The 288,358-nt window shown below is 45.1% G+C and overlaps 4 protein-coding genes across 4 annotated transcripts; 1 reads left to right on the plus strand and 3 right to left on the minus strand.

Annotated features, from left to right (window-relative positions):
* Positions 1 to 1,974: 1,974 nt before the first annotated feature.
* LOC147639619 (uncharacterized) lies at positions 1,975 to 93,465 on the minus strand. Its single transcript, XM_086772309.1, has 7 exons — positions 93,245 to 93,465; positions 93,112 to 93,152; positions 92,984 to 93,040; positions 43,849 to 43,946; positions 43,660 to 43,768; positions 2,326 to 2,397; positions 1,975 to 2,243 (listed from the first exon to the last, which is right to left on the minus strand). Exons 1-7 carry the CDS (start codon positions 93,417 to 93,419, stop codon positions 2,109 to 2,111), a joined length of 687 nt encoding a protein of 228 aa, XP_086628435.1. The 5' UTR covers positions 93,420 to 93,465; the 3' UTR covers positions 1,975 to 2,108.
* A 22,826-nt stretch (positions 93,466 to 116,291) lies between these two features.
* Positions 116,292 to 218,130, minus strand: CBL (cystathionine beta-lyase). Its single transcript, XM_086772296.1, has 13 exons — positions 217,769 to 218,130; positions 184,419 to 184,525; positions 184,236 to 184,306; positions 184,043 to 184,134; positions 183,870 to 183,957; positions 181,045 to 181,156; positions 165,307 to 165,403; positions 165,067 to 165,148; positions 164,752 to 164,869; positions 164,426 to 164,533; positions 164,164 to 164,266; positions 116,762 to 116,868; positions 116,292 to 116,669 (listed from the first exon to the last, which is right to left on the minus strand). The coding sequence occupies exons 1-13, from the start codon at positions 217,953 to 217,955 to the stop codon at positions 116,586 to 116,588; spliced, it is 1,356 nt and encodes a 451-aa protein (XP_086628422.1). The 5' UTR covers positions 217,956 to 218,130; the 3' UTR covers positions 116,292 to 116,585.
* LOC147639621 (uncharacterized) lies at positions 171,322 to 176,475 on the minus strand. The gene is made up of 2 exons (XM_086822248.1): positions 175,910 to 176,475; positions 171,322 to 172,414 (listed from the first exon to the last, which is right to left on the minus strand). Exons 1-2 carry the CDS (start codon positions 176,305 to 176,307, stop codon positions 171,973 to 171,975), a joined length of 840 nt encoding a protein of 279 aa, XP_086678374.1. The 5' UTR covers positions 176,308 to 176,475; the 3' UTR covers positions 171,322 to 171,972.
* A 39,865-nt stretch (positions 218,131 to 257,995) lies between the features above and the next one.
* LOC147639622 (protein ASPARTIC PROTEASE IN GUARD CELL 1-like) lies at positions 257,996 to 260,008 on the plus strand. The gene has a single exon (XM_086772281.1). It carries the CDS (start codon positions 258,100 to 258,102, stop codon positions 259,564 to 259,566), a length of 1,467 nt encoding a protein of 488 aa, XP_086628407.1. The 5' UTR covers positions 257,996 to 258,099; the 3' UTR covers positions 259,567 to 260,008.
* Positions 260,009 to 288,358: the final 28,350 nt, after the last annotated feature.

Consider the following 288,358-nt stretch of genomic DNA (forward strand, 5'->3'; position numbering starts at 1 on the left):
CGTACATATGTACATATACATATACATATAAACACGCCAAGAACAAGGTCGATCAAGAGATCCAAGTCTACAAGATCCACACATATTCCAAAACCAATTGCCTAGATACACAGCTTTTCTAAGTGGTAGTAACACTGACAACAGTTTGGAAGAGGAGATAAGTGGTACCGAAGTTCCCATGCTAACGATTTTCGAGGAGTTACTTGGAGGATGGACTAGACAATTTTGAGCAATGCCGATAGTTTGACTATGTCGAGGATGGAGCAAAGGTACAAACACCCTCGTACTCAAAGTTGTTTAACGGGAGGTGAGATCGTATCGTGCACGCCTTATCTGATGTCATGTAGACATGATTAATTATTGCATTTGTTTGAAGAGTAAACTTGGAGATAGCATTATGATCATTTTGAGTGAATTTGGTAGCCGTATAGGTGCCTCGATGTGCCCAAGACATGCACAAATGGTGGGAATGTATTTTCAGCATAATATGAACACATTTTATTACTTTATTAATGAGTTTGTGACCCAAAAAGGGTTAGTCACCAAGACCATGGGTAAGAGAAAACACTAAGGACATACAGCCATAATATCTAAAACAGCATAGTACACCTTGATATCAACATTTTCCATTAACATTAGCAAATTTGGCTTAAGGCTGATTTATAAACTTTGAAGAAATGAAAAGACAAATCAACTTAAAATTCCATAAAAGTACTTCAGAATTCTTGGTATGCATCTACCTATGGCAAAAAATTAAAATTAAAATCACATTAAAATTTATTCTTTTTCAAAGTACTGAAAGATATCATAAATTATTGTGGTAGCCTTATCTTCAAGACGGCGTGTATTAAAAGTGTGTTTAATTGATAAAAGGCACATGTAGTTTTTGTATTGCATTTATAGTGTGCTTAAAATTTTATTTGAAGCATTTTAAAATTTGAAAATTTAAACTTCTTTTCACAAAAAGCACCTAAATGATACACTGTTTTTGGGAAAAAAAAACTGCACTTAATTTTTTTCATCTAATATCTTGTGTTCATAGTATTCCCTAGTAGGAATTTCTTTGAAACATTATACTTAAAAATAAATGAATATAAAAATCTCTTACAACCCATAGAAGTGTGGCTTTTTCCTACAAGACTAGCGTCAACGCACAATACTCATTCATTCAGTAATATACAATAGGAAAGATTGCGTAAAGAGTTTCTAATCCTCTACTTCTTTCTACTTCATTGGGTGATCATTGCCCATGTGATTAGCATTAACCTCTTCTGCTTAGTCTTAAGCATCATTAATCATGCTTCCGCATAGTTAGCATGTCACACCTCTGTACATTGATTCCCCGTACATACAGTTACGTGTAGTAACTCTGTCAGGGAGGACTCTAAAATGTCTGTATAGAAGAGAATGCTCGCCTCAGATCACGCACCTCCTTGGCAAAGCTAGTGATCTTGTTGCTCGAATTTGCGACATTTTACAGGTTTCTTCTCATCATTTTTGATAAGGACTTGCTCATATAGGCCTCGGCACTACTGCGTTGCCTGTGCTATGGAGACAGGATCAGGGTCTCCATTGTGAGAACAGAGGAAGCCTGACATTGCGCCTACTCTGGAGACACGCCAGGTGCCCCAAGTCAGTGGGACATCTCTTCATCACAAGAGTTTGTATGGGAAGTGTCCACTAGCCTCTCAACTTGGCACATTTTCCCACTGCAGCTAGCTCATCGAGGGGGTGCCACCCCACCAGTAAACCACTTGAATGGAACTCATCTGCACATTTCCCGTAAAGCTAATAGCACATCCCAGGCAACTCCCACAAAACTAGAAAGTGCAGGGAGTCCTTCCTTAGGATACGGAGGGAAGACCCCTTCTTGAAGGATGTGCCACCAGTGTGCTAATAGAAAGGATCCGTATCTCACAAAAAAAAAGAGTAAAATTCATAAATTCCCCGCATCATAAAATGTGCAACAAGCAAAGGAGCTGAAAGTTGGCACTTGCCTATTTCAAAGAAAAGCATTACATCTAGGAAGCTTGCCAAACAGAGAGCACATTCTCTCTCAAAACAACACACAGTGAAAGCAATTGATGGCAGCAAAATGATAACAATTCTCATATTTTGAGAGAAACTGAAAACACTATTTCCTTGAGCAGAATTCGCAACACGGTACCACTTGGGTGAAGTTCCTGACGGGTTGGAAGAGAAACTATCGTGTTGAGAACTTGCCAACTCGTCTTGTCTACTACCTGCCAGAAAGCCCAAGTTGATATTAATTGAAGCTAAGCTAACAAGTGTCACAAGCACACAGAATTAAGCATGTGAAAACACCTCGCCCCACACAGTAAAGCTTCCATTCCACTCAAGGTGATCTTCCAGGTTGAAGAAAAACTCGCTAGTCCCCTGTAATATCAAACATAAATGAGCCTAGATCTTTCCAAAGTAAAATAACAAGTTTAAAACTTTTTAATCTTTCAAAAAACGTAGTTTTTCATTAATGTGATCTCGAAATAGTTTTGTGGAAAATATGCACTTAAAATCATAGGCAGTTCTTATGTAGAAATAGGCACTTAAAATCATAGGCAGTTCTCAAGTAGAAATTCGGCACTGGGACCTTTTTCTCAATCAAAAAGTAACTTATTTCATTCAAAGATAAACATCATCATAAGAGGTACTAATTAGATGACATAATCAGCACATTGGGCTGGCAAAAGTACTACGTGTCACATGAGTGATGCAACAAAGAGACTTAAAACTTAGATTAATGCTAAGCACATGAGAGGTTCACGATAATCAAAACTAAAGCAAGACACAATAGAGAAGGAGAGATAAGACCTAATCTATTGTACATTTGTAACATGCAACTGGTTTGATCGTGCCACTCATAGCAAGGCCGCCTTTATTCCTTTATGTTAGTAAGCATGAAGCAACCCATTTTAATCTCTAATATAGGAGATAGAGCTGTAGAGAGAGAATATGTAGAGTCGACACCAGATTGGGGCCGACTGATCCTTGTGTTGGCCGACTGGGGTCTATGCCCTCATAGCGTTGACCGACTAGGCACTAAGGCCATGGTTGACCCCGTTGGTGGCCCATGGGCTGCCCATGTGCAAGGTGGGCTAGCCTAAAGCCCTTGCATGCCCATGCTATCTAATGCTTCTACATGCCTGCTAGTGACTCGTATGCTAGGATGACCTACATGCTCTGTTCTCCAAGTGGGTTAAGTGACAAAAACTAACAACCAAGGCTTGGAAAGATCATCGCTTGTGCCTTGACATGTCCCTAGACTAGGGCACAATGGGGTCATGGCATACGAGAAATAATCCCTAAAAAGGTACTAATGATGTACAAGCATAGCAATAATGATGAGTTTGTGTGTCACATAGCACCTCAGCACATGGGTGCATGTGACATTCCCTCCTGCTTAGCTTAGTGGTAGTTGCATGGCTTCCAAGTTCCAAGTAGTCCCCCAATACCTATGGGTACTCTTGGAGAAGCTCCTCATTGGGCCAAACCACTTCGTGAGTGCCTCGGTCCTTGAACTTGGTGTAGAATTGAAACCGGCCTTCAATAAAACTGACGGGCGGTAAAAAACTTCACCAAACACAAGCACTTAAAAACAGTTTAAATCGCTTAGAGAGAGAATGTAGACAAAGGAAGCTCCTACGTGGCCCCAAAGCCCCCACAGATATTTCTTTACTCTTCACGAAGTTCCGATACAACTTCACCAGTCTCGCTCCAAGTATCCTTGGCTAGGAGCGTTCCCGCACACGCACTAGCGCCTAAGGCCCGCGAGTGAAGGCTTCTTTCGCCGCCTCCTCTGCTGTGGTTGTCACTAGAGCCCTCCCCCATGCCTCACTTATACAGAGCCTGCTTAGACTTGCTTTAAAGCAAGTTTTTCTTTTAAAAAGCACTTTTAAAAAGTAACTTGATTTTAAAAAGCAACCGAAAAGCAACTTTTTGACTTTTTATGCAAAAAGTCATCCTCCTAAAAATCTCTAACCACTCTCTAACCACTTTGCTATAAGAGACAAAGTTGCTCCTCTCAATGAGCTCTTCGCGATGACGCGAACTTCATTCTGACAATCTTGAAAATTAGGGTTAGGGTTTTCCGCTGAGGCGGCAAAACATGCATTGCAGTGACATACCCCCCTCTTGAAAGAATGCAATCATCCTCGATTGCACTCCATAGTGCAAACCAAAACGTTCAAGTTCTGCCAACCTGAAACAGAACACCACAAGAAAGATGAACACACAACAAGTATCGTCAAAAACCAAGCATCCACTCCATGCAATATACATGTCTCCAGGTGATGTCCCAACTGCTCCAAAATATGGCCATCCCTACTTAGTAGTATCATCACAGACAAATACATGCAAGATACTCCACATGTACAAATATTTTTATACACAAATATGAGTACATCCAAGACCGTATGGTAAAGATCAACGTCCCAATCTTTTTCCATCCATAATAAACCATATGACTAGTACAAATACCATAGAAGTCCTGCTAGCACCAAGCGACTCCTAGATCCCATCTGAGTGCGTTTGTGCCAAGGGAGCGAAGGAACCCCCCTCTTAAGCATCAAGCAATGCTCTAGACCCACACTCTGCTGAACCTGTGTGAGCACTTTCCATGGTAGTGTCACGTGCACACCCTTCAAGTGTACAGTGACATGGCATCATTTCTAGCATCAGAATCATCATTAAATATTTATCAGATATTTATGTATGATTTATCACGCATTTTACAGGCATCAAAAGCATTTATTTCAGCTTGTACATCATTGTATGGGGCTGGAATGGCACCTACAACAGTGTACACATCATCTGCATCACATGGTTTGTTTTATGCAATTTTTAGGCACATTTCTGGGGCAACCGACATGCAGATAAAGGCATTTATGTCAGTCGTGGGCATTTGCATCTGGCCGACAGCACGTAGGCTGGCCGACCAGCAGCCCTCACTCATATATAAACAGGCGCCTCTCCATTCAGCACCTTAAGTCCATTTTCAGCAAAGTGTTCTCCATCGTTTCTCCTCCAGGAAGCCTTGGGAGCAGCAGTAAAGCCACGCATCCATCATCTTCAGCATTCATCCTCAGATTTCAGCATAAAGACATCTCTCATACTCCTACAGAGAGGGACAACCAGCAGCATAAGGGTTTACCTCAGCATTGGAGCAGGGATCAGTCTTCATTCCTCATTCTTCAGCATGTTTCCCTCTTCCACGGGTAGACATCATCTAGGACAGCATAGATCCATTTGGATCTCATTGTAACCGCATTCATCATCTAATATAGCTGCATTGCATTGCATTGACACTCATCTCTCTTGTGTCCATCTTAGTTAACCATTTCTTAAGTTAAGTGTAGCACTAATCCAAGGTTGCTTAACATCGATCAGTCTCCGCATGTCACATTGGTATCAGAGCATAGGGTAGGCAGCCTTAGCAGTCAATGCATGTTCATTCTCTAAAGTCATTCAGTTATCATGTATCACGTTTCCGCACAGTTAAACCCAGTTCTCAAAATCTTCCAGGCCACCCTTAGGGATTTTCCCTTAGGTATGCATTAGTAACCCATCCATCTGCATTCTTGCACAGCATATAGGGTTGCACATGGCTTGCATAGCAGTCATCTTAGCAGTCAGTCTTGCATCTACAAGGCATACATGTTTGCCCATGAATTCTCTGCGGAAGAATGACATCCATCATCAAAGGAGTACATAAGTTTTGGGCTTCAACTGGCAGCCAGCAGGGGGTTCTCTTCCACACAAGAAGAAGGAAGTTGGCTCCAACATCGCCTCAGGAGGTTCAGAGCTTCAGGAACGACGGAGATGGTAGGTGAAAGGTTTCCACAGGCAGGTCAGGGGTGACTCAGGTATTTCCAAGCAGTTTTAGTAGCATTTGCCATTCAGTTCCCGCAGTAGATAAAGTCTTTGGCTCAAAGGATTCCACTCCTACAGACGACCTCAGTCCCGGCAGCAGAAGACAGAAGGGGGCAGTGGTTCGGTGGAGAAGGATCACCAGAGGAGTCGAAAGGTTGCCACGTATACCACCCAGCAACAGTTTAGCAGAGGGGAATGTCATGTGCACACCCTTCACGTGTACAGTGACATGGCATCATTTCTAGCATCAGAATCATCATCAAATATTTATCAGATATTTATGTATGATGTATCAGGCACTTTACAGGCATTAAAAGCATTTATTTCAGCTTGTACATCATTGTATGGGGCTGGAATGGCACCTACAACAGTGTACACATCATCTGCATCACATGGTTTATTTTATGCAATTTTTAGGCACATTTCTAGGGCAGCCGACATGTAGATAAGGCATTTATGCCAGTCGTGGGCATTTGCATCTGGCTGACAGCAGGTAGGCTGGCCGACCAGCAGCCCTCACTCAAATATAAACAGGTGCCTCTCCATTCAGCACCTTAAGTCCATTTTCAGCAAAGTGTTCTCCATCCTTTCTCCTCCAGGAAGCCTTGGGAGCAGCAGTTCAGCCATGCATCCATCATCTTCAACATTCATCCTCAGATTTCAGCATACAGACATCTCTCATACTCCTACAAAGAGGGACAACCAGCAGCATAAGGGTTTACCTCAGCATTGGAGTAGGGATCAGTCTTCATTTCTCATTCTTCAGCATGTTTCCCTCTCTTCCAGGGGTAGACATCATCTAGGACAGCATAGATCCATTTGGATCTCATTGTAACCGCATTCATCATCTAATATAGCTGCATTGCATTGCATTGACACTCATCTCTCTTGTGTCCATCTTAGTTAACCATTTCTTAAGTAAAGTGTAGCACTAATCCAAGGTTGCTTAACATTGATCAGTCGCCGCATGTCACAGGTAGGCTCCAAACCAAAAGCATCAAGATAAAGTTGCAAAACCATAGGTAAATCTACTAAGCCACCCTCCTCCATCCACTTTCAATCTATAGGTGAATAGTTCCTGAACTTCACCAAATATCGACGTGAAACTTTACCTCGTACTTTTCTTTTAAAATCTCTACAAAACCCAATCACTTGTGCCAAAAATCATTGCTTGACCATGTTGGTGTACTATCCACTTAGCTTTCTCACAAGTCTTTGCAATAAAAGCTCAGACCCCCACTTAAGATGATACTTGCCAAAACTTTGAAGCCTCCCTGAAGTTGCCTTCTCACATGGCTTCTTCACTTGCATCAAAGTCCCTTTTGGCCTTGTTTGCATCTTGCCCAGAATCAGCCCATAAAGTTCCCCTCTGGAAACGTTGAAAAAGTTCCCCATCTTGTCGTGTTGGAGAGAAGTGAGCTAATCTTGCGAAAAATTGATCATTCTCCCAACCTGTGGGGTTGAGGAAGGATTGGTTGTGGCGAAAGCCATAAGACCAATCAACAATGGGCGGCTGACTCGAATCCAAATAGAAACAGCTGCTCAAAGGAGAGACAAAGGGCAGACAAGGAGGCAGGGGACAAAAGCACGAACAGGAAGCGACAGGGGGTAGGAGGAGGAAGGGGGCAGAAGAGAAGGCAGAGGAGGAGGCGGGGGCAACAGTACGGGTAGAGCAGGTAGCAGGGGGTAGAAATGAGGGCAAAGGAGGAGTTGGGGATAGAGGTGACGGCATAGGAAGAGATGGGGGTAGAGGAGGATGCCGGGAGGGGGGGGGGGGGGCGGTAGAACTGAGGCTGGGGACAAAGGCGAGGGAAAAGGAGGAGACAGGGGTGCAGAAACGAAGTTGGGGGCAGAGGCGAAGGCAGAGGAGGCGGGGAGGTAGCAGCACGGGCATAGGCTAGGGTAGAGTAGGAGGTGGGGGCAGCAGTGCGGGCTCTTCTCTCAACGTTTAGACGTTTTGGTTGAACTTGTGGGGTAGATTTGTCTGAGAAATTTGATCCACTTTTCCTCGAGTTTCTACTCTAAATGCGATTCACAATGCCTTTTATGTGAGTTTATTGCGGAAGTATGTGGGGCCAAATCCACAAGAGCCTGTCATAGAAGAGCCACCAGAGGTTGACAAGCTTGAAGAGCTACTTCAACCATAGTATTTCACAAGTGTAACTATTTGGCCCTCCTCGGTCTATTTCACATGATAGAACCCTTGCCCGGACACCAGACAAGTGGAAGAAGGCATGGGGACAGGGACCGTAAGGTTTGCTCAAGAAAAAGCACCAGTCTTGGTCATGACCGCGTGAGCCAGGGGCACCACTGGAAAGAGGAGACTAAGCCAGACCAAAAGGCTAAAAGCCACGCTCTAGGGCCAAAAAGCAAGGCCCTGAAGTTAGACAAGCAAAAGCTAAATAACTTTGACAAAAGTTGAGTAATATTTTATTATTGAAAAGCAAAAAGAGAAAAGCAAAGAGTAAAAAAGGCAAAAGCAAACATGGCTAAGCTTTTGGCAAAAAGCAGGGCCCTCTTCAAGTATAAAAGAAGCATGAGCCTCTCTTGAGGTGCATGTTTAAGTTGGAGAACAACCTCTTCATCTTTAAGGTGTTGCCATCTCCGTTGAAGCTTGGAAATCATCTTCTTGATCATGAACCAAACCATGGAGTTTTTCATCATTGCCCGTTGATTCAGAGCGCCTTCATCAGCTCTAGTGCCACATCATCATCTGTCTGTGTATGACTATATTGATCCATACAACCGTACGCAACTGAATGGACATGTGCAGAGCTGTACGGACTGAAAATTTTAAAAATCCTAAAAACTGCTTTTTGGAGGTTTTTATCGCCCAAAAACCATTAGAACAGGTTTTATATAAGTTTTCTTGCCAAAAAGAGCTTTTCCGTGGTTTTCTTGATCAACAAGGCTACAGGAGTTGTGGAGATTACTCATGGGATGAGCGAGTGATTCTTGGACTTGGACTTGGACTTGGATCTGGATCTGGATCTGGATCTGGGCTTGGGCTTGGGCTTGGGCTTGGGCTTGGACCTGGATCTGGATCTGGAATTGGACTTGGATTTAGATTCACTGGATTTGGATCTGGCCTTGGATTCATTGGATTTGGATCTAGACTCGGATCAAGATTTGGACTTGGATTTGGATCTGGACTTGGATTTGGATCTGTACTTGGATTTAGATATTGGATTTGGATTTGGATTCATTGAGCTTGGATTCATTGGATTTGCATTTGAATTTGGATATTGGATCTGGTACTAGCCCGGTGAGATATACTTATGGGTCATCCTCGTGGTGTGCTCGGCATTAGAGATCTCGTGCCTAGACATCGGCATATCCTACATCAGCTTCTATTTGTTTTGTATTCATTGATTGTATTGATCTTGGCCAGCGTGCTCTTGGATTTTTCCTAAATAAATTCTTGAAAGGGGGCGGGGCCTGTTCCCCACTCAATGTGGTGTATTGTGCAAGATCCCTATTCCCTTCTCTCTCTCCTCTCTCTCTCTCTATCATTATCTTTTGGATACATGGTTGAGTCTATCATGGCACGCTCCGTTGGGCTTACAGTGGTATCAGAGCAGGATATCTCTTGACAGAGCCATGTCGAGAGCAGAGGGAGACCAAGGGCCTAATGAAGGGAGCAACTATGAGGCAAATACAGAACTTCAAGATGGGAACCAGGGTCGTCAATCCATTACTCATGAGACCACGGCCATGGCATCAAAAGAGTACCATGACTTTCAACACTTCAGACAGTTTCTCCAAGATGAAGAATTCCTAGCTTGGAGAGCCAACAAGAAAAAGGACCAGAGAAGGGCTCGAATGTTTGAAGATTTCATCAAGGATCGAGCCACCGAGATTAGTCTTAGGATTGTGATCGAGACTAGCTCGCTGAAGCTCCCGCCTTCGCCCCCCTGCGCTGCTCGCCCATCACCGCCGCCATCGTTTCTTGCTCCCCCCCCTTCTACTCGCCGTTGCGCCCCCCCCCCCCCCTTCTTCTCGCGGTCTTGCCTGCTTGCGCCCCCCCTCCTCGTTGCTGCTGCGCCTCCCCCCTTCTCGCCATCTCATCCTAGCCTCTTCGCGCCGACTCGCCCCCCCCCCTCCCTCTTCGCCTATTCGCCCTCCCTCCCCTTTTTTTTCGCCTGATTCGTCCCCCCCTCTCCGCCTGCTCGCGCCCGCCTCCTCTCAGCAGTGCCCCGCCCCCCCCCCCCCCCCCCCTTCTCGTTGCTGCCGCCCCCCCCCAGGGCTTCTCCTTGGGGTTTTTTCGCCCCCTCCCTGCTCTTTCGTGCTTTTCTTCACCCCCAGGGGGGTTTCTGTTTTTTTCCCCTTCTTCCGGTCTTCCGCCTCTTCGTGTGCAGCCCGTTTCTTGCAGGTTCTCCGCTTTCGCCTCGCCTTCGCCTTCGCCTGAGCTTCAGACTCTGATGGAGACTCCTCCCGCCTCACCTCAGAGGGACTCATCCGCAGCCCCCTCGCCCGCCCCCGAGGACATCCCCATCAGGCTTTCTCTTTCGCCGGAGGAGGAAGCGAGCCTCACCGCAGAGGTGGAACGCCTCCAGGCTCATTCCACCATCTGTCGTATAGTCGGCACTCGCCCCAGCAGAGGGGAGATCAGGGATCTTCTTCAGGCCCGCCTTCTTGCAGATGTGGGCAAGATCCTGGATGTACAGCTCTTGGGCCGGGGACATTATCAGATCGAGTTCGAGGCCGCCCAGAGCGTTGCCAAGGTCCTTGCCATGAGTCCTCTGGACATCAGGGGGGGTGCTCGGGCTTTCTTCAGGCCTTGGCAGCATGGATTTGACCCAGCTGCGGCGGAGCAGGGAGAGCGCCTCTTCCATATTACAGTTTGTTTCCCTGGTCTCCGCCGGGAGTATCTTCCGCTCCTCTCCAGGCTCGGAGCATTGGTGGGCTCGGTTCTTGAGACGGGCCCCTCAGCAGCTTCAGTGGTGGCCAGAGCAGCTGGGCTACCTTCGGTCAGAGTGTTGGTATCTGACATCTCCTCCCTTCCTAAGGTCATTCAGCTACCTAGGATAGGGGGGGGGGGTGGATAGATCAGAGAGTGGAGTTCTCGGGGCTCCCAAACCAGTGCTTCATTTCCAGGTAGGTCGGTCATCTGGCCAAGGCCTGCCCTCGCAGGAGACCCCGACCCTCACCACCACAGCAGCAGGCTACTGATGGCCCGCCCACAGATTCGGCTCGGCAGGCTGCCTCCGGGACACCTGCTCAGGCCACAGAGACCTCGGAGTGGCAGCCTGGACAGGGGCGCCGCCGAGGGAGACAGCCACAGCAGCACGCCCAGAGACCGCTGCAGCAGCAGCCACAGTCTCAGTCTCATTGGGTTCCCGTGAGGAACAGCTTTGCTCCCCTTCAGGAGGAGACCCCCGCAGCGAGTGAGGACCAGGAGATGCCAGTACCCCCTCCTTCACCCCCCCCACCCCCGTCCCCCCCCACCGCCCCGCTTCCACCCTCGCCTTCTCCCGTCTCCGCTCCGGTTTCGGCAGCGGCTCCCTCCCCACCTCCCTCGCCTCCCCCTCCTCCCCCTCCGCCCGCCTCGCCTTCCCGGGAGGCCCTGGCAGTTCCCTGGCGCTCACCTGCAGTCCGGAGAGCGTTGAGCACTGACCTCGCTCGAGCATCACAGAGGAGACCTATGCCGATTAGGGCCTCACGGATTTCATCTATCCGCAGTCGGCTGAGTCGCCTCGGCATTAGACAGCGCTCGGAGGCGTTTGATTATACCTTCACATGGCTTTTTGGAGCAGAGGGCCCCCATGAGCCAGCACCCATCCCAGTGCATGTAGTGATACCTCCGGCCCCGCGGGGAGGAGGCACTAGACTCAGCGGTGGCCTTCTCGTTCCCTCTATGTGGACCTTGTGACCGGGAGTGGACTCTAGAGCTCGCTCTCAGCACGTTGAAGACTCAGGCAGTTGAGTTTTCTCATCACATGAGCGATTTGGAGGTTACAGATGTGATAGGCCGACTTTGGGAGTTGGCTCATTTTTTCTTGGATCCTGGGAGTGTGGATACATCCGGGATTCGGCATTTGGTCGTGCGCATAGTGGCAGATTTGGCACACGACCCAGGATATGTGAGTATACACGAGGTTACTATGTCAGAGCAGGAGGCAGTCGCCATGGGTCACAGCCACTGGCGCCTGATCTGGGATTCTTGCAGTACACCGGGTGGGCAGACTCGCAGCCGTTCGGATGGGGACTACTCTCCATCCAAGCCGCTTGCGAAGGCCCGCCGCACGGCTGAGACAGCATCCACCTCAGTAGGACATCCATGAGGATCATCTCATGGAATGTACAGGGCCTTGGCGGAGCACACTTTATACGCTATCGAGGCTGCTTGAGGCAGGAGCTTCAGAGATGCCTGGTTGGTGGCAGCATTGACATTCTGATGATGCAGGAGCACCACTTGGGTGAGAGCAGGATCCGGAGATATGGTTCGGTGATGCCTGGTAGATGGGACACTTTCTGGTCTGCAGGGTTTGGTCCTTTGGGTGGACAGGGAGGAGTATGCATGGTTATTGCAGATGCATGGCGGCAGGCCATTGTGGATCGAGGGATCATTGTGCCTGGTAGAGCACAGTATGTCATTCTGAGGATGCATGATGAGCTATTGGGTGTGCTCAACATCTATGCGCCCAATCATGCTAGTGCCAGAGCAGAGTTCTGGACTCAGGTTACAGATGCATTGCCAGAGGCCGCACATTGGTGTGTTGGGGGAGACTTCAACATGCTTGAGGACCCGGCAGATAGGGTGGGAGGCAGTCATGTTACAGTGCACGGCACGGAGCTTGCAGCTTGGGACCGGTTTTGCATGACACTGAGGATCACTGATGCATGGCAGCATGGGGCTTTCTCCCGGTCTCAGGACAGTCTTAGTTTCTCTCGGTCGGATCGCCGGCAGGGAGGGACTAATCTATCACGGATTGATCGCTTTTATGTGGGTGACTGGTTAGGGGAGCGAGGGGGCTCCGTCGGCATTCTCGCTGGCACCTCATTTTCAGATCATGCGCCAGTTATATTGACATTGGAGGAGGGGAAACGGGAGCCCAGCTTGCAGTTGAGGATCCCAGAGAGGGTGCTTACAGATCCCAGTCTCGCTGAGGACATTGAGAGGATCTGGCATGATAGTCAGTGCTCTGACCAGGATGTAGCGGGCCAGTGTGCCCAGGGACTCATTGATCTTAGCTCTTTTCTACACGCTGCAGCTTTGACACGACTGGGAGAGATTCGTGAGCGAGAGCAACGGCTGAGACGCAGCCTTGCTTCGCTACAGCGCCTTCAGGAGCAGTAGCCTGCATGTGAGTGGGTGGCGTCCGAGCCAGGCACGCCAGGAGGTTAGAGAGGTAGAGGAGCAGAGACATGAGTTTTACTATCGTCGTCAGGCCTCTCAGTGGACGCAGCTTGGTGATAGAGTGACTGGGGAGTTTTTTGAGATCACTGGACCCCGTCATGCGCGAGCAGGAGTCCGCCAGCTTGGTAGACCGGATGGATCGGTAGCTACTGAGCTCGGGGAGATCAGAGCCATTGCCACTGCATTTTATAGTGACCTGCTTTCAGCGGAGCCTGCCACTGAGGATCGAGATGTTTGCAGACAGACTGTGTGGGCCCATGTGCAGAGGAGGGTCACAGACCATATGCGTACAGTTCTAGGTGCGCCTCTGTCAGAGATTGAGCTTGCCGAGGCCTTGAGGGTCCTGCCGCGGCATAGTTGCCCAGGGGAGGACGGACTGACGCCGGCCTTTTTTATGCGCTATTGGGACCTTTTGGGGCCAGGCCTCCGCAGGGGCTTCCAGCATGTTTTGGACACTGGGGTGATGCCGCAGAGCTTTTCAGAGGGCTTGATCTATCTTATCCCCAAGGGGGAGGGAGTATCTGATGACATTCGGCATTGGAGGCCGATTACGATCCTCAATACTGTCTACAAGGTCTTAGCAAAGGCCTTGAGTTTGAGGATCCAGCCCTTCTTGGGGGAGTTGATTCATGCTACTCAGACAGGATTTGTCAAGGAGCGCAGTATCCTTGACAACATCTTTACTTTCTGGGAGGCGACGGCCCGAGCTAGATTTCTTGATGAGGACTTGGTCGTGATGCTTCTCGATTTTGAGAAGGCATACGATAGAGTTGATTGGGGATTCCTAGAGGGCACTATGCTTCGTCTGGGCTTTGAGCCAGGATGGATCAGAGGGGTGGCAGCTTTGTATTCCACAGCTCGTAGCCAGGTGCTGATTGCAGGAGGACGGGGGCCGAGTTTTGAGCTGACCAGATCAGTCCGTCAGGGGTGTCCTCTCGCCCCTTTCCTTTTTCTCTTCTTTGCGGAGGCTATGAGTATGTATTTGACGGCAGAGGAGGTTGGTTTGAGAGGACTTCAACTCCCAGTCCGGGGGGGAGGATTTGCTTGATGCTGAGTTTGTAGACGACACGGGCTTATTTTTGCATGGCCAAGAGGCCAATCTTATTCGGGCTGAGCAGTCGCTCCAGGGTTTTAGTGCAGCTTCGGGAGCATTGATCAATTGGCGCAAGACAGTGGCCTTTTGGATCAGTAGTGCTCCCATTCCGGCATGGAGCCCGGACCCCGGTTTTAGATGGATTCCTCCAGGCACAGCAGTGCGGTATTTGGGATGCCAGATTGGCCTCGATTTGTCACCTGAGCAGCAGATTGCCCCGCTTCTTCTGAGCATTCGGAAGAAGCTCTTGTATTGGAGTACAGCTCGACTATCCTTGGCTGGAAGGGTGGTGGTGGCAAATCAGGTGCTGTTAGCGACCATGTGGTATATTACGTCTTGCTGGATTTTCTCGAGCTCTTGCATCAGCCAGGTACAGTGGCTGATCAGGAACTTTCTGTGGTCTGGGCGAGATGGTCAGCCAGCTCGGGCAAAGGTTGCATGGGCAGTTATTACACTTCCGCTGGCTCAGGGCGGTTTGGGCATTATAGATCCAGTCGATCAGAGTAGAGCCTTATTGGGGAAGCTTATTGTTCGGGGGTTGCTTCCAGGCGCTGAGCCTTGGAAAGAGCTCCTCTTGCAGCGACTGCAGGCTCGGGCGCCCCCTGCAGGGGGTACTTGGGCACCAGAGATTCGCTGGATCTTCATAGAGATGAGGAGGACAGGCCTCAGTAGAGGATGGGAGGACAGATTTGCTTTGAGTATCCTGAGAGCTTGGGAGCTGCTGAGACCGGGGCTCTCTCAGCGGCCTCCTCCTTGTGTTGAGGAGCGGGCCAGGCAGCCGCTCATCTGGAGCCCAGCGGTTCGCACGGAGCAGGGTCATATGCTGGGTTCTCGGCCTCGCCTAGCCTGGGGACCTTTAGCGGCAGGCCCATCTCGTAGTTTTGGAGACTGGCAGGCTTTCTGCAGTCTACCAGAGGAGATCCAGGTGGAGAGGCTGGGTCACTTCAGAGGGGGGTTGATTATGAGGGATGATATTCAGGAGGCACTCACAGAGGAGTGGTTCACACCTCTCGAGACAGTGGCCCCACGGTGGATGGGAGCCTTTACACAGTTGGCGATCCTGATTGCTGTCAGAGCTAGCACTAAGGATGGCAGATGCCTCTACTATGAGATTCAGGATGAGGGCAGACTCCAGAGAGTGGAGGTGGAGTCGCCTTTGGTTGCAGAGTGCACCTTTCAGAGGATTCGGGTAGTGGCTGCCGCTTCTCGGAAGTGGCATATTGACCCCGACCCTGCCGATGTGCTCCCGGATTGGCGCATCTGGGCATACGTAGCACGACCCTTGGCCTGGCTCCAGTGGGACCCCGGGGAGTACGAGTGGCATGATCCTTATGCATCCCTTGAGGCCACAGAGATCTCCTTTTTCCAGTATACCGTTCGGCTGGGGCGGCATATTCTGACGGCGAGGAGGACGGTTTCTCCAGCGGCGGCAGCGGGGCATTGGCGACTACAGGGACTCTCACAGGAGTTCCTGGAGGATTTCTGGGCTCGGCTCTGGGCTAGTCGGCAGGCCCGCAGGATCTCGGCTTTTCAGTGGCTGGTCGCCCACAGGGGCTCAGCAGTTGGCACTCGGCTTGTTTACAGCGGTCTTCCGGCGGCCTGCGTCCGATGCGGCCACCCTATGGAGACACAGAGACATTGCCTTTGGGACTGCCCTCAGGCACAGCAGATTTGGCTGCGGATGCTGCGTATTCTGGCCCCCCTCTCTCCAGAGGGTATGTTTACGTGGGGTGCCGCTGCTTGGTCGACTTCGTCAGGGCCTGCTTTGGGCTATGAGATGGAGCAGGGCAGTCAGGCCATCAGATTTATTAGGGGCCAGCCTCGCCTGGTTCCGGCACCGGATTTCTCGTCCGCCAGCTGGACACAAGAGAGGGATTTACGATGGGAGCTCCTCAGCAGCCTCACCATCTGGTTCACCTGGAGGGCCCGGTGCTTTATGGCCTTTGAGGGGAGATTGGAGCCACCAGCAGAGACTGTACGGGGGATTTGGCAGGAGTTGATCCACACCCTGCGAGGACAGTACGACCGCATCCGGGGCGATTCGGATGAGGCGATCTTACGGCGCCAGGCCTTTCACACCACTTGGCGCAGTGGCCCTTTCTACACCTTACACACGGGATCCCCCCGTTGGCACTACAGGCCACCTGTTTGGCTCTTCCCCCCCCCTATAGTATGATTTAGCCGCTCAGTTCTTTGTGCTGATGCTTGTATTTTGCAGCACCTAGGGAGAGTCTCCCGGGCTGCCATGATGTATTCGCTGCTCTATCTCTTTTAGGAGCAGGAGCGATCTTTTGTAGCCCTACGGGCGTTTTTTTTATATAACTAATGAAAGGATCTTTTCTCGTTTTTAAAAAAAAAAAAAAAGGATTGAGCCACCGAAGCCGAAGGAGTTGAACTTGCTAAAGAATATCTTCGGGCCAAAGGAGTCACCATTGCAGAAGGATCTAGAGCTACGCGCTCTATTTGTCATGGAGGAGACAAGGAAGCTACTCCTAGGCCTACTCTCTCAAATGCAGTTTCATCAGATTGACATCATACCAAGAAGTTCGTCGACGAATGATTTGCAGTGGTGCTTAGCCCATTGCATGTTTCCACAAATAAAGCCACGGAATCTGTGGACCAAAGCTGAAGCAGGATCCTTTTGAAGAATTGAGACTTTATGCTAGCAAAGGACCTTATTCTAAACCTTTTTGTGGTTGAACATGATGAGATTGCACTGGAGCAGTCTTGTACCAAGAAGGCCATGTTGTGGCCTATGAATGTCAAAGACAACAAGGAAGCAGATGCATTATCTCGGAGACCCTTGAGCCATGCAGTTTCTATGGGTTACTATATGGATTTCACTTTGATGAAGGATCCTTATGCTACCAAAGAGGATTTCAATGATGTTTTGGAACAGATTGCAGAATAGAGATTTGGTGACTTTTTATGTCATCAAGAAGGGTTTTCTTATGATGCAAACCCAAGTCATGTGTGACACAAAGAATTGAGACCAAAGTAATGGAGGAGTGCCATGATCCTCCCTACATGGGGCATAGAGACACCTTGCCTACACTTCAAGCTTTGGAGAGCAACTTCTATTGGCCTACTATGAGAAAGGACTGAGAAAGGACATTGAACTTTATGATTCGAGTGTCACGTGCACACCCATCAGGTGTACAAGTGACATGGCATCATCTAAGCATCATAAACATTTATCAGGTATTATTCAGGATCATTAAGCATCATCCAGGGCATTTAAGGATTAATCCAAGCATTCCTAGCATGTATGGGACTGGTTCAGCCCCATCCTCAGCACATGAGTCACTGAGAACATTTAGGGCATTTAATACATAAAGTCAAGGCCTGTTATGACCACCCGACACGTTATTTACAGCAGCCGACAGAGCAATATCTGGAGCATTTATGAGCCGTGGAAGAAATATACAGGCAGCTGACTGCTGTATACTGGCCAACCTGCAGTAGAGCTTCATATAAAAAGCAACGCATCGTTTGAGCATAGGGCATCTGGATCTCTTCAGCGTTTTCCTTCCTAGGAGCAAGGGAGGAAGCAGTTGGTCCAAATATATTTGAAGTACAGGCATAGACGTCTTGCGAACAAGACAGATTTAAGAGGGAGGGATTGTGTATCTAGCCCTCTTGATTGTATAGATATATTGGACTAGAATTGACCATTATTATCCTTATATAATGGTTACTTGGACATGCTCTAGTTTGGGTGGCAACGATGCCCGATAGCCCAAGGAGTAAGATTTGTATATGGGAGGCAATGACGCCAGATGACCCATTGACGGCCACAATGCCAGAATGAGATTTGTATATGGGAGGCAACGATGCCACATATCTTGGAGTTCACAGTCGGGCGGTCATTGTGACCAAATGGCCCAGATGACTGTATTGGACTTGGGCGGTCATTGCGACCAGATGACATAGATGATTGCATTAGATTTCGTAGTTGGGCGGTCATTGCGACCAGATGGCCCAGTGACTGTATTGGACTTTGCAGTCGTGCGGTCATCGCGACCGCATGGCCCAGATGACTATTGGATTTCGCAATCGGGCGGTCATTGCGACCAGATGGCCCAGATGACTGTATTGAATTTCATAGTCGGGCGATCAATGCAACCAGATGGCCCAGATGAGTATTGATGAATTCTCGGGCGGTCCTAGTGACCAGATGGCCTTGAGCGATAGTCTGAGCGATGTTCCTCGAGAGCCAAATAGCTCAGCACAGTTTGCGATGAAACCAAGCAAGACAATCCATGAACAAGAGGATCATTACTTGTGCATTGCATACTGATGTATGTTTGAAATTCTTTGACTTTGTGTACTGTTTTTGATGTATGGACGATGCTTGGATTTATGGCATGTGATAGTCCACTGGGCTCTAGACTACCTAGCTAGTACCTAGAGGACCCAGTAGACGCGAATGATGCACACTTGTTTGTTGACTAGCTTCTATCTAGTTTTTGCAAAAGGTAAGTATGCATTTATTACATCTAACACATGTGGCAGTCCATGAAGAAGTACCATCAAGAAATAAAGCTATTGGTCAAAGAAAAGGCATTGAGATGTTGCCAGATGAGTAGATGACACCACAAATATGGGGAAAGGCCAGATGCACAAGCTCACCAGATGGAGCTAGTACCTTGAAATATATGGAGGTACATGATGTACTTGGAACACATGGATATACATGAAATATATGGATATGCTTGGAACACTTGTAGTCCGCAGTTGAGGACAACTGCGATGTAAAGAGGAAGGAAATGTAACTATTTGGCTCTCCTAGGTCTATTTCACATGATAGAACCCTTTCCCAGACACCAAACAGGTGGAAGGAGGCAGGGACCGTAAGGTTTGCTCAAGAAAAAGCACCAGTCTTGGTCATAAAGCAAGAAAAAGCAAAAAGTCAAACTAGGTTGACCGTAAGCCAAGGCACCACTGGCAAGAGGAGACTGAGCTGGAGCAAAAAGCTAAAAGCCGCTTTTCCAAAAAGCAACTCCATGGCCAAAAAGCAAGGTCCTAAAGTTAGAAAAGAAAAAGCTAAATAACTTTGACAAAAGTTGAGTAATATTTTATTATTGAAAAGCAAAAAGGAAAAAGCAAAGAGTAAAAAAGTCAAAAGCAAAGCATGGATAAGCTTTTGGCAAAAAGCAAGGCCCTCTTCAAGTATAAAAGAAGCATGAGCCTCTCTTGAGCATCAAGTTGGAGAACAACCTCTTCATCTTTAAGGTGTTGCCATCTCCGTTGAAGCTTGGAAATCATCTTCTTGATCATGAACCAAACCATGGAGTTTTTCATCGTTGCCCACTGATTCAAAGCACCTTCATCGACTATAGTGCCACATCATCATATGTCTATACGACTATACGAATCCATACAACCATACGAAACTGTACGTACATGTGCGGAGTTGTACGGACTGAAAATTTCAAAAACCTTGAAAATTTTAGAAACCACAAAACTGCTTTTTGGAGGTTTTTATCACCCGAAAACCATTAAAACAAGTTTTATATCAATTGTCTTGCCAAAAAGAGCTTTTCCATGGTTTTCTTTATCGACAAGGCCATAGGGGTTGTGGAGATTACACATGGGATGAGTAAGTGATTCTTGGACTTGGACTTGGATTTGGATTTGGATCTCGACTTGGATTTGGATCTGGTTCTGGAATTGAACTTGGATTCATTGGATTTGGATCTAGACTTGGATTCATTGGATTTGGATTTGGACTTGGATCTAGACTTGGATTTGGATTTGGACATTGGATCTGGTACTAGCCTGGTGAGAGATACTTGTGGGTCATCCTTGTGGTGTGCTCGGCATCAGAGATCTCGTGCCTAGACCAGGGTTGTTTCTCGTACGCGTACGAATCAATTCGTACGTACGATTCGTACGGTACGATACCGTACGATATCGTACGGTACGATATGCCAGTTCTGCCCGTTTTTAGCCGTTGCGCCGCCACTGACTGCGCAGTTTTGTAGCCGTTTCTGTCCGTTGTTGTAGCCGTTTTGTAGCCGTTTGCTGGCCATTTTGGGCATGCTTTGTGGCCCATGTGCCCATTGGCCATGGCCCATGTCACCAATTGGCCGACCATTTGGTCCATTCCCACATTTTTGCGTCTCGTTCACTTGAGGCCAGGCCGGTGTCTCATGTGAAGAGGCCAGTATTTTGCTGACATGGACGGGAGCCAGATTAGTGCCACCCGTGTGTTAGCAGGATGGTGTCGTATGGACGGGAGCCAGATCAGTGCCACCCGTGTATGACCTGGACTGTGTTCGATCCATGGGACTGTCACGCCATGGAAGAGCCAGTATTCGTGCCGTGTTTTACCTATGGGACTGTCACACCTAGGGAAACTCGTGCCTGGAACTGTGTCTTACCTATGGGACTGTCACTCCATAGGAAGACCAGGTTTTTATGTTTTTATGTCGTGCCAGTTTTGTGCCGACAGATATTTTGTACTTGTTCCATGAACGGGAGATATGTCCATGTTACTTTTTGCATATGCACACATGATTTGTATGCTTGAAACTGTTTTCGCATGACATGTATTCGTGTATTTGCCTGCCTGACGTGTTACTTACTGAGCGGGGACGCCTGCCAGTGAGTCGTGAAGTGTGCTCTGTATTCTGACGAGTTTCAGTGCATGTGAACAGGTGGTAAGTATATGGTATATGTTGTTTTAATATTTTATCTCTAACCTCTTTGTTTTATAAGGTGAAGTGTTCACATTCATTTAAATGTGGGCACCACTTTGGGCACCCACTTTGGGGCCAAGGTGGGGAGCCCCATTTAAGTGAGTGTGGGGGTGGGCAAAGGCACCTACCCAAACTCCCCCACCCTCATGCAAGCGTGGAGTTAAACTCCACATTAATTTTATTAAAAGAAAGGGCCCCCTTCAAGCGTAGGAGGAATCGCTTCCTTCTGGCGTGGATTTCCCATCAACCGGCGAACCTTTCTCTCTCTGGCGCACGTATTCTACAGGCGGCTAGCACTCTCTTTGCAGGCGGCTGACTACTATATCATTGCATCCGCCCTACAGGCTGCCCCTCTACAGGCGGCTGTACCCTACTGCTGGTGGCTGCGTTGAAACCTGCAGGAGACAGCCTACGCTGCTCACAGGCGGCTGTCTTCCATCTTTGCTCTGCCAGCTGCGCCTGACCCTCTACAGGCGACTGAACCTGCTTCTTTGAGGCGGCTGCTTCCTCTACGCCATCTCCTACAGGCTGCTGGCTGCGCCTCCTCTTCTACAGGGCTAGTGCTCTCTGCAGGCGGCTGGCTGCTCTACAACAGCACATGCTACAAGCTGCCCACCACCTATTGTTGGCAACCTTACCTGTATGCTGTCCAGGCTGCGCTTCTGGACCAATTGTGGCGGCTGTGTGCACCTCTACAGCCGGTCGTTTCCCTTCTACACAGGCTGCGCTTACTACTCTACAGGCGGCTGTGTATCCATCACTATCAGGCTGTGCATTCTATAAGGTGGCTGTGGCTTTCTTTTACGGAGGTATCTGCCTTGGTGGTTCACCACAAGGCAACTGCTACTTCATCACCTGGAAGGCTTCATCATTCCACAAGTCTTGGTCTTCTATCAACCAACTACAAGTAAGTGATTTTTTAGATTTGAGTAAAGCATTTAATGTTTAAATCTGGTAAAAGATTCGTCCCGCTCGGCCTACACCCGTTCGGTGCCGGGTTGTCCAAGCTATATGGGCGAACCTCGGTCCAAAGGTGCTGAGATCGGGAGAGCCAGGCGTTAGTACGAGAGCGCCTGTCTGTGCGTGGTCTCGGAACACCAGTTTGGCGCTCTCCGCGAAGTCCAGTGAAAGCACAGGACCGTAGCGATTGGACCACACTAGTGGTCAATCTGCTTCGAGCTTCTACATCGAAATTCGAGCTATTTGTTTAGTACTGTTTTCATATGTACATGGACATCATCTGGTTCTCAGAACCCATGGAGCATTGTATTCTTTAAATACTCCCAATAAATATATCATATATTGAGGGGGGGGTCGGCCCGTTCCGGCCCCAGTGCTGGTGTCCATCTTTCCATTTCTGTTCATTTAAATTTCAAGTTGTTTTAAGTTGTCCATTTCATATTTGTGGTTTTAAAGTTGTGCTATTAAACGTGTAGGTGTCCAACTGAGTCTTTCCCACTTGACGGGATCGGTTTCATTGGTATCAGAGCACGGTTGTTTCCCTCTTCCTAGTGGGGAAACGAACCTGTGTATTGGACATCCCGCTTTTAGCAAACTTTGAACACAATGGACAGCCAAGGCAACCCTTTGGAAGTACCAAATTCGAGGGGTCCCTCTAGTGCTTCTCGTGGGTCTGATGCCCTGCGAGGTAGACACAAGCCTCTTGAAAGGGTTTTGGATAGTGAATCCAAAGGTCAACTGTCTCCAGGAAAGACAGTTATGCTTGAACAAGACCCTGATGCTATGAGGGCTGAAATGGAACATATGAGAAAACTTTTGCAGGCTCAAGAGCAAGAATTGAAGTTTTTGCATGAAGATCCTCATCTGCAAAGTGCTATTGAAGCCAGGAAGGCAGATGCTATGGTTGATGTAACCTTTGAATCTATGGCTCGTGAAGTGGGCAAGAAACCAAGGGAGTTGGCACTTGCCTATCTCCTTCGCAAAGGTGATATCAAAGAGGGGGATGACGGAGAGCTAAAATTCAGAAATCCACCTCGTTTAAAGCATGGAGATCCTGCATCCCAGAGGCTGAAATCTTTTATGCAAAAGGAAGAGGTGACTGTCACCTCTCGTCATGCATCCTCTCCCCAAGGCACTAAGCCTGACAGATTTATGTATGCCAGTGCTCATGGAGGGCACGAAAGTCACATGCATGCAAGATATGTATCTCATGGTGACAGGACTACTTCCAGAAAAATTTTGCCTTCTGAGTTGTCTCATGGAGAGACCATGCCATATGCAGGTAAGTCACATGCATCTGAGCTTCGAGTTCGTGGAGCACATGCCACCGTGCCCCATGAAGCTTCTATGACGGCCCATGGTGCCCATGCAGACAGGGCTACCCCATTGGATAAGGGGAAAAGAAAAAGAGAGGACCATGAGCCTCATGCCAGGAAGCTCAAGGAGTTCAAAGCAGGTGATAAATCTGTCAAATTTGATGTCTTTCATGGTGAACATGATGCCTCTAAGGTGTTAGCGTTTGTGGCACAGTTCGACATTGCTTTTAGCGACGAGGACTTTACAGAAAAGTCAAAGGTGCGCCATGCTAGCATGTTTCTGAAAGGCACTGCTGCTCATTGGTGGATCACCGAAAAGATCACCAAGGATCCCATCTCTACTTGGAAGGAATTCAAAGACAGATTTTATGCTCAGTTCCTGCCACCCAATGCAGAGCAAACTCTCACTCAAAAGTGGGACAGGCTGGAACAAAAAGATAATGAGAGTGTGCAACAGTATGTGAACAAATTCTGGAAAGTGTTGCTGGAAGTGACTCCCTTCATGCTAATCTCTGAGGAGGAAAGAAAGAGGAAGTTTCGTTCTGGATTGCAACCTGCTTATAGATCGGGTATTGAATTACACCCAAAACATACATTGCAACAACTCACAGCTTCTGCCCTTGCTACAGAGCAATTGGTGCTCAAGATCAAGCAAGATCAAGGAGGTTCCAAGGTGAAGGACAAGGCTGCCCCAAATCAGCAAAAGGGTGGACAGCCACCTAAAAAGAACTTCCGGGAGCCTTACAAGGGTGGTAAAGCTGAAAATAAAGAACAGGGCCCAAGAAAGAACAAATTTGGATTAACCCCGGAGCAAAGAGAACAATATGCTAAGGATGGAAAATGCTTTTCTTGTGGTAGCAAAGACCACATGTTTCGGCAATGCCCAGATCGCAAACCAAAGCACGAGGACAAGCACACTAAAGCAAATGTTCATGCAGTTCCTGATGTGCAAGGTAATACAGGTCATGATGCAAAAGAACGTATGGTTTGCAAGGCTTGGGGGCAAATCAAGGATCAGCCCGCATTATTTATGTTTGATGACTGTGCCACTGACAATTTCATCTCTATGCAAATGGCAGCTGCATTGGGTATTGAGGTTGAAAACATGGGACCTCAGATTGAAGCTGAAGCTGCATTTATTGGCAAAGAGGTGCAGGTTACCCCTTTGATTGGGAAGTTGCGTATTCATATACAGGGCTATCTTGATAATGAGCATTTCTTAGTTGCTCCTTTGAATGGATGTGATGTATTGTTGGGCAAGCCGTGGCATCATAGGCTTGAGCCCCGCAAAGACTACAAGTCCAATATGATTTCTTTTATGCATAAAGGCCGCATGCACTTTATTGATGCTGGCAAAGAAGGGGATTCTATCCCAGTTGTATCACACATCCAAATTAATAAAGCAATGAAAAAGAGTCTTTCAGCGTACTTGATTTTTGTGCGTGATAGTCTTGTGCCAAATCATCAAAGTGTGGATGCTATGTCTAATGATAGGCTGAATTTTCTTAATGCATTCAAAGACTGTTTTGCTGACTCGTTGCCAGGTGAATTACCTCCCCAAAGGCCCGAAGATCATTGCATAGATCTTGTGCCAGGTAGTTCTCCACCTAACAAACCCGCATACCGAGTGAGTGCTGCACAACAAGAAGAAATTATGAAGCAGGTTAACGAGCTTTTAGAGAAAGGTTTGGTTCAGCCCAGTTCCTCACCTTACTGCTCTCCTGTGCTTCTTGTTCAAAAGAAGGACGGATCATTCCGTATGTGTGTGGACTATAGAGCTTTGAACAAGCTTACCATCAAGAACAGATTTCCTATTCCACGTATTGATGATATCTTGGATAAGCTTGATGGCTCAGCTTGCTTTAGCAGACTTGATTTGAAGAGTGGTTATCACCAGATCCGAGTGGTGCCACAAGATGTCCATAAGACTGCATTCAGGACAGCCTTCGGATTATATGAATTCTTGGTAATGCCTTTTGGTCTCACCAATGCCCCTGCTACTTTTAATCGTATGATGGATAGGATATTCCGACCCCATCGTAAGTTTACAGGAGTCTTCTTTGATGATATCTTGGTTTTCTCCAAGAATGAGCAGGAACACAGAACTCATTTGGTCACAGTGTTCGAAGAGTTGCGAAAGCACAAACTTTTCGTCAATGCCAAGAAAAGTGAGTTTTTCCTTTCAGAGATTCATTATCTGGGACATATTGTATCCAAGGATGGAGTTACAATGGATCCTGCAAAGATAGAGACTATTCGGAATTGGCCCGAATTGCAAAACGTACATCAAGTACGTAGTTTTCTGGGATTATGTTCATACTACAGGCGTTTCATAAGGCACTTTGCTATGATTGCAACTCCTCTACATGATCTCACGAAGAAGAAAACTGTTTTCAAATGGACTTCAAAGGAACAGGATGCTTTCTTGCAGCTCAAGCATGCGATCATATGTGGTCCAGTATTGATTGTTCCTGACTTGCACAAGTCATTCGTGGTTGAATGTGATGCTTGTGGTGATTGCATAGGAGCTGTCCTAAATCAAGAAGGGCATGCAGTTGCATACGAGAGTCGTCGTTTGCATGATGCTGAGCTTCATATGGATATCTATGAGAAAGAGCTCTTGGCTGTAATTCACGCCTTAAAGATTTGGAAACACTACCTTCTTGGGGCTGAATTTGTGGTCAAGACAGATCATCAAAGCTTGAGATACTTTCTATCTCAAACCAAGCTTTCAGAGAAGCAAATGAGAATGGCGAATTTTCTTTCCATGTTTCATTTTCAGATTGTGCATACTCCAGGAAAGAAAAATGTAGTGGCCGATGCACTATCTAGGAGGCCTTATATTGCTGCAGTCTCAGTGGCCTCTCATGGAGATCTATCTGCTATGAGAGATTTGTATCATTTGGATGCTGATTTTTGCCATATATGGACTGATTTGATGGCTGGTCATTCACATGCCTCTTATGTTATCAATGAGGGTTATCTCATGAAGGATAATTGCCTATGTGTGGTGAAGGATTTGCGTCCAAAGGTTATGGACGAATGTCATGCTCCACCTTATGCTGGTCATAGAGGTATTATGCCTACTACTCGCATGATCCAGAGGTATTTCTTTTGGCCAAGCATGCGTAAAGATATTGAGGCTTATGTGCGTGCATGTATTACTTGCCAAAAGGTGAAATTTGACAGGCAAAAGCCTCCAGGTTTGCTTCAGCCATTGCCTATTCCCTCGCAACCTTGGGAAAGTATCACGATGGATTTTATTATGGATTTGCCTAGATCCCAGCATGGAATGATGCTATTTGGACTATTGTGGACAGGTTTAGCAAGCAAGCTCACTTCTTGCCCGTCAAGAAAACCATCAAAGCTGATCATATGGTAAAGCTTTTTCTTGCTAATATTTTCAAGCATCATGGTATGCCTAAATCCATTGTTGGGGATAGAGATCCCAGGACTACAAGCCTATTTTGGAGGGCTTTATTTGATAATATCGGTACTAAGCTTGAGTTTTCATCAGCTTATCATCCCCAAACGGATGGCCAAAGTGAAGCTGCAAATTCAGCTGTGTTGGATTTATTGAAGTGTTATGTGGCAGATCAAAAGACTGCATGGGAGAAGTATCTTCCACTTGTTGAATTTGCCTACAACAATACAATCCATGCTTCCACAGGAAAGGCTCCGTTTGAGATTATTTATGGCAGAGTGGTCTTGCCACCCATCCTTCGTACCAAGGATGAGATTTTTGCTGCTGATGAATATGTTCGTGACTTGGATGTTGCCTTTGGTCAAGTGCGGACAGCCATTGCAAGATCTCAGGATAAGCATAAAATGGCTGCTGATAAGCATAGAAGGGACATGGAAGTCAAAGAAGGTGATTGGGTATCGCTGAAATTTGAGAAGGCTAGGCTTCGGAAGAGGGCAGGACGAGAAGGATCATATCCTAAGCTTTCTCCTCGCTATTATGGACCCTTCAAGGTGATTCACAAAATCAATGAAGTGTCCTACAGGCTTGCTCTACCTAGTCATTGGAAGATTCACAATGCTTTTCATGTGAGTCTATTTCGGAAATATGTGGGGCCAGATCCTGATGAGCCTGTCACAGAAGATCCGCCAGAGATTGAAGAGCTTGAGGAGATCCTCCAGCCAGAACAGATTGTTTTTCACAAGGAGAGAAAGCTACCTGCAGGAAAGCTTTCCAGGAGATACCTTGTGAAGTTTAAAAATTATTTGCCTATTGATGCCAAGTGGGTAAATGAGGATTATTTTGCAGATTATCCACAATTGTTGCAGGCATATCTTGAGGCTTTTAAGTTGAGGTCAACTCTTTAGAAGCCCGGGGGGATGTCACCAATTGGCCGACCATTTGGTCCATTCCCACATTTTTGCGTCTCGTTCACTTGAGGCCAGGCCGGTGTCTCATGTGAAGAGGCCAGTATTTTGCTGACATGGACGGGAGCCAGATTAGTGCCACCCGTGTGTTAGCAGGATGGTGTCGTATGGACGGGAGCCAGATCAGTGCCACCCGTGTATGACCTGGACTGTGTTCGATCCATGGGACTGTCACGCCATGGAAGAGCCAGTATTCGTGCCGTGTTTTACCTATGGGACTGTCACACCTAGGGAAACTCGTGCCTGGAACTGTGTCTTACCTATGGGACTGTCACTCCATAGGAAGACCAGGTTTTTATGTTTTTATGTCGTGCCAGTTTTGTGCCGACAGATATTTTGTACTTGTTCCATGAACGGGAGATATGTCCATGTTACTTTTTGCATATGCACACATGATTTGTATGCTTGAAACTGTTTTCGCATGACATGTATTCGTGTATTTGCATGCCTGACGTGTTACTTACTGAGCGGGGACGCCTGCCAGTGAGTCGTGAAGTGTGCTCTGTATTCTGACGAGTTTCAGTGCATGTGAACAGGTGGTAAGTATATGGTATATGTTGTTTTAATATTTTATCTCTAACCTCTTTGTTTTATAAGGTGAAGTGTTCACATTCATTTAAATGTGGGCACCACTTTGGGCACCCACTTTGGGGCCAAGGTGGGGAGCCCCATTTAAGTGAGTGTGGGGGTGGGCAAAGGCACCTACCCAAACTCCCCCACCCTCATGCAAGCGTGGAGTTAAACTCCACATTAATTTTATTAAAAGAAAGGGCCCCCTTCAAGCGTAGGAGGAATCGCTTCCTTCTGGCGTGGATTTCCCATCAACCGGCGAACCTTTCTCTCTCTGGCGCACGTATTCTACAGGCGGCTAGCACTCTCTTTGCAGGCGGCTGACTACTATATCATTGCATCCGCCCTACAGGCTGCCCCTCTACAGGCGGCTGTACCCTACTGCTGGTGGCTGCGTTGAAACCTGCAGGAGACAGCCTACGCTGCTCACACGCGGCTGTCTTCCATCTTTGCTCTGCCAGCTGCGCCTGACCCTCTACAGGCGACTGAACCTGCTTCTTTGAGGCGGCTGCTTCCTCTACGCCATCTCCTACAGGCTGCTGGCTGCGCCTCCTCTTCTACAGGGCTAGTGCTCTCTGCAGGCGGCTGGCTGCTCTACAACAGCACATGCTACAAGCTGCCCACCACCTATTGTTGGCAACCTTACCTGTATGCTGTCCAGGCTGCGCTTCTGGACCAATTGTGGCGGCTGTGTGCACCTCTACAGCCGGTCGTTTCCCTTCTACACAGGCTGCGCTTACTACTCTACAGGCGGCTGTGTATCCATCACTATCAGGCTGTGCATTCTATAAGGTGGCTGTGGCTTTCTTTTACGGAGGTATCTGCCTTGGTGGTTCACCACAAGGCAACTGCTACTTCATCACCTGGAAGGCTTCATCATTCCACAAGTCTTGGTCTTCTATCAACCAACTACAAGTAAGTGATTTTTTAGATTTGAGTAAAGCATTTAATGTTTAAATCTGGTAAAAGATTCGTCCCGCTCGGCCTACACCCGTTCGGTGCCGGGTTGTCCAAGCTATATGGGCGAACCTCGGTCCAAAGGTGCTGAGATCGGGAGAGCCAGGCGTTAGTACGAGAGCGCCTGTCTGTGCGTGGTCTCGGAACACCAGTTTGGCGCTCTCCGCGAAGTCCAGTGAAAGCACAGGACCGTAGCGATTGGACCACACTAGTGGTCAATCTGCTTCGAGCTTCTACATCGAAATTCGAGCTATTTGTTTAGTACTGTTTTCATATGTACATGGACATCATCTGGTTCTCAGAACCCATGGAGCATTGTATTCTTTAAATACTCCCAATAAATATATCATATATTGAGGGGGGGGTCGGCCCGTTCCGGCCCCAGTGTTGGTGTCCATCTTTCCATTTCTGTTCATTTAAATTTCAAGTTGTTTTAAGTTGTCCATTTCATATTTGTGGTTTTAAAGTTGTGCTATTAAACGTGTAGGTGTCCAACTGAGTCTTTCCCACTTGACGGGATCGGTTTCAGCCCATGCTGCATGGCCTTATAAAATGCCCACCCCCTAAGCCTCTCTCAAAGCTCTAGCCTCTCAATGCTCATTACTCTAGTGAGTTGTAACCATCAAGCCCCCCCCTCTCTTGAGTCTTGCTCAAGTGACCATCAAGCCCCCCCCCTCTCTCTCTCTCTCTCTCTCTCAACTCTCAACTTTCAAGCCACTCTCTCCCCCATAGGCCCTCTCTCAAGCCTCTCTCTCTCTCTCAAGCCTTTAGGCTCTCTCTCTCTCAAGAGTCAAGACTCAAGCCTCACTCTCTCATTTTCTCAAGCCTCTCTCTCTCTCTCTCTCTCTCTCTCTCTCTCTCTCAAGCCTATCCATCTCTTGAATCTTCTAACTTCTCTCTCTCTATTACAATGACAAGGGAGAAGAATGAAGCCTTCAATGTGCATGCTATCCATGTAGAGAAAGCCGATGGAAAGTCCAAGTCATATAGGTGGACTTGTAAGTATTGTGGCAAACAATACACAAGTGGAGTTACTAGGCTTCTCCAACATGTTGGAAAGGTGGGGGGGGCAAGTTGCGCCATGCAAGGAAGTCCCCCTTGCTATATCCGATGAGATCTTCAACAAGATCAAGGGTGGATTGGGTGCTCACTATGATAGTGGTAGAAGCTCAAGGGCGGATGATGAGGTCATTTCCCCGCCTTGTGATACATCCTCCCCCGCCGCCTCCATCGGTGCCGCCTCCGCCTCCGCCTCCTCAAAGAGACAAAGGCTTGAGTCTCCCATGAGGCAAGCCACTCTAGCCCAAGCCACCGGGGGGTTCTCTTCTTCTCTATCACATCTCCGAGAACGGCAACGGCTAGCGGATATAGAGATTGCACACACCATTATTGAGTGCAATCTCTCATTCCATGTGCTCAAGGTAGATCAATGGAAGTCAATGGTGAAAGCCATTGCAAATGTGGGCCCATGTGAAGGATGGACCGGCGTCTCCTATCATGACATGCGCACGAAGAGGCTTGTGGACGAGAGGGAAAGAATCGATAGATCTCTCAATCCGGTGCGGGCGGCATGGTCCAAGTATGGGTGTAGCATCCTCTCCGACGGATGGAGTGACCGGAAGAAGAGAGGCATCATCAATATACTTGTCTCTTGCCCTCTTGGCACATAACTTTGTGCGGGGCGTGGATTCCGGAAAGGCGGGGAGGAAAACATCGGGTGCATTCATATATCGCCATATCAAGCAAGCCATCATGGAGGTAAGTTTCAACTTTCAAATTGCACTAAAGTCTTTAAAGTTTAGGCTTTGGTATATGTGATATGATCATATGTGGCTATATCATGAGTCATGACTCAAGTCTCATACGGCATACGCTCATTGCATCCATTCATGTGCATTGTGACATGTAGGTTGGATCGAAGAACGTGGTGCAAGTCATCACCGACAACGCTTCAAATTGCCGTCGGATGGGGAAGTTGCTCGAGAAGGACTATCCCTCCATAGTATGGACGCCTTGTGCCTCCCATTGCATTGACTTGCTCATGGAGGATATGGGCAAGTTAGTGTGGATGAAGGAAGTAATGACCGAAGCTATCTCTATTGTTACCTTCTTCACCACAAAGGTGAAGGTGCTTGCCATGTTCCGCGAACATAGCAAGTTGGAATTGAAGAAGCCTTCATCTACACGCTTCGCCTACATGTGGCTCGTCTTGGAGCGCCTCCACGATGTGAAATCCTCCCTTCGCCAAACAGTGGTCTCCACAATGTGGAATGAGTGGGATGAGCGAGAATCGGCGGAGGCCAAAGCCATGCAACGGCTTTGCCTAAAGGAGGAGTTTTGGCAGTCGGTCCGCACTATTGTCATTGCGGTCACGCCCTTCTATAGGGTATTGCAGATGACCGACATGGAGGGAGCCACCATGGGCCTTCTTGTTCACTTCATGGGAGAGGCCATAGCAGAGTTACGCGTTTCTCCTTCCATCGACGAGGAGAAGCGCGATGGTATGTTGGCCATTGTGGAGAAGAGATGGAAGTGGATGCGAAGACCTATCCATGGTCTTGCCGCTTTATTGCATCCGGCTTACAAATCACCCGCCCTCTTCACCAACGTGGAGCTACTTGAAGCCCGAGATGCTTACTTGCCAAAAGCATTGCCGGAGGATCGCCATGGGAAGTTCCTTGAGGAGCTCATAAGCTACAATGACCAAAGGGGAGGAGCCGCGTTTGCATCTACTACCTGTTGGAAGAGGGAATCCCTTGTGAAGCCCCTCTTTTGGTGGGAGACATTTGGGTATGCGCTCTCAAGCCTCCAAAAGGTGGCTTTGAGAATCCTAGCTCAGGATTGCTCTTCAGGTGCATGTGAGAGGAACTGGAGTTCCTACTCACTTGTACACACGAAGTTACGTAATCGCTTGAGCACGCAACAGTTAGAGCGGCTAGTGTATTGCCGCGCTAACTTGCGCATGCTGCGCGCAATGCAAAAGATGGAATCAGCGAGACAGGTATAAGTTACAACTTATAAGTTATAAGTTATAAGCATTCAAATTTCAAACTTCAATGTTTATTGAAATTTGGAACCAAATTCTAATACATTGCTTGTCACTTGATCATTGTACAATGTAGGTGAATGTGGATGCATTCAAGCTCACAGGGGACACTCTTCAGAGTGTAAACAAAGTGCAGGATGAGGAGGAGGAGAGGATCTATGCAGAGATCTATCGAGAGCTCGAGTCATTTGATCGACGACCTACTCGCACTCGTCGTGGGCGTGGAGGTAGTGGCAGAGGAGTGCAAGTAGGAAGCCGTGGATGCACGGTTCGTGGTGCTCCCAGGGACATAGTGCATACCTATGTGCGGCGTGGATCGGGTAGCTCCACACTCGCTCTTGCAGATGAGGATGCTCCCTTTGGCTTCTCACATGAGCTTAGAGAGCCCGAGTTCGATGATGAGGGCAACCTTCTTAGCGATGGCGACTTCGGCGAGGCCACTGATGTGTCCTCTTCTCATGAGGATGATTTCAGCGAGAGCTCTGATAGTGATGCCTTTGTCTAGTCTCTCCTTGGGCCTTGGCTCTAGCCTCTCTTTTTGTACTCGCGCCTAGCGCACATGATCGCATCGCACCTCTATACTTATGTACTTTTGTTTGTCACTTCAAACTTGTTTAGTTGTTTTTAATGATATTTTGGTTTGAAACAACTTCTCTAGACTCTACCCTTCCAAATTAAAAATGTCTATGTTTGTAGGTGTTCTTTAATTTAAAAAACCGTATTTTATCGTACCGTATCCCAAAATTTCATATCGTACCGAATATTCCCGTACGGTATTGTACCGTATGGTATCGTATTTTCGTACCGTGACAACTATGGCCTAGACATCGACATCGACTTGGATATCTTGGCATATCTGTTTGTTTTGTATTCATTGGTTGTAAAGATCTTGGCCAATGTGCTCGTGGATTGTTCCTGAATAAATTCCTAAAAGGAGGCGGGGCCTATTCCCCACTCAGTGTGGGGTACTGTGCAAGATCCCTATTCCCTTCTCTCTCTTGTTGGTGGACTCACACACTCACACACACCAATGTTTCCTGTAGATTAGGGTTAGTGTAGGAGAAATGGGGTAGAGACAAAGCTAAAACTGAAACTGAAATGAAAGCAAGACTAAAAAGGAAACACAAAGCTTAGACATACCTTGAGATAAGTGTAGACAAGACACAAGATTGATTGATTATTGATGTGACACCTACAATTTATAGGTGAGAAGTACAAGATTGAGTAGACTCACTTATGGGATAAATGTAGAGGTACCACATGGCACTACAAGATTGAGTAGACTCACTTATGGGATAAATGTAGAGGTACCACATGGCACTAGACTCAAGACACAAAGACTCAACTGAAACTAGACTAGAGAAATAGTACACCTAGTGTGCACTTATTTCCAACACCCTCCTTAAGTGGACACTAGGAGGAAGACAAAAAGACAAGACTATGACATGACAAAAGATAAGACCAAGATAGAGAGACTAGACAAGGATTGAGAGACAAGCTAGAAGACAAGATGGACAAGACTAGAAGACAGACATAAAGACTGATAGACTTAGAGACAAGACATGAGAGACAAAAGATCCTGAGACACCCCTCCTCAAGTGATATCTTCATATGGGTCCACAAGGGTAGGGACAAGAGTGGATCATAGACAGACAGAGAGAGAGACAATCAGCTAGTAGAGTGGTCCCACAGAGAGAGAGAATGTCAGATAGACATGAGAGAGTCTAACAGATAGAAGATAAATTGGGACATAGACAGAAAATGCCAAGAGAATGTGGGTAGCTAATCCACAAAAGAGAGGGCATATAGACTGATAGACAGAGTGTCAGAGACATATGACTGTAAGATCACACAAGATAGACACATAGACAGAGAGACTGACTGATTGTAGATAGATAGAGAGATGGACCTTGATAGATAATCCCTCCTCAAGGTCAATCCTCCTGCTAGAGTGGGTAATGCAGGGGTGCCTCTTGGATAGAGACAAAGATAAGTCCATGTAGACAAATAGACATGATATTACCCCATGATCTACATCATTGGTTATCAATGGTGGTAGATAGCATGAAAACATAGACAATTATGAGAGAGATGGGAAGGTCTTACCAGATTTGGCAGTGTCTAATCCCGTACAAGATAGAGAAGTAAATGAAATTCAGAACCTTTTTAAAAAAAAAGAAAAAAAAGAAATAGAGAGAAGACTGAAAATACTTCTTAGATGGAGAGCGCCTTGAGCTGCTGCTGTAGAGGTTGCTGGAGTAGAAGATGGAGACATGGAAGTTGGAGTGGAGGCCGGAGGAGAAGATGATGAGGCACAAACTGACTGAACAGCAGCACCCGGCCTGGTATAGACAGCAGCTCCACGAACACACAGCAACGAGAGAATGACGTGGCAGATAGGAGCGGCCAGAGGCTGAGGAAACAATTGGGCAGTTCCAGCAGATGCAGATGTCGGAGCAGATGCAGCGCAGGCCTTGCTGGAGATGAAGAGGCAGAGGCGTAGAAGGGGGCGCGGTCCAGGGGAAGATGGCGCAGATTTGCAGCAGGCTGGAGCTAAGTCGTGGCGACAGAGATATGGCGGGGAAGCTCAAGTAGAGAGACGACAGCTCAAGTAGAGAGACGGCAGTTGTTGGCGCAGATCTTGAGTTGCAAGCTGAAGCAGAATCAACAGGCGGAGCAGAGGCAAACAGGGCAGCGATGAGGGTAGGGGCAGCACGGGCTACACCTAGAGAGATGACATCGAGAGAAAGAGTCGCCCAGCTGAAGAAAAAGATTCGCACCATAATGAAGAGCCTTATGCTGATGGAGTAGATGAAGAACATCGTCAGGAAGAAACAGGAACCCTTCAACTGGAGTATGGCGAGACAGAACTTGATGAAAACAGGGGCGGTCAGAATTCTGTGGCGGGCAGAAAAAAAAACGCAGCTATGGCTGCAGCAGACTGAGGCAAGGATGAGGGGAGCCAGGATAAACCTGCTCTAATACCATGTAGGAGAAATGGGGTAGAGACAAAGCTGAAACTGAAACTGAAATGAACGCAAGACTAAAAAGGAAACACAAAGCTTAGACATACCTTGAGATGAGTGTAGACAAGACACAAGATTGATTGATTATTGATGTGACACCTACAATTTATAGGTGAGAAGTACAAGATTGAGTAGACTCACTTATGGGATAAATGTAGAGGTACCACATGGCACTAGACTCAAGACACAAAGACTCAACTGAAACTAGACTAGAGAAATAGTACACCTAGTGTGCACTTATTTCCAACAATTAGGTGCAAGAAGAAGAAGCTCTCACAGAAATGAGAGAGAAAGAAAGAAAGAAAGAAAGTTATATTAACGTCCATGGGAGGCCGAATCCGACCTATGGGACAGATCAGGTACATCCATTTACATTCCACTCTGGGTATCAATGCCAAAGAGGCATAAAACTGAAAAAAAAAATAACTCAAAATGAACTCTTAAGACTCTTAAGAGTTTAAATTACAATGGGTTCTATTGCATCTAGTTCGAAATTGAGGTTCAAAATAAAAAATAGCTATATTTCATCCATGGATGGATTTGCTCTTGAGGGGGGTGGGGTACGGAATTCTTTAATGATTGCTTGTCCTCCTCTGTATATTGCCCATTTGCCATTCTTTCTTGCTTCTTTAACTTTATTCAGCTCTGCCGATTTGTTCTTGAGTTGTAGCGGGGTGAGTTCATCAGCTATCCATACCTTTGTCCCTTGGAGAGACCTTGTTTGCTTCATCACTGCTATTTTCTCATTGTTGTCCATATAGGAGACTTTTGCCTGTGTACCCTTTACTATAATAGAGATAGGGTCTCCTAAGTCCACGAAGGGGACTACTTTGCTCAGTTGTGCTGTAAGTACATCTGTATCTAATATGTAGTCTTCTCGAAGCTCTTGAGCTATGTCTGCCCTATCCCAACCTTGAGGAAGACCACCGACTCTGATTACCTTTTTGTTACTTTCCATTCGTTCCTTTTCTTTGACTGCTGATATGACTTCTTTAACAAAATCTTGTGAGTTAACTGAATTTACCTTTGAAACATGGTTTGTCGTTTCTGTTTGTAGTGTTGTAGGTATGGGTCCTTCTCGTGCTTCCTCTTGCTTCGTCTTCATGGCTTGCACTTGCACTTTCAGTTCGTTGATTTGTTCATCTTTCTTGATAGTCTCGTGTTTCAGTGCTGCTAATTCTCCCTGGAGTTTCTTCAGTTCTTGCATGAGGTAGGCTTCCCATGGTGTCGGCTTGCTCACGGGTGGAGGAATGGGCGGTAATCGTGAAGCGGTGACTGAGGCAAAAGACTTCTTACTTTCCATGTGTTGCTGCTGATAAAGGAGAGGGCTGTTGGTGGAACGAGTCCCCCCTCAAGGGTACCCTCTCCCCTTTGGGGGAGACTCAAAAAATGCGACCTACAAGATGCTCAGCTACAGGTGCAGGGGAGAGTTATGTTGCTGCCTTGGGGGCCTGAGCAAGGGTGGGTGGGGGAAGCGGGGCGCAAAGAGAGAGAGAAGGCGAGCTGGGCGAAGAGAGAGAAGGCGAGCTGGGCGAACCTGCAGGCAGAGAGAAGCGGGGAGAGAGAAGGCGAACTGGGTGAACCTGCGGGCAGAGAGAAGCGAAGGCGAACTGGGCGAACCTGCAAGCAGAGAGAAGCGGGGAGAGAGAAGGCGAACTGGGCAAAAATGCGGGCAGAGAGAAGCGAAGAGAGAGAAGGCGAGCTGGGCGAACCTGCAGGCAGAGAGAAGCGGGGAGAGAGAAGGCGAACTGGGCGAAGAGAGAGAAGGCGAGCTGGGCGAACCTGCAGGCAGGGAGAAGCGGGGAGAGAGAAGGCGAACTGGGCGAAGAGAGAGAAGGCGAGCTGGGCGAACCTGCAGGCAGAGAGAAGCGGGGAGAGAGAAGGCGAACTGGGCGAAAATGCGGGCAGAGAGAAGCGAAGAGAGAGAAGGCGAGCTGGGCGAACCTGCAGGCAGAGAGAAGCGGGAAGAGAGAAGGCGAACTGGGCGAAGAGAGAGAAGGCGAGCTGGGCGAACCTGCAGGCAGGGAGAAGCGGGGAGAGAGAAGGCGAACTGGGCGAAGAGAGAGAAGGCGAGCTGGGCGAACCTGCAGGCAGAGAGAAGCGGGGAGAGAGAAGGCGAACTGGGCGAAAACACCAAATGTGTGGTAGCCACAAAATGCAAGTCAACCCTTGCATGTGTGTCACATCCATATAATATAGAAGTACAAAAGTTATATGGATAGAGTGTCCTTTCACACTTGATATCCAAGGGAAAAAACCACATGGGAAAAAGTGCCCTTGGTTAAGCCCTGTTCACACGTAACACTACCATAAGTGAGCATATGCCTACAAATCCGCCCTGTAGTGAAAGTGTGAACCTGTACAAGGTAGCAGATCACTCTCTGTATGAGAGTAAGCCCAAAGCTTTGCGGAAAGCTTCAAACTTCTCTCGAGGTAAAGCCTTTGTGAATAGATCTGCAACATTATCCTATGTGTAGGGCAGTAAGATAAACTGATCTCCCCTGCATGTAAACTCTCTCTGACATAGTGATAATGAATCTCAATGTGCTTGGTACGTGCATGAAATACGGGATTTCGTGCCACGGCCATAGCACTCTAGCTATCAGTGAGAATGGTGGTGGGTGTCTGCTGACACTCACGAAGATCAGCCAATAATCTCCTCAACCATACACAATCTACTGTAGCTATGAAGATTGCCCTGTACTCAACCTCGCAAGTAGATGTGGCAACAATGGGTTGCTTTTTACTCAACCAAGATATGCATGAACTGCCAAGAAAAAAACAATTCCCACTGGTGGATTGCCTGGTATCATAATCACCAGCCCAATCTGAATCACTGTATGCATAAAGATGCAAGCTGCCCCCCTTGGGATAGCACAAACCAAGATCCAAGGTACCCTGAAGATAACGAAAAATGCGTTTGACTGCTTGCCAATGCTTTGTACCATGGCTGTGCATGAATTTGCTCAACAAAGACACCCCAAAAGATATGTCAAGCCTCGTGTTACACAAGTAAATGAGGCATCCCACTGCCTGGCTGTAAATGCCGGCCTCAAAAGGCTCTCCAATATCATGCATAGTAAGCCGTACACCTGGTTCTACTAGAGTAGAAATGGACTTACATTCATCCATGTGAAACCTTTTTAGCAAACTTTTTATGTACTTAGTTTGCTGCATAACAATGCCATCATCTATATGCATAAGCTGTATGCCGAGATAGTAGTGTAAAGGCCCCAAATTTGACATATCAATTCAGCTTTCAAATCTGAAATTTGTGCTTTGCTAGTCCCTACAATGAGCATGTCATCTACATACAAGATGACTGACAATATCCGCACCAGTTTTCCTCACATACAATGTGCTTTCAGCTTGACTACTCACATAACCTTGGCTGGTTAGATGAGCATATATTTTATCATACCAAGCTCTTGGAGCTTGCTTTAACCCATACAATGCTTTGTGTAACCTACATACTTTATGTTCCTCACCAGGAACTACAAAACCAATGGGTTGATTTACATATACTTCCTCTTGTAAATCCCCATTTAAGAATATAGTTTTGATGTCCAATTGATGCACTTTCTATCCTTTATGTGCAGCCATTGCAATCACTGATCTTATTGTAGTCATTCTCGAAGTAGGAGCAAAAGTCTCCTCATAATCTATTCCCTTTTTTTGAGAGTAGCCTTTAGCCACAAGTCTTGCTTTGTACCTATCAATAGTACCATCAAACTTCCTTTTGACTTTGTACAGCCACTTTGTTCCAGTGACATGCTTGCCTTTCAGCAAGTCCACAAGATCCCAAGTATTGTTCTTCATGATAGAAGAGATTTCATCTTGCATGGCTTGCACCCAGTGCTCATTCTCATGTGCTTCTTCATAAGAAGAAGGCCCATGGCTAATGCAGACTCCCCATGATGCATATTCAATGCATCATGATAGAAGAGATTTCATCTTGCATGGCTTGCACCCAGTGCTCATTCTCATGTGCTTATTCATAAGAAGAAGGCTCTTATGAATCAAAGAGACCACCCATGGCTAATGCAGACTCCCCATGATGCATATTCAATGCATGGCTGGAACTAGCCCTTGTTCTACCTGTGAGTGGACCTCCAAGTTTGCTTTCTTGCAAAGTTTTCAGCAACCATCTTGGCTGTGTTTATGGTTGTTTGCTCTTCCCTGACAAGATTTTCTACTTCTTCCATAGAAGGGGGCTGAATTGCTGGCTGTTCCACATGTTCTACATGAGGATTTTCTTGTGTAGGGGCTGGCTGTTCTGAATCCCCCCTAATTGCAATGGGTAATAGCCCATCAAACATGCCCTATATGCCTGTATCATGACTTTTATACAAGCTGTACATGGGCTGTACTGAATTTCCAGCAAATACCACATCTCTACTGACAAAAATCCTACGTGTTGTTGGATTATAAAGACGGTGCCTTTGCTCTCATTGCTGTAGTCCACAAAAATGCATTTCATTGCTTTATCATCTAGCTTTGTTCGTAGTTGTTCTGGCACATGTGCATATGCCAAACACCCAAATGTACGCATATAATCCACTTTTGGCTTTCGGCTATACCAAGCCTCAAATGGTGTTATGGTTTTCAAAGCTTTTGTTGGACACCTGTTTAACACGTGAGTTACACACATTATAGCTTCCATCCAAAAATTGTGAGGTAACTTTTGTGCTTTCACCATGCATCTTGCCATCTCCATGAGAGATCTGTTTTTCCTCTCAGCTACACCATTCTGCTGCGGTGTACAAGGCAAAGTACATTGGTGTTTGATGCCCTTTTGAAGCATATAATCCTTGAATGCATTTGACATGTATTCTCCACTTCTATCTGAGCGGAGTGTTTGGACTTTACATCCACACATATTTTCAGCCATTGCTACAAAGTGTCAAAAGCATGTAAACACCTCTGCTTTCGCTTTCAAGGGGTAAACCCAAGCAAACCTGGAGTAGTCATCAATGAATGTGATGAAATAAAGATGCCCCCCTATGGATGGTGTCCGCATTGGACCACATACATCACTGTGTATGAGCTGTAATTTACTTTCAGCTCTAATAGCTTCATCCTTGGGGAATGGTTTTCGATGCATCTTACCCAAAACCCCTCACATACATGTCTTGTTGGAGACTCAAGAGGCGGCATATTATCAACCATATGATGCTTCTGCAAAAGCATCAAACTCTGAAAATTTACATGCCCAAAACGAGCATGCCATAGCTCTGCATCATGCATAGCAGGAGTGTGGGCAGCCACTGTATTTACATCATAAGTACGCTTGTCATAGCTGTCCAGCTTATACAAGCCTTTGTATCGTGTTCCAGAAGTGACTATTTCATAACCCTTTGATGGGTCTTTTACCAAACACTTTCCATCTTCAAATTCAACCTTTAAACTTTGGTCGTTTATGGCTGCTGAGACAGAGAGCAGATTTTTCTTTATCCCTGGAACATACAACACATTTTTCATACATATATTGGCACCATTGGCTGCAACAAGCATGACATTGCCAATTCCCTTTACTGGATACATGGTATGATCTGCACATGATACAGTGCAGCCATTTGAAGCATAAACCAAGTGCTGAAATATATCTTTGCATGAAGTGATGTGGCTCGAAGCACCACTATCAAAATACCATGATACATCCTGTCTGTCAGATGCAATGCAAGACATATCATTGTCTGAAGCACTTGGTGTGTCACTAGTGCATGTGACCAAAAAAGTGTACTCTTCTTGAATTACATTAGTCGATTACTGTGCTTTGTCATCTGAAGAGTCTGCTACTGCATTGCCTGCATCTTTCTTTTCCTCTTTTGCAATCCGCTTTCTACATTCATTGATGTAGTGGCTAGGCATATGACACTAGTGACATTTGTCCTTCTTTTTAGGCTTGTTTGCATCCCCTTTGTGTCAGACTTTTCACCACCAGAAGAGGGTTGTCTATGACCAGCCTTACTAGACTATTGTCCCCCATGCTTAAAGCTCTTTGCTTTACCCTTATCCTTGGCTGTAAATGCCTTGTCTCCACCACAGTTGGTAGATAGGTTTGCTCTTGTTTGCTCTTCTTGCAAGAGTAAACCCACCAGCTCTTCAAAAGTGACGGGATCACCACCTCCTCTCATAGAGAGTTGAGAGAGGTGTAAGAGCCGAAGTAGGAAGGTGGTAAAGAATGAAGAGTGTTGGTGACCAGTTGTCTGTCTGGGATGACCTCATCAATGTTGAGCAATTGTTGTTGCAAATCTTTCACTTTGGTGAGATGATCTGACATGGAGTCACCCTCATCCATAGATAGAAGATCCAATTGCTTCTTCAAGTAGGCAACTCTTGCCTCGTTGCGTACCTGATACATTGCTTCCAATGTGTCCCATGCAAGCTTCGATGTCTTGCAAGACCGAATGTGTGGAATAGTAGTCCTTTTCACTGAAAGGGCTATCAAGGACATGGCCTGTGCATCCCTAGAGTCCCATGGCATGTGTCATCACCACACACGATGCCCCAAAGCCCTTTGGCTACTAGCAAATTACGGATCATGAAACTCCAGAGGGAGTAGTTTGATCCATCCAATTTATCCTCCTGGGTGAGCACACCAAATACATCTGTAGCATTTTGAGCCATGTCGATAAAATACACCTGCAGGCAAACCAAGCACCAATGTGCATATGCCAGGCAACCAAATGTCATGTGTTTTGCCTGCAACTTGAAGCAAGTATAAACCTGCACCAAATTGTCCAATTACACACAATGTGTATACATATGTGACAAATCACCGCTGTAATCCCAAACACCAAATGCGTGATAGCCACAAAATGCAAGTCAACTCTTGCATGTGTGTCACATCCATATAATATAGAAGTACAAAAGTTATATGGATAGAGTAACCTTTCACACTTGATATCCAAGGGGAAAAACCACATGGGAAAAAGTGCCCTTGGTTAAGCCCTGTTCACACGTAGCACTACCATAAATGGGCATATGCCTACATCTCTCCCCTCTCTTCTCATTATCTTTTGGATACATGGTTGAGTCTGTCATGGCATGCCCCACTGGGCTTACAAAGAGAAAGCTAGTTGGTGACAAGCTTTCTAGGCGATACCTTGTGAAATTCAAAAACTATCTGGGCTGACAAAAAATATTTCACCGACTATCTACAACTTCTTCAAGTGTACCTCGATGCTTTTCAGTTGAGGAAAATTGTTTATAAGCAATGGAGGAAGGAGGGCTGTGGGGGAGGGGGGGGGGGTGTGGAGACGTCATTTGGCCACCCAAATGGTCTTCTCCAGTTTCGCACCAATTTATGGGGCCAGGCAACCTTTGTGCCCCCCGTATTGAGGCTAGTGTGCAGATCCAAGTGCCTGGGATCCCAATTTTCGTGCCCATTTGTGGCCACTGTGTGGATCCGAGTGTCTGGGTGGCGGGACCTCCGTCCCACACTTTCTAATGTGAGCTGGATGCTATACTCTGTGGACTTGTCCCCAAGTTGGGAATCAGATGCCTGAAGTGGAGAGAGATAAGGTTTTCTCATAGGGCTGATTTGCCCCCTTTCTGCTGGTCGGTCCGGCAGGCCTGCCGCATGACCAACTTACCCAACTCGTTGCTGCCCAATCTGCCTGAATGCTGTAGACCTGTCCAGAACTGTTTCCGATGGGTTGCCCTGCTGCTTGACGTGGGCACATTGCCTGTGGGCCGATCTACCTTGATATCCGGTGCCAAGCACTAGGCCTAATAAAATACTGGGACACCTGTATGCACATCAACTTCAAGTGGGTTACAAAATCATTTGGGCATGCACAATTACCCGGACTAACCCTGACCTGCCCTGATGGCAACAAGTGGCTACTGATCCTTGGGCTATTGTTCACAATAAGGTATGTTTCGAAAAGCCCATTGGATGCAAATTTGTACATTTTATTTGAGCAGGGCAGGTACATGATCATAGTTGTTTATGTGGACGACCTCATTTTTTGAGGGAACCATGAGGAGAAGATCCAAAAAACTAAGGAGATGCTCGTATGCAACAGATTCTCTTTATTGTCATCCTTCAAGAGTGCTTTTTCTAGCCAAGCTATATATTTGCAAGGGAAACATTGCAACAATGAGTAAGCAACATTAACGAAACTCAGTTCAGGATAAGGTAAGGCAACATTATAGCATTTTTTATCCCTTCTCTATTTTTTCCACATCATCTACGTCTTACAGCAGCTTTATATTTTACAAGGCTTTGTGTAAGATTAGGTGAACCATATATAACAATTACAAATACTCGACATTTCCCATGATTAAACAATTATCAAATTCTTAAAACCACTGGTGATGGCTACTCCAGCACAGAAAGCTTACTGTAATCAAAGACACAGTGCCCTTTTTGTTGGTCACATTCGTTTCTACTGGCAATGTATCAGCACGTTGCCTCCCACATGAATGTAAGCCACCTTGTACCAGAGCATACCTAAAAGCACCCCTAAAACATAAGAGAAGAAGCAGCCAATGGACCAAGATTATCGAGGAGAGTCAATAACTTACAATTACCCTTTTCTAGTGCCTGCATGGCCTGTATCACTTGTCTCTCCTGGTGGTTCTGCACGATAGAATGCGCACCCATCGAAGAACTCCTTCTCCACTAAGAACTGCAATCCCAGACACACATTCCTGCATATGAGATACAAGCTGTTTTGTTTTGGGTATGTGAAAGGCCTCCCTTCACTCCCCACCCACTCAACGAAAAACACGTGTGTGTGTGATTTGTATATATGTATATATGTCCATATATATTATGCGTGTGCACGTGAGTGTGTGTGTGTGTGGAAGGGGCCTCGACACAAGCTTGGACATGTTCCAAAAAACAATTGGCTGATTAATGTGTGTCCCACTATGCACTACAACTCCTGCAAATGCACAAGTTCGAGCAGCCAGGGATCAGTTGCTCTCTGATGTTTCACGCATAGAATCATAGGAAGAGGGACTCACGATGGAACAATGCTTCGCGGAGGAAGAATTGCAAGAGGCAATAAAACAATTGGGCACGTGGAAATCTCCAGGTTGGGATGGTTTAACTGCAGAATTCTTCTTGCACTTCTGGGATGACGTCAAACATGCATTGGCTTTTCATGATTAATGATGCTTGGCGTATTTGGAAAATGCCCCAGTCATGGAAAGAAGGGCTTGTGAAACTTCTCCCAAAAAAGAGCCTGTGTGAGACCCTCACCGATTGGCAGCCAATAACCCTAATGCCCGTCGTATACAAATTGGTCAACAAGATAAAAGGGGTACTTTATGCAGGCTTGCACAAGGCACAATATGGTTTTGTCCCACGAAGACACATAACGGATAACATTGCAAATGCCTACATTGGGGTTGAATATGCAAAATATACAAAACAAGATGTGCTTATTTTGCAAGTGGACATAGAGAAGGCCTTTGACACAGTGCAATGGGAATTTATTGCAGAGACCATGTGCAAGATGGGGTTCGGAATTAAGATGTCCAATCTTGTGTTTTGGTTGTATCAAGGCAATAAGGCATCATGTATTCTTGATGGTGAACTCTCTGACTCGTAGTCTTTGGGTAAGTCAGTGCGACAAGAATGCCCTTTGATTGCCTTGTTATATTTCATAGCAACTCATCCTCTGCTTCTATACATGGATCATCTTACTCAACAAGGTGCACTTCGTGGTCTTCAATTGCCATTTGGCAAGCATTTTGTGGCACAGGCTTTTGCAGATGATTCCTTCTTCATGCCACGAGATGATCCTCGTGATCTCCGCATTGTAGTGATTTGTTTTCATCTTATTCTGGATGTATCTGGTGCCAGTTTGAAGAGTGTTTACTCTCTGGCACCCGTTATCTTGTACTAGAACACTCTGTTGGTAATAAAGATACCTCAGGGGGGGGGGGGACTGACCCAACTTCAGCCCCTAGTGCTGTCTTTGTGCATATTTTCATATTGTTGTTTCAGTGGTATCAAAGTATGATGATGATGATGATGATGTCAGATGCTATGTATGATGCCATGATGTTATGTTTCTCTGTACACGCTTCCATATTTGTGACAGTGGTATCAGAGCTTCAGTTCTCTAGTCTGTGGTAAATCCCCTTGTTGAGGGTAGTAGATAGAGCGTTATGGGTGTAGAAAATTATTGTGTTGGCAGAAATTTTTGATCTGCAATGATAACTCATCATGTGAGTGATGACGAACATGTGATGAATACACCAGACAGACAGGTGCAGGATGAGGTGCCTAGGGATGTACAAAACACCCCACTTGCCGCACCACTTACAGATGTATTGTCTGAGTTGGAAACTCTAAGACGCCAAGTTAGGCGATACGGTGATGAGACTACAACATTGAGGGCTATACAGGAAGATCCCAATGTACATAGGGTTTTGCTATCTAAGAAAAAGAGTAACACGGATGGTGAGGTTTTCGAGGCCATAGCTACCCAATTGGGATATCCGAATCCCAAGGGTTAGCCAAATCTTATTTGCAGGAAAAAGGAGGGATGAAGAAGAATGTGTCTCATCATGCCACTCATGCAAACTCTAAGGAATCTAATGAAGCCTCCTCTCATTCTCGTCATGCCTCTCGGAAACGGGAACACTCTAAGCATAAGGGCTCTTCTCACTCTCGGAGTAAGAGACAGATCTATTTCCCCCGACGGGTTACGCAGCAAGAAGAAGACCCGAGAATTTAAATCAAGTTGTTGGATGGCACAGCAGCTCTCTCTTGGACTAATTTTAAGAGGCAGTTCTATGCACAGTTTTTGCTACCAAACTTTGTTAAGAATGTGAAAAAAGAATGGGATTGGCTTAAGCAGGATGAAGGAGAATCTGTACAAGCTTATGTGGGTAAATTTTGGAAGGTGCTGCTGAGGATAACCCCCTTCATGTCTCTTGATGAGGAAGAGAAGAAAAGAAAGTTTGAAGCTGGCTTGCACTCTGTAATACAAGACAGCCTAGAGGTGTACCCGAATCAGACTCTTCAAAAGCTCATTCATTCTGCTACTCTGGTGGAACGGTTGCATGTTTTGCTCAAAAACAGGCCATTTTCAGATTCATACAAAGGCAAAAAGAGGGCTGGTTATGACCAGAAAAAGGAGGGACAGCCCCATAAAAGTGACCAGAAAGGTTCTTCTGATACAAAGGAAGGCTCGTCTAAGAAGCCGGGGAGTAAATCTTTAATCTTGGGCTGTCCAAACAGCATAGGCTTGAGCCTTGAGTATGTTTGAGATGGGAAATGTTTTGGCTGTGCCAGCAAGGACCACTTGTATCTTAAGTGTCCAAAGAATCCCAAGAAGACAGGGAACAAAGCTGAGAAGCCTAATGTGAATATAATTCCTAATGTTCACGGAAATACGGGGCAGCTTGCTGAGAGTAGAACCATATGCAAGGCTTGGGGCAACTGAAGGATCAGCCCGCTCTCTTCCTTTTTGATGATGTATCCACTGATAACTTCATCTCTGAGGAGATGGCTGCAGCTATTGGGTTAAATGTATCAGATTATGGTATGCAAATGAATGCAGATGCCACTTTTGCTGGTAAAGGGGTTAATGTAACTCTTATCATTGGGAAACTCCGCATCCATATCCAGGGCTACCTTGATCATGAGAGCTTTTTGGTTGCTCCACTCATGGGATGTGATGTATTGTTGGGAATGCCTTGGCATGCTCGTATGGAGCCGAAGAAGGACTATAAGTCCAAAAAAATTTCCTTTTTGCATAGAGGTAGGGAAGTGGTCATAGATGCTTGTGCTCCAGGAAGCACCATACCTATTGTTAGTCATGTACAAATTCGCAAAGTAATGAAAAAGTCTACTTGTTCTTACTTGGTTTTTGTCATGAAGTTGAACATGCTCAAACTCATGTAAATGTGGATCATTTGACGCATGAGAGATTAAAGTTTTTGCATGGTTCTAGCGATTGCGTTCGTGATGCTTTGCCTGGTGATTTACAACCAGAGAGACCCGAGGATCATCGTATTGATCTAATCCCGGGTAGTTCTCCTCCTAATAGGCCACCTTATCAGGTGAGTGCCAGTCAGCAAGAGGAGATTATGATGCAAGTTAATGACTTGCTTGAGAAAGAGCTAGTACTATTGTTCGCCAGTTTTATTGGTGCAGAAGAAGGATGGTACGTACCGTATGTGTGGATTATCGTGCCTTGAATAAAATTACGATTAAGAACAGGTTTCCTATTCCACGCTGTCAAATCCCCAAGGATCCCCTCGTGATTGATCTTGGTTCAAAACTCGAATCCTGCAAACAAACGAACAAACAAACAAAGGGGGTGCAGGCCTGACTCACCTCCCAATCATGACAACCGTGGGTAAGCCCACAATCTTGGCTGTCCCCACCGAGCCACGAGCTGAGCTAACTACGATGACGTACCGACCAATCTCCTCCTCGCGACGTCCCATACCGCCACGAAGCTGCCCTCGCGGGCCTCGAGACTACTGCCAGCCTCGGCTGCATAAAGCAGGTGCACGTCTGCACTAGATCCAAGCTCCAAGACCATAGAGCTCTCACAAACTCGCGAGACTCTCTATATAGCAATAACTAACCTTGGCCACCCTTTTATAGGCTCTTGGCTGGTCATCGGGCATCCACACTTGGCCGCCCGCCCGTCCATACTTGGGTGCCCGCCCGTTAGTATTTCCCTAACTCAGCTCGTCAATCAGCCTGCCTAGTTCCAAGCTTCCCCAAGCCTCGAAACTAGTCTTGCATGCGTGTAGCGCACGGTAGATACACACTGTGCACATGACATACTCCCCTTCCTCTAAGAGCTCACTCCTGAGCTCACTAAAAAGCCAGGGTAATCTCTCTGAAGAGTAGTCAATGTCTCCCATGTAGCGTCCTCCTCAACACGATCCTTCCACTTGATCTTGTATTCCGTGATAAGCGTATTACGCAATCTTCGTTCACGAAATCCAAGAATCTTTTCAGGTTCGTGCGGAACAAATGTCATGTCCTCGACATTTATAATTTCTTGAGGAGTAACTAACTGATACCACTGTCAAATCCCCAAGGATCCCCTCGTGATCGATCTTGGTTCGAAACTCGAATCTTGCAAACAAACGAACAAACAAACAAAGGGGGTGCAGGCCTGACTCACCTCCCAATCATGACAGCCGTGGGCGAGCCCATAGACTTGGCTATCCCCACCGAGCCACGAGCTGAGCTAACTAGGTTGACGTACCGACCAATCTCCTCCTCGCGACATCCCATACCGCCACGAAGCTGCCCTCGCGGGCCTTGAGACTGCTGTCGGCCTCGGCTGCATAAAGCAGGTGCACGTCTGCACTAGATCCAGGCTCCAAGACCATAGAGCTCTCACAAACTCGCGAGACTCTCTATATAACAATAACTAACCTTGGCCACCCTTTTATAGGCTCTTGGCCGGTCATCGGGCGTCCACACTTGGCCGCCCGCCTGTCCATACTTGGGTGCCCGCCCGTTAGTATTTCCCTAACTCAGCTCGTCAATCAGCCTGCCTAGTTCCAAGCTTCCCCAAGCCTCGAAACTAGTCTTGCATGCGTGTAGCACACGGTAGATACACACTGTGCACATGACACCACACGCATAGATGATATTCTCGATAAACTGGAAGGAGCTGCTTGTTTTAGCCGCATTGATCTCAAAAGTGGCTATCATCACATCAGAGTGGCACCTCAAGATGTTCATAAGACGGCTTTCCGAACTGCTTTTGGGCTATATGAGATTTTGGTAGTGCCTTTTGGCCTTACTAATGCTCCCGCCACATTTAATCGAATGATGGACCGCATATTCAAGAAACACAGAAAGTTTACTCGCACGTTCTTTGATGACATCATTGTCTTCTCAAAGAATGAGCAAGAACATAGAGAACACTTGGCGACAATTTTTTAAGAGCTTAGATAGCATAAGCTCTACATAAATGGTAAGAAGAGTGAATTGTTCTTATGTGAGATTCATTATCTTGGTCATATTGTATCCAAGGATGGGGTACGCATGGATCCAAGTAAAATACATGCTATTCAGGATTGGCTAGAGTTGAACTCAGTTCACCAAGTCACAAGTTTTCTTGGATTATGTGCATACTACAGGAGGTTTATCAGACACTTCTCTGAGATTGCCTCACCTTTGCATGATCTCACTGAGAAGAAAGCTATCTTTAACTGGAGTGATGTAGAGAAGAAAGCTTTCCATAAGTTGAAAGCTTGTATCATATCAGGACCGGTATTGATTATTCCGGATTTACATAAACCCTTCTCTGTTGAGTATGATGCATGTTGGGACAACATTGGAGCTGTTTTGAATCAGGAAGGACACACCATAGCTTTTGAGAGCAGGCGTCTTAAACATGCAAAGCTCCACTTGCAGGTTTATGAGAAAGAGCTATTGGCAGTGATTCATGCCCTTACAGTATGGAAGCATTATCTTCTTGGGGTTGAATTTGTTGTCAAAACGGATCACCAGAGTTTGCAGTACTTTTTGATGCAAACTAAATTATCAGAGAAGCATATGAGATGGGCAAATTTCCTCTCTATGTTTCATTTTCAGATTTTGCATACACCTAGTAAAAGATATAGTGATAGATGCTCTTTCTCGAAGGCCACAGGTACATGCTGTCACTGTTGCCTATCATCAGGACCTTTCCGATATGCGAAATTTGTATGATACGGATGAGGATTTTCAGCTTGTATGGACTGATTTACAGCAGGACATTTCCGCCCCGAACTATTGCATACAAGATGGATATTTGATGATGCAAAATCGCTTATGTGTGCATAAGGATTTACGTGTTAAGGTGATGGATGAATGCCATGCACTACCGTATGCAAGGCATAGAGGAATTCTTGCCACTACGCAGGCTTTGGAGAGGTACTTTTTCTGACGAAACATGCGCCAAGACATAGATGTATATGTGCGCGAATGTATGGTTTGCCAGAAAGTGAAGTTTGACAAGCATAAGGCACCCGGTTTGTTTCAACCGTTGCCTATTCTGGATCAGCCATGGGAGTCCATACCTATGGATTTCATCATGGATTTGCCTAAAATGCAACAGGGAAATGACACCATATGGACCATCATAGACAGGTTCAACAAGCAGGCTCATTTCATTCCTTACGAAAGAATATTAAGCCTGAGCACATGGCGAGGATATTCTTGGCCCAAATTTTCAAGCATCATGGTATGCCCAAGGCTATTGTGGAAGATCGGGATCCGAGAACCACAAGTATGTTTTGGCGGGCTTTATTTGATAATATAGGCACAAAGCTGAATTTTTCATCAGCTTATCATCTATAGACGGATGGGCAGAGTGAAATTGCAAATTCAGCTGTACTTGATTTGCTAAATGCTATGTGGATGAGCGGAAATCAGATTGGGTGAAGTACTTGCCTCTTGTGGAGTTTGCTTGTAACAATACGGTGCACACCTCGATTGGAAAGGCACCCTTTGAGATTGTTTATGGCAAGGTGGTGCTTCCACCTATTCTTCGAACAAAGGATGAAATCTTTGCTACGGATGAGTATGTTAGAGATCTGGATACAGCTTTCTCACAAGTACGGACAGCCATATAAAGAACTCAGGAAAAGCATAAGAAAGCTGCAAATAAACATCGTAGGCAAATGGATTTCAAAGAGGGTGATTGGGTGCTTCTCAAGTTTGAGAAGGCATGCCTTTGGAAGCAACTTGGCAGGGAAGGCAAATGTCCAAAGCTGTCTCCCAAGTACTATGGGCCATTCCAAGTATTGGAACAGATTAATGAGGTGGCCTTCAGGCTTGCTTTGCCTAAACATTGGCGCATACATGATGCTTTCCATGTTAGCCTCCTCAAGAAATATGTGGGTCCTAAGCCACTGGAGCCAGTTATTGAGGACCAACCCGAAATTGATGAGCTTGAAGAAGTGCTTCAACCGGAAGAGATTGTGTTTCATAGGGAATGGAAAGCTGCTTGTGGCAGGCTTATCCGCAGGTTCCTTGTGAAGTTTAAGAACTACCCCGCTCTGGATGAGAAATGGGTTGACAAAGACTACTTCAAGGATTATCCGGATCTTCTGCAGGTTTATTTGGCCGCACTTCAGTTGCGGACAACTGAAGTAGAAGCCAGGGAGATGTCATATTTCTGACTATCACAATGGAAGGGTAGGTACAGACCCTAGTGTGTGTTCCAAGCATGGTTTAGTACATGTGGAAGGACTCCATGGAAGGATTGAGATCCTGGTGTGAGCTCCCGGTGTCATCATTTGGACTTATGGCTTTAATGCCAGAATTATTAAATATCATTGATTGGCACTGCATCTGCTATACTTGAAGGATATCTCAATGGTATCAAGTTTACACAGTTGCGGACAACTGTTTTATAATACGGAGGGATGTCATCATTTGGTCCCTTCACCAGTCTTGAATAGTGTTTCACACACTGCGCGGAACCAAGGTGTGAATGGGGATTTTCCACAAAAGAAAGCTGCAGCATTTTACTAGCATGGTTTGGCCTGAAAGATGGCCATACAGCATGTGCAGCATGGGATTTTATCCAATAAAGTGACTTATAATATTTATAAGTCGGTGTAGACACATATCATTAATGATGGGCTGGACATATTAGTGTTTTTGGGCTTGGACGGGTGGACAGAAGGAGGCGCCTAGATGAAAACTTGGGCATCAAGCCAGGAAAAGCATAAAAGTTGATATATTTGGAGAAGTTCAGTTATTTTTGAGCTAAAACTTGGAGTACAAGCCAAGGAAAGCATAAAGTTGATATTTTGGGCTAAAACTTGGAGTGCAAGCCAAGGAAAGCTAAAAACTTGATATTTTTGGGCAAGCTCAACTATTTTGGGCAAAAATGAAAAAGTGCTGCAAATATAGCAACTCGACTCTATTAAACCAGCGCTTGGGCCTGATTTGAGTGGGGCGCATCACTTTGGAGCTCTCTCTCTCTCTCTCTCTCTCTCTCTCTCCTCAGCTGGCCGATTGCAGATTTTCTCTCTCCTCTCTCTTGTGCTAGCCATACAGCAGATTTTGGACTGTTTTCAGCTGGCCGACTTGCCCCAGATATGCTACAGGGCTGGTCGACTACAGTTTTTCTCCCTCCTCTCTCTTGCGCTGGCCGTACAACAGTTTCGAGGCTGTTTTCAGCAGTCGACTCCTCCCACGCAGCCATAGAGCTGGTCGACTCATTTATGGGCTGATTTAGGGACTGTTTATGAAGCTGTTTTTGGGCTGAATTGAGAGCTCTCTGGGACTGATTTATGGCTCAGTTTTGGGACTGATTTGGCATGGAACTCGGGGCTGTTTTGGGCTCCGTACCGGGTTGTTTTACGGACAGTTTATGGGCTGATTATGAGCTGATTTATGGGACTGTTGAGACAGTTTATCGGATGGCTTTTGATGCTATGTTTGTATCTTGGCTCTAGACTGAGTTCTGGAAAAGATTTGTGCTGATGCTTTGTGGAAAATCTGGTGTTGTATGCACCCGCACCTTGGTTTATTGTAAAAGCTTCTAAGTGAATAAAGAAGTTCCTACGGGGGGCCGGCCGTTCCGACTCAGTGCGGTGTCTTTGTATTATTTATGGTTCTTCCGTTGTGTTGTGATGCTCTCTCTCTGGTATTTGAAGTGTTGGTCTATTATTCTATTGTTGCTCCAGGTCCCCGCCCGTAGTTGTGACAGTGGTATCAGAGCATAGGCTTTCTCGGAAGCAAGAGGCTTCCTTCCAACAATGAGAAAGAGAAAAGATCACAAGTGGGGACTACAGTGACCAACACTTTTGGCTATTGAGCTTGTGGAAGTAGTCATGAGCATGAGCAGTAGACAGCTTGGGCTATGGATTTATGGATTCATAGATTTTATCCTCGGAATATGGAGTTGGTTTTATGTGCCCGAGATCAGCACTTTTTTCATATCAATATTGTGGATTCTATAATCAAGCTTACAGACAAGCTATATGGAGCTATATCTCAAGATATCTTATGCGTATGCTGAGGAGATATTTCTTTGGCTTCATGACGAACCTGGCAAGAGAAAAGCTAAGTATACTTTAAGTTTTGCAAAGTTGCTGCTCCTTGCAAATTTTTGTAAGTGTTTTTGGACACGTAACCCTTGTATGCCTGAACAAGGAGAATTGTGTGTTGTTTGTTTGCCTTGAATTGTTTCAGGTAAACATTATGGTTGAAAAGCCTGGTTTATATGGTTTTTCTCATGACTATATCCAAGGACTATGGACTGAGTTTTTGGCTAATTTTACTCAAATGGAGTATATTTTTGGCTCCCTTTATTTGGGATGCAGTGGATTTCTAGAATTTATGGATATCTTATGGATCAAGGATTTATCTATGGATTTCTTTTATCGGCCAAAATGCCTGGAAAAAACTCTGTCGCGAACATGCTTATGGAGAACCGAGATATTTATGCCAGTGACTTATTCTCATCTTATCTTCTACATTTGAGCCCACCTCTCCTTTCAAGTCTCTGATCAGGATACCACTGCAGAGTGCACATGGTAGAGTGAACTTGAGCCCACCTCTCCTCCTAGGTGTGTGGTCGGAGTACCAACACAGAGTGAATCTGGTAGAGTGAACTTGAGTCCATCTCTCCTCCAAAGTGTATGTTCTGAGTACCGACATGGAGTGCATGTGGTAAAGTGGAGATGACACCTTGTGGCTGGGGACTTACGTCTACGCCAAGGGTCATGTGATCTGGATTCACTCGTGGAAGGGGAAACCCTAGCGAGCATGTTCATTCATGGAAGGGTGGTAACCATGGTGAGTGAATTCTTTCTGTGAACTCATGGAAGGGTCATAACCTTGGTGAGTGTCGTGTGAACTCATGGAAGGGAGTTACCCTAGTGAGTGAAGCCTCGTGGAAGGGGAAACCCTGGCGAGCATGTTCATACATGGAAGAGTAGTAACCCTCGTGAGTGAATTCTTTCTGTGAACTCATGGAAGGGCAGTTGCCTTGGTGAGTTAAGCCTCATGGAAGGGGAAACCCTGGCGAGCATGTTCATTCATGGACGGGTAGTAACCCTGGTGAGTGAATTCTTTCTGTGAACTCATGGAAGGGCAGTTGCCCTGGTGAGTGACGCCTCATGGAAGAAGAAACCCTGGCGAGCATGTTCATTCATGGAAGGGTGGTAACCCTGGTGAGTGAATTCTTTTTGTGAACTCATGGAAGGACAGTTGGCCTAGTGAGTGAAGCCTCGTGGAAGGGAAAACCCTAGCGAGCAGGTATGGTTTCATGGAAGGGGGGTTGTCCTGGTGAACCATATGGCTTGGGCATGCGTATGGATCATAGGGGGGGAACCTTATATGGCAAGATGTTTGGTGGCTATGTATGCTGCTTCTTTATTTTTGCAGGAACTTAAAGCTACTTCTGAAATTATGGATATTTGAGACACAGTTGGCTCTTGTGCCTGTGTCTATTGATTATCCGACTTATGGAATTATGGATATTTGAGACAAGGTTGGCTCTTGTGCCTGTGTAGTTATTATCCAGTTTATGGATTTATGGATATTTGGGACACAATTGGCTCTTGTGCCTATGTCTGGTTATTATCTGGCTTATGGAATTTTAGGACATAGTTGGCTCTTGTGCCTATGTCTGTTTATTATCAAAGTTGTTGACTCAGGATATGGATATAGTTTGTTTCTTGATACGGTTGGCTCTTGTGCCCATATCTGACTTTGGATCGTGGATCTGGACTTACAGCTTTAATGCCGGAGTTATTAAATATCATTGATTGGCACTGCATCTGCTATACTTGAAGGATATCTCAATGGTATCAGGTTTATACGATTGCGGACATCTGCTTTATAAGACGGAGGGATCCCTTCACCAGTCTTGACCAGTGTTTCACACACTGATCGGAACCAAGGTGTGAACGGGGATTTTCCACAAAAGAAAGCTACAACATTTTATTGGCATGGTTTGGCATGAAAGATGGCCATACAGCATGTGCAGCATGGGATTTTATCCAATAAAGTGACTTATAATATTTATAAGTCAGTGTGTTCACATATCATTAATGATGGGCTGGACATATTATTGTTTTTGGGCTTGGACAGGTGGACAAAAGGAGGTGCTTAGATGAAACTTGGGCATCAAGCCAAGAAAAGCATAAAAGCTGATAAATTTGGACAAGTTCAAATATTTTTGGGCTAAAACTTAGTACAAACCAAGGAAAGCATACAGTTGATATTTTGGGCTAAAACTTGGAGTGCAAGCCAAGGAAAGCTAAAAAGTTGATATTTTTGGACAAGCTCAGCTATTTTGGGTAAAAAGGAAAAAGTGCAGCAAATATAGCAATTTGACTCTATTAAACCAGGGCTTGGGCCTGATTTGAGTGGGCCACATCACTCACTCTCTCTCTCTCTCTCTCTCTCTCTCTCTCTCTCTCTCCTCAGCTGGCCGATTGCAGATTTTCTCTCTCCTCTCTCTTGTGCCAGCCATACAGCAGATTTTGGACTGTTTTCAGCTGGCCGACTTGCTCCAGATATGCTACAGGGCTGGTCCACTACAGTTTTTCTCCCTCCTCTCTCTTGCGCTGGCCGTACAACAGTTTCTAGGCTGTTTTCAGCAGGTCGACTCCTCCCAGCAGCCATAGAGCTGGTCGACTCATTTATGGGCTGATTTAGGGACTGTTTATGAAGCTGTTTTTGGGCTGAATTGAGAGCTCTCTGGGACTGATTTATGGCTCAGTTTTGGGGCTGATTTGGCATGGAACTCGGGGCTGTTTTGGGCTCTATACCGGGCTGTTCTACAGACGGTTTATGGGCTGATTATGAGCTGATTTATGGCTCAGTTTTGGGGCTGATTTGGCATGGAACTCGGGGCTGTTTTGGGCTCTATACCGGGCTGTTCTACAGACGGTTTATGGGCTGATTATGAGCTGATTATGGGCTGATTATGAGCTGATTTATGGGACTGTTATGAGACAGTTTATCGGATGGCTTTTGGAGCTATGTTTGTATCTTGGCTCTAGACCGAGTTCTTGGCAAAATCTGTGCTGATGCTTTGTGGAAAATCCGGTGTTGTATGCACCCGCACCTTGGTTTATTGTAAAAGCTTCTAACTGAATAGAGAAGTTCCTACAGGGGCCAGCCGTTCCGGCTCAGTGCGGTGTCTTTGTATTATTTATGGTTCTTCCGCTGTGTTGTGATGCTCTGTCTCTAGTATTTGATGTTAGAATTGTGCATCTCAGTGTTTTGGGGCTTTACTATTTATCTGGGATTTTATTAGATTTTTCTCCTATTTATTTATCCATGGCCAGTCGACCAGCCCTAGTGGCAGTCGGCCAGTTTCTGTCAAAATACGTAGCTGAAATGATAACCAAACTTGGGTCCACAAGAGCAAGTAGAGTGCAGAAAATAGACAGCACAAGAAACATTGAGAGATAGGTGTGTAAACTCTTCTCTATACACAAGATCCCGTACAAAACTGAATGAGAAAATGGTGAGGAACATGGGGCCTATTTATATGCCCCATGGATGGGGTCGGCCAGCGCTTGAGGGCTCTCCATGACTGCATATAGCAGAAAATATCTCCACGACTGTACAAAACACGTCGGCCACCATCAAAACCTCCACGACTACATCATTGGCAGTCGGCCAGCCACCAGGAGCACATGAGGTGCAGTCAGCCAGCACCAGGGGCTCCTGCCAACATGTGGCATCCATCCACACCATGAAAAATGGGGAAAAAATACGGGGAGTGAGGAAAAATGATAAAACACCTATACAGGGCGGGCACACCCACAACAGAAGCCCAGGTGTCTGATTAAGACAGGAGATGACTTCTAACACCCCCTCTCAGCTCCTGGCTGTGCAATCAACCCAAGGGAGCTGGAGTGCCGCCTGAGCGTAGCCTAAGGTAGAGACTTCGTGAAGAGGTCCGCCACATTGTCCTCCGCCGAACAATAAAGTAGCAAGATGTCACCAGCCAAGATCTTCTCACATACAAAGTGATACCGTATCTCTATGTGCTTGGTCCGGGCATAGAAGACCGAGTTCCGAGCAATAGCTATACAACTCCGGTTATCGCACTGGATGACTGTGGGCTCCTTCTGTGGAAACCCAATCTCGCCTAGCAGCCTCCGCAACCCCACAACCTCGCAAGCAGCACCACAATCAGCCCGGTACTCTGCCTCTGTCGAAGAGAGGGCAATAGTTGGCTGCCTCTTGCTACTCCAAGAAACTGCTCCTGAGCCGAGGGTAAAACTGTATCCTGAAGTAGATCTCCTCGTGTCTGGATCTCCTCCCCAATCCGAGTCACTCCAACCTTGGAGTCTGACTCCATCCCCTCCTGTGTAAAAGAGTCCTAGATCCTTCATACTCTGCAGATACCGCAAGATCCGCAATCCTGCGTCCCAATGAGACTTCGATGGCGTCTACATAAAAGAGCTCAAGAGCCCCACGGAGAAGCTCAAGTCCAATCTGGTGTTCAGCAACCAGATCAATGAACCAACCAACTTCCGGTACTACGAGGCATCAACTGGCTCACAAGGATCAGTAACGATTAACTTTGTGTTTGGGTCCATCGACGAAGTAATAGGCTTGCAGTTCTCCATCCCAAAGGCCTCAAGCAACTCATGAACATACCGTTGCTGAGAGACAAAAAACCCCCTCTGGGTCTGCCAGATCTCCAATCCCAAAAAGAAGTGGAGTAAGCCTAAGTCGGTAATCTCAAACTCCTTTGACAAGGCAGCAACCGATCTCTGAAATCCAGTCCGAATAAAGAAGGAATCAATGTTCTGATTCCAAGCCCTGGGAGCCTGCTTAAGACCATACAAGGCCTTACGTAACCTGTAAACCATCCTTTCTGATCCTGGAACAACAAAGCCTAGAGGCTGCTCAACATACACCTCCTCCTGCAGGTCACCATTAAGGAACGCATATTTTACATCCATCTGATACACGGGCCACCTCTAAGAAGAAGCAAGGGCAAGAACGGTCCGAATCGTGGACATCCGTGCTGTCGGTGCAAAGGTATCCTCGTAGTCGATGCCTGGCCGCTGAGCATAACCTTTGGCCACAAGTCTGGCTTTGTGTTTGTCCACCGACCCATCAGACGCATTTGGTCTTAAAGACCCATTTGACACCAATGACTGACCGTTTCAACGGCCTCGGTACCAACTTCCATGTGTTGTTCTTCTCGATGGCATCAAGTTCCACCTGCATGGCTTTCCTCCAAGTATCCTGTGAAAGGGCTTCCTTGACGGAAGTGGGCTCTTTGTCCCGCATAATACGAGACATCAGAGCATAGTTTACCTGAAGAAGCTCTGCTGTATTGCTTTTATCTCGGACTCTGTGTGATCTTCGAGGGCTGTCCTCTGTGGTCCACTCGGAGGGTAACTCCGTGACACCTGACTCCCGACGAAGGGTGTCCAACAACCACCTAGGTACTCGAACAGATCGTGGAGCCTCCTGTGGTTGCGGGGGCTCTACTCCAGCTGCGGGCTCAACCTCCTGTACTTACTGAGGTTGATCAACTGGAATAATGGTCTGGGAATCATCATCAGACTCCTATGGATCTCCAAGAAGTGGCGGCTCCTCGACAGTGGATACTAGAACATGCTCGTCAAAGACCACATCCCGGCTGACAACAATCTCGTTCTTGTTTGGATCGTACAATCTGTATCCCTTGAAAAGAGAATTATACCCCACAAATACAAGCTTGCGAGACTTGGAGTCAAGCTTCCCCCTCTATTTCTTCGGAATATGTACATACGCATCACTCCCAAAAACACGGAAGTGCGAGACATAAGGTTTCCTGCCAAAGTATGCCTCAAATGGAGTCATATGAGGTACTGAAGTCGTCGGAGATCGGTTGAGGGTATGGACAGCCGTTGCCACAGCCTCTCCCCAAAGTGGACGAGGAAGATCACGATGCTCCAGCATGGTCCTCGCCATCTCCACCACAGCCCTGTTCTTGCGTTCTACAACTCCATTCTCCGAAGGCGATCCTGTATTGGCCAGTTTCCTCTTGATGCCATGATCTGCACAAAATCTGAGAAATACAGTCGAGGAGAATTCACCTCCTTTGTCAGCCTTGAGAGTCTTTACCTGAAATCCAGACTCTTTCTCCACCATCACGTGCCAATCCTTGAACAGTGCAAAAGCTTGGTCCTTCTGGGAAAGAAAGTAGACCCACGTGAATCTGGTACAATCATCAAGGAGCAGCATAAAGTAGAGAGATCCTCCCAAAGATGGTGTCTGCTAAGGTCCACACAAGTCAGTGTGAATCAACTCCAATGGTTTCGAAGCCCGCCTAGAAGCCTGCTTCGGAAAGGATTCCCTGTGCTGCTTACCACGTATGCAAGAACTGCAACGCCCTTGCCTACTGCCAACATCTGGCAAGCCAACCACCATTTGGTCTCAGAAAGCTCGCCGAAGTGCATCCACATTTAAGTGGCCAAAACGAAAGTGCCACAAATCTCCGACCTGAGAACCTGTCAACGAGGAGAGTGCAGAGAGCTTGTAGATACCATTCTCCACACCGCCTTCCCAAACAACCTAGCCAATCTCACGGTCCCGTAGAGCAACTGAATGCTCCTCAAATTCCACCCGAAAGCCAGTCTTGCATACTTCATGCACTGACAGAAGATGAAAACCTACAGCAGGGACATAAAGAACACGGGAAGCATGCTTGCCCCCATTGCCGTCGGGAATAATCTCCATCCGGCCCTCACTATGTATCGGAATAGTGGAGTTGTCGCCAATAAAGATGCGACCTGACTGCCGTTTCAAATCCAAAAAGAAGTCACGCGACGGAGTCATATGCCTGGAAGGACCACTATCAAGAATCCATTCCCAGGTATCCTTCGCGGTGAAGCCAACTGCCTCCTCGCTTGAAGACGATGAAGCATCGGAGTCCATCATCTCTAAGTGCACAAATGCAGGAGTCTTTGCAGCTGAGACTGAGGAATCAGCACTCTTGCCAGTTCGCTTAGGACACTTCCTCCAATAGTGCCCTTTCTCGCCACAATCATTGCAGGATCTTTCGGCCTTCAGCTTCTCTCGTTCTGAGTTAGGCTTCTTCTCAGAAGACTTCTCCAGTGAAGCCTTCCCTTTACCCTTGTTGTTATTCCGGCCTTTCGACCATTGGCCAGTTAAGGCCTCTGAACCGCCGCTGTGAGGAGGGTTCGTGAAACGTTCCTCCTGGTCCAAGACCATTGGCACAAGCTCCTCCCAGGTAATGGTGTTGAGCCTGCCACTCGTAATCAATGAGTAGTAGAAAGCAGAATACTGAGTAGGCAGGTGGGACAGCAAAGTGATGGCCATGTCTTCAGATGATATCTCCTTCCCAGCCTGGAGGACTTCCTGCTGAAGGGCCTGCAGCTTGTTAATGTGTTCCTGCATCGTCGAGGACTTTGCAGGGTTCATAACCCGCATCTGCACTTCCAAGGAGATCCTCTTCATGGGTGATACCCTGTTATAAAGAGAAGCCAAGTGCTGCCATATGCCTCTGGCTAGCGTCATGTGCTTTACATGATTGATCACTTGTGGTGTGCAGTTGAGGAAAATAAATGACCAGACCCTGGCGTTGACACCATCCCACATCTGTGCCTGTGTCTCCCGGTCCTTCTTCATCGACAGTACCTCCCCTTCCTCTGCTTCCGACCGTGGAACCCTGATGACAATGAAATCAGCAAGGTCATATGACTCCAGTACAGACTCCATCATAACCTTCCAGATGCCGTAATTGTTCCCGTCCAACTGACGGTCCACAGGGAACGTGGGGACAGTCGGGATCTTCACGTGCTTCTCAGCCATCTCTAACAAATCTGCCATCGCGGGGATTAAACTGAAAAAGGGTGGGTGGGTGGGAAAAAAAACTCTAAACCTGCAAGTGGCTGTCCAGCACCTTAGCCCGCCTTACTCTTGCAATTTCTCTTCCCGAATAGTCCAAAACAGTCCACCAATCAGCAACTTAACTATCCCCCTCTTGCTCAGAAAACTCCCAAGATCTATCAAGAGCCTAGGGCTCTGATACCATGTCAAAAACAGTCCCGAATAGTCCAAAACAGTCCACCAATCAGCAACTTAACTATCCCCCTCTTGCTCAGAAAACTCCCAAGATCTATCAAGAACCTAGGGCTCTGATACCATGTCAAAATACGCAGCGGAAATGATAACCACACTTGGGTCCACAAGAGCAAGTAGAGTGCAGAAAATAGACAGCACAAGAAACACTGAGAGATAGGCGTGTAAACTCTTCTCTATACACAAGATCCCGTACAAAACTGAATGAGAAAATGGTGAGGAACATGGGGCCTATTTATATGCCCCATGGATGCAGTCGGCCAGCGCTTGAGGGCTCTCCACGACCGCATAAAGCAAGTCGGCTAGTAGAAAATATCTCCACGACTGTACAAAACAGGTCGGCCAGCATCAAAACCTCCACGACTGCATCATAGGCAGTCAGCCAGCCACCAGGAGCACATGAGGTGCAGTCGGCCATTACCAGGGGCATGTGGCATCCATCCACACCATGAAAAATGGGGAAAAAATACGGGAAGTGAGGAAAAATGATAAAACACCTATACAGGGCGGGCACACCCACAACAGAAGCCCTAGTGTCTAATTAAGACAGGAGATGACTTCTAACAGTTTCCTCCTGCACTATATAAGGCATTATTCACTCTTTCATCCACTTCCCTTGCACATAGTTCAACATTTCGTTGCTGGCCATTGACATTGTAAAGCTATACTGCTGTTATAAAAGGTGATCTTGTCCAACTCTCTCAATCTCCTTTGAACTCTCTCATATGTTTACTGTTTATGCTTTCACCTATGCTTTCTCCTTCATGGTATCAGAGCTTAGGTCCAGGCTGCTCCAAACTCTACAAATCTGCCCACTTTGCTGTGCGTTTTGCTTCCATCACTTCTCCGGCTGCAGATCAGTCCCATACACGAGCTGCATTTCAGTACCTTGCTGCGTTTCTGGTCCAGCCCTCTTTTGGTTGCTGTCGGCCAGCCCTACAGGCTGTGTTTTGCTCTTCAGAGGCAGTTTTTGAAGTGTTCTCGCTGCGTTTTCTTCTACAGCATCTGTTGGTGGTGCATTTCTTGCTCATGGTGGTGATGCCAGACAAGTGGCTCTACACTGTCTTCTTCCTCCACGAGTCCCTGCCCTTCCGGTAGGAGGTTCCCAGTGGATCTTGGACTGTTTTGCTGCTGTCCTGCCTCTTTCTCTCTACGGTTTGAGAGGGGGACTGATTGTTCCTGGTGCCTCGCTTCGTTGGAAAGCACTTGAGAGAAGTGTTTGAGAGCTGAGATTTGTTCTTTGTTGCTGTGGATATGGCTCCCCCCCTGTACGAACAAGGATGACAAGTTGAAAGGACCCAACTATGCTCATTGGAAGCTTCAGATGCGGATCTGGTTCATCCACAAGGGTTTGTGGGACATTGTTCAAGGCACTAAAAGAGAGCCCAAGCATTCTCAAAACTCTAGGCGGTGAACTCAAGATCAGGAGGATGAATTTGCTGTGGAATTACAAGACTGGGAGAATCGGGACTCGAAGGCGCATTATGTGCTTGTGCGGACCATCACCGAGGAGGTCTCACCAGTAGTGCAAACTCTCACCAGTGCTCATCAGGTATGGTCAAAATTGGAGGATCTCTTTGCTCGAGATTCATCGATGAGGGCAGTTACCTTGCAGGGGCAGCTCTACGGCTTGTTATTTCCTGAAAACAATTCCATGCAGTCTTTTCTCATGAAGGCCAAGGTTATCCATGACCAATTACTGGCTATGGGTGTTGCTTTGTCCTCTTCTCAGCTGGCTGCTCTTATCCTCACCAAGCTTCCTCCGGACTATGATGTTATTTCTCGATCTTTGCGGTGCCAGGTCACATCCACTCAGTTGGATTTTGATGATCTTAGCTCCCTACTTTTGGAGGAGGACTCCGTTCTCATCTCACAGGGTAAATTGAAGGTGTCAGTCAACAGTTCTGACCAGGCACTTTCCTCAGTTCAGAAGAAAGGTCCGAGTCGTCGTTTCTCTTGCGGAAAAAGAGGACATCTGTCCAAGGATTGCTTGTCCAAGAAGAAGGACAAGACCAAGGGCAAGGCTTCATCTCAGAGAAAAGGCAGACACGACACACGATAGTGATACAGATTCTAGTACCACTTCTAGGGTTCCCAAGGCGCTTCCGGCTCAGGAGACCCCAGATGGTGTGCTTCTCTAGTACACATGCAATTTCCCCCCATGTGCTTCTAGCCAAAAGAGGCTTGTGGGCGGAAGAGGGCACTGATTATAGCTCCACCTACTGGTGCATGGGAACCGTGATTCGGAGTTCCAAGCATTAGACATCTGGCAGGACATGGTTATCTTTGGTACAGTAGAGATTATGAACTGGATTTGTTCCAAGTTCATTGTTCGAGGCTTTTTGGAAGGTGATGTGTTCCGTCCACTGCTGGGGATTATGGGCGCGATGTATCCAACAGCTCATCATCTATTTTTGGAGTTCACTGCACACTTGTGTGGGAATTCGTGGCCTAGCAAAGTTCCTTGATGTTCATGGTGCAATCTTGTTTCGATGAAATGGGTTGGTGGATGCTCTCTCCGAGGTGATTCCAGTATTCGCGGTGCTGGAGGGTCCATGGTTGCATCTTCATAGACTTATCTTCTTTCGACTCTTGCACACTATGAGCTGCAGAGGGGGTGTTAGAATTGTGCATTTCAGTTTTGGGGCTTTACTATTTATTTGGGATTTTACTAGATTTTTCTCCTATTTATTTGTCTAGGGCTAGCCAGCCAGCCCTAGAGGCACTCGGCTAGTTTTTTCCTACACCATATAAGGAGTTCCCCATTATTCACTCTTTCATCCACTTCCCTTGCACATAGTTCAACATTCAGTTGTTGCTGGCCATTGCCATTATAAAGCTTTACTGCTATTATAAAAGGTGATCTTATCCAACTCTCTCAATCTCCTTTGCACTCTCTCATATGTTTACCATTTATACTTCCGCTTGTGCTTTCTCCTTCATTTGAAGTGTTGGTCTATTATTCTATTGTTGCTCCGGATCCCCGTCCATAGTTGTGATAGTGGTATCAGAGCATAGGCTTTCTCCGAAGCAAGAGGCTTCCTTCCAACAATGAGAAAGAGAAAAGATCACAAGTGGGGACTACAGTGACCAACACTTTTGGCTATTGAGCTTGTGGAAGTAGTCATGAGCATGAGCAGTAGACAGCTTGGTCTATGGATTTATGGATTCACAGATTTTATCCTCGGAATATGGAGTTGGTTTTATGTGCCTGAGCTCAGCACTTTTTCCATTTGGATATTGTGGATTCTATAATCAAGCTTACAAACAAGCTATATGGAGCTATATCTCAAGATATCTTATGCATATGCTGAGGAGATATTTCTTTTGGCTTCATGATGAACCTGGCAAGAGAAAAGCTAAGTATACTTTAAGTTTTGCAAAGTTGCTGATTTTTGCAAATTTTTGTTAAGTGTTTTTGGACACTTCACCCTTGTATGCCTGTACAAGGAGAATTGTGTGTTGTTTGTTTGCCTTGAATTGTTTCAAGTAAACATTATGGTTGAAAAGCGTGGTTTATATGGTTTTTCTCACAACTATGTCCAAGGACTATGGATTGAGTTTTTTGCCCCGCACATACACTAATGAAAACACACACTATCTCCTCCCACACAAACTATCTCCTACATAGAAATTCTCAGCCTCTCTCTCTCTCTCTCTCTCTCTCTCTCTCTCTCTCTCACACACACTTAAATAGATTTACACACATATATATATAATTTAATTAATTAAAATTTAGATTAAATTAGGGATGAGTGGTGAGGTGTGCTCACTCTCAAATAAATGCATCTTACATGTAATCTCTCTCTCTCTCTCTCACACACACACACACATGCACATGCACACTATTTATATATACATGCCTACATACCTATAGATACACATACATACATAATATATATAAGTGTGTGTATCTATAGGTATGTAAGCATGTATACAAAGATTTCATTGGAAGATGTGAGCTGAGATCTTCTTAGATTCAAATTCAAAATTGCATTGGAAGATGTGGGATTTGGCGGCTCCTCACGCTTGCAGGAGGAGTGGTTATTTTGAAATAGCCCCACCTCCTTTGCCCACGTGGAGGGAGGTGGGGTTGTGGTTAATCCTGTATAGATATTGCTTTGTCTTTTGTTTGAATCTTATCTTTTTTTAGTAATGTTGTGTAAAATTAAAGATGTAGTATGGCACACAACTCATCTTCTTCCCTAGAAAGACAAGCAATCCGAGTTACATTTGAGTGTATGGCTAGTGATAAGAGTGATGGCCGTGACTTTCTGAGGCGAGTCAAACTCCACCTGATAGTAGCCATGCCCCAGAGGATGAATGTCTATGATCTTTGCAAACCCACCGATGAGGCTCGCATGCAAAAGATCTCTGAGTTGTCCACATGCTGTGTCACTATTTGGGCATTCTCTGCGCTTCAGGCCTATGGACGAGTTCTGTAGGATGGACTGGCATCTTATGGTTGGGGACTTATGTCTACACCGAGAGCCAGTAGGCTGGATATATGGGTTGGGATTGTGTATCTGCGCCCAAATCCAGAGTGTGGTACCACGGACTACAAGCTAAATGAATAGGGAGACTGTTCAATGCATCCTTGCATAACATGTTTGCAAGTTAAAAATCCTGTCTTTGCATGAACTATTTGATTGCATGCAAGATTTGTTTGTGTAGTTCACATGTAGGGGACGCCCTCTTGTGAACCGTGCGAGTGAAACTGTATTCTGACCTCGTTTGTATTCTGTAGACAGGTGGTAAGTACACCACTTTACTCTTTTATGAGTTAAAGCAATGTATTCTTTGTTTTGCAGGTCCACACTTTAATAAGTGTGTCCGCCCAAGTTATAAGTGAGATTGGGCGTCCACACTTCATTAAAGCTCGGGCGGACAAACTATAAGTAAGAATAGACTAGAATTCCCTTCCGGTCGGCTAGGCGAGTGTCCAGGCACCCTTCCTACTAAATTTGTGTGGAAAAGGGATGGTTATGGACTGGGTGGCAGTATGAGGACCTGCCACCATGCTATTACTCATTTTGAAAATTACCTCTCTCTACACTCTCTCTCTAGAAATAGGCGCCCCCCTTCAAGAGAGCCTATTTTTGTTATTCTCTCTAACTTTTTGCTTGGTGAGAGTGCTGATTTTCATTCCCTCTTGCTCCCAGCTCCAATGGAAAGCTTGAAGATTCTTCTTTTCACAGTTAAGCCTCCAGTTGCTCACCTTTTCACTCTATCTCTCTCTTCTAAATGAATATGGAGTCTCCTAACCATTCTACCGCCCCCAAATTCTGCTGAAACCCTAATTTTCAGAAACCCTAATTCTGCAGAAACCCTAATTTCAGAAACCCTAATTTTGGAGGAAACCATACCAAGCTGTGCCCCTTACTCATAGGCATCTAAAGAGCCCAAAATGCCCAATTTTGGACTCATATAACCTGCTTAAAACCCTAAAAATCAGAAACCCTAATTTCAGCCGGAAGTGGAAAACGGTCACATTCAAGCTGTAGTTCGTCCGCACGGAGGTGGAGCTCGACATTGATCGTCCAATACTTGGTAAGAGCATTTTGCAAGCAATTTTCAATTTGAGATTCGAATGCTTTGTCAATATGGTCTCCTATGTCTCGGTCTTGGCACACACATGTGTATGTGTATGGATGCCAGTGGAGCATAGCTGCGTTTGACAAGCTTCAAGGAATCAAGGAACGAAGCTACTCTCAAGTGAAGCTATGGATTCCATCGTCTACGACAAATTTGTTTGCAATGCTGTTTTCATGATCATGGATGCACTTGAACAGTTTGGCATGTGAATGCCCGTGAGGCTTGTAACAGTTTTCCTTGATAATAAAATCTATTACAAGGGGGGTCGGCCCTTTCCGGCCCTAGTGCAGTGTGCAAAAATAAAATTCAGCTTCTTACTCTATTGTGTTGCGCCATTTAAAATTGTTTAATTATGTTAATAGCTTAAGTGTTTGCCAAGATTGTGCTCAACCCCGACCGGGGGAATCTCATTGGTATCAGAGCCTAGGATCTTCCTCCTTTCTGTGTGGAAGACGGTCCTAATCTAGCTTACACTAGCTGTTAGCATTCTTAAGCATTATGGCGAGCCAAACAGGTACTTCACGGGATGTAAATCCAAGGAAGAGTACATATGTGAAGCCAAGAGGAGACAATGTGCATGATGATACTCAAATGCATGAACAATACACTGCTGAAAATGTTTTTCTTGGGTCACATGATGGTATTGCACATGCCGGACAGCCATCTTATGTTAGAAGGGAAGGAAATGCAACTCATGTATATATGGGACAGCCATCCCGAGGTAAGGAGAAGGCTATACAGAGTGATGCACATGATGCTATGCAGGCTGAAATTGCAGACCTCAAAAGGCAATTATGTATGATGCAAAAACAACTCAAGGATATGCATGAAGACTCACAGTCAAGGCATGTATCTCGTGTGTCAAAGCATTCTCCTTTTGTGAATGATGCATTGGAAAATGTTGCCATGGAATTGGGGGTTCAACCAAGAGATATGGCTGTCTCTTACCTCATGGGACAAGGTGATGTAGTTACTCGAAAGGAAGGAGGGCTTAGGTTTAAAAAGCCTCCTCTTATGAATCAACATGCAGCTGAAACATCAAAGTTTAAATCTATTGTGCGACAGGAAAGAGAAGAGGCGTCTGCTACCTCTCATCATGCCTCTACCGCACATGTTTCTCCTCCCCACAGGTCATCTATTAAAGCTCATGAAAGTCTTCCCAAGGAACCGACTCATAAATCAGCCCCTCCTCATGATGGAATTGAGCGATATGTTCCTACTAATGAAGCAAATAAGCAACCAATCGAGAGAGATGAAGAGGAAACGCATCAACATAAGAAGAAGAAGACTAAAGAGTTTACTGCAGGTGACAAAACAGTTAAGTTTGAGTATTTTCATGGAGAATATGATTCTACCAAAGCTCTATCTTTTATCTCCCAATTTGAAATTGCTTTTCATGAGGGAGAATTTTCAGAATCATCAAAACTCAGACATGTGGGCATGTACATGAAAGGCACTGCTGCTCATTGGTGGTTGGCCGAGAAGCTTTCCGGCAACACCATTTCTACATGGGCTGAATTCAAACAAAAGTTTTATGATCAATTTTTGCCTCCAAATTTTACTCAGGATATATGCAGGAAGTGGGACAGGTTGGAGCAAAAAGAAGGGCAATCCATTACCTCTTACGTCTCCAAATTTTGGGAGGTATTAATGGAAGTGTTACCCTTCATGACCGTTACTGAAGAAGAAAAGAAGAGGAAATTTGAGTCAGGATTGCAACCCATCTTCCAAAGAGGACTACAAATCTATCCAAACCAAACTCTTCGTCAACTCATAAACTCGGTCTTGGCTTCCGAAGAGCTTAATGTCAAATGGGTGCAATCTAGAATTGACCAAAGCTTGGGCAAGGGTAAGGAGAAAGCTGGTTGTAATGTGCAAAAGGGTGGACAGCCCTTTAGAAGAGATTTCAAAGCCATGCACAAAGCTGAAAATTCAGATTTGAAGGATGTAAAGCCCCCTCAAAGAGCTGAAAATGCAAAAGAAAAGAAACCGTGGCAGAAAAAGGGTGTTTATGGCTTGACTCCTCAACAAAGGGTACAATACATTCGTGAAGGCAAATGCTTTAGATGTGGTAGTAAAGATCACATCTCTCCACAATGCCCTAACAAGAATAAGAAGCCAGAAGAGCCTAAAGTGCATGTCAACATGGTATATGATGTACAGGGCAACACGGGACATGCAAACATGCATAGAATGGTATGCAAAGCATGGGGACAACTAAAAGACCAGCCAGCTTTATTCATGTTTGATGACTGCTCCACTGACAACTTCATCTCCACTGATATGGCTGCTGCCTTGGGGATTGAAGTAGGTGACATGGGACCCGAAATTCATGCATGTTCAGCTTTTCTGGAAAAAAGATGTGAAGGTTACACCCCTTATTGGAAAGCTGCGAATGCATATCCAAGGATACCTCGACCACGAGAACTTTCTCGTTGCCCCTCTTAGTGGATGTGATGTATTACTGGGAAAACCTTGGCATGCACGCCTTGAGCCTACCAAGAATTACAAGACCAACAAAATCACTTTTATGTATAAAGGTAGAGAGCATCATTTAGATGCAGGTGTGTCGGGTGATACTATCCCCGTTGTATCTCATATACAAATCAATAAAGCAATGAAAAAGAGTGTTTCTTCGTACTTGGTTTTTGTACGTGATAATGTGGAACACAGTAATGTACATGTGGACACTCTTACTAAAGAGAGGCTGAAATTTTTAAGCGAATTCGGGGATTGTTTTGCTGACTCTTTACCTAATGTAATGCCTCCTTCACGGCCAGAAGATCACCGCATTGAATTAGTTCCAGGGAATTCACCTCCAAATAGGCCAGCATATCGTGTTAGTGCTTGCCAACAAGAAGAGATTATGAAACAAGTGGGTGAACTACTTGAGAAAGGCTTGGTGCGGCCTAGTTCTTCGCCATTTTGTTCACCCGTTCTTCTTGTACAAAAGAAAGACGGTTCATTCCGTATGTGTGTGGATTACAGGGCATTAAATAAGATTACCATCAAGAATCGGTTTCCCATACCGAGGATTGATGATATCTTGGACAAGCTGGATGGATCATCTTGTTTTAGTCGCATTGATCTTAAAAGCGGCTATCATCAAGTGCGAGTGATGCCACAGGATGTACATAAGACAGCATTTCGCACTTCTTTTGGTCTCTATGAGTATTTGGTTATGCCATTCGGTCTTACAAATGCCCCGGCTACTTTCAATCGCATGATGGACCGAATTTTCAGAAATCATAGAACTTTTACAGGTGTGTTCTTTGATGACATTCTTGTATTCTCCAAGAATGAGGAGGATCACAAAAAGCACTTAAGAGTGGTCTTTGAAGAACTAAGGCAGCATAAGCTTATGATCAACGCCAAAAAGAGTGAATTTTTCCTTTCAGAGATTCACTACTTGGGACACATAGTATCAAAGGATGGTGTACGAATGGATCCTGCAAAGATCCAAACCATCAAAGATTGGCCAGAACTTAAATCTATTCATGAAGTCCGAAGCTTTCTTGGTCTATGTTCATATTACAGGAGATTTATCTTTCACTTTGCAATGATTGCTTCGCCATTGCATGAACTCACCAAGAAACGTCCTATGTTTAAATGGACAGAGGTTGAGATTAATGCTTTCAATAAGCTCAAAAATGCCATTATCACAGGGCCAGTCTTAATCATTCCAGACTTGCAAAAGCCATTTGTGGTAGAATGTGATGCTTGTGGCAATTGCATTGGAGCCGTCTTAAATCAAGAAGGACATGCCATTGCATTTGAAAGCAGGAGATTGCAAAATGCTGAACTTACTCTTGATGTTTATCAGAAGGAATTATTGGCCGTCATTCATGCTCTCACAGTATGGAAACATTACTTATTGGGAGCTGAATTTGTTGTCAAAATTGATCACCAAAGTTTGCGGTACTTTCTTACGCAAACTAAACTCTCTGAGAAACAAATGAGAATGGCCACCCCGCTCGCTGAAGCTCCCGCCTCACCCTGCTTGCGCACCATCGCTCCCCCCTCTCCTCGCGCCTTTTGCCTTCCGCCTCCCGCTTGCTCCCCCCCTCTGCTCGCCGCTGCGCCCCCCCTCTCCTTCCACGCTGCTGCGCCGCCCCCCCCTCTCCTTTCCTCGCCGCTGCGCCTCCCCCCCCCTCTTCGCCTGTTCGCCATCCCCCCCCCCCCGCTGCCGCCTGTTCGCCTTCCCCCCCCCGCTGCCGCCTGTTCCCCCCCCGCTGCCGCCTGTGCGCCCTTTTCCCCCCGCTGCCGCCTGCTCGCCATCCCCCCCGCCTCTTCGCCTCCTCTCGCCCGCCTCCATTCAGCAGCGCCCCCCCCCCCCTCCTTCTCGCGTTGTCGCCGCCCCCCCCCCCTCTCCCTCCTCTGTCGTGCTTCTTTTCACCCCTTGGGGGTTTTTTATTTTTTCCCCTCTTCGTCATCCGTCTCTCCGCCCCTTGGTGTGCAGCCCGCTTCTTGCAGGTTTTCCGTTTTTCGCCTCGCCTTCGCTTGAGCTTCAGACTCTGATGGAGACTCCTCCCGCCTCGCCTCAGAGGGACTCTTCCGCAGCCCCCTCGCCCGCCCCCGAGGTCATCCCCATCAGGCTTTCTCTTTCGCCGGAAGAGGAAGCGAGCCTCACCGCAGAGGTGGAACGCCTTCAGGCTCATTCCACCATCTGCCGTATAGTCGGCACTCGCCCCAGCAGAGGGGAGATCAGGGATCTACTTCAGGCTCGCCTTCTTGCAGATGTGGGCAAGATCCTGGATGTACAGCTCTTGGGCCGGGGACATTATCAGATCGAGTTCGAGGCCGCCCAGAGCGTTGCCAAGGTCCTTGCCATGAGTCCTCTGGATATCAGGGGTGCTCGGGCTTTTTTCAGGCCTTGGCAGCATGGATTTGACCCAGCTGCGGCGGAGCAGGGAGAGCGCCTCTTCCATATTACAGTTTGTTTCCCTGGTCTCCGCCGGGAGTATCTTCCGCTCCTCCCCAGGCTCGGAGCATTGGTGGGCTCGGTTCTTGAGACGGGCCCCTCAGCAGCTTCAGTGGTGGCCAGAGCAGCGGGGCTACCTTCTGTCAGAGTGTTGGTATCTGACATCTCCTCCCTTCCTAAGGTCATTCAGCTACCTAGGATAGGGGGGGGGTGGATAGATCAGAGAGTGGAGTTCTCGGGGCTCCCGAACCAGTGCTTCATTTGCAGGCAGGTCGGTCATTTGGCCAAGGCCTGCCCTCGCAGGAGACCTCGGCCCTCACCACAGCAGCAGGCCACGGATGGCCCGCCCACAGATTCGGCTCGGCAGGCTGCCTCAGGGACACCTGCCCAGGCCACAGAGACCTCGGAGTGGCAGCCTGGACAGGGGCGCCGCCGAGGGAGACAGCCACAGCAGCACGCCCAGGTACCGCTGCAGCAGCAGCCGCAGTCTCAGCCTCACTGGGTTCCCGTGAGGAACAGATTTGCTCCCCTCCAGGAGGAGACCCCTGCAGCGACCGAGGACCAGGAGATGCCAGCTCCCCCTCCTTCACCTCCCCCACACCCATCCCCTCCCACCGCCTCGCTTCCACCATCGCCTCCTCCCGCCCCCGCTCCGGTCTCGGCAGCGGCTCCCTCTCCTCCTCCCTCGCCTCCCCCTCCTCCCCCTCCGCCCGCCTCGCCTTCCCGGGAGGTCCTGGCAGCTCCCTGGCGCTCACCTGCAGTCCGGAGGGCGCTGAGCACTGACCTCGCTCGAGCACCACAGAGGAGACCTATGCCGATTAGGGCCTCACGGATCTCATCTATCCGCAGTCGGCTGAGTCGCCTCGGCATTCGACAGCGCTCGGCGGCGTTTGATTATACCTTCACACGGCTTTTTGGAGCAGAGGGCCCCCATGAGCCAGCACCCATCCGAGTGCATGTAGTGATACCTCCGGCCCGCGGGGAGGAGGCACTAGACTCAGCGGTGGCCTTCTCATTCCCTCTTTGTGGACCTTGTGACCGGGAGTGGACTCTAGAGCTCGCTCTCAGCACGTTGAAGGCTCAGGCAGTTGAGTTTTCTCATCACATGAGCGATTTGGAGGTTACAGATGTGCTAGGCCGACTTTGGGAGTTGGCTCATTTTGTCTTGGATCCCGGGAGTGTGGATACATCCGGGATTCGGCATTTGGTCGTGCGCATAGTCGCAGATCTGGCACGCGACCCAGGATATGTGAGTATTCACGAGGTTACTATGTCAGAGCAGGAGGCAGTCGCCATGGGTCACAGCCACTGGCGTCTGATCCGGGATTCTTGCAGTACACCGGGTGGGCAGACTCGCAGCCGTTCGGATGGGGACTACTCCCCATCCAAGCCGCTTGCGAAGGCCCGCCGCACGGCTGAGACAGCCCCCACCTCAGTATGACATCCATGAGGATCATCTCATGGAATGTACAGGGCCTTGGCGGAGCACACTTTATACGCTATCGAGGCTGCTTGAGGCAGGAGCTACAGAGATGCCTGGTTGGTGGCAGCATTGACATTCTGATGATGCAGGAGCACCACTTGGGTGAGAGCAGGATCCGGAGATATGGTTCGGTGATGCCTGGTAGATGGGACACTTTCTGGTCTGCAGGGTTTGGTCCTTTGGGTGGACAGGGAGGAGTATGCATGGTTATTGCAGATGCATGGCGGCAGGCCATTGTGGATCGAGGGATCATTGTGCCTGGTAGAGCACAGTATGTCATTCTGAGGATGCATGATGAGCTATTGGGTGTGCTCAACATCTATGCGCCCAATCATGCTAGTGCCAGAGCAGAGTTCTGGACTCAGGTTACAGATGCATTGCCAGAGGCCGCACATTGGTGTGTTGGGGGAGACTTCAACATGCTTGAGGACCCGGCAGATAGGGTGGGAGGCAGTCATGTTACAGTGCACGGCACGGAGCTTGCAGCTTGGGACCGGTTTTGTATGACACTGAGGATCACTGATGCATGGCAGCATGGGGCTTTCTCCCGGTCTCAGGACAGTCTTAGTTTCTCTCGGTCGGATCGCCGGCAGGGAGGGACTAATCTATCTCGGATTGATCGCTTTTATGTGGGCGATTGGTTGGGGGAGCGAGGGGGCTCCGTCGGCATTCTTGCTGGCACCTCATTTTCAGATCATGCGCCAGTTATACTGACTTTGGAGGAGGGGACACGGGAGCCCAGCTTGCAGTTGAGGATCCCAGAGAGGGTACTTGCAGACCCCAGTCTCGCTGAGGACATTGAGAGGATCTGGCATGATAGTCAGTGCTCTGACCAGGATGCAGCGGGCCAGTGTGCCCAGGGACTCATTGATCTTAGCTCTTTTCTACACGCTGCAGCTTTGACACGACTGACAGAGATTCGCGAGCGGGAGCATCGGCTGAGACGCAGCCTTGCTTCGCTACAGCGCCTTCAGGAGCAGCAGCCTGCATGTGAGTGGGTGGCGTCCCAGCTGAGCCAGGCACGCCAGGAGGTTAGAGAGGCAGAGGAGCAGAGACATGAGTTTTACTATCGTCGTCAGGCCTCTCAGTGGACACAGCTTGGTGATAGAGTGACTGGGGAGTTTTTTGAGATCACTGGGCCCCGTCATGCGCGAGCAGGGGTTCGCCAGCTTGGTAGACCGGATGGATCGATAGCTACTGAGCTCGGGGAGATCAGAGCCATTGCCACTGCCTTTTATCGTGACTTGCTTTCAGCGGAGCCAGCCACTGAGGATCGAGATGTATGCAGACAGACTGTATGGGCCCATGTGCAGAGGAGGGTCACAGACCATATGCGCACAGTTCTAGGTGCACCTTTGTCAGAGATTGAGCTTGCCGAGGCCTTGAGGGTCCTGCCGCGACATAGTTGCCCAGGGGAGGACGGACTGACGCCGGCCTTTTTTATGCGCTATTGGGACCTTTTGGGGCCAGGCCTCCGCAGGGGCTTTCAGCATGTTTTGGACACTGGGATGATGCCGCAGAGCTTTTCCGAGGGCTTGATCTATCTTATCCCCAAGGGAGAGGGAGTATCAGATGATATTCGGCATTGGAGGCCTATTACGATCCTCAATACTGTCTACAAGGTCTTGGCAAAGGCCTTGAGTTTGAGGATCCAGCCCTTCCTGGGGGAGTTGATTCATGCTACTCAGACAGGATTTGTCAAGGAGCGCAGTATCCTTGACAACATCTTTACTTTCTGGGAGGCGACGGCCCGAGCTAGGTTTCTTGGCGAGGACTTGGTCGTGATGCTTCTCGATTTTGAGAAGGCATACGATAGAGTTGATTGGGGATTCTTAGAGGGCACTATGCTACGCCTGGGCTTTGAGCCAGGATGGATCAGAGGGGTGGCAGCTTTGTACTCCACAGCTCGCAGCCAGGTGCTGATTGCAGGAGGTCGGGGGCCGAGTTTTGAGCTGACCAGATCAGTCCGTCAGGGGTGTCCTCTCGCCCCTTTCCTTTTTCTCTTCTTTGCGGAGGCTATGAGTATGTATTTGACGGCAGAGGAGGTTGGTTTGAGAGGACTTCAGCTCCCAGTCCGGGGGGAGGATTTGCTGGATGCAGAGTTTGCAGACGACACGGGCTTATTTTTGCATGGCCAAGAGGCCAATCTTATTCGGGCAGAGCAGTCGCTCCAGATCTTTAGTGCAGCTTCGGGAGCATTGATCAATTGGCGCAAGACAGTGGCCTTTTGGATCAGTAGTGCTCCCACTCCGGCATGGAGTCCGGACCCCGGCTTTAGATGGATTCCTCCCGACACAGCAGTGCGGTACTTGGGATGCCAGATTGGCCTTGATTTGTCACCTGAGCAGCAGATTGCCCCGCTTCTTCTGAGCATTCGGAAGAAGCTATTGTATTGGAGTACAGCTCGACTTTCCTTGGCTGGGAGGGTGGTGGTGGCAAATCAGGTGCTGTTAGCGACTATGTGGTACATTACGTCTTGCTGGATTTTCTCGAGCTCTTGCATCAGCCAGGTACAGAGGCTGATCAGGAACTTTCTGTGGTCTGGGCGGGACGGTCAGCCAGCTCGGGCAAAGGTTGCATGGGCAGTTATTACACTTCCGCTGGCTCAGGGCGGTTTGGGCATTATAGATCCAATCGATCAGAGTAGAGCCTTATTGGGAAAGCTTATTGTTCGGGGGTTGCTTCCAGGCGCTGAGCCTTGGAAAGAGCTCCTCTTGCAGCGACTGCAGGCCCGGGCGCCTCCTGCAGGGGGAACTTGGGCACCAGAGATTCGCTGGATATTCATAGAGATGAGGAGGACAGGCCTCAGTAGAGGATGGGAGGACAGATTTGCTTTGAGTATCCTGAGAGCTTGGGAGCTGCTGAGACCGGGGCTCTCTCAGCGGCCTCCGTCTTGTGTTGAGGAGCGGGCCAGGCAGCCGCTTATCTGGAGCCCAGCGGTTCGTACAGAGCAGGGTCATATGCTGGGTTCTCGGCCTCGTCTAGCCTGGGGACCTTTAGCGGCAGGCCCAGCTCGTAGTTTTGGAGACTGGCAGGCTTTCTGCAGTCTACCAGAGGAGACCCAGGTGGAGAGGCTTAGTCACTTCAGAGGGGGGTTGATTATGAGGGATGACATTCAGGAGGCACTTACAGAGGAGTGGTTCACACCTTTCGAGCCAGTGGCCCCACGGTGGATGGGAGCCTTTACGCAGTTGGAGATCCTGATTGCTGTCAGAGCTAGCACTGAGGATGGCAGATGCCTCTATTATGAGATTCAGGATGAGGGCCGACTCCAGAGAGTGGAGGTGGAGTCGCCTTTGGTTGCAGAGTGCACCTTTCAGAGGATTCGGGTAGTGGCTGCCGCTTCTCGGAAGTGGCATATTGACCCTGACCCTGCTGACGTGTTCCCGGATTGGCGTATATGGGCATATGCAGCGCGCCCCTTGGCCCGGCTACAGTGGGACCCCGGAGAGTACGAGTGGCATGATCCTTATGCATCCCTTGAGGCCACAGAGATCACTTTTTTCCAGTATACTGTTCAGCTGGGACGGCATATTTTGACGGCGAGGAGGACGGTTTCTCCAGCGGCAGCGGGGCATTGGCGATTGCAGGGACTATCACAGGAGTTCCTGGAGGATTTCTGGGCTCGGCTTTGGGCTAGTCGACAGGCCCGCAAGATCTCGGCTTTTCAGTGGCTGGTCGTCCACAGGGGCTCAGCAGTTGGCACTTGGCTTGTTTACAGCGGTCTTCCGGCGGCCTGCGTCCGATGCGGCCACCCTATGGAGACACAGAGACATTGCCTTTGGGACTGCCCTCAGGCACAGCAGATTTGGCTGCGGATGCTGCGTATTCTGGCCCCCCTCTCTCCAGAGGGTATGTTTACGTGGGGTGCCGCTGCTTGGTCGACTTCGTCAGGGCCTGCTATGGGCTATGAGATGGAGCAGGGCAGTCAGGCCATCAGATTTATTAGGGGCCAGCCTCGCCTGGTTCCGGCACCGGATTTCTCGTCCGCCAGCTGGACACAGGAGAGGGATTTACGATGGGAGCTCCTCAGCAGCCTCACCATCTGGTTCACCTGGAGGGCCCGGTGTTTTACGGCCTTTGAGGGGAGATTAGAGCCACCAGCAGAGACTGTTCGGGGGATTTGGCAGGAGTTGATCCACACCCTGCGAGGACAGTACGACCGCATCCGGGGAGACTCGGATGAGGCGATTTTACGGCGCCAGGCCTTCCATACCACTTGGCGTTGTGGTCCGTTCTACACCCTTCACACGGGATCCCCCCGTTGGCACTACAGGCCACCTGTTTGGCTTTTTCCCCCCCCCATTGTATGATTTAGCCGCTCAGTCCGTTAGACTGATGCTTGTATTTTGCAGCACCCAGGGAGAGTCTCCCGGGCTGCCTTGATGTATTCACTGCTCCTCTCTCTGTTGGGAGCAGGAGAGATCTCTTTTGTAGCCCTACGGGGGTTTTTTTTACATAACTAATGAAAGGATCTTTTCTCGGAAAAAAAAAAAATGAGAATGGCCAATTTTCTCTCAATGTTTCATTTTCAGATTTTGCATACTCCTGGCAAGAAAAATGTGGTAGCAGATGCATTGTCCAGAAAACCATATGTGGCTGCAATTTCGGTTGCTTCTCATCAAGACTTGTCTACTATGCGAGAAATGTACCATTTGGATGCTGATTTTTCAGATTTATGGGCTGATTTAATGACTGGTCATACACATGCTTCTTATGTGGTCAAAGATGGTTATATCATGAAGGATAACTGCTTATGTGTGGTTTCAAACATGAGACAAAAAGTTTTGGATGAATGTCATGCACCACCTTATGCAGGGCATAGAGGGATACTCCCTACTACTCAAATGATTGAGAGATACTTCTTTTGGCCAGGTATGAGGAAAGATATAGAAGCCTATGTACGTGCATGTGTCACCTGCCAAAAGGTAAAATTTGATAGGCAAAAGACTCCTGGTTTGCTTCAGCCTTTGCCTATTCCGGACCAGTTATGGGAAAGCATTGCAATGGATTTTATTATGGATTTGCCCCGCACCCCAAATGGCAATGATGCAATATGGACAATTGTAGACAGGTTTAGTAAACAAGCACATTTTCTACCTGTCAAAAAGACCATAAAACCAGAACATATGGTCAAAATTTTTGTGTCACAGGTATTTAAACACCATGGTATGCCCAAATCAATTGTGGGAGACAGGGATCCCCGAACAACAAGCCTCTTTTGGAGAGCTCTTTTTGATAACATGGGCACAAAGCTGAATTTTTCTTCAGCTTATCATCCTCAAACGGATGGACAAAGTGAAGCTGCAAATTCAGCTGTGTTGGATTTGCTTAAATGCTATGTGACAGATCAGAAATCTTCTTGGGAAAAGTATCTACCGCTTGTAGAATTTGCATACAATAATACGGTACATGCTTCTACAGGCAAGGCCCCATTTGAGATCATTTATGGCAAAGTGGTATTGCCACCTATCTTACGCACAAAAGATGAGATATTTGCTGCTGATGACTTTGTCAGGGACCTTGATATTGCCTTTTCACAAGTTCGGACAGCCATTGCACGCTCTCAAGCAAAGCATAAGAAAGCTGCCGACAAGCATAGAAGGCAATTGGACATTAAAGAGAATGACTTGGTATTGCTAAAATTTGAGAAAGCTAGACTCAGGAAGAGGTCTGGCAAGGAGAGAGCATGCCCAAAACTCTCTACCTGGTATTATGGACCCTTCAAGGTGATCAAGAAGATCAATGATGTGGCTTTTCGACTTGCTTTACCGGATCATTGGAAGATTCATAATGCATTCCATGTGAGCCTCTTGCGCAAATATGTGGGACCGGAACCTTTGGAACCGGTTATGGAAGATCCACCAGAGGTGGAAGAGCTGGAAGAGGTATTGCAGCCAGAGCAAATTGTGTTTCATAAGGAGCGAAAGTTTGCAGGTGGCAAACTCCAGAGGCGCTACCTTGTGAAATTCAAGAACTATTCTCCTATGGATGCAAAATGGATGGATGAAACATACTTCCAGGAGTATCCGCAGCTCCTCCAAGCATATTTGGAAGTCAACTGTTTAGAAGCAGGGGAGGATGTCACTATTTGGGCATTCTCTGCGCTTCAGGCCTATGGACGAGTTCTGTAGGATGGACTGGCATCTTATGGTTGGGGACTTATGTCTACACCGAGAGCCAGTAGGCTGGATATATGGGTTGGGATTGTGTATCTGCGCCCAAATCCAGAGTGTGGTACCACGGACTACAAGCTAAATGAATAGGGAGACTGTTCAATGCATCCTTGCATAACATGTTTGCAAGTTAAAAATCCTGTCTTTGCATGAACTATTTGATTGCATGCAAGATTTGTTTGTGTAGTTCACATGTAGGGGACGCCCTCTTGTGAACCGTGCGAGTGAAACTGTATTCTGACCTCGTTTGTGGGCTGTAGACAGGTGGTAAGTACACCACTTTACTCTTTTATGAGTTAAAGCAATGTATTCTTTGTTTTGCAGGTCCACACTTTAATAAGTGTGTCCGCCCAAGTTATAAGTGAGATTGGGCGTCCACACTTCATTAAAGCTCGGGCGGACAAACTATAAGTAAGAATAGACTAGAATTCCCTTCCGGTCAGCTAGGCGAGTGTCCAGGCACCCTTCCCACTAAATTTGTGTGGAAAAGGGATGGTTATGGACTGGGTGGCAGTATGAGGACCTGCCACCATGCTATTACTCATTTTGAAAATTACCTCTCTCTACACTCTCTCTCTAGAAATAGGCGCCCCCCTTCAAGAGAGCCTATTTTTGTTATTCTCTCTAACTTTTTGCTTGGTGAGAGTGCTGATTTTCATTCCCTCTTGCTCCCAGCTCCAATGGAAAGCTTGAAGATTCTTCTTTTCACAGTTAAGCCTCCAGTTGCTCACCTTTTCACTCTATCTCTCTCTTCTAAATGAATATGGAGTCTCCTAACCATTCTACCGCCCCCAAATTCTGCTGAAACCCTAATTTTCAGAAACCCTAATTCTGCAGAAACCCTAATTTCAGAAACCCTAATTTTGGAGGAAACCATACCAAGCTGTGCCCCTTACTCATAGGCATCTAAAGAGCCCAAAATGCCCAATTTTGGACTCATATAACCTGCTTAAAACCCTAAAAATCAGAAACCCTAATTTCAGCCGGAAGTGGAAAACGGTCACATTCAAGCTGTAGTTCGTCCGCACGGAGGTGGAGCTCGACATTGATCGTCCAATACTTGGTAAGAGCATTTTGCAAGCAATTTTCAATTTGAGATTCGAATGCTTTGTCAATATGGTCTCCTATGTCTCGGTCTTGGCACACACATGTGTATGTGTATGGATGCCAGTGGAGCATAGCTGCGTTTGACAAGCTTCAAGGAATCAAGGAACGAAGCTACTCTCAAGTGAAGCTATGGATTCCATCGTCTACGACAAATTTGTTTGCAATGCTGTTTTCATGATCATGGATGCACTTGAACAGTTTGGCATGTGAATGCCCGTGAGGCTTGTAACAGTTTTCCTTGATAATAAAATCTATTACAAGGGGGGTCGGCCCTTTCCGGCCCTAGTGCAGTGTGCAAAAATAAAATTCAGCTTCTTACTCTATTGTGTTGCGCCATTTAAAATTGTTTAATTATGTTAATAGCTTAAGTGTTTGCCAAGATTGTGCTCAACCCCGACCGGGGGAATCACATGCTAAGCGGCTACTGAATGACAATCTTGCATGCCAGAGTGGAGGCCTCTAATGATGCAACAGTCGTCAGCGAGAAGTCAAAGACCCGCTTTTGAAAATGATAAGCAAGTAACGGCGGCCTCGGTCGGGGTTGACAGAGCGGCTTCCATGGAGTCCTCCTGAGGGTGAAGACCAGAAAAAGCCGAGACTTGCCGATGGAAGAAAGTCCCGGGAACTGAGAAAATTGCCTGAATACGATGGAGGCGACGAAAGAAAAGAAAGCTACTGAGAAGGAAGGGAGACACACGGGAGGAGGGGGTGAAAGAAAGAGCATCACAGGTTGTAGGCCCAAAGCACAAACTATAGAAGGCTGGAAACAATTGATTATTGCTGAAAATGAGCACGAGGGAAACCCGTTGTAACATGCGGAAGCTTCGGGGGAGATCGGTAACTTCAATGCTCAGAAACTTCTTGTTTCTTAATCTGTTTGTTTGGTTGCCTCTTCAGGATTAACTCCAGACAATGTTCATGGCAATACTTGCACATGACATCCCCCTCTGCTATAACTTGATGACAAGATTCCAACCTGTTCTTGGATGACTGTCATCATCCCATTTTTTGCCCGAAGTCCCTCTATCGTCCATCCATCTCTAGCAACCCTTTTCTCTGAAAACCCAACCCGGTCTCCAAAACCACTCTGACTCTGAATGAGATCTATGCATCTGTTCCACCCAACCCCCAATCCGTTCCTGAACACTGTCTTGGTCTTCATTCCTGAGAAATGAGTCTGGCACCCTTGGAGGATAATCCTCCCTTGGGACCGTTGCCCAAGAACCTATCTGGCTCACAGGACTGCCATCCCCTCTGGCTTTGTGGAACACCACCAACAAACCTCCTGGGAGCTCTTCCCGATCTTGTGTTCCTTGCATTGGGCTTCATACCCGTGCACTTTCCTATACCTTGGACCTGTACACCATCATATGGGACTCAAACAACGTTTAGCCTTACTGAGCCTGATGCTCTGATACCACTGTAACATGCGGAAGCTTCGGGGGAGATCGGTAACTTCAATGCTCAGAAACTTCCTGTTTCTTAATCTGTTTTTCTGGTTGCCTCTTCAGGATTAGCTCCAGACAATGTTTCATGGCAATACTTGCACATGACACCCGTAGGTGCTTACAAGCATAAGAGGCTGTTGCTACAGCCAATTACCTCCAGCAGATATGCAAGAATGAGATGAAAAGTGAGGGAAAGGATGAGAACCCTTATATATCCCTCCAGCTGGTCAACCAGCTGTAGGAGGCCGACAACTGTCGAGTAACATAAAATGCTATAAAATATATATACCTAGATGAATCTAGGAATATGCCCAAATTCACCTTTTAGGAACCTGGAACGTGCATGTTATATACTCATGGTAGTCAACCCACAAGACTATATAACTATCAACTCCATTATGCATAGTATGGACTATATAACTATCAACTCCATTATGCATAGTATGGACTAGATACTACGACATCCCCACTAACGTCATCAGTGCCCAATAGTGGGTGTAGAACTCTGTATCAAGATATGCTCTCACACAAAGCACTCCTCACACACACACACACACACACACACACACAGGCACGCACACATAAGAGCACATATTCACACAAAGCCCTTCGTACTGAGTTTCTCTCAATGCCTAAAAAATGGTAGAAAATCCCAAATAATATCTGCTAAATATGCCAATGCAAGGTCTCATAAAATGACCAGTACAAGCATGAAAAAAGGTGATGTAGACCCTCTGGAGATGATATATTCCAACATCTCCTCTTCAGCGCCAAAGGGGCGGTCCAATACCAGCACGTTGAAGTAACACCTCCAAAGTAGCTCTCGGAAGTGGTTTGGTGAAGAGATCAACCACATTGTCCTTGGTAGAACAGTAGGCCAGCCAAAGAAGTCCCAACTCAATCCAGACACATACGAAATGATAACGCACCTCAATATGCTTGGATCGTCCCCGTATCACAGGATTCTAAGCTAGAGCAATAGCACTCTGAGAATCCGAGAAGATGGTAACTCAAGAAGTGTTAGCACAACACAAATGCTCCACAATCTGATGAATCCAAAGTGCCTCAATGGAGGAGAGAAGGTAGGATTTATACTCAGTCTCGATGGAAGAAGCAAAAACAGTCCTCTGCTTTTGAGACTTCCAAGAAACCAATCCTGTACCAAGCATGAAGCAATATCCAGATGTAGACCTCCGAGTATCAATGCAACCTGCCCAATTAGAATCTGTAAAACCAACCAAATCAGCACCATTGGAATAGGTGATGGCATAATCTAAAGTACCTTGAACATAACGATGAACTCTCAAGGCTGCCTGCCAATGAGACCTTCGAGCGGCTGATGAGAACTGGCTAAGAACACTCATAGCATAGGAGATATCTGGATGGGTGTTGGCAAGGTAAAGCAATGAGCCAACAATCTATCGAGAGAGAGGTGTACACTCTGACAACCCATAAAGTGAGAGCAGCTTCTTCACATACTTCCATTTGGAAATGAAGATACAGTTATCTTTCTACTAAACCTCCAGCCCAAGAAAATAATGAAGAAGGCCAAGATCATTCATCTCAAATGTCTCTGAAAGCTTGGACTGAACCTGTGTGACCAACTCAGTATCTGAACTAGAAAGGATGAGGTCATCAACATACAAAACATTTTGATACCAGGCACACAAGGCCTGTTTGAGACCATAAAGAGACTTCTTTAGAAGATACATTGGGTGTCCTGTCCCTGAATCACAAAACCAAGAGGCTACTCAACATAAACTTCCTCCTCTAAATCTCCATTCAGAAAAGCGGATTTGACATCCATTGGGAACACAGGCCATCTGAAGTGTGCAGCTAGAGCCAAAACAATCCTGACGGTGGTATACCTGGCTGTAGGAGCAAATGTCTCATCAAAGTCTTCACCTACCTTCTGAGCATATCCGCGAGCAACAAGGCGGGCTTTGTACTTATCCAAAGTATCATCTGCATGAAACTTGACTTTGAAAATCCATTTCACACCAATCACACAACGATGTAAAGGCCGTGACACCGAAGCCCAAGTGTGATTCCTCTCAATAGAGGACATCTCTGCTCCTATGGCTTGCTGCCACTGTGGCTGTGAAAGAGCCTCCTCTGGACTCTCAGGCTCATCGATCTCCTAAAGAGAATTCATGAGAGCATAATTCATTGTGTGATGAGATGTGGAAGTCCGGGATGAACGACGAGGTCCAGGGGTTGTTAGAAGTCATCTCCTGTCTAGTTTTATACGCCAGGGCCTTTGTTGTGGGTGTGCTCGCCCTTATCAAGTGTTTTATCATTTTTCCTCACTCCCCGTATTTTTCCCCTATTTTTTCCCATTTTTCTGAGGCTTGGGAGGCAGCCCTGAGGCGGCTGGAGGATCAGTAGCTGGCCGACTGCCTGGACATCAGTCGTGGACCTCTGTTATGCTGGCCGACTGGATGTATGCGGTCGTGGGCTTGATCTGCTATGCTGGCCGACTGCTGTTGTAGTCGTGGAGGCCTCTTCAGCAGGCCGACTGCCTACCTGGGGGCATATAAATAGGCCCCTAGCCCCCATACCTTATTTGTATCATTTCTTGGGATCTTCTTGTGTATATCAGAGCAAAGTTACACGCCTACATCTCTCTCTCTCTTGTGCTGTTTTTCTGCCTGCGTTTTTTGCTGTTGTGTTCCCAGATCTGGTCATCATCTCCGCTGCGTATTCTGACATGGTATCAGAGCCTAGGCTCTAGATAGGTCTTGGGATTTATGTGAGCAAGAAGGGGACTGTTTTGTGTGATTGGTGGACTGTTTTGGACTGTTCGGGAAGAGGAGAAGCAAGAGGAAGGCGGGGTGATTTGCCGGACAGCCACTTGCAGGTTTTTCTTTGTTCCCACCCACCCACCCTTTTCAGAGTACATCCCCGCTATGGCAGATCTGTTTGAGATGGCCGAGAGACATGTGAAGATCCCGACACTCCCCACGTTCCCGGTGGACCGTCAGCTGGACGGGAGCAACTACGGCATATGGAAGGTTATGATGGAATCTGTTTTGGAGTCTTACGACCTCGCTGATTTCATCGTTGTTGGGGTTCCACGGCCGGAAGTTGAGGAAGGGGAGTTACCGTCAACCCGAAAGGACCAGGAGGCCCAGACGCAGATGTGGGATCATGTCAACGCCAGGGTCCGTTCGTTTATTTTCCTGAACTGCACACCGCAGGTAATCAATCATGTAAAGCATGAGACGCTGGCCAGAGGTATATGGCAGCATTTGGCCTCACTTTACAACAGGGTATCGCCCATGAAGAGGATTTCCTTGGAAGTACAGATGCGGGTTATGAGCCCTGCAAAGTCGTCCACGATGCGGGAGCATATTAACAAGCTGCAGGCTCTTCAGCAGGAAGTTCTTCAAGCTGGGAAGGAGATATCGTCAGAGGACATGGCCATCACGTTGCTGTCACACTTGCCCTCTTCGTACTCAGCATTTTACTCGTCTTTGATTACCAGTGGTGGCAGGCTCAGCACCATCACGTGGGAGGAGCTTGTGCCCATGGTCCTGGACCAGGAGGAACGATTCACGAACCCTCCTCAGGGTGGAGGTTCAGAGGCCTTTACTGGCCAACGGTCGAAAGGCCGTAACTCGGGAAAAGGGAAGGCTTCCTTAGAGAAGTCTTCTGAGAAGAAGTCCAACGCTGACCGCGAGAAGCTGAAGGCAGAGAGGACCTATAATGATTGTGGCGAGAAAGGCCACTATTGGAGGCAGTGTCCCAAGCGGAAGACCGAGAAAGGTGAAGATTCCTCAGCAGCAATCGTGAAGACTCCGGCTTTTGTGCACCTGGAGGTAATGGACATCGATGCTTCATTTTCTTCAGGCAGGGAGGAGATTGGAGGACTCTCCGCAGCGGATACTCGGGAGTGGATTCTCGATAGTGGTGCTTCCAAGCACATGACTCCTTCCCTTTCCGGTTTACAGGATCTCTGCAGGCTTTCTGGTCATATTCTTACTGGGGATACATCCACTATCCCAGTTCACAGTGAGGGCAAGATGGAGATAGTTCCCGATGGCAGAGGGGGGAAGCATTCCTCCCAGGTGTTGTATGTTCCGGCACTTGGTTTTCATCTGTTGTCAGTGCATCAGGTTTGCAAGACTGGCGTACGGGTGGAGTTTGATGAGCATTTTGTTGCTCTCCGGGACAAAGCAACAGGCCAGGTGGTTTGGGTAGGCGGAGTGGAGAATGGAGTTTACAGGCTTTCAGCACTCTCTCTCCCAGGTCCTCAGGATTGTGATGATTGGCAGTCTGGTAATGGCTACTCAAGTGTGGATACGCTGCCGGTGCGGGATTTCCGAGACCAGGTGGTGGATAGCTTGCCAGTAGATGGCGGCAGTTGGCAGGAACTTTCCAATACTGATGTTGGTAGTTCTTGTGTTCATGAGTCAGAGGAAGCTGAACAGGTCACTTATGCTCTAATGTCTCATAGTATTCGGGACATAGAACTTCCAATAGTCGGGGATATTCTTTCCACGGGGACCTTTCGGAAAGCCAGGTAGGTGGCAGGTGATTACTTAGGTGGTTTCTCCAGGCTTTGTGGTTCCGGATTCAGAGGGGGTGGTTGACAGGTTTCATCAGGTTTCCAGGACTTGTTTGTGCACCGTAACAGGTGTTGATCCTTGTGAGCAGTGTGATGTCTCTATGACTCAGAAGCTGAATGGTTCATTGATCTGGTTGATGGACACCAGATTGGACGGGAGCTTCCTGATGAGGCGGTTGAGCTCATGGTTGCAGATGTCTCTTTGGGAGGCAGGATTGCGTTTCCTGTGGTTTCTGCGGCATGCGAAGGATCATGGACTCTTGTACGCAGGAGGGGGATTGCTGGATGGAATCCGACTCCACGGTTGGAGTGACTCAGTTTGGGGAGGAGATCCGGACACGAGGAGATCTACTTATGGCCCAGGAGCAGTTTTACGGAGCAGCAAGAGGTTACATTGCAGGTTTGGGCTTCCACTGGAGGAACCCATGGTCATCCAGAGGCACTTTGTTCGTGAACAGATCGTTGATGATGACATCTTGCTGGAGTTCTGTTCGACGGAGAACAGTACGATGGACCTCTTCACGAAGTCGCTCTCTCAGGACTTGCTCAGGCGGCACCCCAGCTCCCTGTGGTTGGTTTCATAGCCAGGAGCTGAGAGGGAGCGTTAGAAGTCATCTCCTGTCTAGTTTTATACACCAAGGCCTTTGTTGTGGGTGTGCTCGCCCTTATCAGGTGTTTTATTATTTTTCCTCACTCCCCGTATTTTTCCCCTATTTTTTTCCATTTTTCTGAGGCTTGGGAGGCAGCCCTGAGGCGGCTGGAGGATCAGTAGCTGGCCGACTGCCTGGACATCAGTCGTGGACCTATGTTATGCTGGCCGACTGGATGTATGCAGTCATGGGCTTGATCTGCTGTGCTGGCCGACTGTTGTTGCAGTCGTGGAGGCCTCTTCAGCAGGCCAACTGCCTACCTGGGGGCATATAAATAGGCCCCCAACCCCCATACCTTATTTGTATCATTTCTCGGGATCTTCTTGTGTATATCAGAGCAGAGTTACACGCCTACATCTCTCTCTCTCTCTCTTGTGCTGTTTTTCTGCCAGCGTTTTTTGCTCGTGTTCCCAGATCTGGTCATCATCTCCGCTGCGTATTCTGACAGGGTGGTGGAAGAGATCTGGTTATGGAGCTGTGCATCAGTGAGACCAGAATCTCTAAAGAGTTGATGAACCCACCAAGGTAGGCCAGCCTTCCTCTCAAAGCGTGAAGAAGAAGAAGATCTCGTTGCAGTAGAGCACTCATCCGATGCTGCTGGGAGAGGTGATGAAGTAAGCACTAGTGGGGGTAATCCCAGAGTCAAAAGCAGGTGCAACAGGAACTAGTGGATGTAAAGGAGCACCTGGCCCGGAGTTGCAGCAGGTGGAGCAGGAGCAAGAGGAGAAGCTGGTTGTGGAAGAGGCATAAGATCACTAACATCCGCTGGGAATGGATCATCAAAAAAATCTGTAGATGTATCAAGTGGAGAGAATTCGATGCCAAACAAGCTCTCGTCAAACCAAGCATCACGGGAAATAATGATGTCATCAACCTCCGGATCCCAGAAGCGGTACCCTGAGCAGATGTGTGAGAGACCTGAGCTGAGGTAGTCCGTTGACAACCTGCTAAGAATGGAACTTCTATAAGGCAGCAATGGGTACATGGCCAAAGCGAGAATGCCATAGAGAAGTATCTGCCTCAAAAACCAAAGCCATCAAGGGGGAGAAAAGCTAATAAATATGTGAGTCAGTTCAAGGGATCTCGGAAGACAAGTTGGCGATCTTGTCCTTCATGGACTCCATTGGCAACAACCAAGAGAGTCTTCACGTCAATGACCTCATCATCAAAGTACACACCAAGTCCCTTCTGAGAAGCTTTGTATACAGAAAACAGATTTTTTGGAAATTCATGGAACATGTAAAACATCATGTAAGGTGGTAGAAGAACCCGAAGAAACATTACCAACACCAGTGAGACAGGAAGCAAAGAGTTGTTGCCGATACGAACTGAAGAAGAGAGACTCGCAAGGCCATCGTGAAACGTTTCACTATCGAACGAAACGATGCTGAAATGATTTATTTTGGAACAAAACGTTTCAACACCAGGTAGGTGGACAATGAAACGTTGGACCGAAACGATCATATACATAAAATATGAGGTGCTAGCCAATAGTTATAAGATATTAGCATATTTATCATCAGTAAACAAAGAAGACATACAAAAAGAGAAGAGAAAAGAACAAATAGAATGAAAGAAGGAAAGAGAAAGAATTATAAAAGCTAAAAAGCGCACAAAATCACAACCTTTTTCCCCACATGAAACGATATGGTTTCAATCTGCACATGAAACGTTTCACCACCAAAACATGAAACGAGTTTCAAAGCCATCAAAACGAGTTTCATGGTGACCATGAGAGAGAATCTGGTAGTCCTCCAAGATATGGGCTTGATTGGTCATGTGGGCAAAAGCACCACTATCACCAACCCATTCCACCACTTCAGATGTGTCACTAACCTCTTTGAGAGAAGTCATTGCTATGATCACGAGGAGTGAATCCTGTAAAGAAGTAGATGAGTATGTGACTGCCATGTATGTAACTTTGGCAGATTCCTCCTTTGAAACTTTGTCCTTGCCCTTGTCTTTGGTATTGTCCTTGTCAGATGCTTTGGAAGCATCTTGGGCTTTATACTTGGCTTTGGCTGCTCAAGAGTCATCACGAGGAGCAAAGCAGCGAGCCTCAGTATGACCTATACTGCCACAGTAATCACATTCATTGCTTTTGTCCTTGGACTCCTTTGAATCCTGTTTACCCCCTTTACCCTTGTCAAAGGCAACAAAAACAGACTCCAACTTGCCTTTTCCGCGAAGCATGCACTTGTCATGGAGATAACTCACGATTTCCTCAAAAGGGGAGGGAGAACCAGGAAAACAAATATTATCCTTAAAAGAATCAAAGGAAGCAGGCAATTTACCAAGACGTTTATGGATGGGATTGTTGATGGTGCTCCCATACTCCTCAAGCTGCAGCTTGATACGGGTGAACTCTCCAATCTTCTCAATCATTGATTGTAAGCTTCTCCAAATTTGACACCAATTTGGCAATCTTCATTGTCGAAACTTTCCCATACCACCTCTAAATCTATGTCCACATCTGATAAGCATTACTCCAGGTAGAGACAAGCTACGCCTATATAGATGGAGTCATGCAATGGATGATGATAAGACAAGCCCGAGCATCCAATATGCTTCTCAAAGCAAGGTCCCCCAAGTGAGGTGTGGAGATAGCCATCCACACACTGGCTCCTTCCAGCAGCAATAACTGAGTGTAGAAAGACCATGTATAATAGTTGGTTGCTGTAAGCTTCATGGAGTCACTGACTTGGGGATGATTGTAGGATGGTATATGGGTAGGGGTGGGAGCAAGACCTGGATGAGAGAAAATCAAAGAAGAAACATTGGGAAGAGGAACCACCTAGGGAGTGGGAGCATGGGATCCAGGCAATGAAGGAGCTAGAGTATCAACGGGAGAAGAAGCAGCACTAGAGAAATCTCTTGAAGCCATGTCCTATGACAAGAAACCCTCTCTGAAGAAAGAGGGCTGTAAAAAACAGCAAATCGCCTCCTCTCAAGCTGTGCACAGCAAGAGGAGAGAAAGAAGAAAGGGAGAGAGGGTGGGACAAGAGAAATAGAGAAAGCAAATCTCTCAAGAACCTGTCCTCGGCACCTAGAAGAGAGCTTTAGCCTCCAACAACAAAAACGTAGCAGTTGAGCAGTACAGATGCAGAAAACTCACCACAATGGTGAAGCCTCTGCTCCAATCAGAAAAACACAGTAGTTGCTTACCTGTAGATCAGCGTTTGGCTCTGATACCATGAAAGAAAGAGCATCATAGGTTGTAGGCCTAAAGCGCAAACTGTACAAGGCTGGAAACAGTTGATTATTGCTGAAAATAAGCAGGAGGGAAGCCCGTAGGTGCTTACAAGCATAAGAGATTGTCGCTACATCCAATGACCTCTAGCAGATATGCAAGAATGAGATGAAAAGTCAGGGGAAGGGTGAGAAACCTTGTATATCCCTCCAAAGAGCTGGTCGGCCAGCTGTAGCAGGCCTACAACTGTCCAATAGCATAAAATGCTATAAAATGCCTAAAAAATGGTAGAAAAATAATATCTACTAAATATGCCAATGCAGGGTCTCATAAAATGACCAATACAAGCATGAAAAAAGGTGATGTAGACCCTCTGGAGACGATGTATTTCAACGGGGGAGGGGAGGGGGCGCTGGCGGCAAGGGAAGGGGGGGGTGTGAAGGCGGAAAGGAGAACCAAGGAAGAGGTGAACAGATGGGGAGGGTCGGCACTGAGAGGAAGGGACCGGGGGGGGGGGGGGGGGGGGGGTCGAGGCTAAACAGGAAAGCGGGGACTAGGAGGGGGGCAAGGATGGAAGGCGACAGTGCAGGTGCGGGCAAGGAGGGAGGTACAGGCAAATTCGCAAGTAGGGAGAGCAGATCACACTACGAACTGCTAAAAACCAAACTCGACATGATATTGATACTTTTATGTCTCAACCTTGGAATTGTTGTGGAAAACCAAGCATCATACCAAAGTGCTACGTCTTCTAAGACGATCTTTGGTTTGCACACCTAAAATGCATGGTGACCTAATTATACTTTATCTCCATTATCGTCTCTTGGCAAGAAAGACCACCATGATTCCCATTTTTTTTCAACTTCTACAGCCATGGGCCATAATGCTTGCAAATGTGTGCTTCCATCAAGACTAGAGCTTATGGCAATTGGTACATTTCTCATTGGGAAGCAATGCTTGATAAATTTGAAGGAAAAATTCCGGGATGCCTTTATGCATCTTCCATTCTTCGTGATTGGAAATTAGCCTTGTGTTCTATTCAGTGGCATGGTAGAGATGCACTCACTCGGAATTCTCTTCGATTGGAAAGCATTTGGTCTTCGGTGTTTCCTCAAACACTTACAGTATAGGAACCATGAAAGGCTTGCTTTTTGGCTTCCATTGGAGTTAACACTGTGGTGGACGTCGTAACAAGTGAGAAACTTGTGTTGACTTTCCCACAAGCTTGTCTAAAACATAACTTCGGTCTCCATTACAAGCGAGTGTGAAAAATTATTACTACGTTGTTGCAGTCTTTTGAACCCATCCTACTCCTGGATGATCAAGACAGACTTCATGATTGGCAACTTATTAGTTATACCAGTTCTCTTTGATTGGATGCACTTTCGGCAAGTAATGTGTATAAATTGTTGCTTCCTTCCCCCTGGATCCAACCTCATGCTGATACTTCATGGGAAAAGCATAGAATAATAAATGTTGGAACAAAGGCTTCGACTAATCCGAGGTTGTAAGCTGCCTCTCAAATATAGCATCTATTCTTATGGAGATGGGAATACTTCCAAGTCTCCACATTTCTGGTAAAATGACATATCTCCAGTGATAGACGTTGTCGATGTAGACGACATGCACAGTCCGTTCCACACCTTCTTTAGCATTGCACGGAGTCCAGGACTTTCTTGCAAGCATTGACTCACAATCTCCAGTGATAGACATTGTCGATGTAGACGACATGCAGAGTCCGTTCCACACCTTCTTTAGCATTGCACGGAGTCCAGGACTTTCTTGCAAGCATTGACTCACAATCTCCAAGGACATTTTCCACCCTTCAAAGAAGGAAAACTCTTCTGGGTTTTTGGTGTTTTGCCATCTTGCATGGCTGGATTTGACACTTTCATGATTGGGATGAGATATTGGGCACTCTAGACTATTTGGAAGGCTAGGAACCATATTATATTTTGATAGCCAATCTTCACCAGTCCCTACAGGACTATCGACAGCTGAAGGCTATTGATACCCAACACTTTGAGGTATTTCTAGCTTTCTTCCTTGGATGACTTCTCTCTAAAGTACATCCTCTCCATGTATATAGCTCCTTAGTAATAGAACATTGTGTTTTTTTTCTTTTAAAAAAAGTGTGTAGCATTTGTATATATATATGTATGTATATATACACGTGTGTATTATGAATGCGAGTGCACGAGGTGTAGTTTGTGTATATATAAATATATATATATATATATATATATACACACACTTGTAGGTGTATTGTGCACGCATGCGAGTGCACGAGTGTGTAGTTTGTGTGTGTATATATATATATATATATATATATACACACACACACTTGTGGGTGTATTGTGCACGCATGCGTGTGTGCATTGTGTGCATTCGTGCGTGTGTTTTTCCACAATACACACTTTGTATTGTGCACGCATGTGTGTGTATTGTGTGCCTGCGTGCGTGTGTGTGTGAGAGAGAGATAATCTGCACCCAAACAACGATGAAAGATGATATACCTTTATGTACTGCACGGCCTTTGGGGCTTGGTGGACAAACAGACGCACTGTGATATCCTGCATGCACGCAAAGCTTATTTGAGAACTCTCAAGAGGATTATTGGTCACGAGTTTCTGAGGAGACGCACCCCGTATGCCGTGGTAAAGATGAGAAATTCCTCGTCTTTAGCTGCCACGCCAATTCCTTTCAAAATCAGAAAGCCTCCCAAAGAAGATCACAAACTGCGAAATGAGGAGGAGGAAAGGTCGTCTGGTGATGACCTTTGTTTGGATGGTGATGATGATCCATGATGATGGTTTCCGAGTAGCCAATGAAGGATTCATCGCGCGAGTATGAACGGGCAGCTTCACCGGCAATTATGTTGTCCGCCAAAAAGAGCAATCCAAAGACTACGGCTAAGGGCGTGGCTAAGGGCGTACGCTGATGAGATACCATACCTTCAGATGAAGCTACCCGAGAGCATTGTTAATCAACACATCTTGGGGTGTTGGTTGATTTTCTTTTCAACATTTTGCTTTTTAAGCTATGGAACTCCTATTTTGAGGGTGTATTGAGGCTAATTGGAGTTAGCAAGACATCTTTACGTTGGTAGCTTAACATCCGTGCAAAAAAAGCAAGCAAGGATAAAAGGCCATTTGGCAAGGCAATAAATTTTTTAGAGGGTAAAAACACACTTTGGTTTCGGGTGTTTGGTTTCAGGTGTTTTGTTCAGCCAGTGGTGAGTGTATGCTCAAGAAAAACCGTCAATAAATGTACATCACCATGATATCTCAAATTTTTGTCTTTACTATCCCCATGTGCCCGATGGCAAGGGGGGAATGGGCGGTAGGATAGAAAATGTTAAGGGTTAGGAGGGGAGAACATGAGGTCAAGTTTGTTTGCCATTGCATTAAATTAAGTCTCCCACCACCTCCATCCCATGGCTTTTAACACATTTTGCCAATCCCCATTAAGTTTTTTCACTTATTTTCCAATTTTATATAGCTATCTTTCACATTTTCTCTTTAATATGTATTTATTTGTCCATTTTTCTAATATTTTTTATTCAATATATTAATGAATTTAATAACAGTAAGCAAGATGCCTTTTGCATGATAGTATATTTATTTATTCAAGTTTGTTATATATGTTCCCTCACTGCTGCATTAATTAATTATGCGACCAAATCTAAGGTTAACCTAAGGTTTGTGTAGCCACCCTCACTACCCTTGGGCTTGGGCACCCACCCTCACTCCCTTGGTTGGGCACTCCCAAGATCGTGAACCCAACCTCGGGCACCCTCAAGTTCTTGAACCTCAAATGCGACAACCCAAAGGGTCACCACCAATCACACAAGGAGCGAATTTTCGGCTACCCACTTGACCGCTTAAAGCGGTGCTCACCCATTTGTGCTTGGCGCCTCTCACCTACTCCAACAGCATCTATCACAATGACCAATTTTAGCACTTGGCTCATGATAGCCCAAGGGGCTACGCCCATTGTATATAGAGAGACCTTGGTGTACTAAGAGAGGATCCCCAATGCAATACATGGTTTTGTGTTGTTCCAACTCTTGCCCACTCAGTATTGTGTATGTGCATGTCACTCTTGGGGACTAGTAGCTCCTATGTTGTATTCCATTCTTGAGTTTGTGTAAGTGTGTAGTGGAGTGGGACAGAGTGTTCGCCATCTCCCTAGCCTGTGCTGCCAACTCCTGAGGGTATACTGCCCTAGAGAGGACCCTAGTGATCTTTAGTGTGCCGACACGTTGGGCAACCAAGTCTACTATAGGTACACTAAAAATTTGGCGATCCTGATAGGGACTCTTGTGAGTCAAGAGTTACCAAGATTTTGAGTCTATGGTAGTTCATCATCTCTACATGCCCAATATATGTTCTCGAGTGAGCTCTAGTTCTATCAGTCCCATCAAGAGTCCCCTCTCTGTCAAGTGCTATAGCCGCAAGCGGCCAGTCCACTTTGTGCCCCCCAGAAGTCATCCTGCGCTCCTCTAACTCTACCCATGGCCACAGTAAATCATGGTCACTCCGAGAACAACCCTCCAGCTCCAGAACCCTTATCTGTGGTGTTGGGCCGGGTTAATATCAAGCTTCCCACATTCAAAGGCTCCACCTTGGAAGATGGAGATGACCACGTGTGGTGCTTCATCTCTATGTGCAAAAGCCATGGTCTGAAGAGGGAGGATGCCTACTTGGCTCTATTTCCATCCACTCTAGAAAGCTTAGCTGACAAGTGGTTTAGTCAGTTTGTAAGGGACCATTTTGTGGACTGGCCCAACTTGAGGGATACCTTCCTTTATGAAGACCGCATTCTCCAGGACTTGGGAAGACTTCAACTCTTTCCTAGGGAGAGCGTGTATGAGCTGAGACACGAACAAGGGTCTTGGTCTCCCGTCTGCCAACCTACCCCTGTGATGACTGCATGATCAAGCAATGGGTACTACAAGCCTTGCCCCTGTCCACCACCCAGCAAAAGATCAAAGAAAGTAGGCATGCACCTACCACCTCACTGGATTTCCAAGAGCTGGCCTCTCAACTAGAGAATGCGCGATTGATGTTTGAGCGCGACAACAGTTCCTCATCCTCCTGGGTCATGACCTCACAAGAAGACCCCGTGGCCATCCTCAAATGGGAATTGGACGCATTGAAGCTTCACAAGGCACAAAGTGAAGACAACACCCTAGCCTAGCTGAAGAAGGAAATAGAAGACCTCAAGGGGCTACAAGAAGCAAAGAAGATTGTGGTGCGCCATTTGCCAGGCTTCCGAACACTCCCCCCCCAAGAGTGCCCACGAAGAAAGTACTGCTCTTTCTGTGAGAAAGGCAGTCATGAGGACAAGGATTGTTACTACTTGAAGGGCTTCTGCCACTCCTGCATACACCCACACGCCCTCACCCCCTACCCCTTATCTTCCACCTCTCATGCCCACCCCACCATCTCCTACACCTGTTACCCTCGCGGTCACCCATGCACAAAACCAGCCTCCCCGCCCACCTACTCCCTGTAATCGTCCCATCTTATGCTACCCCTGTGGGGAGTATGGTCACTACCAAGGTCGGTGTCCCCTTCCAAAAGGGACACCCCGGTGCTGTCATTACCCTGAGGCCAAGGATCACTACACCCGTGAGTGACTGCCCGAAGCAACTGATAAAAAACAGAAGCAGGAGGGAGCACACACAAGGGAAGCAAACCCTAATCCATAACCATCAATCATAAAGAAGGAGAGAAGCCATAGTCATCATCTCTTTCACACACACAAAAGAGAACACAACATAGTGTTATGTCCACACTACAAAGTAAACCTAATGTAATGTCCACACCACACATGACCAGCTGGACGCAGTCATAAACACACCACACGATATCCATCTACCATACTGTCACTCTGTCACACAGCACCCATGTGCTATCCTCCAGTTGTATACGAGCTTGACATTTCAACACTCCCCCTCAAGCTCGACATGTCCATCTCTAGGACTCCCAATCTAGTACGGAAATACTCGAACTTATCCTTACCAAGTGCTTTGGTAAAGATATCTGCAACCTGCTCATCTGTCTGTACATATGTCAAATCAACATGCCCATCTAGCACTTTCTCTTTGATGAAATGGTAGTGGACCTCAATATGTTTGGTCCTGGCATGATAAACTGGGTTGCTAGCAAGCTGAATACTACTCATGTTGTCACAATGAATGACAACTCTCATATCACTCTGTAACCTGACATCATCTAGCAACCACATAGCCTCACATGCAGCTATGGCTGCTCCATGATACTCGGCCTCTGTGGTAGATAAAAAGGTTACTTTTTACTGCTCCAACTCACAGCTCCACTACCAAGGCTGAAAACATAGCCACTGGTAGACCTCCTGTCATATGCACTACCGGCCCAATCTGCATCTGTATATCCATAGACATGCATGTCTTTTCCTGCCTCATAGAAAAGACCATAATGCACGGTAGTTTTGACGTATCTCAGAATACGTCTCACAGCATCCAAGTGAGGTTTACGAGGACTCTGCATAAACTGACTTACCAAACCAACTGCATAGCTGAGATCTGGCCTCGTAATGGTCATGTAGATAAGGCTACCAACCATTTTTCTGTACATGGTGATATCATCAAGCTCATCACCCAAATCAGCCCTAAGCTTCATGTTTTGCTCTAATGGTGTCAACATTGGTTTGCATGCTGTCATACCATACTTTGCCAGCATGTCAAGTGCATATTGCCTTTGCACCAGCCATATACCCTTGCTTGTTCTAATCACCTCAATGCCAAGAAAGAACCTTAAATCACCAAGGTCTTTCATATCAAACTCTTTGCATAAAGAGGCCTTAACCTCATCAATGCCTTACTCACAATCACCTGTGATAATTAAATCATCAACATAAATGACTATCATCACGATACCATCATGTGTCTTCTTCACATAAAGTGAAGAGTCTGCATTTCCAACCACAAATCCAATACTGATAAGATATCTGCTAATCTTGTCACTCCAAGCACGAGGTGCTTGCTTCAAACCATATATTGCTTTCTTTACTGCAAACAAAAGTAGGATATTCTGGATGTACATATCCTTCTGGCTGTTCCATGTACACCTCTTCTTGTAGTTCACCATTAAAGAAAGCATTTTTTACATCCATTTGATGTAAAGCCCAACCTTTTTGTGCTGCTAGTGCAATGATAGACCTCACAGTAGCCATCTTAGCCACTGGGCTAAAAGTTTCATCATAATCAAGACCATAAGTTTGTGCATATCCTTTAGCGACCAGCCTTGCTTTATGTCTCTCTAGGCTGCCATCTGACTTGCACTTTACTTTATACACCCATTTGCAACCAATTGCATTCCTTGCGGTAACTCAGCCAATTCCCATGTATCATTTTTGTCCAAAGCATCCATCTCTTCATCTATGGCTTTCTCCCATACATGCTCTCCAATAGCCTCTGTATAGCATGTAGGTTCCACATGCTTCACCATAGATGTCATGTATGCATAGTGCATAGCAAAATCTCGATATGTCAATCTTTCAACTGGATATCTGACTCTCTGGGATCTCCGCAATGCATGCGGGTCACTCTGTACACCTGTAACTCTAGCATGTGGTGGCACATATCTGTCCTGCCTAGCACCAGGTGTGCGTAATACAGGTATGCCAAGCTCCTCATCCAAACTCTCTGAACTAGATGACTCATAACCTGTGATTCCAATTCCTTCGACTTTCTTCTTTCCTTTATCCATAGCACTACTCCCAGTGCTCACACTCTCATGCCTCAAACGTCCTGACCATGGACGTACACTGCTACTCTCAGCTTCTGCTCTGCTGGCCCAGACATAGTAGTAGAACTAGAACTTGCTTGTGGCAAGTTCACAAGCACATCTGCCTCAAGTGACTCAATGACTCCCTCATCTTTTGCTTTGTACCAACTAGCAAGCTCATCAAACACCACATCTCGTGAGATGACCACTTGTCTAGTTTGAGGGTTATAACATTTGTATGCCTTTCGATCCTGTGCATATCCAACAAATACACATTTCTCTGCCTTAGGATCCAACTTCCTTCTTCTTTCGTCAGGCACATGTAGGCTACGCATCAAAGACTTTGAGATGTCCAATGTCTGGCCTGTAACCTATAAGCCGCATCTCTGACGTGCTTCCATGAATGGCTGCTGTAGGTGTTTTGTTCAGTATATACACTGCAGTAGCACATGCTTCTGCCTAATAGTAATCTGGCATGCTCTTTTCATTGAGCATTGCCCTTGCCACTTCACATATGACTCTATTCTTTCTCTCAGCCACACCATTCTGCTGAGGTGTATACCTGCAAGTCAACTGTCTTCTTATTCCATGCTTCCTCAAGAAATGCTCAAAGCTTTTGAGGTGTATTCACCACCTCCATCTGTTCTCAAACATTTAATCCAACAACCATATTGCTTTTCTACAAGAGCTTTGAAATCCATGAACTTTTCCAACACTTCACTCTTTTCTCTCAGAAAGTATATCCATGTCATCCTGCTGAAATCATCTATGAATGTCACATAGTATAGACTGCCTTTGATAGATGGGTTTTGTGCAGGGCCCCATACATCACTGTGTACTATCTCAAGTGGCCTGTTACTCATATTTCCTTCTCTAGGAAACCTCAACCTTGCCTGCTTTCCAAACTGACAGGCTTCACAAACATGCATATGTCCATCATATTTGAATCTAGGCAATCCACTGATAATGCCTCTTGTTTGCATGTTCTTTAATCTCTGTATATTGACATGTCCAATCCTCTTGTGCCACATATCAATATCCTGCACAATCCCATTGCTCTTTGAAAACATGGCTGAGCTCAATTCTGGTATGCCTACATCCAATTTGAACAACCTTCCTTCCTTCTTGCCCTTGGCAATCAATCTACAGCCATGCTTAAAGTCTTCCACAAAACAGCCATTCTCATTGAATCTTACTTGTAGTCCCTGCTCAACCATTTGGCCTACTGATGCCAAATTCTTTGTAATGGATAGTACATATAGCACTTCTGACATATTCTTCACATTTCCATCATGCATCCTCAAAGGCACACTGCCAACATGTGTTATAAGGTGCTGAGTATCATCTCCTGTGTGACCACATAACCATTTGTACCCACCAATGGTTGCATCTTCTCAAACCACTCACCATGACATGTCATGTGGTTTGAGGCACCCGAATCCATATACCATGACTCATCTCCAGCATTCTGAGAATCCATTGTCCCCATAATGTGCTTCATTGCAAAAAGATGATTTGAACTCCCATCATTGTTACTAGTAGATGCATAATTTCCATGTTGTGGTCTTCCATTCCTGACATCATTCTGCTTTTTGTAACAATCTTTTGCCATATGTCCAAGTTTGCCACAATAGTGACATTCAATCCCATTCAAATTTTGTTGAGGACCTTGCCATCGTCCGCTACCACGAGCACCTGTTCCAACTCTCCCCCTATGGGATTGAAATCCACGACCTCCACGTGATCCAAATGATGACTGTGAATTCTGAAAATTCTGATTTGATTGTGGTTGAGTAGACCTGTCATTCCAACCACGTCCTCCCACGGCCTCGAGGGGTAAATCTCCCCCTGCCTCGAGAGCCTCTAGATGAGTAAAAAGCCTGATTCCTTGCATGCTCATCATTACTGGATGAGGATGCACCACCTGTAATATTCATACCACTAAGTCCAAGCTTTAATTCTTCCACAATGAGCAATGACACAAGCTCATTAAAGTCTGGCATTCCTCCCAACCATACTGAGATGGAAGTATCAAAAGATTTGTACTCCCGACCTAGACCACGCAATGTGAGAGCAACCAAATCATCATCATCCATTGGGGCATGAATTGATGATAGTGAATCTACATAACCCTTGATTTCGTGAACATACTCATGTATACTCCTATTCCTTCGTGTTACACTGTGAATCTGTTGCTTTAGTTGTATCTTCCTTGCACCAGTGTCTGTCTCATACATTCGGCACAATATATCCCATGCTTCTTTCGGTGTATCTGCATCTTGGATGTGAATAAGCAAGGCATCTGTTACACATATTGAAAAGTAATGCAACACTTTCGAAGACCGCTCTACCCATTGCTTGTGAGCCACTAAACTGAGCATTATTTGGTTGAGGAGGTAGAAATGGCTCCGGGTCTTCATCCGACACGAGATTCCATAAACCTTTTCCTTTCAAAAAACTCTTCATTCGAAACTTCCACACTTGAAAGTTATTTCTGTCAAGCTTCTCTCCAACAATTTGTATTGGACCATCTCCCATGTTTGTAAGGTAGTAGATGCACCCCTTTGATCACAATGTATGAAGTACTTGTAATGCTCCAAATCTCTCCAAATCACATCAAATGATTGCAATATATGTGCTTTTAGATCCCACAATGCTTCATCAACAATGTATACTCGATCAAGGTTGAAAACAAATGATACTTCTTCACAAAAAATTTTCTGGTTTTTTTTCTCGCCAGAGAACCAGTCAAAGATCTTGCTCTAATTCCTTAAAATCTTGTTCAAATTTGATGTTTATGCATTCATTGGCTTCATAACACATTGCTCCAACATATCCTAGAAGGGTTTGATCAAATTCTTCAAGTTGAGTGAGAACCATCAAGTTTTGTAGCTCCCTGGTTTGCCTTTTTTTGCATATGTCAGGTACCACCTCTCACTAAAAGTGCTCTATCTCCTTCAAATCTAATCCAAATTCAAAACTTTTTGAATCAAAATTTTAGAAACTCATGGGACTCTACTTGTACCAAAGGAATTAGGCCAATTTGATATAGACAAGGATTAATGCCTTGATTAGTAATGCTCTGTTTCTAGACAGAACTTCTGCAAACCTGCAAATCACTGATAAATGACTTCAATGAGCTCCAAATACATCAAATGAGCTGCAACCAAGCTTCACAATGCCTTAGAAATGCCTTTGCTCAACTCCCCAAGCTTTGAATGGCATCAAATGGTGTAGTAATGAGTGAATGGCATGATATCTATTGAAACTGTCCAGAATTCTGCTCAGAGATGCGCCACCTGCTCCAGAGGGCTGTAGAAGAGGGGCATTTCACAATTGAGTTGATAAGGTTCTTAGCAATGACCTAATCTATCTTGTGCTTGAAGGGTTTGTCTCAATTCTTCCTCTAGCTTTTGCAATCGATCCTCCACATGGGGTATGTTCACTGTTTTTGTGAAAAACCAGAAACTTTTGCATAAATTCACTTCCACTTGATTTTGCTCAAATCTGTATATATGCATCAATCTGCTTCAAGATTCTGTATATTGCTTATGCCCACTTTGCTAATACATGTGCAAGCTCAAATACACGTGCCTTTGTGTATACATTTGCCAAGAGTATATTCACTTCAAGCTTTCCATGAAAGCTTAGAGAAAAAATCAGAAATTTTCACTTGCTTTATGCACTTCAATCTTCACTGAACCTGCTCTTTGGCACCTGCAATCCGCTCAAGGGAGTTTTGCTACTCTTACCAGTTAGGCCAAGCTTCAGATCTGTAACCGAGGTGAGCTCCACAGCTTTCTTTTGCTCCACAGCTTCAATGGAAATCTTCACAGCTTCTTCTTCTTCTTCCCTCTTCTCTCACTCACTCTCTCAACACAACTAATGAGCTCTAGGCTCTGATACCATGATAAAAAACAGAAGCAGGAGGGAGCACACACAAGGGAAGCAAACCCTAATCCATAACCATCAATCATAAAGAAGGAGAGAAGCCATAGTCATCATCTCTCTCACACACACAAAAGAGAACACAACATAGTGTTATGTCCACACTACAAAGTAAACCTAATGTAATGTCCACACCACACATGACCAGCTGGACGCGGTTATAAACACACCACACATGACCAGCTGGACGCGGTTATAAACACACCACACGATATCCATCTACCATACTGTCACTCTGTCAGCACCCATGTGCTATCCTCCAGCTGTATAATACGAGCTTGACATTTCAACAGCAACGAGTTGTTGCTTCCACTGATTTCACCTTCCAAGTGCCAACCGCCCGCCACTCACCTAGTCTCTGTGGGAATTGCTACGGACACCTCCTCCTTAGTGCTAGTTCACCCATCCCTCATGTCATGTGGAGCACCCCACCACATGTGTGGTCACTCGACCCAAATCCGTGGCGCACCAGTTGTTGCAGTAGCAGATCCAATTACACTCGGGCATTGGGGCTAAATTGGAGCAGTTGGTAGAGTGACATCTCCACCTTGCTCTCCTTGTGAATAGGTTGGCCATGGAAGCTATTGAAGGTGTAGGATGGGGAGTCACATTGGCTTGCCCTCCGTTATTGAACATGGGTGGTGCCTCTTGAAGATCTTTGAGAGTTTGCAAAAAGGCGTGGTCCACCACATTATGACAGGTGTGTGAGGGGACTTCACTTTGCTCCGTTTATGGTTCTGGTTCTCCAAGGGCCTTGTTGCCTGCAACAACAAGCAACAAAATGTCTGGGCATCACTCGTGCAATCAGAGCCCTCACCGATTTCAAAAGCCCTTGCCTCACTATGCACATCAATGGAACCCCTCTCTCTGGAGCCATTATGGATGGCGGACTCGCTAATGCCAGAGTTCACTCTCAAAGCCACTAGTCTGAAGCTCACTTGACAAGTTAATTTTCATGTCTGAATGGCAGACCAACGTGAGGTGACACCTCTCGAGCTTGTGGAGGGAGTGCTAGTCCAAATCCAAGATGTCTTTTCTCTAGATTTTGTGGTCATCCATATTTCCAAAGTCAAAGGGGCTAACTCCTTATTACTGATTAGCCAACCATAGTTGCAAGGTGCTAGTGTGCTACACAATTGGGGTACCGATAGGTTGTGGATACCTTAAACCCATGGCCAAAAAGAATTCAAGCTTGAAGAAGGTCTAGACCAAGCCATGCGGGGTGTTGTGGTCACACCCACTATAGTGCTACCACTGGTCACACCCACTATAGTGCTACCACTGCCAATGACCTCACCGAGTGGCTAAGTGTCCTCGTAAAATTAACATGACAAACTCGCAAAATACTTAAGTCCACACCCTAAATTGAGTTGTATAAAGTGCGGAATTGACCACATCTGATCAAGGACTACCCTTATAAAGGCATTGGAGAGTCTTCACACAACCACCAATCCAACCACGGACCTCCAAATGATTGGAGTGCAATCAAGAGTGTGGTGACAACGCCACTTAATGTCATAACTTGTGCACAAGCATTAAATATCTTGGAAGTCAAGGGAGAACCATAAATCTTATAGGTAAACAACGAGAAGGAGAAGAAGAGCAAAGAAGGTGGGACAAAGAGACTCTGCAATCGTAATTCTAGATGGTTCAGATGAGGGAATGGTTAAAACCATATCCACCAAGTTGACCCAAGAAGAGGTGCTGACAAGAAAGAGAAAGGAAGTAATGAAACCAAAATGGTTGAAGAACCCGAAACACCAAGGGGAGTGGGTGAAACCCAAATGCTCACAAAGAGATCGAAAAGCTAGAGGTTGCACAAGCCCTAGTCCGAGATGGTCAAAACAGGTTTGAGGAATGACTGCAAGCTAGTGGGCTATTGAAACAATCTATCTTGGGTAAAATATCACAAGGGAATCCAAATGGCTAAACGTGCGAAAGACTAATTCAGAACACAGTAAGGGTGAAACCGACTCGGAAGAAGGAGGAACGACCTATTCTTAAGGACATTTGATGAAGGAGGAGAATATCCTCTTTATGATTTAGCAAATCCTATTCTAGACTCATACAGTAATGAGGTTGGTTGAAACTGAGCACCCATGGATGTGGCCGGGCTATTCGTATTTCTATGTACAGAGATCAAGATGCTAATTCGAACATGGCTGAGAGGAGACCCCCGATTGTGGACTAATTTAAAGGATTGAATGGAAGGCAAACCGAACCGTCAATTGACAAGAGAATACCTTTCCCTCTTGAGAAGGATGTGGACATAGGGGGTGCAAGATATGAGAAAAACTTGAACTTGTCCAAATTATGGTCAATTAGGGGAAGTGTTACGAGAGTAATGACACAAATGCAACACTTCCCGTGGTGCACAAGGGTCATCAAGTTCTTGTGATCCTTGATAGTAGAGTAAGTATCGTCTCACAAAGAAATATTAGGAAAAATGGGGAAAACCAACCTTAGAGCAAAAAAACCTCATTGTAAAGATGGGCTGACGGTACCATGCCACAACCTATGGGAGTTCTATCGAACTTGAAGATGAAAGTCTTCTCTTTCCAGTGCTACTACCACACGTTTGTGGTCATGAATTTCATGGGGAGGTAGAAGCAACTCATATTCCTACTCTCCTATTTTCCTTATGATCACATAAGGTCCATAGTATCTCGAAGATTGCTTCCTGCACTTTCCCAAACATGTAGAACTCTGCTTGGGTCGTACATGGAAGAATATCATGTCTCCTTCCTCAAATACCTCGTTGGACCTCTTGGGACAGTATACTACTTCCGTCTATCCTGGGTAGTCTTAATGTCTTTTCTGACGATTTGTAATTGATCATCCATCTCATTGAGCATTTTCTTTGACAACTCATCCTTGATCTCAACAGTTCTGACCAAGTCAATGGTGTGAGGCAATCTTGATCATAAAGTGCCTTGAAAGGGCTCATCCTAATTCTATGACGATGTGAATCATTATAAGAAATTTCTATCAGATGCAAATAATTCATCCACCTTTTCTGGGTTTTTGTCCACATTAGGAACGAATAATATCTTCAATCACTTAGTTTTATTTGGCTTTTAGACTCAGGATAATAGGCAGTGCTGAGATGTAAGGAAGTATCTAGTATTCCCTCGAAGAAAGTAGTCCAAAACCTCGAGGTAAACTTACTATCTCTATCACTTACAATCCTTTTGGGCAACCATTGTAATCTTAATATCTCTTTTAAGACCTTGGCAATATCTAATGCAATGTACATCTTCTTTGTGGGGGAAATCAGATGGGAAACTTTGGTTAGTCTATCCCTACTACTACAAAGATACTGAGCTCTTTATTCTTTGACACACCAAGATGGTGTAATATTTCCTTCTTGAGCCTAGGCTAAAAGATACTCTTCCTTGATGACATGTAAGTCTTAGGATGTCCTACAATTGGGCTTTACACAAAATCCTTTTCTTTATCCCATCCACATTGGGGATACATAGTCGATTTGTTAAAATATAAGCATCATTCATCCAACTTCTACCCTTGTACTTTCTTCATCTCATGGGGGGAGTTTAACTTTCCTATACATGAGTAAAGTAGTGATGGGTGCAAAGAAGCTATCCTGGTTGATCTCTTCTCTAACTTCTTCCCACAAGGGATTTGAGACCATAGATATTGTAAGTAAAGAGAATTTTTTGATGAGAGAATTTTCAACCACATTCTCTTTTGGTTAACCCTAAGAAACAAGGTATTCATCTTTAGTAAAGTTGTTAATGAAGAGGTTACCTTTGCATACCAAGATATGAAAATTTGATATCATCCAAGAATCCTCTAACTTCTCTCACAAACTTGCGTTCTAGCAACTCTAACACTACTTTACATATATTCCATGAGTCTTTGGATACCATGAATCCCAAGTACCAGTGAATCTAATACTACTTGAACCTTGATAGGGTCTGTAGATATTTCATCTTTGGATATTATGAAGCTCAACACGATCTGTGGAGAAGGTACTTGTACTCTATTTAGCAAAGAGCTTATGCTTCCTCATACATGCATTTCATGATCAAAATAACTCTTAGAATACACCATAATGCCCATGATGTCATCAAATAAGATAGGGACAAATTCATCCAATTGTTTTTAAAAATATCTTGCATGAGGTGATTGAATATAGTAGGAGTATTAGTTAACGTGAATGGCATAAATGTGGACTTATAATGCCCATATCAAGTATTGAAAGCCATTTTTTGAAACATCTAGCTCCTTGACTCTAATTTGATAGTATCATGACTTTAGATCAATTTTGTAAAGACATGGGTACCAGGCAATCTATCCAAGAGCTCATCAATTCTAGGGATAAGGTACTTGTTCTTAATTGCTAATTGCTTCAGCCCTATATAGTCAAAGCATAGCCTACACATTCCATATTTCTTTCTCGAAAAAAGTACAAGTGAACCCTAGGGGGATACACTAGTGTTCAAGGAAGTTGTAGCTTCGCAACAAGAATTATCTTCACCAAGGAGTACAACCTATCTAGAAAAAGCACATTGACTATGGGAATGGAAAATATCAAGGATGGTCAAGCTCTCAAGCTCTACCAATCCAATGCTTAGACCTTTGTAACCTAATCACTTATGAGGGAGAAGCTAGCAAGCTTCCTCTCTCTCTCTCTCTCTCTCTCTCTCCACACATAGTTACACAAGCAGGAATTAAGCAAGCTTATCTCAAGCACACACACACACACACACACACACACACACACACACACACACACACACACACACTCTCAAGCACTCCCACATGTAAGCAATGACAACTTAAAAATGAAAGCATATAAGAATTAAGAAGAGATTAAGCTAAGCAAGAATGAAGGAGCTCCCAATCTTGAGATCAAATTTAGATTGTATTATCAAAAGTGTCTTTCCATACTCCCACAAGTCACTTATATACAATTTGACTTTTCTCGGAAGCCCACATTTATGGACTACCCAAAACCTATTCTCACTATTATAAACTCAAGCCCGGCTTTTGTTACAATGGTAGGCCTTTAGCCACGTACAATGTGAAACATGTAGGCTAGGGCAGGGATTACAAGGAGTGTATGAAAAAGGAGTAACAACTACCCCTTGCCTAGGCTAGCTTCCATCCTCGGAAGTGTCATTGCACCGCGAGCGGTGTGAGTGCGGATGGCATCATGTCAAAGAAGAGGATTGATAAAAAAAGTTTGGAAGATATTTGACATGCCACAGGGAAACATTATGTCATAAAGCATTCCTCAAACATCCTTTGGTGATGAGACAGGAAGTAGTTACCTTTGTCATAGTAACCATAGATTTGCCTCAGAGTTGGGCTGCAAAGTCAAAGTGTGGTATTTACCTTGAATATATGAGAGCTGCAGTTGGGGGCTGTCTGGTGGGGGTGGTGAAGTGAGCACGGGCTTGCCTCAAAAGTGTGTTCACATGATAGTCGTGCTTGCATAAGAACTTGAGTATTTTAATAAGGTCTTATTGGTGTAGTGTTTGTGTTACACCCACTTTGATGACATGGCATATGGTTGGATTGGCGAGATCTTGAAGTAGGATTGAGCGATCACTCTGGTTAACTCGACCGATCCGAGAAGCAAGCGATTTAAGAATTTGAGTGATTGGATCATGGGGCGATTTGAGGGATAGGACCGTGGATCCGTGTGATGACAATTCCAGACTTTGGTTGATCTTAGAAGCTAGTGATCCTAAAGTTGGATTGATGATTTATGAAGTAGGATTGTTTTAGAGTTGGATCATTATGATTCAAGAATTTACCTTTGGAAAGTTCCAAGTGCTGATGAATGGGTCTCCACAAGTTTTGTGCTTAATTCCACACCATGTAAAGTTAGTGCCCTAGTTATGCTCAATGTAGCCTTGTCATGGTGTGCAAGACATTTAGTGAGGGTTCATGGGGTTTCAATGTCAAGGTTTTGAAGCTTGTGAGTTGAATGCGTGAGTGATGTGGCATTTCGCAAGTGCTTGGGAGTTCAATGGATAAAAGAGTGCCTAATGCATGCAGAATATAGGTGATGTGCAAGACATTCATGGGGTTTCTATGTCGAGGTTTTGAAGCTTGTGAGTTGAATGCATGAGTGATGTGGCATTTCACAAGTGCTTGGGAGTTCAATGGATAAAAGAGTGCCTAATGCATGCAAAATATAGGTGTCACACCTAAATGCTTTTAAAAATATCATCCTGATTAAGCATGATGTGCAAGTAGAACAGTGAGTAGAGGGTATGGGGCTTTTTGATGGTGAGGTTTGTTAAAATTGTTTCTATTGGTCCTTTGTGTATCTTAAGGACTTAGATTTGTCACTCCTCCTGACTTATTTGGATTTGACCTTATGTCTACCGAATCCCACATAGAAGGTGACTCAACTGAATGTTTATATGCTTGTCTCTCTAGCACAAGTGACTCAATTTGTGAAGTAGCAATTTTGGTGTTCATGGGTGTATGTACGGTAAAATCTTTCAAGGAATTAAGCTTGGGCTCGTTTTGTCCTTTTGTAACCGGCCTTAGGCTCAATTTGGCCCTTGATGACTTGACTTTTGAACTCTTATGCCATTAGAGCATTTCGGCCTCCGGTGACTTGACTTAGAGTCACAGATGCTTACCTGGTGGCATTCCCTTATTGCAGTGCTTTAAGCAATGACATCTTTAGCTTAGTTATTCAAGTTATGGGCTCTAGATTATCTTGATGTGCTTAACTTCTTCCGAGGTTAAGAATGAGGCCTTGATGGTCTTTGGATCTCTTGTGCTACCCGATATTCTTGACACCATGCTCTTTAACGAGGGCAATTATGGATACTAGGATTTCATGTAGAGCTAAAGAAGAGGGGAGTCCTTGAATTTTATTTTGAAGTCTTTCTTCTTGCTTTTCCATAGTCTATGAGTGCTCTATCTTAGCTTTCCCTTTATCTTACCTTTTGGGCATCCATCCCTGCTTTGGTGTAACTTATTGATGTAGGTCATGTTGAGATATTAAGCTCAAGTAGTGCTGCAGACATTGATGACCCACCTGGGTGATAGCTTCTGCACTTATGCCACTGGCATGGTTGGTGAGATCATGGTTGATATACTGCTAGGGGATGACAAGCTACGTGATAGCCACTTTGGAGTATTAGAGTTATGGCATAGTTATAGCGCTAGCTCATATAGTCGAGTTCACACTATGGACCGACCATTGTATATTATTGTAGGAGAGAACTTTCCCTTATAGTAGGTACTCTTATCTTTTATTTATATTGTTGTAGACAAGAGAAAAAGATAGAAGAAAATTAAGCCATCCATCTCTCTTGTGTGTCTTGCTCTCTCTTATGTCGCGGCAGAAAGTTTCACCACCGTCAGACGCTAGCAGATGGGCTAGATGGTGTGTTGCCACCGGCTATTTTTTGCATAGTGCCCAAGGGGTCCCATATGCAAAAAATAGTGGGTTTGGGTGGGGCAACATTATTTTCTTGCAAGGAACTCAAGCTCTTCCTCTCCCCCACATTCTCTTTATGGTATCAGAGCTCTGCTTTGTGTGAGAGCTAAGGATGCAAGCAAGAAGCAAGAACAAAGTAAGAAAGGAAGCAATACACGAGCAAGAGCATCATCATCTCTTTCCCTTCTTGTTCAGGTATATCATGTCCCTTGGTAGATCTGAGAGCTACACATCTCCAATTGAAGAGTTGTCTTCGTACGCATGCAGGTTCCTATAAGGTGCTCAATGCTTCCTACTCTGATTTGGCCAAAATCGCGTTTCAGGTATGTTTTGCTCTCCGTCCGGCCATTGCAAGGTGTTTTCGATAGTTTTAGGAATTTCTGGTTAAGAACTGTCTCTGGTCGAAAGTTGGTTATTACACTGCAAACAGTGCATTTTGGGAGTGTAGACAGTGTTTGCACATATATTGTTGGTCTTGAACAACAACAATCCAATGATTCACAGCAAGGCAACTATGCATTATCTAGTAAACAGGGTGGTGATTATAGAAGTGAGTATCTATTTGTATGCAACATATGCTTAGATCCATAACAAGAGATATATTAGGATCTAAAGATATATGGTATGTGGATTTTGGCGCCTCTAACTATATGACCAGTCATGGTGGTGAATGGTTTAGAGATATGCAAAAAATAAAAAAACGAGGTTATGTAAAAACAAGTGATGATACTGTACATCCCATTGCACATGTTGGTAAAGTGCCATTGTCTATGCAGGATTGCAAAATAAAGTACTTGGCAGATGTACTTCATGTTTCAAATATTACAAAGAACCTGGTTTTTGTTGGACATATAGTTGAGTAGGGTCTACATGTGAGGTTTAATCAAGGATGTTTTGTGGACGACTTCGAAAATTAGTGTCGCTTGGTTGCAAAGGGTAACAGAAATGGCAAGATGTTTACTTTGGATGTGAACATGCTTGAGGTAAAGGCAACCATATTTATGCATGGAACAAGTATGTGAAGCATGCCAGCTTGGTAAGCAAGCCAAACATGCTTTCCCACATGAAAAGCATATCAGTACAAGGCCATTAGATGTTATACATTCAGATGTATGGGGATCGACTAAGACTATAACAATTGTAGGTTTTAGGTACTATATTACATTCATTGATCACATTAGGAAAGTATGGATTTATTTAATGAAGGGAAAAAGTGAGGTGTTTGCTCACTTTTAGAGATTTAAAGTCTTCTCGAGAAGGAAAAAGAAATTTAAATAAAATGCTTAAGATCAAATGGTGGAGGAGAGTATTCCTCAAATGAGTTCAGTGCTTTCTTGAGAAAGCACGGAATTAAAAGACAGTTTATATGTAGGCACACTCTGCAAATAAAATGGTGTTGTAGGAAGAAAAAATAGGCACATTGCAGAAGTGGTACGTGTCTTGATGTCTGAAAAGAATATGCCACATTATTCTTGGGTTGAATTAGTTTCAACTGCTGTGTACATTATGAACAGAACCACCAGTGGAGCTATTCATGGTATGACGCCCGAATAGAAGTTTACAGGCATAAAGCCGAATGTGTCTCACTTAAAAGTGTTTGGGTATATTACATATACGCATGTTCCCAACGAAGTGAGAACAAAGTTGCATCCAAAGGTAGAGAAGTGCATCTTCATTGGTTATGCTTTGGAACATAAAGCTTATATATGTTATAACCCTACAACTCGTGAGATGCGAGTAAGCAGAGATGTTGTCTTTGATGAGATGAGTAGTTGATATGTACCAATAGTGAAGGTAAAAAAATATGCAGATGTAAGAAGTACTGATGCTACACAACATGTAGAGCAATAATCTCAAAGGTGTTTAATAGACCTAGAGAGTCCTCTAGTAATGGATCCAATGTTAGTCCATGGTAAGGCAAGTTGAGAACAGATGTAGGTACACATGTATCATGCAAAGGGAAGGAAAAGGTAGATCAACCTTTTGTGGCTAATCTTTCAGCAGGTCACTTATATGTGAATGGTGACTCTAGCAGCTCTGAGTAGAGTCTTGATGATGAGGAGTTTGGCATTCTGTCTGTGGTTACTCCTGGTGTAAGGAGACTATTTTGAGGATACCTCGCAATGATCCAGGTGTACGCAGGTCTATGGGGGTTAGATATCATGTTGAGATAGGTTGAGATATGATGAATATACAGCTTATCATTATGCGTACATGGTTAAAGCAATATAGGAGTTGGATCCCACTTCTTTTGAGTAGGCACTTGAAAATAAAAAATGGGAGGATGCCATGAATGAGAAGATGGTAGCATTGGATGCAAATGCAACATGGGAGTTAGTGTCTTTGCCTAAGAAAAAGATAGGAATTGGATGTAAGTGGGTGTATAAGGTCAAGCATAATGCAGATGGTTTAGTGAGTAGGTATAAGGTGAGATTGGTTACCAAGGGCTATGCACAAACCCATGGCATTAACTATGGGGAGACATTCAATAACCCAGTTGCGAGAATGGTAACCGTGACAGTTGTCGTTACTATGGCTGTAGCAAAGGGTTGATCTTTATGTCAGATGGATGTAAAGAATTCCTTCTTGTATGGTGATTTACAAGAAGTAAACATGATGCAGCCACCGGGTTATGAGAGTGATGCACACCCATATGTTGTGTATAGGTTACACAAAGCCTTGTATGGCTTGAAGCAGGCACCCAAGGCATGATCAAACAAGATTGGGGAGTATCTTGTTACCATTGGATTTCAGATGTCCAATGTATATTTTTTCTTTATATGAAAAAGACACAGAGAGATCATGCTAGTAGTCATTTGTGTGGATGACTTGATTCACTGATGATAGTGATGCTGACATACATGATGTCAGGACGCTTTTGAAGCAGAAGTTTGAGATGAAGGATTTGGGTGAGCTGTAGCATTTCTTGGGCATAGAGGTGGTGAGATCACCTCATGGCATTTTGTTATTACAGAGACAATGTGGCTTGGACATGTTATCCAAGTATGAAATGACAGACTATAAGCCTATTTCAGTGCCATTGGAGTAGAACACAAAGCTTTCGACAGATACAAATGAGCTTTTGGGGGACCCCACTTTGTATAGGAGCATAGTGGGTAGCTTGATCTACATGACCATTACTAGGCCAGACTTGAGCTATGTTGTTGGACTTATAAGTTAGGTTATGTAAGCCCCTAGGAAATCACACTTGAATATGGCTATACGGATTCTTAGGTACATAAAGTCCACAGTTGATTATGGACTTTTCTATGAGACTAGTATAGAGATATAGCTACATGGGTATACAAATGTTGATTGGGGGGTTGGTAGTGTTGCAGACAGGTGTACCAGTGACTTTATGTTTGGGAGTGGTGATGTGAGTTGGAGCAATAAGAAACAACCAACAATTACTTTGTGGAGTCGAGGCAGAGTATAAGAGTGCTGCTATGGTACCTTGGTTTCAAAAGCTACTTGGTGATATGGGTGAACTTGTGGATAGTGACAATACGAGTAGTATATAGTTGGTTATTATACCATGTTAGAATGAAGCACATTGAAGTGCATTATCACTTTGTGAAAGAGAAATTTCTAGCAGGTAATGTAGATCTGGTATATGTCAACACAGAGATTCAGGTGGCTACCATCTTCATGAAGGTATTGGGCACAAAGAAGCTCCACATGTTTAGGAGATTACTTGAAGTGCAGTGTGTGGAGTGGAGCTCGAGGAGAAGTGTTGAGATATCGAGCTCGACTAGTACTCCGGACATTGAGATATCGAGCTCGAGGAGGAGTGTTGAGATATCGAGCTCGACTAGTACTCCGGACATTGATGACCCACCTAGGTGATAGCTTATGTACTTGTGTCACTGGCATGGTTGATATGCCGCTAGTGGGGATGAAATGCTATGTGACAGCCACTTTGGAGTACTAGAGTTATGGCAGTCATAACACTAGCTCATATAATCGAGTTCACACTATGGACCGTCGACCATTCTATGTTATTGTAGGAGAGTATTTTCCCTTATAGTATGTACTCTTTTGGTTATACTGTTGTAGAGAAAAGAAAATAGAAGAAAATTCAGATATCCATCTCTCTTGTGTGTCTTGCTCTCTTATGTGTGTGTATGTTTTCTTACAAGGAACTCAAGCTCTCTCTCTCCCCCTCATTCTCTTTAGGTTCTTGAGAATGATGATGATTTTGTTAACTTTTCTTTTGTTACTCTCTGGGAGGGTTGTAGCTTCGAGCGGATTGCATTTTAGGCACTCAAATTTGGCTTCTTCCTTAGTAATATCCTTCAGCTATTTGTGACCTTTGTGTGGTCACTCACCCCTGTGTGGTCCTGGGAGGTTATAAAAACCCCATAAGCTTTGTAAAAAGGATCTTGAAAGTTTGTAATTCCCAGCTTCATCGAATTTGCATTATCTTTGCTTGAGTGTTGAAGCCTTCTTAGCTATGGCTATTTGTACTCTTCACCATTATTATAATACCATTTATCATATGTCGTCACCACTAGGAAGGATCTAGGGATTCTCCATCAAGAATGAACAAGCTCTCAAATTTATCATTCTCAAGGATGCTTTAGTGTATGCCTTCTCTTGCTCGCCATCCATGGAGAATGAGAGAGATGATTCAAGCACGATATAGATATTATACTACATAGTGGGATGTTGATGGGAGTGTTCTCATGAATGCCCAAGGCAACCGTTTAAAAAATTACCTATAAACCTTGGTCATACAATCTTTTAAGAAGTCATTTATTAAGTGGATAAAGCAAAATACTAGGAACAAAAGTATACTAAATGTATTGGATAGATGCTCTTAATGGGCAATCCTTGTACATGTGGTCAATACCACAACCTGTGCATAGTGGTACTACTAGCTGTGGGTTGGTTGGTAGATTTCTTGATGGGACACTTGACAGCCGGTGGGATCCCTTGCAATGAAAGCATTGTAGCAGCATGCTTGTTTCTAAGGTATTGATGTCCCTCCCCCTATTAGATTGCATTGCAGCTATATAGACAAGGAAAACACTATCACCATCTTAAATATAGCGACTTAGGATCTGACTTAGGAGACTCTAAACCTGTAAGAATTCTCTAGGTAGTTAGTATCTCCTCCTATTCCCTCTTCCTCCCCTTGAGGTATTTCCGTTAGGGTCAATTGGTTCATGGGAGTTACTGTGGGAATGGATGGGTGGCTGCTGTGGGTGGCAACAATAGGAGCAATAGAGGTAACTCCATAACTCTTAGCATTCCTCTTTGAGGTGCCCTGGGTGAGGTGCCCCAGCAAGCATGGGCCTTATCGGTGGAGAAGACAAAGCAAGGTGATGAGCGGGTGGAGCCAATGCTACCAGCAATTGTTGCTGCCTCGAAGGTTGATTCTTATAGCAATAGGCAGTATCATGGTTTCCAACCCTCATGCATTACACACACCAAATCCTTTCTTATCTAGGTCTTAGGTGGGGGCATTCCGTGCTTGTTTGGTTAGCAAAACATATCAAACACCAGACCAACTCACATCTAGGATAGATGTGGTTACTCTATGTTGGCTTTTTTTACTCCAACTTTCCATTACTCGATCATTCCCTGCATAAGTGCGGCCGCCACTAGTTTTTCTAGAGTTGGTGCCACCTATGACTCTTTCCATTGATCTTTGAAGGCATTGTGCGAAGAGATGCTTTTGATGAGATTCATTCATGGAGATTCCTTAAAGAGATTCCCATGAAGTTATTGTCAAAATCTACGACACTCCCATAGCATGGCTCAATGTTTTTGTGCTTTTTCGAGTACAAGGCATTATGCAAGGTAGAATCAAGGATCCCTTCAAGGAATCTCCCAATTAGGTATTCATCACAAAATTTGTCATTGTCAACACATCGAGTGAAGATATCACACTCTATTGCTGTAGTCTCTATCTAATCAATCCTCTCCACGTCCCGAAAAGCCAAAAGCCCAACCAAAAATAGAAAGCCTCATCAACAACGGAGGAGACAACAACAAGGACCAACAACTCATAAAGTGATGAAGCAATTGTTGGTACCAATGAGATTCTCTTGCATCTTTGAAACCCCACTACCTGGACAAATGGCAAGCTAAATACCCTCCAAGAGGAACATTTGGCAAAAATTCAACAAGGTCTTGGCACTCACATACTCATTCAACATCACATTTCTACTCCGTTTTCATCTTTTGTTATGATAGCTCTAGAAGACGCTAATGGTATCCTCCCTTTTTTCAGTACACATTTGGGAGAGCACTTCAACTAAGGCAGATCTAACTAAATAGCTACGCAATCCTATGTGAGAACCCAATAAAATCTCTCCTATTTTTAATATAAAAAAATATTTCCTTGTCTTTTGGTTGTCAATTATTAGGGTGTTTTACAGACTCTTCCCCTTTTTCCCAAGTGGGCAAGAATATGGACATGGCAGACTCCCCATCCATTAAAATGGCCAGGGAAGATCTTCCCCTTTTGGCAGCTTTTTCCTCCTTTTCCCTGAGTGTGTAAAGCATCTTACGACATTATTATATGACAATACCGTGAAATCATGCAGGTGCTGGAAATGTTATGATAAGTGATATGCTGTCTTCTGACTATGCATGTCTTTGGCCTATGTTAGTCTACCATGTTTAAATGATGTATACTATTTAAATTGAAATTCAAGATTTACTGCAAGGATCCATCAATTAGAGTTCTTTTAGGGTACATATGGTCCTCTCCAGTGACAACTCATGAAGCCTGCAAACTGGAGTATAATTCCTTCAACGCAACACCCCCACACCACCCACCATCCAAAGCACCATACTAAAAATCCGATGATATTTCTGTGCCTTTCAAAAAAGGGCTCCTGCAATGGGTGCCTGAATTCCACTCATCAACATCCCTCGAGATTTGTTCAAGATAAAAACTTTACATGTTCATAATGCAAAATGACAAAACTGTGCGCCCTGTGAGTGGCTCTAAAACTCTTTTATGTCTTTTGGTGCTGTAGATAGGGCCTGTTCTAGATCTGAAATCAAGTCGTTGACATCCTCAATGCCCACCTGGAAGATGAAAAGATCGTTACAAAAGATGAAAAGCAGATTTTCCAGAACTTTTAGTGCACTACTTTGGTAACTTCAAAATAATTACTCACCGACAGACGAATCAAATCTTCGGTTAAGCCACGAGCCTCTCTCACATCAGCTGGGATGCTTGCATGAGACATGAAGCACGGTAGACTAATCAAAGATTTCACACTCCCTGCAATGTTACTAGTTTAGTTGGATCCCACTAAGTCCCTTTCAAGGCTCATAATTGTTAGTAAAAAGATCTTAAAACTGCTGAGATACAAGCACTCGTCGCAGGAACCTAAACATGACACAAGTCTAGGTGCACTATTAATTAAACTAAGGTGGCTTCAAGAATTTATTTTTGGACCATGACTAAACTACTTGAACCTTGCACGAAGAGAAGCTACAACCGCTGATTTGGACAGCTTGGTTCACCCTCTTCCTAGTCACCCTTTAGGCATGTGTTCTCACAAGCCATGGGGGTGTAGGATGCTGAGCCTGTTTAGTCCTTTGCTTCTTGGTTGTTCTACTGAGGGGACTAGCATCAAGGTCGCACGACCTGGACATGTCCTCATCATTGTTAGAGAGGGGATATAGTCCATTCAACATCCAAACCCTGGTATCTTGCGAACAGAGTTTGTAGTGTGGGACTTGAGCTGGAGCTCCCCCTCTCCCAGTGCAGCAGCAGCACCCCGCCCCGGCGCCGGAGCTGTGGATCTGTTTTTAGGCAAACGGGCCTCCCTCCTTAACCCTTCCCATTTTCTGCTTTACACTTTGCCTCCTTTTTCTTTTCTTCATTATCCCACTTTTACCTGCCGCTCTGTTTTTTTTATATCTTCCCCTTGTTCCAGCCTTTTCCTGCTCCTGCCTGGAGAGGCTGCTCGCTTCTTTGACAGGTTGATCAGTTCCCTTTGGAGGACGCCATGGCAGCTGCTGCTCCTTCCTTGTCCAAGGCCGCCACCAACTATCAATTATCAGAAGCGGACCTCCAGCTTCTTGCCTCCTCAGTGGCCTCATTGGAAGCCACCACATTGGTTTGCAAGTTACATCAGCAGCATACCAGCCCAGTGAAAAATACGTGATGTCTTGCAAGCTGCCCTAGTCAGTAAGCAAGGCTGTACCATAGATTTCTGATTTTTTGGCAATGGATATATGGAGAATTAAGTCAAAAAATAATTTTGATATAATCTTAATAAAACACAAGATGTGGGTAAAAAGATGGCCATCTACCTCTCCGCAATCACGTGGGAAGAACACAAAATCTGCAATTTTTCCTTTGATAGAAAGACAGGCCCTTCTCTCTTTGAAGTCCAGTCAAAGAATCCATCTCCATTCGCTGGGTTTGCAATGGGAACCCTCTTACATAAAATACTTCCCCTCAAACATTTCTGTCTAAGCAAGAAAAACTGGGGAATCTATGCTGTAAACTAGCAACTGTCTCCCAAGTTGAGTTCTCCTCTACCCTATCTTTCCACTTAACAGGGATCAACTTATTTCTAAGTTGCCTTTCCTTAAAATCAATCACCATTTCTGGTTCATGTGGAACATAGGACAAGTCCTCAACCTCAACAAACTCATGAGGAGTCACAATGTTATCCTCAAATCCCAGCATCTCTTTCAATCTATTGACATGAAAGACTAGATGAATTTCCACATTCCGAGGCAGTTCTACCTTGTAAGCTACCTCTCTGATCTTTTTAAGGATCCGGAAAGGTCCACAGTACCTAGGGGATAACTTCCCAACCTTCCCCGTGCATAACATCTTTGAACTCTTGGGTATTTGCAAATACACGAGCATTCCATTGGATAAATCCCTTGGCAAACAATGTCTATCAGCATAAAACCGTGCTTTATCTTGTGCATTTTTATATAGAGAATCTCTAGCTCTAGCTAGCATCTCTTGAATATCTGCCAAGAAATCCCTAGCCACATCATTTTGAATACCCTTAAGTCTCATAGCTACTGGAGATCTACATCAACAGAAACAGGCTCTTGGAGATGTACGCACGAAGCACATACCATCAATGCCTACCCACAAGGGCCCTCAACAAGACTTTCTGTGATCTACCATGTTCACGGCACGAGTAGAAAACTCAAGTCCAGGCACAAATCCATTTAAAAAAAACTACACAACTGACAACACAATAATAACCCAAGGCATCACTTATATAGTGATAATTGTTGGCCTAGGAGAGGAGCTGCAACAACAAAGTTAGGGTTTGGCATAGCAGCACACTCACACACAGTGAAGAAGTACACACAGTAAACTCAAGATGATGGTGAGAGATGCAAAGAATAGGATTGCATTGGAATGTGTGGTGCTAGTAGGTCAACTCCATAATATCATAATACAACTAAAGTAGATGGTGTCCTTTCACACCAAATCTCCAAGGGAGGGAAAAAGTGCCCTTGGTTAGCCCATGTTCACATGTGGCACTACTCATATCAGGTATGCCAATAAATCCCCCCCTGTAGTGCTAATGTGAACCTGTACAAGGTGGGTGGCACATCACTCTTTGTAGGAGAGTAAGCCCAAAGCTTTGCAGAAAGCTTCAAACTTCTCTCGAGACAATGCCTTCATGAACAGATCTCCAACATTGTCTTGTGTAGAGCAATAAGATAATGTGATCTCCCCTGCATGTATCATCTCTTTGACATATTGATAATGAATCTCGATGTGCTTAGTACGTGCATGAAACACCGGGTTTCGTGCCACAACAATAGCATTCTGACTGTCAATGAGTATGGTAGTGGGTGTCTATTGACATTCACGAAGATCAACCATCAATCTCCTTTGCCATACACAATCCACTATGGCTGTAAAGGCTACCTTGTACTCAACCTCACAAGTAGATGTGGCAACACTGGGTTGCTTTTTGCTCAACCATGATATGCATGAATTCCCCAAAAAGAAACAATTCCCACTGGTGGATTGCCATGTATTATAGTCACCAACCCAATCTAAATCACTGTAAGCATGTAACTGCAAGCTACCCCCTTGGGATGCCAGAGCCAGATCCAGAGTGCATTGAAGATAGCCGAAGATCTGATTTATTGCTTGCCAATGCTTTGTATCTTGGATGTGCATAAATTTGCTACACTGGGAAACCCCAAACTGAATATTTGGGCGTGTGTTGCATAAGTATATAAGGCAGTCCACTTCTTGGCTGTAAATACTCATATCAAAAGGCTCCCCAACATCATACACGCTCAATTTGAGCCTTGGTTCCATTGAAGTAGAGACGGCTTACAATCTTGAAACCCAAACTTGTGCAACAGCTTCTGAATGTACTTTGATTGCTGTACATAAATCCCAACATCTGTCTGCACAAATTGTATGCCCAAATAATAATGCAACCATCCTAAATCTGTTATCTCAAATGAGGTTTGCAATTCAGCTTTGAAGGCTGAAATTTTCTCCTTATTATTCCCTATTAGCAACATGTCAACCAGCATATAGAATGAGCATAATCAAAGTGTCAGGATCCTCTTTCACATAGAGGGTGCTCTCTGTTGGACTATTGTGAAAGCCCTGGCTTGTCAAATAAGTATGTATTTTCTCATACCAAGATCGGGGAGCTTGTTTGAGACCATAAAGTGCTTTTTGAATTCTACATACTTTGCTTTCATGACCATGCATCTCAAAACCAATGGCTTGATTTATATAAACTTCTTCTTGCAAATCCCCATTGAAAAAAGCTAATTTATGTCCAATTGTTGCACTTTTCATCCATGATGGGTAGCCAATGCAACAACACATCTAACTGTGGAGAAGTAGGTGCGAAAGTCTCATCATAATCAATGCCCTTTTTTGGGCATATCCTTTGGCCACAAGCCTGGCCCGGTACCTATCAATGGTACCGTCAGAATTTCTTTTCAACTTGTACACCCACTTTGTGCCTATTGACTTCTTGCCAACAGGCATGTCTGCCAAATCCCATGTGTTGTTTTTGTGGATAGAATCCATCTCATTTTGCATGGCTTTTACCCAATGTTCATCCTCATCTAGCTCATCTACATCACAAAGTGTACTCATGCAAGCAACATCTGCATGTTCTCTTGCATTACATGAACCAGTCCGTGTCCTACTACCAAGTGGAGCTGAAAGCTTGCTTTCCTGTAGGATACGGAGCAACCAAGGAGGCACAACTCTAGCCTCTTCTGTTGCTGTCCGCTCTTCCTGCTTCCTCTACATTTTGACGTGTAATGAGCTCATTTATGGGTTATTTTTGAGCGCCCAGATGCTGTCCATTAGGCAAAGTTGATGGCTGATCTGTTGTGCCATCAATTCCCAATGAGAGAAGTCCTTCAAAGATGTTATGTAGGCCTGAAGGTGGCTGTCCAAAAAAATCAGCCAATGGCTGGTCTGAATTTTCAGCAAAGATGTCTCTACTATCCAAAAGCCTTTGTGTGGAAGGATTAAAGAGACGGTATCCTTTACTGCCACTAGTGTAACCCACAAATATGCACTTAGTGGCTTTGTCATCAAGCTCACCTCGCAATTACTGAGATACATGTGCATAAGAAATACATCCGAAAACTAAGTAATCAACTTTAGGTTTCCTCTCCTCGTGCCAAGCCTCATATGGCGTTAAGGTTTTCAATGCTTTGGTAGGACATCTATTCAACACGTGTAGCACACATGATTGCATCCATCCAAGAGTTGCTCAAGAGCTCAAGCCTATAGCCAAGACCAACCAAAAAAATAGTAAAAACAGCAGACAAAAAAGGATAAAAATGGCACTTTTGCAAACGGTCAAAATTGTGCCAATGGTCATATCGTACCGTACGATATCGCACGGTACAAATAGGTTCCTACCAGTACGAGAAACAACCATGGTTCTTCTTAATCCTAGGCACATACAATACATTTGAAAGACATAAGTCTGCACCATCTGCTGTTGTGAGGACCCCTCACCAACACCCTGAACTGGATAAGAAGAATTGCGTGCACATGTTACCCGTTTGCCTTCAAGGGCAGCCATAAGCTTCTTAAACAAATTCCTCTGTGAAGTAATGTGTTTAGAAGTACCACTGTACAAGTACCATGTGTTGTGTCTTTCATTGACACAGAGACATATGCTCTAATGATGCATCATAACCGCGAGTTAGAAAAGTCCACTCATCCTACACAAGATTTACTGATGCATCAACTTTCACTGTAGGTGATGAAGAAGAATCTACAACCATGCCGCTTTTCTTTTTCTTCTCCTTTGCAAGCCACTTTCTGCACTCATTTAAATAGTGACCTGGATTTTTGCAGAAGTGACTTGCCCTATTTCTTGGGCTTGCCTGCATCATTTTTAGCCTTTTGTGAAGGATCAACCTTTGGTTGAAAATTGCTTTTGGCTTTTCCTTTGCCCTTGCCTTAGGCAACAAAAGCCATATCACTACCACGCATGGTTTTTCCAATTCTGCTCCTGCTGTAGCAACAAATTAACCAGCTCTTCAAACAAGATTGGTTCCAGGTTTCCCTACCTAGATAGAGTGAGTGATGTGTGTAAGTTCAGGTAAGTTTTTTTTTGCAATGATGACAATATCTTGGAGACCAACTCCTTTTCAGGAATGAAGCAACTGCTCCCAAAGATCTCGGATCTTCATAAAATGATCAGCCATGCAGTCCTCATCTTCCATGGACACATTTTCCAACTCCCTTTTAAGAAAGGCAACTCTGGTCTCATTCTTAGCTTGATACATGGTCTCCAATACATCCCATGTTGCATGCACGAAAGCCTTGCTGTGCATCCCATGGTCTCCAATACATCCCATGTTGCATGCACGAAAGCCTTGCTGTACTGATCCATAGGCCTAAGCTTGATTAAGAACAAGATGCTCATTTACACATGATTAAGACAGAGGAGAGAGAAGAAGAGAGATTGGTGTCTGTATTTTAATATGGTACAAAAGGTGACATTACTATTTGTACATGGTTGGGCCCTTGGTCAACCCCAAAGGGGGTTGACCTCTGGCCCTGTATATGCTCTACTGATGAATGAATGGCTTAACTGCTGAATGAACTTGATGAATGATGAATTATGGACTGTATGCTTATATATATGCTTGGGAAGCAGTTGGCCAACAGTAACTGTTGTCGGCCTAATGTGTGGACAAATATTCACATAAATTGTTACCTATTGATCTTGCCACACCTGTTGCCCACTGTAGAACATCTGGCCGCCTTCTACACAAGGTCTGCTACCAACCGACAGGGTACTGCTACCAGCCGATAGACCCTTATGTCTTCCCATGATGATGATGATGATGTTGCTGCTGATGTTGATGATGATGATGATGATGCTTTTGATTCTGATGTTATAGATAATGCTGTGACTTAAATGTTGACCTTAATTGATGATTAATCAGGGATTAAGAATGTTCATGCAGAGGATTAGCCATGGCATAGGCATGCATGTGACATCCCAAGCTCGTCGTGAGGTCTTGCAAGACCTCATATGCGGTATGATTGATCGCTTTATTGACAAAGCAATCAAAGCCATCGCTTGGGCATCACGAGTATCCCATCTTTTCTCCTCCTCTGAGGGAGGACCAAGTAGTGCAGCTTGCTAAGCACCACAGCTAGGTGTGTTAGCCGCTATGTCTGTAGGACGTACATCTTCACCTAATACATAACCCCATAAACCTTTGGCCACAAAAAGGTTTTGGACCATGAAACTCCACAGGGAGTAGTTATTGCCATCCAGTTTGTCCTCTTAGGAAAAAACCCCGAATATATCAGTTGTATTCCCAACCATAATGCTGAAATCTCTTTGCGAAGAGATATGCAAACACTTGCACCCAAGTATGCTGTAAAAAGCACCCACAAGCAAAAACCCCATAAACCGGAGTGCTATGCTAGGCAATCACAGGTTCCTGAGCAAACTTTTTGCCTCTAATACAAGGCTGCAATAAATGTTTGGAGTGTCTTGACAACACAAGCAATGCAAATCTCTACACAATAAATGCATAAACATCCAATCAAGGCCTATAGAATGGAAAACCTCAAATTTTTGTGCAGCAGTGAGCTGTATGATGTGCCAATCGCACACAAATGCAAAAAGCCTCCAGTATGTATATTCCCTACAACTTCAATTGTGCAATTAAGCACTAACTTCTGAAAACCCCCAAATTTCTACAAAGCTTGCAGCTTGAATTATGCAATTAAGCATGACTTTAAAAAAATCTCCAATTTTCACTAAACCTAGCAACCTGAAATCTTGCACGGTACTACTGCCTGCACTTGGAATTATGCACTGAAGCATGTTATTCTCAAAAACCCCAAAAACAGAATCCAAAGTACCTACTGGAAGAGGGTCGGGTGGCCGACTATCACAACAGAGAAGCAACAACTTTGAAGGTGCTGAGCTGAAGTGAGACAGTGGAGCGATTGAGGTTCTAGCACAGCCAGCTAACAGAGGGCGAAGACCAGCCTTGGAGCACAATGGCTAGCAGGCGAAGACAACGTTCCGGCGAATAGGCAGGCAGCTAGAGGCGAAGGCGACGGACGGCGAGTAGGTAGGTATCCAGAGGCGAAGTTGATGGATGGCAAGCAGGCAAGTGAGGCAACCGGAATGCCGTTGGCGTTGCCGACTAATTAGAGTCAACGACGGTGACTGGACGAACAGCGATGGGCGGTGATGGACAAAAATGAAATTGACGAAAGTGATGCCCAAAAAAACTCGAAATTTCAGCTTGTGCCACGTCAGGCACAAAGTTGGGCGGAGCTCTGCCCATTGTGCTACGAGCGCTGCCCCTAGGCCGGGCGGAGGCGGACCCCCCCACACTAGTGCCGCCAAAACGGGTGCAGGGTGGTGGCAAGTAGGGCAAGCAAGGCGGCGGGCATAGTGGTTGGAACTGGAAATGTACCGAGCAGAAGGTCACAGCAGGCGCCGGACGGAAGGTTGAGTCATAGTCACAGGAAACGGCCGTTTCAGTCCCTAGAAACGTATTTCTCCGTTTCAGGACCCATGGGCGTTTCTCGTTTCTCAAGTGATATTGTCACAAGAAATGGCCGTTTCCACCCCTAAAAACACGTTTCCTTGTTTCCATTCCTCCAACATTTCCGTTCTCGTTTCTCATTTCTCGTGACTACGGGTCAAGTTGGGCCATTGTCTGGTCGTGCGTGAACGGATGGAGGTGTCGCCTGCGAGCAGCAAAGCTCTAATACCACTGTTGGCCCAAGAGGGGAGCTACAACAACAAAGTGAGCGTTTGGCATAGCATCACACTCACACACACAGTACACTCGAGATGATGATGAGAGATGCAAAGAATAGGATTGCATTGGAATGTGTGGAGCTAGTAGGTCAACTCCATAATATCATAATACAGCTAAAGTAGATGGTGTCCTTTCACACCAAATCTCCAAGGGAAAAAATGGGAAAAAGTGCCCTTGGTTAGCCCATGTTCACATGTGGCACTACTCATATCATGTATGCCAATAATAACTACCACTATAAATAGCTAACCTACTATAGATAGCCAGTAGCTTGGATCTCTAGGTAATCAATACCCGAGCCCTCATAGACCCTTGGTGTCCCAACGAGTTGGAGCTCCCCCTGCACACGCTAGCCACCCGCCCCCCTCTTTCTCCCCCTTCTCCTTGCGCGTTTCTACGCCGGCCCCCCATCTCCTCTTCGTGCCGCTCTACCCTCCACCTCGCCTTTGCACCCCCCACCTCCGCCTCTGCCTTGCAATCGAGCAGAGAAAACAGCGCTTGCAGCAGATTACAGCAGCCCACTGTACTTGCAGTCGTACAGTGCTGTACGATCTGCACACGTGGGAAGTACGGCTGAATATGCAGAAGAAAACAGCAGCAACACACAGATACAGCAGCCGCCTCCTTCTTCTGTGCTTTTTCACGCTTGAGTACATAAGTGCATCCCCTCCACGACTCCTTTTCCCAAAAGCTAGAGAGAGGGGGAGGAGAGAGAAGCACTCACTCCAAAAGTGGAGTGGCCTCCTCCCCATAAAAATCCTAGGGCCCCCAAACTTTAAAAGTTCCCTAGGGCCACTAAGGCCTAGGGGCAACTTTTATAAACATTAAAAGTTTAATGTTCTAGTTCCCCCCTTCACACCTAGGGATGTCCACACATCTTAAACTCTGTCCGGGCACCCCCCATGTGAATCATAAAATATTCTGACTCTGCAACCACCATGCCCACACTTGTGCTGTTCCATTTTCACAGGGCCATGACAGCTAGACTCTCAGCCGGCCAAGCATGTGAAGGCGCCTAGGCCAAGCGGGCAGCGCCCAGGCCTGCCTACGCCAGGCGGCTAGGCAGCCAAGCCACATAGGCGCCTAGGCTATGCCAGGCGGGCTGGTGCCTAGGCTAGGCGGGCTGGTACCCACGCCAGGCGGGCAGCGCCCAAACCTACGCAGGCGCCCAGCCAGGCCCTGTAGGCGGCCCAGCGCAGGAATCACATCTGGCTGGCGTAGGCGCACACGCAGGTTGGTGCGAAGGTCCTGGCGCCGGGGGCAGCAATGACGACAGCAGCGACGGCCATCACTCCACGTCAGCACAGCAAGCACCGGCTAATCCAGGAGGTTGAGAAAAAAAAAACACGTAAGGAAAGCATTCGTTTTTAGTGCTTTCGTTTTTTGTTTTTTTTAGGGGAGTTAAATTTTTTTTTTTAAAAGGTTTAAAAGTCCTCCCCTCTCCAAGGTTTCCAAAGGTGTTTAAAAAAAAAAAGAAAAGCGAATATATATATCCATATATATATATATATATATATATTAATATATATATATATATATATTCCAAAAAAAAAACACAAAAGCAAAAGCAAAAGCTAAGCCTAGCTTTTCGAGTTTATTTTTGGCTTTTGGGAAACCTTTATAAACCCCCTCACGTGGGCTTCTTGCCACACATCTCTCGAGTTCTCAAGTTCTCAAGTTTTCAAGCTCTCAAGCTCTCAAGTTCCCGTGCACTTTTGTTGTGCAAAGATCGAATTTTCTCTCCGCATACCCTCTTCACGATGTCGACCCAAGAATTTGAGTTGGAGCCCCTCGTGGAACGTGAAGGCTTGCCGGCTACGGAAGGCACTGATGCCGATCTTTTTGACGAGTTTGTGTCAAAATCAGATTTCCAAGAGTTCAAAGTAGCTCTCGAAGCTTCTTCGACGGAACGTCAAGCACAAATCGCAGCCCAGATGCAGGCTTTGCAGAACTCCATCGCTCTATTGACCACTACCCTCTCTACTTTCTCGGGAATGGATACCTTGGCTTCTGCTTTAGGCCCCAATATTACTCCGGAACCGTTCGGGGGCGAGCAAAAGCAGAGAACCAAGGAGATCGTGGACACTTGGCTACACAAGTGACAAGTTCACTTTCAGTTTCATCCATATGATGATGGAAAGAAGATCCAGTTAGCAGCAGGTTTCCTGTCCGGCAAAGTTTTGCTTTGGTGGAAGGAACTGAACCCTGAGCCAACGACTTGGGCACAATTTGAAGATATTTTCAAGACAGAATTCCTCAAGAAAGAGGATGATTATGATGTTGTTGCCCGGTTTTCAGCTTTGACCATGACCTCGCAGCACCTCACTTATGAGGTCTACCTCCAGAAGTTTCGTGACTTGCAGATGAAAACTACAAAGATGGATCCCACTACTCTTTTGGGGTTTTTCGTAGCTGGTTTACCAAACTCGTACCGATTACAGGTTAAAAATAACAAATGTAAAACTTTGGACGAGGCCATTCATTCAGCTCGTATCTATGATGATACGATGGTCTCTTCCAAGTCGAAACCCGTTACCGAGCAGGGGAACAAGCATAAAAGAAAGTTCTCCGCACCTATGGCTAACAAGACAGAAGGCAAGTCTTCGGACCAACCTTCGAAGAATACAAGTTCGACACCAGCGAAGAAGAAACGACTCCTTAGGGCTTTAAAGCTCAAGAAGGAAGGACGTTGTTTTATCTGTGAAGAAAAAGGACACATGCGTAATGAGTGCCCAAAGCAAAAGGGTACCAAGTCAAACGCAGGACCCAAGCCAAAGGCAGCTAACCAGTTGTCTTTGACAGGTACGTCAATTACTGTACTTTCTCGCCCTAGTACTTGTTCTGATTGTCTGTTCAATTCTAAGGTATTTGGCATGCATGATCTTCTCCGAGTTTATGGAGAAGTGAATGGCCATAAAATTCACATTCTTTTAGACCCTGGCAGTTCGCATAACTTTGTTAACTACAAACTTGTGCAGAAATTGAGTCTTGATACGACACTCAGCGACCATACCTATGAGGTACGTCTACCTGCGGCGGCGGGCAGACAAGTTTGGGATCGCAAGGTGAAGATGCTTCCAATCCAGATTCAGGACTACAAAGATACTCTGGAAATTTCATAGTCACAGGGGACGGCAGGGACGGAGCCTAGGAACGCTGGGACGCCGAAACGGGACGGCGCAGGGACGGGGACGGACGGGGACGGACGGACGTCCCCCGACGGGCGTTTCAAACAGGGGACGGCGCAGGGACGGGGGACGGCTGTCGGGGACGGCCTGTGCGGGGGACGGCAGAGAGCCGTTGCGCCTGCCGTCGTTGCGCCTGCCGTTTTTGGCCGTTGCGCCTGCCTGCCCGTTTCTAGCCATTTATGGCTGTTACTTCTTGTTGCTATTTTTCTTGAATTATTTTGTGCATAATAGGATGTTTTGCTGCTGAAAAATCATCACGATTTTGAGTTCATTTCAAGCTTCGGGGGCAGTGCCCCCGAACTCCCCCGAACTGCCGGCCCCCCTTGGATCCCCCCGGCGGCAGAAATTTAGAGAGAGTAGTATAAGAACATGCTATCTATATATGGTGCTGTCTCAAACACATTGCATAGACTGTCTCTCTAGCGGCTAGCCTCTAGTCTTCAGCACTATTTTTGTCATTGACTCATTTGAGTCCGTCCATGTAAATTTGTGCTCATTTTGATGTACTTCCAAAGTAGAATAAGTGTAGAGTAGAAAAATTAAAAAAAAAGTATTTTTTGAGTGCCGTTCCCTCCCCCGTCCCCGTTCCCTACTTATGGCCGTCCCCCGTCCCGTCCCCGTCCCCGTCCCCTGTCACCGTCCCCCGTCACCGTCCCCTGTCCCTTGTGACTATGTCTGGAATGCTATGTCATGCATCTGGAAAATGTAGACTTGTTATTAGGGATTGAGTGGTTTAAGACTCTTGATGTCCAGATAGATTGGTCTAGTCATATTTTTTCTTTTCAGCATAGGGACACCAAGTATAGTATTTTAGGTGATTGTATCCATCCCTCTCAGGGACCTCTTGTAAATACTATTGATTTTGGAAATATAATGGATTCTTCTTTGTATACCGCTTTCCATTGTGTATTGATTCCACTTTCTTCTTTTCTCATCCCTTCCATGGATGTGAATGAATTAAGTGTGTTTGAAAGCAAAGAATTACAGAAGATACTCAAGATGTATTTCCTAAGGAACTGCCATCGGGTTTACCACCTGAACGGGCAATAGATCATCGTATTGACTTGATCCCTGGTGCTCATCCTGTGAGTATTCCACCTTATAGGATGAGCCAAGCTGAGGAAGATGAGTTGGCTAAACAACTCGAAGATTATTTGAGGATGGGCCAGATCCGTCCAAGTAAATCACCTTGGGGTGCACCTGTGTTGCTTAGGAGAAAGAAGGACAATACTTGGAGAATATGTATAGATTACAAAAGATTGAACAAGCTGACTATTAAGAACCGTTATCCTCTCCCTAGATCAAATGACCTAATTGACCGGTTAGCAGGAGCGAAATATTTCACGAAGATAGATTTACGTACTGGCTATCACTAGATACGTATTCATGAAAGGCATGTCGAAAGAACCGCCTTTCGGACTAGGTATGGCCATTACGAGTTTCTCGTATTACCTTTTGGGTTAACCAATGCTCCAGCCACTTTCTAGCAAATGATGAAGATCTTTTTCGTGAACATTTGGGGAAATTTATGGTGGTGTTGCTAGATGATATTTTGATATATAGCCGTACTATCGAGGATCATGTCAGACACCTCATGATTGTCTTATCTATTTTGAGACAGAATCGACTATATGCTAAGTTAAGTAAATGTGAGTTCTTTATGACCGACATCATTTACTTGGGACACAAGATCACTAGAGATGGATTGAGCATTGACTATGACCGAGTTCAGAAGGTTTTAGACTGGCCTATACCACGAACAGTGAAACAACTTCGTTCTTTTCTCGGTTTTGTTGTTTTTCTTCGGAAATCTGTACGGGAGTACTCACAGCTCACACTACTGATGACCGACTTATTGAAAGGTCGTGGACGTAAGTCCAATCAGCCTATCACTTGGAATAACGATTTGGATATGGTCTTCAGACTTTTGAAAGATAAAGTCAAGGAAGCACCTATGTTAGCATTGCCTAATCCTACTCGGCCTTATGTTCTTGAAACTGATGCCAGTGACTCTGCTATCGAGGCTGCTTTATTTCAAGATGGTAGACCGGTTGCTTTTGAAAGTAAAAAGCTAGACGACACTCAATCTCGTTGGCCAACCCTTGAGAAGGAGCTTTATGCTGTGATTCATGCTCTCAAGGTTTGGAGACATTATTTATATGGCTCCAAGTTTGTGGTATTGACTGATCATCAGTCAATCAAGTATGTGTGTGATGCAGATGATTTGAGAGGCAGGAAAGCTCGTTGGATAGAGTTAATGCAAGATTTTGATTTTGAGATCCGTTATCGGAAAGGGTCCATGAATAATATTGCAGATACGCTTAGTCGGATTAGAGAGGTGAATACTTTGTCGTTCACCGAGATTTCTACTGACTTATTTCAGTCATTGAGAGGGCTTTGCAGGACTGATAGTTATTTAAGTCCATTTTGGCAGAAGATCCAGGACGGGAGCTCATTGATTGACCAAGACTCAGTGACTGACCAGTCTACTATACAGGCTGCAGGAGGTTAGTGGATGATTCGGAATGGTTTGCTATTCCGTAATGACAAAATTTGTGTACCACAGATCCCGGACATTAGGTCCAAGATTCTGAGGGAGTGTCACGACGCCCCTTCTGTTGGACACCCTGGGGTACACAGGACACTATCATTAGTGAAACACACTTTTTATTGGCCGAAGATGAAAGGGTATGTAGAAGATTATGTTCTCAAGTGTCAGATTTGTCAGGCAAATAAAGCTGAACGCTTTAGATAGGCTGGGTTGTTGCATCCTTTATAAATCCCAGGTAATAAATGGAAAAGTATTTCCATGGATTTTATTACCGGATTGCCAAGAACACATCAAGGCCACGATTCTATTTGGGTTGTGGTAGATCGCTTGACAAAAATGGCTAGGTTTTTACCGACCCGAAAGACTATTACAGTTACGCAATTAGCTCGGCAATTTATCGAGCAATTGTTTAGACTGTACGGATTACCGCAGGACATAGTCAGTGATAGGGACTCTAAGTTTACAAGTGACTTTTGGAAACTTGTTTTTGAGAAGTTAGAAACAACTTTGAATTTGAGTTCCTCTGATCATCCTCAATCTGATGGCCAGACTGAAAGAGTGAATCAGATTTTGGAGGATATGCTTCGAGCATATGTATCCAAAAGACAGAGTTCATGGGAGGATTATCTTCCTATGTTAGAATTTGCATATAACAGTACTAAGCATACGAGTACAGGATTTAGTCCTTTCATGCTTATGTATGGTTTTCAACCAAGATCACCTGTTACAGTAGGATTCTCAGGACTTCAGCATGATGCAGCACGTAATTTTTTGCAAGATATGCAGGAAATGTTACAAGTTGCAAAGGAATCTATTAGAAGTGCTCAAGACCGAGATAGGTTTTATTCTAATAGACATCGTTTACCTAGAGAGTTCTCTGAAGGAACGATGGTGTATTTGCGAGTTCCGAAAGATTCCGAGACTTTACGAACAGGTAGATCTCCGAAATTATCCCCTAGATACTGTGGACCATTTCGTGTTACACGACGGATTGGTTCAGGTGCATATGAATTGGATTTGCCTTCTCATGTGAAAGTTCATCCTGTATTTCATGTCAGTAGACTTAAGGAAGTACTGGGTGGAGCAGATCAGTTAGTTACTCCTCAAGAAATTATAGATGTCCAAGACATGACATTTGTTCCGCACGAACCTGAAAAGATTCTTGGATTTCGTGAACGAAGATTGCGTCATACGCTTATCACGGAATACAAGATCAAGTGGAAGGATCGTGTTGAGGAGGACGCTACATGGGAGACATTGACTTCTCTTCAGAGAGATTACCCTGGCTTTTTAGTGAGCTCAGGAGTGAGCTCTTAGAGGAAGGGGAGTATGTCATGTGCACAGTGGGTATCTACCGTGTGCTATACGCATGCAAGACTAGTTTCGAGGCTTGGGGAAGCTTGGAACTAGGCAGGCTGATTGACGAGCTGAGTTAGGGATATACTAACGGGCGGGCACCCAAGTATGGACGGGCGAGCGGCCAAGTGTGGATGCCCGATGACCGGCCAAGAGCCTATAAAAGGGTGGCCAAGGTTAGTTATTGTAGATAGAGAGTCTCACGAGTTTGTGAGAGCTCTATGGTCTTGGAGCCTGGATCTAGTGCAGACGTGCACCTGCTTTATGCAGCCGAGGCCGGCAGCAATCTCGAGGCCCGCGAGGGCAGCTTCGTGGCGGTATGGGACGTCGCGAGGAGGAGATTGGTTGGTACGTCAACCTAGTTAGCTCAGCTCGTGGCTCGGTGGGGACAGCCAAGACTGTGGGCTTACCCACGGCTGTCATGGTTGGGAGGTGAGTCAGGCCTGCACCCCCTTGCTTGTTTGTTGTTCGTTTGTTTGCAGGATTCGAGTTTCGAACCAAGATCGATCGCGAGGAGATCCGTGGGGATTTGACAATTAGACAATGCCAAATATGGTAAGACCTTCCCATCTCTCTCATATTTGTCCATGCTTTCATGCTATCTACCACCATTGATCACCAATGATGTAGATCATGGAGTAATGTCATGTCTACATGGACTTATCTTTGTCCCTATCCAAGAGGCACCCCTGCATTACCCACTCTAGCAGGAGGATTGCCCTTGAGGAGGGATTATCTATCAAGGTCCATCTCTCTGTCTATCTACAATCAGTCAGTCTCTCAGTCTATGTGTCTATCTTGTGTGATCTTACAGTCATATATCTCTGACACTCTGTCTATCAGTCTATATGCCTCTCTTTTGTGGATTAGCTACCCACATTCTCTTGGCATTTTCTGTCAATGTCCCCATTTATCTTCTATTTGTCAGATTCTCTCATGTCTATCTGATAGTCTCTCTCTCTGTGGGACCACTCTACTGGCTGATTGCGCCTCTCTCTGTCTGTCTATGATCCACTCTTGTCCCTACCCTTGTGGACCCATATGAGGATATCACTTGAGGAGGGGTGTCTCAGGATCTTTGTCTGTCATGTCTTCTGTCTTGTCTCTTAGTCTATCGGTCTTTATGTCTGTCTTCTAGTCTTGTCTTTCTGTCTTCCTCCTAGTGTCCACTTAAGGAGGGTGTTGGAAATAAGTGCACACTAGGTGTACTATTTCTCTAGTCTACATTTGTCTAGTCTCAGTTTTTGTCTTGAGTCTTGAGTGTGTGCCATGTGGCACCTCTACATTTATCCCATAAGCACTCTTGCTCAATGTCTTGTACTTGGCCCTATTTATTCACGGGTCACATCAATGGGAATATCTCTCAGTTTTGCTTCATTCCTCTTGCACTCTTCTCCATGTTCTAGCTTAGTGTGATACCATGCTAGATTTCTAACAGTAATGGACTTTCTGTGCCAGCCGGATTCATATGATATTATCTTGGACAGACCCTTCATGAGGGAAGCCAAGGTGATGCATGGTTGGGCATTAGACCAAGTGTATATACGAAAGGATTCACAAATTTTGAAGATTGATCTCCATACGTGGAAGGCGCACCCCATGGAAGGGCAATTGTTTGGAGATAATTCGGTCACAACAGAACGAACCACATCCTTATACAAATCTACCAACCAGTTAAAGAACACTCACGGAAGAGGAAGAGAACGAGATATACGCGTCGCTTCCATCTCCAGACTTTAGTGAAAACTGGATACATGTACTTGCCACCATAGATATGTTACCTCCTAGAGAAACAAAGTATGTTAAGTTGGGAACCATTCCTACTACCTCAGTACTCATGGTAAGTGTGCAACTTATGGAAGAGGAAATAGAGGATGAAGCCTCAAGCACAGAAGTGCCTGGTCGCAGCAGCACTAACGCCTCAGGAAGTGGCAAAAACAAAAGAGGTATATCGCTCGACGCAATGCTTTGTTGCGAAGTAAACCCACGGACGCCCACCAATGGCTAAGATATATCGAGGTCACGATGAGTTCTCTAAGAACTGGGGTGAGGAGTTGAGTAAGATCACCTTGGAAGGGAAACAAGAAGAGAAAACTACTCTTCAAGAGCCTGATCTGCCTAAACTTCAAGAGCCTGATCTGCCTAAGAACTGGAGTGAGGAGTTGAGTAAGACTTCTGGTACATTGAAAATCATCACCTTATTATCCACATGCAAATGGCTAAGCTGAGAGCACTAACAAGATTCTATGTGCTATCTTGACCAAGACCTTACAGGCCAGTAGAGCGGATTAGAAATACAAGCTGACAGCGAGCGACAGGTTATACTCCCTTTCGTCTAACTTATGGCATTGATGCGGTAATGCCTATGGAATTCCTAGTTCCAAGCCTACGTATTGTAGTACAAGAAAGGCTTATGGAGAATGCATTAAGAAGAGATTGATGAGCAACGGCTAATTGCCTTGCATGGATGTATGGTCAAGAAACTACGGAGAAAACATTGGTTTGACCATAACCTAAAATATAAAGAACTTAAAAAAGGAGACCTTATATATATATACCTAGATGAATCTAGGAACATGTCCAAATTCACCTTTTAGGAACGTGCATGTTATATACTCATGGTAGTCAACCCACAAGACTATATAACTGTCAACTCCATTATGCATAGTATGGACTAGATACTACGACATCCCCACTAATGTCATCAGTGCCCAATAGTGGGTGTAGAGATCTGTATCAAGATATGCTCTCACACACGCACTCCACAAACACACACACTCAAGAGCATATATTCACACAAAGGCCTTCGTACTGAGTTTCTGTCAAACCTCCGAAGATGCAGGGCAGAATCAACCATAATGAAGCCTAGCACTAAGGGAAGTAGCAACTAGAAAGAAATAGTACAGCAAATAAGTATGGTGTTGGAAGCACCAATAAAAAGAAATTGAAATACCGAGGGTTAGGACCTTTCAAGGTGTCTGAGACCTTGTCCTAATGTATGGTGTTGGAAGCACCAATAAAAAGAAATTGAAATACTGAGGGTTAGAACCTTTTAGAGTGTCTGAGATCACCCCACAAGGGTCAGTCAGAATCGAAACTATCGATGGGATCGAAATGGAGCGGTATATCAACGGAAGTAAGTTGAAAAAATATTATGGACCCCTGACCCAAGAAATGCTTGCACAAAAGCATCTTTTGAAACAAAAGAAAGAACTAAAAAAAGAAAAAATCAGGCAGGCTCAAGAGGAAGCAAGGGCTAGAGAAGCCAAAACAAAACAGAGACTCCAAGGGAGAATGCTTGAGGATGATGACCTGGATATTGAAGCTGCACGCCTCAGTGTACATGTCTCTGCAAAGGATAGTCAAACAAAGAGCATTGCATTGATTGATACACGATGAAGTCACAACTTGATTTCCTATGAAACTTCGGTAGCTCTGAACAAACCCCACCTAAAGGCAACTAATACCTACGTTCACAATGTGCATTTATTAGGTACGCAAACCATGGGGTTTTTGAAGGTTAACATCTCCATAAAAAATAATCCCTTGGTTGGGAATGTATTTGTTATGCTTGCAGGAACAATGGAAGAGGAGATGATTCTAGGAAAATCCTGGATTTATGCCACCAACTATATAATCCAATGGAAGGCATGGATAGTGTCACCAGGAGGTGAAACTTTTTGCAGTTGTTTTCCTTATTTACATTTCTTTATAAGTATATATTTTTATTTTCTTTCTCTTTGGTTGCTGTTGCTTTCCCCCGGTATCTCTTGGAAGGGCTTGGGCCATTGCAATGTCAGAATGGGTCAGCCAGTGGGACTTTGGACCAGTGGTTGGCTAAGCCTGAGAACTGCACTGAAAGATGAATGACAGTGTCCAGGACATGGGCACTGAAAGATGAATGACAGTGTCCAGGACATGGGCACTGAAAGATGAATGACAGTGTCCAGGACATGGCCACTGAATGAGGGTATAGGCCGGTTTACACTAGTAAGTGGCCGCCACCGAAATGTGAATGTATCTTGAATTCTAAGCAAATTCTGAAGTGACCATAGTGGTCAAAGATGGTCAGGAGACCAAAAGGAATGCAGATGACATCATCCCTAAAATTTAGGGAACTGCTATTTTTGGCAGTGTCGGAATTGAAAAGTGTTCGCGTCAGTTTGTGCGGAATGTCAAGGGGACCAAAAGCTGACAAAGGACTGTTGTGAGAATGTGAACCAGTCAGGAGATTTTTAGCCTGGAAGATTGCATGTGGAAAAGGCTTAAAAATGTGCCAAGTGTCAAATTTTGGTACATTTTCCTCATTGAGAAGAGGGAAGCGTGGGAAATTGGGGGAGGAGGCTCAATTTGCAGCAATCGTGGTGTTTTGTTGCAGGAAAACCAGCATTCGTGGTGCATTCCCTTGCCCTAACTCAGGAATTGAGGGTTGAGCTTGCTCCCCACAGCCTCTCTCTCTCTTTCTCTCTCTTGCAGACTATGGAAAGGTTATCATCAGATAAAATCAGGTACAATTGTGTGAATTTCATGCTTATATGCAAAGGCTAGTTGCCTCCTTGAACAGGAACAGGTGTAGTTGGTTCCTACACCAAAGCAGGGACAGAAGAGGGTAATAACCTCTTCAAAACAATGCTATTTCAGCACTGTTTAGGTGCTGTTTTTGGGCTGTTATGTTGCCCGGTTGATGCCAAAATGCAGTAGGACTTTGCTAAAGTCCTCCAGGACAGTACAAGGGTTATTTTGGGCTGAAAACAGAGCTGAAAACAGGCCTGTGCAGAAAATTACAGCAAGCTGAATTGTGATGTTTTGGACTTCATTGGGAAGCTTGATGCCTATGGAAGTATGCCTGTCAGTTGGGACTCATTCTGAGATGCTATGGAACAGTTTTAGTGCAGTTATGCTGGCAAAATTCTCCTAGAATTTGTAAAATTCAGCTGATATAAGTAGAGTGCTTTGTTGCACTTGTGCTTTGTAATTTCCAACCTTTTAACAATAAAGAAATACCGCAAGGGGCGCCGGACTTCGGGGCCAATGTGTTGTTGAGCGAGGGAGCGAGGATTCTGTGAATGTGTGTCTCAGTAAGTCCAGGTTATTTGTGAATGAACTACCGCTTTATGTGTCCATAGACCGGTTTCATGGTTCCATCGCCGGGATAGGGTCCTCTTTTCTGCAAGAGCCCGGACACGGATTGGATTGGGTGAACAGGAGACACACATAGTGAGGTACAACTGATTACAGGTGAGAAAGAGTACGGTCTCTTTCTTTGGATACAGGTTCCCTTAAACTTTCAGTTGACAGTATGACAGACAAAGGAAAAGGCAAGCTCCCTGCCGAAGAGAGTTCCTCTTCTACTCGCAGACAGCATATAGAGGTGACAGGTGCCCAGGTGTTAGCCTCTGCTCGGATGGAGCCAGTAGTACAGCCAGTCTTGTTAGAGGAAGAACAGGAACAAGAGGATTTATTTCATGCGCAGCTCCTGAGCATGGTTGGTACCTTTGAACAGTTGGTGAAGAATCCCAGGATGAAGAGCTATTTGCAGTCAAGGACAGGGGATTCCCAGGCTGAATCATCTCAGCATGCAGTTGAGAGGGCACAGGAACAAATGCCAAGGATGCCACAGCATGTAGAGCAGACACCAGCAGTGGCAGCTGATCCAGTGCAGCATGTTACACAGGCACAGGTACATGCATTTAATGGCCAGGAAAGTAATGTGCAAAGGGTCATGCCGACCATTCCTCCATTCCTTGCTTCCCAGCCTGGCTATTTTGGTGGTGGATCTGTTTTCCAGGCCATGGCTAGACCACCCACAGTTTTGCCAGGATTGATGTCAAGAGGGTCACCAGGAATGATGCCTATGGAAGCTGTGAACCCTCTTTATGCCAATATAGGTGTGCAGCCCGGATTTCAAACTTATTTTAGTTCAGCTTTGGGGCCCGCAGCACCTGTCAGTGTGGCTGAATTTTCTCAACCTAGTGGACAAAGAGCAGTAAGGACTGATGCAGAAAAGGTGCAAAAGGATTACAAAGAAGGTGGTCAAGCAGTAAAGTTTGAGACTTTCAGTGGGATGCAGGACAAATTGAAAGCGCTGACTTTCATTCAGCAGTTTGATGCAGCATACACTGGGGGTAACTTTACAGAGTCTTCTAAGGTGCAGAAGGCTGCTACTTTCTTGAAAGGTAATGCATTACAGTGGTGGACCTCATTGTTGATGCAAGGACAAGCACCTGCTACATGGGTTCACTTTAAGCAGCAGTTCTCTTTTGCCTGGCTTACAAATACTTTTGAAGTGGATGTTATGACAGCATGGCACAAACTTGATGCAGCCAACTGTGTAAATTTGGAAGAGTATAATAAGAAGTTTTGGGATGCACTCTTACCAGTAACTTCTTACAGGACAGTGCCATTGTCAGAGCAAATAGAAAAGTATTGCTGTGGTTTGCCCAAAGAAATCAGGGATTATTGCATTAAGACCAATGTTTCTAATATGACTCAGCTCATTGAGAATGCAAACATGGCTAATGCATTGCTACAGGGAGGTTCACGTGGCTTTAAGAGCACAGTAAACAAGGAACCTCAGGGCAAACAAGAACCACTTATGAAGAGGGATTTCCCACCTAGACCATTCTATAGAAAGAAGCCATTTGAGAAGAAGACTTGGCCGTCACAACCTCAGAAAAGTGTTGGTCAAGGCAAAGGACAGAAGAGGCCATTCTATGGCAAGTCATTTGAAGAGAGAAAGGCATTGATGCAAGCTGGGAAATGTTTCATCTGTGAACAGAAAGGGCATATGGCTGCAAAATGTCCACAACAGCCACCAAAAGATGCCGAGGATAAAGAAGGGCCACTCAAGAAGAAGACAATGCCGAGTGCAGGATTGGTACCTGACATGGTTGGTGACCAGCCATGTGATAATGCTACAGAATTGTGCAGAGCATGGGGTAAAATCAGAGATGCTGAAGGGGAGAAACCTGAATTAGGGTTTAGAGATCATTCATGGGAGACATACACAGAGAAGCAAGGGAGAGAGAGAGAGAGAGTTGTGGGGATAAGTCAACTCATGAAAAGCATGAGTGTGTGACTCCCCTATCACACATGTATATTGCACTAGTACACATAGTGCACTTAGTACATTAAAAGTACTAAGTGTACTATGTACTATAACTTATGGGCTTGTACACACTATAAGGGTGGGCATAACGCCTTTACCCCAACAACCTCCCACTTAAAGGCAAAGTGCCCTTAAGTAAAGGAAAAAAAAAAATCAGCATGTACATGATAATATACAAGGCCATATCAAGGCTGAAAATGGCCTCATCCAATGCCCATCAAGTGTCTGCAATGAGCAAACCGCTCCGGAGGCAAACTCTTCGTCAACAGATCAGCCGGATTGTCATCCGTGTGAATCTTAACAAGCTGAATTTGCTTGTTCTCTATCACCTCTCTGATGAAGTGATACTTCACATCCACATGCTTCGTCTTTGCATGAAAAACAGGGTTCTTTGCCAACTGAATGGCACTCTGACTGTCACAATGCAACAATGGAATATCCCCTGTATAGCCCAAGTCAACCACTAACCGAGATAGCCATAATGCCTCCTTGCAAGCCTCTGTGGCTGCAATATACTCGGCCTCTGTAGTAGATAAGGCAATGCACTTCTGCATCCTGGATATCCATGACACAGCACCTCCTGTGAATGTAAATACATAACCGGTAGTAGACTTCCGGTTATCTGGATGACCGGCATAATCCGAATCCGTGTAACCATGCACTAATGCATCCTGTTTGCCAAAGCAAATGCACAAATCCTGTGTGCCCTTCAGGTATCTCATGACACCTTTCACTGCTTCCCAATGCTTCTTGCCAGGGTTGGCCATGTATCTAGAAACCACTCCCACTGCAAATGCAATGTCCGGCCTAGTAGCAACCATGGCATACATGAGACTGCCACAAGCTGAAGCATACGGAATCTTGGCCATATCAGCCCTGTCTCTATCCGACTGTGGGCTGTCCATAGCACTGAGTTTCACATATGGAGGCAAAGGAGTACTAGCTTTCTTCCCCCCGTCCATATTGAACCTCTGCAAGACTTTGCCAATGTATTCCTTCTGAGACAAATACAACACATGCTGATTTCTGTCCCGAAGTATCCGCATACCCAAAATGTGATTTGCATCACCCAAATCCTTCATATCAAAGGTTTGATGCAGCCTCTGCTTCAAGGCATCCATCTCTTTACGAGATTTCCCGGCAATCAACATATCATCAACATACAAAATGAGAATCAAGAGACTGCCATCCAAAGCTTTCTTGGTGTACAAGCAGTGATCTATGTCACTTCTCCTGAATTTCTGAGATTTCATGAATGTATCAAATTTATGATACCATTCCCTTGGTGCCTGTTTGAGCCCATAAAGACTCTTTTTCAGCTTGCATACAAGCTTCTCCTTTCCACTCACTGCATAACCCTCTGGCTGCTGCATATATATTTCCTCATGGAGATCACCGTGAAGAAAAGCAGTCTTCACATCCATCTGAATCAAGTCCAGATCATCATGCGCAACCAAAGCCAACACAGCTCTAAGTGTGGTCATTTTGACCACTGGAGAGAAGATCTCATCAAAGTCCACACCATATTCCTGCTTGAAGCCCTTAGCCACTAACCTGGCTTTATATCTTGGCTTTGCATCTGGTGCAACTTTGAGCCTGTATACCCACTTGCATGGCAAAACCTTCTTGCCTGCAGGCAAAGACACCAATTTCCATGTTCCATTTTTATGCAGAGAATCCATCTCTGACTTCATGGCACGCTCCCATAGAGCCTTGTCTGCCCTCTGTAAAGCCTCTTTGTAACATGAGGGCTCCCCACAGTCAGTAAGCATCAAGTAGTCAACCCCTGGAACAAACCTGTCAGGGGCTTTGGAGGGTCTAGTGGACCTCCGTACCCAATGACCATCATTTGCAGGTTGCTGTCCAGCCTGCATATCACCCATTGGTGGCTCCTGTTCCATGCCATAAGGCTGAAAAATCATGCCCGGTATATCCTCCAACTGTGGTATATCCATAGGGATATCTTCTGCCATATCTGGCTGTCCATTTGGACCATTTTCAGCACCATTTAAGGGCTGGTTTTCCTGCTGTAATGGCTGATTTACAGCCCTTTGTTGTTGTCCATGATGTCCATCATCATCAAAGATGACTCTGCCAGGCTCCTGTTGCCTTGCAGGCTCTTTATACATGCATGTTTCATCAAAAATGACATCATTGCTGCGTATGATCTTTCTATTTATGGGATCCCAAAGTCTATACCCCATTTCACCTCTGTCACCATATCCTAGGAATATGCATTTGTGAGACTTGGGATCAAGTTTGGTGCGCATTTCCCTGCGTATGTGCACGTACGCAACGCAACCAAACACTCTCAAGTGCTTGTATGACGGAGGCTTCCCTGTCCATACCTCTTCTGGCACTTTCCCACCAAGCCTCGTGTTAGGTGACCTATTTATAAGGTGAACGGCTGTCATAACAGCTTCAGCCCAAAAACCATGAGGTAATGCAGCATGTGACAACATAGAACGGACCTTCTCCTGTATGGTCCTGTTCATCCTCTCTGCTGTCCCGTTTTGTGGAGGATCATAAGGAGTAGAGAGCTCCCTCTTGATGCCTTTAGCATCACAAAAGTCCTGAAACTGTTTGGACGTATACTCTCCACCATTGTCGGAACGCAAAGCCTTCAGTGTTTTGCCAGTTTGATTCTCCACATGAGCAACAAACTTCTCAAACACTGAGAATGTATCACTCTTCAAACGAAGAGGATAAACCCACACCTTGCGTGTGGCATCATCAATGAAAGACACAAAGTATTTTGCCCCTCCCAAAGAAAGCTGAGGCATCTCACATACATCTGTATGCACAAGCTCTAACTGAGCATCTTTTTGTCCAAGAGCTTTCTTGTGGGGGCACTGTAGTTGCCTACCATATATACAATGCTCACAAAACTGAAAACTTGAAAACTTGAGAGAAGGCAAGTAACCCAAACGAGACAATTGCTCCATTCCCTTGACACTCATGTGTCCCAACCGGCTATGCCACATAGAGATTTCCGGCAGCTCGGTTGCATTTACATTAGCATGGTGACAAACACCTGCATGCATAAAGTAAAGAGTGTCCACCTTAGAGCCTCTGGCAACAACCAGTGAGCCCTTACTAATCTTCCACTTTCCACTACCAAATGTGGTAACATAATCAGCATCATCAAGCTGTCCAGTAGAAAGCAGATTCTTCTTGATCTCAGGCACATGCCTGACATCATGGAGCATAAGCTGTGAGCCATCTGAAAATACAAGCCTCACATCACCTCTGCCAAGAATTTTGCATGCATGGTTATCACCCAAATAAACCACTCCTTCATTGCCAGCAGTATACCTGACAAACAAGTCTCTGCAACCTGTGACATGAAAGGAGGCACCTGAATCAATGATCCATGAGTGCATACCATGACCACCTGTAAGAAGTGAATGGGCATCAAGTGAAGACGTAAAGAGGACCTCATCCTCACTGCCACCTGCATGTGACACATTGATTTCTTCGATCTTGACTCCACTTTTGCCCTTCGGCTTTACATCTTTGGCTTCATCCTTCTCTTTGTCTTTGCCTTTTCCTTTTTCTTTTTGATCATTTTTCCATTTGTAGCATTGTTTTTTGATGTGTCCCTTCTTGCCACAATAATGGCATTCAAAATCCTTTTTGGAGCGAGACTTGCTCCTTCCCCTTTCTTGGCTTTTCCCCCTTTGCTGGGATCTCCCACGTGCATTCATTGCATTGGACTTGCCAACAGAGTTGTTTTTCCTGTTCATCTCTTCTTGAAGAAGAGCACCCTCAACATCTGCATATGACAGCATAGCATGCGAATTGCTAGTGGCTGTCCTGAATGTGTCCCAACTCTCTGGCAAAGTGCATAACAAAAAAGTGGCTTTGAACTCATCGTCCATTGCCAACTTTTGATTGATAACCTGGCTGACAATACCATTAAACTCATTGAGATGGGCTGTCATAGAAGCCCCTTCCTTCATCTGAAGGCCTATGAGTTTCTTCAACCAATACACTTTGCTTGAGGCACTTTGTTGGGCATACAAGTCCTGCAATCTCTGCCACATTCCCCAAGCTGTCTTCTCTTCACGAATGCTGAAAAGTAATGAGTCTGACACAGACAACATGATAGTAGATCTTGCCAGCTCATCCATATCTTCCCACTCTTCAGCTGTAAGAGAAGCGGGCATCACACCCCTTTCTTTGATAGGCTTGTGCTGCTTTTTCTGAAGCAACACATTGTAGCACTGGGTTTGCCAAATATCATAATTATGAGAGCCTTCAAGCTTCTTGATGTGAAGCAATGAAGAGCTCTCACCTGTGGTTGCCATAGCAAAATGCAACCTGTCAATGCCTGACTCCCTGCAAATGTGCAAACACTGCACCAAAAGATGTGCAAACACTGCACCCAAAGCACACAAAGTGCTCACAAATGTTCTCCCAAGCTTTATCTCCCACTGCGGAAGCAAGAATGCAACTTTTCTCCCACTTTATGTGATGAAAACACCAAAATCTGGTTGCTGCAGATTTTGGACAGCACCTTAAATGTGCTCTTTTGCCCTTCCAAAGTACTGTATAGCAGTACTAAGCGCTCACCAATGATGTACCAAACCTGTACCGGCAATTTCAGCAGCTGAATTTGAACCTTTTGATCACTCAAAACAGTGTACAGCCATGCCAAAACATGCACAAAGCTGTGCCAAATCTGTACCAGCAGGTACAATAGCAATAAATGCTCTCCTGGCTGTCCAAATGAGTGAAAATCAGACTTTTACAGTCCCGAACACTGCATACAACAGTCCCTAACAGAAATTGGGCAAAAGCCCCTTGACTGCAAGCTGATTTTTTGAGGATTCAAGGCATAAATGTCTTGCCTGCTGCTTTGCCAAGCTCAACAAGCATACAAACTTGAAAAGCCCCTTGATTTGAGATCAATTTCTGATCATGCATGGTACATTGGCGCACATGAAGGCATCCAGAGTGTTCACGATGCTTCCCCCTGGCCACATATACATCAAATACATGAAAGCCCCTTGATTTACAGGCACATTGAGTGCTTGTAAGGCATCAACACATTATCCACAGCATCAAATGCGATTGCCTGCATGCAAATCAACCAAATCGGCACAAAAGCCCCTTGATTTGCACTGCAATTTGCTGCAATTTTGCCCAAATGTGCGATTTTTCACATCATACAGCATGTATGAGTGCTTAATTGCACAATTACATCAAAAGCCCCAAATTTCGACATCCAATTTCCTGCAAATTGATCCTGATTTGACCAATTTCCTGCAAATTTATCCTGATTGTGACCAATGTCACCCAATTTTGCCAATTTTGCTCAAAAATTGAGCAATTGGGCACCTGTACCTGCTCAATTGCTTGAATTGATAAGAAATTCGTAAAAAATTGAAGGCAAATACCTCTGAAATTTTTGATTTTTCTGATTTGCAGGCGAATTTGGTGCTGATGCTTGATGCTGATGCTACTGAAAAATGTGTGCAGGGAAAAAACACTGTCGGTTGCAGGCGTCAAGCTCTATGCTGGGGAAGCTTAATGACGTCTTTCTGGTGGAACCCGTGTCGGCAAGCTCCCTGGAGTGTATGGAGAACGGCGGAGCCACCTGCTACCTCCACGTGACCGCCACCACGCTGGGGGCCTCTCTCAAGATGGACGTCTCGCTGCTGGATAGCGCTTTAGTAGCCAGCACTTGTTCGCCAACGCCTTCGCCCTTTCCAGCTGGTTGCTGCAGGCGTAAAGCCACGAGGTGTACTTACGTTGCCAGCTATCTTAGCTGTCAACCGACGCCTAGGTGTGTTACACCGTCGCCAGTCCACGCTCACGCTCGACCTCCGCCATGTGGACTTAATTCGCCTACGGCTGCTGCCTTCGCCTGGTTGGCTCGCTGCTGAGAGCCAACGCCTGCCTGCGACCTTCCACGCTCACCAGTTCCACGCTATATGCCTGGGTTCCCTGTTTGCTGCGATGACTGGATGGCTACGCTTCTTAACACACAGGCACTATCTGGCCAGCCCCTGCGACCAAGGAATCAAAAGGCCCAAGAGCAGGCGACCAGCAAAGTAGAAGAGGGAGGAGAACCTGGAGAAAAATCTGGAGACCAAAGCTCTGATACCAGTTGAAGGGGAGAAACCTGAATTAGGGTTTAGAGATCATTCATGGGAGACATACACAGAGAAGCAAGGGAGAGAGAGAGAGAGAGTTGTGGGGATAAGTCAACTCATGAAAAGCATGAGTGTGTGACTCCCCTATCACACATGTATATTGCACTAGTACACATAGTGCACTTAGTACATTAAAAGTACTAAGTGTACTATGTACTATAACTTATGGGCTTGTACACACTATAAGGGTGGGCATAACGCCTTTACCCCAACAGATGCTACAGTGCTGATTTTCTTTGACCCTGGTGCTCGAGCCAACTTTATTTCACCGGCATTGGCAGCCAAGTTGGAGATTCGTGCTGAAGAGATGGGACCAGTTGGACAGGCTGATTTGGCATGCCCTGGGCATTCAGTTCCTGTCACTCCTATACTTGGCAAACTTCGCATGCATATACAGAGTTATGTCGACACAGAGGAGTTTCTTATCATGCCCTTGGAAGGATGTGATGTCCTGTTGGGAATTCCATGGTGTCATAGGAAACATGCAGTGTTGGATGCTTTCAATAGGAAAATCACAATTGTACATAAGGACAAGACTCATGTTTTGGATGTGAAGCTGAAAGGAGAGTCTGTCCCAGTTATTTCTGCTTCTGCTATAACTTCAGTAATGAAAAATCATCTTTCTGCGTACTTGGTTTTTGCAAAGCAAGTGAATGAAGTTGAAACTGATTTGTCTACACTAGACGAAGATAGAAAAGCTTTCTTGGATATGTTCAAAGATTGTTTTTCAGAATCTTTACCAGGAGAGTTGCCCCCTGAGAGGCCAGAGGATCATGCCATAGATCTTATTCCAGGGTCTAGTCCACCCAATAGGCCACCGTACAGGGTTAGTGCAGCCCAGCAGAAAGAGATTATGACACAGGTTAATGAGCTGTTAGAGAAGGGACTAATTCAGCCCAGTAGTTCCCCGTTTTGTTCACCTGTGTTACTAGTACAGAAGAAAGATGGTTCATGGCGAATGTGTATTGATTACAGAGCCTTGAACAAGAACACGATCAAGAATAGATTTCCGATTCCGCGCATAGATGATATTCTTGACTGTTTGCAAGGAGCAGAAATGTTTAGCAGGATAGATTTGAAGAGTGGGTACCATCAGATTAGAATCAGACCCGAGGATGTGCACAAGACCGCATTTCGCACTACATTTGGTCTCTATGAGTTTTTAGTCATGCCCTTTGGATTGACAAATGCTCCTGCCACATTTAACAGAATGATGGACAGAATTTTCCGTCCTTACAGAAGCTTTGTGGGCACATTCTTTGATGACATGATAGTCTATTCAAAGAGTGAAGAGGAGCACAGAGACCATCTGACAGCAGTCTTTAATGAGCTGAAACACAACAGATTGCTCATTAATGGCAAGAAGAGTGAATTCTTTCTGAAAGAAATTCACTTCCTTGGGCACATTGTATCAAAGGATGGTGTCACAATGGATCCTGCTAAGATTGAAGCAATCGTTTCATGGCCAGATTTACAGACGGTGCATGATGTTCGCAGTTTTCTTGGCCTATGCTCTTACTACCGCAGATTTGTAAGGCATTTTGCAGAGATTGCTTCACCGTTACATGCGCTTGAAAAGAAGGCCATTAAATGGCAATGGACAGATAAAGAGAAATCAGCATTTAGATACCTGAAACAGAAAATGACTACAGACCCTGTGTTGACATTGCCAGATTTGTCTAAGTCATTTGTTGTGCAGTGTGATGCATGTGGGAACAGCATTGGTGCTGTTTTGATGCAGAATGGCCGAGTCGTGGCATATGAGAGTAGAATACTCTCTGACACTGAGAAGAACTATCAGATTTATGAGAAAGAGCTGCTAGCTGTGATCCATGCACTTACTAGTTGGAAACACTATTTGCTTGGTGCTGATTTTGTTGTGCAAACGGATCATCAGACGCTCAGATACTTTCTCACACAGGCAAAATTGTCAGAGAAACACATGCGTTGGGCAAATTTTCTGTCAATGTTCCATTTTCAGATTGTGCATGTGGAAGGCAAGAAGAATGTGGTTGCAGATGCATTGTCTCGCAAACCACAAGTGTCAGCTGTTTCTATTTCTTATCACCAGGAATTGGATGATATGAAAGAGCAGTATGCCAGTGATGAAGATTTTTCCAGAATCTATGAACAGCTAATGAATAATCAACATCATGATCACTATGTTCTGAAAGACGGCTTTCTCATGATGCATGGAAAGCTATGTGTGACTAAGCAGTTAAGGCCGAAAGTAATGCTAGAAAGTCATGCTCCACCGTATGCTGGACATCGAGGCATTGATGCTACAGTGAAAGCGGTTGAGACTTTCTTTTATTGGCCAGCTTTGAGACGTGATCTTGATGCTTATGTCAGATCTTGCCTAGTATGTCAGAAGGTCAAGTTTGATAGACAGAAGGCACCTGGGTTATTGCAACCACTGCCTATTCCAGAGAGACCATGGGAAAGTATTGCCATGGACTTCATTTTTGATCTTCCAAGGACAACGACAGGGAATGATGGAATCTGGACTATAATATGTAGATTCAGTAAGCAGGCACACTTCATTCCTGTTAGAAAGAAGATAAAGCCCGAGCACATGGTAAAGGTTTTCATGCAGAATATCTTTAAATACCATGGTATGCCACAGTCTATAGTCAGTGATAGAGACCCAAGGATGACTAGCTTGTTTTGGAAAGCATTGTTTGAGAATATGGGCACGACCTTGAAATTCTCATCTTCTTTTCATCCTCAAACTGATGGGCAGTCTGAAGAGGCTAACTCTACTGTCTTGGATCTGCTGAAATGTTATGTCTCAGAACATAAAGCAACTTGGGAGCATTATTTGCCATTAGTAGAGTATGCTTACAACAATACAGTGCATTCCTCTACTGGTAAGGCACCTTTTGAAATTGTTGAAGGTGGCAAGAAAGTACCTCCCATTCTGCAGACAAAGGATAAGATATTTGAAGCAGATCGGTATATTGAGGGATGGCAAGAAGCGTATAAGAAGGTCAAATATGCCTTGGAAAAGTCACAAGCTAAACAGAAAAGAGCTGCTGACATGCATCGTCGAGAGCTCTTGTTTAAAGAGAATGACTGGGTCTTATTGCGCTTTGAAAAGGCACGACTGAGAAAAAGAAAGGGCAAGGAACGTCTGTTTCCTAAGCTGAGTATGCGATATTATGGTCCTTTCCAAGTCTCAGAGAAGATAAGTGATGTGGCATACAGGCTGAAATTGCCAGAAACCTGGAAGATACATAATGCATTTCATGTGAGCCTTTTGAGGCCTTTTATTGGCAATGTGCCAGAAGATATAGTGCCAGAGGAACAGCCTGAAGTGGAGGAATTGGATGAAATTCTGGTTCCTGAGCAGATTCTGGCCCATAAAGATAGAAAAGTGAAAGGACAAGTTGCAAGAAGATACTTGGTGAAATTCAGAAATTATTCACCAATGGATGCTAAATGGATGGATGAGGTTGAACTGGCTGATTCACCTCAGTTGATGCAACTTTACAAGGAAGCCTTTCTGTTAGAACCTGCAATGGTTTAATATGCTTTTTGAAGCTGAATTCTGAATGACCTGTACATTTGTATTATATGTTTGGCAATGTACAGTTTTGACATTTGTTGTCAATGACTTAATCAATGAATGAACTTTCAGTGCTTTGAAGTTGTATCTGTTACGCTTCAAATGAATGATTTACATGTTGTGACACTAATAGTACAACATATATGCTATCGCCCTGTGTTGCATCCGGAAACATGTATTTGAAAGGCTTGAACCTGCGATGGCACAAATGGTAGTGGGGAATTCCTATCATCGCCCCGTGTCATCCGTTGGCAGGAGATACATGCGATGACACTAATCACCTGGGGAATCTGGTGATCGTCCTGTGTCATCCGTTTGCATGTGGACTTGCAATCGAGGTCGCTTGCTTCTTTCAAGAGGGGGGTATGTCACCAGGAGGTGAAACTTTTTGCAGTTGTTTTCCTTATTTACATTTCTTTATAAGTATATATTTTTATTTTCTTTCTCTTTGGTTGCTGTTGCTTTCCCCCGGTATCTCTTGGAAGGGCTTGGGCCATTGTAATGTCAGAATGGGTCAGCCAGTGGGACTTTGGACCAGTGGTTGGCTAAGCCTGAGAACTGCACTGAAAGATGAATGACAGTGTCCAGGACATGGGCACTGAAAGATGAATGACAGTGTCCAGGACATGGGCACTGAAAGATGAATGACAGTGTCCAGGACATGGCCACTGAATGAGGGTATAGGCCGGTTTACACTAGTAAGTGGCCGCCACCGAAATGTGAATGTATCTTGAATTCTAAGCAAATTCTGAAGTGACCATAGTGGTCAAAGATGGTCAGGAGACCAAAAGGAATGCAGATGACATCATCCCTAAAATTTAGGGAACTGCTATTTTTGGCAGTGTCGGAATTGAAAAGTGTTCGCGTCAGTTTGTGCGGAATGTCAAGGGGACCAAAAGCTGACAAAGGACTGTTGTGAGAATGTGAACCAGTTAGGAGATTTTTAGCCTGGAAGATTGCATGTGGAAAAGGCTTAAAAATGTGCCAAGTGTCAAATTTTGGTACATTTTCCTCATTGAGAAGAGGGAAGCGTGGGAAATTGGGGGAGGAGGCTCAATTTGCAGCAATCGTGGTGTTTTGTTGCAGGAAAACCAGCATTCGTGGTGCATTCCCTTGCCCTAACTCAGGAATTGAGGGTTGAGCTTGCTCCCCACAGCCTCTCTCTCTCTTTCTCTCTCTTGCAGACTATGGAAAGGTTATCATCAGATAAAATCAGGTACAATTGTGTGAATTTCATGCTTATATGCAAAGGCTAGTTGCCTCCTTGAACAGGAACAGGTGTAGTTGGTTCCTACACCAAAGCAGGGACAGAAGAGGGTAATAACCTCTTCAAAACAATGCTATTTCAGCACTGTTTAGGTGCTGTTTTTGGGCTGTTATGTTGCCCGGTTGATGCCAAAATGCAGTAGGACTTTGCTAAAGTCCTCCAGGACAGTACAAGGGTTATTTTGGGCTGAAAACAGAGCTGAAAACAGGCCTGTGCAGAAAATTACAGCAAGCTGAATTGTGATGTTTTGGACTTCATTGGGAAGCTTGATGCCTATGGAAGTATGCCTATCAGTTGGGACTCATTCTGAGATGCTATGGAACAGTTTTAGTGCAGTTATGCTGGCAAAATTCTCCTAGAATTTGTAAAATTCAGCTGATATAAGTAGAGTGCTTTGTTGCACTTGTGCTTTGTAATTTCCAACCTTTTAACAATAAAGAAATACCGCAAGGGGCGCCGGACTTCGGGGCCAATGTGTTGTTGAGCGAGGGAGCGAGGATTCTGTGAATGTGTGTCTCAGTAAGTCCAGGTTATTTGTGAATGAACTACCGCTTTATGTGTCCATATAGTGTAACTCAACAATGGCAATGAACCCCTAACAATCCCATTATGAATAAAAGGAAGCAGATAGTCGACTGTGGCATGGAGGCACCAACAAGAAGCAAATCGGGAGGATCCATGGATAAGGCATCAACCTCGACCAAACCTCACACCTCAAGGGAACCGCCGAAAAAGCACTATATGCATCCAGCAAGGCAACAATGGATTAAAAAGTCCTAGCTCAAAGCCCAAGGCTATAATGAACAGGTCATCACCTCAAGGGTGTCCGAGCAACAAAATAAGGATGCACGCAAGGACAATGGGAAACAAACCATGAAGAAGAAGCAGCAACTAAGACAAGCCCAAGCACCGTTAAGAAGCCAAAAGAGGTGGATAATGAAAGACTTACTAGCAACCCAAGGATACTATCAAGGAGCCGTAAGTATGGGTACCACGGGACCACAAAAAATCCAATGCGAAGTTTACCTCCAAAAGAAAAGAAGATGGCCACAGGAACAAGCAAAATCAAGGCCCAGATATATCAGGTGTCAAGGTAGCATCGAAATTGGTTTGGAGGAAGAAAACCATTCACCCAAGTAAACAGTAGAGTGCAACACCAACAGTCAAGCCGTCACCCACCAAAGAAATCAAGCAAGGCCAAGTTCTGAACAAAGGTAACACTGAAGTGAACCCACATGCACAAGAAAAAAAAGCAGGTTCACGAAGATTCGGTAGATGTACTCCTCCAGCGGATGGAAGGGAAACAAAGGAGTTCTCACTTAGAACTAAAGCGTCTACAATAACACATACCCACAAGCTCCAAAGTACCAACTTGGTTTCCATGAAAGGGAAGGTAACAAGGAGTACCTAAAGAAAATAACTTCAATTTTCAACGGGTACAAGGTAAAAGGTTAAGCATTTCACGCCGTGAAATGTCTAACCCATTTCAAGCCGTGAAACAGGTTCATATGTTTCACGTGCTAAGTTCTCCTCCTCAACATGCATATTTTTTGGCCTTGAAATGTTTGAGCATATAGGACTCTAGGGTACCCCCATTTGCATGCATGAGGAAAAGCGACCATTTCACGTCGTGAAAACCTCCGCTTGGTAGCATTTCACGTCGTGAAAAGCTAGGAGTTTTCACACATCATAAAATTGATCACATTTCCCTTTTTGTGCATTTAGCTCCTCCTCATCTTCGAAATCTGCATCTCCGCTCTATGATTGTGTTCATTGCCTGCACTCCTTCAGCCCGAACCTTCACCGCCTCCACTTCTCAGGTAGGAGCTCATCACTCTTGCATGTGGATACTTCAATCATTTTCATCATGCTTACTCGCATGAACAATATTCAATGCTTGAAAATCTATCACATGTTTTCTCGATGCTATAAGGCTTGCATTTGATTCTTTTCTTTTCTTTTTCTTTTTTATCTTTTTTTATCTCAATTCTAATACTTTGCATTGTCTAAAGTCATGCACCTTAATGCTTCCAGCCCCAATCACTAATGCCATAAGAGACATCAAGTCGTGAAATAGCAATATGCTATTTCACAACGTAAGATCCAAGACCTGCCAATTCACAGCCACACCATTTTCACATTTCATGCCTCCGTTTAATGTTAGGGTTTGCTCTAACAATGTAATCGATCCCACACAATAGCTAAACAACAAACACAAACGGACTAACACTTTCACATCGTGAAATGAACCCTGCATTTTCACAGACTAACACTTTCACATCGTGAAATGCACCCTACATTTTCACAGACTAGAACTTTCACGGGAAAATCCCATTGTTAGCTTTGCTAATTCACGACAACACTACGCTTATGATTTTGCTCACCGTACTAACCCTCTTCCCATCATACTTAAATCTCTTAGAAGATTACGTACAAGTTCACATCAACATCCTGCCATTTCACACCAGCATACCACACATGTACCGAGAGCTCATAAACTCCTACCAGTCAACAGCACAGCTGACGCTCTCTTGATTTTGTTACAAATGGCTTCCACAGAAGACTCCAACCCGAAGTATGAAGAGACCCCGTCAATCACCCAAGCCAACGCCACCGGATCTCCTGCGGCAAAAAAAAAGAGGAGCAAAGCAAGATCCAACGCCGGATTCACATAAGAGGGGGCATCGTGGCACAAGCTCACTTACCTAGGCCCCTATGCCAAGGACTTGAAGGGGATAATGATCAAGGAGGATATCCAGACAGAGCAAGGAAACCTTCTCTTCCAGTACCACAGCCTTGAGTGCCTCAAAATTCTGGAAGACACAAATGTACAATACAAGCTGGAGAAGGTGGGCTTGGGTAAGATGGTTGAGGTACTCCCCAAGACTTTCAATCAAACACTGTGTGCAGAGTACCTCGCATCATACAACAAGAATACCAAACGAGGACAAAACCCGATGGATCAAGGGAGCAGGTACATATCACAGAGAATATGATCAGAGAAGCACTACAAATGTCACCCTCCATCACATCACATCTCCATCACATTGATCAGATGCCAGTAGAGGATATGTTGAAGAAGATCTCATACAATTCTAATGGGGCAGAATATGGGAACATCAAAGAAGAGGTCGATGAGAGAGCCTACCGTGCCATGTCTATGATCATGCAGATAAAGCTGGTGGACAGATATAGCTGCATTCCTCTTCACACAATAGCCAGAGGACACGAGGAGAAGAAAGACGATTGGGCATGGTATCTCCACAAGGAAATGGAGCACTACCTCAAGTCCCACCAATCAAAGGTTTGCGAACCCTACCTCCTAACAAAGGTTCTTAGCCATGCAAGCAACATTCCAATACCCACACGCCATCAAGAGTAGGATGTATCACAGGCCCAACACAACAGAAGGAGATAACGGTTCCTGCACAGCTGACAACATAACTGCAGTCAGGACAAGCTGTCCTCAAGGATACCAAAGAGCTCATAAAGGAGATATCCAAGGGCGCCAAGGAAGGTAGGACGCGAGACAAACTAACGCATATGAGAGGCCGCATTAAAGAAACCTTGCGGAGGCACAAGGCAACAGATCAAAGAAGAAGCACGATGACTGGAGGAAGATGTGGCCAAAGACATCGCCGACTACAACGCAGGCTTGGAAGGCCAGGGCGTTCCCTTGCAGGTAACAACAACCATGGATGCCAAATCAAGAATAGATACCATCAGCTTCACCGAGTAGTTACCTGAGGGGACAGGAGAACCTGCTATTCCTGAATCTATACTCCAAACTCCCCCGTGCAGCCCAACAGCCTTGGTCTTCAAAAACCTCTTGCCTCTCCATGATACAATTCTTCCCGATCTCCCACCATCATCTAAGAAAGGAGACCGAAAATACATGGAGGAGTAGCCACATCCACAGGCAAAGGTCAATGAAGGTATCAAGAGAACAACCCCAGAAGCTCCAGAGCAAGGTATGGCAAAACAAGCCACAAAAGCCGAGAAGCGGAAAAGGCAGGAGGATAATCCCAACCCTAGCAAACAAAGACGCCTAGAATTTGACTACCTCGAAGGTGCAAGTTCATTCTTAAAGCAACTGACCATGCCAACAGATGCAGATACGTTCCTACAAGACAGCTTGGAAGGAATGGACCAGCTACTATAGCTCCAACTTCAGGAAACAAATGGCTCCGCTTCTACAAGCTCAAGTGTATGGTCACAGGAACAACAAGTGTGATGATGCTACCTCATGACCACACATCTACTACACAACAGGCATGCAAAACTATGGAAGAATATCAAAGCCAGGTACAAGCCTTGAAAGAACATCTAGCCGTAGTCGAGGCCACACACAAAGATACAATTGTTAAAGGTTGAAAGGTTGCAAAAGATCGAGAAGCAAGAATAACAGCATTGGAGGAGCATAACAGGCTATTGAGTAAAACAATTGTCAGGAGACACGAATAAAATGAGGCCCTCAGCATGCAGATCAAACAAGCTAAAGAGTAGCTCTAGAAAGAAGTGGCACATACCAAAGAAAAGGACACACAGCACAGGACCCAACTCAGGGAAGATCATGCCACCTTTCAAGCTAAAGGAGGAGGCTTTACCAAATAGATAAGCGAGCAAGGAAGAAAATGTTGCCGCGCTCAACAAAAGGTAACTAGCTTGCAAATTGAGCGAGAACTTCTAAACAAAGAACATGCAGAGAAGATAAGAGAGCTAAATGAAAATATTAGTGCAAAGACAAAGGCAATGGAGCAGATGTTGGAAAGTCACCAATAAGTCCTCACACATGTCAACCAGCAGCTTAGCAGCAGCCAAGCACTAGCACAAGATCGCTTATAGCAACTAGAGGAGGCACAAGCCCAAATAAACAACCATAGAACTGCAAGAGATGACTTGAAACGCAAGTACATAGAGCTCACAGCTGCTCGAGATGCAAGAGAAGCTACAATTTCAACGCTCCTCAACGACAAAGACCGAAGGATACAGGAACTGGAGCAACAGCTCACTCTCAAACGAAGGCCTCAAAGAAGTGAGCAAATAGACAAGTTACACCAATTTATCGAGCGTGCCTCAGAGATAGGCTCCTTGCCGATGACTCCTCGAGACCCTCCTCAAACTCTCACTTTGTTTTTGTCTACACTAACCCTCTCACTACTTCAATATGAGATTAACCTAGCAGAAGACCTCAGTTTAGGAGATTTAACACTAATACATCAAACTACGGAAAGAGATGCAGATCACACCTTAGTAATGGGTATCCTTCGAGGAGATGTACTACTAACTAATCCCACTGACGTTTTCTTCTTCCAACTACATCCCATCGTGCTCAACCTTCGGAGTTATGTCGACAAACTCGACCTGTTCATGCCGGATGACATACCCTCCACACCGGCCAACTACGCGATTGTTGCTCATAGCTACCAGTGGGTAATTAGCCATGGGTGGGTTGAGGTTTATGATACCCATCAATATCTAAATCTATACGAATCTACATTATATCATCCCTTGGGTATTATAAAACTATATAGGAAAATACCTAAACATCTGGAGGCAATGCTCACTAATGTAATTTATAATTTTGATCGTGAACATATTGAATATCCAAATATAGCCCTATAAGAGATCACAGACCTCCATGAATTTATGAAGGCTGTGAAACCTCCCCAACCTCCACCTAGTTTAGGGGAAGGGAAAGAGGAAACTCCAAAATCCTCAATCTCTGTCACTTACCCCGTCTTTACATCCATCTCAAGTAAGCTACTAAACTCTTATCCAAGTGTATCTCCTACTAACAAAACTCAGCAGATTGTATCTTCTCTCGTTACTCTTTTCTCCCTATTGAATTTTCTACTAACACTCTCGACCCCGAGGAGTTGCCGGCAACAAACGTATCTCCACAAAGGCCACTTGATGAGGTACGTACTCTACCCTCCCGGGATGACATAGCACCATTTACTGATCAAAATGTCTTAGAATTATTGTCAATTGTAGAGTATGAAGGTTTGATCCATGCAGGAAACCCACTCTTGAAGCCAAAATTGATGTTCCAAGTACTCATGCAGATCACCCCTTTTGAGCCAACACGTTGAATCCTACTAGAAGACTACTCTACCATAGGGTTGAAGTAGCAACAAAATGTTCCTTACCCTCTCCGAGTCTCAATATCCGACATGGAAGAATTGCTGCCGATGGGTAGCGAAGGATCCTTGTGGGAGAATGTGGCACGGCACACAACGCTAGCGAACCCACACCTAGCCTATCTATTGGAAATTCGGGTGGTTACATTTACTATTTCCGCAGGTGGTGAAAGCTACATCCAGTGCATACACGGGGTGGATATTATGCAATTGAAATAGACGGTGACAACCCCCTCCAAGAAGACTTTGGGATACAGCCTGAATGGCGCAAGGAGTACCTCACAATACCAGAATACAGTTGGGAATACAAAAGCTCCGCACCAAACAAAAGAGTGGACCCCTTGTATATGCCTATAAAGAGGAGACTCACACCATTAGAGTTCAAAGAAGCAAGGCAGAGGGACTCCCATGTATGCTAAAACTTTCCAAAGTTCTCACCCTCTAAGTTTCCAGATATATCCAGTCAATCATGGCGAAGGATTTCGGATCCAAACATAGTGGCTAAGGTTCGATTTCTAAAATTGATCGTGGTTCTAATCGACCAACCAAAAGAAAGGTAGATGGGCATGATGCACAAAATCTTTGCTTCGACATGAATAGCAGCCCGAAGGAACAAGGAATGATGCTCTACTACCATAGCCTCAGGTGTCTACCTGGATACATGCATGTCACATTCGAAGATATGACAGACACCAAGTTTACATCACACTCTGCATTCAAAAGAACCCTAAAAAAGCTTCAATCACGCCGCAACTTCTACCGACATGAGTTTGGCGACCAAGTCTTTCAACCTAGATAAAAGCTTCTGAGGAGAGAACCTCCATCAGGTAGGGGGGGAGGATATTAACCCATTCTGGATTAACAAAGATGCTCCTTCATTTGAGGACATTAATAAGTATTATGTAAACGCACTATAAAGGTTGTACATTATGAGATACTGACCAGGTAAGACTTTAGTAAGTAAGTGCCCAACCAATTGTGTATAAGGCAATTTCTCATAATGGAAAGACACAATCTTTCTTTGTGCTATGAGAGGTCTTGTCTTGTCTTGTGAATGAGAGAGAGAGAAAGAAAGAAAGAAAGATATATTAAGTGTCTACTAAAGACCCAATGGGCCTATGAGACCAAAGTGATACAATAATGTCCATGGCATATCTAATCATGGAATGGAAAATAAAATAGAAAGAAAACATAAACATAGCTATCTCACTTGGATGATACAAAACTGTCTATGGAAACTCATCATGGAAATACTAAGAACATAGAAACATGAGAGCAGCATCAGCTCTGAGTAGATGGTATACCACTCTCCAAAATATCAAGCATGGGGCTAACGAGTATGGGTAAGAAAGAAAGAAAGTTGTATTAACATCTTCAAAAGGCCAAAATGACCTATGAGACCAAAAAGGTTACATCATATCCATGAGGTACATCATCTTGGGTACATAATAGTAATAAAGAAAGATAACAAAAATCTAGAACTATAAAATCTGATCTAGGTACATGAGCAGAGAGCTTTCATATCACCCTAATACATCCCTCATGCGTTGATGTGACATGGTGCTCAAGGTGGTGAAACTGAGTTGGCACGAGAAGGTCCTCCGATGATGGGAGATGATGGCCCGAATCCTCCTGTGGTGGCGTGGCCATGGGCAAGGGCCATGGGGTCTCGGGCTTCGGAGAGAGAGAGAGAGAGAGAGCAAATGAAATGAAATGAAATGATATATTAACGTCTTCAGAAGGCCAAAATGACCTATGAGACCAAAAAAGTTACAACAATTGGTGGATCTGATACAATGTCTGTGTAAGAAAAGCTAAAAACAACTAAACAACTAACTGAAACTGAAACAACTATGAGGAAAAGTACGGTACTACGAGCTCCTAATGGATAACATCTGGGAGGAAAACTCCAGCAACAAAGGTAAGCATCATACACATCACTATCCAAAGATGTCTCTCATCGGTCAATGGCAGATATCCTCAATGTCCTCCATGGTGAGTACTCTGACTGGACGTCTCCCATGCCGTGCTAGTATGGTCCTGATCCTCTGTTGTGGTCTCTGCCGGTGTCGAGATGGGCCTCTCATCTTGGGGCGCCTGGACCGCCCCAGCTCTATAGCCCGATCAATCAGTGTACCTCTAGTGCGGCTATACTCTGGAGCTAGCTGCAATGCCTGCTGGCCTGACTGCTCAATCTCTGGTCGAAAGAAATCTGTAATCTGCCTCTATAGGTGTCTCTCCCTCTCTGATCCCCTCCCTCTCAAGAGACCCTCTCTATGTCTACGAAGCTCCAGCAAGTATAATCCGAGGCATCTCTGATCCTGGTATCTCATGACTCTAGAAAGTGGTCCGAAACCCTCTCTAAACAGGCAGTGAAAACGGCCTCGTATCTCATAATATACTGGACAGTGACATATGTAATGTAACTCTGTCTCTGGCTCCATCTGGCACAGCTGACAAATCTTGGCCTCAGCTGGTACTCCTCTGAAAATCTCCCAGTCTCAATCTCTAGCTGGTGTGAGGATGTGCGCATCTGACCAATAGCACACCGTACCCCATGAGAAAGATGAGTATCCATGTAGCTGGGTCTAATCACAAACCCATCCTGCGTGAGCTGGAGAAGATGATCTCTATAGAAAGCCATCTTCGTACCAAGCTCCTGTGTCGATTGTATCCATGTCCTCCTAGTGTCCAGCTGAATCAAGTCCTGCCTGATAAGTCTCGTAATCTCTGCCCGTGTGAGAGAGAGGGAGGGCGCATCCACGGAGTACTGAAATGGAGGTAGCCTGTCCATACTAAAGCCATGCAACTGGAACCAAGCTGTCATCTGTGCATACCAACATGATCCGTCTCCCTGTGATGCCAACTGTCGTGAAGACTCCAGGGCTAAGCGAGCATATCTGTCTCTAGGGAGAGCCCAAGTGCTACGTATAAAGGAGACTCGATCGAGTGAGTGCCTCTACTACCAAGGGGGGGGGGGGGGCAGCCATCTCTGCACGGATAATATCATGTGGTACGGAGGCCTTGACCCTAATCATCCAGGAAATCATAGAAACCAAGGGCCTCTCCATAGGTCTCCATCCATCAGTGCTACCAACTCGGCTGAGGTGGTCCACTGAGGGTCCCCATATCTCCACTCCATACAGCATGGCTGAAGTGACCAAAGTGTCAAAGAGCCAGAGCTTTGTTCGAGGTTCCTGAAACTGAACCTGCGAACACATCCTCTCTAGTCTCCCCAATGCTGCATAAGCTCTGGTCAATCTGGTCTCCGCTGCTCTCCTCAAGGAAAATAGTGGGCCACTGAAAACCACACCAAGGTAAGGTATATGCATCTGTATACTCTACTGTCTCCTGACCATATGTAAAGGTGGGTACTGACCTCCTAACCCACTCTGCTGTGGTGTTAAACACCATCACCTTGGTTATACCAAGGTTAACAGACAATCCACTGTCTTGTGCAAACGTGTGCAATGCATCCAAATGACGCTGCATCCCCTCTGGAGAATCTGAGATCAGCACAATATCATTGGCATACAATAACAGCGGAATCCATGTCCCTGCTAGCTGTGCTCCTCTGTCACCCTCCCACTCTACATAGTCTGAAACCTCATCCACGTACAGAGAAAGGGGGCAGCCTTGTTTCACCCCAATAGTGGAGTGAACCATCTCAGATATACCCTGAGTAGTACGTACCTACCCCACAACTGTCCTGTATAAAGCCATGATTTCCCAAATCAGCTCTGTGGGCACTCCCATCTCCTGTAGTCTGCGCATCAGTCTGGCTCTCGGTACTGTGTCAAAAGCTTTGCGGAAATCCACAAAGCAACAATAAATCCTCCTGCCATATAATCTGCCCTCCTCAATAATAGCTCTGAGTGTCAAGATATGGTCAAGAGTGGAGAAACCTCTCCTGAACCCTGCCTGCCCTGATGCACGTATGCCCTCTCTCTCTGCCCATCTACTCAACTCCTGCTCAAGAATAGATGCATATAATCTAGCCAATGTGTGACCAATCATGATGGTACGATAATTCCTAGGAAGCATGGGATCCCCTGACTTGAAGATAGGCACAATCATGGACATATTCCAAGTCTCAGGAAAACCCTCACACATGGCTCGGTTAAACATCATAGCAATAAGCTCTGCAAGCATATCTCTGGCATGAATAAAGTGCTCTGCTACCAAACCATCATGATCATATGCTCTCCCAGTCCTCATCCTGTCAATAGCTTTCCTTACCATCTCAGCAGTAAAGAAAGCACATGTCTCTGGGCATGGCTCCGATGGGTCTCGCAGGGGTGGCTGTCCTGCTGCTGTGTACAAGGATGCTGCATACTCACCCCAAATCTCTGTGGAGGTAATGGCTGGTGATGGTGAATGCTCATGGAATAGTCTCCATGCCTCGCCTGAGTCCTGACTCATAACTAACTAATACAAATCCCTCTCTAATTGAGCAAGATAAGCCCTCTTCTTCCGTCGCACTAGGTGCCGGAAGGTAATCCGTGACTGTCTGTGAGTGGTAACACCCATGAGCACCTCTGATCCTCATCTCTCTGCACTTCTCATCATACCAACTGTTCTAGGGCATGTTCCCAGATCGTCTCCGTGTAGGCTGACTATGGGGATATGCCTTTGATGCTGCAGCATGAAGCGTATCTATCAATATTTGAGTGAGCTCATCTAATGGCCGGCCGCCGTCCCGGCTCCTCGGCACATAAGCGTCTGTATATCTCATCCGTGTACACGGTGTCAGTCTCCCTTGTAAAGGTATAACGAGTGTGTGTGGAGACCTGTCCCAATGGAGCGGTGCTGAATTGAAATGTGAGAGTGAAGGACAAGATAGCATGATCCACTGCTATTCCAACCGGCCTAGTGTCTACCATAAAATCCTGAAAAGAGGGAATGAGACTGGGCTGAGCCATAACATAGTCCACTGTACTAGCACCATGCCTATGTGGAAAGCAAGTGAAACCGCCCGATGTCGAGAATCTCTGTAGGCCATTCAGGATGGCCAATCCATGTGCAGTCCCCAAGTCTATCAAATACCGCCCATACACTGTATGTTCCTCATCCTGTGAGAGTCTAGATAGGCCCAAATCCCTAACATCAAGCTCCCTCAACATCTCCTCTGAGGTATCATAAAATATTGTCTGGTTATGGGCGGTCCTGGCATTGAAGTCCCCCAAGAGAATGATGTCACCATCCCTGGAGAACTCCCAAATGTCATCATCCAAAATAGAAAAGGGAGACTGCCCGCTAGGTGATGCATACACTGATGTACTAGGAGCAAAATAGCATATAGCAATGTAGAGATATCTGCCCATCTCTGCCCTCAGTCTAACCCACATGTACCTAGCCTGCTCATCTCTGCGGACTATATGTATCAGTGGCTGTAGCTCCTCTCTAAACAATACTGCCACTCCTTCTGAGCCCCGTCCTCTATGCTCTGAACGAGTCTCCTGTCTACAAGCTGTCTCCTATCCGAATCCACTAACATGTGGCATGGACTGTCCAGGAGCCTGATGCGTCTCACAGTAGAAGATGATGTCCATCCCAGTGAAACTATCCTCAAAAGCCCCTACATCAAGACGTAGAGATCCATTACAATTCCAAGTAGCAACTTTGAGTGCAGTCCCATAGGTCTCGCGCTGTCATGAAGAGCGCCTCTCCATAATCACCACTCTACCATCTCTATAGAAGGCCACTTTCCCTTTCTCTCGGGCTGCCCTTATCTCTGGCATAACTTCTTTCATGTGGGCAAGTTGCGAGAGTGTGAGGACGTCTCTTCACTCAAGAAGTCCTTCGCTTCCATGGAGGGGAAACGAATGATAAGTGCTCTCTCCTTAGAAGATTCACCACCACTACCTTCTCTCTTCTTTCCCACTCTCCATGCCTTTGTGTGCGTGGCTTCAATGCCCATCATAGAGAAGAGCTCCTTGGTTTCCCCTTCCGTATCATCACGGTCTTTTAGACCGGACACCCGGGTCTTCCTCCTTTGCTCCTCTTCAAGGATCATGTTGATGATGGTGGAAGTGGGGATGGGTGGCGATTCTTTACCTTTCCCTTTCTTGGCGATCTCAATCCATTTCTCTGCCTCGTCCATCTTCTTTTAGACCGGACACTCGTACATGTAAGGCCCGGGTCTTCCTCCTTTGCTCCTCTTCAAGGGTCATGTTGATGATGGTGGGAGTGGGGATGGGTGGCGATTCTTTACCTTTCCCTTTCTTGGCGACCTCGATCCATTTCTCCGAGAGAGAGAGAGAGAGAGAGTACTCTAGTGCATGTGTCTCTTCTATGCTTGTGTGTGGGAGAGTGAGAGGACGATTGCCTTGCATTGTGGTGTGAGCGACTCCGCGATGGTAGAGTGGAGGTGGAGATTGGAGGATTGGAGCTTCTACAAATGAGCTTGGAGAGCCTCAAGGGACGTGAGCTTGGAGCATTGGCAAGTACCCTACGACGGTTGGTGTCTATTGCTTGTTCCATTCATAAATGTGTGGAGTTGTCTTGGGAGGTGCAGGAGTCCACAACACACCAGCTCTGAAGTAGTTCCCAGCCTCGAAAGATCACCCACTTCCTCTCGCTGCTTGCACACTACAATGTCACGGTAGGCACGTGGCAGGCTGGCCAGCCCGATGAAGCTGATGTGGCACCCCAATGGAGACTCGACAACATTGCCTATGGGACTGCCCAAGCCCCAAAGGCTAGTGGAGGATTCTCTGGCTGTTCACTTCCAAACCCAACACTCTTCGCTTCATTAGGGTTGGATATAGTGTTGTTGATAGGTTGAGATATGATGGATATGCAACCCATCATTATGCTTGCATGGTTAAAGCAATACAGGTTGGAGTTCAGTTGTTTTGAGTAGGCACTTGAAAATAAAAACTAAAAAAAATGTCATAGATGAGGAGATGGCAGCATTGGATGCAAATGCAACATGGAAGTTAGTGCCTTTGTCTAAACAAAAGAAGGCAATTAGATGTAAGTGGGTAGATAAGATCAAGCATAACTCAGATGGATCATTGAGCAAGTATAAGGCAAGATTGGTTACCAAGGGTTATGCCTAGACCTATGGCATTGACTACGATGAGACATTTAGCCCAGTTGCAAAAGAATAGAAACCATGAGAGCTATCATTACTATGGTTGGTGAAGGGTAAGTGAAGGGTTGTTGGTCTTTACATCAAATGGATGTAAAGAATGTATGCGCCACGGAGGTGGACTCAGCTCTACTCTACGAATAAGATGTTAGAGGTCTCGACCCACAGCTCACACACTTTCAGATCTTGGCCATTCCAACTTCCTCCATACCAGTACCCTGGTGGACCCCTTGAGCCGATGTGAGCCAGAGGTGAGAGCTTATCAGCAGCATTGCCACCAAACACATCTCGCAACCCACAAGCAGCAAGACCATAGATGGATCCATCATCCCACTGCAGAGATGATCCACTTCATTCATTCATATCTTTTAGGAGAGATGCGAGCATTTACATGCAACTCGGATTGAATGCAGCAGCATCACGCAGCCTTCTTGTGCACCTGGAGTGTTGGCCCCTTCTTCACTAGGGGGGGCGACAGACTGATCTGGCATTAGAGGCCCCAATGTGGCTTTTCCCACCCCCTTCACCATTGTGGCCTCTCTCTGAGAGCCACCAGCTAGAGAGGGAGCTCCCTTTCCTTATGTTTTTTGGTTTTCATAGACCTTTCATGAGGGTTCTTTGTACTAATTTGCCTCTTCAGTGGGTTTGTCAGCATCACGCAGACATTTTCTTTTAATTAGCTCTTAATCTCACAAACAGTTCTTTCTTACTGTCTGGTTTCTCTTTTTATACTTCTCAAGCATGTCATTTGCGAACTCAGCATGTAAGTTACTAACCACTGTTGATACCAATAACACTATATACAAGCTTGACAAATGAATGGTGATACATACCAAAGCTTACTGTAATGCTGAAAAGCTTTGTGTTCTCTGCTATATGCTTGGAGACTGATAAAGATCCTGTGGTGAAGCTTAGTACTGAACCAGGCCCCTTCGCCTGTACAAAAGCCGGCACATATAAGCAGGCATCCTATAAATATATTGCAGGCTCAGGCTTTTGAAAATATCGATGTCTTCTTTCTTCCAGAGTAGCAGCCAGACTTTAATGCTTACTCCATGTACCGATGACCTCTACCACAAAGATAGATATACCTACCTGTGAGAAATGTAAATCCCTGCCAGGATGGCCTGGAAGTCCGGCATAATTCACTCTCTTTACTCGAGGATGACAAGAAAGGAACTCCGCAATTTTTTGTGCATTACACTGGAGCCAATCACACTTCAGAAACTCCGGGAAAAAAGTGTAGCATATAGGCATATGTGTCCATATAAGATATTGCAATGCATTTAGGCTATTTGCACAGTCACTGCATGGGCTGCAATACTGTGTAAATACCCTTAAGACTCCAATCAACCTTTCAACGAACACGTGCTTTGAAAAAGCTTCGGGAGAAAAAGGTTTCATTACTAGATACATCATACTTGCTGCTTTTCAACTCGAAGTGCCATTGTTTTGATTCCACGCAAACAAAGCCAACAATCAAAAGGTGCCAAGCCCGTGCCTTCCGCATTTTGCAGGAAGTATATGTCCTTTGCCAAACTGCAAAATGGGTGCATTTAATGTCAGATGAAAGGACTAAGGGTGGATACACCACCAGCCCCTGCACGTCGGGGGGCGCGTTGGGGATGGACAGGTTGTGTATCCAGATTAAACATTCATAGAATTTTAGAAAGAGTCGTGACTAAAGCTACATGTGGGTAAAGATGAGCTATAGAACATGCATCAATAAATCTGACCTTTCTCCTTTGACAGCAAGAACTCCTGCCATCAGATCACTATGCCCTGAGATGAATTTGGTGGCCGAATGCATCACAATATCTGAAGGTAGGCATGACAGATAAACCGAATCTTCGTTAGTCCAAAAGCATTAAAAAGCTTGTTCAAACATTCTTAACCATTAGATTGTTAGAGGTAACAACTAGTCTTGGCTTGCAACAGCCATAGCAATGAAGATGATGTAAACTAAAAGCTCTCACCTGCCCCATGTTCAAGAGGCCTGGAAAGGACTGGAGACATGATGCTGTTATCTACCATCACCAAGGCATCATGCACGTGAGCAATTTTTGATATTTCCTGAGGAAAACAGATCAAGAATTAAATGAGCAGCTCTATCCACTTTCTATGTGAAACGCTCCTTGTTTAAGGCTTTTAGACTCCACCCATTTGAAGTTTTTAAACTCAGTCCTAAAGTTTCTCATGGGGTACTGAATTCAAGCCATCCTGTGCGCTTCATTTGGGGTCAGAAATTGAACCCAGCTGCTCTACTTGAGAACCAGCACAGCTACACCAACTTGACCTAACACACGCACCCCATGAGACCTACACTTGCTGATCCCTGCCCCTCGGCCCCTTAAAAATTAGCATGTACACCTATACATGCTTCGTGCGAGCATGAAACACCAAGTTCTTGGCAATCTCCATGCAACTAGTCGTACAACAGCAATGTCACTCCCTTTTTCGAGATCATCCTTAACACCAAACTACTTCACATAAGCTAAGCATGCTACCTTGTTCTCAGCCTTCGTAGAAGAAAGTGCCACTGTAGGCTGCTTCTTTCTGATTGAGGATGTAATTCCAAATCCAATCAAAAAACAGTAACTAGAAATAGATTTTCTGCTATCCCTAGGTAAATGTAGATATGTATGGATCATCATTGTCATCCTCATCATGGAGGATCGCCATCCTCATCATCATGGATATAAAGTGGGTGGAGGATACCGGGGTGTGAGTGTGGTGAGGGAGCTATCCATCGATGTGTGGTACGGGTCCATGAAGGATGTCCACCATCGCTGAGGGGGTGAGGAGGGCCCCTAGATCTGTAGGGCTGAGGAGAAGCTGGGACAAGGTAGCAGCTACAAGGCGAGGATCTCATCAATCGGGGGTTGGTGAGCCTGCGGTGCTTGAGGTCCAGCAGGTGAGATGGTGGGCCCCTCCTCATCTGTCTAAGTGTCCTCCTATGGGCAGAAAAAACTGGTGATGGTAGACTGAGATGGGTGCCGGGGTTGAGGATCACAATCACCAGCTTGACCCATCTTGCTGATAGACATTACATTGCTTTGTTTTGCTGTTGGCATCCCTCATGACCGTTGGCCACCATAGGCCTACTTGCAAAATTTTTCGGGCTGTGATTTCCCCACCCGTGTCCTCCGGTAATGCCACAGTGTGCTTCTCTTAATACTGCTTGCTGCTCATGGTCTGGGACACACCTACGTAAGATTTGGTCTATGCCTCTTTTGTAGAGCTACCCTACAACCATAGTGAAGTTCAAGGCCTCTACCCCAGAAATAATCGGTACAACTCCTACTCCAGATTGGCTAGATAGGATCGCTTCTTCCTCCATGTGAGACATCGGAAGATCGCTTGCGCCTACTAGTGAGTGGTGGAGCCTAGCGCAACCTTCCGATGCAGGCCGGCATGGGTCTCCCGGCACTCCTCATCATACTAGTTGTTCTGTGGAACATTCCCACTTGGTGATCTAAGAGTGGCTCTGGTGTGCGGGAAGGCAGCTGCAGCAGATGTATGAACGGTGGCTGCGAGCTGTGTGGTAAGCTCATCAAGTGGGATGTGCAGGTCGAGGTCACAAAGGGTGTGGAAAATGTGGGCAGAGTAGACGGACGAGATATCCCTCGTGAAGTGGTATCTCGGGTGGCGATGATGTGGTAGAGCAAGTGGTTGAGTGGCGTACTGGCATGTGATGGAGAAGGCTAAGTATGCATGAGTAGCTGCAACACCGATGGGGCGGGGCAAAATGGTAAAGTCTAGCATGAGTGGTATCAAGGAGAGAGAGCCCACCAAGTAGTCCACTGTACTGGCTCCATGTCCAAAGGGGTAGCAAGTGAGAGAGCTGGAACCAGGCCACCGAGCTAGGCCATTGTAAATGGCTAGTCTATGAGCCCCACCAAGGGCCAAGAAGTATTCCCCATAGTCCATGCAGGTCGACATGTCCTGTGATGTCCGCTCGAGATCTGTGCCCACCTCGTCGCGATCATCTGTCTCAAAGAAGGGTACCTATGCACGAGGCTCTAGCTCTGCGATATTGAGTCTCCAGCAAGGAGCATATCCCCTAGGCTAGAGAACTTCATAATATCATCATAAACTAACATGTATGGAGACTCCCCATGGGTGGCATAGCTCAATGTGGCTGGTGCAAAGTAGCACACTTTTCTTTTTACCTTTTCTTTTCTCTTTCTTCTCGTTTTTTCTTTTCCTTTACTTTTCTTTTTCTTTTCCTTTTTCCTTTTCTTTTCTTTTTCTTTTTTTTGTTTTTTGTTTTCTTTTATTTTTATTTTTCTTTTCTTTCTTTCCTTCTTCTTCTTCTTCTTCTTCTTTTCTTTTCTTTTCTCTTTATGGATCGAACTCTGTTTGTGCATGTATGCATTCACTTTTTGAGGTAGAGGTATTTTTGTATTATGGTGCCATTGGATCCTGGTATCATTGAGAATACATTGGGAAATACTCTGCATTGTGTCGTGTGCTGCATGTATATTGGTATGATACATCAAGTGCTTTATTATGTTCATGGATGCACCATTGGGTGTGACTCCTGCGGGATTGTCATGAGACATATGTGGGAAAGTACGTAGTGGATGTAGTGTTTGGATGCATTGAGTGTTTTCATATGCTCATATTGTACCATCAGTCGTGGGTCCTGCGGGATGCCCATGGGCGTAAGGCTTGCGAGCAGCCCTTAGACTGTTACTTTGGAGTAGGTAGAGCATCTTGAGGAGCATATTGTTTGCGAATGCATATGTGTCATGCATATGTTTGTCATATGTAGAATGATGCATGGTTTTGTTTTTGGCTAACACAGTTAACGTGTTTCCATTTGGTTTTAGACTTTTGCTGTAGGTTCTGAAAGAAAAAGCAAGAGGTGTTTGTCACTTTGGTGTGACTGTATGGCCTATTGTGCAGGATGATTGTTTTATCACCCAAATGCATTGGAGGGCCATTGCTTTTGTCGTTTGGGGAGTCTTTGCTCATAAGATGCCTTACTGTGCCATTGAGTGCAATCGAGGACGCTTGCCATTTTTCAAGAGGGGGGTATGTCACGACCCTGTGTTTTTCTCTGGATAGTATGCAGGTGTGCACGGGGACATGGTGGACAGTGTGAATGGCATCAGATTGGAGTTAAAAAGGAAGCCCATGTGTGGACAACCCCAAGTGTGAAGGGGGCAAAGAGACTTTAATTAAAAAGGTTTTATAACCTTTGGTGGCCAAAAATTAATGTTATAAAGGTTTTAAAACCTTTGGAGGCCCCTAGGTAATATTTAGAGGCTATTCTACTTTTGGGGGAAAGTGCGCCTCTTTCTCTCTCTGGCTTTTGGGGAGAGGTCGTAGAAGTTGGCTGCGTGGAGGAGAAGAGAAAACAGGCTGGTTGGCTGCGTGGAGGGTAGCGGTACCGTACAGTAGCTGTGAAAAGGCTTGTACAGATTGGTGCGGGTGCTGCAGGTTCAGGCGCCTACTGTGCAGATGCAGATCTGTACGAACAGGTACATGCAGGCGGATAAGGACAGTTCTGTCCAGCAGGTACAGGCGGGTCTGAGCAGCTGAATCGCTTTGGCTTTTTGGAAAGGGCAGCAGGCAGGCTGTGCTTCAGAAGTTGTAGGCGCAGCTGAATATCTCCACCGGCATGCTTTTGGGAGAGTAACAGGCTGGCTGCTGTGCTGTGCTACAGAACAGAGACACAGGCCTTCCTTCTCTCTCTCTCTCTAGCTCTTGGAAGATGCGCTTCTTTCCCTCCCTTGCTTGCTATGAAACGCCCAATAGCACTGGTGCTTTTTGGAGGGGGCGTGTTTTTGCAGAAGACAGGGGGCTGGTTTCTCTGGACATAAAGGTGGACAAGGGCTGGTTTTTCATGAACATAGACATCATGTCGATGGCGTTCAACTGATGGAACTTTCAGCTTCTCTTTGCTTTGGGTTCGGAACTGTTTTGAGACTGATTATGGGCTGTTTTTGTTTGGCTGCAAATTCAGCTATGTACTTGAGTTTCCGACTGCAAGTACAGGTCACTTGGTTATGTTTCTTGGCATGGGAGTGATGCAAGCTCGCATGGCTGCGTGCTCATGGAGCAGATTGTTTTCTTCCTGCTAGAAAGGAACAGAGGGACCTACAGATATGGGCATCTCTATGTTGCCAAATGTTTCATGAGGGAACAGGTAACTTGATGTATGCTGTTGTTGGCACTGTTGTTGAATGGTACCATGAATGGTTCTGTATGGAAACAGGACAGAAGTTCCAAAGGGAAACAGGCCTAAGGGTTTCATGTGGAAACAGGTCGTAGGTTTCTCGAGGAAACATGTTTTTGGGTTTCTCCAGGAGATAGGTCACATGCAGGCAGAAGGTACAGGAATGGACACATGTATGGTACAACCTTGCTACTAATTGGACAGGGGACAGGAAATCCATGATAGAGATGGATAGTACCCTTGGAAGGTAGAGAGGGTTGGTACAGGTGTGTCGACTGTATGGTATGTTGTGCTGTGATGCGAGTTCTCTTTTGAGTACAAAAGAGACAGTGAGTACAACAGTATATGGCTGGAGTCGTAATCATCCTAGGAGCTCTAGCATGGGTCTCTGCCGGATGGCCTAGATATTTGCCATAGTGAGATGCCTGGTCGGACGAGCCCGATACCTCGCAATGATGCTCTGAATCCTCCGGTGTAGGCACCGTCTCCGATGTGAGGATCCGCGAACCCTCGGGCGTCTAGATCTACCCAACTGGATAGCTCTCTCAACTAGAGTCCCACGGGGTGCCCACTGCTGGGCTGTCGGCTGTCCCCCCTCCCGGGTAGTCCCTCTAAAGAAGTCAGTAATCTGTCTCTGTGTGGACTCCCTGCCAGTCGGGCATCTGCTCCTGATAATGGACTCTCTGAGCCTGCGGATCTCCAGGAGATAGAAACCCAAGCATCGCTGATCACAATAGTCCATGACTCTAGCCAGTGGTCCAAATCCCTCTCTGAAAAGTTAATGAGGTATGCCTCTAAATCTGCCTGTCTCTATCTCTAACTGATGTGAAGAGGTGCGGATCTGCCCAATGGCGCACCTCAATCCATGAGACATATGGGTATCCATGTAGCTCGGTCTAAGTATAAAGCCATCCTTAGTGGTGCGGAGAAGATGGTCTCTATAGAAAGCCATCTTCGTCCCCAACTCATGTGAGGGCTCTAGCCATGTCCTCCTAGTGTCCAACCGAATGAGGTCCTGTCTGATGACCCTACTAATCTCAGAATGTGTCAAGGTGAGAGAGGGTGCCTCCAGAGAGTACTGGAAGGGTGGAAGTTTGTCTAAACTGAACCCGTGGAGGTCAAACCAGGATGCTATCTGCGCATATACCAACATGAAGTGTCTCCCTCCATGGCTAGCTGATGAGAGGACTCTAAAGCAAGTCGTGCATACCGATGTCGGGGAAGCTCCCAGGTGCTATGAATGAAGGACACTGATCTGGCAAGAGCCTCGACTACGATCGGTGGTGCTCCCATCTCGGCTCTAATAATCTCATGGGGTACCGAGGCCTTAGCCCGAATCATCCTGGAGATCATGGACACAAGTGGTCTCTTCATCAATCTCCATCCATCATATGTGCGTCCTGATTGACTGTGACGATCTAGGCTAGGCCCCCAGATCTGTACTCCATATAGCATAGCCGATGTGACCAGCGTGTCAAAAAGCCACAGCTTAGTGCATGGCTCCTAAAATTGTACCTGTGAGCACATCCTCTCTAGACCTCCTAGTGCTGCATATCCTCTAGTCAATCTGGCCTTTGCTGCCCCCCCTCATGGAAAATGTGAGCCTTGTGAACACCACTCCAAGATATGTGTATGAGTCAACATACTCCACTGTCTCCTGCCCATATGTGAAAATAGGCGCTGATCTCCAAACCCACTGAGCTGTAGTGTTAAACACCATAACCTTGGTCTTACCAAGGTTAACTGAGAGCCCACTGTCCTGTGAATAAGCAGCCACTGGCAAGTGGATACCTCTCTAGGCCATTTAAAATGGCCAGCCCATGTGCAGTCCCCATCTCCAAGAGGTATCTCCCATACTCAGTACACTCCACCTCATCCTATGATCTCCGGGTCAAACACATCTCCTCCACATCTATCTCTCTCAACATCTCCTCCGAAGTGTCAAAGAAGGAGGTCTGGTACTGAGCCGTTTGAGCATTAAAGTCCCCAAGTATGACAACATCTCCCTCCCTGGAGAACTCCCATATGTCCTCATCTAGAATCATATATGGAGATTGCCCCTTGGGCGCTGCATAATGAGATGTGCTGGGTGGAAAGTAACATATAGCAATGTATAGGGGTCTACCCTCATCTACCCTCACTCTGACCCACATGTACCTCGCGCTCTCATCACGGCGCATAACATGGATGAGTGGCTGAAGCTCCTCTCTAAAAAGAACTGCAACTCCTCCAGATCCGCGACCGCCATGCTTTGAACGGGCCTCCTGTCTACAAGTCGTCTCCCATCTGTATCCCGCCACTCTCGGTAATGTGCTACCTGGGCCTGATGTGTCTCCGAGCAGAAGATGATGTCCCTCTCTCTGAAGCTGTCCTCAAAGGCCCCCACATCCAGTCTCAATGCTCTGTTGCAGTTCCATACTACAAGTCTCAAACTGGTCCCATAGGTCTCGCACCGTCAAGTGGTGCGTCTCTCTAGTATCACCACTCTGCCTCCTCTGTAAAATGCTAGCTTCCCCTTTTCTCTGGCTGCCCTAATCTCCGGCATGCATTCCCTCATATTTGCTAGCTGTGCCAAAGTGAGGTCATCTCCTAAAAAGATGCCCGTTTTCTTAAGGGCCGAGCGCTTGGCCAAGAAATCCTTCTTGGCCTCCAAGGTGGGAAAGCGTAAAATGAGAGCTCTCTCCTTCGAGCTCTCTCCTCCATTCTTGTCTTTCTTGCCCACTCTCCAAGCCCCCGTGTGTGTAGGCCTCGAAATGCCCATGCGTGTGTATAAATCTTTGGCTTCCTCCTCTACATTGTCACCGTCCTTAAGCCCCGTGATCCGCACATGAAGTTCCCTTCTCTTTCTTCTTTGTTCCTCCTCAATGGTTAGGTTGATAATCTTCGAGGTAGATGTGCTTTCGGCCTCCTTGTTCTTGTTAGAAGTCATCTCCTGTCTATTTGTATACACCAGGGCCTCTGTTGTGGGTGTGCCCGCCCGTATATCATTTTTCCACACTCCCCGTATTTTTTCCCTATTTTTCCCATTTTTTTCTAGTGGCTGGAGGGCTGCCAGTTGATGCCAGGAGCACTCTGAAGCTGGCCGACTGCATTTGTATCAGTCGTGGGCTGTAGGAGTGCTGGCCGACTTGTTCTGGGGCATCTGATGCTGACCGACTGCTATATTCAGCAGTCGTGGGATTTTGTCCAGTCGTGGGCCTCTTTTAGAGCTGGCCGACTGCCCTCATGGGCTTGTATATATTGCCCCCCATCCTCCTCCACTTTCTCATTCAGTATCTTCAGGATCTTGTGTATAGAGAAGAGTTTACACACATCTCTCTGTGTTTCTTGTGCTGATTATTTTCTGCAGTCTACTTGCTCTTGTCTACCCAAGTTTGGATATCATTTCCGCTGCATATTCTGACATGGTATCAGAGCCCTAGGCTCTAGGAGATCTTGGGCGTTTTTCTGAGCAAGAGGGGGAGCAACAAGTTGCTGATCGGTGGACTGTTTCGGGCTGAACGGGAAGTGAAGGTGCAAGAGGAAGGCGGGCAGAGGGGCTGGACAGCCACTTGCATATTTTCTGATTTTCAGATTTTTCCCACCCACCCACCCTTCAAGGTTACTCTCCGAGATGGCGGAATTACTCGAGATGGCAGAGAAGCACGTGAAGATTCCAACTCTTCCCACGTTTCCAGTGGATCGGCAGTTGGACGGGTCCAATTATGGCATCTGGAAGGTCATGATGGAGTCAGTTTTGGAGTCATATGATCTTGCTGATTTTATTATCAAAGGGGTGCCAAGGCCGGAAGCTGAGGAAGGGGAGTTATTATCGACGAGGAAGGACCGAGAGGCACAGGCACAAATGTGGGACCGTGTCAACGCTAGGGTCCGGTCGTTTATATTCCTCAATTGCACACCACAGGTGATCAACCATGTGAAGCACATGACGCTGGCGAGAGGCATATGGGAGCACTTGGCTTCTTTGTACAACAGGGTGTCACCCATGAAGCGGATATCCTTGGAAGTGCAGATGCGGGTTATGAACCCTGCAAAGTCTTCGACGATGCGGGAACACATTAACAAGCTGCAGGCCCTTCAGCAGGAAGTCCTTCAAACAGGGAAAGAGATATCATCTGAAGATATGGCCATCACGTTACTTTCCCACTTGCCTGGTCAGTATTCTGCTTTCTATTCCTCGTTGATCACGAGTGGCAGGCTCAGCACCATTACTTGGGAGGAGCTTGTGCCAATGGTCTTGGACCAGGAGGAACGTTTCACGAACCCTCCTCATGGCGGAGGTTCGGAGGCCTTAACTGGCCAACGGTCGAAAGGCCGTAATACCAACTCGGGCAAAGGGAAGGCTTCATCTGAGAAGTCTTCTGAGAAGATGTCCGACGCTGACCGCGAGAAGCTAAAGGCAGAGAGGACCTGTAATGATTGTGGCGAGAAAGGCCACTACTGGAGGCAGTGTCCCAAGTGAAAGACCAAGAAGGGTGAAGACTCCTCAGCAATCATGAAGACTCCGGCTTTTGTGCACTTGGAGGTGATGGACACCGATGCTTCATTTTCTTCAGGTAGGGAGGAGATTGGAGGACTCTCCGCAACGGATACTCGGGAGTGGATTCTCGATAGTGGTGCTTCCAGGCACATGACTCCTTCCCGTTCCGGTTTACAGGATCTCTGCAGGCTTTCTGGTCATATTCTTACTGGTGATACGTCCACTATCCCGGTTCACAGTGAGGGCAGGATGGAGATAGTTCCCGATTGGCAGAGGGGGGAAGCATTCCTCCCAGGTGTTGTATGTTCCGGCACTTGGTTTTCATCTGTTGTCAGTGCATCAGGTTTGCAAGACTGGAGTACGGGTGGAGTTTGATGAGCATTTTGTTGCTCTCCGGGACAAAGCAACAGGCCAAGTGGTTTGGGAAGGTGGAGTGGAGAATGGAGTTTACAGGCTTTCAGCACTCTCTCTCCCAGGTCCTCAGGATTGTGATGAGTGGCTGTGTGGTAAAGGCTACTCAGGTGTGGATACGTGTAGGTGCGGGCTTTCCGAGACCAGGTGGTGGATAGCTTGCCAGTAGATGGCAGCAGTTGGCAGGAACTTTCCAGTATTGAGGTTGGTAGTTCTTGTGTTCGTGAGTCAGAGGAAGCTGAACAGGTCACTTATGCTCTGCTGTCTCGTCGTGTTCGGGACATAGAACTTCCAGTAGTTGAGGATGTTCTTTCCACAGGGACTTTTCGGAAAGCCAGGCAGGTAGCCGGTGTTTACTTGCAGAAGGAGGTGGTTTCTCCAGGCTTTGTGGTTCCGGATTCAGAGGGGGTGGTTGACAGGTTTCAGAAGGCCTTGCATGGTCTTCAGAAGGTTTCCAGGACTTGCTTGTGCACCGTAACAGGTGTTGATCCTTGTGAGCAGTGTGATGTCTCTCTGACTCAGAAGCTGTATGGTTCATTGATCTGGTTGATGGACACCGGATTGGACGGGAGCTTCTTGATGAGGCAGTTGAGCTCTTGGTTGCAGATGTCTCTTTGTGAGGCAGGATTGCGTTTCCTGTGGTTTCTGCAGCATGCGAAGGATCATGGACTCTTGTACACAGGAGGGGGATTGTTGGATGGAGTCCGACTCCACGGTTGGAGTGACTCAGTTTGGGGAGGAGATCCGGACACGAGGGGATCTACTTGAGGCCCAGTAGCAGTTTTACGGAGCAGCAGGAGGAGGTTACATTGCAGGTTTGGGCTTCCATTGGAGGAACCCATGGTCATCCAAAGGCACTTTGTTCGTCAACAGATCGTTGCTGATGATATCTTGCTGGAGTTCTGTTCGACGGAGGACAGTACGGTGGACCTCTTCACGAAGTCGCTCTCAGGATTTGCTCAGGCGGCACCCCAGCTCCTAGTGGTTGGCTACAGCCAGGAGCTGAGAGGGAGTGTTAGAAGTCATCTCATGTCTATTTGTATACACCAGGGCCTCTGTTGTGGGTGTGCCCGCCCGTATATCATTTTTCCACACTCCCCGTATTTTTTCCCTATTTTTCCCATTTTTTTCTAGTGGCTGGAGGGCTGCCAGTTGATGCCAGGAGCACTCTGAAGCTGGCCGACTGCATCTGTATCAGTCGTGGGCTGTAGGAGTGCTGGCCGACTTGTTCTGTCCAGGCATGGGGCATCTGATGCTGGCCGACTGCTATATTCAGCAGTCGTGGGATTTTGTCCAGTCGTGGGCCTCTTTTAGAGCTGGCCGACTGCCCCCATGGGCTTGTATATATTGCCCCCCATCCTCCTCCACTTTCTCATTCAGTATCTTCGGGATCTTGTGTATAGAGAAGAGTTTACACACATCTCTCTGTGTTTCTTGTGCTGATTATTTTCTGCAGTCTACTTGCTCTTGTCTACCCAAGTTTGGATATCATTTCTGCTGCATATTCTGACAGTTCTTACCTTTCTTGACCACTTCTATCCATTTCTCCGTTTCATCTACTTGCTTTTGCGTCTTCGTGAGCACCTCGACCCACGAGGAGGTCTCCCGGGCCTTCTTTTCTTCTCCCTCTTGAAGTGTTCTCACTTGGGCCTTGATGGTGTTCAGCTCCTCCATCATGACGGGCTGAATTTCACCTTCCTCGAGCTTATGTTGAGCACGTGCTTCTTCTATCTCTATCTTGAGATTTGCGATCTTTGCATCTTGGGCAGCTATCCGCGCTTCAAGTTTCTTGACTTTGTCAAGAAGGCTCCGGTTGACCATATTAATTGCATTGTCCGTCTCTTTCTTGTGTTGTTGGATGGCTGCCTTGATCAGGTCTTCAATGTCGATCCTCTCCATCTTGTCTTGGGCTGAAAAAGGTTGGTTTCGGGTTAAAAATTAATTAACCCTTGGCCATAGGAAGAGCTCTGTGCGTGTCTGCAGCGCTTCCCACAGAGAGAGAGGCCAGAGGCGGCTACACGAGAGAGCGAAGGAGGTGAGGCGAAGGAAGCGAAGTGAGAGAGAGAGAGAGAGTCAGCAGGCGAGAGAGGAAGGCGACACAGGTTCGAAGAGAGAGAGGGAGGCGACAGAGGTTTGAAGAGAGATAGAGGGTCAGCAGGCGGGGCAGGGAGGCGACATAGGTTCGAAGAGAGAGAGGGAGGCAACACAGGTTCGAAGAGAGATAGAGGGCAGCAGGCGGGAGGCGACAGGTTCGAAGAGAGAGAGGGAGGCGACACGTTCGAAGAGAGATAGAGGGGCAGCAGGCGGGAGGCGACAGGTTCGAAGAGAGAGAGGGAGGCGACAGGTTCGAAGAGAGAGGGAGGCGACAGGTTCGAAGAGAGAGAAGCGAAGTGAGAAAGAAAGATATATTAACGTCTACGGGCCTATGAGACAAAAAAATAATACAACTGTGTTCTTCCGGTCATCGGAAGAAAAGAAACAAAAGAAAAAGTGTGCATGTGTCTGGATACAACTGTGAATCATCATGGATCGGTGGAGCCCATATACAAACAATATAAGGGGGGTGGGGATGTGGATGGAGTGCTAAGGCAAGATGCATCTCTATATGCTGAAGGGGTAGTACAAGCATGCTATGCAGATCTATGTCTAACTCCATCCAGTGCCATAAGAGGGATATAAGATATCATACATCGCCGATGCTGAGGCTGTGAATGGCATGAACATGTACCCTGAGTCTGAATGAAAGCGAGCTAGCCTCTCCTGTGTCTCCATCTCGTGTCTCATTCGGATAGCTGCTATCTCTCGGTGACGGAGTCGGAGTGCTCTATGTCCAGTCTGTCTAGGTCTCCTCCTGGCTCTCAATTCCTCTGCTCTCTGTGCGGTCACCCCACATGGTACATCAACTGGCACTGGCATAGCTCTCTGGAAGAAATCTGTGAGCTGGGACTGTCTCCCACCCCTAGTGGGAGCGGGTGTCTGGAGAGAGAGAGAAAGAAAGAAAGAAAGAAAGATAAATTAACGTCTACGAGAGGCCAAAGTCGGCCTATGAGACAAAAAATAATACAACTGTGTTCTTCCGGTCATCAGAAGAAGAGGAAAAGAAAGAAAAGAAAAAGTGTGCATGTGTCTGGATACAACTGTGAATCATCATGGATTGGTGGAGCCCATATACAAACAATATAAAGGGGGGGTGGGGATGTGGATGGAGTGCTAAGGCAAGATGCATCTCTATATGCTGAAGGGGTAGTACAAGCATGCTATGCAGATCTATGTCTAACTCCATCCAGTGCCATAAGAGGGATATAAGATATCATACATCGCCGATGCTGAGGCTGTGAGTGGCGTGAACATGTACCTGCGTCTGAATGAAAACGAGCTAGCCTCTCCTTTGTCTCCATCTGGTGTCTCATCCGGATAGCGAGAACCGTATGCTTTGATACCAATGTAACTTGGTTGAACACAATGCTAATCAATACACTTAAATACACTAAGATTTGATGGACAACATGCTCAATATAAGATGAAATTTGCTGAATTGACAAGATACGCACAATGAGCCGAAATGGCCGACCCCTCCCGCAAATAGTGTGTATTAACCTTGGGAGAATCAAGTACATAGTGTCATGGGCATGTCTGACTAGATTTCCATATCAATGCATATGAAAATAGTATTACGAACAATGTGGTTGTCAGTGTAGATTTGCAACTCACACTACCCTCTCAAGTGTCCATGTTTCCTACCAGCTGCTCTCTATTGTTCCACCAACACATGGTAGCAACAATCTTCAAGAGAGCACGTAAGACAAAAGAACACTACACAAGTTTTGTGAACATGGAGTCCAACTCCTCCCTCTGCTACTTGCTTCCATATTTAAGCATGAAAGCTTACCAATTGCAAGTAGAGTCCATGACAATGAAAGTCTTCAAGATGAAAGCATTTGGAGTGTTGAAATCTTCAATCTGTCGCGACCCTTCACAACAAAAGCCTTCAAGAGGATGAAGGGAACCCTTGGAAAGCTTCCCCTATGGTTCAACTTGAGAATGGAAGGTTGAAATTAGGGTTTTTTCGCAACCCTTCGCAACAAAAGCTTTCAAGAGGATGAAGGGAACCCTTGGAAAGCTTCCCCTATGGTTCAACTTGAGAAAGGAAGGCTGAAATTAGGGTTTTCAGCAACAAGACCAGAAATTACAGTAAATATAAGAGCTGTTTTGCTGAATTTCAATCATTGGGAGTGTGAAGAAGAGTGAGCACCACCTGGAAACACTCTTGGAAGCTTGAAAAATACACTAGCAAGCTTGGATTTGGAGTTGGAAAGAAGAAAGTGCAGAAAATACAGCCAAAAAGGCTCATGAAGGGGGGTGCCTACTTCTAGAAATGAAATCTGTATTAACGTCTTCGAAAGGCCAAAATGACCTATGAGACCAAAAGTTACAATAATCTGATCAAATGAAGTACAAATGTCAGTGGTGTGTAAAAGAAAAAAAGTGAGAAAAGATCTATAGATCTATAAATCTAGAGATCAAGAGTAACCTAGAGAGAGGGAAGAGAGAGATGGTGAGATGTCCACCTTAGGTGTCAGGTAGAGAGGACAAGTGACTTATGGTGCAAGTTGGAATGGACACATGGCTGGTTGCTTCCTTTGTACAAAGGGAATAAGGTTTGGGTGGTGGGCATTGAACTTTGTCTGCCTCGAGACATCAGTGTGTGCAAACACAGGACTAGTCATAATTTATAAGTGAGTTTTTGTCGCCCAAAACTTAATGAAGTGTGTACACACTCACTTATAAATTAATGCTAATTCCTAAGACTAGGTTTTTGACCAATACTTACCACTTGTCACATGCCACATAACCATGTCAGCATATAATTTAACATGCATGGTTCACGGGCAGGTGTCCCCTTACCCGGAACTACACATTGGTTAAGCAAGCATGAAAACAACATGCAATTTCGATTGCGGGCAAGCACATAGAGATGATATGCAATGCAACATTGGTATGGACAATTCCCGTTCATGAGACTATACCAAAATAAACGTGCTCCAAGCAAGTACACGAGATCCCAGCAGACCCAATGGAACACCAGTCCTCTAGGCATTTTCGGGCATGTACTCACACACACAAGTCCTAGCGGAAAGCCAAGTCCACAGTATCACATGAGTGGCATCAATCCCCCGGCATATGCAAGTGCCATGGACGTCAGTCCAATGTACATACATAATGAGAAAGCACGGGTGGACCAATTTGGGTGGCCATACATCATCATGGGTACTAAAAATAAAAATCAAAGAAAGTAACAAGAGCTGAAATGTCAAATCTGATCCCAAAACAAAAAGTCCAGCTCTCATATCACCCTAAAAAAGGACACTGCAACATGGCACCCAATGTAGTAAAACTCGGCAAGCGGGAGAAAGAGAGAGAAAGAAAGATAAATTAAGCATGTACTAAAGACCCAATGGGCCTATGAGACCAAAGTGATACAATAATATCCATGGCATATCTCATCATGAAATGGAAAATAAAATAGAAACAAAACATAGCTATCTCACTAAAACTATCCATGGAAACTCACCATGGAATACCGACGGGAACATGGAACATGAGAGGAGCATCAGCCTCCAATAGATAGTATACCACTCTCCAAAATATCAAGCATGGGGCTAATAAGTATAACCGAGAGCTCTCCATCATCTATGTCACGTGGAAAGGTAGGTCAATGGCGGTGGAGCATGTCCTGGATCTCGAGCTGATGAGGGGACCGTCAACATATGGGGGGCCGGGGGCGTTGGGCACGCTAGAATGTGGAGGCCCAATCCGAGGTGACTCCTCTCAGGCGAGGTGGGTCCAAAGCAATCCAAGGTGGATCCACAAGATCCACTGTGTAAGTGTCCTCCTGCTCCTGGGTCCGGAAAAAACTGGTGATGGTTGGCTTGCAAGGGAGGGGCCGCGTTGGCTGGGGCCGAAGCTCTCTAAAGAAAGTGTCCTTGTGTCTACAAAGCTAAAGTAGGAAGAGCCCTAGGCAACACTAGTCCGAGAAGTCAATGATCTTGGAGAGTGGACCAAATCCCTCACGGAACACATTGAAACCTCCCGCGGATCTCATAGTATACTGGGCAGCAGCATATGTAATGCTCCTTTGTCTCAACCTCTGTGTTGCATAATCGGCAGATCCTCTCTTCGTTGGGTCTCCGTATGAGCTTCCCGGCTTTGAAGACGCATTCAGCTGTATCTATCTCCACTCTGAGGCAGTAGGATGAAACCCGTATCTGGCCAATCGCAATCCACATGGCATGGGACATGTGAACACTCAGGTAGCCCAGCCACTGGATGAATCCATCCTCACTGAGCATGAGGAAGTGATCTCTGTAGAAGTGCATCTTCGTTGGGAGCTTCAAAGGTGTGATCCATGTGCAGCTTACACAGTAAAAAAGTAGTGCAAATGGGCCAGAAAGTATAAGAAAAGTGCATTCACATTAGTAAGGATAAATGCGTCTAATATGCTTTCTTTTTTCATAAATGAATCCATGGATTTTTGCAATAAAATATGGATGCAGAATCTTCTTAACATAACCACTATCAACATTTTAAAAAAAGGAAATGAGAATAAAATTGCAACAAACACTGTAGATGACTTACTTGTATATTGGATATCATCTGGCGTGGATTAGTAGGACTCTCCAGCCAAACTATCTTGGTTTTGGAACCAATTGCAGAACGCATTTCTTGCAAGTTTGTGGTATCCACACGCCTACAATCGAAACCATACCTCAGTCATAAATACAAGATAATACTGCCTTCTGCTTTCAGAGCTTCCAAAGCTCATTTGAACCAATAAAAATTTTGTTAGCTTGTGGAATTTATAAGCAATAGAGCTAAAATAATTGACAGAAGAGCATGAATTTGGATTATGCAATGGAACACTGAAATCTGAAAAAATCTGAAATTTTTTGAAAAAACAAAGTCATTTGAAAACTAATAAAAATTGTGCTCGTCTAATGTGATGCCTGAAATTTCCTCTTCATAGAATTTGGTTTATGCAATGGGACACTGAGATACGAAAAAAAATCTTAGCGTTTTTTAAAAACAGAGTATTTAGAAAACCAATAAAAAATTGCACTTGTCTTAAGTGATGCCTGCAATTTTTCCTCTTGATACTTTTCCACATTGACCTCTTGATTCCTTGGACTATCTACTTGTATTTGCATTTAATCAAGGATTTTTTCACCTTCAGGTTTCAAGCTCAGCATGCATTGCCATAGCAAGATTTAGGTGGAACACTTCAATGAAGCCTAATTGAGCCTCAGTCAGGTCAACTGAGTGATATATATTGAGCCATTTTTGTCTGGGGACCACATCATACAAATAAAGCCGCAGCTCCTTTATTTGTATACTCCTAGCATTAGTCAAAAAAGGGATCTACTCGAATAGGCATAAATGTCTTGCATTTACACTCTGCACTTCTATGAAGGGCCCAAGACCCATCTTGTTCTAGAGGAGTAGAACTCTCAAGGTGGAGAGTCTAGTGATGTACTTTTCATAACAGCATCAACGTACAACTGCTTTTGCATCATCACTAGAGTTAAGTCTCCAGATGATGCAGTAGATTATACTGCAGCATCAGCAACAACAAATGTAGCAAAGCACCTACTAAAAACACATCAATAGCTAGCTCAGATGCAAACGGTGGGAAAGCGTTTGTACGTAGAGCACACACTTATGGTAGAACAAGAAGCAAAACTTATGCATACAAACCTGCAATTAGGAAAGCACTTCCAGCTTCAACACAATAAATAAGTCTGGCTTTGAGAAGAACCCACTAAGGCTCATCACTCGTAATGTAGAGAGGCTATGGAGGCTTGCAGTGTATAACTGAAGCTGCTCGTTGCTGGCTGGGATGCCTACGCAGATGGTCACATTTTCTAAGGCTCAAGGGGAGGCGATTGATGAGACTTGTGGTGGATACCGTGTTGAGAGGTATGGTGTGGAGAAAGTAAAATGCAAAATGCTCAAGGTGGAGAAAGATAATCCATGGCACAAGAGAGAAGGAAAAAAAATATGATGAGTAAACTCAACCACAAGCCATGAAGTAAAGCTCAAATTCTTTAATTTATTGCCAAATACAAGCCTTCGTAGGCTCTATGCTCTATGATCTCATCCGCTCCACACTCTAGAAACTTCTCACCAATCAAACTCTCCTACAATATTATTGCCCAATCAAATGTGCCACTCTCAAACCATTCAAACTTGCATACGTTTGAACACCCGCTCCTATTGGAGCTTATTTCTCAACACTTGCAGATGGATCACATGCTGCCTAGCATGAAGGGCCCAAGTAGATCATTGCTTATGGTGAATAGAAGGAGCAGGTGAAACAGGGTGCATTTGATGGAGATGCCAACCCAATTGAAAGATTCATTCTGATGCACACTACACGAACTCTCCTTTGATGGAAGAGATACAGCTCTTGTCAAACTAATCATATGAAAAAATCAGTTTTGAGTTCTACTTAAAGGTGCTGACGATGACAGATGAGAAGACAGAGGTATCACACCCGTCTATTTCTTTGACTCAGAATGCTGGATGTGTTCCCTCTTTTTCTGGCGGTCAAGGTATTGTACCCTGTTTTGGGCAGTTTTTCCTCCCCAAAAAGGCACTGAAGTCTGCTGTCTTTTCCCTTACTTCTAGCTCATCTAATCTTCCATGCTCCTTGACTGCCTGCATTGCTCCTTTCAGTCTTTTGGTCATTGCCTCTGGGTCCAGTCATTCCCCGATCATACACATGAATCTCATTTATCCCTTTGCTTCCCTTTCTCACTTCACTGTAAGGCCTCTGTCCCTTTACAATCAGGGCTCACAATGGCCTAATTTGGTCTCACAACAGCCTACTTCTCTGTTAAACCCTAATGCTAGTCTGCCCCATAGTTATGGCACACACATGTGGGTTTGTATGAAGCACATGGGACAACAACCCCAAAGCCTGAAGGCAACACCTTTATCGCCCAATCACAACTGCTCCTTTCTATTGCTCCACAATTGTCTCCTACCCCCGCTCATATGGCCACTGCATTTTGCCTCGGTGGTACAATGTCTTCTGTGGCATGCAATACATGTAAAATTAGCCAACTCATCGTTCACTCTGTGGCCATCTTTCCTCCCCTAAGTGGGCTCACTATTATGACCTTTTGATCTATCTAGCCTTATCCCACAGTCATGTCCACATGCATCTCACAGAGTGATGCATGTGACACAACAATTCCAAGAGGTCATATAGTCACAAATGTAAATACCAATCGCTCCTAAGCTGTGTAGCCGTTGTAATTAGTAATATAATTGAGAAAGGCATTCATTTGATGCCCAGAGTTGCGACGATGAAGTAGTTTGCATGGACAAAATCAAAGTGCCTTCAGTGGCAAGTACTGAATGTTCAACAATGAAATTAAGCCTTCTATGGAGGTTCTTACTTCACTACCAAGCCTGCTCTAGGTGCTACTTGTGAGAGCAGCCGGTCAGAACCTCCATAAATGTCGTCACCTGCAACTATCTCCTCCCCTGCAGATTTCTCTCACTTGCCAAGTTAGTCACAAGCAAATCGAACTTTCCCCAGTTGAAAAATTTGAGCTCCAGACACCTTCACCTGCTCTTGCAAGGTGAGTGATTGTCGCTAGGGCAGCCATGCCGCTGTTGAAACAGAAAGCTCTGTCAGCACCTTCTAGCTTAGCAAGCAACCTGCAGTTTATCAACAGAGAAAGCTTCCATAAGCAAACATTTAAGGAAAGGAAATACAAATTTATACTTGCACCTACGAATATGAGCTTATAAAAGCTTACCCTTCAAGCACACTTCGAGTGGGATTCCCACTTCTTGTGTAATCATAGGTGCCATACTCAGTCGCAGAGGGCTGCAAGAGGGAAACTAACAGCTATAGGAATCAAAAAAAGTCAACAAAATCAAACACTGCAACACAACAGGTAGACATCAAACTTCATGCACGGCCATGGAATATGTATAACCTGTTTAAAAGTTGCTGTTTGATAAAGAGGGGTGCTGAGAGCATCAAAAGGGTCAAATGTGTTTGAAAAATTCAAGATGGTGGTCGATACTCCCATGTCTTGAGATCCTGGAAAAGCAACCATGCTTATTTTGCAAGCCAATGTCACTCGTTCAACTCTCACCAAACATTAGAATGTAGTAGCGAAAAAAATATTTGGCATAATAAAACAATAAACATTGCCAAAAAAAAAACAGTTAAATTAAATGAAATATGCTGCCCAAGTGGTTGTGGAGCCTGCCTTCAATCCAAGGCAGTTTCTAATTCCTTTTTGGCCTGCCTTCGGAAAACAAAAAAAAGGGCCTTAGTGGCAGTCTCCTTAGGAGCATTCCAACAATTGGCTAATTTTTTTTAATCCAATTATATATCTACTGCCACAAGAGATTCGTCTACTTCCAATTATATATACTTCTGATTTGACAATATTCTTTTTAGAATAGCACATACAAATCCCAGATCCCAGACCAAACCCCTCACAGAAGTAGCAGTGGAATCTCCCCCGTATTTCATAGCAGGCCGGGCAGCTAAGCATGTAGTGTGCTTCATCCTCCACCTATCCTGTGGTGCATACGCTACATATCCATCCTCGTGTGTGTATCATCAACTCTATCACTCTCGACTCTGAGGCGGTGAGAAGACACCCTGAGCTGGCCAATCACGATACGCATGGAATGTGACATATGGACCTGTATGTATCTCGGAGCTCGAAGACTCTCAAAAAGTGGTCCCTGTAAAACTGGGTTTTCGAACCAAGTTCGAAGGAGGGAGACACCCATGTCTGATGTATGTAAAGCTGCACTAGATCCAACCAGATGATTTGGTTGATCTTGCCGTGAGAGGTCCAAGAATGGAGAGTCCAGACTATACCGAAAAGGTAGAGACAGTCCCCTGGAGGCCCTGTGCATCAAACTAGTCGACTACCTCCAAGTACCATGCTAGCAAGGATACTGTAAATGAGTGCAAGGTTCCAATTCATTAGATTGGGGGAAGGGTTTGTTGCCCTATTTGCAGAGAAGCTAGTAAGAAGTTTGTTTCTTTGTATACATTCATCTTTGTTCATTTTGGCAATATACTGTAGGTTGAGTTAAGAGAATCAAGTCTTTTGCATTCTCTTTCCCCTCTTCCTATTCTCCATATGCTTTGAGTAACTTGACTACCATGTTGTAGCCTGTTCATATTGAGCTGAAAAGGTATCCAACTTTTGAGGTTAGGTTAAGAGAATCAAGTCTTTTGCCCTAATTCTGTTTCACTACCATGCCGTACCTTGTTCATATTGAGCTAAAAAGGTATCCAACTTTTGAGTCCTTGGCCTGTACACTTTTCTGTGAACTGATTTGCAGCCCTAATCACTACCCCCAAACGCAGGAGCATGTCTACATGGCACGCAATTATGGTGTGATTGTATTAAACTCGGAGAATGAAACCGGATGACTCTAGTCTATTGGTGATGCCACAATCTCTAGGTTCTCTTGAAATTAGTTTTGGTACTTGTGTGGGCTCTGCAGAATTTGACATCAACACTTCTCTGCACCCTCCAGACTATCCCATGCTTGCCGCTAGAATCCTGTTGGATTATTTCATCTCCAAAGGGTCTACATCATCTTTTTCATGCTTGTATTGGCCATTTATGAGGCCCTACATTGGCATATCTTAGCAGAGATTATTCAGCATTTTTCTACCATTTTTTGGTATTTTTTAGGCATTTTATGCTACAGCCATGCTGTCGGCCTACTAAAGCTGCCTAACTAGCATCCTGAGGTGGTATATAAGGGCTGGCTCCCTTTCCCTCAGTTCATCTCATTTTTCAGCATTTAGTTGAGGTCATTAGCAGCTGCTACTGCTTCTCATCATTGTACAGCACCTACGGCCTTCCCTCATGCTCAGATTTCAGCAATAAACATCAGTTTCCAGCATTTACAGGTCTTGTACCTGGGCCTACATCTGTGTTTTATATTTGCTTCATTTTCTTTCATGGTATCAGAGAAAAACGCTCACCTGTGAACAGAAGAAACCTGCGTTTTCTGTTTTGGAGCAGAGGCTTCGATAGTTTCCTGCGTTTTCTGCAGATTTCAGCGTAGAAGGTGTTGCGGTTTCTTCCAGGAGCAGAGGCTTCTTGAAGAGTGCTGCGTTTTTCTTCATCTGACACTTGGGACTGTTGTATTTCTGAATTTTCAGCAAAGATTGCTGATTTTTCTGATTGTTGAAGCCCTCTTCTAGGTGCTGAGGACACGGAACTACATCTTGGAGAGTTCTTCTTCCTCTCCTTTCAGTTCCCCACCCTCCCTCCCTTTCTTCTTGCTGTGCACAGCCTGAGAGGAGGACTTGCTGATTTTTCTTTTCAGCCCCTTTCTTCAGAGAAGGTTTCTTGTCAAAGAACATGGCTTCACGAGATTTCTCTATTGCTGCTCCTTCTCCTGTTGATTCTCCAGCACCATCACAGCCTAGATCCCCTACTCCCGCCGCTCCACAGGTGGTTCCTATTCCCAATCTTTCCTCTGACTAAGTATTTTACCTCTTTTCTTAAGCACTGTGACTATGTTTTAAGCATGTTTAACATTCACTGATCATGTTTTACTCTGTATGTGCATGTATAAGTTTGTACACGTGTGTGTGGGGGCAGATACATGCTCGGTGTGTGTGTGTACATGTGTGTGCATGCTCATATGTATGTACATGTGCATGTATGTGTGTATGTGTGTATGTGTATATATGTGTTTTTGGTATGTTTTCTTACTGTTTTGCAGGTGCAGCTGAGACCATCTCTCTCTTTTGTTGGGCAGTCAAGGGCAGCCCAAAGGGCTGCATGAGAAGCAGTTAAGGGGCAACCTGGTGGGGCAGCATTGGGGTGGCCAAGGGCAGTGGTTAGAGAGCAGCATGATGACGCAGCAGCAAGGGCAGCCCTGCAGCGCAACCCAGCAGCCCAAGCAGCCTGTCTTGATGACATGGCACTGCCATGTGGCAAGGGCGTCATGCTGTAGCAGAACGAGAGAAAGCAAGAAGAAAGAAAGAAAGAAAGTTATATTAACGTCCACGGGAGGCCGAATCCGACCTATGGGACAGATCAAGTACATCCATTTACATTCCACTCTGGGTATCGATGCCAAAGAGGCATAAAACTGAAAAAAAATAACTCAAAATGAACTCTTAAGACTCTTAAGAGTTTAAGTTACAATGGGTTCTATTACATCTAGTTTGAGAGAGAGAGAGAGAGAGAGAGAGAGAGAGAGAGAGAGAGCAGCACTGAAACCTGGAAAAAAAAAAGCAGGAGAGAGAATTTGACGCCAAAGCACAGAGAGAAGAGTGGCGTGAAAAATTTCCTCTGTGTGTGCTTTTCTGTAAAATAAAAGCGTCCAATGAGATTTCATATAAAAAAAGCTGGGCTTTTTAGCCAGAAGTTGTATAAAAAGAGGGCCAAGGCCTATTGTAACCCACTTGTGTAAAACTGGGTGAAAGCTTCGAGGAGACTCTCTCTGCGTGAAACGAGGAGTTCTCTTCCCGGAAGTTGTACAAAGGCTACGCAGACTTCAAGAGAGAAATAAATACCTGCGGGGGCGCCACGCTTTGGGGCCTATTGGACTCTTGTGTAGGAGCACTCTAGCTCCATCTTTTCGCAAAATTTATTATTCCAGCTCATTGAGGGTTTTAAGTGTGTTTAAGTTGTGCTCACCGCCCGTCAAGTTTGTGAAAGCCAGTTTCAAGGTTCCATTGCCGGGATCCATTGTCAACTTTTTCAAAAGGGCGAGCCCGTGGTCGACACACTTAATACTATGACTCGAACTAGTGCGGAGATAAAGGATTTGCCTTCAAAAGAGGACGACTACTACGAAGAAGACGAGGAAAGCGAGTAAGAAATACCTCCCGATATGCCAGAATCTGAAGATGATGATGCCACCTATGGAGCAAAGATGCAGAGCTTGATGGATTTCAAGTCATGACTTTCACGTTTGCACTTTCCCATCATGACATTCACGTCTGGTCTTTCACGCCTCAGTGTCAGAGTTGATTCTAAACTACGGAAGCAGGGGTCTGAGAAGAAAGCTAAGCCTCAACATTCGGCTCCCATCTATCCAAATTTTCAGCCATACCCCGATTCTTCTTCTTTTCCCCCACCGACCTATGAAAACCCTGCTAATCTTTCTCATCTTGATTACTTTGGCGGAGGCTCTGTCTTTCATTCCATGACGGGTGTACCCAATCGTGGATCGTTTCAACAAGTAGGCCCATTTCATTCTAGTCAGGAAGAAGATAAATGCAGAGCAAATGGTGAGGATATTTTTGACAACTATCTTCAAGTACCATGGGATGCCCACATCTATTATTAGTGACCGAGATCCTCGAATGGCGAGTTTATTTTGGAGAGCATTGTTCGAGAACATGAAGACTTCGTTGAAGTTCTCATCGTCTTTTCATTCACAAACAGATGGGCAATCAAAAATTGCCAACTCACTTGTATTGGATCTTCTCAAGTGTTATGTTTCAGATCATAAGGAGCAATGGGAAAAGTATCTTCCTTTGGAGTTTGCTTACAACAGCACCATTCACATGTCACGTGCATCCCGCACTTGGATGCCACGTAGACATTTCTGTACAGAAGGTGCAGGACCTGGGATGGTGAACTGGTCCCATGTGAGCCCAGTCCAGGAGGACGAGTCAGCCAGGGATCCATCTCAGTCGTCCGAGGTCAGGTGTGCATTGTCCTGCACATGAGTCCAAGGTCAGGTGTGCATTGTCCTGCACATGAAACAGTGCCAGTCCACGCTGTGAGTCTCCCTCTAGAATGATGTCAGTGGTTCTGTGTATCTGGTTTGGTAGTGGATGCCAGATCACTGAGTAGATTAGGTTTAGGACAAGGGGCCAGCCCATAGGGCTACCCTGGATCTGAGTGTGGGCACGGGAATGGTGTAGAACCACCCCCATGAGGGCCAGGAAGGCCCAGGCTGAACCCACCAGCCATGGAGGGGCTGTAGGACAGCCCTAGGGCACAAATCAGGCAATCTCCAGGAGATTACAGCCTTTATATGGCTGTAGGGCATGTATGGGGCAGCCCATACAGGCTGCCCAGCCCTGGGATTGTGGACAAAAGATATGTCCAGTCCTTCAGAAGCAGGCGCCTGATGTCCAGCCAGCCAGGAAGAGATGCGCAGACATTATGGGATTTTTCCAGCATTTTTGGGGATTTAATTCAGCATTTATTGCTGAATTTACTCAGTCGTGGGAATATGATGCTGGCTGCCTGTTTATCAGCTGGCCAACTGCTCATGATGGGAAGTATAAATAGAGGAAGCCACAATCCCATAATTCATCTCAGTTTTCACCAAGTGCTCAAGCCAATCAAGGGCCAGTCAAGCCAAGGAGATTGCCAAGCAAAGGGGTGGACTTCTGAAGGTCAAGGGCAGGATTTTCCAGCCAAGAAAAGGTCAAGTTTCTGTATTTGTTTTCAGATTTACATCATTCTAATAAAGCAAATACACCATCCGTGGTGGGGGCCCTACAGAGGGTAATTGGGACCCAATACTGTGTCCTCTCCATCTCCCCCCTTCTCTCTCTATTTTCTACACATCTCCTTTCAGTTTGTGCGTTAATTCCGTCGCGAAAAGAGTGCTGATTTCTGAGTTTTGAAGTACCGATCCTTCTCCGAAGCTTCCGCATATTACAGTGGTATCAGAGCCTACTTCAAGGACAAAGATTCAGCAAAGAAAACCAGAAAATTTTTTCGCTTGTGTGGTTGGTTTTTAGACGCCGGTGGACTACCCCTTTCGGAGTGACTCCTGTCCCTCGAAGGATGGTTGGTTTTTAGCCTCCAGAAGCCTCCGAAAGTCTCCCACACAGATAGTGGAGGGTCAGATTGCGTTCCGGAAAGGAATTGCATTTTCCCGCTATGGCGAGTTTCGGCGACGAGAGAGAACCAGAACCATGGGACCAGAGTGCACCAGGCAGCCCAGCTAGGGCACCCGGCCTGAGTGTCACAGACATGTTCCAGCAGATAATGCGAGCAATCACAGACTAGACAACCAAGTTGGATGAGCAGAAGGCACGGATTTTGGCTCTGGAGGAGCGTTCTCGCTCTCCAGCGTCGCGTTTTCCATCTCCTCCTCCCTCTCCTTCCGTATCACAGATACCAAATCCTCTCACGGGGTCACAGCCGCAGCCAAGCTCCTTGCTTGAGATGCAAATGCGTGCATTGGAGATTCGACAACGAGAAGACGACGCCATGCGACGAGTGGAACACGAGCATTACCTCAGAGCTTTGGACGCCAGATTGACACAGGCGGCGCCCTCGAATCATTTTCTCGAGAAAATGAATTTCAGTAAGTATAATGGTAAACTCGATCCCACAACTCTTTATTCATGGTTACATCAATTTGAAGCTTACTTTGCCGCAGTTAGGAAAACAGATACTGACAAAGTGATCTTTTTTTTTTTTTTTTTTTTTGGAAAAAAGATCCTTCTATTAGTTACTGAGAAAACGCCATATGGCTACAAAGCTCACCTCGCAAGGAGGGATAAAACACAATGAACACCTGAGCTCCCCCCCGTGGCTGGCCGCTCTCTGGGGGGGGCTACCTAGTAATACATGAAGGAGGTGAGAAGAGCCAAACTGGCGGCCGATAGTGCCAAGCGACATCCTCGTCCCTCGCGGTGAGGAAAGGGCCAGGCTGCCAAGTGCGGAGGAAAGCCTTGCGGCGCCCTCTCATGCGATCCGAGTCACCCTGGAGTTTCCCCCAGTGTCCTCTCAAGGTGTGAATGATGTCCACCCAGAGAGCCTGTATGACCTCCGCCGGTGGAGTCGTCTGATGATCAATGGCCTCCCTGCATCGGGCTCTCCATATGTGCCAGGCCGTCATGCTGCTGATCATCTCCCATCTCTGCCCGACCCCCTCCAGTGAGGCTGCCGAAGAGAAGTCTGGCGTCGGAACCACAGCCATCGCCCTATCAGAGACCTGGATGGTCACACTGCCAGGAACGTCCTCATATCCAAGTGCAGGGCCGCTGTCCGTGGCCCAAGCCACCGCACCCCATGTCACCAACATCTCCCCTGGAGAACCTGCAAAAACCATCCTGAGAGCGCGCTGCCAGACCTGCTGTGCCTGTGGGCAGTCCCATAAGCAGTGCCGCTGTGACTCCTGTGCATGGTCGCACCGAGGGCAGGACGCTGGGTGTCTGCCAAAGGCTAGCCAAGCCCCCACAGCCAGTCCCCTATGCGCTGTGAGCCAGAGAAAAAGCGTCACCTTCCGGGGCCGGAAGCTGGCCCAAAGGCGCTGCCAGAAGTCCCTAAGAAAGGCAGGGGAGAGCCCCTGTCGCCGCCAATGCTCGGCCGCTGCCGGGGTGCTCGCTATCCTGTGTCTCTGAATCCGCCGCCCCAGCCTCGCGGTGTACTGAAAAAAGGGGATGGCCGGGCTGGTAGGGGCCGAATAGGGGTCTCGCCAAAACCACTCACCTGGGTCCCACTGAAGGCGAATAAGAGGCTTGCTGTCCCAAGCCCAGAGTCTCCAAGAACAATCCTCCCCTATCGAGGCCGGTGAGGGGTCTACATGCCACTGTCTCTGATGAAAGCCGACCACCCGAACCCTCTGTAGGATACAACCCTGGAGCCCATCCAAATCTAGTCGTGTCCTCTGAAGCTGGCCACCCTCTCCCACCTCGAAAGTGAGTGGGGCGACTCTCTCCGCTGTGCCGCAGACCGCTAGAAGGATCTCATGCCGAGTAAAGACACCCATCCACTGTGGAGGTGAAGGGTCCTGTACTGGGGTCCGCCACTCCCGGGGGATGGCCGCCTCAATATCCTGTCTCATCAACTCTCTGCCCCTCATCCCACTGAGTCTCCTCTCCTGAGCCTCTGGAGGCAGCTGCTGAAAACAAATCCAGTCATCTAGGGACTGGGCCGGGCCGGAGCTCAACGGGCCCCACGACACGTGAGACCGCGAGCCAACCATATGGCCACTGGGGAGTCGAATCAAGGGGTTCCAGATCAATGGCTGTCTCAGGCGCTCCTCATCGGTGCCCGGGGGAGTCTGGAAGAGTGACGGCCTCAGATGCGCCCAGGCCCTCAGAAGGCTGGCTGCAAAACGCTCCTCGAAGCCAAGGCCAACTCCTCTGGATCGCTGCTCCGTAAAGATCCACCTGATGCTAGGGGTCCAGGGGCCGCTAAGAGAAGGAGTGCGGCTGAGCATCCTGGAAACAAGAAACTCCTTCCACGGCTCAATGCCTGGCAGGAGACCACGAACTACCAGCTTGCCAAGCAAAGCGCGGCTTTGGCAAATAGGATCTACAATGCCCAAGCCGCCTCTCTCCCTCGGCTGAGTGATCACAGCCCATGCCACCTTGGCCCTGGCGGGTCGCCCGTCGCCTCCGGACCAGAGAAAGTTCCTGATGAGCCTCTGCACCTGGCCAATGCACGCCCGAGAGAAGGCCCAGCAAGAAGTGATGTACCACATGGTAGCGAGCAGAACCTGGTTGGCCACAACTACTCGGCCAGCCAGAGATAAACGAGCAGTACTCCAATACAGAAGCTTCTTCCGAATGCTCAGAAGAAGGGGGGCTATCTGCTGCTCCGGAGATATATCAATGCCCACATAGCAGCCCAAATAACGCACTGTAGTGCCGGGGGGCAGCCACTGAAAACCATCAACTGGCCTCCAAGTCGGGGGGGGCAAAGAACTGACCCACAACCCACACGACTTGTGCCAGTTGATCAAAGCGCCCGAGGCTCTGCAAAACCTGTCCATGGCTGAGGCGAAGCGGCGGAGGTTCTCCTCACCTCCCTGAAGATAGACAGCAGTGTCATCCGCAAACTCCGAGTCTAGGAGCTCCTCCGAGGTGCGGATGGGAAGCTGGAGGCCCCTCAAACCTGTATCCTGTGCCGTCAAGAAGGTGCTCATGGCCTCCGCCACAAAAAGAAAAAGAAAGGGCGCCAAGGGGCACCCCTGCCGCACCGAGCGCGAGAGCTGGAACCGCTCACCGCACACGCCCTGTATCAGCACTTGGCTATGAGCCGAAGTGTAGAGTGCAGAGACCCCACGGATCCACTGAGGGGGGAAGCCCATCCTCTCCATAGTACCTTCCAAGAAGGCCCAGTCCACCCGATCATAGGCCTTCTCGAAGTCGAGAAGGAGCACCGCCAGATCCTCCTGCCGAAATCTAGCCAAAGCCGTAGCCTCCCAGAAAGAAAAAATGTTATCCAGAATGCTCCTATCCTGGATGAAGCCTGTCTGCGTGGAGTGGATGATGTCCGGAAGGTGAGGCTGAAGCCGCCTGCTGATCGCCTTAGCTAGGACTTTGTAGGCCGTGCCTAGCAAGGTGATCGGTCTCCACTGTCTAATCTCCAGTCTGTCTCCTCCCTCTTTGGGGATCAAGTGAATCAACCCCTCTGCCACGCTGTCCGGCATCACTCCCGTCTCCATAATCTCCTGGAATGCCAATCTGAAGCCCCTGTGAAGGAGGCCCCAGTACCTCTGGAAGAAAGCCACTGATAAACCGTCCTCACCTGGGCATTTGCCCCGAGGTAATGCCTGAAGAGCCTCCTCTAGTTCCGTATCCGAGAAGGGGGAGAGAAGGGAGTGCTGCAAATGGGCCGGCACAACCGGTCGCGTGAAGCTCCAGACTGCCTCCCTAGCCTCTCTCACCCTGTCGTCTGCTGGCTCAGCAGAGAGGAGATCTCTGTAAAAATCTGTGGCTATCGCCCGAACCCTGGGGGGATCCACCACAACCTGGCCATCAGCCTGACGAAGCCGCCTGAGACCCTCTCGTCTGAAGCGAGGCCCAGTCGCCTCAAAGAAATCCCGAGTCACTCTGTCTCCAGCCTGAGTCCAAAAAGAAGCCCGAGCATGGAATCGGAACTCCACCCGCCTCTCCTCGATGGATCTGATCTCAGTGCGAGCTGTCTCCATCTGCTCTGAAATCCAAGGGCTCAGAGGCTCTCTCTCCTGGAGTCTCTGGAGGGACGCTAAACTCCTCCGAAGGCTCCTCTCCTGCTCCCTGAAGGCCTCCAGACGGTCCAAGGCAGCCAGTCTGAGCATCCGACTGATCTCCTGCAAGCCACTGGCAAGATCACTGGCTGCCGAGCCTCTCCTGAACTGCAGCTCCTGCCAGACCTGCTCAACTCTGAGCGCGATCTCAGGCTCCTCTATGAGACAATCAGGAATCCGGACGCTCTGGCCCCGCTCTCCTCTCGTAGGGTCCTCAATCTGGAGAAGCACTGGGAAGTGGTCTGAGAAGGAGGATCCAGCAAGTATGCCCACAGTGCCGCCTCTATCACAGGCCCACTCATCAACGTAGAATCTGTCGATACGGGAAAGGTTAACTCCTGTGGCCCGTCTATCCGAGCGCGAGAAAGATAGACTCCCCTGCAACCTGCCAAACTCCGGGAGAGTCCACGGATCCTGGCCTCTCACCTGTAGCACTAGCTCCTCCCAGGCAGCGAGCTCTGGCCCATGAATGGTCTCCTGGCTGCCCCCCATCCTGTCCTCTGCGTCCTCCAGCATGTTGCAATCCCCTCCTAGGCACCAATGGTCTGCCAAGGGGAGGGACTGCCTGATGGTGCTCCAGAACTCGGCTCTCCCGGACGCCCCGTTAGGGGCGTAGAAGTTGAGGAAGCCAATGCGGTCTTCCCCAACCCGAAGGATGATCCACTGCGCTCGACCCTGAACCAGAGTGCCAGAGTCCACAACCTCGGATAGAAGCTGCTCGCTGACTGAGATGCATACTCCGCCCTGGTTCCCCTGGGGGCCATATGCTGGGGACCAAAAAGTGTGGCTCCTGCCTGGCAAGATCTTCCCGCAGGTGCGGGTACGCCCGGCAGAAAGGTGGTGCTCCTGGATGAAGAGAATATCTATGGGTCCTCCAACGAGAGCCCTCTGGATCTCCTGGCGAAGTCTGCCCCGACCAATGTAGCAGCGGTGTCCACCGAGACCCTGGATGTTCCATGAGAGGATCCTCATGGATGAACTGTGGCAAGTGAAGTAGCCGCCACTGGCTCACCCCTCTCAGCCGGCCCGGATGATCTGCCCTCCACTCTATGAGTCTTGGGCGCCGGCTTGGAGGGAGAATAGTCACTGTCTGTCCGGGTGCGGAGTCTCTCCAGAAAGAGGGTGACCTGTGTCTGAGTCCAGCCCCACTCCGCCTTCGCCCTGTCCAGAGCATAGGCGTGAGACCAATCCTCTGCATATAAATATCTAAAGGTAGGCTGCACCCTCGGGGCGGCATGGAGGAGAATCAGTAGCACCGCCTCAACTGATGTGTGGACCGGATCCACCCGCCAATCTCCTATACCAAACAGGCTCATGCGGGCTGAGTGTAGTCGGGTCTGCAGTAAATCCGTGAGCCCCAAGTCACTGAAGTGGTGAGAAAACTCCAGTATCTGGTCACGCAGAACTTCCTCTACACAGTTGCAATCCCATGCTGTGTCTGGGGCAACGCTGAGAGGAAAGGAGAAGGCCACCATGCTGCTCACCACTGAAGGAGAACGCGAGGGATGGCACACCACGCAAACTCGCAAGGGCGCGACCAGAGTCTCGAAAGGGCCAGCATCCAGCTGGAGGCATCTGAAAAAACTGTAGTCCACTGGTAACCCCATCACTCGCGGGGGCCCCCCAGGGGAGGCTGGGGAGAACTCTGTGACGGGCGAGGCTAGTATCGCCATCTCCACCGGCCCGGAGTGGCGGTGAAACAGCCGCTGGACTGAACTCTGACCTACCCTGCTGCGCTGCCCCGGGGCAGCGGGAGGTCTGGCGAAGTATCCTGGAGAGGCCGAAGGAGGGATGGGGGCTCGCGGCGAGGAGGGGGGAGAGCGAGGGGAGGATGGAGAGGCATCTGCCAGAGGATAGGTGTCAGGGGGGTCCGCCGGGGGAGGTGGGAGGGGGGGGCCGGGGGGGGGAGAGGGGGGGGAGGGAAGAGAGCTCTCCGGGTGGGGGGGAGGGGAGCCGGGGGTCGCAGAGTGCGGCCGGGGATCCTCAGGGAACTGCTCCAAGGAGGGGGCGGGGCCTCCCGCGGGGGGAGGCGGGAGTGGGGTCTCCACGTGGGAGACTCCACCATCGGCCTCAACAACGGGCACTGAGTCTGAATCCTCGTCCATCGGGGTGGGACCTACAGGCCGCCTATCCCTGACTGGAGCATAAATGCGGGTAGGTGCCGGTAGGCCAGACGGAGCCACCCGTCCACCATCCTGTCCGCCAGCCTGTGCTGCCTGCTGCTGCTGGCGTCTGCGACGGTCCCTACGGGCCGAGCGTTTCCGCCGGCGAACCTCCTGCCAGCAGCCTCCAGCCTCCTGAGTCTGCGCGGCGTCCTCCGCCGGAGCCTGCTCGTCCGATGGTGGCGCCTGCTGTGGCGAGCCTGGGATGTCCGGTCTCGGAGGTGGATGGCCACCTCTCGGGTCTCCTGCAGGGGGTCCAGCGGCAGCATAGCGTGAAGGAGGAGCCCCCTTGCGGGGACAGGAGCGTGCGAGATGGCCCATCTCCCGACATATGAAACACTGGCCGGGGAGGCCCGAATACTCCACGCGCTGAATCAGATGTCCTCCAGAAAGACAAGGGAGGAGGATCGTCTTCGGGAGGGACTCCGGTGACTGAACCACAACACGAATGGCCGGGAGTCCTGCTGTCCGCGCAACCACTGAGGCCGCGGTCTGTGGCACCTCCACCACTTGCCCGAAAGCCTTGCCTATGGCCGGCAGGAGGGGCAAGTACTCCCTTCGGAGACCTGGAAAGCAGACGGTGATGGGGAATCCAGTCGCGCCTGCCAGTGGATCAGACGATGGGTCGAAACCATGTGTCCATCGCGCCAAGAACGCCCGAGAGGAGCGTAGGGCAATGGGGCTCCGAGCCAACACCCTCTGCGCTGCTGGTGGGGACTCGAACTCCACCTGGTAGTAGCCGCGGCCTAAAAAATCCACGCTGACGATTCTGGCAGTCTCGCCAATGAGGCTACCCTGTAGGAGGTCGCGCAACTCTCTCCGCATTGGGCGGCTACCCACCACCTTGCAAACCAAGGAAGAGGCCTCCAAAGAAGAAACGGAGGACGCGAGAAGCTGCTGCTCTGCATCTGAGAAGTCTAGTCGAAGACCTGTATCGGCCGGGGCTGACGGAGAGGCTGCCATGGAGTCCTCCTAGGGGAAAAGACCAGGTACTGGCTGAATCGACGAGACGAACCCAAGAAAAAACCACACCACTTCGCTGAAGTCGCTGAAGAAGAACAAGGAGGACGGGGGGCTGAGGCAGGGAGAAAGGGAGAAGCAGGGATGGGGGGCGGAGAGGCCGACGACGCGAGGAGGGGGGGGAAAGGAGGGAGGCGGAAAAAAAGGGGGGGGGGAGGGGGGAGGGAGGCAGAGGAAAGAGGGCGAGGGGGGGCTGCGCAGAGAAGGCGAAGGGGGGGGAAGAGGAGCGGGAGGCAGGGGGCGGGAGGTCTGGTCGGCTCAGGTGGGGGGCTGAGGGAGGCGGAGGAAAGAGGGCGAGGGGGGGCTGCGCAGAGAAGGCGAAGGGGGGGAAGAGGATGGCGACGCGGAAGAGGGAGGCTGGGGGCGGGAGGACTGGCGAGGGGGGCTGAGGGGGGCAGGCGGGGAGAAAGCGAAGGAGGGGGGGGGGCTGCGGGGACAGGCGGGTGAAGGAGAGGGGGGAGGAGGCGGCGGCGACTGCGAAGGGGGAGGCGCAGGGGGCAGCGGGCTACGTGCGCTAGCTCAAGCGCCCTTCAAATTAATCAGTGATAGTTTCTATGGACATACTGACAAAGTGATCTTAGCTAGTTGGTACTTGGAAGGTGAGGCCATTCCTTGGTGGACTCAGTGGGCTCATGCCCACACCAGAGCAGGTATGGCAACTATGTGTGGGACGAGTTCGTCCGCGACCTTAAGCAGCGGTTTCTCCCGCCCCACTACCTTGAGCGAACAATGCGTCTAAGCTTACTCCAGACCAGAAAGCGGAGGCAGGCAAGACAGGTGGCAAGTTGAGTGCTGAGGAGCTTTCTCAGTACAAGAAGGAGGGTAGATGTTTCTTTTGTCACACAAAAGGACATACTTCTCGGGATTGTCCAAAGAAGTCTCCAAAGGCCGCCGCCGCCTCCACAGCTTCGGTGGTGAGCACAGCTCCCACACAGACCCCAGTGGCTACCCCTAGTTCTTCAACCCCCGGTGCTTCAGTTGGAGCAATTATTAGCCGGGAGCTCGAAGATAAGCAGAAGGGCGCCCATGACCAGGAGTATGAGCGCAACGAATTGCCCAAGTCCTTTGGCTACATAGGTGGCCAGAGAGTCATCTTGTTTGACAGCGACAGCACGGAGGAGGATGTGGTCACGGAATAGGCCGCTAGGCGTGCCCGTTTCGAGCCGACTCCGGTAGACAAACAGGTTGAGGGTTTTAGCACAGGTATGACAACGAGCGTCAAGTATGAAGCTCTAGGTGCTAAATTAGTGATTCAGGGCATAGAGTTTGTGCGTGACTTTATGGTTGCCCCTCTTGTAGGAGCAGACATAATTTTGGGTATCCAGTGGTTTCACAAGTTTCTTCCTGATGTCAAGTGGGACAAGCACACGTTCCAGATCGATCGGAATGTGTCAAACACCCCGGTGACCATTAAGTGTGAGCCAAGTATTCCAAACTTTCCGCTCATAAGCCACTTGCAGGCTAAGCGAGCAGTCAAGAAAGGCGCACAGTGTGCCATGATTTACATCCAGACAGCCCAGACGGTGGCCAATGCTTCCGAGAAGTACTCGGTTCTCCATGAAAAGTTCCAGAAGATTTTTCTTCGGGACAGTCTCCCTCCCCAGCTCCCCCCGTCTAGACCGGAGGATCACAAGATTGACCTCCTCCCAGGCTCGGAACCCCCGAGCAAGTTTCCGTATCGCCTTTCTAAGGCAATGGAATCGGAGTTGGACCGCCAACTCCAAGAATTGTTGCAAGCATTGACAAGTTTTCTGATCTCTCGGCAGACCTCACCGATCTGCTAAAGGGAGTGAAGACAAGAAGGCAACAGATTCGAATGACTCCACGAGCGTTGAAGGCATTCCAGAACCTCAAGGTGGCTTTATCAGAAGCGCCTTGTTTAGCCCTTGCCTCATGGGACGAACCATTTCAAGTGATCACCGATGCGAGTAACATCGCAATTGGAGGTGTATTGCAACAAAATGGTCATCCGGTAGCTTACATGTCTCGTAAGTTACTGCCCGCCGAAAAGAACTACTCGGTCTATAATCGTGAACTCCTAGCAGTTATACAGGCCTTGAAACACTGGAAACATTTCCTGTATGGCCGTGACTTCGAGGTTCGCACTGACCATCAGGCATTGCACTGGATTCAGACGATGCCAAGTGCACAGTGGAGTGATCGACAACACCGCTGGAGTCAGATATTCCAGCAGTTCGGTGGTATGATTGAGTACCTTCCAGGAAAGGCCAATCCAGTGGCCGATGCTTTGAGCAGGAAGGGACAAGTATCTGCGATTCAGACCACTAGACTTGACCTTGTTGGTACAGGACTAGAAGACATGAAGTACACGTACGCGGATTCCGAGGAATTCGGTACACAGTGGGAACAGGCATTGGATGCCACAGGACCATGCCATTTTCTGATACGTGATGGTTGGCTTTTCTACAAAGGCCGACTATGTGTCATGAAATCATTCCGGGCAGCTCTTCTCCATGATGCCCATGACACCATTACAAGTGGTCAAAGGGGCATGAATTCGACTCTGGAGAAATTAGAACGGCAATACTATTGGCCAAAGATGAGGCGTGATGTGTTTACATATGTACAACGCTGTGACATTTGTCAAAAGGTGAAAGCTCCTCGTGGAAAGAAGATAGGGTTGTTACAGCCTTTGCCAATTCCTGAGGATCCTTTCCAGGACATTTCGATGGACTTTGTCACAAATCTGCCTCCCAGTCTGAGTAAGCGTAATACGCAGTGTTTAACTATTGTTGATAGGTTCAGCAAATTTGTTATGCTTATTCCTTGCAGGGCTAATGTGACCGCCGAGGATGTTGCCCAGCTATTCATTCGGCATTGGTACCCGATTGGCGGGATTCCTAGGACCAAAGTGTCAGACCGAGATGCCAAGTTTACCAGTCATTTTTGGAGGGCATTGTTTGATAATTTTGGTACTAAGTTGAATTTTTCCAGTGCATTCCACCCACAGACAGATGGCCAGACAGAGATATACAACCAGTTGGCCTTTGATGTGCTGAAGTGTTATGTCCACGATCAGCAAGGTAAGTGGGAATCGTTTTTGCCTTTAGTTCAAGCTGTTTTGAATGACTCTTTTTCTTCAGCTATTGGCAGGACTCCATATGAGACAGCGTTTGGAAGGCCTTTCCAATCGTTATTAACCAGGACTTCGTCTTCAATACCGGAGGCGAACAAAGTGACGGAGTCTTACCAGGAGATCCTAGAGTCTGTTAAAGACAGATTGGCTAAAGCGCAAGAGGCCTACACTCGACAGGCCAATAAAGACCGAAGGGACATGAAGTTTTCGGAAGGGGATTGGGTGTATCTTCGGATTATGAAGCAAAGATTGAAGCAGGTGGGCAAGCAATGCCCAAAGTTGTCTTTCAGGAGCTTCGGACCATTTCCCATCCGGAAAAAGATTAATGAGGTGTCTATGCAGTTAAAGCTACCTCTGAGTTGGACTATGCACGATGTATTTCATGTCAGTTGGTTAAAGCCATATGCAGGTCCACCCCCTTCAGAGGTCAAAGACGAAGCGGAACCAGACATTATTGATGAAGCAGAAGTAATGGTTCCAGAACAGATTCTTCTGCACCGTTTCAAGCATGGCTCAGGCCGAAGACTACGACAGTTTCTCACGAAGTTTCAGGACCGAGGAACTCATGAAGCAGTATGGCTTGACAAAGAATTTTTCGAAGACTATCCGGCATTATTGACGGATTATTTGGAGGCTATGCAGCTTCCGTCAAGTTAAGCAGAAGGGAATGTCACGTGCATCCCGCACTTGGATGCCACGTAGACATTTCTGTACAGAAGGTGCAGGACCTGGGATGGTGAACGGGTCGTCCGAGGTCAGGTGTGCATTGTCCTGCACTTGAGTCCAAGGTCAGGTGTGCACTGTCCTGCACATGAAACAGTGCCAGTCCGCGCTGTGAGTCTCCCTCTAGAATGATGTCAGTGGTTCTGTGTATCTGGTTTGGTACTGGATGCCAGATCACTGAGTAGATTAGGTTTAGGACAAGGGGCCAGCCCATAGGGCTACCCCGGATCTGAGTGTGGGCACGGGAATGGTGTAGAACCACCCCCATGAGGGCCAGGAAGGCCCAGGCTGAACCCACCAGCCATGGAGGGGCTGTAGGACAGCCCTAGGGCACAGATCAGGCAATCTCCAGGAGATTACAGCCTTTATATGGCTGTAGGGCATGTATGGGGCAGCCCATACAGGCTGCCCAGCCCTGGGATTGTGGACAAAAGATGTGTCCAGTCCTTCAGAAGCAGGCGCCTGATGTCCAGCCAGCCAGGAAGAGATGCGCAGACATTATGCATCCTGTTTGCCAAAGCAAATGCACAAATCCTGTGTGCCCTTCAGGTATCTCATGACACCTTTCACTGCTTCTTTCCAGCATTTTTGGGGATTTAATTCAGCATTTATTGCTGAATTTACTCAGTCGTGGGAATATGATGCTGGCTGCCTGTTTATCAGCTGGCCAACTGCTCATGATGGGAAGTATAAATAGAGGAAGCCACAATCCCATAATTCATCTCAGTTTTCACCAAGTGCTCAAGCCAATCAAGGGCCAGTCAAGCCAAGGAGATTGCCAAGCAAAGGGGTGGACTTCTGAAGGTCAAGGGCAGGATTTTCCAGCCAAGAAAAGGTCAAGTTTCTGTATTTGTTTTCAGATTTACATCATTCTAATAAAGCAAATACACCATCCGTGGTGGGGGCCCTACAGAGGGTAATTGGGACCCAATACTGTGTCCTCTCCATCTCCCCCCTTCTCTCTCTATTTTCTACACATCTCCTTTCAGTTTGTGCGTTAATTCCGTCGCGAAAAGAGTGCTGATTTCTGAGTTTTGAAGTACCGATCCTTCTCCGAAGCTTCCGCATATTACATCACACTTCGACAGGTAAGGCACTTTCGAGATTGTGGAAGGCGGGAAGAAAGTACCACCGATCCTGCATACAAAGGATAAGATCTTTGAGGCAGACCGTTTTGTGGAGAATATGGATGAGGCTTACAAGAAAGTCAAGTTGGCTCTTCAAAGGACTCAAGAGAAACAGGGAAAAGCAGTAAACCTTCACCGTCGATCATTGCTTTTTGATTTGGGTGATTGGGTGCTTTTGAGATTTGAGAAGGCTAGACTCAGGAAGATGAAGGGTAAACAGCACTTATATCCTAAACTGAGTATGCGGTACTATGGACCTTTTCAAGTGATTGAGAAGATGAGTGATGTTTCTTATCGTCTTCGGTTACCGGATCATTGGAGGATTCATAATGCATTCCATGGGAGTCTTCTTAAACCTTTCAGAGGTGAGGTGGAGGTAGAAGAACTTGATGAGATTCTTCAACTGGAACAGATTCTGGCACATAAGGAAAGAAAAGTCAGAGGGAAAGTTTCACATCGATATCTGGTGAAGTTTGTGAACTATTCACCTATGGATTCGAAGTGGATGGAGAAGGGTGACTTGGCAGATTCACCGAGGATACTAAAACTTTACCTCGAGGCTTTTGGTTTGGAGCCTACCTTAGAAAGTGCTTCAACAGGTTCAGCTGTGGATTCTGGAGTACTACCTGTTACTCAAGAGGGGGATGACTCTGCTCCCTTGTCACAGAGTTCAGTTGGATGAGATCTAGAAATCGCTTGGTGTTCTTCTTAGCACACCGAGATACTGAACTGACAGTTTATCTCCCTATGGGACTTCTATGATATATGTGTACTAGTCACATGGTTTGATTCATGGATATTTGGATCTTTTGAGAAGTGGGGACGTCTATTCTAGACTTTCATTTGATATGCATGTATATAGATACTTTTGAGATGTTATATGTTATGGGATCCAAGGTTAAAAACATATGAGAACACCTCAAGAAGTATTTATGGGTATGCATGTATGCTTGCTTTGATGCATCAGTGTTTACTCATGTTCATGATGTACTGCTGATCGTGGGTCCTGTGGGATGGCCATGAGCAAAGCAAGTAAAGCATCCAGGGGGACATGTCTATTCACGAAGTGGATGCCGGTTTTGTGAATGACACTTGGTTTGTGTTATTCTAGATGTTCTATTTCAATTGGCAGGACATAGCTTTCTCATTGCTATCTTCGGTTCTGTTTCAATTTGGCAGATCCTTTGACTGAGCAATCGAGGACGATTGATTTGTTTTAAGAGGGGCATATGTTACAGGACTGAGTATTTTACCTCTTTTCTTAAGCACTGTGATTATGTTTTAAGCATGTTTAACATTCACTGTGATCATGTTTTACTCTGTATGTGCATGTGTAAGTTTGTACACGTGTGGGTTTAAGCATGTTTAACATTCACTGATCATGTTTTACTCTGTATGTGCATGTGTAAGTTTGTACACGTGTGTGGGTGCAGATACATGCTTGGTGTGTGTGTGTACATGTGTGTGCATGCTCATATGTATGTACATGTGCATGTATGTGTATATATGTGTTTTTGGTATGTTTTCTTACTGTACATGTGCATGTATGTGTGTATGTGTATATATGTGTTTTTGGTATGTTTTCTTACTGTTTTGCAGGTGCAGCTGAGACCATCTCTCTCTTTTGTTGGGCAGTCAAGGGCAGCCCAAGGGGCTACCCTAGGGCCACCCAAAAGGCAGCCCAAAGGGCTGCATGAGGAGCAGTTAAGGGGCAGCATTGGGGTGGCCAAGGGCAGCGGTTAGAGAGCAGCATGATGACGCAGCAGCAAGGGCAGCCCTGCAGCGCAACCCAGCAGCCCAGGCAGCCCGTCCTGATGACGTGGCACTGCCACGTGGCAGGGGCGTCAGGCTGCAGCAGAACAGGAGAGAGAGAGAGCAGCACTGAAACCTGAAAAAAAAAAGCAGGAGAGAGAATTTGATGCCAACGCACAGAGAGAGAAGAGTGGCGTGAAAAATTTCCTGTGCGCACGCTTTTTTGTAAAATAAAAGCGTCCAATGAGATTTCATAAAAAAAAAGCTAGGCTTTTTAGCCAGAAGTCGTATAAAAAGAGGGCCAAGGCCTATTGTAAACCACTTGTGTAAAACTGGGTGAAAGCTTCGAGGAGACTCTCTGCGTGAAACGAGGAGTTCTCTTCCCAGAAGTTGTACAAAGGCTACGCCGACTTCAAGAGATAAATAAATACCTGCGGGGGCGCCACGCTTTGGGGCCTATTGGACTCTTGTGCAGGAGCACTCTAGCTCCATCTTTTCGCAAAGTTTATTATTCCAGCTCATTAAGAGTTTTAAGTGTGTTTAAGTTGTGCTCACCACCCGTCAAGTTTGTGAAGACCGGTTTCATCCTCTCTGAGTTTCTCTCATCCAAGTCTTGCTCCCACCCCTACCCACATACCATCCTACAATCCTCCCCAAGTCAGTGACTCCATGAAGCTTTCCGCAACCAACTATCATACTTGGTCTTTCTACACTCGGTTGTTGTTGGAAGGAGCCGGTGTGTGGATGGCTATCTCCACACCTCACTTGGTGGACCCTGCTTTGAGAAGCATATTGGATGCTCGGGCTCGTCTTATCATCATGCATTGCATGACTCCATCCATACAGGCACAATTTGTCTCCTCCCGGAGTAATGCTCATCAGATGTGGACAGAGATCCAAAGGAGGTATGGGAGAGTTTCGACAGTGAAGATTGCCAAATTGGAGTCAGATCTGGAGAAGCTTACCATTACTGAGTCAGATAACCTAATTGAGAAGATTGGAGAGTTTTCCCGTATCAAGCTGCAACTTGAGGAGTACGGGAGCACCCTCAACAATCCCATCCATAAACTTCTTGGTAAGTTACCTGCTTCCTTTGATTCTTTCAGGGATAATATTTATTTTCGTGATCCTCTCCCCCCTTTTGAGGAAGTCATGAGTTATCTCTACGACAAGTGCATGCTTTGCGGAAAAGGCAAGTCGGAGTCTGCTTTTGTTGCCTCTGACAAGGGCAAAGGCAAAAGCAGAAAAGGGAACTCCAACAACAACAACAACAAAAACAAAGGCAAAGGCAAGGGTAAACAGGAAAAGCAATGAATGTGATTATTGTGGCAGGACAGGTCATACTGAGGCTCGTTGCTTTGCTCGCCGTGATGATTCTCGAGCAGCAAAAGCCAAGTATAAAACCTAGGATGCTTCTAAAGCATCTGACAAGGACAACACCAAAGATAAAGGCAAAGTTTCAGAGGAGGGATCTGCCAAAGTTGCATACATGGCAGTTCACAGATTCATCCACTTCTTCAAAGGATTCATTCCTCGTGATCACAAATATGACTTCTCCTGAAGAGGTTAGTGTCACACCTGAAGCGGTGGAAAGGGTTGGTGCTAGTGGTGCTTCTGCCCACATGACCAATCAGGCCCATATCTTGGAGGACTACCAGACTATCTCTTCTTCAGTTTGTATCGGTGACAACTTTTCGCTTTCTGTCTCCAGTGTTGGTAATGTTTCTTTGGGTTCCTCTACCACCTTACATGATGTTATGCATGTACCATGAATCTCCAAAAATCTATTTTTAGTATACAAAGCTTCTCAGAAGGGACATGGTGTGTACTTTGATGATGAGGTCATCGAAGTAATCGACAGAAGACTCTCTGGGTTGTTGCCAATGGAGTCCATCATGGGGGTCTCTACAAGATCACCAATTTTTCTTCCCAAATCCCTCACACTGATTCCCATATTCATCAGCTTTTCTCACCCGTGTTGGCTTTGGTTTCTAAGGCAGATACTTCTTTGTGTCATTCTCGCTTCGGTCGGTCATGTACCCATTGCTGTTGGGGTAAAGGCATTATGCCCACCCTTATAGTGTGTACAAGCCCATAAGTTTTATAGTACATAGTACACTTAGTACTTTTAATGTACTAAGTGCACTATGTGTACTAGAGCAAATATACATGTGTGATAGGGGAGTCACACACTCATACTTTGTGAGTTGACTTATCCCCACATGTCTCTCTCTCTCTCTCCCTTCTTCTCTGTGTGTGTCTCCCACATGAAACCCTCATTGTTTCAGCTGAGCTTCTTTCGCTCCCTTCAACTGGTATCAGAGCCCGGTGTGCCGCGTCCGCGCGTGTGCGCTTGCGGGTGTGCGGAGTCGTCTTCATCGCGAAGAAGAAGCTCGGCTATGGAGCCTTGAGCTTGGCACGAGCAGGTGAAAATACCGGAGGGATCATCGTAGGTGTAGGTGTAAGCGTGGGGGCAAGCGTGCTTGAAGAGGCGAGAAAAGGAGGACGCGCAGCAAGTCATCGGCTTGGCATAGGCGCCCGTGCAGCAGAACTGCGACTGCGAGAAGGCGTTGCACGCGCTACGACACGCCACCACAGAACGTCCGGCCAGCAGTGCCACACGCAGTGCCCACGTCTGTGAAGTGCGCCAACAACAACAGCATCATGCATGGGTCCGACAGAAGACGCCCGTGCACAAGACGTCCACTCTCGCTTTCTGTTTATTAGACGGAGCAGCCACCGCTTAACGCCCTTGTGCATCCAACGAAGAACTGCAACAAATTGCCGCCATGGTGTGATCACTGCAGAGCTCCTCAGCTACCGCCCACCTGCACGAATTCAGCATCCGTACCTGCACAGCAGCAGCAGCACACGAGTCAGCAAATACGATGCAACCCCCCCCCCCTTTCTGCAACAGAAATCAAAAACTTTCAGAGGTATTTGCTTCAATTTTGGGATTTGCATGTCCATTATCATCAATTGAGCAGGTACAGGTCCTAACGACTCAGATTTGAGCACAATTGGCAACATTGGGTGACATTGGTCACATTCCGAGTCAATTGGCACGAAATTGGGTGTTAACATTTCGGGCTTTTGATGTAACTGTGCCATTGGGCATTCATAGATGCTGTATGATGTGAGCAATCTCACATTCGGGCCAAAATTGTAGGAAATTGGAGTGCAAATCAAAGGGCTTTTGTACCAATTGGGTTAATTTGCATGCAGGCACTAGCATTTGATGCTTTGGGCAATGTGTTGATGCCTGTCAAGCACTCAATGTGCCAGTAAATCAAGGGGCTTTTATGTATTGGATGTATATGTGGCCAGGGGGAAGCATTGTGAAGACTCTGGATGCCTTCATGTGCATTAATGTACCATTCATGATCAGAAATTGATCTTGAATCAAGGGGCCTTTCAAGATTTTGTGCTTGTTGAGCTTGACAAAGCAGCAGGGAAGACTTTTATGCCTTGAACCCTCAGAAATCCACTTGCAGTCAAGAGGCTTTTGCTCAATTTCTGTCCGGGATTGTTGTATGCAGTGGTGGGGACTCTCAAGGTCTGATTTTCACTCATTTGGACAGCCACGAGAGCATTTATTGCTACTGTACTTGCTGGTACAGATTTGGTACAACTTTGTACAAGTTTTGGCATGGCTGTACATTGATTTGAGTGAGGAAAAGGCTCATTTTCAGCTGCTGTACTTGCCGGTACAGATTTGGTACATCATTGGTGAGCACTTAGTACTGTTGTACAGTATTTTGGAAGGGGAACAGAGCACATCTAAGGTGCTGTCATAAATCTGCAGCAACCAGATTTTGGTGATTTTATCACATTCAATGGGAGGAGAGTTGCATTTGTGCTTCCGCAGTGGGAGATAAACTTTGGGAGAACAACTGTGAGCGCACTATGTGCTTTGGTGCAGTGTTTGCACATCTTGCAGGGAGTCAGGCATTGACTGTATTTATAGGCTTCTTGAACCTTAGAAATGGCCGACTGCTGGTCGGCCAGCCGACTGGCATACTTCTCCATTAAACGCTGAGCGCCGGCAGCCACCTTCATCACGTACAGCCGACTCCACTTTGTTCAGCAAACAGCCCCTTGTCTTGCAGCCAACAGCCTCTTCCAAGTCTTCCATGCTTTGTACCAAGTCCAACACTGCCTCTTCTGTACTTTGTGCTCTAAATCCTAGCTCTAATCTGTTTTTATGGTTGCTCCTTCAGGATTAGTTCCAGGAAATGTCCATGGGCAAGCATGCACATGACATCCCCCTCTGCTAAACTTGATGACGGGATTCCAACTTGTTCTTGGATGACTGTCATCATCCCATTCTTTTTCCCGAAGTCCCTCTGTCATCCATCCATCCCTGGCAACGCTTTTTCTCTGAAAACCCGGCCTGTTCTCCAAACCACTCTGTCTCAGACGAAGATCTATGCATCTGTTCCATCTAGTCCACAATCCATTCCAACCCTGACTCTGAACACCGTCTTGGTCTTCATTCCTGAGAAATGAGTCTGGCACTCTCACATCACCCTTGGAGGATAAACCTCCCTTGGGACCGTTGCCCGAGAACCTATCTGACTCACAAGACTGCCATCCCCTCTAGCTTTGTGGAACACCACCAACAAACCTCCTGGGAGCTCTTCTCGATTCTGTGCTCCTTGCCTTGGGCTTCGCATCCGTGTACTTTCCTCTGCCTTGGACCTGTACACCGTCATATGGGACTGAATCAGTGTTTAGCTTTGCTGAGCCTGATGCTCTGATACCAATGTAACGCACGAAAGCTCTGGGAGTCTTCTTTCAGCCCTAAACACTACTGGAAAACCATCTGATGCAAAACGCATATATGGAGAGAGAGTAGAGAGAGAGAGAGATGTGCTGGAAAATTCAGTATATTCATATAGTACAAAAAGGTACTTGTGTAGGGCCCCCCCCACGGATGGTGTATTTGCTTTATTAGAATGATGAGAAATCTGAAAGAAAATACAACAATCTTGGACCTTTTCTTGGCTGGGAATACCCTGCCCTTGACCTGAATCCTTCACCCCTTTGCTTAGCACCCTCTTGGCTTTGTCTAGCCTCTTATGCTTGAGCTCTTGGTGGAGAATTAGATAAATGAATGGGATTGTGGCCTCTACTATTTATACTACTTCCCAACAGCAATCGGCCAGTAGATAAACAGGCGGCCAACACAAAAGTCCCACGACTTGTGAAAATTCAGTAATAAATGCTAGAAAAATCACCTAAAATGCTGCGCATAACTCCCTAGATGGCTAGGCATCATGCACCTGCTTCCAGAGTGCTGGGCACAGCCTTTGCCCACAATCCAAGGGCTGGGCAGCCTGTATGGGCTGCCCCATACTTGCCCTACAGCCATTGGCTGCCTTGAAGAAAAGGTGATAACACCCAAAATTTTGTCCCTCTATGGGACTCCTAATGACCCATTCCCTAGTGGAATGAATGATTAACTCAATGAGCACCTACGCCTATTTATAGGCTTCTTGAACCTTAGGAATGCTGGCCAACTGCTGGTCAGCCAGCCGACTGGCATACTTCTCCATTAAACGCTAAGCGCCTGTAGCCGCCTCATCACGTACAGCCGACTCCACTTTGTTCAGCTGACAGCCCCTTGTCTTGCAGCCAACAGCCTCTTCCAAGTCTTCCATGCCTTGTACCAAGTCCAACACTGCCTCTTCTGCACTTTGTGCTCAAAATCCTAGCTCTAATCTGTTTTTCTGGTTGCTCCTTCAGGATTAGTTCTAGGAAATGTCCATGGGCAAGCATGCACATGACACGATATATGCCTGATGTAAGGCTGATATGAGCTGAGATGTAAGCGCTGATGTAAGCACTGATGTCCTGATGACTGCTGAAGTAAAACGCAGAAGTATGCTGAAGTGAAACGCAGATGTATGCGGCCTGTACCAGTAGCAGCAACCGGAGAGGAAAAACGCTGATGATCAGCCCTGATGTAGGCGACTAGTTCAACAGCAGCAGAGAGTAGGTTCCACCTGTCGTAGGCGGCCTGTTCAACAGCAGCAGAGAGTAGGTTCCACCTGTCGTAGGCGGCCTGTTCAACAACAGCAGAGAGTAGGTTCCACCTGTCGTAGGCGGCCTGTACCAACAGCAGAGCAGCCGGAGAAGAAAAACGCAGATGATCTGCCCTGATGTAGGCAACCAATCCAACAGCAGCAAGGAGTAGGTTCCACCTATTGTAGGCGGCCTGTACCAACAGCAGTAGCCAGAGGAGGAAAAACGCTGAGGTTCAGCCCTGAAGTAGGTGACCAGCAAAGAAGGTACTCGTGATTGATGCGTTGAATAAGGATGCGCCTCATATTTATATGGAAAGGGAGGGTGATGGTCGGCCAACAGATAAAAGTTAAGTCAAATGACTAAATAGCCCTTTTTGGGCTGGGTAAAATACCCTTTTGGGTATATTTTCACACACTGTCACCATCACCTCACACTCTGTGCTGGGGTGAGATCCATGTAGACCTCTGTGCCCTTGGGGGCAACCTATCTGTCTAAGAAGGCCCATCTGTTGGTGGCGTCGGGGAATTTGATGATAAGAGGCCGCTCTCGTGTCATATCCTTCCATGCCCTCCATGTATTTGCAATAGGGGGGGGGGGGGGGGCGGGGGTGTGCGGTCCAATCCACTCCTATCATCTAGCAAAGTCTCATGGCATCTACCTTGGCGGAAGCCCCTACCTGTAGCCCCCGCACTCGCGCCTTATCTTTCCTTATTGGCATATATGATACGAGTAGTGCCACACATATATGATATGAGTAGTGCTACATGTGAACATGGGCTAACCAAGGGCACTTTTTCCCTTTGGGTTTTTCCCCTTGGTGATTTGGAGTGAAAGGACACCATCTACTTTAGTTGTATTATGATATTATGGAGTTGACCGTCTCCAATGCAACTATTCTTTGCATCTCTCATCATCTTGTGAGTGTGCTGCTACTAAGCCAAACCCTGATTTAGTTCTTGCAGCTCCTCCTGGGCCAACAGTGGTATCAAAGCTTCACTGGTGGTTACCCCTCGTGCAAGCCACAGCCCGCCTGCAATTTCCGTTCACGGTTCCAGCCTTGCTGTGCGCCGCCCTCCCTCTCCAACCCGCCTGCAATTTCCGTTCACGGTTCCAGCCTTGCTGTGCGCCGCCCTCCCTCCCACCTTCTGCCCACGACCACCAACTCGCTGCCCTTCCCTGGGCTCCAATCGCGGGTGGCATTAGTGCGCAAAGGACCACCTCCGCCTGGCCAACGGGCGGTGCTCGCACCACAGTGACATCAACCCACTATGTGGCTGATGTGGCATTTGACAAATTTTTGAATATTTTGGACTCCCTTCCGTCTGGCAATTCCGACATTCGATAGCTCATCGTCGCCGTCCGGCAACTTCCATTGTGCTCACCAACGCCATTCCAATTCGCGTCCAGTCGACATCCCAGATCCCGGTCGCAGCCGCCGTTCCGGTCGCCTCCATGAGCCTGACTCCTCGCCCTCACCGTCTCCGTCTACCTCTCTCCTCTTCATCGTCCGTCACATTCGGTTGCCTGCCTGCTCACTGTGCATCGATTTCGCCTGATGCTTCTCTGTTGTGGCAGTCAACTACCTGCCCGTCTTTCCAACAGGTAATTTAAATTTTTGTTTTTTATTTTTTAAAATTCATGCATTTTCAAGGCTAATAGGACAATTTCATGCACACAACTGCTAAAGTTTAGCTTAATTGCAGAAATTAAAGCTGCAGGCTTTGCAAAAATTTGGGGGTTTTCAAAAGTTAGACAATTGAAGTTGCCAGGAACACACATATTTGAGGCTTTTCGCATTTGTGTGTAATTGGCATATCATTCAGCTCTGCTCTGTGGTGCACAAAAATTTGGGGCTTTCCATTCTACAAGCTTTGATTGGATGTTTATGCATTGATTATGCAAAGATTTGCATTGCTTGTGTTGTCAAGACACTCCAAACATTTGCTGCAGCCTTGTATTGAGGCAAAAAGCTTGCTCAGGAATCTGTGATTGCCTGACATAGCACTCCGGTGCATTGGGTTTTTGCCTACAAGTGCTTTTTATAGCATACTTCGTTGCAAGTGTTTGCACTACGAGATCCAGGGGCACTTTCATTGCCTCTTCCGAGATGGATTTGGGCCATTGTCCAGAGTGATGGACTACTCAGACCAACGTTGCCTTTGGGCTTTTTCTCCTTAAGCTACGCAGACACCGAGACCACACCCTGTCATATTTCTGACTATGCACATGTGGAGGAACACCATGGAAGGGTAGGCACATACCCTAGTGTGTGTTCCAAGCATGGTTTAATACATGTGGAAGGATTGAGATCCTGGTGTGAGCTCGTGGCATGATTGGTTACATGTGGAAGGGCTCCATGGAAGGATTGATATCCTAGTGTGAGTTCCTGGCATGACTCAGTACATGTGGAAGGGCTTCATGGAAGGGTGGATACCCTGGTGAGAGTTCCTGGCATGCTGGTTAAGTCTCATGGAAGGGTGGACACCCTGGTGAGCATTCTTTATACCTCTATGGGCGGTGCCCGAGAAGGGTTCGGTACAAGATGAATAAGTTGGGAGATGGAACCCATAATATTATGCATAAAGCATTTGTGTGTGTGCTGACATGCATGAATGACTTGTCGTGACTACCTGGACAATGCCTGGTATTTCTACCAGTGATTGTCCATGGGCTCCAGGGACACCTGGAAACCCCGTGGACGCATGTGTGCACACCTGTTTCGGACTAAGGCGGTGGTCTTATGTGTTTTGCATGTGGTAAGTGACCCCAAACTCAATTTACAGCTTATATTTTATTATACTAAGATTTATGAGTGCAAGTGTTCACATACACTTAAATTTGGGCAGACAAATTATAAAGTGTTCACACACACTTATATTCGGGTGGACAATTTTTAAGGTGTTCACATCAAAAGGGACCAATTTTTAACAAAGCTTGGCCAATACTCAAAGTGGGCAGCCCTCAAGCCAAGAAAAGCTCCACGAGTTGCTATTTTGGGGGAGGAGGGCCAAAATCAGCTAGGTGCCTCCTTTTCCAGCTGTTTTTGGCTGTAGAGCATGCAGGGCTTGGCCAGTTGTGAAGAAGACATGCAAGGGAACTAGAGAGAGAGCTGGTCGACCATGAGGAAGGCTGTTTTATAGCTGGGGGACTGCCTCCATAGTCGACACAGCAAAAAGCGATTCTTCTCTATCTCTCTTGAAGCAGGCGACCATGCCTGGCCCCTCTACAGGGCTGGTCGACTGCTGTACAGCCGGTCTTTTGGCTGGTTATTGATGCTCTGAAGGCACAGGATCCAAGGCAAACCATAGAGCACGCATTTCATCTCTTGGGGTGACTTTTACAGCATGTTTGTGGACTGAAAACAGGGCTGTGCAGTCCAATTCAGCAAGGTTCTTCACGACAGAATTGAAGCTAAAGTCTCTGAACCTGCATGAGGCCTGTGGCTCTATGGGTGGAACCTTCCGGTGGCTAGAGCCAAGGTTTTCATGGCTGGTTATTCGGGACAGCATCACTACTAGAGGGTGTGATCACGTACTAGAGTGTGGCTGTGCCCAAGAGACTCTTGGAAGCTTGAGATTGAGTACTTAGGCTACTCTTTGATTTGTTTTCATCTTATTCTGGATGTATCTGGTGCCAGTTTGAAGAGTGTTTACTATCTCGCACCCATTCTCTTGTACTGGAACACTCTGTTGGTAATAAAGATACCTCGGGGGCGCGGCGGGGGCGGGGGGGGGGGGGGGGGGGGGGGGGTGGGGTGGGGTTGGAGTGGGGGCTGGCCCAACTTCAGCCCCTAGAGCTGTCTTTGTGCAGATTTTTATATTGTTGTTTCAGTGGTACCAAAGTATGATGATGATGATGTTGTAGATGCTATGTATGATGCCATGATGTTATGTATGGGATAAGGTTTTCTGTGTACACGCTTCCGTATTTGTGACACATCCTACGCTCCAGACAGGGGAGACATGTCTGAGACACAGGCCAGCGCACCCTTACCGACTTCTTTAGTGCAGCAGCAACCCCGTGCACCGTTGGCCACGCGTTGACTAGGCCCACACCACCACCTCGAGGAGTCACCCTGGACAGAGCTAGAGAGCTATGTAGAGCACGGCGTCCACCACGACCCGCTGGGCCGTGGTCCACGCCGAGACATTATCCAAGGATACAGGCGATATTGGCACGACCTCCACGCTTCAACCTATCTATGCTGGATCGACCTATGCAAGACATTATGGGATGAGTCTATCTCAGCTGCTTCCCATAGCCTACCGTTTTTCCAGTTCCACACTTTTATCAGATATGCCTTTTTCTGGCAGTTGTATCAGGCCACTAGTTCCTCTTTGGCCACATGTTATAGCTAGTTGTTTTTCAGTTTATGCTTTTCATTTTCTACTCGGGACATTTAGTTTCCTTGAGTTTTGGATGTATTGGTACTTTTGTCTCATAGGCCACTTTGGCCTCTTATAGAACGTTAATATATCTTTTTCTTTCTTTTCTCTCTCTCTCTCTCTCTCTCTCTCTCTCTCTCTCTCTCTCTCGATTGTCACGCAGCCTATCAAACATCAGAGATCGAGGCATCCTAGATACCACTTCACTAGCGAGACTGCCCATGTCCATTGTCTATACTTCCCAAGTATTTCTTGATACAGCTGATTTAGACCTGCATGCGCCCATGGAGGAGCTCACTATGCAGATTGCAGTTGCCTTGCACTCAACTGCCACTTAGCAGAGCACATGGTCGGAGGATATATTGTTGAATTGTGGATTTTCGAAAGGCTTTTGAAATGGTACCACGGCCCAGGCTGATGCAGAGGATGTATGACATTGGGGTACCGCCAACACTCACTTGGGGGGTACTTCCTTTATATGAATCAGTCTCACTGGCAGAGTGAAGACTACGGAAGAAACTCAGACTTGATTCATAGCACCATAGGGGTGAAACAGGGCTGCCCTAAAGGTCTCTGACTCTTTTCGGGCTATACATTGATGAGGTTTTGGATTTTATTGATAGAGGAGAGGGGAGAGGTGCTTCCTTGGCAGGAGTTTGGATACCATTGCTTATATATGCTGATGATATAGTCCTTATAACAGACTCTCCAGAGGGGATGTAGAGACATTTGGATGCACTACAGGTCTACACAGAGGCCAGGGACCTCACGGTCAACCTGGGCAAGACTAAGGTTATGATTTTTAATACCTCAGCGCAGTGGATTAGCAGATCAGCACCAGGTTTCATTTAATGAGGGGAGACTGTGGAGCAAGTTACCTCCTATGTGTATCTGGGAGTCCTATTTAGGGGCCCAGCCTTTTCCATGCGAGCAGCCGCCGAGGCAAGATTGACACGAGGATATGCAAGCCTAGGGATGCTAGAGAAGATGCGCTCACAGGTACAGTTTCAGGAGCCCAAGACCAAATTATGGCTCTTTGATACTTTGGTCTCCCCTACTCTACTATATGGTGCCCCCATTTGGGGACCGAGCCTAGATCATTGCCGCCGCCGCCGCCGCGCAAGGGGGGGGGGGGGGGGGGGGGGGGGCTACGATGGATGGGGATCTATGGAGAAACCTCTTGTTATAATGATTGCTAGGATGATACATAGTTAGCCATCAGTCCCACATGTGATCATTCAAGCAGAGATGGCTGCTGCACCACTCGTAGTAGAGGCTCTTACCAGGTGAGTATCTTTCCTCCATAGTTTATGGGAGCTCCCTCGACACAGATATGCTAGACTCGCTTTGGAGTCATCATGACAGCTTGCAGAAAGGGGAGATGAGACATGCTAGTATGCACAGATGCAGATTGCCACCTTTTCAGTACTCTTTAGATGCCCCTTCTCTACCTGAATCATCAGGGAGGATATTATCAGATTAGACACTACGAGGACACGAGTATCACCAATGGGCCCTCTAGTAGGGACGAAGATGAGTTTTTACAGAGATCACCTGCTTCGCCTCACAAAGGATGGTTTCATCACTCGTTCGAGATACATGGATGGTTTCATCACTCGTTCGAGATACATGGACATACATTTGTCACATGGCATCAGATGCACTATTGGTCGGATCCGCACTTCCTCTCATCAGTTGAGGACTGAGACAAGTAGATCTGGACCACAGAGAGTACCGACAGAGCAGCGTATATGTCAGCTATGTCAGCTAGAGCCAGAGATGGAGGAGCACTACATTTGCCAATGCCCCATGTACTATGAGATTAGAGGGAGGTTCCATTGCCTTTTGAGAAAAGGGTTCGCCACCCTTGCCAGAGTGATGGACTACAGTGACCAAAGATGCCTAGGACTTTTTCCACTAGAGATATTTCGGCATAGAGAGACTCTCATACGTGGAGTAGCACACATAGGTCTTGTGCAGAGACAGCTTACTGATTTCTTTGGGAGCACCACTTCAGTACAACAGTGGGGCAGGGTCAGGACACAGCCGCATCCACATCCACATCCACATCCAGAGGGGTCACTCTTGAGCATGCCTCTCAGCTATGTCGGGAGGACAGACACCCTAGACCTCGGGGTATCCGTAGCAGATCCAGATGGCATGGGAGGATTAGAGAGATCATCGCAAATCACCAACAGATAGCCTTCAGGCAGTTCACCCCAGAGGAGCTTGTCTTCATGCTTCAGCGACCTATGAGGGATTTCATCCACTGAGGGCCCGTCAATATCCTCACACATTCATGAGCCTCACAAACCCACAGATGTCTCTAAGTGGACACTTTCGTCCCCTCTTAGTAGCTTCCTAGGTTTCCCATTTTCCCATGTTACTCTTGATCTCTAGATCTTTTCTGTTACACACCACTGACATTTGTACTTCATCTGACCAGATTATTGTAACTTTTGGTCTCATAGGTCATATTGGCCTTTCGAAGACGTTAATATAGATTTCATTTCATTTTTCTCTATCTCTCTCTCTCAACTCTCAAGCCTCTCTCTCTCTCTCTCTCTCTCTCTCTCTCTCTCAAGCCTATCCATCTCTTCTAAGTCCTCTTTGTCTCTCTATTACAATGACAAGGGAGAAGAATGAAGCCTTCCATGTGCATGCTATCCATGTCGAGAAAGCCGAAAGAAAGTTCAAGTCATATAGGCAGTCTTCCACTGCAGCCAGCTATTGGGCAGGTCCAGATGCCGTATTTTGGGCACAATGGTGCCATGGCTAGGCCCATTGTGGACATACCATGTTCTGAGGTAGAATACAACTATGTGACACGGACTATGGCATCAACTCCAACCAACCATGGTTCGTTCTCTCTCTCTCTCTCTCACTCCATAGATTGGTCTCTCTAGATCAATAAAGTCGAGCTCTCTCTCTCTCTCTCTCTCTCTCTCTCTCTCTCTCTCTTCTGTCTCTCACACACACACACAATTATTATCTTGCTCTTCTCAAAGAATTCCACTTAGTTACTGTAATCAATACATGTAGGAAACCTACCATGGATAGGCGAAGGCGAGAAAGGAGGAGTGTCCATGTCAGCAGTAAGAATGCAATCAGAAGCCTTCTTCGAGCAGCTGACGCGCACAATTCTTCTCTCGTGTAAAATGTGAAGAGCCGGCTTGTGATTGTGGCTGAGGGAGCTCTCCCCTGAACAATAACTGTTGGGATTCGCCGGCAGTGCCATTTCAGCTTAAGAACAACTTCAACTGCAAAGTTCGAATGCAAAGTTCGAAATATTTTTAGCGTAGTATTTTGTAGAGAGAGAGAGACAGCTGCATGCTTAAGCCCTTCGTACGTGAAGAGAAAGAGAGAGACCTGCGACTTGCTTAAAAGAGCGTGAAGCTTAGTATAAAATAGCTTCGCTATTTTTAACTTAACGTCTAAATTATCAAAAATGCTGTTTTTATTTTTATGGCTTTAATGGACCTAACCATTAGGTACTTAGCAATGCTCCAAGAAAAACGTTAAGGCAAAAGGTAAACTGAACCTTAAACAAGCTAAGGATGAAGCTAGAAAGAAAGTGAGTCAAGACAAAAGGGAAAGTGAACTTTAAACAAACTAAGGATGAAGCTAGAAAGAAAGTGAGTCAAGTGAGGAAGGTTGTCAGAGGGGAGAAATTAAAGGGTAGCTTGAGCCGTTTAATATATTCAAATACATATAGTCCTTTGGGAGAGGATGATAGTGGCACCTCTTCAATTCAAAAGTTTAATTGGCAAGTAGAAGAAGCTTGGAAAGGGATACAGAGAGAGGGACAAGTTCACGAGGAAGGAGAGGAAGTGGAGATTGGTTCCTGCTGAAACAGCTCTAACATGATTGATCACAAGGACCTCTCAGGTTGTACCTGGAATGTTAAAGGCATTAAAGACAAGAAGAAAAATGCTTTGTTTTTTGGGGGGTAGTTAAAGAATGGGGGTTATCTATTTATGCAGTCCAGGAACACAATCTTTTTGGGGCTAGAGTTTTGAGAAAGGATAGGTTTAAGGATTGGTTGATTATGTATGGGGGGGTGAACTCAGGTTATAGTGGTGTGATGTTTGTTATTAAGAGAGATTGAATCTGACTATTATAGCCAATCATCCTAATGGTAGATCATTGGTGGTGGAAATTTTAATCAATGGGGAGAAAGTGTGGCTAGTTTATAATTATGGAGCCCATAATTATAAAATTAGGAGTGGTATGTGGGAGTGGATTAGTAATATGAATATTTTGCATAAGTGTATTATCCTAGGTGACTTTAATATGGTGGAGAATCTTGTAGATAGTAGTGGAGGGAGTTCCATTCTGATGGGGCATGAGAAAGGTAAATGGGAGGAGTTGAGAGGGGAAATGGGGTTGGTGGATGGGTGGTCCCTAGACGATTTGAGGGACTCTCCTAGGCACACATATTTTAGTCTTCAATATCTGAATTCCTCTTCCAGAATTGATAGACTTTTCTTTAGTCAACAAGCTTCCTGGATTCCACACACTTTAAGGATGGCAATTGATTTTAGTTCAATGATGTCTCATCATATGCCTCTAAAGTGGAACTCGCATTATGAGGATTTGGGAAAGGCTAAGATGGATCAATATCCAACTAGAAAATTGAGAGTTAATAACCTCTTGTTAAAGGACAACCTTTTTATTGAATATATTGAGCAAGCCATTAATAGGTCGAGAGTCAGAGGAATGAATTCACGGTCATGGAGAAGGTTTGCTAATGAGATGCAAGGAGTCATTAGGACTGTAGGGAAATTAAGAGCTAAGGAGAAGAGACAAGAAAGGATAGACCAGACTAGACAGTTGGAACTTCTTCAGAAGAAGAGACAGCTTGATGGGCTTACTGAAGAGGACGTCACTGAATTTTTTAAGTGTCATAAAGCTTTGAAATAAGAAGATGAGATGGCTGCTAGATGGGAAGTTAATTGGATGAGGAGGAAAACATTTATTAATAGCAGGAAGCCGAAAATTTCTCTGTTTAAGTTGGTAGGGAGGGAAGTGTAGTAGGGAAGTTATAGGGGAGATTTTAGATGAGAATGGACAAAAGATAGAGAGCATTGGTCTTATTGCAAAAATGGGTAGAGTTTCTAGCTTTGAAATAAGAAGATGAGATGGCTGCTAGATGGGAAGTTAATTGGATGAGGAGGAAAAATGGGTAGAGTTTCTAGCTTTGAAATAAGAAGATGAGATGGCTGCTAGATGGGAAGTTAATTGGATGAGGAGGAAAACATTTAATAGTAGCAGGAAGCCTGAAATTTCTCTGTTTAAGTTGGTAGGGAGGGAAGTGTAGTAGGGAAGTTATAGGGGAAGTGTAGTAGGGAAGTTATAGGGGAGATTTTAGATGAGAATGGACAAAAGATAGAGAGCATTGATCTTATTACAAAAAAATGGGTAGAGTTTCTAGGTTCCACTCTTAGTCTTAAAAAGGATTACTCTAATAGGAGGATTCAAGCTGAGAATAATCTTATTGGGATGGTTAATTGTAGTGTGGAGGCTGATAAAAGCCAGATGGCTAGGGAGAGATGTGGATATTGAGTAGTGCTCGGTGGCACTTTTGAAATTGGGAAAGAAGAAGGCCCCTAGCTGGGATGGTCTGACTAATGAGTTTTTTATTGCTTTCTGGCCTTCTTTGAAGGACATTGTTTGGGAAGTTTGTAACAAGGCCTTCAATAAGGGAGTTTGGATAAATATTTTAAGGAAGGACTCATGAAATTGATACCTACGCAAGTGGCTTGCAATAGGTTTGGGCATTGGAGACCAATCACTTTGTTAACAGTGATATACAAAATCTTAGCCAAAGTCATTGCCATTAGGATAACTCTTGTGTTGCAAAAGGTGATATCTAAAAGGCAACATGGGTTCATCAAAGGGAGATCAATTTATGACAATATATTTGCTGCCATGCTAGGCAAAGATATTGCTACCCAGCAAAAATGTGTTATGCTACAGGTTGGATTTGGAAAAAACCTATGATAGAGTGCATTGGTCTTTTGTGGCCAGAGTGATAGAGAAGTTAGGGTTTGGACCTAGAATAGCCAATTGTATCTACACTCTCACTTGGAGAAGCCACTCTAATCTCTTGCTAAATGGGAGGGTTATTGGTGGCTTTGCTATTAACAGATCTGTTAGGCAGGGATGCCCTCTTGCCTCTCTGATGTTTGCCATTACCATTAATTGTTGCCTTGGAAGATTCTTGCTCAAAAGGGATTGTTGTTGGGCTAAGGTTGAGATTTAGTGAGTCATTCAATGCTTTGCTGATGACTCTTTGTTGTTTTTGAAGGCTGATAATGAAAAAAAGAGACAGGCTCTAAACATTATTCAGGAATTTACAGATGCTTCTGGTTTAAGGTGCAATATCCAAAAGTCTAGGATTATTAGTTTGTCAAAGGATAATGCTTTTGATTTGCATATGTGGGGGTGTGAGGTTGTTAAAAGAGGGCAAATTGTAAGACATCTGGGAGTTCCTTTTGGGCTTGATGTTACAAATAAGCAGCTGGTGGATTGGGCTTGATGTTACAAATAAGCAGCTGGTGGATTGGGCTTTAAATAGATTTTTAGCAAAAATAAAGAAGTGGGAAGGGTTAGAATTCCTTTTCATGATAGAGTAGTGATTTGTAATATAGTGTTGAATGTATATATAATGTTTCTATGCCATGTGGTTGAGTTTGGTAAAAGTCATTGGAAGAGACTCCTGGGCCCTATAAGGGATTTTCTGTGGAGAAATAGTAAAGGCTCTAGGAAGGGTATAGCTTGGTTGGCATGGGATACTTGTCTATGCCAAAGAGTGAAGGGGGGATTGGGATTGTGCATTTACCCACTCAAACTTCAGCTAGGGTGGCTCAGTTTCTTCCAAAATGTCTATCTCAAGAAGAAACATGGACTGTTATGGTTAGAGAATTGGTGGAGGCCTCTCTGGTTTTATCTAAAGGGACTTGGCAGGGTTTGGGATGGAAGGAAAAACTATTTTCTTATGCTCCTCTAAAAGTGACTGCTTCTTTCTTTTGTAAGAGGCTCAGCAATAATTAGAAAGATGTGCTAAGGTTGATGGTTTGGGATGGAGGGTAGGGGCTTCAAGGAATTCATTGTTCAGCTTAAATACTTGGTGGTCGCTCTGTCCCTTGACAATAAGGGAAATCCCAAAATTTGACTTCAATAATTTAATTTCAACAAAGAAAAAAACACAACAAACTTGGTTTTTCGAGCACCACTTCTCAAGATACTGATATTTCCATCTCTTTTATTCAAAAATTTCCCATAATTTTAAGCTTGAAATAACTTGGATATTTAATTTTGTGTGTGCACATGTGCGTGTATGTACTTACTATAAATATTCTATAATTTTATAATTTAAAAAATAATTGATGCGATATATGGTATATTAATAAGTTCAATGCTATAATATTTTTATACGTCTAAAATTGATTAATGGTTCTAATGCTTAAAGTCATTTGTTGTGTTAATGATATTCACTATTAACTCAAGTATAACTATTATATATTAAGAAATTATTTTAGTTTTGCATCGTGTAGTAGAACAACATAGACAAAATTTGGTTTTCTCTCTCTCTCTCTCTCTCTCTCTCTCTCTCTCTCTCTCTCTCTGTCTCTCTCTCACACACACACACACACACATTCATACTTATACTAAATTAAGATTTTCTAGTTTTAAAATATGTATACCCATGTTACACAATTGGGGAAGGAAAGGAGGGGAGGAAATAAATATAGACAACCTAAGTGATGAGAAGTTCCTTGCCAATGCCTAACATGATTGACGTTGGAAAAGTAATTTTATAAAACACTCTCAATTTATTCGTTATTGTGGCTACATATTAACACTACACTTATCGTGGCAGCTTAAGGAGCCTTAGGGTCACTTTCCAATGCGGCAGTCAAGCATGGTAGTCAAGTGTCGCCTACCCACTTCTCTTCCACCATGCCCCATACCCACCTCTCCTATATCCCCCCCCCTTTCTACACATGGCAAGGAGGACCCCCGTCACCCCCTTCTAAAATCATGTTGTGTATGCCTTTACCTCCTCCTCTCACCAAACTCCCCTTTTGCATGTATGGTCTTTTTTTAATCTTAAAAAAAGAATTCACAAGTCAAGTAAAGGAGTTGCGATTGGCAGAGGAGAGAATCCACCCATCAAAAGAAATCCATTTTGGTTTTGGTTTAGGTCTACAGACCACCCAATGAGGGCTCTACCCTTATAGAGTACCCATTTTCCTTATTTGCAATGCTACTCGAACTTTGGCCAATTCAACATTCTTTTGCTTGAGTTGCATTAGAGTTAATTCCTCTATGATCCATGTCTTTATGCCCTTAATTCTTTAAGGATCATAATCTTCTCATGACATGATTTGCTCCTCGTGAAACTATGGTACCCTAGAAATCCTATTTGATCATCTTTTTTTCTCCTCTTTTTTGAGAGAGAGAGAGAGAGAGAGGGAGAGAGAGTGATTGCATATAGTTCACATTCCCATGACTTGTACAATTACCATTTCATGAAGGTTTTAATGGATTAAATTTTAAAATAAGGAGATTGCATATAGTTCACATTCCAATGACTTGTATATTTACCATTTCATGAAGGTTTTAATGGACTAAATTTTTAAATAAGGAGATTTATTGGATTCAACCAACTTCACGTTTAGGATTGGATGCTTAATTAAATAAGGAGATTTGATTAAATTTATGAATACCTCATGTTTGACCAACTTCGCGTTTAGAATTGGACGCAATTAACTAATTGGAATTCCAAATGTTCTCTCATGAGAGGCATGTATTTGTACAAATAAAACACCATGAGAGTCATGTATTTGTACAAATGTTCTCACGAGAGGCATGTATTTATTCAAATAAACATCAAAATGCCCATGAAAGTTCGTTACATGCCCATGTCTTTAAGATTTACATGCCCATGTCTTTAAGATTTACAAATATTATTGTATCCCAAGTTGAGTGAACATTTGTGATTTTAGCTACCATGTAGTGCACACTCATTTGTTACTTAAAAGCTGGATATCATACAATGCTTTATCAATTTGTAGTAATATCCACTTTATAGATAGTGGAAGAAAATTTAGATGTGAAGAGGAGTCTGATCGTTTCTTTAAAACTTATGGCACTATAGATAGTGGAAGAAGTTTTGATGTGAAGAGGAGTTTGATCTTTCTTTCAAACATTATGGAAACATAACACACAATACGATCAGAAATTAGCCAAATTATCTTATATATAGACTCATATGTATAATGCCCGATCACCCAAGTAATGTCCATGCCCCCCTAGTCTAAGTATACATTACTCGCATTAGACAAGTCATCATAATCTTGATTTTGATTGTCTTCCAACATTAACAAGTCGTAAGCTCGGAGATTTCCCATAATCATTTTACTTGAAGCGCATTGCTTTAGTATAAAAAATGTGGCTCAAAGGTGTTGTTGTGCATTCAGAGTAATGTTAGCCATTGTGGTTAACATAGCCTCTCCCTAATCATGGTTTCGTCCTCGAAATTGACACTGAAGTGCAAGGGAGCTCAAGGGGAGGCTAGTGGTAGAATCCATTAAAGTTCTAATAGAAGTCAAAGCAGGACTTCATGTACTTAGTGGTTCGGTAGTGGAAGGCCTTGTAGGATGTCCAGAAGGCTATTTCAAACATATCTTCAAATGTGAGCATTTTCCAGCCTTGCATCCACTATACTCGCTTGTAGTAGCTCTCGAAGGCCATGCCTTAGAGACCTTCATCAAATGCATGCCATTATGGAAACTCCACCAAAATGACAATGATAAGCCAAAAAAAGTGAATGGTAATGATCATGTCAAGGTCATGCACCTCATTATAGTTGTGGATGAACTTTGCACATTATTTTGCAAAGCATCCATTCTTCATGGATAAGAAGTTCTTAGGGAGGTCCTAGGTCCACCGTAATCATTCGATTAGAAAATAAATAGGGCCGACTCTAAGGCACCTAGGGGCATTTCACCCCCAATACTTGGCCTAGAGCAGGTAGGGTCAGCACCACATAGGTTGTTCAACAATGAGTTTGTGTGTGATTGGGGTAGCTTTGGCTTGCGGTGTCTTACAGTCCCATTGGTCCCTCCTATGCTTGACCATTGGTTGAACTTCTATTCTTAGATAAAGTTTGATGAGGCAAACATTGAGGCAATTAGTGATCCTATTTATATCTAGGGTGGGGTCTGGGTAGTGCCTCTATGCCAGGATGATGTGGTGACTCCTCTGTTAATGTAAATTCCATCGAGAGGGTCACACCATTTGAATGGGCAGTTAGGGGAGTTCATCTACTCTACTTCTCTTCAGGTGGTGTTGGGATCTCGCCAACTTCCAAAGTTGGAATGTGATGTGAGAGAGGGGTGGTCATCTTGCGAAGTTGTCACTTTGGTGAGTCCATTTAGGATGTCCCCTAGAGAGGTAAGCAATGGGGGTGGTCTAGGAGATAAAAGGGTTGATGGTAGTAGCATTGGTGAGGTAGGGGGTGTAATACATGGAGGAGTGGCATGTGGAGGTGTCGAGGGGGAGTTGATGTTGAGGGTTGTTGTGCCTTTCCTTGGTTGAAGCATCTAGAGCTTGTGCAGCTGATGAGAGGTCAAATGGGGAAGGGCTGTTGGGGAGCCTCTCTTGGGCCACTGCCAATCCTTTTGCTACTACTAGATGCGTTCAGTTGTGTCTTCTTTCTCTTCCTTTATATCAAAACGATGACCACTCGCTTCATGGATCGATAAAATTTGTGGGCCTCCCTGTATTCATTGTCCGAGATGTCTTAGGGATATGCCACATACAATGGTGCTCATGAGTTGTAGCTACTTTTCCAGGTCCTATGATACAAAATGTGCATGCCGATGGGCTTGTATAGGCAGTGTGGCCTCTATGACAGTGAGATGGTTGTAGGCTTTGTTCACTACATGCTAGCCATGCATGTGCATCCATTGGATGGATTTGCTAGTGATATCTGTGAAGACTAGGTATGGGCATAGCTCATTGAGAACAAAAAAGATCAATATAGTGCCCCTCATCTAGGTAATCGAAGAAGTTAAGGATGTGGCACTAGGATGATCGAAGGTTGAGGCAGAGCACCTGGTGAGGGAAACGGAAGATGGTGGGAGAGATCTATGAAGGAGATTGTGTTTTGGAAGAAGATCATGGTGAGGGTGGTGTGAGAGATCTATGAAGGAGATTGTGTTTTGGAAGAAGATCATGGTGAGGGTGGTGTGAAAAGCATAGGGAACCTTGGAGAGGATTGTGCGAAAGGTGGAGGTGTTGATCTCTTTATTTGATGGAGAAGTTGTGCTAGAGGAGATTGGACTAGAGGCTAAGGTGGTGAAGCTTAAAGCAAGGGAAAATAAGAAGGAATGGTAGAAGGAGACAAAGAAGTGCTATCGGAAAAGGCCAAGAAGGTTAACCCTATAGAGAAGATGTGGAGGAAGCAAGATAAGACCTCCAGTCAAATGGATGTGAATCGTCAGCACGAACCACCTAATGGAAAAAGAAACAATCCCATTGAGGAAAAGATGTGGTAATGTGACCAGGAACTACCAACCAAAAAGGCCAAGAAGGTCATCCCAATAGACACTTATTGTGCTTTTTGTAATACTTTGGATGACTCTTTTTAAGTGAGTCTCAGTGCCATGATTAATCATCTAGCATTGGATGCTTTGAGTCTTCTTGGCCTAACCTTGTGCTGCCTACACCATCTAGGTCACCTCTGCACTCTAACTCTTTTCTGCTTCTCCTAAATAATTGTCCACCTTTTCAGCTTTGAGTGGCTTTTTCTAGCCTACTCCCTTGATCATTGACCTATTTGTGGCTTTGGCCTCTTTTCTTGAATCTCTTTAATTTGCACCGCATTGGGAACCAAGAACGTGTGTGGGGAGTTACGAACATGCATGGCCAAGTCTTGAGAACGTGCGTGGCTAAGTGTATGTAGACTTGTGAACGTGCATTTATAAGTGAGAATGTGTGTTCCCACTTTGGTACGTACTTACGTAATTCTAACAGGTCTACCACTTACAGTCGTGGAAGTTTGGGCCACGTGATGCTTATGACATTTCTAATCATTTATATCATTATGGTCATTTATGGAAAGAATATTGTCTGACCTTTTCTTAATGAGAATATTATGTAGATCTTCCCTGTCAAACTTAGGAACGTTTGTTCATTCCTACTTGTGCGAATGTGCATTCGTAGGCCCAATCAAGCATCTACATAGACAAACAGAGAGCAAATTTTTATGTTGTGGTTAAAAAATCTAGGCTTTGCCTTCTACTAATTCATCCTTAATGGTGATTTAATAAAATGATTTAGCTCTTCCTAACCTATCTAATCATATGATCAATATAACCTAATGGTTTTTCTACTAAGAGTAATGGTGAGATTAACTCCTAAAATGGAAAAAAACTTAGAAATTTGTAAATTCAAGAAGAAAAGTGCAAGTCTCAAGAAAAATAGAATAGAACACTTACTTGTAATTAGACAACTAAAACTTAAAGGGTTGCTCTGTGCTCCAATGCACCAAGTTAACCAAATAAACCAAAAATCCATTAGAGACTGCATCATTAGGTTGAGATACCTCAATGACCCACTAGACTACTCCTCATAAACATGGGTTACTACCCAGCCAAGTAGTATTAGGCTATTATGCTACTAAAAAGGTAATGTATATGTTATTTACTTACATTTAAGCTCAGTTATTTGCATTCTAATTAGTCGATATATTACTTTCAAGCTTATTGATTAGATACTTACGTTTTTAATTCTTTCTAAGATAATGTTTAGACTAGCAGGGTGGACAATGCCCCGTTTGGATTGTAGCTTCTCAAGACTTTACACATACTCCCTACAATTAAATCCAAAGGTAACTCCTCTTTAAAATAAAGAGAAGGATAGTAGAAAAATTGAGGGCTCCCCATCAACTATAGCCACCTACTTTCCACTCCTAACTAACCTTAAACTATATCCTTAAAAGTCTTTAAGTATTATCCTATCACTAATATTTCTTAATGTGTACTAATGAGAACATTCGAGCATTGAGAATAATCCCATGCTACTCAAATATACTCCACAATCTACTTTTACATAGTAAATTATCTTGCATTTTACAAAGCAAAGCAACTACTAATAAAACTTCACAATTAAGCTCAAATTTCACACACATGTTCTAAACACCAAAAAAACATATTTTCTTTTTTGACTAGCATTTAATTACTTCTAAATTTTGAGTTATTAGCCCTCCAAAATCTAGGCAATTATGACAATTTCCAAACCAAGTAGTCCCAAAACATATAATATTGCAACCAAATGTTTTGGACCACTAACACTCACCAAAATAAACATTTTATCTTTATATAACACATTGAAATTCATAACCCATATTTATTTATTAACCCTCCACTAAATCACAATTTAATCCCAATTAACACTATGACTATATGACAAACTCATTTTCTGTTAAAACCCTTCAACACAGACATTTTACTCACAAAAATAAGGTTATGTTCTTTCTTACCTAGCACTTGGGTTTGTTAACTTATGGCATAATACACCTCTGTTAATCTCCAATATGTTTAACTTTCCTTTAAAACTCATAATATGACCTAATTATCATCATTTTATGCTTAATCATAAAGAAGAATACTGAATAAACTTGTTATTTACTTCGTTCCAGAGTCTAGGAATGTGTTGCTTTGCAACTTAAGCCTCCTTTATACTAATCTTCATCCATAATGTTTCTCAATAAGTGATTAATCCTCTTAAGAATTCACTAATTACCCTTAATTGAACCATAGAATAGAGAGATATTAGTGAAGATTAAACATGCCTTCATCCATCCTATCCATAAGCAATGTAAACCTCAGCCCACACACCCAATGGTAAGTAAGAAGATGATCCAAATGACCCCCAAATCTCCCTAATAGAAGGAGGTGCTAAAACTCTCTCCAAAACCTCCTTCACATATGCATTACACCCCTTCACACCTCCAATGCTCGAGCACCCATTAAATTGGTCATTTTCTACTTATTCCACCTTTATTAGTACTCCAAATGTGAATTATCTTCTCTAAATTGGACCTAACTCACTTTTACCGAGCCAGCAACACATTCTCCAAATGTGAATTATCTTCTCTAAATTGGACCTAACTCACTTTTACCGAGCCAGCAACACATTCTCTAGCTCATGGCACTTATTAATTTGTTTTCTAGAATATTGGTGTCAAATACATCAAAATAGTTAAAAAAGGAACCAAATACTCGATAAGATCCTAAAATGTAAAAACACAAAATGTTTCTAAAAATTCTAATTTCTTGCTAAAATAGCTAATTAAGCAAATTTTTTACCCCCAAAACTAGCTAAAAATTTCTCAAATAACCCAATTTTGCTCAAAATTTAGGCAAATTAAGTACCAAATTTAGGTGTTATCATTTCCCCTGACACTTAGTTGCGAAGTGTCCTTGTAAGCACTTCATCACGTCAGCTACTCTACATCTTTCTTCATATCTACATCCCTTCAACAATATTCCATCCTCTTGATCGTTTCATCTTTAACTCTATCAAATATAGCTTCCACGAGTAACTAGCTCATAAAAAATTAACGTTTAACACAAAAACAAACATTCCTTCATTCATTCATTCATTGTCACTTTCTCTAATAATAGTCATAACTAAGCTGCATCTGCATACTAACATGCTAAAAAGAATAGCACTAAATTAACCCTACCCAAAAAAATAATACCAGTCCACTCTTAACTGAAGCACTCCTCAAGAATATCTATGGTTATGACCTACGTCTCGAGCACAAATCTCTTCATATAACTAATCCCAAAACCATATATTCTAATCCCACAACCAAGAATGCTAAGTAATTAGATTTTCCTAGAAAATATTTATTTCTCTCTCTTATTTGAATTTGCAAAGCTCCCTTCTGTTGTCACATTTATTAAAATGGTTTAAGGCACCACCCCGCAGAGACCAAAGCAATAGCTCAAAGACCTCTGTAGAGAATCTAAAAACTGCCAAGAACCTCCTAAAATATGGCAATGATAAACACCTCAGCTGTTATTGCATAATTTCTTTATTAACACAAGGTCCCAGACCAAGGCATTGACTCTAGGCTTCAACATCATTGCAAAGGGTATTCCTAGAAACCTACCAAGAATCTAAAAAGGTGATGAGTATATTCTTGTTTTATAAAATTTTTAGTTTGCTTTCTTTTTATTTATACTTTCCAACACTTAACTTCACTGCTCTTTTATTTTATCTAACTAGTTTATTCCTCTCACTTCACACCTCAGCTATAAAACTAGAACATAAAATCTCAAGAAATCCCCAATCAAGATACAGCTAAAGCAACTTGGCATACTCCCTCGACATACCTCAAATAGAACCTAAGTACACTAGCTCCTAAGAAAGGTCAAGCTTTAGAACCTATCTACGTAGCACACTAACATGGAATACGAATTGGTTATGACTTCCATTTTGGCATTCACATCACTCACACTTACAATCTTATTCATTCTTTCATACCTATGCACAATCATTTTTCTTTACTCACTCACTCTTCCACTTATACTCACACACTCTTTCACCAATCTAACTAATAACTTTTAAAGAACAACATTATTAAAGGTTAGGTTAGGTTCGAATAAACCTGATCATTCTCATTATTTCATAAACTTTGCTTCTTCATCACTCCACTCCTTCTTGTCCTCATCTACCGCTTCTCCCTACTCATGTGTCCACAAAAGTGTGGCATACACCTCATCTCGAAACTCAAAAGGTGGTAAAGTTGCTAGGCTATAAAAAGGCATCCGGACTACAGGTAAGGTGGTCAATATAGGTAATGTACTGAAGCCTCTGCATCCTCTAAATTGATCCTAGTAGTCACCTACTCCACTCCAAAATGGACAAACAACTGGTAGCATCATATCGTAAAAAGAAGGTCGTAGATCATAACACCTCGCCATTCTCCAATGCTCAGCACCCTCTGACTTAGGACTAGGTAACCTGTGCTAGAATGGATCCCTATTTGGATAAAAAAAGCTATGCTTATCATGTGTCTGGAGTTTAGACCCAGTAATATTTTAACAAATCCTATCCCATAACATCTAAAATAAGTACGATGCTGCCAACATAAAAATGGCACTGCATGTAACATACGATGTTTACACTCTCGACGGCGGTAAGGGAAAATAGGGTGGAACTGAAGGAAGAATAAATCAACAAATGATGTGCCACATCATTTTGCACCCCTCACTGCAAAATAAAACCGAGAATTTGTACTAAATGAGATAATAGTGAGCTCACACTGATGATGTATTGCCACGCTATCCTCCTCCAAAATAGGTGTGCTCATGTCGCTCCATGTAAAATCCATCAAAAATATCTGCTCTCCCTCAACACATAAAAAACACTGTACATCAAAACCAATCCTCTACACTATATCGTACTATACCTTTAATACCCTAACCTAAATATCATAATTTCTAGATCAACTTCAAACTACGTAATATTTAACCCTTAATCCATTCTCCTTTTGAAAATCTTATATACTCAAAGAACTATTATCGAAAACTTCCATAACCTTAAAGGGTCCAGGAAACTTATAGTATCTAATATCAAAGACTAACACTAAATTGACTTCATTAATGTTAATGAAACCCTACCCTAATGTGTCGTGGGAAGTTGCCTATATCTTCCGAGCTCGAGCATGGCTCAAGAGATCCACCGTAGCCGCTCATCACTGCCATCCTCCCGCACTCGTCTCGTTACACCGAGGCGGTTTCTCTAATCCTACGAGTGATGCAAGCTCTCTCATGAGAAGATCATTTGGGATCTTTGTGGAAGAGGATCATGTTGGTTAGCCTAATCACTCAAGAAAGAGGAAGCAATAGGGAACAAGTGACTCCCAAACCCAAACCCTAAGCACACCACACATGCTAGATTAGAATCGTAAGAGAGAGGGAGAGAGAGAACACTCCACTTCTATTGCACAAATGGGAGAATGAGTTAAAAACAAGAGAAATTGGCTTTTATAGTTGCAAGCCTTTTCCCACTAGGCCGCTCGAGAGTAAGTGATCCGAGGTGCCCAAAACATAGTTACAAGGCTTTTCTCTATGGTTTAGCCAACTGATCAAGATCGACTTGTCTGTTCTTTGTCTATCGTTTCCCTCATCAAATGACGCGATTTACAATATATAGTGTCGGTTCCCATTACATAAGTGTGTGGACATAGTTGTCATAGGAATGTGTTAGCCATATGTGGTTAACATACTCCCCTTCCTAAATTCAATCATGTCCTCTCATGATTGGTAGAGGTTGTCATAGGAATGTGTTAGCCATATGTGGTTAACATACTCCCCTTCCTAAATTCAATCATGTCCTCTCATGATTGGTAGAGGTTGGGGAGGAATGTGGGGAAGTGTCGTACTTGGTTGGTTGGTTCTCCTATCTCTCAGGAAATGAGAGGGGGTGGGAGAGTTAGTATAATGGAAAGAAGTTAGTGGAGTATTGGCGATTAAGTATCCAGCTAGTCTGATGGGCTCTTATGAGTTTGCCTTTTTGTATGTGCACAATGGTACTCATTATTTTGTTTTTTTTTATTTTTTATTTTTTTGCCTTTGCAACAATGGGACATCTTCATTAGAGGAGTCAGAGTACTTTGTTGAAGCTTTGTCTTTGTCTTCTTCTGTCATTGGAGCTCTAGGATCGTGTGTTGATAGGAGTGGTAGTCGATGGCAAGGATCCATACATGTGGAGCCAAAGAAGAAGTTAAGGGTAGGATTGATTAGGCATGAAGCACAGTTATTCGAGTGAAGTGGGGGTGATTAAGAAGATCCAGGTGATGGGTCATACCATTGAGTAGGCTTGCGCCTACCATGGTTCCCTCATCCAGAGATGTACATGGATGGCTTTCAATCTTTGTGTGGTGTGTGCACATGAAACAGAGCCCAGTGACATTTGCAGGTGTTGTGCACATGAAACAGAGCCCAGTGACATTTGCAGGTGTTGTGCATGGGCGAGGGCAAAAGATTTGCGCATAGAAGAGAGCCCAATGAGATTTGTAGGTGTTATGCATGGGCGAGGGCAAAAGGTGTGCATATGGTCCTAATCACGTAGAGAATCCTTTTTTTTTAAACGTGTTTATTGGTCAGCACCCCGAAAGAGGATTTTATACTGAGTGGCCCATGTGGCTAGAGTTGCGGGCTTACCTTTGAGTTTATCTTTGAGTGGTTGGATAAGCTCAGCCATTTGTATAGCAGGCCTTTTGTTTTGGTGACAAAGTTGAGGGGCGGGGTGGAGCGTCGTGTGGACGAGGTTCCGTTGGGGAAAAGGTGTGGCAAGTCCATAGGATTTTGTCGAGGAGGAGGGGACTTGCCTGCCCGTTGGGTGCCAAACCATCATTGTCCAATTGGACAGGAATTGGCTTGGGTGGTGTGGTTTGGGCAAAGTGTTGAGGGTTTTGCCATGGGAGCCAAATGATAGAGTTGTCGTCATGGAATCCTTGGGCTTCTAAGAGACATTTGAGCACCCAATGCCGTTGAGTGATGAAGGTTCATGGTTGTCGAGCTTCTTGGTCTTTTGTTGATGAGGCATTGAGCTATGATGTGGTGTTAATGCGGAGGAGAGGCTTTTAATTGTGGCTTTGGGAGCCACAAGTTTGTGTTGCCTTCATGGAAGCCTTGAGCTTTGAGCACGTTGGTAGGCACCTAGCGTTGGCTGCGCTATGCTTGGGGTTGCCTAACCCGGGGTGTGGAACCTTTTGTCACGTCGTCTTCCTGGGGAGTTGATGTGGTGGATGAGCATAGGCGGAGTTCTTGGGTAGCCAAAGGCAAGTGTTTTCTTCATATTAGCCTTGTGCTCGTGAGGGTCAGGGATGAGACAATGTTGAAGCTTTGACTTAGGGTTGGTATTTGTTGGCTTAATTGGTTTCTTGTGATTGGGTTTCAAAGGTGGCCGTTTGGGGATCCAGAGTTTTGTGTAGCCATCATAGAATCCCTGAGCTGCAAGAAGGTTCTTACGAACTCACCATTGATTGTCATGATAAAGGTAAGAGGTCGGGGTGCTTGCTGTGGGGGTGGTTGAGGATGTAGAGTTTAGGGGGATTGTTTACGCGAGACGAAGCTTGATTATCCTTGGTCGAGGGTGTCGACAATGCCCGATCGACCGGCTTGGGCGAGGCATGGGGTGTGGGAATAGGGGAGACTGTCGATGATGAGGATGGGACTTGAGGAGAAAGGGCAGTTGAGGGTGAGGGTGTGTGGATGATCTCCTCTTGGGGACACAAAAGGATGGTGGCCTTTTTGCTGTTGATTTCCATGGTGGCCGTTTTGGCATGCCAATTGATTTGGTAGTGAGTGGCATCAATCCACTCTTTTCCAATTATAATCCGGCCTTGAAGTGCTCCTGCATCTATAACATGAAATCTACACTCCAACTGGTTATTTCCAATAGAAATTTTAGGGATGAAATAACAACACTCATTAGATGCATTTTGTGTGATATTTGAATGTAAGTGTCTTCTTTTGTTAGTGTGGGTTTCCCAAGAGCTTTCCATGCCTCCAAGAATATATTGGTGTGGAACATAGGATATATATGGTCTTGCCACCATTATAGACCATTTTCGGTCAGGATTCCAATCCATATTCTTGGTGGGTTGAGTTTTGGTGGTAGTGGAAGACTTACCAATTATTGTGGGGGGTGTGAGAATACCTTGTGTGGAAGCAGTTGGTGGGGTAGAGGATCGGATTTGAGGCACACCCCGTCCAAGAGGATCATTGTTACCTTCCCTTAGGAAAACTTTAGGGTAGCTATGTTGTCAGCTGGGTTAATTGTACTTGTAGCATTCTGGACCCAACTTTCTCTAAGGATGACTGCTTCTTTTATCTCACATGTGGGAACCACATAGAACTTACAAGCCAATGGGTTAGATATAGTATGCAGAGTTTGTGTAAAGGACCCAAGACTTTATATACGGTTTCTAGTAGGCAAGTGAATTTTGGCATGGGCAGATTTAAGAGATGGTTTGCCCAAAGAGACCCATGTTTCCCATGGCAAAAGATTGTGGCTAGCTGTGGGTGATAGCAAGGCACGTTTTCGTTGCGTATTTATGCCAAAGGGGAAATCTATCCAGACCCTAAGGGTGGTTGTTTCAAGTGGGGAGCTACACTTACACTGAGGGTGTTAAGCAAGGCAATGGCTTTGTAGCATTCATGGAGGGTTTGGCCATTTGGGAGCATGGATTGTGTGCTGAGTTTGTGACTTGGGAGGGTGTCAAGGGTAGCAAGGATATTAAGCCAATCATGGTTGACTTTGTCACTAGTGACAGAAGTGACTGTTTGCATGGCACCCACATGTCATCAAGGGCTTGATGACAAGCATCACAAACCAAGAGATCGTCAGGTTCTTCTAGAGAGATGAATGAGGAGAAAAGCAAGAAAATGGAGGAAGAACTAAAATCTCTCAAGGAGAAAGAAGATCAAGATGCCAAGGAACAAGGCAAGAAGGGGGGTCGTCCACCATCAAGCACAAAAGATGTTTTAATGAAGGGTAAGTTTACTACAAGTTGCTAATAATATGTCCTATTTGTTCTATCATGGCATGCTTCAATTTTCTTTTAGTGTTGAATGAATTTATCTCGTGTAGACACAATATCTTCTGGCAATCTTGCTCTTTCACATAAAAGGATTGGCCAAGGCTCTATTATCTATGCTCCATTGGCCACCTTTACTGCACTAGAGAAGAGGAAATTGAACAACAATGAGCTTCTCCAATGCCAAGGGTTATATCTAAATTATTAACATGAAAGCATGTCGTATATCTTAGACCTTATAATGTAGGGAATAAAAATAATAATGAAGTAAAAAGTTACTAAAAATAATCACAAGGCTTTTGGGGATATGAGCTCAAAGGAAAGAGGGAATCAGGGCACTTGTGAGTCAAAAGTTACTAAAATAAATCACAAGGAAGGCTTTTGAGGGTGGGTTCGTATGAGAAAGAACGAACTAGGGTCTTAAGATGGAGAAAAGGGTTATGAGAGAAAAAGTGGGCTAGTGAAAGAAATGCACACTATTCCTTAGTCCATGAAGTGGAACTCCATACCCCTTAGACTAAGGTCACATGGGGTTCATAAGGCTTGGTTCACATTCAACAAAGCATGGCCTAGCACATTAAGGGGGTTATCATTTCCATGAGAGCTAAAAAGAGGCTATGCAAATAGCAGGCTAGCTTAAAGACAAGGTGTTTACATCGAGTAAAATGGCTCCAAAGGCCACCAAAATAGATTCCCATGGGCTAAAATCAATGCTAAAGACATAAACATGCATGGTGGAGTGTCTTCATGCCAAGAAAGTTTGGTTAACACAAAAACATAGATGAAAATGGGAAAAAGAAAGAAAATAGAAGAATATGCTAAATAATAAATAGAGTGAAAGAGTCAAATGATAACTTGGGTAAGGTGAAAAGGGAAAAATGAGTTAAGGATACAACTAACAAGATGCTAAGAAGAAACTAAAAGTGTTAGCCAAGGGAAGCATGAAAAGATTCTTAGGTGTTATCAATCCTCCACCCTTACATAATATTGTCTAGGCAACACACCAACTAGCTCAAGATTGTAAGACCCCCATTATAAGAAGTAGCCATGGTTGAGTAGCATGCCTGGTCTACCTAGTATTCCCATATTCACACAAGAAGGTAGCCTAAGAGGATAGATGGTTGAGAGATTGCTTAGATTAGATTTGGCACACTATCAAACAAATAGGCTACATACTACAATCAAAGTTATCTCATAACAGTTGTTATGGCTCATTTTTAGCTCTCTCTAGGACTCCCTAGTTCATAGACAAAGAGCACAGGGTACAACATGTGAACCATACATCTAACAACGGTTGTGGGGAACCTTTCTTTCAAGCTCGAGTCTTTTGAAGCCATCACATATTGATTGGTGGTTGATGCTAGCTCCTTCTCCTTCAAGCTCTCTCTTTCTTTGTACCACCAAGGAAGTTGCTTCACCTTCTTGCATGGACTCACTCACCTCTCATTATCTACTCCCACTCACACCAACACTCACACCAAGTGTAGATAGGAATATGAACTAAGGAGAAATCTAATCTCTATGCCTATCTCCCTCTCTGTTACACACACATGAAAGAGGAAAGAGCAAATAGAAGCCTTCGAAACTCATTTAACATAAAGAGAGCTTATGTCCATTCTCATTATGAGATAATGCCTTATATACAACTAGCCCTTATTCACACTTGGATTCCCAAAACTCCTAAGTTAACTATTTGAGTTTAGATATGGGCCACTAGCTTTCTTGTAAAAGAGGCTACAACTTTTATAGTTCCTTTTCATGACACTTATTTCTCACTTTCATGTATGGTAGAGAGTGTCTTGTTAACCCAAAGTGTGGCTAACATCCTCCCTACTTAGAAGATTCTGACCTTGGAATTTGGTTATTGGTAGTGTAAAATCTTGATCATCTAGTTTATAGCGGTAATTATTACAATGTGCCTAGAGACTTTTGAGTGTGTGCTTGAAGTATGGGTATGGCATCCAAAAGTTGATATGGACTATATTTTTAAAAGTTTGGTGCATATAAGAAGGCAAGCATTGATGTCAATGATATTAGTACATCATGAGTTCTTTTGTTGGGCCTCTATTCATGTCAAAGCAAAAAAAATTCGGATCATAGCCTTCACGCCTTTCCTTTCTTTGGTCGATGAGAACCACGATTAGTGTGATCCATAGAAACATTTGTTACTTCTATTTCTATAATGTGTTGAACACCACGACTGAAAAAATGGAAAGTATAGCATAGGCAAAAATCCCTTTCTTTCTCACCTTGAAATTTGAGCAGAGGGAATCTTTTCTTCAAGGCTATATAAGTGGGGTCCCATCACTAGTATTTTTTACACATAAATCCTTGCAAACTCTTCGATACACACTGGCTATATTCCAAAAGCCTCAATTGGTGGTTGTTAAAAGCCATTGTCCAGGATCTCTAGTATGAGTCTTTCTAGGTTGATGTAATACCCATGGGAGGCTAGCCAAGATCTTGTCTCTCAACCAAACATTGAGAAAACAAATAATGAATAAAGAATATGCTAATCTAATGGAAATGAGAAGAGAGAGAAAGAGGATAACAAGAGGGAAATAAACCTAACATAAAAGGAAAAGTAGAGCAACACCATCACACTCACCTCCAAACCACACTTATCTCTCACTCATAAGCCTAAGCTGAAGCAAATGACAAGAACATGTCAATGAGGAGATGACGGCAAGCCCACATAAGTTCTCAACCACAACTCTCTCACACATGGGGGTTTTCTTATGCCCCACACTCATCAATACCCTAAGCTCCACTCCTAAGAGAATCAAGAGGAGATGAACTCACTCAAGTTACTAATCTAAGAAGGAGCACAAGGATGAACACAACTTGGGCTAGAGGGGAATGAGATCTCCCTTACACATGCTCTCTTTATATAGGAAAAAGTAGAGCCTTCCCATATGCACAAGATCAATGCCACCCTATATCCTATGGCAAACAATATAAGATATGTGCACCAAAAGCTATACATGTACATGTGTGTGTATCAGTATATGTAGAGAAGGTAGCAACGTGTGGTGTACGCGAAAAGAGGGTAACATCCCCCCCCCCTCTAATGTGGTCGGATAAGGTGGCAATGAGTATAAAAATAGGGGTTGGGGGGCATAAAAAAAGAATAAGGTTGATGTTAATGTCGATGAAGCCCAAAAAAGAAAGGATCATGCTAAACATGTGGCGGATGTAGATTATGATCACTAGTTGAGCTCGATATCTCAACACTCTTCCTTGAGCTCAACTCCACACACACTATACTCCAAGTAAGCTCCTAAACCTATGGAGCCTCTGTTTGCCTAATGCCTTCATGAAGATGTTAACCACCTAATCCTCTATGCTAACAAATACCAGATATTTATCACATGTTAGAACCTTCCCACTTACAAAGTGATAATGTATCTCAATGTGCTTTGTTCTAGCATGGTATACTAGGTTACTGGGGCCAACTGTATGCTATTCATGTTGTCATAGTGAATGAGAACTGCCCTATCCATGAGCTCACCCATATCACTAAGTAGCTTTTGAAACCAAGCTATCTCATAAGCTACCATAGTAGCACCACTGTACTCTGCCTCTATACTCGACAAAGAAACTGTTGGCTATTTTTTATTGCTCTAACTCACGGCAGTACTCCTAAACAAAAACATAAAACTACTTGTAGATCTCATGTCTGCGGCACTACCATCCCAATCAGCATTTGTGTACCCATGTAGCTGTATCTCTATACCAGCCTCATAGAAAAGTCCATAATCAATTGTGGAGTTTATGTACCTGAGAATCCATCTAGCCACATCCAGGTGTGGCTTCCTAGGGGCTTGCATAAACTAACTCACAAGTCCAAGAACATAGCTGCTCAAGTCTGGCCTAGTAATGGTCATGTAGATTAAGCTACCTACTACTATGCACCTGTACGTAGTGGGATCCTCCAAAAGCTCACCTATATCTATGGAAAGTTTTGTGTTCCTCTCCAATGGCATTAAAGTAGACTTATAGCCTATCATATCATACTTGGACAACATGTCCAAGCCATACTGCCTTGTTAATAACAAAATGCCTTGAGGTGATCTCACCACCTCTATGCCCAAGAAATACCGCAACTCACCCAAATCCTTTATCTCAAACTTCTACTTCATAAGCCTCCTGACATCATGAGCATCACTATCACTAGTGATAATTAAGTCATCCACATAAATGACTTATAGCATGATCCCTCTATTTGTCTTTTTCATATAAAGTAAAAAATCTGTATTGGATATCTGAAATCCAAATCTGGGTATGTATCACTCTTATAGCTTGGTGGCTGCATTATGTATACTTCTTCTTGCAAATCATCATGTAAGAAGGCATTCTTTGCATCCATATGATGTAAAGAACAACCCTTTGCTCTTATAGCCATAGCATTATGTATACTTCTTCTTGCAAATCATCATGTAAGAAGGCATTCTTTGCATCCATATGATGTAAAGAACAACCCTTTGCTCTTACAGCCATAGCAATGACAGCTCTCATGGTTGCCATTATAACATATCGGGCAATGACAGCTCTCATGGTTGCCATTCTCGCATATTGGGCTAAATGTCTAGGTCTGCACATAGCCCTTGACAACTAATCTACGTTATGCTTGACCTTATACACCCACTTACATCCAATTTCCTTCTTTTCCTTAGGCAAAAGCACTAACTCCAATGTTACATTTGCATCCGATGCAAGTGAACAAAATGTAATCTATATTGCTTGATTGGTAAGGCCTTTAGCCATATACAAAAGAAAGCAAGGAAGGGATGGCTATTTGGAATCTTCATCACATTCCTTTGGCTTGTCTTCATCTTCACTTGCTTCGCCTACTTCACGCTCATAATATGGATCTCCCTCTTCCTCATCCTCTTCATCCTACATACATGCAAACACGAGTAAGGTAACTATAAATTAATAAAAGATAACATATAGACAAGAGAAGGGCTTATGTGTTACTTACCTTGTCAGCTTGAGTCCCCAAAATGGACTCGTTCAAACTTACACCTTGTGTATGCATCCAAGCTCACGATTTACAGATGGGGGGATCCATACCCATAATCATACTTTTCTTTTATTGGGTCACACCCCAACAACCTCCCTTTAAAAAAATAATTAAAAAAAGATACAATTAGATTAAAGAAAATAATATAGTTTAAAACCAAATTAAATTTAATAAAGGAGAATACTAAAATAGACACTTACAAAAGGAGGATTTTCCTCCTGAGAAAAAGTGTGATGCTCCTTGCTTTCATAGTCTTGAAGCACTTGCTGCTGCTTCTTGTTGAAAAGCACCTGAATGCTTTCTCACAAAGCTCCTTCCTTCCGTAGTCTTGAAGCACTTGCCATCGCTTCTTGTTGAAAATCACCCGAATGCTTGTTGAAAAGCACTTGAATGTTTCTTGCTAAAAAGCACTTGAATGTTTCTTGCTAAAAAGCACTTGTTGAAAAGCACTTGTTGAAAAGCACTTGAATGTTTCTTGCTAAAAAGCACCTAAATGCTTCCTCACAAAGCTCCACACATGCCTCCACTCTGCTTGTTTGTTTTGCGAGAAAACACTTGGCTTCTCCCCGTTGTTCTTGGTTGTTCTCTTAATGTTTGCTCTCCTATTAGAGAGGAGAAGCTTTATCCACTTCTTCATCCAATCATCTGAGAAGGAGAGGCCCGGATGTGGAATAGGAAACTCAGTTTTAAGCACATCAAGAACATATTGTTTTGATAGCTCATCTTGTGCTTTCATTTCTTAAACAAGTTTGTGAACTCCAAGTTTTGCAATGCATTCTATTGATGACTTTCTTCCCTCTACCATACATCATAAGTGCCCCATCAGCATCTAGGTTATATGGTAGGATTTGTGGAACAAACTATGGCATGGCTCTCGTGAGGGTGGCTTAAAATGAATAGATGATGAACCTATTGGGGAGATGTCTCGGGAGATTTGCATAAGCATTATGTATAGATCTTACATAAGCTTTATACATAGAGTCTGTGGATAGAACCTAGACCTGGAACCCAAGGATGCAATAAACATAGAGCTTGCATTAAAAATTATAAGAAAAAGAGGGCTTACCTCTTTATCATCAATCTGAAGGAAAGGACTAGTGAAAATTAAAAAAAGTGATTAGTAACACATTTAATGAAGCTCATTATGTACTCTTTTAATCATTAGTGTTAAGCATAAATCCTATGCAAGGTTATGCATAAAACTTGCAAAAGCTTTATGCATAGAGCTTGCATAAAGAGAGCTTATGCATAAAGCCTCTTTGCATTGAGAGAGCTCTATGTATAGATTAAGAGCTTGCATAAAGAGAGCTTATGCATAAAGCCTCTTTGCATTGAGAGAGCTCTATGTATAGATTAAGAGCTTTGTGCATATATATGTATAAAGAAAGCCTCTATGTATATATTACGCTCTCAATGCATGCATAAAGAGCTCAATGCATGCATAAAGAGCTCTATGAATGCATTGAGCATTGAGAGCTCTATGAATGCATTGAGAGCTAACCCTAAAATCATAAAACCCCCAAAAAATACAAAATCCTAAAAATTGTATGCATAAAATCCCTAACAGCATAAGAGAAAGAAGTGAGGTCTTACCTCAAGAATTTTATAAGTGTTGACTTGAATAAGCCTACAAAATATCAACAAAATAAAACAAAAAGTTAAAAAGTATACTACATTTTAACATATGAGAAAGGAAGAGGATAAGTGAAAGAGGATAAGTGAAAGAGGAGAAGGGGAAGAGGAGAAAAACAAGGTGAGTCTCCTTAGCCCTAACCTTAATACAAAATTAATAGAAAGCTTGTGGTTTATGAAACCCTAACCCTTGCTTCTAAATAGAAAACCTAATAGAGAGCTTTGATGGAGAAAGCTTGTGGTTTATGAAACCCTAACCCTTGCTTCTAAATAGAAAACCTAATAGAGAGCTTTGATGGAGAGCTCCATCAAAGCTCTATATTGGCACTTCTATGTAGAGACTAGGGTTAGGCAAGGCAAAGAAAGAGGAGAAAGAAAAAGGAAAGAGAGAGGAAGGAAGAGAAAGCATCACCTCAAAGCATAGATGAAGCTTTCCATGAAAGCTTGAGAGTAATGGAGAAGGGGATGAAGCTTTCCATGAAAGCTTGAGAGCATAGGAAAGGGAGAGAATACCATATACCTTGTTAGAGGATGAGCTTTGATGGGAGGAAGAGGTGAAAGGGAGAGAATACCATATACCTTGTTAGAGGATGAGCTTTGATGGGAGGAAGAGGTGAAAGGGATGGAAGTGACATGGGTGGGAGGAAGAGCTGTAATCAATCAACTACCATCAAGCCATGTGCTGCTTTGGGGGGTAGGTAGAAATGCAGCAATGAAGATTTAAGCAGAGTACTTTTTTGGAGGTCATTGCTGAGCAGTGAAATGTCGCCTATTGATGAGCAGCAATATTACGTTGCTACAAACACTGCTAGGCAGCAAAATTCTGGGCCACTTTCCACCTGGTAGTTTTGGATATCATTTGTCTTTTTATGCTATTATATATTCACTTGTGGTCTAATTGTAAATGTCTGATAGTGATCAAGGGCTAGATGTTGGTTCTGAAGCATGGTTAACACTAGTTTGGTACCAAAACAGGACACTTGAGTGTCCTTTTTTGGGGGTTGCGAAAAAAAATCAAACTCCTAATGTAGGCTTTAAAAACCAAAATGCTTCATTGGGCATGTAGAACATAACCCTATGCTTATGTAAAAAATGCTAAACATATAAAATGCCTTTTTATTTGGAAGTACATAAGCAACAAAGTAGCATGTCTTGAAAATGAACATTTTTCAGGATTTTTCAGGATTTTTCCAAATATGCAAGCATCATTCTCTCAAAAAAAAATCCAATGATATCAATAGCATTTTTCCCAAGATATTTTGATAGCATATATCAATCCAAGGAGGTAGAAGTTTGCCAAAAAAATCATTTTCCTTTCCTAGAAATTTTTCCAAAAAAGTTGTATAAAATCAGCAAAAGTAACGCGTATTATCAAAACTCAATCACGCCACTAAAAAAAATTGTAGCCCTATCAATGAGAATGTTGATTATTGGTTTTCATGCTTGAGATGAGATAAATAAGCCATAATTTGATGTGTATGACACTAACTTAGCCTCCACTTAAGTAGGTTCTTATCGCCTAGTTCTAAAAAAACTGTAAAAAACAAAAATACAAAATTTGATCATCTTTTTTCAAAAACTAATCATAACTATGCTTGCACAAGTAGTCTACACCTATAGTTACAACAAATAATGCACTTACACAGCTTTCCCCTTTGATGAAAATCAAAATTAGGCTTATAATTAGACATTTTACGTATTAAAAACAGGTTGTGCAAAAGGCCATGTATGAGAAGAGGCCCAAAAAGTGGCTCTAAAGTTTTGGAAAATTCAAAACAAAGTAGTATTTACCCTATATAACATGGGTGCACCTCAAGTTTTACATTATTAGCTTGCATATGGAAGGAGAAAAATTCATGCTCCACCTGTATAAAAAATATCATTTCAATATTAGCGAGTCAAAAATTTATCCAATAATTATCGTTTGATGATTCCAAGATTTAGTTTACATCATGGGCTTTCCATCAAGCCAAGTTTCATGATCAAACTATGTCCCTTCTAAAAGTTATGTACAAATTACTACTATTTTGAAAACAGCAAAAATCATGCGTTTTATCAGCATGTGTCTAAGAAAATTAAAATATTACCTTGCAAAAGCTAAGAAAAGTGCAATTTAAAAAATCTCAAATTTTTTTTGGGTCTTGAGGAACATTTGTGGATGTTAAGCATTTCAAAACTCTTAATAGATTGCCCACAAAAATTCAAGAAAAATGCTAACTTTCAGGACACTTTAGTGTCCTCAGGACACTTTAGTGTCCAATTACAGAACTAGTGTTAAGAGAGGTTCCGGAGCATGGTTTAAGAGAGAAGATACAATGCATGTGTGATCGATGCAAGGGCCAATATATACGATAACATTGTATAACAATTGATCATGAGGCATTGTCATGATGACCAAAAAAGGATGATAACATGGAGGAAAACAATAGGAGAGTGTTACACAATATGCCACACCATTCCATGACATTGGGCAGATTTCTAACGGTGGATAGGCTTCATAGGGAAAGCATGGTTAAGAATCATCCTCTCCAAACCAATGAATAAGGTGCCTCCACCATTGCCACATGAGGAGGAAGAGGATCTCATCATGGAAGACATGTTGAATGATTTCTTTGAATAGGAGGTCATAGATGATGGAGAGTAAGATCCAATGTCACAAGAGGAGAAAACCTTGCGTAGAGAGGCAAGCACCCCTTTGTATAAGGGATGTTTGTACTCTACACTACTCCGAGCAAACTTGGAGCTATTAAACTTGCAAACAACTTATGAATGGAGTGATTACAAGTCTTCCTAGGTAAGATCCAATCAATATATTCTCTTAAATAGAAAATGTCTCTTGTTTTATACTCTCCTTGTAGATATTTTGTCATATGATTTCTTATGTTATGTTGTAGGCTACTCAAAAAGATTCTTTTCCCTTAAAATCTATTGCCAAACTCATTAGATGGGACTTGTAAATTGCTCTCTATGCTAGAGGTATCAATTACATAAAAATACACACATGTTCCAATGATTGCATGATATTTAAAGGTGGCACCATTTATTTGGTAAAAGAGATATGAAGGGTGCAAGGGATGACGTAAAAAATATTGGATACCTTCAAAGTGCATGGCCAATTGTAGATGAGAGTGGTAACATGGTCATACCAAAGGAACCATGGGTATTAACCGAGAGGGAGCACAATAAGGTGAAAAGTGTGATTTTCTCTTTTCATACACCAACGGGAGTAATGCATTCATTTAAGAGGACCTTTACAAAGACCAAAAAGAAAGGAGAGGTACAATTATATAGCCTCAAGACACATGATTGGCACAAGATGTTACACGTATTAAATATTATTTTATTCATTTTCTCTTTATGGTACATAATTTGTAAGCTCATATACTAACTTTCATTTTTTTCTATGCATAGTTTATTCTTCCAATAGCTATAGTTGGTTGTGGGAGACAAGAAGGTGAGAGAGGCTATTTACAAAATAATGGGAAGCTTGGTGAGGTATGAATTTGAATCTCTTGAATTCAGTATCTAAGTTAAATTTAATATTTGGTATTCTCATGCAATCACAAGTTATGTATAATAAATAGTACACATGGTTGCTATATATGTAGAAACATATCCTTAAAGGAGATAGACCATTACATCGAATGAATGGAAAAAATTGTGAGGAAGATGGGAAGTACTACTCCAAATGAAGAGACACAAAAACGTCGATTCATCAATGGTCTTCGAAATGTAGAGGCATAAAAATGTTGATTCATCAATGGTCTTCGAAATGTAAGGCACAAATGCATGTGAGCCTTAGGCATCCTGTAATGTTAGCAGATGCGAAACAAAAAGCAAGATACTGGGAAGAAATGCAATTGAGTCAACAGTGATGACATGAGTTGCTACAAGATACTAGGGGTATATGTTGTGGCACCATAAAATGCAAAAAATACTCAAAACCAACTAAGATCAAGTACTTGGTGTGGGAAGTGCCATGGGTATGGCCATTTAGCAATAGAATGTCCAACAACATTAAGGATTATTCTAGATCAACCATGAACTCTCTTTTGTAATTATTGTTTGCAAAATAATCATAGTGAAGACCAATGTTATATCAAGCGTAACCATTAGCAAATGACAAGCTCAAGGGTTGCAAACTAATTTTAACTTTATGGATAGAACAAATGCTACTCATGAGATAGGCCCACCACCATGATCTTTTATGCAAAGAAGATTGCTTGCATAAGGGCAACCTCCATTACCCAGAACCTTATATCCTAACAATAGTGGAAATATGCGAAGAGGTTCTCCTTTCAAAAGAAACTTTTAAAATCTTGGAAATAGTGGAATGAGTAGTAATTACTTTAGGCTACAAGGCCCCATAGTGACTTATTGCCCTAATGAAATGAAGCACTTATAGAAATAGAAAGTGAGGACCCCTTCTAGACCATTAAATAAAAATATATGCCTCGCAAAGTAACCTTTGCAAAGGAACCAATGATTAGCATAGAGACTTGTTCAGATATAAACCAAGAAGGAGTGAGAGAGATTCATCTCAATTAGCTAAGAATGTGATAGATGTTGCTAAGTCTAACAAAGTAAGTGTGGGGGAGAATGTAAGCCACAACATTGAACCAATAGAGTTTGAATCCCAAGGACAATCTTCAGATCATCCTATCTTTCCTATCCCCTTGCAAAACCCACAAATACAGGTAGGAGTGGCACCCTTTCCTGAACGGTTAGTCCACATAGAAAGGATGACTGAGAGGGAATTTAGTGGATCTCCACAGAATAGAGTATTTGATTTATGGATAGAATTAGAGAAGATCCCCTTGTCCATAAACTTAAGACAACTACTCGAGGTTGCTTCTAGCTATAGAAGACAACTTTACCAAAAATTGGTAAGAAGAATAGCACGTAGAGTTAGAGTGGCACTGTGGATAGATGAAAACCTAAGCCTAAGAAAGTAAAAGATGTACAAATAGTGGATCTTTTCTTAGATCCACGAGCTCTTGATAGATGTCAATTCTTGGAGCATAGCTAGATGGAGGGGCGGTCGATTAACTTAATGACAAACTAAACTATGGAAGAGTTAGGATTAGAGAACTTAGAGCCAACTAATTTAGTTCTGCAATTAGTAGACTAGCAAAGAAAGAAGTTAGGAGTCCTTTCGATAGTTGTGGGGAGAATTGTGAAGTGCTGGGAAGAGGAAAGCCTAGAGGAACTGAACTTCACGATGAAGAGAAAATGAAGTGAAGACCTTGGTAAATGATGCATGGATTACAAGAGTCAAAAAGTGAACTTCAATAATGACTGGGTGAAATTGAAAATTATAATGTAAGCAAATTAAGGTAGTTATGTGCTGAGTTAAAAGAATAAAAAATATCAACCAAAGTGGAATTAAGGGAAGTGAGAGTGGTAATCTCATCTTTATAAATAGATTAAGCGCAAGCATTGCGAGAGTTACGCTAGATCAAGGAATTACGAGTGATGGAAAATGTCTATCATAACAAATAAATTGCCTCATTAGATGCGACACTAGAAGAGATGATCATGAGCTATATTCCTTTATGGATGGTTTTAGTGGATACAAACAAGTTTTAATCCATATTGAGGATCAACCTAAAATAACCTTTATGACTGAGGGGGGAACATTTGCTTATAAAGTTATGTCGTTTGGGTTATGCAATGCCCAGGCTACTTTCCAACATGTCATGATTGCGGCTTATCAAGATTTGATTAAGCACCAGATGGGGTTTTTTCTAGATGATTTTTGCATCTTTGGCACTCTTGTGGATATGCTTAATAAGTTGGAACAAGTGTTCAATCAAAGTATTGAGGTTGGGATACCCTTGAACCCAGAGAAATATGTCTTTGGTGTGGAAGGTGGTACATTGTTAGAACATGTAGTCTCCAAGGAGGGATAGCTATGGATGAAGCAAAGATTAGAAATATTTGTGAGTTACCTCCTCCTAGTAATCTTAAACAAATACGAGGATTTCTAGACCATGTGAACTACTATCGGCGTTTTAAACTTTGCCATTATCGCTTTGCATTACTTAGGAAAGCTAATCCTTTTATCTAGACAAAGGAATGTCAAGGAGATTTTGAGATCCTTAAACAAAGATTAGTGGAAGCTCCAATTTTGGTACCTCTAGATTGGACTAAAGACTTCCATATTCACGTAGATGCTTCAATGATGGTAGTTGGTTTGGTATTATGTCAAGAAAATAATAGTAAAGTGAATCAGGAACTTAAGTGATGTGGAATGAAACTATATGACCACAGAAAAGGAATGCCTATCAATGGTGTTCTCAATCAAGGAGTTTTGTCATTATCTGGGAAACAAATTCATATTCTATGTCAATCATCATGAGGCTTTGAAATACCTCTTGAATAAGACAAAATTATTAGGACATGTTATTAGATGGATGCTTTTATTTTAAAAGTTTGATTTTCAAGTGGTGATGACTAAAGTGACAGTCACATGTATTGGTCGATCATTTATCTAGGTTATTTATGGATGATCAAGAGATTGGGATAGATGATGATCTGCTAGACGCTCAACTATTTTTAATAAAAACACAATTGCCATGGTATGTTGATATTGAGCATGGCTCAATATCCACCTATAACTAATGAGAGAGAAAAGAAAAGAAAATAGTTACAATCAAGGTTTTATAGTTTGTTCGGTGGATATCTTTATAAGTACTTCTCTCGAGAAGAAATTTATTATCGTTGTGTGCGTGAAGGTAAAATTTTGCTATTTTTAGAGCTTTACATGATGAACCGTGTGGTGGACATTTTGCCAGAGAGCTGATGGCTCGCAAGATTGCTGGTAATTGGTGGCCAATGTTATTTAAAGACCGTCATTTTTATTGTCATAAATGCAATAAATGTCAACGATTTGGCTGACCATCTAAAAGTTTTCCAACACCATTGATGCCTAGCTTCGTGTTCAAACCATTTGAGAAGTGGAGAATAGATTTTGTAGGACACCGATAGATCCTCCATCCTATTCTACATCCAATAGATACATTTTGGTATGTACGGATTATGTGACTAAATGGGTAGAGGAAAAACCTCTAAAGATGGATAGAGTGATGGATGTGGCCAAATTTCTCTATGAGAACATAATTACATGGTCTAGTTGCCCATTAGAGCTAGTAAGGGATCGGGGTTCTCATTTTCTAAATGAGACAATTATGAAATTAAAGGAGCTTTATAGAATTAAATATCATAAATCAACAATGTATTATCTTGGTCAAGTGGAAGCTACCAATAGAAATCTATCCGGAATATTAACTAAAATGGTAGCAGAAAATAGATGAGATTAGGATGAGCGGTTATAAGAAGCATTATGGGTGTACCATCATACAGCTTATAAAGTCACTACACAAAATACTCCATTCAATTTGGTGTATGGTATAGATGTAATATTTCCTATTAAGAAGGAATTCCAACTTTATGAGTAGCATTAGCTATGCGATTAGGTGACCAATATTGCAGTTGTCGAAGTTAGTGAAATTGGATGAGGAGAGATTAATAGCTCTTCAAAGTTTAGAGGCTATGCAGAAACGTAGAAAAGTGTGGCAAAATCGTAATATAAAAATTCATCATTTTAAGTGTTAACCACATAGTGGTTAACACATTCCTACAACAACTATATCTGCACACTTATGTAATGGTGTCGGCCGCACTGGTGGAAAAAGGCTTGGAACTATAAATCCCGCCTAGTGGAAAAAGGCTTGGAACTATAAAAGCCAATTTCTCTTGTTTGTAACTCATTCTCCCATTTGTGCAATAGAAGTAGAGTGTTCTCTCTCTCCCATTTGTGCAATAGAAGTAGAGTGTTCTCTCTCTCCCTCTCTCTTGCAACTCTACTCTAACATGTGTGATGTGCTTAGGGTTAGGGTTTGGGATTGATTAAATCACTTGTTCCCTCTTGCTTCCTCTCTCTCTCTCTCTCTCTCTCTCTCTCTCTCTCTCTCTCTCTCTCTCTCTCTCTCTCTCTCGTGATTAGGCTAACCAATGGGTCCTCTTTCATAGAAATCCCACACGATCTTCGTGAGAGAGTTTGCATCACTATAGGATTAGAGCAACCGCCTCGGTGTGACAATGAGTGCAAGAGGATGGCGGTGCGAGCAGTTTCGATGGAGCTCTTGAGCCATGCTCGAGCTCGGAGGATAGGCAACTTCCAACGACATGTTAGGGTAGGTTTTGCTTAATATCTTTGGTGCCTCTATTGGGGAGCGCTAATCTGCTACTTGTCTATGCCATCTTTGATTCGAATCCGACGGAGGCTCCATAGCCCGATGCCAAGTAAGCTCATTGGCATGTAGTTTTTTGATTTTTTCATGTATTTTGATATTTTACATGGTTCTTGTTGAGGTTTTTGTTGTGATTCATGTATAGCTTTGCATTTAGAGTAGGATTACTACTTGTCTGAGTGAAAAAACTTGAGATTTGGGTGATTAGAGAGCCTAATCAAGAGGGTTTTTGTTTAACCCTAGATCATTTTCCTTATTTTTAAGCTTAATCTTGTTTCTTTTGCTTAATTCCTTTGCACAGGTAGGTTAGCATTGTTAAATATAGAACCCTAATCCACCAAAAAAGCAAAAAAAAAACTATAAACTATCTCTTAATTTTCACTAATCTATGGTTAATGTGATTAGTGGACTCAAAGAGAGCAAAAAACCAAAAAATTAAATCTAATTGCTTGTAATTAGACTAATTGGAGTGGCATTAGTGTTCTAAACACTTGTCTTGACCCAAATCTATGTTTAGTCCACTCCAATTAGGCCTTAATTAGAAAGAATTAGCACTAATTTGATCTCTTTTATCTAATTTTTCCTCTTTTTAGTGGATTAATTAGACCTAATTTAAACTCCTCACCAATATGAGGGTTGAGGAGTGATTAATAGTGGAATTAAGAAGATTAATTATTAGTTAAGTTAGAGTGCCTCTAAATTAGTAAAAATCTACTAATTTAGAGATAATCTCTAACTTTAGCCCTTTTCCACTACCTAGCATTAATGAAGGGATCTTAGTTGTCTCCCGCTCACTTCCCTCTAAATTGGAATTCAAATTCCAATTTCAAAATCCAAATTCAAATTTCAACTTACCACAGCCGTTCACACCTAAGGCCACGGGCATACGCTTCTAAGCGTGCGGCCGTATATGAAATCCCCAAAAAATTTTATTTTATTTTATATTTTTTTCTTACCCAGGCATATCATCCTAAGCGTACACTCGTACCAATATTAGCCATGGGCAGACCATCCTAAGCGTATGGCCATACCATTCTCAAAAAAAAGTTAAAAATTTTGAAATAAAAATAAATAATAAAAATTTTCCCCGGGCGTACGTTCTAAGCATATGCCCGTACCAACCTTAGCCCGGGCATACCAACCTAAGCATATGGCCATACCATTCTCGAAAAAAAATTTGTAACTTTTTTTGTCACATGTGTACCGTGAAGTGTACACTCGTACCAACCTTAGCCACACAACCGTACCACCCTAAGCGTACGGCTGTACCATTCTCATAAAAAAATTTATAAACTTTTTTTAATACCATGGGAGTATTGTTCTAAGCGTACTCCCGTACCAACCTAGCCACGGGCATACCATCCTAAGCATACGGCCATACCGTTCTCAAAAAAAAAACATTTTAAAAAATTAAAATTTCTAAAATTTCCAAATCTTTAGAGGTGCTTTTGGTCTAACTCTCCAACTCACTAGGGTTGTTTTTACATGCATAAAACACCTCAAAAGACCACTTTAAACCTTAAGGGTCCATTCACGTGCAAGGCAAAAGTGGGATAAAACTCCTATTTTGGATTCGTGTGTGCAACTGTTGAAGCTTTTCTAAGCTTCCCCGCACACCATGAACACCTTTTAGTCATGCTTGCATGCCCCCAATCCATTTGGTGGCACCCCAATCCCCATTGCACATTTCCATGTGGTCGCCACGCCACACATGTTTGGTCGTGAGGACAAAATGATTTTTTAAGAACCATCATCTAGTGGGGGCCCTCCATACATATACCCCGGCGTGGATAGACACCCTGAGCACACTCACGTACCTTCTTCTCTATCCATCCGGGTCTATTCCCACCCCCCACCCTTGCATCCCCTCCCCTTACGCCACAACTTGACATTCCATGTTTAGCACAAGCTCTAGGAAGGGGAGTGTCACAACACTTGTACCCACAAATCTCACATACAAAACCTATGTGGGCAAAAAATTTCAAACTTCTGCCGAAATTCCATGGAGTTGGAGACCACGTATACCACATTGAGGTCTTTAACCAAATCTGTCAGGCATTTGAAATTTTTAACGATGCAACCAAAGTCCATCTCCTTGGACTCAGCCTTGAAGGAGGCAAGGCCATGCAATGGTTCTAATCCTTGGACCCTTGGCAGCACAAAGGCGTTTCGAAAGCAATGAGAGGGGCCTTCATACTTGGATTTGCACCTTACAGGCCCAAATGGACCCCCATCATCCAACTGCTGCAATTGGAACAAAAACCCGAGGAAACATTATGCGACTATCACACACATTAAGTACCTTGATTTGCTCTGCGAAGAGAGGGAAAAATTGAGTGACAAGCACTTAATGGATCGTTTCCTCTTGGAGTTGCACAATCCAAGATTACATGACCACATGTTGGTCAAGGACCCCTCCACCTTTGATCAGGCTTGCAAATGGGCAATCTTTCTTGATGACAACATGCAAGAAAGTTATTTCGCGCAATTGGCCATCATGCCAATGCCAAACCAAAGCTCATTTGTAACATTACTTTCTAAAGCCTTACTAGTGGCACCACCCCAACCTAACCACTCACACACAGTGCTACCACGACCTTCTCCGGTACCAGTCTTTCCATTCCAAGGCAAACCCGATTTCTCATGGAAAGATCACAACCAAGTCCATTGCTAAACCTATTGAGCCCACACACGCTGCCATCCCCTAACACCTCATCTCCCTTTGCCAGTGCCTCACATGGACCCTAAACCACTTGTGCATACTATAGATGCACCCGCAGAGCAGGGAAACCACCTCTTCTGTATTTCCTCTGCCATGGATCCCATAGAGTGGTTAAATGCTCTTAAAATAAACGTCTGCAAATGCAACCACAATGTCACGGCTGTGGAATTGACCATTACTATAAGGATTTTCCTTTGCAATCAGTTTCTCAATCCACAGTCGAAGGCATGCCATCCCTCAACGTGTTGAGTGTTCAACATGGAAAAATTTCTATGGTCCCATTGAATGTCATCACACGGTTAAAGAAGGCCACATCCCAAAAGAAACAACGCTCTAAGCATGTTGGCCCCATGATGAAGATCGGGCTGGCATCCACACTAGCTCTCCGAGAGCGATGATCGTGCAAACTACCACTCCCCCATGCAGCCCAAGAAAAACTCACCAAACGAGAAAAATGGCTGGTCACATATCGCAATGTCATCCTTAACAAGCAACATCTTTAGGAGGCCCAAGCACTGGTAGACCACTACCAAGCTCAACTAGAACCGCCACCCATTTTTGTAACCTTTGACGCAGTGCCTGAGTGCGTGCTGTCCCCCATTGAACTTGAACTTTCACAACCGATAAGGCAAGGACCCCCATAAACACTCCAGGTTGAGGAAGATCCATTTGCCAACACGATGTTGACAAACAACGATTTTTTCCCTCATGCGCCTCCTCATCCTCCAATGCATATTCCACAAATGCCCAAGTCCAACTCCCACGTTCACATCGAACAACTCGATGCGAACAGTGAAACAAAGTCTAACAATGACTCATCACACGAGGTCCACACACAAAATTTGTTGAGGTGTTTTAACCTTCTACAACAACCAAATCTGGACCTCTACACCCGTCAATATAAGGACCAAATTGAACTTCCATATACTATTGCTAGTCCACCCTTGTTGAAATATGCAAATGAATAGGTGTGTTCAGGAATAAGCCCTTAGCTAGAGATCGTAAAAGGGAGTTAGTAATTGAGTGGATAGCAGTGAAAAGGTGAGAAGAATCTACTGATGAGAGAATCAAGGGTAGCATGAGTGGATATAGGGGTGTGGAAAGATTTTAGGAAAAGGTGCCCGCCGGCCCGCAGATGTAGGGGAGGTGGTATAAATCAAGGAGAAATCAGTGGGATTAGATGCTTGGCATCTTTGTTGAGAGATGTAATCGTGGCATCTTTGTTGAGAGATGTAATCGTGGTGCTGTGTATATGTGGGAAAGCACCCTAGAGGTACAAGATATTGTGGTGAGATAGGAATGCCACATGTAATATTGAATGGTATGTGAGTGTTGACCAAAAGAGTGGAAAAGGGAGTGCCACATGGATGATGATGTGTAAAGTGGGATGAGGCTAGAGGGCCTATATCATTGTATGGTCCATTGTGATATGCAATAGAATAGAGATTAAGTGTTGAGTGTGCAATCTGTCTCTCTCTCTCTCTCTCTCATGGAGTTCTTAGTGTGGTTTAATCCACCTTAATTATATTGCTTAATCTATGTCCTTCACCACATGATCAATCCCATTTTAGATTGTTAACATGGTATCAAAGCTTGGGTGGGCTCTTGGTCATGGTGAATATTTATGTATAGATTTCTTGGTTATATGTTTATTTGATTAAGCATTATTTTCAGTTTCTTATGGAAAAAAATTAGCACACTCATTGTCAATTACAATCACCTCTATTGAAAATCACATGGTATTGGTTTCTTTTTGGGTTTCTCTTTCCAAAGATCCTAAATGAGTGCTCTACCTTCATGATAGACTACCCAGTTGCCTATTTTTTGTTGTTTCTCTGACCTTGGCTAACTCTATATTCTTCTACTTGAGTTGCATCATTAAGAGAGAGAGAGAGAGACAGAGAGAGAGAGAGAGAGAGAGAGAGAGAGAGAGAGATTAATAGCTATAAAAGGTCAAAAATGACCTATGAAATAAATACATAATTGAAAGACCATATTGGTCTTAAGTAAATCTATGGTCCACAAGAAAAAACATACATGAAAACATCTTCTAATATAACTAGTAACAAATCTGCAATGTCAAGCATCAATTACAATCACCTCTGCTCTAAAAATCACATGATATTGGTTTCTTTTTGGGGAGTTTTGGCTTGGGTTTCTCTATCTGCCGAAAATCCTAAAGGAGCAAGATTCCTTCATGATAGACTGCTCACTGGCCTTTCTTTTAAGCTGCTCTCTGACCCTGGCTAACTCTATATTCTTCTACTTGAGTTGCATTTTGTGTGTGTGTGTGTGTCTCAAAATGACTTATGAAATAAAAACATAATTGAAAGACCATATTGGTCTTAAGAAATCTATGGTCCAAAAGAGAAAACGTACATGAAAACATCTAATCTAACCAATCAATTTGCAATGTTGAGTATCAATTACAAACACCTCTGCTGAAAATCACCTGGTATTGGTTTCTTTTTTTTTTGTGTGTTTTAGCTTGGGTTTCTCTTTTGGAATTTGATTACCTCAAATCTTTATATATATAAAAAAAGGAAACTATGGTCCATGATCTTCACGATTCATAAGGAGTGTGTGTACACAAAAGTGGTGTACCACAATATGTTTTAGCTCCAAAGTTTGGAGGGCGACCCTAATTATGGTGGATGATCATTGGAGGGTTGAGACGTCGTTGTTGTTGCAGTTAGGTTGGCGAGAGGCGGCGGGCCATAGTGTTGGCAGATTGCGCTTTGTCATGGTAGAGTGACCACTCAGTCTCAATATATTGATGTCGGAGCAGCTAGTTACGGATGCATTTGATTCCTTTGTAAACAGAAAAGATGTGGTAGCAGTTGGACCTAATGCCGTGTGGATCTGAAATCATCGACGGACCTGTCGTTGGCAGCAGCCACTCAGAATGTTCGCCAAACCGATTAATTGGCCTTCAAACTGATAATATGATGCTATGGACACACATTCTTAACTCACCCAAAGATGATTTGAGCAGCTCTGGCCTCACACTTCTACGTCAATTAGATCATCAGAGTCATACTCTTTGGGCTTATCAACTGGGGCCATAGCCTTTTGATTTCATTTAAAATTAACTCCTTACCTCATCCCTTCTCTATATTATATTATATAAAGGAAGATTTTTAAAAAGCTGGCGCCATGTGGCAAGCATTTGGAGGTTCTCGATACACTTTGGAGATCCAAGGAGGGGTAAAATTTGAAAAATATCAAGCTAGCAATTATATGAGCATGGGTCAGCCCCACTAGTACTATTGAAAATGGACACCTCTGCTTGAGAGGGTATGATTAATTTGCTTCTTCATGTGAACTTGTCCCCTGTAAAAGTACCTGCATCATGACCTTTGTAGACCCAAAGTACATACTCATGAAGCGGGTTGCTGTTTGAACATCCAAATTTGAAACTTGAAAGTTGAAGGCCATCCAGGTAGACTAGTTACTTCTCCTTGAAATAACATTTACCTTCCACTAGAGTAAGGGTACACATCACAACTGAAAAGTCACTTTGCAAATGACATCTTGCTTAACGACACACTTTTGATGGTTAAATTTCATATGCACATCAAGCTTCTCTTTGAGTGAGTATTACGCATGTATCTAAATGTGGAATGAGAAAAACATTTTTTTTAAAACAAACTCCGTGTATTTTGTCTTTTATAATATTATCTTTTTCTGGTGACTTCTTAAAATATTTTTGAAGCTCCATTTGTGATGTAGTAAATGTCCTAATTATGTTACACAGAGGATTCTTTTTAGCAAGCCTTGAATAGGTAAACATAAACATGGCTTTGTTGAGCCTATGATCAAAATTGAAAAGAGGCCACAATTAAAGCCTCCTCCTACATTGAATTGAAGTTCCTAATCTGCCATGAAGGAGCAGTGGCATGGAAGTGCCACCGAAAGAGATTGTTGTTCATCGAGGACAAACACCTTGAAAGTTTTTAAACTTCCAAAAATAACCATTTTAATTACTTTATGTGTGAAGTCATGGGTTCTCTGCTCGAAATTGATTACAATAATCGTGTGTGTCTTTATCTACTTTTTGTAATGCCTTAATGTTATAAAAGGCTTCATCATACCCCTACTTAGAGCCCCCGACATCGATAAGAAAGGGAGGGGAGAGAGAGGTTTATCTTTGGGTAGACAGATATAGGCACAATCAACTTTCGAAGGGTTTTAGGTGCTGCACACTGTGCTCTTTTGTATCAAGTGTGGAAAATTAGAGCCCAAATCACCATATCTATTGAAGGTCTTCTCGAGCATCTCTACCTTCGTTTCGAAGGTGGGTTTATTGGGATTAAGAGCCTCACATGTGCGTTCCCTCGTGTGTGTGTGTGTGTGTGAACTCTTGCTTGTGTGTCCATATGTGTGTGTGTGTGTGAACAACCCCTAAAAAGTGATTGTTCTAATAGTGTGTGAATGTACTCTTATAAGTGGATAAGGTAAGTGTGTCATGTGGAATACACTTGTTAGATTGTGATATTTGTATGGGTCAAAAGATACGCTACAAAGCCTACAAAAGCATTAGCATTATGTTCTTGGTAATATCAATCTAATCATATCATTGAGTCATGCATTGCAGCCTACAAAAGCATAATAAGTGAAAATTACTTCTATCAATCTAATCATATCATTGAGTCATGCAGTTCTCTCTCTCTCTCTCTCTCGCACCCAAGTTGCACAATGGTGCCTTATGGGCAAGCAAGGGCCACTTGGGAGCGCATAATTTTGAACATAATATCATAGTGGGCGTGGGACTCCAAGCATCCATGGTGGGTGGTAGCTTGCAAAAATCAAGTTGTTTTTCTACCCGTGCAAATGGGAATAGAGTTCAAGGTCGCGCGTGCAGTTGTTACGACATGACGACATGACTCAATTATGAGTGGTCAGTGAGGTTGATATGAGAGGCCCATCAATTGTAGCCCATCATGTGATGGCCTACCCTCCCGTGTGTGCGCGCGCGCACACACATGCACACACACACGTACGCGTTCTATAAGAAGATACCCGTGACGCGTTCCTGTATTCTTTGTTCTCTACCTGCAATACCATTAGAGCTGCCTCCAGCAGCGGCTGATAATAAAGGTAATCACTAGAATGGCCTGGCCACCAACAGCCTTCATGGTTACCTATGCTTCACTGCTTATAGGCTATCTCTTAGCTTTTGGCTTGTCTAGCAGTGGTGTAGAAGCTCATGGTTTCTCTCATAAATTGCTCGTCGATCTCCAAGAAGCCGAGCTGCAACCTGCTTATGATTGTAAAGCTGCTTTCCAAGCCCAACCCACAAGCACAGCATCTGCCGTTAGGGTGGGCCTTGTGCATAGATATGGGCATTGCTCTCCATTAGTAAAACACTCAGCAAGGAGTGCTGCAAGAGCATCAAAACAATCAGCAGCAGTTTTAGAAGATGTGATCAAGATGGAATCTAACCGCATAGTGTTCATGAAGTCCAAGCTAGGTCGAGCTGGTGCCCCATATACGAGTGATGCAAGCATGAAAACTCCACTGATCTCTGGCCAACACATTGGAACCGGCAATTATATAATGAAGGTGGGCTTGGGCACTCCTTCAAGGGAGTTGATTTTGGTGGTTGATACTGGGAGTGATCTAACTTGGACACAGTGCCGTCCATGCAGCGACTACAGCGGCTCATGCTATATGCAGCAGGACGCCATCTTCGACCCTGCAGCTTCGTCCTCCTACAAGGCGGTGCCTTGCGGATCATCTCTATGCAGCCAGCTTGGCGAATCGTCAGGCGACACATGCAGCTCCGATGACATATGCGAATATGGCATACAGTATCTGGATGGCTCCTTCACGACTGGTGACTTTGCCATGGATGCGCTTGCAGTAGGAAGGCAGATTGTTGCCCCAAGCTACGCATTCGGATGTGGGCATGACAACGAGGGCCTCTTTCAAGGCTTTGATGGTCTCCTTGCCTTGAGCAAAAGCTCCTTAGGCTTCCCCGAGCAAACCAAGGCCGTATTTGGCCAAAGCTTTGCATACTGTATGCCTTCTGCTTTCTCAGCTTCTCTGGGCTTTATAGAATTTGGCACGCCCGCAGCAGGGAGCTCTACCCCGCTCATATCTAAGGCTTCTTCATCTTTATACATTGTGACGCTCGAGGCTATGGCGGTGGGCGCATCTGGTCCTATTGTTCCACCAGCTGGAATCATGATTGTGGACTCTGGCACTGTCATCACCAGACTAGACAGCTCATTGTACACTATGGTGAGAGATGCTTTCAGAGAGGGCACTGCATCCCTCCCTGCGGCTCCTTCAGATGCTGGCCAAGGCCTTTTCGACACTTGCTACAGCTTGAAAGTGGGCTCAACTGTAGACATCCCTGCCATCTCCTTCAAGTTCTCCAACGGACTGGACTTTGCACCCCCTGTCAACAACCTTCTTTACCCCGTGGACAGCTCGGGCACGTACTGCTTGGCACTCGCACCCATGGATTCTGATAGCGGTATCTCCATCCTTGGGAATTATCAACAACAAGGCTATATTTTCACTTTTGATATAGCACGCTCCTCTCTAGGCATTGAACCGGGCCGTTGCTAGCTAGATTATGCGCTCCTTCCCTGTATAATAGCACGTCCCCACTCCATTCCCTTATTCATTAATACACTCTCCTCCCTCCCCTCTCACACTCTCACTCTCACTCTCTCACACACACACACACACACACACACTCTCTCTCTCTCTCTCTCTCTCTCTCTCTCTCTCTCTCACTCTCACTCTCACTCTCACTCTCACTCTCACACACATCCGCCCTCCCTCCCTTATTCAAGAATGCGCTTATGAACTAAGCCTCTCTCTCTCTCTCTCTCCCCCTTATTCAAGATTGTGCTTATGAACTAAGTGTCTCGCACATGTACCCGTAGACACATATGTACCTATAGACACATGATCATATAGATGAATTTCTTGCATTTACCTTTCCCATCTAGATTGTACACACATATTTCTTTACAAAAACTAAAGAAAAGGTTAAATTATAAAACTACCATTGTTTATAAATTCCAAATGGTTACTTGCCTTTTCAAATTGGCACCAGTTATATAAACGTCCTAATGTGTCCATGCACATTTTTAATTGTCACTTAATTTAGATGCTAGATAATACATGGAATTGTGTATCCTTATTCTTCATTTGTAGGTGCTAGTGTGCTCCGGTAGAGGCACCGCCCCTTATTTGCTTGCCTCCCAAACCCCGCACTCACTTTACAATTTGTGATGGGTTGTAAATTCAATATGTGCAATCACATAGAGAAGTGTTAACCATGTCCTAACCATGCCATCATAACTTTCATATTCAAAGAGGAAAGAATTGCAATCTTTAGGCAAAATTCAAAAAACATGAAGTTGTAAATAGCTTTAAAAATCACACTGTCTCTATTAACCCGAAAAGGAGAAAAGTTAGGTGGGCCATAGCAACACAATCAATAGTTAATTGGGTGCTAGTAATAGGAGAGGGATCAGCTCTCATCATAGAGTTCTGATCTCCAAAAAAAACATGCATTCTGTTTTTCTAATTTATACACATGTAGATAAATAGAAGGAGACAATAAACATATCGTGTTTGGCTTTTTAATTTGTTGCTTTTAGCTAGAGACTAACTCTAACCGTCATTGATGCAAAAAGAAGCAAATTTAGGTGAGAACAATACGATTAGAATTTTATTTAGCAGTACTATGAGAGATACAAGCTCTCATTAGAAAGTTTAGAGGTTTAAAACAATTTCATTCAAAGTGCTCATAAAGTTGATAAAACTATAAATATGCATTAGGTTTTTATTTTTCTTAGCTTAATATTATAAGAACTCTCACATGTCACTGTAATGGTCTTACATGGACCATATTTTGGCCTTAGAGAGAGAGAGAGAGAGAGTGTGTGTGTGTATACATGTGCATAGATGTGTATGTATACAGATATGCATAGTACATATGTATATACATACATATATATATGTATATATATACATATATATGTATATACATATATATATGTATATATATGTATATATATATATATATATATATGTATATATACACACACATATATATATATATGTCTATGTGTGTGCGTGTGTGTGCATGCGTGCATGCATGTATGTATGTATGTATGTATGTATGTATACATGCATGCACATATACATACATACATGCATACATGCATGCATGCATGCACGTGCACACACACACACACACACACACACACACACATGCACACATGCACATATGCCAAATGTGTGTGTATATAGATATGCATATATGCATGTGCATAGACACACACACATATGGGCATCTCCCCTATTTAGCTTATCGATGATTCCGCCAATAATTCCATCATGTATCTATCGCACTCCAAAAATAAGAAGGCACCACTACTGATACTTTATATACTAAACTATGAAAACAACACCCTATAAAATAACAACATGAGAAAGAAAAAAACATGTAAACATTAATGTAGTGTTTTAATGAATGTAAATTATGTATATTTTTCCAAGTTTCCTTAACCACCAAGTTTGCATCTTAAATTCATATCATTTTCTTTTCATAATGTTACAGTTCATGTTTTGAAAGCTAAACTAAATTTTTTTTATCTATATGGAACATGATATGATGCATAATGTAAATTGTTTTTGTTGTTGAACATGTACACTCCTACATATGGGGAATCATAATCTTTTATATGCTTATGCATTCTTACAATGAGTGGGGAGAGGAGTGGGTTGTCAAAAGGACCGAAGGACCCAAAGTGGGGAGAGGAGTGGGCTCCATTGTTATAGGAGTGGAAGTGCCTAGAGTAATAGCCTCAAAACAAGGCTCCTATGAAGGAGGAGACGATCCAAGAGAGTGTGGAGAGATGTCATCTGAACAAACCTATCCGAGACAACCACTCTAAGAAAACTCCTCCTAAATAATCAACAACTAAGAAAGCTCCTCATATGACACCAAGAAGAGGAGAAAGCTAAGGAGACAATGAGAAAGCTGAGGAGACAGTGCTGGTTAAAGGAATCCCTTCAACTAAAGGAGGAGGAGAAGGTGCCACACAGACAAAAGTCCTAAGGAGAAGGTGGCATGTTCAAATGCTATCTTGCAAGGTCTCTTTGTCACTAAGTGTGATTCCCTGCTGCTGCTGCAAGATATTAAGAAAGTCATCATTGGTCCATTTCCAGGGGTTTCTTCCCAAGAATCATGAAAATACATCATAGTGGGAGGGACAATAGAGAGAATTTATCCCCCCATGATTATTAACGACACTAGTTAACATCATTTTTCAAACGGGCTTACGCTTCTTATAATTCATCATTATATGTAACCGCACTAATGAGAAAAGATATATGGGATGACCGAGTTTACGGCTTGTGTAATGCTGGTCGTAGGAATGAGCTAGATGTACATAGAGCTAGGAAGCCAACTTGGGGCCCCCAATTGTAAATGGGCGGCGAACCATTGTCAAAAGTGAGCTCATGTATATAAATGATTTTATGGAGGAATATGAAAAGACACAATCCCATTTGTCACAATTGAGTCTTGCCCTCTCTCTTTCTCTCTCTCTCTCTCTCTCTCTCTCTCTCTCTCTCTCTCTCTCCTGTGTTTATGGCTACATGCTTATGTTTGAATGCTTGCTTGGTTGATTGTGGTGTATGCAATGGAGTGGATGGTGTTAGTCTAAGATTCTCTTCTCTTCTCCCTTATCTTGTCTTCCTCTCAAGATCCCTCTTTCATGCACATTGGCATTGAGTGGAGGTAGAGCTTTCCATTGTTCCCTTCTTCCTTGCTCATTACCTAGCTTATGGATCTCCATTTGAGTGACATAAGTGGAGGTGGAGCGAGCTCCTAGCGGCCTCACATTAGGGAGTTAACCCTCATTAGGGTTAGCTAAATGCAAGTTTTTGAATCGACCCTTGCATGGCATCATTCTCTTCTTATCTCTCTCTCTTGTGCAAGGTAGTATGTTTTGGTTAACATCTTTGGTGCCGCTACCAGGGATGAGCATTTAGCTTAGGGTTCTCCATACATTTCACTTGCTAGAGCCATCACATTGCCCGCTTGGATTGCAAATCCATTGGTGGTTGCATGTTGGATGTGTTTTTTTACTTGTTGTTTGATTTTGGTTACTCTTGCCATGGAGAAGTGGAGATCAATGGAGCATGAGGAGCATAGGTAGGTGCTTAAACCTTGCTCTTGAGATTCATGCAATTTTTGGTTTTATTCATATTTGTTAAGTTTTGCATAATTAACTTAATTCTCTAATTAATCTTAGGTAATTAAGCTTTCTTAGGCATTCTAGGCATCATTGGGTAGCTAGAAACTAGCTCTAGTCTCCTACAAAAGAAAATCATAAGGGAAGAGCTCAAATCATCAGAAATCTGAGGAGAAAAGAGGTAAAATTTGCACTCTGGACTGTTTTTTGAGAAGCATACGACTGTACACTTCTCAGTGCCATGGCCATGTCTTCTTTGCCATCCCCATTCCTTTCCCTCAAGCATATCTTGGAGTATCGACTGTATTAAATTGAGCAGAGGGAATTTAAAATGGAATAAACTACATTAACTAAGCATAAAGAGCATTAAACAAGGTCCAAGTGGAAACAGCTATACTATCAGAGAATTTCGATGGGTGGCTATCAGCACCTGCACAATTAAAGATCTCTCTGAACTAGCGAGCATACGCCCGCACCTTCTAGAGAGCGTACAATAGTACCATCAAAAGCGTATGCCCGTTCCTTCATTTCCCACAAGCATACTGTTGGAATTAGGGTTGCAGGAATGCACACACAACTTCAAGAAGATGAGGAGGCTTGAGCACAACACAGTAGTGTATTATGAGTGCCAAAAATGAAAGATCACAAGCCCTAGAAGATAATGGGCGTATATACAATGCACGGGGGAAAAAACCTCCTAGTGAGGGAAAAAGTGCCCCGGCGGTCCTAAGTGTGTTCACACACATCACTACTATAATATGGTAACAAATCCCCCCTGGAGTGATGCGGTGAACAAGAGCTAGCACTCATGTATAGGGAAGTGTCTAGCTATGTGGACGAATCCACAAAAGGGAGTAAGCCCAAAGCTTTGCGAAAAGCTTCGAACTTCTCACGAGGCAGAGCCTTTGTGAAAAGGTCTGCAAGGTTATCCTGTGTTGGCACATAAGCCAAACTGATCTCTCCTGCAGAGAGTCTCTCCCTGACATAATGGTAGTGCACCTCAATGTGCTTCGTACGAGCATGGAACACTGGGTTCCGCGCAACTGCCAATGCGCTCTGACTGTCAGTGAAGATGGTGGTGGCAGATGGCTGCCCAACACCCAAATCAGCCATAAGGCGTCTGAGCCACACACACTCAACCGTAGCTGTGAAAGCTGCCCTGTACTCAGCTTCACAACTAGAAGTGGCCACAGTAGGCTGCTTCTTGCTCAACCATGATATGCATGAGCTTCCAAGCATGAAGCAAAAACCACTCGTGGACACGCGTGTGTCATAACAACCAGCCCAGTCAGAATCTGAAAAAACATGTAAATCTGGCGGCAATGATCCCCCCTTGGGATAAAACAACCCAAGATGCCGAGTACCACTCAAATAACGAAAGATACGCTTCACTGCCTGCCAATGCTTAATGCCTGGGCTATGCATAAATCTGCTCACCTGTGAGACTGCAAACTGAATGTCTGGCCTCGTAATGCATACATAAATGAGGCAACCAACAGCTGTCTGATAGAGTGTGACATCAAAGTGATCTCCAGCATCATGAAGACTCAACTTCAAACCTGTCTCCATTGGAGTAGCAATAGGCTTGCAGTCTTCAAGGCCAAATCTCCGCAACAATGTTTCAATATACTTTGTCTGACACAAAGCAATACCTCCATCACACTGCTTAAATTGTATCCCCAAATAATGATGCAAATGCCCCAAATCTGACATCTCAAAAGAGGCATTCAAATCAGCCTTAAAATCAGCAATATGACTCTCATTTGGTCCTGTGAGCAGCATGTCATCGACATAGAGAGCAATGATTAGATGTACACCATCCACACGTTTAACATACAAAGTGCTTTCTGTTGGACTATTCTGAAACCCATGTGCAGTCAAATATGCATGTATTTTTTCATACCAAGCTCGTGGAGCTTGCTTTAAACCATATAAAGCCTTTTTTAACCTGCACACTTTGTTTTCCTGCCCTCTTTGAACAAAACCACGAGGCTGCGATACATACACCTCCTCATGCAAATCTCCATTTAAGAACGCAGTCTTTATGTCCAGCTGATGTACATTCCAACCATTATGAGCTGCTAATGCACAGATGCTACGAACAGTGGTCATACGACATGTGGGAGCAAAAGTCTCATCAAAATCAATGCCCTTCTCTTGAGCATAACCTTTTGCAACAAGCCTAGCCTTATGGCGATCCACTGTGCCATCAGGCTTACGCTTCAATTTGTATACCCACTTAGTGCCAATGGCCTTCTTGCCAGGGGGCAAGTCACATAAAGACCATGTACCATTCTTCATAATAGCATCGTATTCTGCTTGCATAGCAGCCATCCAATTTTCTGAACTTTGTGCCTCATCAAATGAAACAGGCTCACTTTCATCGCACATACTAGAAACAGCCAATGCATAACAATCTGACGCATAAGAGGCACCATGAGAGCCAGAACGAGTGCGACTAGACAAAGGGGCATCCAACTTGCTGTCACGCAAAGTCTGCACCAGCCATCTAGGCATGTTCCTAGAGCCCTCAATCTCTTGTCTCTCATCCTCAAGTGCATCATGCACATCTGCATCAGATATAGGCTGATCTGTGCCATCATTTAAAACCTGCATAGGCTGAAAAACTGCCTCATGAGGTATTGCACTTGACTGTGCACCACTGAAAAGAGGCAACAATGTATCATAGACATCACGTGAGCTGATATCTGTCTCCTTAGTACATGAAACCAAGGGCTGAACTGCATCTTCCACAAATACAACATCACGGCTAACCAAAATGCGCTTTGTCTGTGGATGATACAAACGATAGCCTTTGCTCTCAGCACTATATCCAACAAAAATACATTTGACAGCTTTGTCATCCAATTTTCTGCGATGTTGCACAGGCACTAATGCATATGCCAGGCAACCAAAAACACGTAAATGGCCAACAGATGGCTTGCGGCTATGCCAAGCCTCATATGGAGTGACAACCTGTAATGCTTTGGTGGGACACCTGTTTAGTACATAAGTGGCACACATGACAGCCTCAAGCCAAAAACCATGTGGTAGACTTTGACTCTTAACCATACATCTTGCCATTTCCATGAGAGACCTGTTTTTTCTCTCAGCCACACCATTTTGCTGTGGTGTATACGGCACTGTACATTGGTGTTTTATCCCACGCTCAGCCAGAAATGCATTAAATTCTGAAGACATATACTCCCCCCCTCGATCTGAACGGAGGGTGCCCATCTTACTTTCTGACACATTTTCAGCCATAACCAAAAACTGTTTGAAGCACAAAAACACTTCGGACTTTGCCTTCAAAGGATATACCCATGCATGCCTGGTAAAATCATCAATGAAAGTCACGAAGTAAAGGTAGTTTCCAAATGATGGAGTTTGCATGGGACCACAAACATCACTGTGAACAAGCTGCAATCTGCGTTCAGCTCTCACTGATCCATCTTTGGGAAAGGAAGCACGCTGCATTTTACCCAATATGCAGCCCTCACAAACATGCTTGACAGGTGCCTCAAGCTTAGGCAAAGAAGACACCATTTCAGATTTCTGCAGGCGCAGCAAACTTGCAAAATTCAGATGACCAAAACGTGCATGCCACAGTTTTGCATTTGAAATAGCCTGCGTATCCATAATAGCACATGCTGAATCCTCTACACATTTGCCATCCATATTGAGCTTATACAGCCCTCGACATAGTGAACCAGATGCTACAATGATGTCACCACAAGAGAGATCATGAACAGTACATCTGTCATCCACAAATTTTACAACCAAACCTGTTTTGGCAAATGCGGAGACTGACAGCAGATTCTTTTTGATCCCTGGCACATACAATGCATCAAAAAGTGTAAAGGTGTTGCAATTTGCAACATTCAGCACAATCTGTCCAACTTCTTTAACGGGATAAGAGGAGTTATTGGCACAAGTGACAGTATTCCCTGTGGGAGCAGACTCAAGGAAAGTGAATAAACTGCGCTGCGAGGTGATATGCTTAGTGGCACCACTGTCAAAGTACCATACATCTGAATCTACTGCAGACATACATGTGTCATGCAAAGATGGGTCATAACTGCACTGCGCATTGAATGCCCATTCTGTATCTTGAACAACATTAGCAGATTCATTGTTAGAAGGAGAGGCATCTGCAACAACAGCCATACCAGCCTCTTTCTTCTTAGCCTCTTTCGCAGCCAGCTTAGGACACGCTTTGATGACATGATCATTTCCCTTACAGTACTTGCAAAATGTCTTCTGTTTGTCACCCTTCTTCTCATCTTTGTCTTCCTTCTTTGGTTGCGCAGCATTTGCAGATTTCTGCTTACTAGAAGAAAAGCCAGCTTTACCTTTCCCGCTTCTCTGACTAGCAACGAAAGCTTGATCTGCGACACGCATAATATTCCTGTTTTGCCTTGACTGGTCTTCTTGCAGCAAAACAGAAACTAACTCCTCAAATGATAAGGCATTGGGATTGCCTTTCATCATCAAGCGAAGAGTGGAAGCAAAACCCTGATAAGAATCTGGTAGACCATTCAAAACAGTCTGCACAAGTGAACTGTCTGACAGGATTTCATCTGCAGAAATGAGCTGCTCTTTGAAATCCTTGATCTTTGTCAAAAAGCTATCCATAGAATCACCTTCATTCATATGCTCACTCTCCAACTGTTTTCGGAGGTAAGCAACACGAGCCTCATTTCTTGCCTGATACAATGTGGCAAGTACATCCCAAGCATCCTTAGAAGTCCTGCAGGAGCGAATATGTGGGATAATGGTACGTTTGACAGACAGCGCAATCAAGGCATGAGCCTGCGCATCTCTACCATCCCAACGATTCTGCTCTGCTGAAAGTGGTGGTTCTCGAACAGCTGCTACAGCACTTGTGCCTGCACCATCATCAACAGTACCTGTTTCTGATGTGTTTGCAGCATTCCCAGCCACAATAGGACGTGCATCAATACCCTGCACAATGTTCCATAACCCCTTTGCTACCAATACATGTCGCATCATATATGCCCACAATGGATAGTTGGTGCCATCCAACTTATCCTCAGCAGCCAACATGCGGAATACATCATTGTTGTCAGCCATGGCCAATGACTGTACTACTAGATGTAAATGCTGCCTGTAAGAGGTAAACCTGTATAAAATCGACCTGTGCTATGTAGCACAGCCCAAAATAGACGAATGGGCACCTGTCCTGCAGATTTTAATCTTGACAGAAAATCTGCACAGTAGGACGATTTTGCCTGCGCAGTACTTGGAATGCAAAAACGGAGGGCGAAATGACTTCAGATCAAAATTCTGAAACGAACAAGCCCTACGGGCTTACCCACGGCATATACTAACCTGCAGACGCTCGTGAAACCTCGTCGCAATCGGAGGAGATGAAGCGGCAGGTGCCGGTGATGCTGCCCGGGAGGAGGAAGCCTGCTCTGATACCAATTGTTGGAATTAGGGTTGCAGGAATGCACACACAACTTCAAGAAGATGAGGAGGCTTGAGCACAACACAGTAGTGTATTATGAGTGCCAAAAATGAAAGATCACAAGCCCTAGAAGATAATGGGCGTATATACAATGCACGGGGGAAAAAACCTCCTAGTGAGGGAAAAAGTGCCCCGGCGGTCCTAAGTGTGTTCACACACATCACTACTATAATATGGTAACACATACGCCCGTTTCTTCATTTCCCACAAGCACACACCCATTCTTTCATTTCCCAAAAGCACACGTTCATACCCTTTATTTCCCACAAGCCTATACCCATTCTTTCATTTCCCCACGAGTGCACGTCGTACCCTTCCTGTAGCCATGCTCGTGTCTTCCTCAAAAGGGTAAGCCCGTGTCTTCTTTGCTCTTGACGCTCTCTGGCTCATAAGATCAGACCCATCGGTCAACACATCTTGGAGCCAAACGGTGTTAGTCTTTGACAGCACCAGTGTGAGTGAGAAGCATCCTAGCACAGGACAAGTTACTCCTCACTTAGAGACAGGAGGACCAGAGGCCTAGTGCATGGACATACCACCTATCCTAGAGCAAGACCCAATATCCCCTACCCATTCATAGAGGAGCCTTGCTTCAAGGCTCTAAAGCTTTATCTTGGGAAATGCACAGTCAAACGAGCCACATCCCAGGGGGATAGAGGTATGGAAAACCAACCTGAAAGAGATCCCACACCATCTCTAGATCCTAGAATAGAGATAGGGCAAAGTGAAAGTAAACAAACCCAAACTCATCCACCGATCTCTCGAGGACCATGCCCACCTCAAGATCTCTAGGTGCCCGAGATGTCCTATCAGAGAGATGGCCTACCCAGCCCCATCATGTCCGCCTGCTGGGGCACCAATGTACCAGCAATACCTACCTCAGGGGCCATACCCAGGGTACCATATGGGGCCATATGAAGCACAGCATGGTCCTCCCATGAGACTAGGACCCCAATGTTCTATTATTCACCCGGCCCAGCTCCCTCACCTATCATTCCCCAACCAGCACCACCCACTCTAGCCATGGCAGGGCTAACCCCTGAAATGTTAAGGATAGCCATGGAAATAGGGAGGGGGTAGCTGCTGGCATCATGCCCCCCAATACCAACTTAGCCTACACAAGGGCCCAGACTAGAGCGGAACAAACTTGCTAATATCTCTAAGATGATCACCAAGTTTGATGGAACTAGGGACCCCATACCACACTTAGAGATGTTTAATAAGATCTGTGAAGCATTCAGCCATGTGGACGATCAAGTCAAGGTGAGTGCCTTTGCTGGACAACGGTTTAGGTCCTTGAAGAAGACAGAATATAAGGGCACCTTCGAAGCCTTGAAAGAGGCCTTCAAAGTTGGATACTCTCATTAAGGAACCTGATGGAGTCGTGTTGAGAAATTACACAACGTTAAACAAAAGGATGGCGAAACCATCCGAGACTACATTAACAGGGTAAGATATCTCCACTCCCGTTGTAGTGCGAGAGACAAGTTCTCTAACGAAAGGCTAATTGGGAGATTTTTGAAAGGCCTAGATGACGTACCCTTACATAATTCTTTGTATGCCCTAGACCATACCTCCTTTGAGCAATGCTATAGGAGTGCTATGGACTTCGAGGATAACTTCAAGGGAACACGTTCTCGAGAACTTCATGAGGGTACATCTGAGGCCTCCTTCAAAACAAACGGCACCAGATCTAAGGAAAAAAGCAAGGAGTCCACCTCAGGAAAACAAGTTGAATAGTTGGCCGCTCCATTAATAATGTAGCAAATTACCCAACACTAGAGAACCATGATTGAGTTGCTCAAAACCATCTCTACTCCAAGAGGGAGCTAGTGTGGTGCCCAATTTGTCGAGCTAACCATGCTAGCACCATAGAGTGTCCACATTTGCGACCCCATCCCACCCTATACTGCACATACTGCCAAAGATGAGGCAGTCATGAAATTACAAATTGCTATCAGCAAAGGACTCGGATAGAGAAGGTAATGGTTCTTTATAAGCAAACTAAAACTTTTCATTTTTCTCAATAGAGGTTGCGCCGACCTCTTGGTCTTGATCAAGCCTGAGCTGCCTTGCCTTAAGCCCTACTAGAAAGCTCCAAGCAACCGTTGGCCTTGCCAGCACCTGCACTTCATAATGCACCTCAACCATGCCAAGAAGTGGCCCAAAGAGGAATCCTTAGGGTACTAGAGATGACCTTACCACCCCCTATACTTCAACCTCAATCCCCCCATTACCGTGGGTTACCCCTTTTTGTCAGCCAACCTTGACAAAATTTTTTGAAGAAAGAGATGAGGGGGAAACCACCGAAGGACCAACTTACGAGCCTCTTGAACCAAACAATCCACCCTCCCAGATTTTAAGCCATTATGTGATGGAGGGCAACCATATATACCCTGTACACTTAGCCACCCCAACTCCACGGACGGGACATGAACACTCTGGCTAAACGACCACCCATGCAATGTTACCATTGCGCAGGAGCTCACTGGGTGTAGTTGAGTGTCCAATCAAAAAAGGGATGGCAACAAGTACTTCCATAGGTGCTTCCACACTAACCCCTTTATGCATCGGGTGTGGAATTGAACACATGTATAAGGATTGTCCGCTAAGAGCAGGCATAGCAGAAAAAGCTCATGAAGCTAGTCCTAGCAGTAGTATTAACTTGTTGAGTGTAAGAGATGGCTTCGTCCACATAGTCCCTCTCCATGCAGTGACCAAATTACAGAACAGACAAAGGGCCATAGCTCACACAGCAACGGAGGTACATGTAAAAGTTTTATCTCAAAAGAATATCCCTGAACAAATGCGTGCGACTCGACGCTTGCAAAAGCAGACCATGAAAATTGGAAAAGGGGATAGCCAGATAGTCATTAAAAGCGGTTCGGAAGATGGCACAACCCCTCATGTGTTAACCTCTTCATCTAAAGAGGAACAACTGCTACCTTTAGCCACCCATGCCAGAGAGCCAATTGACCCTAACCAACTTTCCACCTAACCAACTTCCCAGAAAGCTAGCCGAATACCCTAACTCCACTGAGGAAAAGGAGAGGCTAATGGTAGCCCAAGAGTTAGTCCGAGAGACTGCCAAGCTCAATTAGAGGATGAGCCTCAACAACTTACCTCGAGCCATGCCCCTTGATTTCCAATGTGTGACCTGTCGAGAGGAGGCTCAGGTGTATATAACAGACAGTTCCAAGAACAAGCACCCCCTAATAATCCAACACAAGCAGTAGCACCCACCGCACGGGGGCCAGCTAACCCCCACCAAGGGAACCGAGTAGCTAAATATCTCAAAAACCTGGGTGATGAACGACTCAAATCGACAGACATAGAAGTCCAAATACCAACACCCTATGTGAACAAGAGCTTGAGGACAAGCCAGGGTGACCTTCCTCAAGGAACCGCATCTGCTCTCAGAGACATTGCAGGTCTCTCTTCCTTCCTCTCTTATTAAATCCAAATTCCCATTGGCACCTTGCTTCAAGGTAGTCCAAGCTTATGGAACGATCTAAAAGATTGGATGGACACTTCGAGGTAGGGATGCAGGAATCCGCAGAGCTAGATATCTCTAATGAGCTAGATGCAGTCAAGATCAACCTATGCACTTGGAAGGTCCATCCCACGAGTGGTCAACCCTTGGCAAAGGACTCTGTAACAACCACTTGGTCCACTACAGTCCACCTATGCCAAACTTGCCACAAAAATCGATGAGGAAAAGGATAGGGGTGGTTGCAAGATGAGGTTATCTAGTTTCATGTCATGGGCGCCCTTGGCTTTAGCTGAAAAATAGGCATTTTTTCAAGAAGAATAGCCAATCTCTCATAGTTAGCCAAGGAGTTTCACTTCAAGGTCTTCTAATGAAACATCATATGCAAAGTTGGGCACCTAAAACTATAATCTGATCGAATATCCAATAATTGCAAATCCCCTTTTCTTTGGGAACCAAGTTTGTATACAGGCCCTGTCCTCCTAGGTTTAGACATGTATAGTGAATGTGAGTAAATTGCCTATAACTTTTACATTATTACTCATACGATGTTCCCACTTTGCATATCACAAATAAAAATAACATAGAGCTTAACTTGATTTATCGAGTAATTTTTGATGTGTTCTACTATTTTATATATTATTTAAAAGATATTAGAATTGTTAAAAAACATACTATTTTATCCTCCCACCACATCTACCATTTAAAATGCTCAAATTGTATGGATCTAGTGATGATTAGATTGGGAAAGATTAGTATAATGTGGGTATAAGATAAAATTACAAATCTAACGGTTTGATTTTTGTAGATTTACTTTGGAAAATTTATTTATGACTGTCAAAGGCCCATTAAATCAATAGTAATTTAATTCTAGAAAATTAAATATTGAATCTTTCAATCTAAAAACTCAAGGGATCAATACTCTTGTTGCCATGAATTTATTAAAAAAAATTTGGCTTGATTTGAGTATGGGAAGGTCCATTTTCAATCCTCCCAAGTGAAAATTCCCATATTGTGTCCACTCTCCCCTTTTCAAGTCTAAAACCAATCCTAGTTAGGTTTGGAAATCTAGGCTTGGTAATCACTAATTTTAAAGGATTATATTTTGGGATTAGATCAATAAAAATATTATTAAAGATCATATTATTAATTTTTTAAAAAATAAATTTTTTATTTTTATATTTCTTGAAAATTTTTTATGTAGAATAAACCTTTGAATAAAATTTGAAAAAAATACGTTATTTAAAAAAAGCAGTTATATAATTATAAAATAAAAGATTTCTTTAAAGATATATTTATATATCTAGTAATGATAAATATTTAGACTTGTTAATAAATATTATAAATAATATTAATTTTTAAGTGGATAATAGTTTATCTTTAATTATCTTTATGTTTATCTTAGTTATCCAATCAATCTTAGATAGGAAATCCAGTGAGATTTGAAGTGGATAACCTATTTTTCCTATATAATCACACATCTCTAGTACTATCCCACACTTATCTGTAGTACTATCCCATCATTGAGCCTTTATAATATTTTCTCTCTTAGCTTCCTTGAGAATGGGTTCTCAAAGTTGTAGGAGTCGGAAACGTGATAGGACTAGACTCCCCCCCATCCACCAAGTTCAAGAGGAGGAGAGGAGAAGGGTAGCTCGTGAGAGAAAGAGAGTTCAAGAGGAGAAGGGTAGCTCGTGAGAGAAAGAGAGAGTGGAGAGCACGTCAACGAGCAACACCTTCCGTTGGCGATGATCCAAGCCTTGCTCCTCCTCTTCCACTTCCTCTCCCTTCGCCCTCTTCCCCCCCACTACCCCTTAGTTTAGATAATCCACATGAACCCGCCCTTCTTGAGTCCTCTCTTCTACAAGAACCCACCCCCCCTCCTTTGGGCGCCCTTCGTGTGGATAGGAAAGAACTATCAAAGTCAGTGGATAGGAAAGAACTATCAAAGTCAGGGGCACATCGTCGTGCCCATGCAATCTTCCAATCCTATTTCAAAGACCTCACGTCTTCATCACAGGCATGTGTGCTTGATGCTTTGATTGATCTGCCCAACATGGCCAACTGTAGGGCGCTTTCCGACATTGGAGGTCGAAGAGAGAGGAGAGCTGGCATGGCGGTGCTACAAAGTGTTCGTCATTCCTATATAGTTAACAAGAAGAGGAACTCTGCGGACGCTTTGGCTGCTCGACGGGCTATTGTGGCAGCCATAAGTAGCTCCCAAATGAAGGGTAAGGTTAGTGCCACATCTCGCATCCTTTCCATAGCACCACACGCACTTAGAGTTGGGTCTATTAGGCGACAAAGTTTAGATGCCAATGAGGTTGGTGCTATGTGGGCGAGTAGTGGTCGTGTAGCTAGGCATGATCGCCTACTAGATGAAACCACTAGAACCTTGATAGAAAGTTTTTAGGAGGAGAATTGTCGTGCATCGCCAGTTTTCAAGAAAGCTTTGCGTAAGAGAGTGACAAGAGGAGTGTTCATTGAGCACGGTGCTTGCTTTCTTGAAATGTCCCAAACTGAGTTGTATTCTCAGTTTGTGGCTTCGTATCCAGAGCTTAAAATTGGGCAAAGGTCATTTGAGGGGTGTAAGCCTTGGTTTGTGAGGTACTCACGTCAGCGTGACACATGTTGTTGTCGCTACCATGTTGAGTTCAAACTTTTTTATGATGTGTTCCGTTCTCTTAGTGGGCATAGAGAGTTGCCTCGTAGTCCACGTGATTTCATCCACTCTCTTTTGTGTGCACGCACGGAGGATGCCCAGTTCCATAGGATGCCTTGTGTGGAGAGCAATTGCACATCATGTGGTTCACTTGCACATCTACAGATGGTAGATCTTGATGCAAGTGACCAAGAGATAGTGGCATGGCAACGTTATGAGTATGTGACACACCAGCTCCAGAGTGGTGGACAGTCCAGGAAGTTGCAGCTCGTGGACAAACATACACCACGTTGTCACTTCACAGCCACATTTAGGGAGCAGATCTACCCCTACATACGGCACAGTCATTGTGCCAAGTGGCAAGATCGTCAGTTCTGAGCATGCCTAGCAGAGTTTCCTATTGGTGTGGTCGTCTCTGTGATTGATTTTGTAGAGAACTACACTTTCACACCTTTTCAGGAGATACAATCTGAGTATTACTTCTTAGAGCAGGTAATGGTTATATTTTGTAATATTTGTTTTATGTTTGAGCTACATTACTTAATTGATTTTTTGTGTCCTAAACGTATGTATTGCTTACCTCACCAGGTTGCTATTTTGGTCCACATTAGCTATCGACATGCAGAGGCTCATGTAGATGGGATAGCGAGTACCCCCGAGACCCGTGTCATTATTCGAGAGTATCATTTCTATATCAGTGATGATCGTTCACATGATGCACATTTTGTGCAACACTGTTTTCGTCTCCATGACGATTTTTTAGGAGATTGTGGGATCAGACATGTCCAGCGATGGGTTTGGTCGGATGGTTGTGGCGCACAGTTCAAGTCATCACGTCAATTCTATTGGCTCTACAGGTTGTACTTATGGCTTTCTTACATTTACAATTAAACTAAATTTACTAGAACATCTTAAAGAAAACAATAACTAAGACTATCTTTTATGGATTTATAGGTGGCATGTGCAGTCTAGTATCCCAGTGATTTGGTCATTCTTTGAGACTGGTCACGGGAAGGGTGAGCATGATGGTGCAGGCGCGTGTGTGAAACGTGCCTTGAGGCGTCATCAGCTGCGACAGGATGCTCAGCGGTTCAGAGATGCGGGCCACGTAGTCGAGTGGTGCTCCCAACATTTGTGTGGGAGTGCAGCATCATCGTACCCCAAACATGATGCTCGGATTGTCAGGAGACTTTTTTGGCATGTGGATGATGGCATGATTGACCGTAGAGCCTCCCATGTTTGTGACACAGTACCTGGCACCTTGGGCTTACATTCCATCAGGAGCACGTGCATGGCGGCCCCCACGATTTACACACGACGGTTTGCATGCTTCTGTGGAGCATGTATGGATGGCGATTGGTCACATTGTGCCTCGAGAGGATGGGCAGATGCATGGATACAGACATTCCTCTCCCCCGAGCATCCTTCACATCCAGCGGTGTCTGATGAGCACACAGGTCCTGCGTTCATGGTCAGTTATGATGACCTGATAGATTTGCTACAGGAGGGTGATGTATTTGCTGTTATTGCCAGTGAGGGAAATAGCGAGGGAGTAGACTACTATCTGATGAGTTGCACTAGGCCAAAGTGCATGCTTGACCAGGATACAGTGGATGATCATGGGTTTTCTTATGACGCCCATAGCATGATTGTGGCAGGCCGGTTCTACCAGCAGATTCGACTTCATCGGGGGAGTCTTGAGTTCCAGCAGTGGAAGTGGGAGTTAGAGGCATTTCAGTTCACTCATCTAGTGGTTGCTACCAGGCTCACTCTTGTTCGAGTACAGAGCCGAAAACACAGTTCTCACCCTCGTTTTCGGCTTTGAGTGGATGACCATGAGAGCATTCTAGAGCAGTTGAGAGCTAGAGAGGGTGCTGCTGACTAGATCTCTATCTTGATAGTGACTAAACTCAGACTAGCTGGGATAGCTCACTTACATTGTACTTAGATTTTTGGGCAGTGACTAACCTCAGACTAGCTGGGGTAGCTCATTTTCATTCTGATGTACTTATTTGATGTTTATATCATTATGAGTTTTCTCATTATTGAGTATCATTACATTTTAGTTGATGTTCTTGATTTTATTATATTTTTTAACACTTTGGTTATCATATTGTTTGTTGAAAATCTCCATGCCATCGTACCCAAAACATGCTCTGATGGTTGGGGACCAAACTTTGCAAGCATGGGGAGAGGACCCACCCCCATATGCTTGCAAAGTTTGGTCACAATCAGAGCATGTTTGGATTGGTAATTGGCGCCCAGTGCGGGTTTTTCAAGTCTCTTGGTGCTTAAGAGGCCATGGAAAATCCGGGCCTTCCCCATACCATCGTACCCAAACATGCTCCGATGGGGACCAAACTTTGCAAGCATGTGGGGGTGGGTCCCCCCCCCACATGCTTGCAAAGTTTGGTCACAATCAGAGCATATTTGGATTGGCAATTGGCGCCCAGTGCGGGTTTTTCAAGTCTCTTGGTGCTTAAGAGGCCATGGAAAATCCGGGCCTTCCCCATACCATCGTACCCAAACATGCTCCGATGGGGACCAAACTTTGCAAGCATGTGGGGGTGGGTCCCCCCCACATGCTTGCAAAGTTTGGTCACAATCAGAGCATGTTTGAATTGGTCATTGGCGCCCAGTGCGGGTTTTTCAAGTCTCTTGGTGCTTAAGAGGCCATGGAAAATCCGGGCCTTCCCCATACCATCGTACCCAAACATGCTCCGATGGGGACCAAACTTTGCAAGCATGTGGGGGTGGGTCACCCCCACATGCTTGCAAAGTTTGGTCCCCATCGGAGCATGTTTGGGTACGATGGTATGGGGAAGGCCCGGATTTTCCATGGCCTCTTAAGCACCAGGAGACTTGAAAAACCAGCACACAGGGCGCTAATTGCCAATCCAAACATGCTCTGATTGTGACCAAACTTTGCAAGCATGTGGGGGGGACCCACCCCCACATGCTTGCAAAGTTTGGTCCCCATCGGAGCATGTTTGGGTACGATAGTATGGGGAAGGCCCGGATTTTCCATGGCCTCTTAAGCACCAAGAGACTTGAAAAACCCTCACTGGGCGCCAATTACCAATCCAAACATGCTCTGATTGTGACTAAACTTTGAAGCATGTGGGGGGGACCCACCCCACATGCTTGCAAAGTTTGGTCCCCATCGGAGCATGTTTGGGTACGATGGTATGGGGAAGGCCCGGATTTTCCATTGCCTCTTAAGCACCAAGAGACTTGAAAAACCCTCACTGGGCGCCAATTACCAATCCAAACATGCTCTGATTGTGACCAAACTTTGCAAGCATGTGGGGGGGACCCACCCCCACATGCTTGCAAAGTTTGGTCCCTATCCGAGCACGTTTGGGTACCATGGTATGGGGAAGGCCCGGATTTTCCATGGCCTCTTAAGCACCAAGAGACGCATGTGGGGGGGACCCACCCCCACATGCTTGCAAAGTTTGGTCCCCCCATCGGAGCATGTTTGGGTACGATGGTATGGGGAAGGCCCGGATTTTCCATGGCCTCTTAAGCACCAAGAGACTTGAAAAACCCGCACTGGGCGCCAATTGCCAATCCAAACATGCTCTGATTGTGACCAAACTTTGCAAGCATGTGGGGGGGGACCCACCCCCACATGCTTGCAAAGTTTGGTCCCCATCGGAGCATGTTTGGTCCCCATCGGAGCATGTTTGGGTATGATGGTATGGGGAAGGCCCGGATTTTCCATGGCCTCTTAAGCACCAAGAGACTTGAAAAACCCGCACAGGGCGCGAATTGCCAATCCAAACATGCTCTGATTGTGACCAAACTTTGCAAGCATGTGGGGGGGACCCACCCCCACATGCTTGCAAAGTTTGGTCCCCATCGGAGCATGTTTGGGTACGATGGTATGGGGAAGGCTCGGATTTTCCATGGCCTCTTAAGCACCAAGAGACTTCAAAAACCCGCACTGGGCGCCAATTACCAATCCAAACATGTTCTGATTGTGACCAAACTTTGCAAGCATGTGGGGGTGGGATCCCTCCCCATGCTTGCAAAGTTTGGTCCCCATCAGAGCATGTTTGGGTACGATGGCATGGAGATTTTCAACAAACAATATGATAGCCAAAGTGTTAAAAAATATAATAAAATCAAGAACATCAACTAAAATGTAATGATACTCAATAATGAGAAAACTCATAATGATATAAACATCAAATAAGTACATCAGAATGAAAATAAACTACCCCAGCTAGTCTGAGGTTAGTCACTGCCCAAAAATCTAAGTACAATGTAAGTGAGCTAACCCAGCTAGTCTGAGTTTAGTCACTATCAACAGCAACCCAATCAAAATCGTCATCTCTAACTGCCGGTCGATGTGCGCGTCAAGGCTGCTGTGCACGTTGAGGAGGCTGTGCCGGCTGCGGGGGTCGTCGAATGTCAATGGGGAGGTCTGCCTCAAAGGCAGGATCGTGAGCTGGTGCCGGTGTACTCGGGAGCTCACGAGTCCCAAAAGCTGCTATGGCCCTCTCTCTCTCTCTACGTCGTGCTAATGCAAGACGCCTCTGTCTGTAAACCCAAAATCTATAATCTGCAATGGTGCGTGTCTGCCACTCTGCTCGTGTAAGCTCCTCTGCTGTAAGGACACGCTGCTCATGAGAAGCAGCACTGCTGCTAGCACCATCACCCGATGTACCACTAGGGCCAGCACCACCCACGCGCTCATATGCTGTGACCTGGCTCTCATGTAGGACTCTCTGGTAAGCGTCGAACTCATGTGAGCTCCACTCTATCTCAGGAGGCACCTCAGGCTCCTAGGCTCTATCGTCGAAGGCATCGAGTCCCAAGTCCATAGCTGATGTAAAGTCGACAGGCCTGCCAGTCCTGGCATCTACTCGAACAAGGCCTGGGTGAAGATCATCGATGCCCAATACCCTGTACGTCGCTAGGTCGACGCGTGCACGGCAGGATGGGCATGCTGAGAACCGGACGAGCTCCTGGGTGATGCAAGACAAGTGGAAAATATGTCCACATCCCAGGGCATATCCTCCTGTACTATCAATGTCCTCGATACATAAACAGCAGCACACATCACGTAGGAAGGGTGGTGCATCCCCTGCGGGAGAGGTCGTCGAAAAACCTCTGTGATGACAGGCCGTGGATATAACGGTAGGTAAGGCACTGTCACGTCCGATGATCTACGATACTCTCGAACATGCAGCATCAGCTGCTCTGCCCTGTGCTGGGGCAATCTGCTCCATAATCTGATGATGCTGTGCCTCAGCTCTCGAGCTCTCTACCTCGGTCCGAGCCTATGCAAAAAAGTAAAGCATTAAAATAATTGATTAGTCTCTCATTAGGTATTACTTAAAGAAATTTATAACTTAGGACCTTAATTATAACTCTTTTACGTGCAAGAGAAACCTACCTGCTGGATGTCGGACTCTCTCAGATGCTGTGCCTCTGCAGTAGCTGCCTCTGCCATCTGTAATGCAGCTCGGAGGCGGTCAATCTCCGCTCTCACCTCTACCAACTCCTGAGTGAGCCTCTGAGTGGTAGGTGTGGGAACCTGCGTGACACAATCAACCATGTTGCTCATGTAAAAATATAGAAAAGTACATATAAACATGAAGATAAATGACCAAAAAAACTTAAGACGTAATATATATGTAAATACCTCCACATCTGTCGTCGGTATAGATCGTGAGAATAGGCGCACCACGTGCTGGATGCTCTCCGTGGTACTCCGTACGTCAATGCCGACCTGCGTGCCAAGAGCCTCTGCTGTCGACAATGGCACAAATGAAGGATCTGTGGTAGGTGCTACACGAAGGGCTGGTGGAGGCCGCCTACCCTAGTCCTGGAGACGGCCTCGGCCAGCACCACCACCCGGATGATGGCTGGTGTAATCGACCTCCTCCCCTAAGACAAACTCCGCATATAACTGCTTTGCGAAGTATATGGTTGTTCGGCATCCTCCCAGATGCGGCAACATATCGACTATAGATATGTGTCGCCATACGAGGATGCGAACACCGCGAAATAGTGAGGGGCTTGCCCGCCCCAGGCCTCATCCCACGACTATCGAGGAAAAGATCTAGGTAAGCTCCATCCCTAATAGGAGCAAGATCACAGACCTGACGATATGTCAGGCCATGTGACACAGGAGCAGCGCGATGGTGGGCTATCCACTCATCTACATAAACAATATCGTGAAGGCTACAAAGGGATGCAAGCATCGCCTCCAAGTCTGCCACGATATGTAATGTAGACAGAGTGTCTCTAGCACTCCTACGGATAGCCGCTAACTCGCGGTCTATCTCCGCGATGAGGTCCGCAATAGATGAGCGGCCCTCCTCGTGGCCCTCCATGCTAAAACCTAAGCCAAATGTGAAGGGTCCAATGTGAAGGGTCTAATGCTTAGTGCTAAGTAGCACTAATGAAGCTAAAAACAAAGCTAATGGGCTCACTAATACTAATCCAAATCAAGAGACCAAGGAGAGTGAAAACGACTTGTGAAAATGAGGCAAAAAAAAAAGTTTTCCGGTTTTATAACCTCGATCGAGGTTCGGTAACATCATGCAATTCATGGTTTGCAAGATTAACGCTCTGGATATTAGGGTTAGTGTAACATACGGCCAAGACACACACCTAATTTTAGGGTTGGGGAAGGATCGACGGCTGAGATTTGATATTACTATCTCGTTCGAGGTACATGGACGGCCACGATTTAAAGGCATTACCACGACAAGGTATCTCGACGGTCAAGATTCATTATATACCTCGATCGAGATATTTAAACGATCGAGATCGCATCTTCCAATGTACGTGAATGGACGGTATAGATTGCGTTTCCGTATCTCGATCGAGATAATTGGACGGTGGATATTGCATCTACGTATCTCGATCGAGATATTTGGACGGTGTAGATTGAATCTTTGTATCTCGATCGAGATATTTGGACGGCTGAGATTTGAACTCAGTATCTCGATCGAGATATGGGGACGGTGGAGATTGTATCCGATTACCTCGAACAATGAATGGTCGCGATTGGATGTAAATTTCTCGTTCGAGATACGTGGATGATGGAGATGTGCTAGTCAAATATGCCTACGGGGATACAGCTTGTCCCTGATGTGGATCCGAGTGGCATAGATATCTCGATCGAGATATTGTGGTGGCGGTGACATGTATTGGTGACATGGATGACGCCTGGAAACCCGGACCTGCTCTAGCGTGGCATTAGTTGGCATCTCGATCTAGATATGTCGATTTAGGCTCGGGAGGCACGTGTCGTCTTTTAATTCGCGGCACTATCACGATCGAGGTACTCCGCCCGAGATGCATGGATGTCCCAATTTTAGAGAGAGTGAACGAAAGTGAGTACCCTCATCTTGCAACCACCCATAGTGAGGAATGTGCACCCCTCCCGGAGCCAGAAGACTCTGAGAATTGGATGCATATACTTGCGACCTTGGACATACTTCCAAGGCGAACAAGAACCCGATTCGCGAGATAGCCAATGGGCACGAGATAATGTCTCTCCACATACTTGCCCAAAGTCACCACTCATGAGCCTGAAAAGGCCGATATAATGCGGAACCATAACAGGGAACACGCTCTCATAGAATTTGCGTTGAGATATCGAGCTCATCTAGTGAGGCGGTGGACACTGATGACAGGCCCCACACTTACACCACTGGCATGGTTGGTGAGATCATGGGTGATATGCGGCCAGTGGGATGACAGGCTATGTGACAGCCATTCTAGAGACTGGCATAGTTATAGTGCCAACTCATTTAGTTGGGTTCACACTATAGAGAACCCTAGTATGTATTTGGTTGAGTATCTTTTCATATTGTGTGTACTCTTATCTTTGTATATGGTGTGTTGAGTGTTGTGTGAAGAAGAAGAAGATTTTCAGCCTCTCACCTTGTGTGTTCTCTTTTAGGGTTTTGTGAGTGTGTGTGTGCTTGCAAGAGCTCAAGCTCTCTTCTCCCCTGCATCTTTTCAATTTGTGCAAACCACCCGATGGATTCCCCCAGATAAGAGCACTATGTCTTTCCTACTAACTCTGATACCCACTGGCTTAAATATGTATTGACATTTGAAGCACATGAATACTTCAACCAAGTCTGGCAAAAGGAGTTCACCAATAACTCCCTCTTGGTCCACACAACCACCCCTAAACCAATGGAGCCTATTGACCCCCAACCTAAACTCCAAAAGCTTTGCCACTCTACATGCAAAGCACACAACAAGAAGTTAGCACTTGCAGAGAAAGAGGCCAAAAATTGTAGAGAAAGAGAAAAGCGCTAAAGTAGAAGAGACTAAAGAAGTGCCCAAACACTTCAAATCCTTTAACATGGCTGATCGATTTGTACAATATGACTTGACCCAAAGGTCTCACAATAGAGAGCCAGGGACCGCGCATATGATGGTCCAGCCAAGGTGAAGAAGGTTGACCTAGTGGGCTCAAAAAGTGAAGACCCAAGGCCAATTTAGATTGAGGAGCTGACCTCTCGTCCAAGGAAGAAATCGAACTCATCGCTCTCCTCACTAAATTCTAGGATTACTTTGCGTGGATGTACATAGATATGAAAGGTGTACCTCTCCTGAAGTGGTCAAACACACCATTCCTATGTTTGATAGAGTGAGACCGGCGGTCAAGCAATGAGCTTACCCCATGAATCCAAAGTACTCCAAGATGGCCTAGGAAGAAGTTTATTGACTCATAGACATTGGATTCATCTATGAGATTGAGCACACAAAATGGGTTGCACCCATAGTGATAGTGCCCAACAAAGAACTAAAAGGTGCGAGTGTGCGTGAACCTCAAAAAGGTCAATGCCACCACCATACGGGATCACTAACCCTTACCCTTCACAAGCTTGAAAGAGTCGCAAGAAAGGAAGCCTACAGCTTCTTGGATGGATTCTCTGGATACAATCAGGTGTTGATTGATCCAAAAGATCAACACAAAATAGCCTTTTCTACTGAATGGGGAACTTATGCATACCGTGTCATGCCTTTGGGCTAACCAATGACCCTAGCACCTTCCAGCGTCTGATATGCATAGCCTACAAGGAGTATCTCTAGAAATTCCTTGAAGTCTTTATGGATGACCTCTGTGTCAATTCCACGTGGAAAGCACAGCTCAAATGTTTACGGAAGGTGCTAGAAAGATGTAGGCTCTACCGGGTTTCCTTGAACCCTCTCAAATGCCAGTTTTGGGTTTGGCATGGAGTCATCCTTGGACATATTGTCTCCAAACAAGGAATCTCCCCACTGATGAGACAGCAAGGTGTGGCTCATCCTTGAGCTGCCACCACCGGCCAACTTTAAGGGAGTCCAATGCTTCATGGGACATGTTGGGTATTATCGGTGTTCCATTTTCATGCATGCTGATATAGCACCCCTTTTACGAACTCCTAATCCTCTTTAAGTGGATAGAGGAATGCCAACATAACACCCTAAAGAAAGCCTTGTCAAGTGCTCCTATTTTGAAGTTCCCCAACTAGGACATCATATTTCATGTCCACATTGTTGCCTCCGCCTTTGTAGTTTGGTGTGTGCTGGCTTAACCCGACAAACATAAGTTGGATTTCCCTATCAGCTTTGCCAGCCCGCTAACTCAACCAGGCACAGCAGAACGAAATTATACCACCACTGAGAGGGAAGGGTTAGCTATGGTTTACACGGTCAAGAAGTTTGCCCATTATCTTTTGGCAACCAAATTTATCTTCTTTGTAGACCATCACGCTCTTCTCTATCTGGTAAACAAACCCTGCACAGCTGGAAGGATCACCCAATGGTTACTAAATCTTGCTTGAGTTCGACTTCACTATCATAGTGCGGAAGGGCTCACAGCATGTCTTGGCGGACCATATGTCACGCATCCCCAACAACGAGCCACTGCTGGTGGGAGTCGATGATGATTTACCAGATGCTACCTTCTTCCAATTGTGCTTAATTGTAGACTGGGGAGAGGAGGTTGCACACTTCCTTGCTAATAGCCTACCAGTTAACCCACTCCTTAACAAAGACCGAGCATGGCACCTCATTAAATAGGTGACTAACTACCAATTGATTGCAGGCCAACTCTACAGGCAGGGGAAGGACAAAATTATAAGACATTGTGTCTGAGAAGACGAATACATCTTCCTTTTAGAACAAGCTCACTCCACCTATGCTAGGGGGCACTTTGTAGTAGATATCACTGTGTGTAAAGTCCTAAAAACCGGGCTATGGTGGCCAATGATTTTATATTCACGTGATCACAATTTTTTTTTTGTTAATAACATGTGTTAACATGTTCCCAAAAAAGCCGGTGGGAAGCTCCCTGATAACTGGATAAAATCCCGTCGCGATTTTGCAATACTCGGCAGTCCCACCGAGGAAAATAAAAACCCGGCAGGTCCCGCCGGGGTCGTCATCCAGCCCGGCGGGCAGTGTTATGGCGATGTCACCTTCCCTTCCCTTCCCTTTGTCAAATGCAGGCATATGGTCGGTAACGCGGCCAGTGTATGTCCGTATCCTATTCGTATTCCCATAGAATCGGGCGGCATTTTGTCGTTAACGCAGTAAGTTGGTGTCGTCCGCTAGTGCATATATTGTTTTTTGCATATTGCGGCATTTGATCGTTAACACGGTCGGAAAAATGTCGTAAATTTGCTTGCATATTACGGCATGTGATCGTTAACGCAGTCGAAAAAATGTCGTAAATTTGCTTGATTTGACTTGTATTGTTTTTATTATGTGTGATCCATGCGATACTTGGTTGTTAACGCGACATGAGTATTTCATGGATCAAAGTTTACATCATATTGTCTTTACGTTTTATTTCATAATATCGTAACTCGAAAAAATGAATCTCTCTCTCTCTCTTCCTGCCCCCCCCTCTCTCTCATGATACACTTCACAACTTTTTCTCTCTCTCTCTCTCTCTCTCTCATGACACTTCACAACATGATAGATGTGTAGATGAGGATTTCTTTTTTTTTCTCTTAAAATATACATAATTCCTAATAATTTTTTTTCTCCCTCTATTTACTTAAAAAATAAAACAGTACATTATTTTCCTCTTTAGGAACTCACAAAAATATTGAAAATATCATCTAATGTTTCTTCTCTCTATCTGTCACAACTCTCTCTCTTCCTCCCCTCTCTCTCTCTCTCTCTCATGATACACTTCACAATTCTCTCTCTCTCTCTCTCTCTCTCTCTCTCTCTCTCATGATACACTTCACAACTCTCTCTCTCTCTCTCTCTCTCATGATACACTTCACAACTCTCTCTCTCTATCACGATAGGTGTGTAGATGAGGAGTGCTTTAGGAATACAAAACATTATTTTCCTCTCTTTAGGAACTCACAAAACTATTAAAAATGTCATCTAATGTCCCCTCTCTCTCTATCTGTCACACCTCTCTCTCTTCCTCCCCCCTCTCTCTCTCTCTCATAATACACTTCACAACTCTCTCTCTCTCTCTCTCTCTCTCTCTCTCTCTCTCTCTCTCTCTCTCTCTCTGTCTCACGATAGGTGTGTAGATGAGGAGTGCAACATGTATACACTTGATAAGTAATGATGCACTTGTTGCGGTTGTCTCACGTTCGATAATGTATTGCATGATGTTGAGTTCAGTAATATTGTTTGATATACCGTTTTTATTTGATCATTGATAAGTAATGATACACTTGTTGTTGTTCTCTCACGTTTGATGATGTATTGGATGATGTTGATTTTAGTAAAATTATTTGATATTCCGTTTTTGTTTGAACATTGATAAGTAATGATACACTTGTTGCTGTTCTCTCACGTTTGCTTAATGTTGATTTCAGTAATGTTATTTAATATTTTGTTTTTGTTGTGTTTAGTGATATTTGCTAGATTTACGAAGACGACCAACATGCTTTCCCCTGAAGAGCGTAAAATCGTTCTACGAGCAATTCGCATTGAAGCAGTCATCACAGTGTCACAATGTGCAGATAACGTCGTCAAAAAGATCAATGAGTCTGAGATACTCATGCGAGATCTACTAGAGTAGATATGGGAAAATGCACAGCGTCGACTTCGAAGCGGAGGCAACGCTGAGTTGCTTGATAGACAAAAGATAGCAGATTTCAACCATCAACATATAACACGAACTATTTTAGGGAGCATGCGTGTAGCATGCAATGATCTTAGAGATGCTGCCCCGCCTGAAGCTAATATGCATCGTATACAGTTATGGGACGCTGTATGGAGCGAGCAAAGAGCCAAGAGCAAACGCATGAAGGCGCTGGATGCAGAGTCACTCCCCAAAAGAGTACGCATTGCCCAGGACGTCGCTGCAATGTCCAGCCAGGCAGATGCGAGTGGGACAGGTGCCATTAATCGTACAATCTACAATGCTATGTGCACACACCTCATTGGCGTCCCGCACGAGGCTCTGCTCGAAGGGCGGACAATAGGCTCTGGTGTTTTTGGCATAGTAAAAGAGTATACAGTTAGAGGTATATCATTTTTGCCAGCGCACATTACTTTTTGCGGAAAGCACTACAAAGGAGAAGGTAGCGCCAAGTTCGAGAGCTTCCAGGCAGAGCAGAGCATGCAGGTTCTACACCCATCAATTGTTAGGTGTATTGCCTTCACAAAAGAATCTCCTTGGATCACTATTTTTCCATACTATAATGGCGGCTCGCTTGGTGATACTCTTCTGAAGGTCCCCTTCAGATTCAGTGAGTTCACCAGAGCAATTTTCCGTTTGGATCGAGGACGGAGACAACCCCCACCCGATAATATTCCTTTAAGTCATCTAGAACTTTCTAAAATAAAACAAATAGTAATAACCATGACACATATTATGCATGCCCTGGTGGAATTAGCAGCACATTTGGCAGGAATTGTACATACCGACCTACATCCATTCAATATAGTGTTGGATTTTACAAAAGAGTTAAAGCCACGCGTAGGTATTATCGATTGGGGGTTACTGCTGAGAGCGCCCAAAAAACGGGTGTCTCTCAATTTTGTATTTGAAGCAGACAAGAACCCTGAGAAGGTGGCACAGGCGGTCTCCTACGCAGACAGAGAGCGAAATAAACGGCCGTGGATAGCCCCGGAACTTTATGATCCGTTTTTGGCAGATGCATACACTCCTGCATCTGATGTTTTTGCTTTAGGGTATTTATTACAAACTTTATATGACTTTTGGGCAGAAAGTACAAGAGTTGTGGATGGACAATAGTTCCTATGACAAAGTTACCATGGATACTATTATTTATAGAGTCAAAAATTGGATGTGTCTGCCTAATCGCGACGAGCGAAAATCTGTTTTGCAAGTAGGGAAATTTTTTAGATCACTAAATGCTGACCCAACGAGGGCACAATGTCCTCTTGTAGAGCTATCGATGTCATTCACCCCAATTTTGTAATGATACAATATCAGGAGATTAAGTTTCAAGAATAGCACTTTGTTTGTCTCTCTTCAAAATTTGATATGTGTCCATTGTTTGAAATATTATCTCATTCAGTCT

The sequence above is a fragment of the Cibotium barometz genome, chromosome 3 (genome assembly GCF_041138505.1).
Source record: "Cibotium barometz isolate CiBa-2024 chromosome 3, ASM4113850v1, whole genome shotgun sequence".
Classification (NCBI taxonomy): Eukaryota; Viridiplantae; Streptophyta; class Polypodiopsida; order Cyatheales; family Cibotiaceae; genus Cibotium; species Cibotium barometz.

Coding starts and splice junctions, on each gene's coding strand:
- LOC147639619 (XM_086772309.1), bottom strand. CDS start 93,419: ATGGTATCTCATCAGCGTACGCCCTTAGCCACGCCCTTAGCCGTAGTC. Junction 93,153..93,244: donor TCATCACCATCCAAACAAAG/GTCATCACCAGA, acceptor TTGGCGTGGCAG/CTAAAGACGAGGAATTTCTC. Junction 43,947..92,983: donor AGGCCGTGCAGTACATAAAG/GTATATCATCTT, acceptor CTGGGATTGCAG/TTCTTAGTGGAGAAGGAGTT.
- LOC147639621 (XM_086822248.1), bottom strand. CDS start 176,307: ATGGAGAGGATCGACATTGAAGACCTGATCAAGGCAGCCATCCAACAA. Junction 172,415..175,909: donor GGTAAGAACTGTCAGAATAT/GCAGCAGAAATG, acceptor GGAGGCCGAAAG/CACATCTACCTCGAAGATTA.
- CBL (XM_086772296.1), bottom strand. CDS start 217,955: ATGGCACTGCCGGCGAATCCCAACAGTTATTGTTCAGGGGAGAGCTCC. Junction 165,404..181,044: donor AGATGATATCCAATATACAA/GTAAGTCATCTA, acceptor TGTTTTCCTCAG/GAAATATCAAAAATTGCTCA. Junction 116,670..116,761: donor AAGATTTGATTCGTCTGTCG/GTGAGTAATTAT, acceptor TTCATCTTCCAG/GTGGGCATTGAGGATGTCAA.
- LOC147639622 (XM_086772281.1), top strand. CDS start 258,100: ATGGCCTGGCCACCAACAGCCTTCATGGTTACCTATGCTTCACTGCTT.